The 230710-nt window shown below is 41.5% G+C and overlaps 2 protein-coding genes across 12 annotated transcripts; one reads left to right on the plus strand and one right to left on the minus strand.

Annotated features, from left to right (window-relative positions):
- The first annotated feature begins 26098 nt into the window (after window positions 1–26098).
- Window positions 26099–50422, plus strand: LBR (lamin B receptor). Of its 2 annotated transcripts, XM_007672393.3 has the most exons (15): window positions 26121–26230; window positions 32527–32597; window positions 34681–34858; window positions 36468–36665; window positions 38312–38395; window positions 38591–38783; window positions 39972–40168; window positions 41205–41259; window positions 42681–42872; window positions 43867–43970; window positions 44251–44376; window positions 45232–45400; window positions 46682–46762; window positions 46852–46974; window positions 48571–50422. In XM_007672393.3, the coding sequence occupies exons 3-15, from the start codon at window positions 34694–34696 to the stop codon at window positions 48729–48731; spliced, it is 1848 nt and encodes a 615-aa protein (XP_007670583.1). In that variant the 5' UTR covers window positions 26121–26230; window positions 32527–32597; window positions 34681–34693; the 3' UTR covers window positions 48732–50422. The 2 variants fall into 2 exon arrangements, with proteins under 2 accessions (XP_001514233.2, XP_007670583.1); XM_001514183.5 differs by lacking the exon at window positions 32527–32597 and having other exon boundaries at window positions 26099–26230.
- Window positions 50423–53901: 3479 nt separating this feature from the next.
- DNAH14 (dynein axonemal heavy chain 14) lies at window positions 53902–179045 on the minus strand. Of its 10 annotated transcripts, none has more exons than XM_029047441.2 (88): window positions 178882–179045; window positions 176431–176560; window positions 175906–176076; window positions 173785–174053; window positions 171270–171418; window positions 168775–168906; window positions 167118–167251; window positions 165081–165245; window positions 164001–164113; window positions 162441–162503; window positions 161678–161822; window positions 160729–160860; window positions 159909–160162; window positions 158458–158593; window positions 157819–158113; window positions 156965–157019; window positions 156775–156872; window positions 154355–154518; window positions 153625–153972; window positions 151973–152314; window positions 149705–150086; window positions 148603–148793; window positions 146861–147106; window positions 144795–144916; window positions 143405–143576; window positions 141711–141815; window positions 141496–141614; window positions 139242–139316; window positions 137478–137565; window positions 135730–135983; window positions 134688–134919; window positions 133906–133959; window positions 132446–132591; window positions 131417–131485; window positions 129661–129847; window positions 128120–128196; window positions 127005–127176; window positions 125230–125319; window positions 121599–121745; window positions 119201–119416; window positions 116175–116265; window positions 113652–113869; window positions 112275–112527; window positions 110390–110519; window positions 109041–109270; window positions 107755–107871; window positions 106786–106944; window positions 104502–104634; window positions 101845–101927; window positions 99397–99590; window positions 97782–97910; window positions 96093–96233; window positions 94823–94990; window positions 93606–93776; window positions 91219–91386; window positions 90012–90104; window positions 88247–88444; window positions 87183–87344; window positions 86437–86628; window positions 84409–84590; window positions 83378–83486; window positions 82232–82357; window positions 81999–82093; window positions 80728–80887; window positions 79459–79590; window positions 78731–78826; window positions 78250–78390; window positions 77290–77505; window positions 76298–76528; window positions 75577–75698; window positions 74865–75109; window positions 72793–73232; window positions 71517–71715; window positions 69470–69682; window positions 68832–68917; window positions 67545–67701; window positions 65766–65976; window positions 64469–64571; window positions 64067–64294; window positions 62846–63043; window positions 60457–60656; window positions 59222–59397; window positions 58513–58709; window positions 57321–57433; window positions 56543–56688; window positions 55261–55415; window positions 54805–54951; window positions 53902–54276 (listed from the first exon to the last, which is right to left on the minus strand). In XM_029047441.2, the coding sequence occupies exons 3-88, from the start codon at window positions 176053–176055 to the stop codon at window positions 54064–54066; spliced, it is 14355 nt and encodes a 4784-aa protein (XP_028903274.1). In that variant the 5' UTR covers window positions 176056–176076; window positions 176431–176560; window positions 178882–179045; the 3' UTR covers window positions 53902–54063. The 10 variants fall into 10 exon arrangements, with proteins under 10 accessions (XP_028903274.1, XP_028903272.1, XP_028903273.1 ...); XM_029047439.2 differs by having other exon boundaries at window positions 101845–101924; window positions 173785–174065; XM_029047440.2 differs by having other exon boundaries at window positions 59222–59394; window positions 173785–174065.
- Between the last annotated feature and the right edge of the window lie 51665 nt (window positions 179046–230710).

Below are 230710 nucleotides of genomic sequence, written 5' to 3' on the forward strand. Positions count from 1 at the left end.
AAAATGCAATCCAGACAATAACTCTCCCCATCATTGCCCACTAGATAATAGGGGGGAAAGATAAGAAGACTAGATTTTCACTTCTTTCCAGAAACATTTGGCTGCTTTGAGTCATTTGGATTCTTTTCCTGGTTTTGTTTTTCCCTTGAATATTCTCAGCAAGGATGTGGGGTGGTCTTCACAGCCAAATGCCAGGATGATTTGAAAATGCCTCTGCCTGGGGCCCCTTCCCTCTTGGTGATTTTAAAGTTTTGCTGAAGTGTCAGTCTCCTGCTTCCCTCCTTCTCTTTGGGACTCTTTCTCACTGGCCTCTGTCCCAGAGACTGTTTCCATCGACCAGGGAAGTGCCTTTGCAGAGAAATGCACCTGTTCTGCCCCCAGGATAGAGTTCATGTGGAGAGAGAAGAAGGAATAATATTAACAATAATACTATAATGCTCTGGATTCAAACAGAACTCTAAGCTCATTTATAGATAATCTTAGTTTTTTTTCCCATAGCCTCCCTGTGTGAGAGAGAGTTATTGTTGTGGTGGTATTTATTGAACCCCTACTAAAGCACTTTCAAAGTACAACAGAAGCCCTAGACACTTTCCCTGCCTAAAAAAAAAAAAAGACCTTACACTCTTATGTAAGGGAGAGGCAGGAACCATTTCCTGTCTGCAAAGCTCAGACCTGGATCCATGCTGGTTTAAGGTCACATGACCAGGGGAGGAGCTGGGGTGGAGCAGTAATAAGACCATATTGACACTCTTCAGGATACACCCTGACCCTCTAGATTTTCTTCAGTGTTCTAATGGTTTCCTTAGCAGACGAGAGGTTTTACGTATTTATTTATCCATTTTCAAGATGGTTGTTCCTTAGACAGCAATTCACTTTTCGGTTTTTCTCCCATCCGCAATTTGCTTGGCAGCTGGACATGCCAGCGGGGTGGCTATGCTCTTTCCCCTCCCTGATCCCTGTGCTCCCCTATGCCATTGAAGAGTATCCCATATTGCAGCTGGAGGACTTAATTTCCACTAATAGACCAGCTGTCTCCACAAATCCATTGAGATTCAGCATGGAGCATGAAAAATGAAGGGAAAATATCTTCTCGTAGAAAGGTAATTCTAGAGTAAAGTCTAATGGAAATTATATACTAATAATTGTGGCATTTAAGTGCTTACTATGTGCCAAGTACTGTTCTAAGCACTAGGGTACACACAAGGTAATCAGGTTGGACACAGTCTCTGTCCCACAAGGAGCTCACAGTCCTAATCCCCATTTTACAGATGAGGTGACTGAGGCCCAGAGAAGTTAAGTGATTTGCCCAAGGTGACAGCAGAAAAGAAGCAGAACCTGGCTTAGAACCCATGTCCTCTGACTCCCAGGTCCATGCTATGCCCTTTCCACTAGGTCATGCTGCTTTGAAGCCCTTCTCTATCCACCCAAATCTGAGAGGGGAAGAGGAAGAGAGTATGTGTGAAGATGTTCCTTCAAAAGCATTTGGCTTTTTAAAGCACTAATGAGCTGTGAGAGTTTCACTTTCTCACTCATTTTCAAGCCCATGTCACAGGCTCCTGGTTTGGGAATTTAGGTATTCTTTCAATCCTTCCTTTGCAGCTTTTAACCTCCTTGATTGTTTGAAAATAGGGATTTGATCATCTGCCTTTTTCCATCTGCTTTATCATACAGTGACCTGGTTATCTGAGAGTGAGGTCACCTTAAACACTGTTTTGCAAAAAAAATTGGAGGCTGGAGGGACCATTAGATTAAGCACAATTCAGACTTTCTTCATCTTGCCCCTACTGCCTTGTGTGTTGCCTGTGTCCTGCCAGGACTTTCTGTAGTTCTTATTACTTCCTCAAGGATTTCCCTAGCACTTTATCCAGAATGATTTGAATTTGCTTCCTAACTTTCCTGTGAGATATTATTGATATTGTCATTTTACAGAGGAAGCAGAGGCCCAGAAAAGTAATCTGTACAACGTCAAACTGCTGGGCAGTATTTGAAAATAACTTTAATTCAGGTTTGCTAGCTCCTTGTTCAGTTCATTCAATCTTCCCACCTCCCTTGGAAGCTCTATTCAGTCGTCTGCCACTATGGAAACTGACCTAACCATCTGGGACACAATAATCCAACCAGTCCTGGCTGGGCCTTGGGGACTTTAGAATTAGAATGGACCGCGGCCAGAAATGCAGCTGGGGCTTCCTGAAGGACTCTCACTTCAGAGCCAGTAATTGGGTCTTTCTAGTGCTCCATTCTCCCCCACCCACCATCTTGGTCTGGTCATGTGTTCTTTGGGTAATCCCGAGAAAGAAATGGTCTTGAAGCCCCGATCCCCAGCAGAGTGTTGTCTGTGCTGTGCCCGAAGAAATTCCAGTGGCCATTGTAGTTTCAGAAAGGCCTGCTTTGGTCTGAGAGGCAGAGCAGAGGGGTAGAGTCTTTTACACTTGACCACAATCTTGCCTTTGAACTTCCTAGGATAAGCCACCATATTGATACGAATGTTAGGGGCTGTGACCATTCCAGCATAATAAATACCAAAATATCAAACTTCTAGTACTTTCCAAAGAGGGTTTATACAAAGCTTGTTTTGTTTCCTCCCAAATTCCATGAGTGCAGGAAACTCAGAGAGTTCGGAATAACACTGGTAGTTCCTGGCTTAAAGGCTACAACAGGAAATTTCAGGTTCAGTGACCATTTCTTCCTTATCATCCCTCAACATATTAAAGAGCTAGCATTGGACGGACCTTGTATTTCAATTTAGTCTGGGGGCAAAAATAAATATATCAGAAAGTCAGTCCTTGGTCTTTTAAGCTGTCATTCCAAAACAGGATTCTAAATCCTGCGCTTCAGAGACTTGGCCCCAGGTGAAATAACTTTAGTGAGCCTCTCCATCCCCTAGCAGGTCTATTAAGGTAATAGTCTGCTGGCTGTGTGGTGGTGACTGTAGCCAAGCTAGGCAGGATGACCTAGTTTGCACTGAGTGACTTTCAAGAGCCACATCACCTGTTTGGGCAACAGACTCACAGTATCTAGCACTGGAGGAAAAGATCTTTCCCCACAGCTTGAAGGAGCAGGCGTGATAGTGGGTCAAGCCTTTGGCTAGGTTCATTTTAATAATGTTGGTATTTGTTAAGTGCTTACTATGTGCAGAGCACTGTTCTAAGCGCTGGGGTAGACACAGGGGAATCAAGTTGTCCCACGTGGGGCTCACAGTCTTAATCCCCATTTTACAGATGAGGTAACCGAGGCACAGAGAAGTGAAGTGACTTGCCCACAGTCACACAGCTGACAAGTGGCAGAGCTGGGATTTGAACTCATGACCTCTGACTCCAAAGCCCATGCTCTTTCCACTGAGCCACGCTGCTTCTCGTGGCTTCTGCTTTTCCTCCTCCACCCTCCCTTTCCTACTGAGCACAGTACTTGCACAGATGGGGATAAGGATAAGGGGAGGGATAAAGGAGAGGAGAAGATAAAGAAGAGCCCATCCTTTGAAACCAGCAAAGACCTGCTACAAAAAGCTAGGAAGTTTGTCCAGATAATTTTGAGGGGAAGCAAAGCTGCAAACTGTTGGATTTGGAATGGAAGAAACAGTTGCAGGTGGGAAGTTTCCGAGTGAGAGAGACAGCAGAGAGTGTGGTGGGTGGGTGGAGAAAGGGAAGGTGAAGGGGATGTCAAAAACCAGGTTGGTTGAAGCTATACTTCTAGAGCTGAAAGGGACATTGAAAAGTTACTCTGTCCATCTGTCTTTCAGGCTGGACAGCCTTAAGAAAGTGACAGTCTATCCTTTACCAGAACAGGAATATTTGTGAGGCTAGAATGAGATAACGTAAAAGCCCCCTAGATAAAGAAAAGTGCTTTGCAAATTCAACATATGGTAGTATTGTAATTCTTCTAAAATCCCTCCGATGCAAGATGACAATTCCATCATCTATCTCATCATCATGAAGTAACATCCAGTACTTGGAAATGAATTATCATTATTATTGTCTCCCATCTGCTTTGTCTTCTCCAGGCTGAGTAGTCCCTGTTTCTTTCCTCACAGGTCGTCTTCTCCAGCGGTATAATTGTTCTGCATCCTATTCTGACCGATGTATCCTGAAAATTCACTGTCTCCAATAGTAGATGCTCCTAAGGTGAGCCATGAATGTGATTGTCATAGAAATAATCTCTTACCTATTTGGACCATGAAAATATAGCAGCTCCTAGTAGTTATGTTGGAAACATGTCAGATGGTGAGATTTCATCAGGCAGCGAGGTACACCAAATGGAATCCTGCAAAGTGCCTAGAATTTTTAATCTGTCAATCAGTGGAATTTATTGAGGCTTTGCTGTCTCTATGTAGAACACTGTCCTGAGTGCTTAAAAGAGGACAGTCCAACTAAGTAGGTCCCTGAAACATTGGAATCAATCTATCAATCAAGTAATGGTATTGAACTGGTAGCTGACAAGCTCAGAATGGAGGGAGCTGGAGGATGGGGTGTTGATGAAGGGTCAGAATCACTCTGTGTCTGGACTGAATGTACTTCCTCCTCCTACAGGGCTTCCATAACCTTTTTAGAACAGGGTATTATATGCTACAAGTACCATGGGGCATGCAGGCTACAGAATACAAATGAAAGAGATAAAGTGTCTAGCCTGGTCATTTCATCAACTCCCCATCATCATTCAGCCTGCTCTGAGCATTAGCCAGTTCACAAGCACCTTCAAGAAGTGAAACAAAAAATTCAGCTCCCTCTTCTAACTCACTCCTTCCTTTCAATCAACCAGTAATGTTTATTGAGCACCTACTGTGTGCAGAACACTGTACTAAGCTCTTAGGAGCATACAAAAGAATGAGTAAAAAAATAGGTTATATTAATGCATTTCTTGTGGTATTTGGTAAGCGCTTACAATGTGTCAGGCACTATCCTCAGCCCTGGAGTAGTTACAAGCTAATGAGGTTGGACACAATCTCTGCCCCACATAGGTCTCAATCCCCATTTTACAGATGAGGTAATGGAGGCACAGAGAAGTAAAATAACTTGCCCAAGATCACATAGGCTGAAAACTCATCGTGGGTAGGGAAAGTGCCTACCAATTCTGTTGTATTGCACCCTCCCAAGTGCCTAGTATAATGTGTTGCACCTAGTAAACACTCAATAAATTTCAGTGATGTTGATAAACCATGATTACTGCCCTTGAGGAGTTTATAATCTGGCAGGGAAAACAGACTCAAATACACTGTTGGCCCCATCTCAACCAGCCACTTCAAGCAAATCCAGCCTGTCCTCATCACTCCAGTGAGCATACTGATTGTCCCCTCATTTGCTCTTCTCCCTTTGTTGCCTCCCTCACCTATTTTCTTCTTCCCTCCTTTCCTCTTCTCTCCACTTTCCTTATTTGCTCTTGAGAAACCAGGAGTTCCAGTATCTCCAAGGAGAAGCAGCGTGGCTCAGTGGAAAGAGCACGGGCTTTGGAGTCAGGGCTCATGAGTTCGAATCCCAGATCTGCCACTTGTTGGCTGTGTGACTGTGGGCAAGTCACTTCACTTCTCTGTGCCTCAGTTCCCTCATCTGTAAAATGGGGATTAAGACTGTGAGCCCCACGTGGGACAACCTGATTCCCCTATGTCTACCCCAGTGCTTAGAACAGCGCTCGGCACATAGTAAGCGCTTAACAAATACCAACATTATTATTATTATTAGAAACTGCCCCAGGCCTGAGCTCCACCTACTTATTTCTCTTGCGGGTGATATGCGATGAAAACTGGCTGCCATCTGCTCCCGGCAACTAGGTTACCTCTGCGGCCAGGGCCCAAAAGAAGGTTGTTGGATTTCAGGGCAGTGGCTGCAGGCTGACTTCCCCTATTCTCGGTTCCTGCAGACCATATGGTACTCTGATGTGTTTGCCACCCCACTACAGATCCTCCCTGGAACTAGGAAAATGCAGTGAAATAAAGAACAATCTCAAGTTGGGTCATCCTCACCAAGATGCAGTATGCCTACTGAGAGACTTTATTTGACCTTTGCTCTCTGCTCCTCTTGGCTGGTGTTCCCAGCTGGGGGCCCAGGGCTTGAGGAGGTGAAGAAGTGGGGTGAGAAGCTGCTTGGCCTAGTGGATAGAACAAGAGCCTGGGTTCTAATCCCGGCTCTGCTACTTGTCTACTCTGTGACCTTGAACAAGTCACTTAACTTCTCTGTACCTCAGTTACCTCATCTGTAAAATGGGATTTAATATTGTGAGCCCCGTGTTGGGCAGGGTCCAACCTGATTATTTTATATCTACCCCAGTGCTTAGTACATTGCCTTGCACATGGTAAGTTCTTAAGAAATATCATTTAAAAAAGGGGTGAGGGGTGCCGGGGGAGGTGGGGCGATTCTGATTCTTCCCAGGTGGGAGCCTTCTGAGGGCTAGTTTTGACTCATTCTCTGTGATCATCCTACGATCAATTAATCAGCGGAAAAGATTCAGCACCTACTAAGTGCAAAACACCTTATTAAGCCCTTGGGAGAAGCAATGACACATTCCCCTGCCCTCAAGGAGCTTAGAAGCAAAAATGATTTACCCATATTGGGAGCAGAAGGAAGAAAGCTTCCCCTTCCACATTCTTGCTCCTCTAGAGAGATCAACACTGAGTATTGTCAGCACATCTCAGCACTTGCTGAGAAGCCATTTTAACTGCTCTGACCTCACCAGCTTTTCACCTAGCTATCCCCCCCCCACACCACATGAAATGGTTGCAGCAGAGTCAGAAAGGATGTGGAGAAAGTCTCCAAGGGAGTTTATAAATGCCACATTCTTGAGCAGCTTCCCTTCCCCACCTCTCCTCCTCTCCCTCCCACCCCTACCCCTTTATCCTACTGGTCATTTCAGGTGTTGGTTTCCTGGAAAAGCATGTACGGCAAACCGGTGAGCCGAAGTCTCTGGTGAATGAGTGCGAGTCCTCAGCCTCATATGCAGGAGCAGTGCTGAAGAAAAAGCAAGATGTAGCAGCTGTGACAGGAAATGATCTAAAGACCTAAACCACAGAAGTAGAGGGGTAAGTGGTAGGTTCTGCAAACCAAATTTGGGCTCATTAAAGGCGAGGAAATCTTGAGCCGACAGCTCACAGGGTCTTGGGAAAATGAGAACGGAATAAGATTTAAGACATGGATACAGATCCTTATTTATCTATTTATATTAATGCCTGTCTCAACCTCTAGACTGTAAGCTCGTTGTGGGCAGGGAATATGTCTATTGTTATACTGTACTCTCCAGAAGCTCTTAGTACAGTACTTTGTGCACAGTAAGAGCTCAGTAGATACAATTGAATGAATGAATGAATGCGTGATGGAGGCTGTGAGGAGCAGGGACAAAAATGGGTGATCTGGGGTCTTTGGGGGTAGGAGGGAGGGTTCTTTCTCTGGCACCACAATACTCTTTGTTGGCCAAGACAGCTAAGGACAAACCAAAGTCCCTTTAAAACATTTTTACAGATTGGACATTTGCCTCGGTGGCCATATCGTCAGTGACCATAGCAGAATCTGACAGTCTGGTAATAGAATTTGCTGTTATAATAATAATTGTGATGCTTTTAAAAAGCTTACTACGTGTCAAGCACTGTACTAAACATTAGGGTAGGTACAAGTTCATCAGGTGGGCACAGTCCTGTTCCTAAATGGGGCTCACAGTCTAAGGGTGAGGGAGAAGTAAGATACTCAGGACTTTTTCTGGAAGTGTTTCCTTTTGCTCACCTCCTAATTGGCCCAGGGATCACCAGCTCAACAGTTGGCTCTCCTGACCCCTCCCTTCCATCTTAATTGAGGTAAGGGGACTGCTCTAAAGCCCCTCAAGGAGGCTGCAAGGCCAGAAGGTGGGAGTAGCAAAGGGAAAAGCTGGAACTTCTCTCTGTCAGACAGATGTGTTGAAGAGGCAGCCTCTGGTGAGAGAATAGTGGCATATTTGTCTTGCCAGCATGGAGCACTTCTGATAACATTATCTTAGTCTGTCCTCTGCAGAGTAGCACTAAAAATAACTTCAAAATACTGACCCAAAATTGTCCCTAAAAAAAATTTGCCCTGTGTAGGCACAGCTGTCAGTTACATTGAGCAAATCATTCCACCACTTGAAACCTTGGTTCCTGTAATTTATTTTTCTTAATGGAATGTAAGTGCTTACTATGTGCCAGGCACTGTACTAAACACTGGGGTAGAAGAAAGCTAATTAGGTTGGACAAAGTTCATGTGCTACACAGGGCTCATGGACTTAATCCCCATTTTACAGATGAGGTAACTGAAGCACAGAGAAGTTAAGCCATTTGCCCAAGGTCACACGGCAGACAAGTGGCAGAGCTGGGATTAGAACCCAGGTCTTCTGACTCTCAGGCCCTTGCTCTACCCACTAGGTCATGTTACTCCTTAGTTCCAGTTCTGGATAAACTAAAGCTGACTTCCAGTGATCTGCTAGTGGATGAAACAGGGTATAGCTAAATTGAAGCACAGTAGGTATCTTGAGCCCCATCAGGGTCTGGAGAAGAAGAAACTTTTTTAGGAGTGCTGGATGATGTGGAATGGTAGTCCTGCCTGGATCACTGTAGCCCAGAAACGGCCACTGATATGGGCCACAGAGCCCATTGTGTGAGACAGGGTCAGAGAGAAAAATTTTTCTCATGTCAGAAAACAAGTCATTCCTCAACATTCTCTTCTTTTGGCTAAACAACTCTAACTCTTTTGGCCTCTCCCTTAATCTTTCCCACCTTCCTAATCATTTGTAATCATCAAAGCCATCTATCCCCATAAGACAGCTCAACTTTTCTCTGGCCTCCCACTTCGGGAGGTTAAGAAGTTGTCCACATGCAAGATGCCCAGTCAGTGCCACCCTCTACCCTTCCCTCCCTCCATTCCTAAGAGGGAATGGAAAGGCAGAGTATAGAATATATCCTTTACACTCACTGCCTGTTTTTTACAAGGCTTGTCCTGCTTTCTTTGAGGCCGAGTATCCTCGTGTTGGTATTCATTTTCAGAGCTGGATTTGTTCCTGTAAAACTCATAGCTGCAACTAAAATGATAGACTGAGGCTCTCTACTCCCAGCTCTTGGTCCTTCCCCTGAAACTCTCTCATGTAAGCTGGGTTCAATCACACCAACCTGAAAACAGCCCCTAAGAGGAATGATGGTCAGGACATCCTCAGGGTTGGTGTTTCTTAGAAACATAAATCTCTACTTTGCTCTGTGGGTCAGCTGTACAGCAATTCATTCCATTAGACTTGAGCCTCTCATTCTGTGTGTCATTTCTACCCCTCATATCTCTCCCACATCCTGGCCTAACCTGCTATCTCCTTTCATAATACTTCGTATCATGTGGGAACTGCACTAAAAGCTCTATTTCCCTGTGAAAGCCATCTGATCCCACTCAGGTGATTCTTCCACTTAAACACAGAAGAAAAATGAAAACACACAATCTGGATCATTCAAAGGGGAGAGTTAATCCCCAAGTCAAATCTTTCTGTCTTTTATCAGCATCTCTGGGTGAACAAGAAACTCACTGCCAGATCTTAACACTTATTTCCAATTACAGTGACATTGAAATTTTAATCAAAGAACTGGAAATAATTGCCAACATCCCCCAGTGGTGGTATGAGTTAAAGTCCCACATGCTCATAGCTCTCAGCAGGCTTCTCTCCAAAGCACATTAAGATGCAATACCTGTCCTTTGGGAGCTTGAGATTTGAAACAGATGACATTGACTTGAATGAGCTCATAAAAGGCCTGGCCAGAATCCAACGACCTGATCAGTAAATCTGAGGGCTGGAACACTTGGAGAAGCCATGTCCAGGCATAAATAAGGAGATAAATATGCAGAGAGAGAGTGGTAGAACAGCCCAGAGTGGACATGGGTGCAGGGCATCTTTTCCTAATCTCCCTCATTGCATCTTCAGCAGCCCCAGGGGATACTGTTTACCAGCTTTGCTCCTCACTTGCTTTTATTTGTGGTGGTCTCCTAGAAACTACTTCCATCCGGAAAGCTCTATCCATGATTCAGTTGCCCTAGGCATAGATTTGGGTCCAGCTGATTGGGACCTTACTGTTCCAAACATGGAGGGAAAGCTAGAAGGAGGGAATGGGGCATGCTGGGAAAATTTAGGGACTGGGGGAAGAGGATGTTACAAGTGCACCATGAGAAATGTATGGAGATGGCAGGAGGAGAATGAGATGGAGGAACCATGAAGGAAAGAAGCGGGGGGAAAAAGGGAGGTGGGGGCCTATGGCAGGTTTCCGGGGGAAGATAGGAACATAGCTGTCAAAAGGGGTAATTGACCAGTGCCAAAGCAATAGGAAAAGAGTTTGGAAAGGAGATGTTTGTGGCAATCCAGAAGGGAGATGACTAGCATTTGGCCTGGGGATTCAGATGATGGTTGGCCCACTCACTTTCTCTCTGTTTATAAAACGCGAAGAGTGATATTTCCTACTGTGGTTGGCCAAAAATACTTCATAAACAGAGTATCATTATCCCATTCTGGAATCATCGTAACTCCTGCTGAGATGGTTCCAGTGATACGGAGTTTTTCAAGTAATTCTTCAGTGATGTCTTTTGCTCCTCCTGCCTGGGAAGTGAGGGCCAGAGCTTTCCTCGACTGACAGGCTGCTGCCGACCTTGATCCCGAGCCCTGGAAACATGATCCACTCACGCTGCTGCCCACCCCACCAGACTTGGGAAGTCTCTTCAGGCTGAGGTCTTGTAACCTGCACTATGCAGTATAAGCGAAGGGGAGGCTGGGAGTTTTGCACTCTGGGAGGTTTGATTCCCAGTCTAGACAGTTCTGGAGTTGGCTCAGCGAGACTGTCTGCCAGGAACCTCTAACAAGCAGTCTGCCTGTTGCAGCTAAAATCCACTGAGGAGGCCATGCAGGCGCCAGACTGACTGCAGAGGGTAAACTAGTCAGCATGGCTGCCCATTTTTAGGCCTGGGCCTTGCTCTGTCTATGCCTCTGGCCCTCCTCCCTAGCCTTGCTGTCCCCCTAGCTGCCCCAGTGCTCCGGAAACATCTGTTCTGGAAAATTGGTTCCCTGATGGGTGAGGAGGAAGGAGAAAGATGGCATCTGGACTCACCTTTGGGGCAAGCTGATAAAAATGCAGGAACTCCCTGTTTGTATTCCTCTACTTTAACCAAGCAGATTGTGGCTGCAGTTTTTCTCCCCTCTAGCTCATTCGGTGACCATCTCTGGGCGGAATGTACAAGTTTGTGTGATGTATTCTTCCAACCACTTAGATCAGTGCTCTGCACAAAGTAAGCGCTCAAATAGCAGTGATTGATTGGTTGACGTGTCTCATGGACCCAAAATAAAATAAAAGGCCAAAAGAAAGCATGGAGAACCACAGGGGAGTGATGTGGAAAAATTGGTATATGAGAAAAACCCTTAGTCATATAACTAAGCTCAGTGAGGGAAGTGTCTGAAGCAAAGAGAAGCGTTTCTGAAATTGGAACTGCAGTACATCCCATAAAGGAAATCTGAATTGCTTAAGAAAACTCAGAAGACCTGCCGTCAACTGTGCACAGGAAGGGAGCAAGAAAAAGAAAGAGGTGGTAGGCTGAGAAAACTAAGCCACTTTGAAATATAAACAAAGTTTGCTCATTGGCTGAAGTACCACCCTGATATTCAAAAAGACTTTGCTTGAAACTGAAAATACCCTCCAAAGGCTTCTGTGGTAAGATATGTGCTGGGCCATTTCACCCTGTGAATTTAAGTAGGTTTTGACCAGGTGAAGGTTTAAACAGTGCCTAAGCACTTAATACAGTACAGAGCAAACTCCTGTTGGTGCTGAAGAAAGAATGACATTAGACTGAGGGATTTAACCACATTGTCTCTTGAGAGTCAGAGCACGTTAATGCGTTTTGGAGAGTATCTGAGAGAGGATGTTACCTCAATAAAAAAAGTAAGAGCGTATGGGGGTGGGATGGGGAGAGATAGAGAGAGAGACAGAGATAGCGTGTTCTCGTGGAAAGATCCAGGGCTTGGGAGTCAGAGGACCTGGCTTCTAATCCCAGCTCTGTCACTTGCCTGTTGTGTGATCCTGGACAAATCACTTCACTTTCTTGTGCCTCAGTTCCCTCATCTGCAAAATGGGGATTCAATATCTGTTCTTCCTCCTACTTACTCTGCGAGGCTCATGTAGAACCTGAGTATTCTGAATCTACCCTGGGGGTTTAGTACAGTACTTGACAGAGTAAGCATTTAACAAAATACCACAATACTACCACAATAATGATAGGTGCCAGCAAATCTTTGTTAAGCACGAACAGTAACTGCTGCTTCATTTGCCTACATAGCAAGCACTCCTACATCAACTGACACTTCCTGTTGCAGGAGGAAAGCTGCTTAAACCCCCACTAGCAGGGAGGGGACTTGTTAGGTTCTTCTCAGCATGTCGAGGACGGTGAGGACACTGGCCCCTCATCCCTGGTCCCGAACTCTGACAGCACTGCTCTGCCCAGGGGAGTAAACAGACTAGACCTGCATAGCACAGCCACCTTCAAAAGCAGGAAACAGCTTTGTTTCCATTCAAGGTTGATTGTGTATGGGGGCGGATTCAGTTTGTCTTCAGTGTTCCTCCCCCGTGTGTTTACATAACTCTCTGGGAGTGGGTCTCTCTTTCATCATCAAGACACAACCAGTGTGGGTTTAGGGGAATAGAGGGAGAAGGGGAGCTGGCTACTGCCTTCCTCCCCCATATGGCTGGCAGGAAGAGGGGCGCAGGGACGGCCAAGAATCAAATGCTGAGCTTGGGGTGGGTGGAGCAGGAGAGTGTTGACTCTGAAATCAACTGTTAACTCTGCATAAGCCATCAAAGGGCCAAGTCCAAAACAACAAAATCTGATTTTAGATTGGGTATGTTGCTCCACTATTGGCTGAAGTCAGCCAGCTGAATACTAGAGCATGCCCAAAGATTGTTAAGCTTTAAAATAATAATAATAATAATAATGTTGGTAGAATACAGTTAATCACCAGACGATGGGCATGATCTGCACTCTGCTTCTTTGTGTGCTTAAATTAACTGCGATCTTGGAGGGATTTTATTCTCCCTGAGAAAACATCATCGAATTCCTGACTCACTGGGATCTGAGGTAAAATAATGGACCTTACCTCAAAAGTAAAAATTTGACAGCTGGAAGGGGCCCACAAGTCAGTGTGGGCGATTGAGTTTCTGCACCCAGTTTTGGAAACCCCTGAGGACTGTGGGGAGGGAAGACATTCTGCTGATTTGGCTGGATCCAGACCCCTTGATCCTTCCCACTGACTCCTAAGTCTTCCTCAGGACTAGATTAGGCCCAGAATTGCCAGCTTGGCTTCCAGACAAGACTAGAGTTTAACTTTCAACCTCAAAGGCTGACTTTTCTTTTTTCCCCTCTTTTTCTCCCCATGCCAGCAGTAGACCGGCAAGAGAAGGAAGAAGGCCCAGGGGCCCAGGAAGAGCAAGGAGGGGTTGAGGAGGACTGGCAGAACCTTTGGCTGAGTGGCTGTTAGCTCCTGGGAGCAATTTGGAGGCTTGTCTACTTTGTCCAACATTTTCTATTCTAATGAAGGTCAGTCTCCATGCCATACAAATACTACTCTGATCTGCTCTGAAAATTTCAATAACTAGTACAGTGAATTGACTTAATGTTTGTATTTGGTGATTTGGGGGAAGGGAGCAAAATGGCAACTATATGGGGGAGTATTTAAAAGAGGTGACTTAATTATGTAGTAAAAATGGGTTTGTAATGACAATCTTCCAAAGAATGATCACACCCAGCCCATTGAAATAGGAGTCATCTGAAACCATCCCAGGTGGTAACCGGGCATCAAGTTGGATCTCCCTTTAATCTTCTATCAGTTTATTCAGTGGAGTAATAATGATACTTTTTAATTGCTCCTTCCCTAGGAGTGAAATTAAACCCCAGTGAAATGAAACTGGTCTACAAAGACAGAGCATCCTGGCAGACTGGTTATAAGAGCAAACAAACCCCAGTCACACCCTTTTTTATCAGTTTCTTCAGCATCTAGCTATAATAACAGTGGATCCTCCTTTGCCCCTTTCATTATGGGCTTCAATTGCTTCGTAAACATTGGCTGATTTCAGGGACCCTAGTGTTTCTTTCTTTGATTACGTCCAAAATCTAAAGATGCAGGCCAGAAGGAGGCATGCATGCACACAATTTTAAAGAACTGGTGATGAACCTCATAATTCTTGTCTCCCAGTCTCCAACTCCCATCGCTACTTCATGTAGCTGTCTCCCAAGCCAGATGATGGAAGAGGATCTGTAAAAAAAAATTCAAGGTCTTTGCAGACCATCCGCAAGGCTTCTATTTAGGTGATGTCATTCCTCTTTGGAACCTTTCCAAATTCCTTTGGTTTTACAAATAGCAAGGAAGCTTGCGGTATGGATTGCACTCTGGGAAAGTGATTAGCCATAAAAATGCTATCTAAAGTTAGATGCTTTTTTCAGACTCTTACATATCCTACAGATCTTGGCATTGGGTAGGTAAGTGTCTTGGGTTTTACATTTCAGAGTTACCCAAACCACAGAAGTTATAACTCCTCTGTACTTCTTCATACCTAAATACCAAATACAGCGCAATAGAGCATCAAACCCTTTCCACTTCCTGCTGCACGTGTTGTTTGTTTGCAATGATAGTTTCATCCGGCCTGCAAAGAACGAACTGTATTAAAAAGAGTAACAAAGAAAGTCATAAAGCCTAATTTTAAAGACTAAATCCATAAGCATTACTCATCTAGTAGCAAAGAAGCTAATGGAGAGTCAGTCCCAGTTATTTAAACCTGCAAATGAACTGTTCTAATGTTTAGAGTAGCTCCTGAAGCCTACTATAAATTATGGCTTTGAAAACATAATGGTTTAAGATGTTTAAGGCTGAAAAACAATTTCCTCTTGTATCTCCAAGTATTCACCAGAATCTCATTGAAAGTTAACTTCCCTCAACATTTCCTACCTGACTGAAAATCTGGAGCTTGGCTTGTATCTTGTAGATACAGCCCTTAGAACTCTGCCTAACACATAGTAAACGCTTAACAAACTACCGTTAAAAAAACCCCGGGACATTAGCTGGTAGCAGCCAACTCAACACATCAGGTGATGTAGCAGTATTGCTTTGGTTCGAAGATGATACTGTCAGCATCTAGGTAAGCTGAATTTGAGTTGAGGCAAATCTCCCCAACACGTTGCCTCATTGTCACTGTGGTCCCACAAGGCTTTTCCCATACATGACTGTTCTTGGTGGGCTGGCTTGAGGCGGGGGGCAAAGCCCAGCTCATCCTGGGTCTGGGGAGAAGGCCTGGACCCCTAGAGGACTGATGCTGCTGGAGCTCCTAGGGCTCTAAGGGAGAAAGCTCCCTCATCCCAACCTGGAGAGGGGGTACTGAACCCGATGATCTCTGCAAGTCCCATCCGTCTCTCTCCTGTTTTATGATTTGGTGGGAGATCTCCTCAGTTCCTGGGGTCAAGTGGACTCTAACACTGGGTGCCCTCTCCAAAGCCTGGGAAGGTAGGACCTGGAGATCCCCTTCTCTGGGATGAAATTCTTCCGGCAGATAATTTTTGTGAGTGAAAGAGCTCTGCTCTTCAGGGGGCTGTGGTCTGGATCCCGGACCTTCTAGAGGCAAAGTTGCAGAAGTGGAGAAAAGGATGTTATTCACAATTTTGTGGTCTTCTCACTCGAGGAGTATATCTCTCCCTCTGGTGAGATATGTCAGGTGTGATCTTGTCCTTCTGCTCTTTCTCTTTAGGGAAAGAAAACAGGTGCAAATGTTAATTTTCCCCTCAATACTAATAATTGTAGCTTTTGTTAAGCGCGTACTATGTGCCAAACACTCCACAAAACTCTCGGGTTGATACAAGATAATCAGGATGGACTCTGTCCCAGTCCCACATGGAGCTCCCAGTGTAAGGGGGAGGGAGAACAAGTTTTTAACCCCCATTGTACAGGTGAGGAAATTGAGGCACAGTTTTGACTTGTTTGGATTTGTCCAAAGCCACAGAGCAGGCAAGTTGCAGAACCGGGATTAGAACCTCGGTCCCTTGGGTTCCCTGTTCTTTCCACTGGGCTATGCTACCCTTTGCTTTGTATTCTGTCAATTATGCAACAAACCTAAAGGAAATAGTTTGCACAAATAAGCTGCTAAGTGATTCCAGCCACTATGTTTTGGTTAAAGCTGTTCTTATAGATAACATTTTGGAAGCGTTCCCAGGCTTTACGAGGTCCATTCACAATACATACTTCCTATGTGAAGCAAGGAGTGTTTGAAACACTATATTGTCTCAGAAGCACAATATTTAAAGTCTTAAGTTTGCTCTGCTTTAATAGGCCCCTTAAGGGCATTCAGGATCATTCACTTTCTCTCCACCTCTCCCTTTTCCTCTCACCTCCCTCTCCCAAGCTTAGTTGCTTGAACTAGAAAGAATTATAAAGAGAAGTAACCGCCTGGCTGGACTGAGGCTTGTTTATTTAGCTTTGGTCAAATCCGAAAATGATCCAGCAGAGGGAGCCCAGAGATGCCACTAATCATTCTTTTAGAATTCCTTTTTTTTTGTTTTTAAATCAAGCTCCTAATATTATGTAACACATTGGGACACTAGTCACATCCTGAGAGCTGACCTGTAAACTAGTTCCAGCCCTGCTAACACCTAATCAGCTTGGGGCGACTGGACAAAGCTGAAACCACAGTTTCTACACACTGGGCAGAGATGGGCCTAGACTCCCTGGAGCCGCTGATTTGCATTGTTGAACCCCAAAGTTGACTCAGTCCTCCATCCCCTGAAGTGTAGCAATCTCCCTGAGGGAAAGGGGGGCAGGTTGCTATACTTAGAGTGAAACTGGGAATTCTCACCCTAGTTCTTGCCCCAACTTGTTCTTTGGCCTTGAAGCCGGCACTGAAATGATCTCAGTGATCTCAGCCTTCTCATTGGAATGATGGAGATGTGGTGAGGATTCAAAGCACATTTGAAACACGGTGGAGGAAGGAGAATGGAAGGAGAGCTCTGTCTCCTTCCTTGAGAAACTCTCAGGTTTTGTGTGAGCTAGTGGTACTTTTATGTCAGCATTTAGCAAGCTTCTTGGGATCTTTCCACTTAATATAGATAGAGAGAATCAGACTTGATCATGCCTTGGGGTCTGTACTATAGGCATGTCCATGTACGAAACAGCATGGTGTAGTGGATAGAGCATGGGCCTGGGGGTCAGAAGGTCATGGGTTCTAATTCTGACTCTCCACTTGTCTGCTGTGTGGCCTTGGGCAAGTCACTTAACTTCTCTGTGCCTCAGTTACCTCATCTGTAAAATGGGGATTAAGGCTGTGAGCCCCATGAGGGATAGGGACTGTGTCCAGCCTGATTTGTTTGTATCTACCCCAGGCCTTAATTCAGTGCCTGGCACATAGTAAGCGCTTAACAAATACCACAATTGTGTACCCTAAAAGTACAACTCATATGCAGAAAGTTCTATGTGTTTTGAGTTCTGAATGTCTTTCTCTCTATGCCACCTCATTCAAAACTTGCTATACTAATGCTTTTTCTATGTCACTGTACTGGACACTAGAGAAGAGGAATACATACCAAAGAGAATCTATGATTCCTTCTCTTGGTGACCTTACCTTCTAGAGTCTATAAGGCAGGAACAATTGCAATTGTTGCTCATAGTCACTGTATGTTGCAGAAGACTTACCATGTCTCTTGTGTGGACTAGGAAGGCATTTTGGAAAAGCTGCCTTTGAATGACAAGAAGGATGGAGCTTTTGGGAATGAATTAGGGTGACTGTATGCGGCTTAGGGCGACAATGTGAGAGGAAAGAATGGATGCCAATTTGAGAGCTATGCATAAGATAATAAATTTAGAACATGAGCAAATTGGTCTATATGGAGGAGTGGTGGCCAGGGGTGGACAAAAAAACCCAGCAGTAAGCTATCTACATGCACTGGGAATCCTTCAGAAGGGCTGAAGTGATCTGGATTGTCTACCTATGTGGATTTAAATTGTTGGTTACTTAATTCTCTATATCCCTTTGCTGGGGCAGATGTAGTTAGTATTTCTCAAGAGAGGGTCTTTTGAAGAAAATAATAACTGTAGTATTTAAGTGTTTATTATGTGCCAGACACTGTACTAAGCACTTGGGTGGATACAAGCAAATCGGGTTGGACGCAGTCGCTGTCCCACATGGGGCTTACAGTCTTAATCCCCATTTTACGTTTGAGGTAAGTGAGGCACAGAGAAGTTAAGTGACTTGCCCAAGGTCATTCAGCAGACAAGTGGCAGAGCTGGGATTGGAACCCAGGTCCTTCTGACTCCCAGGCCTGTGCTTTATCCATTAGGCCACACTCTTCTCAAATAAGAAAACAAGCAGTTGTCAATAGTTGTGACAGCAAGTGTCAGTGGAACACTTTGGAGGGGCTCGACTGAGTTTAAGCAGAGGCGGGAACAGTTTGAGACCAGGGTTGAGCCATGCCCTATTAACAGCTATGAAGATAATCTGTTTTCAAAATCCTAGCATAGAGTGACAGACCCCTTTGCAGTATACAAAAGGACATGGAAAACAGAATGACTAGCATTTTATCATTGCAGGGTTGGGAAGAATTTTGGTTGTTAAGGGAGGAAAGAAGTATTTTCAGCTAGCCCACTTGTAGCCTGGAAGGGTGACCCAATGTGACTGAAAAAAACTAAAAACAGTACGACGTTTCTGGGGTCTCGTTTGAAATAATTTGCATTTCAGTTCTGAAAATTATAAAGGACAGTCTCGTAATGAATAAAAATCTGAATTAAGCTGACTCTGGTTAGGAATGAGGAGATCCTCTCTAGTCATCCTACTCATTTGTAGCAAACTGTAGTCCACATTCTGATTAGCAGAAACCTTTAAGCAATGGGGCACCTTCACATAATCCCAGCAATAGCAGCAGAGCAGAGCCTGGCACGGCCAGGTGGTGGAAGACCTGTCAGTCTGTCATGAGGTAGTGGTTGCTTGAGAATGGCACTGACACAGACATTGCACCACCACCTCCATAGCTCACTTCAGCCAGGCCTGAGTGTGGCCTTGAATCTACAGCCAGTATTGCTCTGGGCCCCGGGGAGACCCTGTGCCTCTGCTTCTTCAACAGGCCCCTCTGTTCTGGGTTTGGAGTCTCCACCAAACCCAAGTCAGAGCTGCTCCCAGGAGGAACCCTGCCCCCTGATTGGAGTTCTTGAGGCAATGAATAGCAACCGTCTCTAATAATTATGGTATTTGTTAAGTACTTAGTATGTGCCAGCTACTCTACTAAACACTGAGTTGGATATGGCAAATCAGGTTGGACGCTATCCCCGTCCCACATGGGGCTCACAGTTTCAATCCCCATTTTACAGATGAGGGAACTGAGGCCCAGAGAAGTGAAGTGACTTGTCCAAGGTCACACAGCAGACAAGTGGCGGAGCCAGGATTAGAACCCATGACCACCTGATTCCCAGTCCCATGCTCTATCTGCTGTGCCCTGCTGCTTCTCTAGACTGTAAGCTCACTGTAGGCAGAGAATGTGGCTACCAGTTATGTTGTATTGTACTCTCCCAAGCACTTAGTACAATGCTGTGCACCCAGGAATCACTCAGTAAATGCCATGGTGATTAGTTGCTTCCAAATCACTTGTAGGTAAATTTATAACCATGGCCCTCCAGCAACAACCTGCCCCTATCTCCTTTCACAGTCCTTATTTAGTAAAAATCAGGATATTAGGGTAAGGCAGAAGGTTGTCAAAGCAAACCTGGAGAAGGAACTGATTACAGTAGGTTTGAGTGACTCTGGTTCCACTTTTGGCTGTTTTCACTAGTGCAAGCTATTGTATTGAGTAGACAGCAATGAAGGTGGAATGCCTTTTGACAGTTTTCCCCTCTACTTTGCCCCCAAATCCATTTGACAGGACAGTGAGGCTCTTTGGATCAGATTGTGTAGTCCGTCATATTGATTGTGATAAAAATAAGTGCATTTCCTTTATTGTGTAAGAATCCTGCTCCTTTTTTCTTGATTTCACAACATATCTTAGCACAGATGACTAGAAATGAACTTATTGCTTTTGTTTCCTGATGTCAAAATCGGTTTTATACTATTTTTTTTAAAACATTTATTCCTCTTAGATAATTTAAAATGACTAATATCAACTAAATGACCTTTGGTTATTTGTAGTCTTTTTCTTGCATTGTAGGAGTATTTTTAATCAAGGCATTTTACTGATATTTTGAACTTATTTCACAATGGGATATGACCCCAGGAAATAGCTTTCTCAGAGAAAGCCTGTTAAGTGTAAATGATGTATCAAAATTTATAAGGAACACCATACTTATCTGACAAGAACTTTGAAAAAGAGGTAAAAATAAATATCTTCTAAAATAGAAGGTAAGGTTGGTCTGGATGGAGGAGCATAAAAAGGAGCTTAAAAAAGAATACTTATATTCTTTATCCATTTCTCATTTTACCTGAGCTATAGGAAAATTTCCTTTGAATGATCCATACAGTCCTAAAAAGGTTGTTTTTATTCCAACTAAAGATGTTTCACATATTTCAAGGCCCCCAAAATTTCAGCAAACCGAGATTTGATTAATGCTGTGAAAGAGTCAAACTTTCAAAGTTCTCTACTGCTGGATTCCTTCTTATTCTACCTTGCTCCCATAGAACCTAGAATGTGCAGGGAACAATGTAGGAGATGGGAGGGAGCAGAGGGAAAAGTAGGTAAGACTAGGTCTAGGGACTTGGACTGTCAGTTTTCACTTTTACATCTCTTTTCTGACAAGTTCTTTTCTACTTACCCACTCTGTGAATGAAGAGCATAAAGGCTTTTGTGAGAATAAATGGGACTCCTAATTTCAAATATCACTGTTAAAAGAGTGGGGGTTCATAACTACCTAGGGTGGGTGAAAATGTGCCTTTACTGTGGTGAATAAAGACACTTTACCATAATTTGCTTAAGGAATTGGGGCAGAAGATACTCAAACAACAATGCTGGCAATAATATAGAACAGGTGGTACTCAACCTGCAATATTTGGAGTCTAGTTTTTGCTGGCCTTAATGAGAAAAAGCTATCAGGAGGGAACTTGAAATGTGGGAGAGGTAGAGAAGAAAACAGGTGGTAGTAATGGGACTTCTGGGATAGTCCTGTTATGATACACTTCATAGTGTTTTATTATTGGCTTGAAATAGAGTTATTGGAGGGAGAAATCCTTTTACAGATTTAATCCACACCAAAATCATACAGCCCACCATTACCTGGGATATTGCCAAACACAACAAACACTCAGGAATCTGAAATAATCAGCAGTGAACTCATCTTGTATTTCTACCCTGGGGTGAAGTATAGCGAGAAGGTCTTCTGGATCCCATCCCAGATTCAGAAACTAGTTCCAGACATCCCTTCATTCCCAAGCAGCCCCAATCTTGGGCACTTGGCAGGCTAAAAATAGACGGCCTGAAGCTCAGGCTGGGCGGCTTAAGTGTGTACAGAATTCTTACATCTGAAAAGTTTTGGATCTTTGGGTATATATGAAACTTTTCTGTAGAGTGTATGAAAATCTCAGTGATCGGCCAGTCATTTTTAGGGACCATGAAGTTCTGAATATTTGGACTGCTGAGTCACGTTTCTTGCTCTTAGAAAATGCCATTCTGTCTGTCTGGGTTCTGATTTCCTTTCTGGTTTCCTTTCCCCTCTCCAGGTCTTTCTCTGCCATACTGCTCCTTTGACCCTGAACTCTTACCATACTTTCTCCCAGTCCATGTCGATGAGTCTCTGTATTCCTGGGGTTATACAGATGATGTGAATGTATCCCTGTTTGGAATATGCAGATGTGCCTAATTTTACCAGTGAAGTAGCTTAATTTCCATGAGCCCAATTTTTTTTAAATCTAAAAGCAAATCAGCCCTTCTCTCGTTCTAATTCCTTATGATCTCTCAGTCATACCTTCATTTTTAAATTGCTTTCCAGAAAAGAGCAGAGTAAAAGGAAAAAGAAATGCAAAATTATAGGTTATAGCTAACATGGCAAGCAGTCTCTTTTGAAATTCCATCCCTGCCATGAGGTTAGAACAATGTGAGAGAAAGGATTTTGAGCAGTATTGGAACTGCCTGGCTCCAAGGCAGAGAACTGGCCCGGGGCCTCTTCTACTTGAACATCATGCTGAACATGAGATCTAGGAGAAGAGGGGATGGAAAGACAGGTTTAAAGCCTTTAAGCGTTCTTAGAAATTGTAGTTCCAACTTTCTGGGAGGCAACTAGAGTGGATGTACAAAAAGCCCTAAGGTCTTCGGCTATCCCACACCACTGTGGATTGTTAAACAAGGCAGCAATGTGTGTGGGCACCCTTCCCTACCCCCCAAAAAACAAAACAAAAAGCAAACTAGGGGTAGGTCTGCTCTGTGGGCTTTAAAGAGTTTTGTTTCTGATTGATGGAATATCACCCCCATCTAACACTTGCCTTCCTAGGATCAGATCCTATTTGTTGGAGATTAGCTTTCTCTAAGTGAATAGTACAGTGCTCTCCACCCAGTAAGCGCTCAATATATATGATTGAATGAATTAATGAAATTGCATTATCATCATCATCACTTAGTACAGACTTGAAGCAGAATCAGAATATCTACCAGTTGAGCTATGGCAACAGGAATTATAATTAATAATTATAATAATGATATTTGTTAAGCGCTTACTATATACAAAGCACTGTTCAATTATTGGCAGTAAACACTTCTTCCTCACTTAACACTTTTACTCCAGGATCATAGGGATATTAACCTAAAGAGTTTCAGCTGAGGGATATATGTATTGAGGCTTCTCCTCACCTAGGTTCATCTTCTGTCTTGGAGATGGCTTAGCCAGAGCTGAGAGGAGATATAAGGCTGGTTCCCCTCTCAACCTTGTCCTGGCAAGGAGATTTCAAGTATTGCTTTGAATGGTGGATCTCAAACTGAGTTAGCCCCAGGGAGGGAACTTAGGGGGATGTGCCCAGGAGGAGGGTGAAGACCCTGGGCTCTATATCTGATTACCTAATCAGCTCAATCATCTCTCTCCCAAATAAAGATGACAGAGAAATGAATGTCACGAGATCAAAGTGACATAGCCAGTTGATGGAGAAGCAGCGTGGCTCAGTGGAAAGAGCATGGGCTTTGGAGTCAGGGCTCATGAGTTCGAATCCCAGCTCTGCCACTTATCGGCTGTGTGACTGTGGGCAAGTCACTTAACTTCTCTGTGCCTCAGTTCCCTCATCTGTAAAATGGGGATCAAGACTGTGAGCCCCACGTGGGACAACCTGATTCCCCTATGTCTACCCCAGCGCTTAGAACAGTGCTCTGCACATAGTAAGCGCTTAACAAATACCAACATTATTATTGACAGGATTTAAAAGCCTGAGGTCTGCTAACCTGTTACACATGTGTGAAATGTCAAAGTCAGAGGATTGATTACTCAAAGTCTTTAAACCATGGCAATAGGTTTAGATCCCTAACAAAATCATTGTATGACTATTTCTGCACTCCATAAAAGCCATGTATGTGTCACATGGAGAAAAATGAGCATGTATTGTTAAAGTGTTTCTCTTCTCAATTGAGAAGCGTTGTGGCCTAGTGGAAAGAACACAAGCCAGGGAGTCAGAGGATCTGGGTTCTAATCCCAACTCTGCCACACATCTGCTGTGTGACTTTGGACAAGTCACCTAACTTCTCTGTGCCTCCGTTACATCATCTGTAAAGTTGGAGTTAAGACTGTGAGCCCTTTGTGGGACAGGGACTGTGTCCAACCCGATTATCTTGTACCTTCCCCAGTACTAGGTACAGTGCCTGGTACACAGTAAACACTTTACAAGTCAGTGAAATGTACTTTAAAAAAAAAATTCTGCCTTTAAAAAGGATGAAACTGAATTATTTACAAATCCAGACTAAGCTGTCTACTTCATATTTATTACAATTTTTGTATTCCTTGTATACAACGCAATGCCCCAATTATTTTTTTAAACTGGTATAATGAGCTTCTACATTTATATGCTGTAGATAGCAACCTCTTCCACAGATGACTTTTTTTGCCATCCAAGCTTAACTCCTTTTTTTCAAAAAAGGGGAACCTAAAATACAAAATAAACACAAACATGCTGGCCAGATAACCTTCTTCCAAGAAACCCCACCCAGAAACTCCAGCCTTCAATAGTTGGCTTTGTGCCTAAAACACACCACCTCGTAGTTTCATTATTTAATATGCATCAAACACCCACCCAGGGTAGACTAGATAACAAACACCCAAATTATTTTTAATTCCCTTATAGTTATGCAAAGTGAATTTTCTTTTAAACCCATGATTCCAAAACTTTTTTTATTGGATATTTCTGGAATTCGAGTAAACTTTTTTACCCCAATTTCAGTGGAAAGAGCCCAGGTTTGGGAGTCAGAGGTCATGGATTCTCATCCCAGCTCTGCTGCTCACCAGCGTCGTGACGCTGGGCAAGTCACTTAACTTCTCTGTGCCTCAGTTCCCTCATCTGTAAAATGGGGATTAAAACTGTGAGCCCCACGTGGGACAACCTGATCACCTTGTATCCCCCCAGTGCTTGGAACAGTGCTTTGCTGAACAAATACCATTATTCTTCTTATTATTCCATAGTCTGTGATGGGTAGCTGTAATTCTTTTACACACCATGTGCAAAGCACTGTTCTAACCACTGGGAAGAGTTACCCGAAATAAAAGTAAAAGGAACTACAATCTAAGAAGGGGGGTTGGTGATACAAAACGAAACAGGATAAAAGCCCCCAGAGAAGCTAAAAAGACAAGAACAAAAACCCTAGGACTTAGTTTATAATGAATCTTCGCAATATTTCCAGGCTCATTATTTTTTTTTTCCCCCTAAACTTCATCCAGCGTCTGTCTTTTCCTCCCCTAATTCACCCAGAGACCCCTCATCCTTTATTCCTGCATCGGATCCCCCAGGCCAGCATCCTCGGAGAAGCTCGTTTTCTTCATCTTTCAAGGAAATGGTAGGCTTCCCTAGGAAGGCCGCCCTGCCTCCTGTCTCATGCTCCCTTTTAGGAAGTGGGGGGAAAAAAAAACACCCAAGCAACCCGCCCTAAATAAATAAAAGCAAACCAGGATTCGTGACCCCTATTGGGTTTTGACACGTGAGGCAAAGGGGCAGGGTCTAAGAGGAAGCTACAACTGTCATTTTCCCCCTTCTCTTGACAGGCTAGTCACTTGAAGCAGCGTGGCTCAGTGGAAAGAGCCCGGGTTTGGGAGTCGGAGGTCATGGGTTCGAATCTCAGCTCTGCCCCTTGTCAGCTGTGTGACTGTGGGCAAGTGACTTCTCTGGGCCTCAGTGACCTCATCTGTCAAATGGGGATTAACCGTGAGCCTCACGTGGGACAACCTGATGACCCTGCATCTCCCCCAGCGCTTTAAGAACAGTGCTCTGCCCATACTAAGCGCTTCACAAATGCCAACATTATTATTCATGAGCGGTTTGGGGAGGAGCAGCGTGGCTCAGTGGAAAGAGCACGGGCTTAGGAGTTAGAGGTCATGGGTTCGAATCCCCGCTCTGCCACTTCTCAGCTGTGTGACTGTGGGCAAGTCACTTCACTTCTCTGTGCCTCAGTTCCCTCATCTGTCAAATGGGGGTGAAGACTGTGAGCCCCCCCGTGGGACAACCTGATTCCCCTGGGTCTACCCCAGCGCTTAGGAACAGTGCTCTGCACATAGTAAGCGCTTAACAAAATACCAACATTATTATTAATCTTGGAGGGATGTTTTTATCTTTTCACGCCCAGCTCCCAATGGAAGGGGGCATTTGAAGACGTCGGAGGGGAATAAACTGGGAGGCGTGGATTGCTCCAGCTGGGAGGCGACGATAAATTGTGGGGGGAGGAGGGAGGGCCGCCGCCTCGCCGAGCGACCGCCTTATCTCCCCATTTGGGCGGGGCAGGTCCTTCAGACGGAGGGCGGGACCAGCGCGCGCCACGGGGGCTCAGCCTATCAGGGCGAGCGGAGGCGATTCAAATGAGGGGAGGGGACCAATAGGAGCTTTTGGCGCCAGCGACGGGCCGGGGCTCCGAGGGGAGGATAATGGGTGTGAGCGCGCGCGCGCGCGCGCGGGGGGGGCGCGCCTGGGGAGGGAGGGAGGGAGGGGGGGGAAAGGGGGGGGCGGTGTATGTGTGCCGAGCGGGAGCGCGGGCCGGAGGAAAGTCGCGCGCCCGGAACCGCCGCCCGATTGACTTTCCAATCCTTTCTGCACCGCCTCGCCTTCCCACGGGAACCGCGGGTAAGGGACCCTTTTTCTCTCTCTCCCGGCGGCCCCGGGGGGCGGTGGGAGAAGCCCGGGTCTCGCCCCGTGGCACCCCGTGTCGTCCCCCCCCCCACACCTTCAGTTTAAGGCACATTTGGGGGGCCGGATGTGGAGGTCGGGTGCGGGACCGTCGGGAGCGGCCGGCGTGCGGGGTGATGGTCGGGGAGGGGGGTAACCTAATCCCTCCCCGTCCCCTCCCCCGGGCCGCGGGAGCGTCTCGCCGCTTCGCCCCTCCTCCCCCCCCTCCCGCGTCCTCCCCCCATTCCGGCGAGGGGGAGGGGGACGCGTTTCCCTCGTCGTGTCGGCCCGACCCTCGTCGCTGGGGGGTGGGGGCGGCGGCGGTGGGCGCCGTCCTCCCCCGCAAGGGGAATTTAATCCCGACTATTAAATAAATGCGCCGCTCTTTGAATGCAATTCCCGGGGGGGGGGCCCTGGGGCGGGGCGGCGACGGCGCCCCCTTGTGGCGGGGCGGGGCGGCGACGGCGCCCCCTTGTGGCGGGACGGCGACGGCGCCCCCTTTGTGGTGGGACGGCGACGGCGCCCCCTTGTGGCGGGGCGGGACGGCGACAGCGCCCCCTTGTGGCGGGGCAGCGTCCTCGCCCCAGCCTCGTGGAGAGGGGGGCGCTCGCTCGCTCGCTCGCCCAGAAACGGTTATCGCCGCCGCCGTTCTGCCCCTCCCCGCTGCCAAATCCACCCGGGGACTTTGAAATTTACCCACCCTTTCCCTCCCCTGCCGGTTGGGCTCCCTAGGATGGACTCGAAGGAGACAGGATTGTGTGTCTCTCTCTGTCGCCGGATTGTACATTCCAAGCGCTCAGTGCAGTGCTCTGCACATACTGAGCGCGCAATAAATACTAGTGAATGAGTGATGGATTTTTATTCTCTCCCCGCCGCCGGGAGGCCGGGGGAAATTGGCGAAGGTTGGGGCCACCGGGGATAACCTTTCCCCCTCGTCTAATAATAATAACAGTGTTTGCCAGACACTGTACTGAGCACTGGGGTGGATACAGATACCATGGTGGTGGGGTTATTGTTCTGACACCATAATTATTATACAAGCAAATCAGGTTGGATACAGTCCCGGTCCCTTGCAGTCGTAAACCCTCACTTTGCACAAAAGGGAACTGAGGCACAGAGACGTGGGGCGACTTACCCAAGGTCACACAGGAGCCAAGGGGCGGAGCCAGGATTAGAACCCATGACCTTTTGACTCCCAGGCCCGGGCTCTATCCACTAGGCCATGCAGTTTCCCTCATCTCCTTTCCTTCCCAATAATCATGATGTTATTTGTTAAGCGCCTCTTTCCCTCATCTCCCTTCCTTCCCAGTAGTAATGATGGTATTTGTTGAGTGCTTCCTATGTGTCAAGCATTGTTCTAAGCGCTGGGGGATGTACAAGGTGATCAGGTTGTCCCACGTGGGGCCCACAGTCTTCACCCCCGTTTTACAGAAGAGGGAACTGAGGCACAGCGAAGTGAAGTAATTTGGCCAAAGTCAACATCTGATAAGTGGCAGAGCCGGGATTAGAAACGTTTATTTATTGCGCGTTTACTAGGCGCTGAGCACTGTATTAACCGCTTGGGAGAGTACAATACGACGAAATTAGCAGATCCTTTCCCTGCTCTCAACGAGCTAAGACCCTGTCCAGTTTTTGCCTCCCCAAATTGAGAGTTAAAGGCAGAGAGCCAGGAGGGAGGTGGAGCCCTGCTAAATGGGTTTTTAATTCCATGCTTTTCTGTAGCTCGTATTTAACTGACCCAGCCGCGGGAGGCTTCCCTTGGATGCCCGTGTTGGATTGCAGAAAACAAGACTCTTTCGGGCTGTCTTTAATAATTTAGTCCGTGCTCGTAAACGAAAGAGGTAGTTAGAACCAGGCGGCCTCTTTTAGTTTTGAACTCCATTTCGTCACCCGCCGTCTTTGTTTTGAACTTTCATAATTACATTTGCAGAAGTGTGAAGGCTTTTTTTTTTTCATGTTACAACTCCATCGACAGTGTTGTTCGAGATGGGCGGATACCACGTTTTTCTCAGTTTTATTGCTTTTTTTCGAGATAACTATTTCCATTTTAGTAAACGTTCTGGAAAATCTTTAGTGTAAACAATAAGGCTTGTGATTAAGATTTCGGTTTTAAGTAATTTTGATTCTGGGAATTTGGCACCTCAAGATTTGGCACCTCAATATTTCGGAGCGTTTTTCTTACATTTGACTGGAATTTCAAGTTAACCATTTCAAGACTTTTCCTAGTCATCAGATTTTACCCAGTTGTTGCCCGCCTCCTTTTAAACTCGTCTTGACCTGGCTATGTTCTTTTAACGGTTCAGAAATGACTAGATTTTTGCATTAGTCAGTGATGGTTTTATCCTTTTATGGATATGGCGGTTAAGTATTTTGTCAAATAAAATTGATATTTCAGTAAATTTTAGTTTTGCAGACATACAGGACTGTCTGTTCGTTGCCAACTTTTTAGGACACCAAAATTAAATGATACAAATACAGTAGGAAGGATGTGTAGAGAGTGGGGCATTGCAGCCCATGAGCTAGTTTCCTGAATTAGAAGACAAAAATCACTGCCCCTTTCAAACTTTTTTCACTCAGAAGCACATTCGGGAAATACATACTTTTTTGTGAAATGGGTAATAAGAAAAGTACTGGACAAGGATAGCTTTAACTAAAAGACTAAAGTAGGGTATAGAAACTTGCTGTGCCTGTTTATTTCTTTGGAAAGGGGGCATGTCGAATGGATCAAAAAAAGGGAAACTTTTCAGGAAGCACTTTGAGCTCCTCAAAATAAGATGTTAACTGTGCATAAATTCACGATTTAAAAATAAACTAAAATTTCCACTCATGTGTCTGTTGCAAAAACGCCAAGTAGTTTTGAGTTAAGGTTAGGTAGTGAGGATAAAATTGCGTAACCTCTGAACTTAATCCAAAACTGCTAGGAGGTGTAGTTTTACCATTTGGAAATGTTGTTTTTATGTACACTTTTGTATGTCTCTCTAAAACGTTTTCAAACAGTCTTTAAGGAATTTGATAATCTTGCACACCTTTTCCCAGCGATTGTTTCAGCAACAGAATGAGGAATGAGGGAGATGAATGACTGGATAAATGGGGCCAGGAGGAGGTGGGCCTATATGGGCCATGTTTTGGGATGGGATGGGTTGAATGGGGACTGAGAAATCGTAATGGTCCAGGTGGGACAGATTGGAGCCAAGATGATGTTGCGACAGTGGAAAATAAGGATAAGGTAAATAGTAGGACTCTCCCTTAGAGGTCAGAATATCAAGGAAGCAAAAAAAAAAAATGTTCCTGATTCTCCAGTAGGGTTGGAAATTGGACTCAGGTATTCCCTTGCAGCCTTAGGTGGTGGACTAAAAAATAACCTCAAGCTCATTAGACAACCAGGAGACGTTTGTCATATTGTCAGTATTGGAGGAGGTATCCTGATTCTCTTGATTTCCAGTCGGAAAGCAGGATTAAGTAGCACTCCACCTACCTAGAGGATACCTGGATCCCATATAGCCCTGGGAAAGTGGGGAGAGTGAATTGTCGGATATGAAGAGAGTGTGTGTTCTAGGCCAGAGGCGGGATCTCAGCGAGAGGTCAGTGGTGAGATAGATGAGATCGAGGTATAACGCCTAGGTTGGCATTAGAGGAGCGAGGTGTGCGGGCTGGGTTGTAGTAGGAGAGCAGCAAGGTAAGGTAGGTGGAATCACGGTGAATTGAGTGCTTTAGAGCCTGTGGTAAGGAGTTTCAGTTTGATCTGGAGGCTTAAATGCAATTGATTGGGTACGTCTTCCTGAATTTTGCAATCTTTTACAACTTAATACACAGAGATATTTTCTTATCATTTAAAAGAACCATTCAAGTTTGGAGAAGGAAGCGAAACAAGAGAATAGAAGATAAAAATGTGCCAGCTCCATGTGTTGGTATTGTTGAAGCAAGTTGGGTTGATGGTTGTTCCCTTACAGGTGCTACATCCATTTGTTCTTGGGGAATAGGACAATTATTCTTCCTGACCTTTTTCCATCACTAAAGCCAGAGCTGAAGTATTTCAGAGCAAATAGGCTAAAACTCATGAAATGGTCACAATATTTTAGCATTTCTTTCTTTTTATCGTTGTCCGTATCCTACCGCCTGTCTACTTCCATTGAGTTCTGTTTTTCTCTTCCTTTCTCTGGTCCTCTCCATATTTTACAGACTCACTTTTCAATGCCGAGGGCTCCTTTTTCCTTGTCCTTCTCTTGACATTTTCCATGTGACTCTCTTTTTCCCTTCTCTCCCTTTTGGGTGTTCTTTTCACCCTGTACTTTATTGCTCCTGTCCGTTCAAGACTGTTCATAGAAAATATCTCTATGTATTAAGTTGTGAAAGATTCCAAAGTTCAGGAAGATGTACCTAGTCAATTGTATTTAAGCCTCCAGATCAAACAGAAACTCCTTACCATGGGCTCTAAAGCACTTAATTCACCTTGACTCCAGTACCTTACCTTGCTGCTCTCCTACTCATGCCCACCTTTGGAGTAAACTAGTACTTCGTGTCATCCCTGCAGTCCCAGGATTTTGCTGTCTTCCTCCTAAAGATCTTTTGCTGGTCTCATTTGGCTCCTACAGTGCTTTGTATCTGCATAATTTCCTGCCCGCTTTCAGGTAGCTTTGGGCTAGTCTTTGGTAATCAACCCAGATTACTCAGTTGAATTTCTCCTGGCTGAATTTGCTGGCTTTCAAAAATGTCAGCATCTGATACAGCTGCCAATGAGGATAATTGTTTATTTGCTGTAGTGACAACATACAATGGGACTTGTAGCTGCTTGTAGCTACCCCGGGCTCTTTGGGCTTAGTACAGTGCCGTGCTGTCCCCTAAAAAATAAAATTAGTGTTGAATGAAAACCCTGCAGTTAAGTCGATGGTCTTTAAATGCCGAAGTTTTTATTGAGCCTGTCATTGGGCAGGGATTGTCTCTATCTGTTGCCGAATTGTACATTCCAAGCACTCAGTACAGTGCTTAACAGGTATCAAAAAAGAGTAAATCAGGAATCCTGCTTTCTATGTCCAGTTGTAAACGGGGGATTAGGAACTGTGTCATCAGTCTCCCAGGCCCATGCTCTTTCCACTAGGCCACGCTGCTCCCCAAACTTACCTAAAGTGATTGCCAACCTATGACACTTGGGCCACCTCAGCCTCTCAGCCATGTCAGTTTCCCTTCTGTCTGCCTAATTATTTGACAGTGTGACAGAGCCTCATTGGTGTTAGTGGTTTTTTTTAATATGGTATTTAAGTACTTACTATGTGCCAGGCACTGTACTGCGTATTGGGGTAGATACAACATAATCAGGATGGACACAGTCCCTGTCCCATGCAGGGTTCACAGCCTTCACCTTCATTTGACAGATGTGGCAACCAAGGCACAGAGACGCTAAGTGACTTGCTCAAGGTCACACAGCGGGTGTGTGGCAGAGTTGGGATTAGAACCCAGGTCCTCTAACTCCCGTGCTCTTTCCACTAAGCTACGCTGCTTCTCTTCTTCTATAGTGTTGTTTCTCCTGGATCACTGTATTGTTGCTAGCCGTGACTTCCTCTCCCCAAAGGAACTTAGGTCGGGGGGTGGGGGGGGGGCGGTGGAAGTCTGAGAAGGAGGGGTAGGTGGGAACAAGTTGAGAAAAGAATGGGGGAAATGATGACATCCTTGGAACAGGCTGCTGTAATGCATTTTGCATTACTACCCTCAGTATTATGTCATAACTGTTCATTTGCACTTTGTAAATTTCTGGTGATTGTTGAACATTACTTCGGAATGCATTACTCCCCTAAAAAATAAAATTAGTGTTGAATGAAAACCCTGCAGTTAAGTCGATGGTCTTTAAATGCAGCAGTTTTTATTGAGCCCGTCATTGGGCAGGGATTGTCTCTATCTGTTGCCGAATTGTACATTCCAAGCGCTTAGTATAGTGCTCTGCACATAATAAGCGCTCAATAAATGCTATTGAAAGAATGAATGAATATTGTTTAAGGTGTTTCACTGTTTTTCTCTAGTCTACTAATTAAGGCTCTTTGACAGATGCACACTGTTTATAACTTTTGGCTCCATTCACTCTAATCCTCCAAAGGTTGGGAAGGTAGCCAAGTGTTTTCATGTATTTTGGGTGCGAGAGAAGGTGGAGAAGAAAACCTACCTAATCAGCTGGCCTCCCTTCCCCCCCTTGACTACCTGCGGAAGTTGAATGGGCCTCCAGGGATTAAGTGAAAATTAATTAAAACACTGATCCTCTCCCACAGGGGGAATCATAGTCTGAAGAGATGGTACATAGAGAAAAGTCAGTAATTGGAACGAATCAGAACAAATAAAGGTAACATTTGCTGTGTTGAAAGTATCAATAGCAAAAATAACTGTTCATTACTGTCTGTATGGGACAGCCTTTGAGCACCTCAACACTCTAGGCAAACCATTGTGAGTTTAGGGGCAGCGACTGTAATGATCTTCCTAATGTTCCAACAGTTCTGGCTGGCTGAGAGGGAGAGGAGCAGTGGAGCACTTCCTGGCAGTGGTGATTGGGTTGAAAAAAGGCCTTTCTGGTTTTCAGCTGGACCCAGGATGGGGCGATACATGGTACCAGCCCCTAACCCTTAGGTGGTGCTCCACTGAGCTCCTAAGCCTCTGAAGTGAGGAAGCAGGGCTCTGAACACTTTCTTTGCTAATTCTCATATCTGGTGGATAATCATTGTTTAAAATTTTGAACCCAAATACCCCAAACACTTGGGCTCATCTTTGAGGTATGCTAAATCTTGTTTGCATTTATTTGTAAGGGATAAGTGTGAGGTGATGCCTCATAGAGGCCTCTCCTCAGGGAGACGGGCAGACACGATTTGCATACATTAAGATCAAGTTGAAAAATATATAGTATTGCTAAAAAGTACGTCAAAAAATAAATGTGGCATGCATGAATGTAATGGGGGAAGGGATGACTAACCAGGAGGGAAGACTGTAGGGATTTGTTGGAGAACGTAAGGCGTACACCCTGTTCTGTAATGTGGGTGTTGTGAACTTTGCAGAATCCTGAGTTAAAGACAGCTTTTGTTATGGTACCCATTATGTGTGCACAACTGTTTCTTTTAACACTGTCAGCTTGTCTCTAGATAGGCCGGTGTTGTTAGAAGAATGTTCCTTAATTCTGCCTTTGTGTTCTAGTCAAAACACATAATGAAATTATGCATTGAGTTCGAATCCCAGCTCTGCCACTTGTCAGCTGTGTGACTGTGGGCAAGTCACTTAACTTCTCTGTGCCTCAGTTCCCTCATCTGTAAAATGGGGATTAAGACTGTGAGCCCCACGTGGGACAACCTGATTCCCCTGTGTTTACCCCAGCGCTTAGAACAATGCTCTGCACATAGTAAGCGCTTAACAAATACCAACATTATTATTATTATTATTATTATTATTATTATGGCAGAACTGATTGTGCAATAGAAAAAGCTGGAGGTAATCGTACAGGGATTTAAAACCATAAACTGAGATTTACACCAGAAAACCCCAAACTTGATCTTTAATCGATAAGTGGTATTTATTGAGCGCTTACTATATGCAGAACACTGTACTAAGTGCTTGAGCACCGCTTTAATTCCCATTTCCCTGGCCTACCTTTCCCACCAGTTTAACTGTGGGATATGGACTTCTTACCTAGGTGGAGCAGAGCCAGATGAAGCACCTCCTCACTCCCCTAGCACCAAGAGAGAGCGATCTTTTCCTACCCCTTCCAAGAGAACTTAGGGAGCTTGGCTCCTTCCATGAGCTCCCCTTCTGCATCACTGCTCCACTTGGTTTTGTACCATTTAAGCACTTGACCATTCACTCCACCCTCAACCCCTCAGTACTTAGGTACATAGCTGTAATTCATTTTAATGCCTATCTTCCCGGTAAGCTCATTAAGGGCAAGGAACAGGCCAACCAACCCTATTGTAATGTACTCTCCCAAGCACTGCACATACTAAGCACTCAATAAATGTCCTCTAGACTGTAAACTCATTGTGGGCAGGGAATGTGTGTGTTTATTGTGGAACTGGACTCTTCCAAGTGCTCAATACAATGCTCTGCACACAGTAAGTGCTCAATAAATATGATTGAATGAATAAGTGAATGAATGATGGTGCACAAAGGTCACAAGCCACCCCCTTTCCTTCTTGGGAAATGTAATTTCTCTTTTCCTTCTCTGCAGTTCCCTTGCCAATCGTCAACAGGACCGTTGGATGTTTTGAACACCCGCGGTTCTTAACAAAGACTGACCATAATGCAGCACAGTCTGAATGGTCTTAGCTTCTTCTAATTGTTATACATTTAATGGGGAATATTAGCTACAAGCTGCTGAAAGGTAAAGAACAGAGTCTTTGTTTATACATGCATGTATTTGCTCTAAATTTAACTCTTAAAATTTTCAGATTCATTTTGGAAATGCCAAGCCGGAAGTTTGCTGACGGTGAGGTCGTAAGGGGTCGATGGCCTGGGAGTTCCCTGTACTATGAAGTGGAAGTACTTAGCCATGATAGCAGTTCTCAGCTTTACACTGTCAAATACAAAGATGGAACTGAACTCGAATTAAAAGAAAGTGATATGAAGGCAAGTAGCATTTCTTTCTATACAAATTATCTGTTTATTTGATTGAGCGATCAAAGCATTAATATGTCCATGTTCTAGGACTGAACACGACTGTTTCGATGTGAAGTACTATCGTGTGTTCCACATTTGATCATATCCTTGAGACCTCACTGACTGAAAAATACAAAGTCAATAGTAGAGGGTTTGAACCTTATTGCTTATAAATAGGGAATGAAATGTTCAGGTTTTACTTGATTTTTACCCTGATTTCTATTCTCCGATTCAGTTTTTTATTAAGGGCTAAATTAGAAAAATCCCTGGTATCTATGCCACTGGCAGTGAAGATCTCTGAGCATCTGCTCTGATCTGTTTGCTTCCATGGCTTGCTTCTTCTCCTTCCTCCACCTTGTTGCGTGGGCCTCCGTCTCCTTGCTGTCACTCTTCCCCTCCCACCTCCAAGGTCGAGCCCATAGGAGCAGGACCTGTAGTGTTGGGAAAGCAAAAAGAGGAAGATGAGATTACTGTGGCAGCAGTGTGGAGCCTTCCACTGTTTGTACCACTCTCTTCTGCTTCTCCCCCTACCTCTCCTAACTGTGGGAGAATCGTCATTGTCAAAGTCCCTGGCAGCATCCTATCCTTTTTAACATCAAAGCCCAATTCTGTGCTGGTGGAAAATACGCAACCCAATATCCACTGTATTACACCTTTTAAGCAGAAACATCCATACCCTACGTATAAGTTAATACTTTTGGTTGTTTTGTTTTGTCAAACAAGGAGTGTACATATTCAACGCATTCCAGCTTAGTCAGAAAATGCAACTCCAGGGTCGAGTTTACAGCAGTATGTTAACAGCCTCTCCGAAAATGGTATATCCAGCCTTTGCCTAACAGCGGTTTTCGGTGTCAACTTTTTAGGAACTAGGAAACTGTTCCGTCCTTCGTAAAAGAAAACTTCATAGTCACTTTTAGGGGTTAAAATAAAGGTTCAATCTAGCGTAGTAAAAGTATGCTTTTACTACTGTTATGTCAAGGCAGTAATTTATTGAGATCAGAAGCACAAATGTGTCTCAAAGATACAATTTTAAAATATAGGTTATAGTATGAGTATGATTTCATTTTTAAGGGGAATTGTTTAAAATGCTTTTCAAGGTCTGTCTAGTGGGTTTGACTCTAATTTTTAGTGAAAAGATACTTGTTAGGTTATATGAAGTGATTTGGTCTAATTCCTATTAAATTTGGCTTCTGGGTCATATGATCGCTATCATTGCTGACCAAAGGTTATGTGAACAGAATCACAAATTTAAGGAGGTTCTCCCTCCAAACAGAATTGAGAATCAAGTAAGCATATCATATTTGACAGGTCTCTTTCAGAGAATCAGGTTCCTTTCATAAGTAGTTAGCATATTTAAATTTAGTGGGCTTCCAAAACATTTAAGCTTGTTTAATTAGAATGATTTTTTACAGATTTACAATACGTGCTCCTTGTAAACCCACAAAGAATGGTATGCTGGTACGCCTAAAAGAAGCGCACTTCACATAATTTTCTAATTTACATTTATCTAAACACATATGAATTTTTGCAATTATCGTATCATTTTCTAATTCTCTTTCGCCTCTCTTTCCAATTTTAGACTCTGACATCATTCAGGCAAAGGAAAAGTGCCTCTTCCTCAAGTTCTCCCTCCAGGCGCCGTGGTAGCCGATCTCGATCTCGGTCTCGGTCTCGTTCCCCTGGTCGTCCACCAAAAAGTACACGTCGTTCTGCTTCTCAAAATACAGAGATTAAAAGCAAAAAGAGAGAAATTTTGGAAATCAACTTGACTCCATTGGTACTGGGACTTTATTTATTATTGAGGCCTTCTTAGGTCTGATCCTGTACTGTTAATATTGTATTATTAATTGTGTAATTTGACTTTCAAGAGGCTATATCAGAATTGAAACTGGCATAAATAACCTTCTACTCTTTCCAGACCACACATATACCTAGCCATATTTACAGAGTGTAAAAATGTGTGTGTTCCTTTTTAATTAATTAAATATGGAAAGTGGAACAGGTTTTTAGAAAAAATATTGTTACGTGTTCTGGTTTTACTAGGCCTTAGGTTCACCCATGGGACTAAAAAGATATAAGTAACTTTTCGTCGGACTCCTGCTAGTATCAGTTGTGCTGCCATTTTTTCTGCCAAAGATTAGCAGATTCCGCCTAGAACTTTGGTAAATTTTTCTTTGCTTCAGTTTGGGTGACACTAATGTAGTGTACTGAACTTCCAAGTAATATTTGACAGTTTTCATAATGGTTAACATGGACACTGGAAATTTCTCTGCTCCTCAAATCAAAATTTCTGCCAAGATTTGATTTTACCGATCATTGTTTTTAAAACGGGAAACCTAAATAATCATGTTTATCAATAGTAATCAGTGCTTACTGAGTGCAAAGTGCTGTATTGAGTGTTTGGGAGAGTACAAAATGGTGTTCAAGTGAGTGGTCAGGTGAAGGAGCGTGGCCTCGAAGTCGGAGTATAAGGGCCTGGGAGCCAGAGGATTTGGGTTCTAGACCCAGCTCTGTCACTTCACTTCTGTGTGACCTTGCGCAAGTCACTTAACTTCTCTATGCCTCATCTTCCTCCCCTGTAAAATAGGTTTTAGTACCTGTTCTTCTGAGGTATCCCTTGTCTGCCAGTTGCCTGCTAAGTGAGACCTTGGGCAAATCACTTCCCTTGTCTGAGCCTAATTCCTCATTTGAAAAATGGGCATTCCAATGCCTGTTCTCCCTCCTACTTAGTCTGAGCCCCATGTTCGGTAGGGACTCTATCTGACCTGATTAATTTGTATAATAATGTTGGTATTTGTTAAGCGCTTACTATGTGCAGAGCACTGTTCTAAGCCCTGGGGTAGATACAGGGTAATCAGGTTGTCCCACTTGAGGGCTCACAGTTAATCCCCATTATACAGATGAGGTAGTTGAGGCACAGAGAAGTGACTTGCCCACAGTCACACAGCTGACAAGTGGCAGAGTAGGGATTCATACCCATGACCTCTGACTCCCAAGCTCGGGCTCTTTCCACTGAGCCACGCTGTTTGTATCTGTTTCAGTGCTTAGAATGGTGCTTGACACACAGTACTTAACAAATAACACATTAACTACCATGTGGAGTAGGAACTGTGTTTGACCTGATTATCCTATTTCTCCTCCAGTTCTTAGTAGTACGTGCTTAACAAATACCATAATTATTATCATCATTATTATGATATATTGAGAGATATTTATGATGATGTCATCAATGAAAACTTCTTTGATATGTATAGGCCAAAATGCTTCAGAATTAAAGTTGATTCTCTGCCTTAAAAGAGATTTCCAAAAATTTATTCTTTTTTGTGAATTTTCTAGTTTTTATAGAGATTATTTGATAACTGGTAATTGATTTTTTTATATTTTAACAAAGCAATTAAAATATTTTAAAATTCTCCAATTTAGAAATTAAGTGGAAATAATATCAGCAGATATAATGGAGAGCCAGAAAGTTTGGAAAGGAATGCTATATCTCACAAAGTCATTCAGGTAAGAAATCATTTAATTTATGTTTTCATAGGAAATTGCTAAAGCAATCTACTCTCCAAATTCCCCTACTCCCCCAAAATTCAAATTACAATAGTTTATTAGGTAATGGCCACAAAATGACTTTCTATAGGTGAGAAGACTTCAAAATAAGTTTGAGGAAAATTTTGACACAATTTTTTTTTTTTACTTTATTAGGAGAAAAATTATTTGTCACATGAAAGCAGTTATATACCTACTCAATATAGCCTTCGTCCGAGAAAAGAAGAAGTCAAATTGCAAGAAACTGATTTGAACGAAGAGACAATTATTGGAAAAGAAACAAAATCAATAAGAACTCATGAAACAGCACCAACACAGAAGAAGGAACTAGAGTTTGGAGGAAGCATTGGTATTTATTATAGCAGCATATTATCATTGTTACTGACCTAAAATTCGAAGGGTCGCTGAATCCTTTAGTGGCAGCATGTCAAAGGAGATCTCGCCTATTGTCTTGTCCCAATATTGCTGTGGATTCTCTCTTCACTTGCATACTACTGTATTTACTCATATCTTCTCATTGAAGTTTCCTTGAGGTCAAGGATTCTGTGCATAGATGGAAAAAATAATAAAAGAACCATTAAGGCCAGATCTCATTCCTTATACAAAAATATGAAATACATGCATAACAACTCATTTGTTTCCAGAAATGCTGGCAGAAATATTTGAGTGGGCTTTCCTTTCCTTTGTTGGAGAAACAGATTCTGAATTTCTTTTGCTTTCTTCCTTTGAAGTCGTTTGTGTTGAGTTTTTGCTTGATGTGGAGAGTTTAGGGAAGCCAGTGGAAGGTTTTGAAGAGCACATTTACATTGAGAAGACAAGCATTTGCCATCTTTTTTTAGTTTGCATTAATAACACTAGCACGAACCTCCTTCTTTTCCATTTGAAAACATGAAGGTGGAGTTTTTGAGCCCTGTAAAAAGTGGAATGACTGAGCTTCAGATGATCTGTTTTTTGACCTACAAGATTCCACAAAAACTATTGTTGTGAAGAAGTATGTTATTAAAAAGTAACAAAATATTTGGAAGGCAGTGATGGTATGTGGGAGGCATATAGCTAATGTGAGACTCCCTTCTGAATTCAATGAAGTATTTGGAAAATAATTCAGTTCATTGAATATTATATATTTTTATTTTTAAAAAGGAAGGTAATCATAAAACCTACAATTTATCAACTAAAAAGATTTATAGAACACTGCACTCTAATATAACTAAAATTAGTGAATCATCAAAGAAATGAGCTCTTCAATTTTATGGTAATTTGAACAACCACCTTTTTGGTTAGTCTCAGGGAAAGTCAAAAATGTTGACCTGAATCATTTTATGTCAGGTTTAAACTGCTTTTGTTTTGTTTTTTAACATTCAAAGATAAATTATACTAGACAAGTCTTAAGTGGGAATATGTGATATTTTAAGTATTTTTGTGACTTTTAACAAAACCGATATTCTAATGAGAAGCTGAAGATTCCTAGTATAAGTTTTTTATTGTCTAAATCCATTTTCTTCAAATCTAATCCTTGGAATTTATTGTTTATTTACAGGAGCTTTTTTCATCATGATTGGACTGCCTGTGGTTCTTTTTCTGTTGTTGTTGTTTTGTAAACAGAAAGATCCCAGTCTTGTGAATTTTCCTCCAGCTTTGCCAGCCTTGACTAGCTTATGGGAGACTAGAGTATCTGGGATCTATCTTCTCTGGTTTTTTCTTCAAGCTCTGTTCTACTTATTACCAATTGGAAAGGTAAATTTGTATTAGCAAGGTGGGGTGCTTAGAGAATATTGGATTTTTTAAATTTCCTCTTTGTTCATTTGTGAGCAGGGAACATAACTACCAATTCTGCTAAGTTATACTCTCCCAAGCACTTAGAACAGTGCTGTGCACACTAAGTGCTCAATAAAAAGAATTTTGATTAGGTTAAAGCTGTTATCTAGAAGTAGTTGCCGAATCTTATATGGTTTTTGTTAGCAGTCCCAGGGTAGGACCCAGAGCCACAAATTGAAAAAACCATATGTGAAAACACATGAATCTACAAAGATGAGCATATCCACAAATTAACTAAAACATAAGAGGATAGAGAGTGACACTGCTAGGGAGTGAGACCTAGGGTCCTTTACAGCAGGTTAGCTGAGATTTTAGGGGGACAAAAAAAGTACAGAAACGGTGAGGGAGTTGGAAAACTTCCTGTAACCATTTTTTTGCTGCCATAGTTGGAAATAGATCAGTGGGCTGGCCAGGACTGGCATGACCCATTGTAATGTGGCTTAGGTTCCCACTAGGAAGGGAGAAGGGTTTTCAAAGCCTCACAGAATTCCATGGCTGTATCATGGGTTCCAGATATTTGATGTTTCAGATATCAAAAGCATGGTACTGCAAAAAAAAAGTTTTGAGAATTATTTTCTGCTTTCAGTGATGGAAATGTCTAAATAATCATACTTTATTCAAATGGTTGCTTTGATCACAAGATCCTGTATGCTGAATTTCATGAAGAAACATTTAGTATTTTAATTTTCCTCTATGAAAATCTTCAGGCAATTTATCCCTTTACTTTTTACATTTCCAAGGAACTATTTGGCAAGTGGTTATATAAAATTTAAACTTTTTAAGCTGCCATTTGTCATCTAGGGATCTAGTTATCTATCTGATAAGCATGGGAGGAGACTTGCAGTGAAAGGGAGAAATATCCGTTGCTCATTCAGTTACCTGAAAGTGACATCTAACTTTAGTTAAGAGATTGCTGTTTATATTTGTTTTAAACCACAGTTCTCTTTATCTGAAGGTGGTGGAAGGAACACCTCTTTTAAGTGGAAGAAGACTGAAGTACCGAATAAATGGTAAGTTTTTTCTATATGTATCGTAGATGTGTTGATTTCATGTAGTTATTGTAACTTAGGATATGGTACTACCAGTTGCGTTTAGGTTTTCTTTTAGGTTTTTTTTTTTTGGTATGAGTTTTTTTTGCATAGGTATATGAATTTCCTGGATAGTACACTATTTTCATGAAAAAAGTTGAGTTAATTGAAAGAGTGCCAATCGCCATAGGAAATGATAGTGCATTAATGTTTCTCCAAGATCCAAAAATAATTGACCTAAACAGTTGAGGAGAGTGGTGGGTGGGTGTTGGGCTGTGTCCCACCATCCCAAGACCTAGCAGGAGAATTGGTGGAGCAGTGGGACTCGAGCCATCCCTTGGGGGTGCAGGATGTAGTTGGAACCTTGCTCTTTCAGGGAGGGGATCTAGTCCATCCAACTAGTAGCAAATCAGGAATCACTGGGCTGCATAGGAAACACCCTTTTTAAGATTCTCCCTTCTGGGTATTCTTGGAGCAATGTCTCTGAGGTTGGGCAGAAGTAGGGATTGGGAAGCAGGGCCCAGCCTCTCCTGGAGAGTTTCTTTCTGAGAAAGGAAGGGGCCAGGAGGCTGGCTGTCTTCTCCAGTTCCTCTCTCCCCCACAGCCCAGCCAAGAGGCACTGAAGACAGTGAAAGGCCTTTAAGTGCTACCTTATGCAAACCAGAGGGCTTTTGTGATTTGAATAGATTAATGAAAATATGAAAATTATTTCTCTCATCTGACCACCCTGCCTAAGATTTACCTGTATAAGTAGATGAGGGGTAGGTTCTGTTGACAAGTCTGGGTGCATGGTAGGATTTCCCCTTACCCCAGGGTTGGATAGAGAATAGCTTAGTTGTAAATTCCATCAATCTTAAGGGAGCATGCACATCAGTTTAAGAATTTGCTCACAAGGACCTTTTTTAGTAGCATGTATTTTTTCCTCTCATTTATCTTCCCTTTTATTTGGCCAGATAGAAGCATTGCCATAAAATACAGAAAGGTCTGTTAATTACATGTTCCACGTTTTTAAAAGCCATTGCATAGGGATGCCACCTGAACAGCAGTAACTCCTGGCACTTGGCTGCTGGTCAGGGTGGAGGGGGATGGTGCAGCAGGAGTGACTGAGCTCCAGGCCCATTTCCCTCTTCTCCTCCCTCTTCCTTCCCCTGGCAACTTTCTAAGAATGGATATTTAGATCTGATAGCACAATATTTGTAGTCTTTTACAAACTTCTAAGATAGGTCCCTGTCTGGTTTAAAAAAACCACAACAAACCACCATGGGTGAGAGCTAAGAATGGCTTAGAGAGATTATGATCTTTTCAGAGCCTAAATATTAAACACAAAGCACTTTAAAAGCATCAAAGTTGTAATGAGAGCAAAACTTTTCTTCATTTGATGTTTTTCTAATTTTTTCAAATAGGGTTCTATGCTCTTCTCCTGACGACTGCAATCCTAGGAGGGTCTCTTTACTGGGAAGTCGAGATCAGTTACTTGTATGATCACTTTCTTCAGTTTGCTGTTTCAGCAACAGCGTTTTCAGTGGTCTTGAGCATCTATCTTTATGTCCGGTCCTTGAAAGCTAGCAAGGATGAGCTCTCGCTTGGGAAATCAGGTAAGCATGTTCAAAATGGCTGCCCTCAAGCCTATTTGGTAATACATTAGGTAGAACCAAAATGGTGTATTACATAGTATTTGCAGTCACTGGGAAAATAAATTTCATTTTTTATTGAAGAGGAAGGAGTCTGGCAGTTATTAGGGCAGGGAGCTAACCCCCTATACAGTTATTGCTTTGTTTTGGTTTGAATGACACTCAGGAGCGGTGGACATAATCTTTCAGGCACTCAAAATTTTTATCTAAATACATCACAAGTTAAACCCTAACTATTCCCAACAATTTGAGTAACATATTCAACTTTTACAAATTGAATGGCAACAACGAAAGAAACAGAGACTGGTAGTTACAAATTTGTCTCCCAGAAGCACTGTTTTAAAGAGATAGGGTAATGTAGATAAAGGCTACTAATCAAATTTGACCCATCTGAAGATCTGAAACATGTCCTTATCCCAAATAGCTCCCAAACTCTGCATCTCTGTGAGGCTTTTAGGTGGATTTCATTTGGTTTCAAGGTTTTGGTGTTGACAGGTGAATTTTAGCAATTGAGGTTTATTTACTTGAGCTGTTTTTAATAAAACTTTTTTAATAATAATGTTGGTATTTTTTAAGTGCTTACTATGTGCCGAGCATGTTCTAAGCGCTGGGGTAGACATAGGGGAATCAGGTTGTCCCACGTGGGGCTCACAGTCTTAATCCCCATTTTACAGATGAGGGAACTGAGGCACAGAGAAGTTAAGTGACTTGCCCACAGTCACATAGCCGACAAGTGGCAGAGCTGGGATTCGAACTCATGAGCCCTGACTCCAAAGCCCATGCTCTTTCCAGTGAGCCACGTTTTTGTGTGTCCCAATCAAAATTTCATTTTACAGTCCCACTTCAAATGATCAGAAAAACTTTTAAAAAAAAACCACAATTACAAAACACTGAAAATTAAATCCTCATGCTGAATGAATCGTAGAAAATATTATTGGAAAAGTATTTTTCTTTTCAGGAAATGTTATTTATGATTTCTTCATTGGCCGTGAATTGAATCCTCGCATAGGAACTTTTGATCTTAAGTATTTCTGTGAGCTGCGTCCTGGATTGATTGGTTGGGTGAGTGAGTGTTTCTCTGCATTTTGATTGAGAGATTCTGTTGAAGTTAAAAAAAAAAAACACCTAGAATCAATTTCAAATGAGCAGTGAACATTTTATTTCTAAGGCTTTCAGTTACAGTGCCTCACTCAACCTTTAATAAATGATTGGTGTTTGCCTTATTAGTGAAAATCATTTGGTTTTCTTTTTCTCTAGAAAGTGATTTTCATATAATATTACGCTTTTCTAACAGTAAAACATCATGATATACATTAAATGTCTCTCCTTTCACCCACTTTAGGTTGTAATTAATTTAGTGATGCTTTTGGCGGAGATGAAAATACAGAATCGGGATTCCCCATCTTTAGCAATGATATTGATTAACTGTTTCCAACTGCTCTATGTGATGGATGCTCTCTGGAACGAAGTAAGTAGTCTTAATCTGAAAAACACATTTAAAAACTCTGGGTAGAAATATTATTCCTATCTAACCCTTCTCTGGTGTCTTATTCCTAACTAGCAGAGACCCATGAAGCAATCACCTAATTGGAAAGTAGGCTGCCTCTAAGTTAGTCTTCTGTCTTCTATGACTTTTCTCTTGCAGCCTCACTCCAGTTTTTTCATCCACCGGCTGCTTTTCTGATACTAGAAAAACTGTTATTGGTTCAGCCCAGTATTCTGGGGGGATTGTGTCTACTAGCTCTATTGTATTAGTACTTCGTACAGTGCTTCGGCACAAAGTACTTAAACCCCTGGCAATGCCAGGAGAAACCTTATAATGTCCATGTTCATCCTACAAGCCCCCACTCTTCCCATCTTCATTGCCCTACTAAAGTCACATCTTCAGGAAGATTTACCTGGTCTAATCTATCTCCCTTTCTCCCTTCCGTCTGTGCCACGTCAACACTCGAATCCATCCCCCCAAGCACTTACACTCTATTGCTTCCCCTGTTTCGGTAATTTATTTCAATATCCGTCTTTCCCGTTAGACTGTAAACTCCTTGAAGACAAGGTTCAGGTTTTATTCTTGTTCCCTTCTAAGTGGTTAGTACAGTGTACACACTACATACTCAGGTAATACCATTGAATGATTTTTAACAGACACTTAACACTCACTTTCACTGTCTCTTGAAGAGACTGGCTCCACTGCTGACATCCTCCTTTGCTTCTTATTGCAGTTGGCTCCAGCAGTTGAGCCTTGTCCTGTCACGTCACCTATTTCATGAATAAGAATGACTAAGTCTTGTGTTTCAATTCCATTTTCTCCATTCTCTCTTTGAAGGAGTCTATATTGACAACCATGGACATTGTCCACGATGGCTTTGGCTTCATGTTGGCATTCGGGGATTTGGCATGGGTCCCCTTTGCCTACAGTTTACAGGCCTTTTATTTAGTCAATCATCCTAATGATATTTCGTGGCCCATTGCCTCTGCAGTCATTGCTCTGAAAAGTAAGTCATGATTTCACTTTTTCCTTTTTAACTGGTAATGTTGGGCTTACAGCAGTTGTGTATTGTCCAGTATCAATGTAGCACCTGTCATTGTAAATATAGCTGTTCTGGGCTGTAGAACATTTTTGCGTTCCTCAATTAAGCTCTCTTTCCCTGACTCCTCTTCCCTTCTGCATTGTCTAAGCACTTGGATCAATGCCCTTTGGGCACTGTGAATTCGCCCTACCTTCAACACACTCCTGTATGTATCTGTAATTTCTTAATTTATATCACCCCCTCTAGATTGTAAGATCCTTGTGAGCAGGGAACATGTCTAACAACTCTGTTGTGTGGAACTCTCCCAGTAGTATTTTATTAAGCATTTACTTGTGCAGAGCACTGTACAGAGCACTGGGAAAGTGTGTTCAACTGGGAATAAAAAGACATGGTCCCCGTTGCTCACCATCTCTGAGAGCTAATACTTGTTTGCTTTTGGGTAATGTCATAAGTCTGCAAACAGAGTAATAATAATTTCACTGTAAGGCTAAGCTAAACGTTAGGTTGGTTTTTTGTTCTTTGGCTCAACCAACTTCTTACTTGCTTGCCTTTTGCTCATTTTGATGTTGACTGGACAGGGTTTGTGTCCAACCTAATTAACATGTATGTACCCCAGTGCGTCGAACAGTGTTTGACACCTCGTAAGTGCTTAACAAATACCATTTTAAAAAAATTGAAAAAGAGGGCCTTGTACTGGGCTTGAGAAGCTCCAGGGTGGGGCTCATGTTGAAACTATTGACTGAAAGGGGACTTGGACTATATCGGGATTTTCCATCCCTGTCATTAGATTTTAATAATTAATGATAAACACATACAGTTATCCTAGAATTGCCCCACTCATCAAGGATATTGAAAATAAACTGTATACTTCAGTCATAAATTATAAGGAAAGTGAATGTTATTTAATTGTAAATTCTTCAGTTGAATTTTTTTTCCCCTTCTTAAGATCCATTTCCCTGAGTGAGCCCAGCACTTCTTAAGAAATGAACATGAATAGTTTTATATATCTATTTATAAACACATACACAAATATGTAAATATTTCTGTATTTGTGCTCTTATGGTCTTCCCTCAGCCTGTAAAGGCAGGGATCTTATATTGTCTTCTGGCTTTTATATTTTCTTATAATTTCCGATCATTCTTCTAAAGGTTAACTGGTAGTCATAGGTCAAATTTTGGTAATTTTTATGGAGGGAATTTAAGGTTTGGCCTGTAGTTTTCAGTAATGACAGCCCTTTTTTTTTAGTTTGCGGATATATAATTTTTCGGTGTGCCAACTCTCAGAAAAATGCATTTCGAAGGAACCCGGCTGATCCTAAACTAGCACGTAAGTATTTTGTATTTTTAGAGATCAAATAGCTAAGGATACAGAGCAATTCATTTTTGGACTATTTTAATGAATTTTACTTTATACAGACCTGAAAACTATTCCTACTTCCACTGGAAAGAATCTCCTCGTCTCTGGCTGGTGGGGCTTTGTTCGTCATCCGAACTACCTCGGTGATTTAATCATGGCCCTGGCCTGGTCCCTACCCTGTGGTAAGATACGAAAATTATCAGTTAAGAGTTCCCTGCCTCTCATTAGCTCCGCTGACTGTACACTGAAGCTTGTTGTGAATGGGTTATGTGTGTTATATTGTACCCTCCTGAGCACTTAGTACAGTATTCTGCACACCCTAAGTGCTCAGTAAATTAGGATTGACTGCGAGGGTAGCAGTAGAGGGTAAAAAGACAGGCACTCTAAAGCCACATGTAGGGGCATTTGAGAGCCCCTTCTTCTGACCTCTTGACAAGTCACTCAACCTCTCTGTGCCTCAGTGCCATCATCTGTAAAATGATGATTTGATACCTATTTTCCCTTCCTCAAACCGTTAGCCTCCATGTGGGACGGTAACTGACAGTGTCTGTATTTACTCTAATGCTTAGTACAGAGCTTGCAACGTAATCATAATTGTGGAATTTAAGTGGTAAGCCCTGGGACAGACACAAAATAATCAGGTCAAACACAGTCTCTGTCTCCCATAGAGGCTCTATTTAAGGGAGAGGTGGTGAGCACTTAAATGCCACTATTGGAAGAAGAGTCTGCAATCGCCTGTAAAAGAGAAAATACCTTTACAGAACATTTGGGAGGGATGTATTGTAGTATATACAGAACCATCAGAAAACACCAAAAAGACATAAAATCCTAGGACTTAGTTGATTAGCTAAAAAAATTACATGTGCAGAAACAGTTCAGGGGGCAATTAGGACAAAATAATTTATCCATCGTGTGAAAGTTTAATCAGGAAAAGGTGAAGAAAAACCCAAGCGTACATGAAATTGAATAAAAATTGTATCTTAGGCTAAACTTTTTTGTATTTCTGGGACCTTAACGGCAGACCTTAACCTTCCATATTTGGCATGGGAGGAGGGAGGACTACATCTATTTTGATATATTTTTTGGAGAATCACAAAAACAGAAAATGCACCTATGTTATCTCAGTTGAATGGGAGGATGGGGAGTCTGAGTCAGATGCTCTGACTTCTTCCACCTTCTGCTGGGCTGAAAGGGGATGAGGGGAAACAACAGCTTTCACTCCTACTCTTGTCCTTTCCTTTCTTCTGTGTATGTGTGTGGTTTTTGTGTTGTTTTTTTAAATGGTACTTCTTAGGAGCTTACTGTGTGCCATTCAGTGTACTAAGAGCTGGGGGTAGATATGAGTATCAGGTTGGACACCGTCCCTGACTCATCTGGGGCTTACAGGCAAAAACAGGCACTGAGTCCCCATTTTACAGATGAGGTAACCGAGGCACAGAGAAGTTGTGACTTGCTTAAGGTTGCATAGCAGAGGTGGCAGAACCAGGATTAGAACCCAGATCTGGGCTCTTTCCACTAGGCCTCGATTGCTTCCCCAGTTCATGGCTTCCTTATGAGAATACATTCAACTAGAGCAGACAAACAGTCACTTTGATCGCTCAATTGCATTGTATTCTCCCATAAGCTCAGTAGCAGTGCTCTGCACACAGTAAGCACTCAAATACCACTGTTTGAGCTGTCTGTCAGGGGCTTTTAAACTTTCATAATATGAGTAAGTTTTTTGTGTTGTTGCTTGCTTGAAGCACACTGTTAACACTGGATAATGTATATGTTTACAGGTTTTAATCACATCTTACCTTACTTCTACGTGATTTATTTCACCATCTTGCTTATCCACCGAGAAGCTCGTGACGAAAACCACTGTAAGAAGAAATACGGATTGGCGTGGGAAAAGTACTGCCAGTGTGTTCCGTACCGCATATTCCCATACATTTACTAATTCCACCTTGTTTCAAAATTAAAAAAAAAAAATTACTCCTGCAGTTTTAGCTTTCTTACAAAAACATACCTCTTAACATTACACTGGGTCTATAAGGACACATAAATAAAAAACAAAGATGTACAAGAGCACTAGTGCTAAATACCTACATTAATAGGGCTGCCTGATAAAGTTAGGCTTGTTCAATATTGCATTTTAATAGCTCACAATAGTGAACTTTTATTAAAACTATTTTTCTGGGGGTTAAAATGTTCCATTATAGGGACACTCGGACTTCTAACTTTTCAACCGATACTATGATTCCTGCTAATCTGCTGGGTTCTCGTCTTTTTTTTCTTGGTATTAAACATGTAAAAATTGAGCACTGTAGCTGAATGTTTCATTGCATCAAGGGAAGTGAAAATTGATATTCATTTCACTTCACCTCATTCAGTATTTGAAAAGAAACTAATTTTGTGTCCAGTAGTGTATAGGAAGAGGGGGAGTTGGAGGGAATAATTTAGTAGCACTGTAGAGGACAGAGATCATTTGTTGGTTTCTTCCAAACTACTTTTTAATGTAAATAAGTGGCTAACTTTGTGTATTATACTGTGACTTCAAGACTTTGCTGTACAGTGTTTGAATGTGATACAAATTATTTAGGACCAGGGAAAGCTTTTTAACGAACATTTTCAGTTTTTTAATTGTACCTTTTTTTGTAGACCTTGCTTGTAAAGTAATGTATTGATGTGAAATTAAACCTTTTGAAACAATTTGAGGTCATCTAAATATTGTAGTGAAATACTAGAAAATTTTGGAACTTTTCTTAAATCCAAAGTTTGTGAATTTGGCTTTGCTACCTCAATTGTAGGTTCTCAATTGCCTTTTATACTGTTGCAGATAGGAGAAGTAGTTTGAAAATATATTTTTGGAGTTACATCACTATTTAAATTTTTTACATGAACCTGTGGTTGAAAATTCTTGCCACTTCTAATATATTTTGTATAGGTTTGACTTTAAAACAATTTATTGCTATTCACTTATGTAGTTTATACTGTATTCAATATCTAGGAATCTCACTCCATTGCAGTGATAGAGTTCTGACTAAAACAAAAACTGGGTTTTCCTTTTGGACACTCATCTACAAAGAAGTCAGGGGAATACGCCAACATATTTCATGACTGATTTAAAAGGTAGTGGTGGTTGTTCAAATAGAGTGGTCTGTAGAGCCCCTCTGCCCTGAGAGGAATTGGAGGAGGACTTGTGGAAAAAAAAATCCCAATGTTTTATATGCACAGGGCAACATATTTCTGAAATCTAATGTGAAGGTTGAGTTTGAGACAATTACACATTTTGTGTATGAGCCATGTAGGAGTGCCATGTGTATGAATCTACACTGTGCATTTTAAACGTATGTAGCCTAGCTTGTTTTAATGTGATGAAACTATTTTCTTCTAGTTGCAGCCTTCTACACAGAAGGTGTCCCTTCAGGACATTTATTTAGGTGATCTCAGTACAAAGACATTTTTCTTGCAGTTCTAAAAATGATATTTCGTACTACATCTTTTAAGGGATTTTTGCATTTCCTTGCTGAACCAACTTCCTACATCTAGAAACTTCTGGGTAACTGCAATGTGTTTTTTTCCATTTTTTGGTATGTAGAAGTTTTATGTGTTTAAGTTGAAATAAAGTTTAAAGTAAGAATGTGTAAATTTGATCATTTTTTCTATTTGCATACTGTCTTAACTCTCCAAAAAAGCACAGACTGTGGAGTCTGTATCTTACCGTAACTCCTATGGCGGTTGGTTGTTCCGTAGAGAAGGGACGCTGGGATGTAGGTTGAAATTCCAACCTCTGGGTCTCTCAGCAGGTGTGCTATGGAAAGAATCTAGCCCATTGCAGACACTTTTCACGTACCTGTTCAAACACTTCTTCTACAGTTGCTAATGAGCAGGTACCCAATAGGGATAAGCTGTGTTATTGGGGCTGCTTTTGAGACTTGTACTTAGGAAGAACTGTAATTACTCCTCCAAAAATAAATCTCAATACATAACAGATGAAGGCATGGGCTTTTAGACAACCAAGTTCTTGGGCAAGGGTGGAGATGAAAAATCCAGAAGCTTTCAAAACCCTCACCTCCCAAAGTCAGCTCAGGGCCATCATTCCTCGCCTCCCTTCTGACAGTTTTGATACTTGGTTTTACCTTAAAGGTTTGAACTACCAGAATGTCCCAATTAGCCTCTGCCATCTTAGACTAAGAATGAGTATTCCTTTGGAGCACTCTTCCTTTTTAGCAAATGCTGATGTGCAGCCTGGGGCTCCAACTGAGACTTTCTTCTAAAGGATCTGACCCCCCCCAAGCATGAGACTTGGGGTTGACAACTCCAAAACCAGTCACTTAATAACAACACAAAATGCCTTCACTCACCTCTGGAACGAAGTACTCACGAGGGGTTTTGTGAACGAAGGAAACAGCGGTGCTGTTAGCAAGCCAACTCCAGATCTTCACAGATCTGGTTCAGGATGACCTCGTGTCATAAATGCATAGTTCCACATACCCAGGCAGTTGCTCTATGGAGAACTAGACGGGGGCATGCACAATCCCAAAGGGCAAAAGAAAGTTCCCACTGAAGTAGAGACTCTGACACTGCTTCAGAGCAGTGGATGTTTCATTAATTCAGTGCTATTTAATGAGGACTTACTGTAGTAAGCACTTGGGTTGCGGGCAGGAAATGTGTCTGTTTATTGTTGTCTTGTACTCTCCCAAGTGCTGTGGGGCTGGGATGGGGAGAACAAAGGGAGCAAACCGGGGTGATGCAGAAGGAAGTGGGAGAAACGGAAAAGAAGGGCTTAGTCTGGGAAGGCCTTTTGGAGGAGATGGGGAGACCCCTGCAGACAAGCCTGGTGGACGGACATTGGGAGAGAGGCTGCTGTCCTAGAACCAAGAATTTGTGAAGATGAGGAATAAAGGGGGTGTGATGTGAGTCAAACCCATTATTGCAACAATAATTTCTCCTTACTTGTATTAAGTTGGTCTTTTCCTCCACATCAGGAAGGCATAACCTCACTGCCAGTAGCGCCATCTTCGAAGAGAGGATACTTCCTTAGACATATATGTCAAGAAACACAATTCCATATATTCCTCAAGCAGCACATAGTACTGTTTTATATATTCCTCAAGCAGCACATATTACTGTTTCATTTATTCGGTGGATTTGAAAGGGTAGAACTTTTAGTTGGCAAAATGAAGTCGGGGAGAGAGAAAAAGTATTGCTGGGGGCAGGGAATGTTTCTGTTTATCCAGGTCTGCCACTTGTCAGCTGTGTGACTGTGGGCAAGTCACAACTTCTCTGTGCCTCAGTTACCTCATCTGTAAAATGGGGATGAAGACTGTTAGCCTCACGAGGGACAACCCGATTACCCTGTATCTACCCCAGCGCTTAGAACAGTGCTCTGCACATATTAAGTGCTTAAATACCAACATCATTATTATTATTGTTATATTTACTCTCCCAAGTACTTAGTACAGTACTCTGCAAACAGTAAGTGCTCCATAAATACGACTGAATGAATGAAAAGAGAAGGGGGAGGGGAGAGGAGGGAGAAATGGTACATGAGATAGGCACATGGAAGTGGATAAGACAAAGACAACTCTAGTCTCCTCTTGAACGTAAGCTCGTTGTGGGCAGGGGATGTGTTTATTGTACTGTGTGCACCCAAGCGCTTAGTACTGTGCTTTGCATATAATAAGCACTCAATAAATATGATTAAATGAAACCAAAGTCATTCTGTGAATTAACTTACCCTCCATGTTGGTGTCTCGCCCTCTGCTTCCTCCTCAGCTGTGCCACACCTCCACTTAGATCGTCCTCACCAGACTGCAGTGCCAAGCTAGGGGTCCCCAGCACGCCCAGTGCGTGTCCAGAGTTTGGGGCCCTTTCTGCTTGGCCCTGTCATATTCTGCCCATCTCTTGTCACTAAGCAGCGGTGGCACCAAGAATGCAACGGCCCAGCCCGGACAGTTGCAGCTCAGGTGCTGTCAGCGACATAAGGCTGGAGAGTAACCTCTGCCCAACCTTAAAAGCCAGTGCGCGTGACCGTCACCCCTGTAGGCGGGGGCGATTCGATTGTAAGATCCTTGTAGATAGGAAATGTGGGTTTGGCATCTATTGTGCTTTGCACTCAGTAAATGTCAGAGATTAACAAGAGGTAGAGCAGTTCACTACTCACCCAGCCCCTTTCCTGCTCCGAACGGTTGCTTGTCCCGCCCAGAGTGCTGTGGTGAAGCCAGTAACAGCAGTCAGAGCCCAGGGAACATCTGCTCCTTCCAGCCACTGGGAGTCCCAGCTCCATGTCCACCCAGGTCTTCAGCCACAGAGAAAAACTACAACGCTGTTCCCTGACTAATCCAAGTCACCTGATTTACCTGTGCCTCAGTTACCTCACCTGGAAACTAGGGATTAAGACTGTGAGCCCCAGGTGGGACATGGACTGTGTCCAACCTGATTATCATATATCTACCCCAGCGCTTAGAACAGTGCCTGGCACATAGTACTTAATAAACACCATTTAAAAAAAATCACCTTAGGGAAGCGCCCTAAATGAAAGCAGTTCAGCATCTCTAAGTGTTTCCCTGACAGAGAAGTCATGCGAAGTGGGGCCCCGGCCACATTCAAGGGAAAGCATTCCTTCCCTTGGGCTTGAATCCCGGGAAACAGAGCTGACTTGTGGTGAGAGCTGCCGCTCGCTCGGGAGAGCGTTCTCGGAGTCTCCAATGCCCAGGACACATGAAACTGCATGGAATTCACAGATCGATTCTCCAGTGCGCTGCAGCCTCGAATCCCTTGAATGGATTGGAAATCTTCGGTCTGGCCTGGCCCTGAAACCGTAACCAGAGGATGACAGAGTCTGGGTCCAATAGGTGGCAAGGCCACAATGCCAGAAGAATGAAAAGCACCGCATAAGCCCAGTCACGGCCCAGCCAGAAAACGAGGCGTGCCTGGGAGAGGTTCGTCCAAACCCAGCCTGGCCCAACTCCACCCATGACTTCAAAGCCCCCTCAATCTTAGGCAGAGGCCCTGTGACACAGAGAAAGAGGGAAGTGGATGGTTAGAGAGGAAGCCGCTGCGGGAGAAGGCCTGTGGAAGCTCGGCGGGGCTCCTCTGAAGGAATGGAAGAAAGCTCCTGCAACTTCGCTCTCCTGCAAAGTTGGTTTATTTCTCAAAAATACACTTGGACTGGCTCAGGCTTCCCTAGTGTTTGGTACCTCAGATGCATTTCTTCCACAGCGTTGCCTGGGTTGAGTTCACTTTGGTGTTGGAAACAACTGCTCAGCAGTGAACTCTGCCGTTCTTCATTCGTCTAGTTGACACAGCAAGGCCACCCGCTTTGTGACCCATTGATGTGGAGGCACTCGTGTTGGCAAATAGACTGTTGTTACAAAGTCTGAGGACAAGCCGGTGGTTATCAGATTTCCCGTTCTTTGGGGAGTTCGATAAACTGGGCACTCATAGCTCATTAGCTCTGTATCTCTCTTAGCCGAGGCAGAATTTCTTTCGATGGCAACCTTTGTTTTCAAAGAAAAAAAGGGGGGCAAATTTCAGAACCCCCAAATAGCTCACATTTTCATTAATCTACAATTTTGGCTCAAAATAACACTATAAAAGGTGAGGAATGAACATAGTCAATTCATGCATTTCTTTTTTAAAGTAATGACCATTTTCAGGTCAGGAGTAAGTGGCTCGCTAGGATTCATTTTCATTTTCTAGGAATGCCTTGTTATTTATCTTAGATCAACAATGCTTCCAGATTTCTGTCATCCTTCAGGACTGGGATAGTATTTAAGGCAATTTTTAATCCCATGTAGCTCTCTTTCCTACTCCAATGTAGCATTCTGACCACTCACCAACTCTGGTCTATAAAATTTCTCAGGGTCGAGGAGAGACCCAGACTTTGACTTCAAGAACCTTAAACTTCATCTATCAGTGGCATATACTGAAGGTTTACTGGGTGTAGAGCACTGAACTAAGAGCTTGGGAGAACTTAATACAACAGAACTGGTAGACACAATCGTAGTAAAAATGAGATTTTTCACCTGTTCTGGCCGAAAGTGTATGTCTGGAAAGCAACAGTATATCTCCTGAAGCTGGGAGTCTTCCAGTGAGTGTGTGTCGGGGTTCCACCGGGCACCCCTGACGTATAAACCAAAAACCAGGACTCCATGCTGTGCCTGGGTCAAGCTCTGCAAACAAGAGGAATGAAATTACAGTCCCATCGAGCGTCCTTCCTCCAGGGACAACCTCAAGACTGGAACCTGGTGGACCCAAATAAAAACATTCCGCTCAAGTCCTTTCTCTCCTTCCTACTTATCCATTCTCTTCACCTACCCACTACACTAGGCCTCATCCTTATTTCTCCCTCTCCTCTCAGAGCTGAAAGTTCTCACAGCTCCCCCCATCTTCAGTGCCCATCTGCAGTCACATCCTCTCCAAGAGGCCATCCCCAATTAATCTCTAGCTTCCCCTCTTCATATTGGAGATGATCCACTTACTTTAAAAGCTCGGTCCACGATACTTAGTTTCTTTTGCATCCTTAAGATCTGGGATTCATTCTGGGCTTCCTCAAGAATGTGGTGGACAAAAGTGAGGGAATCTATGGCTATGCCTTGGCTTCTAGCATAATTCTGCAACACGGCAGTGAGAAAACCTGTAAAAGTGAAATAAAAGCCAATTGCTCACATGACAGCACAATACCTGGGTGGTGGTGAGACGCCCAACCAAGAGCTGCTCCAGCAGTTCCCCTGCCCTGAGGCTCAGGGCACCGACAGGGGGTGAAAGTCTCACTTTCTATGGTTTTACACAGTACGAGCACTTGATATTCACCCCTCCCTCAGCCCCACAGCACTTATGTACAGTGCCAGGCACATGGTAAGTGTGTAACAAATGCCATCATTGTTATCATTATTATTATGCACTTTGCCTTAATTTATCTGTATTATCTGTCTCCCCCTCTAGACTATAAGCTCCTTGAGGGTAGGGAACGTACCTACAAACTCTACTATATTGTACTCTCCCGTGCACTTAGAATAGTGCTCTGGAAATAGTAAGGGTTCAATAAATACCATCAACTGAGTAACCGTTCACAGCCTGTGCCAGACTGCTTCAACTTGTGCCTCACCAATGGGCCCCTTCTAGTCAACTCCAGTTCCTCTGTGATAACCTTTTTGTCATTTTACCCAGTGTTCTTTGTCCCTTATTCCCTGGGCTAAACTCTGGGTGAAAGTATCTGATTTTTGGCCACCCAAAATGATCTGGCGGCCCACACTTGGGATCCTTAGATGCTCTAGAGCGGGGCCAAATAACTCAAAAAAAAATTTTGACATGAGGGATGTTGTTGATTTTAATCAATAATGGTATTTATTATATGGTATTTATTAATGGTAGACACAAGATAACCAGATCAGACAGACTTGGTTTCACCTTGGGTTCACAATCTAAGAAGTAGGGAGAGCAGGTACCTTCTCCCAATTTTACAGATGAGCTATCAGAGTGGTTAAGTGTCTTGCCCGAGGTCTCATGGCAAGCCAATGGCAGAGACAGGATTAGAACACAGGTTTCCTAATCCAGAGGCCTCTGTTTTTGCCAGCAACTCGCCATGCCACTGGGGCATCTCACTGGGGAACAGTTGGAGTGACCCAATTTGAAGGGGTAAAAGAATGGGAGAGAAATGTGCAATCACTGTCTGTGAACTAACAGCTGTGGCCAAGCCCTTCAAGGACCTTGGTCCTGCAGACTGAGCAGAGCCAAAATGTCTGCTACCAAAACGACCCCTACCTTGTGGAAAGAAGAAAGCTGGGAGCCAGAAGCGAGCTGGGGATCCGCTAGCATTCTCCCGGAACGGCTGTAATTTCTCTTCGGATGTTCGTGAAAATGTTGTCGGGAACGTTTTCTTCTTCCAAGTAGCATTTAAGTTGGAAAACCTGTTTGAAGGCATCAGAAGGTCTTTAAGGTGGTAAATGTCATAGTAAAATTCATTTGCATTACAAGGTGTTTCTAATGCCTTCTTAACTCATTTAACTTCCCAAGAGGAAAATCATTTTCACATAGCCACGTGGAGGCGACTGCTCAGGGGAGGGTGAGTGAGGGATGTGGGATGCCCTTCCTCTCAAAGAATCATAGAGATGAGAGGCTCCCCCTGGCTGAGGACCCAGCCCGGTGCACCCAATTAAAGCAGGAGGAGTTCGAAGGGAGCTCTGAGGAGACCCAGAGCCAGGAGGACCTGCAGGATCCAGGAGGGGTTGAAGGTCCTAGGAAACCAATGACTCAATCATCCCCTGGAGGTGCTGCAGGAAGGCTAAGATTCATCCCCCGCTCTCCCCGACCCCTGCATCCCCACCCCACCACAAGCCCCTTCCCTCCCCTGGTCAGGACCCAAGGCTTCAGGAGAGAAAGTCCCAGAGTAAATTCCAGAGCAAATAGAGCTTCGTGAATTCCATCTCTGATAACTATCTTCTGAATTGGAGGGTTGGGAGTGGCTGCTGGACATGGAGAACTTCATTTCTGTTCTTAAGAATTTCTCCCTGAACTTTCCCTGTTGATTTTCCATCCATACCGGGACTCTATAGCGGTGTGAGCCTGCTTTGCCCATGTGGTGAAGAATTCCAGTCGTTGAGTGAGGTCATTAATCCAGGAACTCAGAGGCTTAGATGATTTATAGGAGCTCCGCTGTGGTTGGGGGGGGGGGGGGGAGAGAGAGAGAGAGTGATTTTCCAACAGTACTCCATGGCTGGAAATGCATATTAAGCAGTTTGAAGTTTGACAATACCAACTAAGAAAGGTTCTTTCTCCCTACTGGGATGCTGTTCAGGTAGAGTGTAAATACTGCAGTCTGAAATTAGCCCTGATGGCAAAGTGGTCAAAATCAAAGTAACTAGAGCCCAATCACCTAAAAATGGAAATCCTGTAGCACTCCAGAAATCAAATTCCACCTGACTAAAAAAAAAATTCTAGTTGAAAATCTGGGGTGGTGGGGAGGGGCATATCTGAAAGTCATATTTGACTTTATACAGCCTAGAGCACAAGACTGACAGGTTCAGGCCCGGCTCCACCTCTGGCCTCCTCGGTGAGCTTGGGGAAGGCACTACTTAACTTCTCTGTGCCTCAGTTTCCTCAACTGTAAACTAGGGATACGTTCGCTACTCTGCCGCTTAGTCTGTGCATTCCATATAGGACAGGGACTGTATCCGACCTGATCATGTTGCAGTTACCCCAGCATTTAGTGCAGCACTTGGCACATGGTAAGTGCTTAAAAAGTACCATCATTATTATTATTTTTCTGAAATTTCAGCTAATTAGATGTATTGATTTTCATTGCCTTATTTTAGACTTCTTGAAACCTAAAAACCATTCAAAGCGTGAGGTCAAGAGCAGCAAAGACATCACCCGGCCTGTGACTGGTGAGGAAATTCCAGGTTTTTTTTTCCTTTTTTAAAATGGAAATGATCTTTTGATCAGCATTTTGAACACTGCAATGTTATCAAAGAGATTTGGGGCCCCAGGAAGGGTGGGGAGTCATGGGGTCCCAACGGCCAGATGCTCGGCCTGGCCTCCTTGGCCCCGTGGGTGTGCTGTGGATCACCCCCAGGGCAGTGATGCCGGTGGCCCTGGCCCGGCTGGTCCTAACCGTGGGACAACCTCTACTCGGTCCCTCCCCGAGAGATCCAAAAGCTGTTACAAAGACTATCGATAGCTTTTTCTTTACCACCCCAGGGTGAACTACTAAGATATTTTATGCCGACACTTACCTGCCACAACCCAGGCACCTTGGATTTTATGATGGCATTGTAAATCTCATCCAAGGCAGGAGTAAGGATAATCTCTCCTTTCAAAGCCCTCTGAAGGTCTTTCAAAGACTGGTGTACTACAGACAATAAATGATTAAATCGGCCAATCTCTTGACAAAGGAAGATTAGCAGGGTGGAATGGAGAAGGGGATCATAACCTGGGGAAAGGAGGTGATGTTATAACATACTTAAATAATGTGTTAACACATCAAATGATAGTACGTTCAGTTATCAGATTGTCTTTAACATGTCAGTCCAACCCTGCCCCAAGGAACTCCCCTCCACTCCACTCTGACCTCCAGAAATATTGTCACATTATGTTTTACTCCTTAGTATCAATCTGTGTCGAGACCATGGAATTCCTCAGAGATCTAACTGAGCCAAAGAGATACTGGTTTAGGCCTCATAAGGCCTAATCACCAAAGAAAGTGATTCAACTAGAAGCCTGCCTACCCTGGGAAGCACTTAATGTGAAGTGTATGTGCATGAATCTGTGTTCATGTCTGCTGCCTGTTTCTGCCTCTCCTTGTCTGTGTACGTTTCTCTCTCTGGGGCTCTGTCTCTTTTCCTGCCTTCCCTATCCTTAGAGAACCCATCCCCTGGTGGTTCCATCACCTAGGCCACTCTAACCTCTGACAGATTTGGTCACCTTATTCAACAGTTCTCTCACCCTTAGCATTTTTCAGGAGAGAGGTCCAAATGGGCCCCGACATGATGTTCGTCAGCGTGCTTGCGGCCATGTTCTCGTGGCCTGATTTCAATTCTTCCTTCTCGACAGTGAGGGGCAGCTGCTTCAGCACATCTGATGCAATTTCCAGCACCAGTTCATCCTGGCTCTTTCCACTGCTGTGAACAAAAGGGCAAATAGACTGGGAATCACACACGTGTTGAGGCTGGAAGGGGCCTCCGTCGATATGTTCCACATGTTTAAATGATTTGGGTTGATTATACGGCATCATAAAACATTTCCAGAATATGCTGGATTCTCTGAGCAGAGAATTTAAAATGGAAGAATGGGGCAGGGGGTGGGGACCAGAGGAAGGTGCTGAGAGCTTTAACTCCGCACATCCAGAAACTCTTTTTGCCCCAGATGCCTGCGGTAGGTGTGGAGGGGGGAAAGTTTTCCCTCCTCTGACATAGACCTGTCTAGAAGATTTCTGTGACAGTGGAGCAGTGTCTGAGATCCCTTGCTCCCCAGGGAATGGCTTCCCCCACTTTCCCATCCCAGCCTCCTTCCAGACCTCCCTCCTCCTTCCAAGCCCAGCAGCACATCATCTCACTCCCTGCAGTCAGAGCCCTTCTAGGAATCTCTCCTAAACTGTTCCTGCCAGACAAAGAATGAAAAGATTGGGGTGAATACATGTCTCATTTGTACGTTTTCAGTGTGGGAAGCTGCCCAAGGTGGTGTAAGATGATTGTTCTCCCTGATCAACCATTCCAAAATGATTGAGCGAAGAATTGCTTCATTCACTTAAAGGCATTTCTGTCAAAGGAGGCAAAAATGACTTAATTGATTTAGAAAACTATGAGGTAGAAAATTTCCACCTGCATGAAAAATCAGTGAGGCAAAAATGGTTCATGGATAATTATATGTACTCTGTTCACTCCCACCCTGAACCCCAATCACTCTCACAGCCACTGTGGACTCCTCCAAGATTACCCCAAAACCTCACCTAGATCCTCACCCGTGGCATTGCTCCCCAAACCTGACTACCATCATCCGCATCCACTAGAGGTTCCAACAGACTGAAACACTGGCCTACCTGTCCAAAATCGCTGCTTCAGAACAATAAAAAACTTGTACCCACACAAACATGACAAGCAAAACAACTTGTTGATACACTATTTTGAGTCTTTTTATAGAAATGAAAAAAACTGAACATAAGATAACTTGCAGCTTCTTACCTAATGATTAGGTTGCCAATAGTGATTCTTGGTTGCACAGTTATTACGCTATTAACAAAGTCTTGGGCCTGAGACTCCAGATAGACCCTTTTAGCATTTTGGTGCATTCCAAAGACCTCAGGAGATTCGATGTCTGGTAAAGACTGAATGTAGGATCTACAGTCTTCGAAACTTGCAGACTCAGACACGAGCCGATAGACCTGTAAATTCCAATACAATTTGTTAGGTTCCTTAACATACTAAAGTGAGATGTGGCCAAGCCAAATGCTACCTGCAAATTCTTGTACAACTTTCCAAAAAACTTGGTTAGTGTTGGTTCAGCATTATTTTTTCTCAATCTCTAACCAAAGGGATTTCTGAAGATGGGCACTGGCTATATCATTTTCTATTTCCGATCAGCATTATAATTTAATAGAAACTAAGTAAAACTCTACCACATTTCTCTGCACACATTATTGTTTGCATTTCTTCGTGGCAACTGGTTGTGGTTATGCTACTTCTGTACCTTCCTTACTGATTACTGCACAATTTAGAGACTTTAAACTGCATTAATCAGATGAAGATTTCATGGTTTTAAAAACCTTTTGATGCTTAAGAAACAAAGGCTATATGATGAATCTCAAAGAATTATTCAATAAATTCTGACATAAACTTTAAATTTTGACCTTTGTTCATTTTTTTACATCCCATCCTGGAATGCTGCAGCACCCTGGCATTGAACCTACCAGCCTTCACTGTTACCTTAGTTGGGCTGGGCATTTCATATCCATCAGTGCTTTATGGTGACTGGCAAGGGTCTTTGAGACTGGCGACTCAAAGGAAGGTCACACTGCCCTCTACAACCACTTCAAGGGCTTCGACCAATCTGACCAAACGGGAAGCAATCACCACCCCCAGGAATTTCCAGAACAGCATGTGTGACGGTGGCAAGAATGAGAAAGAACGAGAGCTGACTGGCACGGCTAAGGTGCAGTTGCAACTCAGGAAAGCAGAATGTTTTCAAGGTCGGAAACAGTGTTTGTGACAGCTGTGGCAGGAGAGGCTCTGGGCAAATCAGATATGTTGCACAGAGGTTAAGTCAGAGGAGCTGACTGCTTCTTCACTGTTAGAGGAGGACCCATGATCAACATTCAGGAACACTCAAGGTTAAGTAGAGAAAATGGAGATTTGACTCAAGTGCTTTAAGCCACCCATAAAGCATTTTAACCTCACAAGTTAGCCTGATTCTCCCCTATGGGTAAGACAGAATGCAAGGGAAAACTGGTGGTGGAATTTTATACAGGGGGTGAAGAAAATCGCATCACATTTGTAAAGCTACTGTGTGGTGGCATGATCCGCGGCCAATTCTGACCTCAAAGACCAGTTTGGGGGCCTGGCAGGGTCAAGCCAGGCAGGCTTGCTGTTGCCTGTGCCTGCTTAGAAGATCATATAGTTCTAAACAAAGGTGGCCAACCCCAGGTAAGTCCTGGCTTGACCCATCATAAAAACATATGATGAGAATGCAGTGAAAAAGCAGTAACAGCAAACTGCCACTGCTTTTTGAAATTGCAGGCATACAAGGACATAAAACTTTTGTAACATATGCTTGGTTCTAGGAGAGTTCAGGGGAAAAGAAAATAATTTTCTTGGGCTCTCTGTGTTTGTGAAGGTTGCACTTTTGGGGCTTAAAAAAACAGGAGGGGGGTTAAAAGATCCCAAAAGTGCCAAGAAGGGGAGATAGAGATTTCTACAAGTTATTCCTCTGAGCACACATACCCTGTCCTCTGCTATCATTCCCGGCCACTCCCACGACTTCCTATTTAAGGTGTCAGAAATGCTGGAGGAGGAGAATGTGCAGGGCCAGGGATGTATGTGTTACTGCCCCAGAGGGTATCATTGTTTAATTCCGTCATCCTGCCAGCAACAGGTGCTAGGTCCAAAATGCCAATAGCACCATTCCCCAGTCTGCCACATTTTTCAAGAGAAGGGGTTTGGCTTGTCAGCATATTGAATCTAATACTGTGTGTTAACTAATTTTTTGTAGTTGACATGACACGACGTGCCAAAGAAGGGTTGAGGAGAAAACCCTAAAATCCCTGAAGCCAAGCAGAACCCCAGAGCCCCAGAACAGCTCCAGCCTCCGAGGGGTGGTGGTGGGGGCTTTGGCCAGGAACTTCCCTGGCCTAGTCAGTCCTGAGGGCAGTTGCCCTTCCAGGAGGCTTCAGGGGCTAGAGCTCTCTGTGTTAAGCCAGTGGGGGAACCTTCCCACAATATTTCACAGTGACAAACTTCAAAATGAAATCTGCTGTGTGGGAAGGGGGCGGTATTGGGATACCCTGAGTCTCCTTCTCTGATATCTGCCTAGTTGAAATAATTTTAGTCTTCCACTTCCAAAACAATTCTCTCTCACCCCATCACGGGAGAAGGTGAAATCCTCTTGCAGCACTGCAGGATTGCAAAAATTGTTTAGAATGGTCAATAAGCACCGCCGATCCCAGAGGTCGGTGACTCGGCCTCCATAAACGACTTCTCCAATCAGGTAATGTATTGCGTGCCAAGGGATCTCTGTCTGATTCTCCAAAAGGATTTCCAACATCTTTATGGTCACCTTTTGAGAAATGGGGAATGCTGAGCTGGTCAATTCAAATACACCTGGACATCCTTTTAACCTCTACGTGGTGACTAATTCCCAGGCAGATAATACCCCAAAAATAGAGATAAAAAAATAAAGTACCGGCAAATGGCAAGCACTAGCAAGTACTGTTATATTCAGTTCCACCCAGCCATCTATGGATTTTTCCATAGAAAAAATGAAGCTCACCCCAAGAGCTCTAAAACTGATGGAGGGTGGGTTGCTCTTGGATATTTGGTTCAGTATTTCCCAGGAATCAACAACATGGTCTGGTGAAAGATGCCCACCTGGGAAATACATTTGTAGGAATCAAGAGAGCTCAGTTCTGGCCTGGCTGAATTCCTGACAAGCTATGTCTGTGGGAAAATCCCTTCATCTTCCTGGGTCTTGGTTTTTCCATTTATAAAATGGGAATGCCTTGTGAGGAGCTGAGGAGTCCCTCAGAGGTGGGGTCCGAGCTAAGATTAGTTTAATACAAAGGCAATGGACAAACAGGAACGGGCCCTGAATCTCCATTTGCTTGCCTGCAAATGTGTGGCTGAGGGGTTCACAGGAGTTTTCACAGGAGTTTCTTTGCTTTTGCCTTCCACCACTCTCCTTCCTGGCATGGCTTTGACTCAGAACTGGGCAGGAGAGTGGCAGCATGGAGGATGCAAAGGAATTGCTGCTCCTAAAATCCCTTCCATTTCTGCTCCTCTGTAGGCCAGGTCTGTCCTGGAACCTTAGTACCCTTGATCCAGTCCTGGAAATTGCCTCAATTAGCCCCACCCTAGGGATAGCTATGACAGAACACTCCCACCTGGATGGGGGACTTTTGCTTCGAGCCCATAAATGGGGACAAGTATGCCGGGAAGCAGGACTTGCCCCTGGGGCTTGGTAAAGGGGTATCCACTGCACCCTTGCATCTCACTAGTGACTGAAGCAGCTGCAACCCCTTATTTACACTACCCAGATCCAACAAAGGATTGATAAGCATATCATCAGCCTAAGAGAATTTACCTCCAAATCTGCAGCATTAAATTCATAGGAGACATTCCAGCCTAATGGTCCATACTTTTTTCTTTCATGGATAACTGCATTGAATAAACACAGACTGAACAAAAGTTTCTTCCATGACAGCCCACAAAGAGACTTTTCAAAGACTATTTCTGTTACTTCTCCACCACCACTGTATCCAAATGTCTGAAGCAAATTGCCCTTTAATCCCTGGGGCGGTTCCACTGTTATCTGTTAAGGGACAAGGGGAATTAGGAGCAGATGAAAAAAGAATTGTTTAGGTACCAGATATGGGCACCTCAAAATTTGTGTTTAATATGCAAAGTTAGCTAAGAGCTTGTGGTAGCTGTTGAAAAATGGCATGGCCTAGCGGATAGAGCCTCTGATTTAACATTCAGTCCTTACCTTAAAACCTTTTTGCAGAATAGCCACAGGGAAGGAACTGTCTGGTTTTGAGCTTAACCATAACCTAAATTCAGGATCTATTTTCACATCTGCCTGGCTAAATCTGCAAATATAAACAATTGGTGAATATTTTAACTTGGAAAAACTTATACAAAGCAAGGCCTTAAGTACCAAACAGTTTGTCCCAATTGGCTATTTGCAAGAAACTGCTGAAACTGTGGCAAGTCTTAGTGCAGAAATCCTGGAATAAAGATTAAAAATCAGAGCCTACTTCCAACAAAGTCATATGGAAAACCACATCTCATGACTCTCGTGGGTGGCCACATAAAGAAGGCCTAGTGTTTTAAACCAGTTATCAGCATAAAGATTCCAGCAAAGGAAATTTTTAAGGTGAAGGAGGTAATCCCTGTAAAAATGTTTTTTTCAAAATAAATTGGCTCTGATGAAAAGTTAAATACCAATACAGGGCAAGGTCAGTGAATGTTTATCAGAAAGAACATTTCTGATCCAAAAAGTTGATTATTCTTCTCAGATCCCACATAAAGTAGCAAAATACATTATAGTATGCTTCAAAACAGGGCCATAGGAAAATAATTTCAAACTATGATCATTTTCTGCTAAGAAATTTAGAAAATTTCTCAGTTTTGCTATAGGATTTTGTGGTTTGAGTAGAAAACTGGTCCCTAGGAATGTTTCGCTGAAAAACTTGACCAAAAAACCCAGCAGTGGCTGTAGTAATAATGTTGCAACTTCACACAAAATGGCAGTAGTCAAAACAACACCAATTCGGATCACTCAGGGGCAGATTTGTTAATAGTGATCTCTTTCCTATAACTGTACTAAACTATTTTCACAGTTCTGTTCTTTGGATCCCTCTTCACTGTTTACTCCTTGTGGGCCGGGAGTGTGTCTACCAACTCTGTTATACTGTACTCTCCCAAACACTCATTACTTTGCTCTGCATACAGTAAGAGCTCAATAGATACCACTGACTAGTTACTCCAAGCTCATTCATTCAATCGTACTTATTGAGCGCTTACTGTGTGCAGAGCACTATACTAAGAGCTTGGAAAGTACAATTCAGCAACAGATAGAGACATTCCCTATCCAACAATGGGCTCACAGTCTCAGTACAGTGCTTGGCAGGCAGAAAGTGCTCAGTAAATTCGAATGATTGATCCTTTGTATATTTTTCTCATCCACAGTATAGTATGTGTTCAAACCTATTTATCATTCAGGTTTTGCAGTTAGTATAATTATATTCCTTGCTCTGGGCAAATACATAAAATGCACTTACGAATTAACAATGCTACAAAGTCTTGGCATAAATGATGCTGCAAGGTGGCAGTTCTGGAGGAAAACCCATTGTCCACTCTTTATTTGTGCCTTAAATATCAGATCTTCTGCCTTCGCTGCCTGACCCTGGCCCAAAGACACCATAGTCACGTGCTGGGTGTTTCCTTTCAGCTCTTGTGCAAAACGCAGAAGGTGAGTGGTGGGGTCTATCCCTGTGCAACAATATGGGGTTAACTGTAGGTCTCAAGAAACAACAATTTCCTATCAATAAAGATTTTTCAAACATCCCACCTTTATTATTAGGGACTACAAGGGTAGGCTGAGGCTCAATCACTTCATCGTTTACTGCAAAAGTCCGGAGGTTTTCAGCTAAGGTGTACAAGGACCCCTAAGGGTAAAGTGGTGAAGGGGCCACCGAAAGCCAGTAAAGAGGTCTGGCAGTAAGGAAGAACAGCAGTATCAGCTTTGGCCTCTGCTAAGCTGCTTCTTGCTCAGAGAGAACTTCAAGAGAGCCCAGCACGAGGCAGAGCGCCTGGCCAGGGGAGGAGAGGCTCAGTTCCCTCTGTCTCTGACTGTCAGCTCCTCCAGGACCTGCATCCCTGCTTGGAGCACAGCAAAAAGGCAACCTAAAGCTCCAAAAGCACTTTTTCTTCATAATTGCCATAGCGTGTGTGGACCTGCCTGAGTGTATGATGGGTCCTGGGGGCTCTTTCGGGTGAAATGTCCAGGCCACATGGAGCACAGGTTCAAAAAATATCTGCGGGAGCCACTCAGTGAATTTGGGAACTTGCTCCCTCCTGCCCCGCTCCCACATTCTAATCCAAATAGCTCTTCCAGTCCCAGAGCAAGAGACATGAACGCGTGGATTAGGCAATAGTCGGGAATGTTTGACCCTGACATAAACGACAGTAAATCCTCTGCTCAAACTATTCCTTATAATTATGTAAAACTAGCAATGTTTAACTTTACTGGCAGAGGATAAATAGGCCAAAATGAAGCTTTTATAAGGGCAACGTTAATTCTGCATTTCACATTACTTCATTGTGCATTTCACTATACCTAGACCTCATCTATCTGGCTGCCAAGCCCTTGCCCATGTCCTGCCTCTGGCCTGGGACACCCTTCCCCTTCATATCCGACAGATGATCACTCTCCCTACTTTCAAAGCCGTATTAAAATCACATCTCTTCCAAGAGGCCTTCCCGGACTAAGCCCTTATTTCCTCTTCTCACTCCCTTCTGCATCACTGTGCACTTGACACCCTTTATTCACCCTTCTATCAGCCCCACAGCCCTTATGTACCTATCTGTAATTTATTTATATTAATGTCTGTGTCCCCCTCTAGCCTGTAAACTCACTGTGGGAAGGGAACATGTCTACCAACTCTGTTATAATGTACCCTCCCAAGCCCTTAGTACAGTGCTCTGCACACGGTAAGTGCTCAATAAATATGACTGATTGACATTATTAGAGAAACTCTAGAAGATATTCTACTGTTGAATCATCTGAATGCTTCCAGATGATTTGCTTTCTAATGGAATGGGAAGGTCCTGTAAATTGTATTGCCGCCTTTCTACCCCAGGGTAAAGATAAAAATTAATTGATAATAGAACAAGTTCTGTACATATTTGGACTCAAAAGTTTAATCAATCCTATTGCTGGGGAGTTAGAGGGGAGATTATCATTTTCAATCACTGTCTTTTTAAAGGAATTAATCTCATTTTATTACTGACTTTGTAGCATCCCTTAAATATGTAACACATATTTATATATTGCTTACCATGAGAATGAATAAATATTAATGGAGTGCTGGCATTGGATTCCTTATATACTTCCTTCAAATTAATTCCAGCAGTATAAACATATTTATTTCCTAATTTCTCTTCAACAAACTTCCGGACTGCTCTAGTTAAACATTCTGGTTTGAGGATTTTTATCTAAGAACAAAATATAAAAATCAACCTCCAAAAAGAAATTAATCAGATTGAAAATCAGAAGAACATTATCTATTTTAAGGAGTGAAACAACCAAAAACTCCAAAACATCCACATTTCAAATCCAGCACTCCCAAAGGCAGAGGAAGCAGTGTGGCCTAGTGAAAAAAGAATGGGCCTAGAGGTCGGAGGGCCTTGGTTCTTATCCTGGCTCCACCACTTGCCTGCTGTGTGATCTTGGGCAAATCACAACTTCTCTAGGCTTCAGGTTTCTCAACTATAAAAATGAGGATTCAATGCCTGTACTCTCTCTTACTTAGACTGTGAGCCCCATTTATGAAAGGGACTGGATCTGACCAATAAATTTGTATCTACCCCAGCACTTAGAATGGTGCTTGACACAGAGTAATTACTTAACAAATACCATTAAAAAAAAAAGGCGGGGGGGAGAGAACCAAAGCCATCCACGACCATGTAGAATTTTCTAGTTGTCCCCAGTCCCGTTCCCAATACATACTATTACAGTGGGTGAGGAAGATGGGGGGGGGGGGGAATCAAGAAAGCATTAATCTGAAAAGGAGAAATAAAATTAAAATTTTTAAACTGCCACAAAACAGACTACACAGACTAAGAAAGGTAGTATATGCATACTGGAACAGTACTTGGCACATAATAAGCGCTTAACAAATGCCATCATTATATATTACAAAAAAATAATAAGCAAGCATATATTTCACAACCCTGGAGATAGCTCTTGCACATCACTTGCACTTGGCATATCTCACATTAGTAAAACAGTGTTTTTTCTGGATGGGAGATCACTCGGCCAGGTTTTAATTCTTGACTTTTCTTGCTCTCTCTTCGGTTTATATTCATATGGGAATCTCTGGATCTTTGGGAAGGGTGTTGGGGGTGGAGAAGAGGGCAGTGAAGAGGAGGCTATTCAGATAAACTTGGTAGCATTGGTTACAGATTTGGCATCATCCTAGTAACCTCCTCTGTCATGCCCTGCCCCCTGTGAAATGTGACAATTAGCAAAACCAGTTTTAAAAAGTGGTAAAGTTGAAAAAACCTGGTAAATTTAGCATCACTAAAATATTTAGCAAACTAATGTTTCAAATTATGTATCTTACCAAGATAAGTTTTTGAAAAGAAGTTAGTTTCTCCCAAGGGAAGGTAATGATATTACATTTTTCTTCCTTTTCCTCCGACTGTTCTTCTAAATACATTTTAGAAAAAAACAACAACAGGTATTACTTGGCAGATCAAAAAAGAGCATGAGTGGGTTGTAGTAAGAGAGGGAGTAGGTAAGAGGGAGCCAGCTCACACAGAGTCTTGAAGCTGAAGTTTTACTTTGGATGAGAAGCAACAGGGTAACATCGGCAATTTCTGAGAAGGGTTGTAACCTACTCTAACCAATAGTTTGAAATGATGGCAACTTTTCTTTTACAGGCTGCCCTCCCTCCCATTTCATATAATGAAGCAATATGGCATAGTGGAGAGATCATGGGCCTGGGAGTCAGAAGGTCATGAGTTCTAATCCCTGCTCCACCACTTGTCTTCTGTGGGACCTTACGCAAGTCCCTTCACTTCTCTGTGCTTCAGTTACCTCATCTGTAAAATGGAGATTAAGACTGTGAGCCCCACTTGGGACAGGGACTGCAGCCAACTCGATTTGCTTGAGTGCTAAGTACCCTAGTGCTTAGTACAGTGCCCAGCACACACAATAACAATAACAAATACCATTATTAGTGTTATTATTTCTTATTACCTTGCCTTGATGGAAATGATGTAGATGTGAAAGGTGTGTTCATTACACGATAAACACCTTGACTATTCCAAAAATGCTCCCACTGTGGAATATTCGATAAAAGCGATTTACACAAAAGAGAAAAAGCTTCCATGTAACAGCTGATATACCGACACTGCTTCCACTTGGATTCAGACAGCCAAACATATTGAATTTTATATATTTCAAATAAATCTAATGATAGAAAGAAAAATGCATTCTGATAAAACAGAGTATATTAACTCCTTGATTCTAGGGTTGTCACCCCAAAGAAAGATAAATACAGTCAATTAGTTAAAAAATGGATTATCTACATAGCGTTATTATAAGGAGGAGAAATATTAGTCACTTAAAATATATTACGGACTACAAAGTTATATTATAAATAACACAAAACGTGCTTTGCACAGTTGTGTCATATTGGCATTCATGGATTTACACACATGTAGATGCAAACACAGACACGCATACATACACATGGGTATCAGAATGTGGGAAAGTGTGAGAGGAAGTGGGATCCTGAAGCAACAGAGCATGGAAGTGAAGGAGCAGGTGTTTTGCTGGGGGGGAAGAGGGTTTCTAGAGAGACAATGAGAGGAAGGAGGGAAAAGAAGAACAAAGATGAAGATTGGGGAGTGGGGATGGGAGAGTGGCCTCAACTGTGTGCTACAATGGGGAAGAAGTCAAGAGGGAAAAAGAGAATGAAAGGGAAAAGAGGGAAGCTGGAACAAATGGGGGAAGAAACAGAGATACAGAGAGATTAGCTTGGTCTATATATATCAACCTGCAAAGGAAAGGGTCCCAAGAGAAAATCGCCCTAAATTTAATTTTTAGAAACAATCTCTACAAAAGTGGGGTTACTTCAAACCACATTCACCATTCACAGCATTTCGTTCCCAGGGAGGATGATGATTTGTTGCGGCAGTTTAATAAGCCTGGGAAGGGCAACTGAAAATCTTGTGGCCAGGATGAAAAACAGGATTGAAGGATCGATGGATTAAGCTGCTTCAATTAGAACTCTCTTAATGAACTCCGCCATATGGCCGTTTCAATTTAAACTCACATTCTACACAAATAAGTTTGTTCACTACGAATCCGAGGAAACAAAAGTTCATGGTGGTTTTTCAACCTCATGGAACTTTCCATGGATACTAAAGATTAGGAGGATGTCCTCCTCTTCTGTCACTTACCACTGAAACCAAAATGCTTTAAGTATTAGTGCTAAATAATTAAGAACTTACCAAAAACAAATATAGACTACTTCACTGGTGTTTGAAGAGATATTACAGTTATCATTAGTTAGCCCACTACTGCGTCAGCCTCCTTGCTGACCTCCCTGCCTTCTCTTCCCCCTCCAGTCCATACCTGACTCTATTGCCCATATTTTTTTTCCAGAAAAATCATTCAGTCCCTATCTCCCCACTCCTCGAAAACCTCCAATGGTTGCCTATCCACCTCCACATCAAACAAAAACTCTTTACCATTGTCCTGAAGGCGTTCATTCGGCTCTTTCCCTCCTACCTCAATTCGCTGATCTCCTACTACAATCCAATGTGCACACACTGCTACTCTATCGTCAACCTACTCTGATCCTCAATCTCGTTTATCCCACTGCTCATTCCTTGCTTACATCATCCCTCGGCGTGGAAGTCCCTTCCCTTTCATATCGACAGCCTATCACTCTCCCCTCCTTCAAAGCCATCATCAAATCACATCTCCTCCAAGATGCCTTCCCAGACTAAATCCTCATTTCCTTCCTCTAGTCTACCCTCTGTGTGACTCTGCACTGGGCTGTCTCAGCCCCGGAGCACCTACGTACATATTCTCACCCTCTACTTCCCCTATATGTAATTTATTTTAACGTCTGTCTCTCCCCGTAGATTGTAAGCTCCTTGTGGCTGGGATCGTGTCTTCCAATTCTATTGCATTGTATTTTCCAAATAAGTGCTTATTTCGGTGTTCTGCACTTAGTGAATGCTCAGTAAATGCCACTGATTGTCAAAGCTTGTCTGAACTGAAACTCACTCACCAATATTTTCAGACTGGGATTGGGTTTCCCACATGTGTGTTAATATGCTAGAGTACAGGAAAATGTTCCATTCTACTTCTGGTAGGCCTTCAAGCTCATTCTGGCCTTGAATTCCATTATAGTGATTTTTCATTATTGTAGTACAGAGCAAAAAGGAGAAGCAGAGTTTGTTTTTTATAAATAGAGCCGATGAAACTATCTAAAAGGAAAAACACAAATGTTAGATTAATGCAGTAAAAAAACAATTTGGAGAAACACCAGTGGCATGCAGTGGACGTAAGGCTGTCAGGGAGAACATCATACTGCATCATGGTGGGAAAAGGGGAAGCTGACCTTTGGCACTTCCAAGAACCCAGATCCTTGGAGGAGGAGAGGAGCAGAGGGAGAAGAGAGGTCTCCTCCATTCCCCCCACCCCCTCAACCATCCTCTAGAAGGAGCTCAGGACATGAGTCCTCCTTTCCTCTTAAGCCGCCACAGTAGGGAGAAGAACAGTGATCTGTGCATGCCTCTGGCTATTTTCACCCTCCCCTACAAGTTGTATTTTGGGGTGTGACTGTGATGTCATGCAAAAGTATGTTAGAAATGGAAACACTGGGAACAGATACTTGAACATTTTAATAGATCACTTTTCTTTTCCCAATGTGCTTTCAGATTCCTTCTCCCATTTTTGTCCTCACAAGATCCCTGTGAGTTGGGGAAAGGCAGATTCTTCCCATTTTATGGATCAGTAAACTTAAGTACAGAGAGCTTAAGTCACTTGCACAGCATGACATGAGATCATATGGTTTAGCTGCTCCTCCAAGGGCTAAAGTAGGGACGCAGCGTAGCTCAGTGGAAAGAGCATGGGCTTGGGAGTCAGAGGTCATGGGTTTGAATCCCGGCTCTGCCACTTGGCAGCTGTGACTGTGGGCAAGTCACTTCACTTCTCTGTGCCTCAGTTCCCTCATCTGTAAAATGGGGATTAAAACTGTGAGCCCCACGTGGGACAACTTCATCACCTTGTATCCCCCAGCGCTTAGAACAGTGCTATGCACATAGTAAGCGCTTAACAAATACCACCATTATTATTATTTTTATTATTATTAATAATAAAGTAAAATGATCTCCTAGGGTGAAAATCCGTAAAGTTGCTAAGAATTGGAAACTAGATGGCATTTGATGATGACGATGATGAAGCGCTTAGTACAGTGCTCTGCATACAGTAAGTACTCAGTAAGTATCAAGGATTATGCGCTGCAAACTGACAATAGTAAACATCCAAGGAGAGAGACTCACTTTGTACACGTTTCCTGTCAACAAGTCAACTGATCTTTTAATATGTTGGTTAAAACTATCCATCCCATTTGTGACTTCTTTCTGAGATCCATTGGCATCTTGCAGTTCCTGTTTGCTAGGTGTCTGTACTGTTCTGAGGGCAGAATAGGAAGTCAATGAAAACTGCTGCACTTGGTCCTTACCCATTGCCTTTATAGTTTCCCCAAAGACCTGGCGAAACCAGTCCAGGGAGAATTGGTACATATAGTTGATCTGAAAAAGGTCTGCCACTACGAAGTAGAGCAATGCACCACGAGTAGCAACAGGGAGAAAGCTTTTGCGTATCCGCTCAAATTCTCTCTCAGCTTTCTCTGACACTTTGACACGTTCTGAAATCTCTTTGGAGGTTATTTTGGATTTTTTCAAGTTATCAATGAGATCCTCATCATCCAGTATGTGTCCTAAAAGAGAATGAAAGGTTTACTCAAGAAAATGCTGTTACAATACCATTTCTTTGTTTCCCTCTTTTAGGAACCTCTTACTTTTTTTTTTTTGGATAGTGGGTCTTTAATTTAGCCTCATTTATAATTACAGCACCCTCCTTTCTCCCAAATATACAGACTGTAAGCCACCCTGCAGAATAATTCAATGTAGGTGACTTTTTATTAATATATTTATTTTTTCTTTAATATCATTACTTAGCCAAAGTGAGGCAGGCAGCAGGGTGGGAGGGGTGAGAAGGCAGGGTCTAAAATTGGACAAGGTAAAGGGGCAAGTTTTGGTGGGATTCAAAGAGGCTCTGTGAGGGGCCACATAATGGGCTGGGTTTTAAGTAGGATCACAGCCAGAGGGGTGAATGGAAGACAGAAAACTCAGTGTCCAGGGGAAGAATGAGGGAAAATACGAACTTTAGATTTTGCTTTGAATGGTCTTTGATTCATTATGTTTCTTTGGGGATGGTTTCAGAGTTGTGCGGGTTGTAACTGTACAGGCCTGGGTCCAAATCCTTCCCAGAAGACTAGGGAAGAAAAACATTCCTGCACAGCAGCCAATGGGCGGCTCTGGCCCACCGACTGATTCTAACCAGCCTTCACCACCAGATACCAGTCACCGACGGATTTATGGATGTGCTGTGGTGACTCCCCTCTGGCTTTGAGCCTGCTGAGGATAGAGTCAGTAACTCCCTGTTCTTGGGGCCACTGCTCACGGGGGCCGCTGAATGAGTTCTTGGTAGAATCAGAGCCTGGGGGTGGGGAGGCGGGAGGGGAGTGCCACAAGTTAAAGCAACTGCACTTTTGCCTCTTAGATGCACCTCTTACTCTCACTGTGACAGCCTGTTAGCGAAAACACTGCTCTGTGTGACCTGCCATTCATGTGGGGAGTTAGTAAACACCCCTCTAACCCAAAATAACATCCATCCCTGGTGTCCAGGGGGCTCTTGCCACATTGAGCAAGCAACACTTTCCTGAAACAGTCAGTCAATCATACTTATTGAGCACTTACTGTGTGCAGAGAACTGTACTAAGAGCCTTGGGAAAGTACAGTAAAACCATAAACAGACACATTCCCTGTCTGCAACAAGCTTACAGTCTAGAGGAGGCTTGGCAGGGTACAATATAATAGAGGTGGTAGACACATTCCCATCATGTTCTCCCAAAACTGGCCCAAGCAGAGCTTCCTAGCACTAGCACCTCAGAGAGCTCAAATAGTAAGGGAAATTGGAGAAGTCACCTGAATTGGGGCTATATTCGCTGAGGGTAAAAGAAGAAGGATAGAGATGGAGAAAAAGACAGAATGCTCCTCTCTCATTTTCAATACTCTGTTGAAATTGCCTCAAAGTATTTTTCAATTCTGTAACATCTGCACCAAAACATAACCCTCTATATCTCAGTTTCAAAAGCAGGAGAAGCAACTTCTTAAGATGTGGCATTTTTCCAAGGACAAACCTAAAATACGCAAGTGAGGAATTCTTAAATGAAAATAGAGAGCAATTGTCAGTAGCTTCACTGAATATGGACATTATCCTATTCATGAATTGGCCCTGCCCTTCCTTCAGAGATGTTCTCAGGATTTCAGCAACTTTCTTGTCTTACCTTTTGTGTTTTGCAGCAAATTCAGTGACTTGTCCTCTAATTCTCGCAGGGTTAGAAGGTCAGCAGAAATGCTTTCCAGTAACTGGTAACGCTCTTCCTCTAAATGGGGCACTTCCTGAATTATTACAGTGGACAAGAGTTGGTCTTGCAATCCTTGGAAGGTTACAATGAAGTTGATCATAGTAACCAAGTTATAAACTGATGGAAGAAAGTGAGGATTGGCTATTTTGGTAGTTAGATATAATCTGAAACAAAAAAGAGCATATCCAGGGATGCAGAGAGAATTAGTGAATATGTTCTATTACAGCCTACATATGATCAATGCTGCAGAGGGGGTGAAATGATCAGGACACCAGGGCCTTGGCTTCATATTGATTTGGTCAATTTGCAATTACAAATGAAACCCCTCATACCCACACTGAGCCCTTCCGTGCCTCATGGAGTCTGCAAGCCGTCTGTTAACTTTCTTTTCCCATCCTTTTTGTCCTTTCTCCCTGAGCTCTCTCCACCTTAACCCCCACTGACTTCTCCCACATTCTCACTTTTCCCAATCCTTCCTGAGTCTCCTTCCACTTGATGCTCCCGGGCTCTATCCCAAACTTTAATGAAAGGACCTGTTAAAGTGGTGTAAATTAGGCAGACCAACTGATAACATTTATATTTTCACATTTAGACACAGTTACTACATTTAAACAGAACTGAGGATAAATACCTGAAATTGGGATTGTATTCAATTTCAGCATCGTTAAGTCTGATGAACGCTTGGCCTCTTCTCCGATAAACATCCATTTTTAAGACGGCCTTTAAATTTGGATCCAGTGTCTCAGGAAGATTCTGAAAAATCCAATAAATGATGTCTACAAGTGGCAGAATTCCCATCAAAATGGCAAAAGAGTTGCAACAAACATTTGCTAGTTCAAAAGTCCTGACTTTTAGAACATGTGGCCCTATCCTACTGAGTTTGTGAAATGACCATCTGCCAGTTGATATGAGGAAGCAATGCTGGCACTCCGTAGGAAACTGGATGGACAGTTCACCACTACCCCCCATGCTCAGGGTCAGCTCGGTGTCTGTCTGAGTGCTTTATTTTTTACTTCATTCCCCTTTACTTCCTCCCCACTTACCCACCAATTCAACTGCCTGCATCTTCATCAGATATATTTGTTGGGTGGCTCCAGTGTGCAGAATACTGTTTTAAGACAATCCAGAGGGAGATACAGACATTGGGAGGGACATACAGAAGGAAAAAAGATGTGATCCTAGCCTCAGGGAACAAACCATATGCCCCACTGCATGATCATTTTGGAGGGAATGTCACACTAAAATCCGAGGTACAGAAGACATTCATTCCTATGGATTCACACTCATTTTAAAGATTAGTTCATCTAAGAAGTTTATCAGCAGTTTTGGATAAGGCTTTACTGTTCAAATACCTGTAAGAGAATACATCCTCCGGTTTTCATAGCATTTTCAACTTTTTTAATATAATTAGAATCATTAGCAGTAAGTTGTTGTAGTTTGCCGCTCTCCATTTGGCATATCCAATTGTAAGCCTGTCTGTGTGGATCAATCAGCAAAGGCCACTGCTGTCCATTCTTTACTAAGATGGCATTTTCGATTGAATATTGATCAAGAGGCAAACCTTCATTTTGCCATTTACGAATCTAGAATGAAAACGATTGCATTTTCAGCGTTTTGAACAATTTGGCACTACGGTCAATACATTTCTCACTTCTTTGTCTCAGTTAACATGACTCACTCAACCGGTTACCACCTACTCAGGCATCATTTTTAAGCCCTGTGGTTGGCAGTCAGTTTACTTCCAAGGCAGGCATAATTACATACTCATCAAGATGACATTTTCTTAGTGATTAGAAAAAAAAACAAAGAAATTAGGATTTACTGTTTCATAGAGCATGGTTCCTTCAAACTTCTGGAAAGGAGTATGGCTGAAGGGTCCTAGGAGCAATGAGTGATTTCCATTGCTCCACCCGCTTTAAAAACTTCTAAAGGATGTAGTTGGATTGCAAAAAAAGATGGCTACTGGAAGCCTAATAAACCACTTCCCTCAGAAGATACCACTGTGCATTTCTGGTATGCACACTGTGAGCACTTAATGTTACAAACTCCAGTAAAATGCAAGTTTGAAAGTGGCATAACTTTTGTTTGGGGAGCAGCATAGCCCAGTGAGAGTCAGAGTCCCTGGATCTTTTAATCCTGGCTCCACCACTTGACTGCTGTGTAAATTTGGGCAAGTCACTTAACTTCTCTGTGCCTCACATTTCTCAACTGTAAAATGAGTATTCAGTGCCTGTTCTCCCTCCTACTTAGCCCCCAGTGGGACAGGCACTGTGTCCAACCTGATTAATGTGTATTTATCTCAGTGTTAAGCACATTATAAAAGCCATAGTAATTATTATTTTACCTCATTTGTTGTTGACATAATTCCAGTTAACGAATAGTTGGGAGACATAGGGATGTTATTTTTGTTACAGAGTTTCTGCCACTTATCCACAATCTGGTGGCGGTAGTCCGCTGTTAGCACTCCACTGTAGACAATGCATGCAGCTGAAACAAGGATATCACCCATAATTCCTTCCAACCTTTGGTCCATTTTGTTCACTGTTTCCTCCCATCGAACCTAATACATACCCAAAAATAAAAACATTGAAAGCAAATTGAAAACAATTTTTCAAAATAGCCAAAACATGGCCATCATTTTCTCTGTGATTTCTTTGGTGTAAGATAAAAAGGAAAAAGGAAAACATCCTGAAATAGTAATTCCAACCAGCTCAAAGGTATTTTTCTTGAAACAACAATCACTAACATTTTGGATGCTATGAGAATTACGAGGGCAGAGTACAGAAGACAAAGGAGAGGGTGAGTGAATGGGGTCAATGCCTTGCTCTCTGGAGAGGAGGCTATGGGGCATCATCTGATCCTCTGGGCAGCACTGCTGTCAACCCTGGAGAATTACCACCACTGAAAAAGCTTCACCCCAAGACCAGGGCTCCCACTGTTGCTCTGGAGCCAAGGGAGGTAGGCCCCGCGGGCCTGGGAGTCAAACGGACCTTGGTTCTAATCCCAGCTCTACCACTTGTCTGCTTGTGTGACACTGGGCAAGTCACTTAAGGTAACTGAGGCACAGAGAGATTATCTGTAAAACGAGGATTAAGAGTGTGAATCTCATGTGGAACATGGACTGGGTCCCACCTGATTAGGCTTTATCTACCCCAGTGCTTGACACATAGTAAGCACTGAGGAAGTACCACCATCGTTATCATCATCAGAAATTCCAGGCTCTGGATGGAGCCAATGCAATCCTACACCCCCAACCCTGATTACGGAAGTCAAAACGATATCAATAAAAATTCAATGTATTTGCCTTCTCATCATCCAGAGCCGTTAGTAAAATAGAGGCACTGTGCAACCGCCTAGTCGTCAACTGCTTCCGATTTGCCAGAACTTCTTTCTCGGTGACGCTGTTATTGTACGACTTTTGTAAAGTTTGTAGATGTTCTTCAACCTGAAATTCAATTAATAGCTCGATGAGGATTTTTTTCTTTTTCCCTAATTAAATTCATCTGCACTAACATCACTATAAAACTTCATTTCATATTTTTACCATTTAAAACCATTCTGGGAAAACTGATTCAAGGCAAAAGTGGGATGTTAATTCATCTGTAAAATGGGGATTGAGACTGTGAGCCCCAAGTGGGACATGGACTGTGTCCAACCTGATTACCCTGTATCTACCCCAGAGCTTAGAAAGTGCCTGGCACAACGTTAATGCTTAACAAATACCATAGAAAAAGGAAAGAATTAATGTGTGCTTAAATGTGTAAAAAATAGGAGAAGCTTCTTACTAAGGCTAAGCCCCTTTGTTTTTCTGCCAGTTTATGTTGAGCCAGTTTAAGTACTTCTTGAGCTTCAGCTACTTGGCGTTTTTTGGGTTCCAGGAGCTAATTTAAAAGAAAATGAGTCACATCATTTTAATTTAAGAAATGATACATTAAACACCGTCCCTCATTTACAGTGCGGTATAGCTACAAGACATAGCTATTAGCCTCAGAGTGCAGCAGTTTGGAATTCTGAGGAGAAAATATTTGACTGAAGCATTTATCACTTCAGTTGCATTTACCCGAATTCAAACAAACCACTTTTTAAACAGAATACTCTGCTGGGATTCTGTCCAAATGAAATAATTGGTCTTTAAAAAAAAAATAGTTGGTTCTCCACTGACCTCAACATGACCAATAAAGAAATTCATTTATCTTCCAAGCTAAATCATTTTCCTTCCCACCCCCATCCCAGAAAAGTTGAGGAGAGCCTTGGAGAATATCTATCCACAGCTGTTGTCTTCCAACCACTTGGAAGAGAATTTGGTCTCATTTTAAATTTTAAAGGTAATTAACACTCCACTTAATATGTGTACAAATGAGAATGAAAAGGTTGACCACGTTAAATAATTCTTATTGTAAGAAGGGGTATGATAACCTAATTCTAAAAGAATTAAGCATTGTATGCTACATCTAGAGTGAATTCATATTACAGAAAAATAATTGCAAACAGACTTTAGAATGAAAATACATACCTTTTGCACTTCATGGTAATTATTCAACGCTATAACCCATTGGCACATAGAACAAGCAGCGACTGAAACCTGCCCAACCTTTGCTGGGGTGAAATCACGAATTCTTAGATATTTTTTTAGATGAAAAAATACCTACAGGAAAAATGACTTTTAGATAAAGGCAGTAAATTTATAAAAAGTTACCCCTAGAAATATTATTACCATTCTATAGATTTTAACACTGTCACAGTTGTTTTACTGTACTTAAAGTCACTATTATAAGCAGATGCCTCTCTTTGAAATCACCATTCAACTAAAATTTCTTTTAGATTTCAATGTCGCCATTTTTTGTTCCTAGGAAGCAAATCAAATCTGAAAATGATCTTCTCCATCTTTCAAGAACTTTGCAAAATTCCCAGGCTACTGTATTCTGATGAGACCATTGGCAAGCATAATCAACCTTGGTTACTTGATAGTTGTGAGATTTTGTCTTTAGGCTAGATAAGGAGAAATTATGCCCTTTTATGTGCTTTAAGTAGAAGGAGTTTTATTTACTTTCCACAGAGTTCATATGGCTGCTCCTTAGGTGAAGACAACAAGGCTCAAATTTGTGTGCCCCAAAGTATAAGATGCTGATATAAAGGGAAATGAACTACATGCTGATAGAATAAGTCAACAGTAACACTCCTTTACTGACAATGTAGGCTCAGTAGGCTACTTCATGCCCAGATGCAGCCTTCCTATGGCTCCACTTGGACAGAGTGGAAATTAGCTTCCCTGGGATCCCACTTCCATAACCTTCCCTACAGGTAGGCTGGTGGGGGCCCTCTTACATATAGAGGAGTGCATAGCTAGGCAGGTGGCAGAGAGAAACCGGCTTCTGCCATCAGGGCCAACCCAAGCTATGGGCAAATTAAATGGGGTGACAGGCTGGGGGGCCTTTTCCTCAGGGTCACTTCAGTTATCATGGGCATCCAGGTCCGCTCTGCTTCTTTCCTTGTCCCAGACCAGGTGCCCCTTTGGGAACGGTTGGTCATTTTGGACATTTAATTCATTCATTCAATAGTATTTATTGAGCGCTTACTATGTGCAGAGCACTGTACTAAGCGCTTGGAATGAACAAGTCGGCAACAGATAGAGACGGTTCCTGCCCTTTGACGGGCTTACAGTCTAATCGGGGAAGCCCATGGTTAAAAAGCCCATGGTTATACCAGATGCCTTACCAAAACAAGAGGAGAGAAATCTTTCAAAAATGATTTGGGCGTGGGGGACAATGAGCCAACTATTTACCTTTTCTGGAATGTTATCCTTATCAATGTTAACTAATTTTTTGAGGAATCCCGCATCCGCAAGAAGTAGTTTTGCAGTGGACCAACTGGGCTTCTTCTGCAGCACGACACAAACTGCATTCATGACAGTCAGTACGAGATACGGGGGATGCGCATACACTCTGCAAAAGATGATGAAAAAAGGCTGATGGCCTTTGAATTTGATGAGAACGTGAAATTTCTGAGCATCAGATTGCCTCGGTTAACAAAATAAGGCATAATGTGAGAACCCCCCCCACACTATTCTTCTGACTTGGTGTCTGAGTTTCTCAAAACATCAGTATGCTTTTAGGCAAGTGCTGCTGCAAAGCAAGTCTCCCAATGTCCTTGCCTAAACCACCACCTAAAAACACCCAAGAACTGTGAGGTGGTATTTTCTGAATCTCTACCAGAGTAGCTGTGGAGACAATTTTTGTATATGTGCACTGCTACACACAGTTGTGACTACTGACTATTTGGGCTTTTAATCCCTGTAAGCAAACAAGATCTTTATGTTGCCCATACTAGCACCCCAACACGAATGGAGGAAGGTTGAAATGGTGCCCGCTGGCTGCTTGAATTCAACCCAAAACTATTCTCTAGCCTGGCCTCTAACAGAGCAAAGCAATAGAGAAAAAATTTAATAGGTGTATCATCATCATAATAATAATAATGTTGGTATTTGTTAAGGCTTACTATGTGCAGAGCACTGTTCTAAGCGCTGGGGTAGACACAGGGGAATCAGGTTGTCCCACGTGGGGCTCACATTCTTAATCCCCATTTTACAGATGAGGTAACTGAGGCATAGAGAAGTTAAGTGACTTGCCCACAGTCACACAGCTGACTCCTGGAAGAGCTGGGATTCGAACTCATGACCTCTGACTCCAAAGCCCGTGCTCCTTCCAATGAGCCTTGCTGCTTCTCGTCATAATCACTTCAAAAATCATCAGTATTTTGAAGTGGCTGTGGTGTGCAGAGCACTGTGCTAGCCACTTGGGAGCATTCAACAGAAGTAGAACACATCATCCCTGATCTTGAGGAATTTACAATCTAATGGTTTCTTCAAATCATAGAGCTGGGGCACTTTTAGAAACAAAGACAAGATGACAGAAATGAGCTTTTTTGAGATAGGCCAGTGAGTAAGACATCAGTTCAGATATCCATTTGCACTGAATTTTGAACCCTTTTGAGAACTAAAGTGGCTTAGTAAATAAAGCTATTCTTTTCAAATCACAGATATTTAAATGGGCATACCTCAATTCAGAGATGTCAGATTTATCCAGGGCATCTAGAGCAATGACTGCTTTTTCAAGAGCTGGTAGTACAGCGTTTAGTTCTTCGGTTGTTTGCTGCAGAGAGACCATAACACACACACATGAGAACACTTTTTGTTGGAATTCTTTTTTTTTTAATCAGATGTAAACCTTTGATTCTTCACTTTGTGTGTCTTTATAATCATGCATTAATCTGACTAAATAGACTCTGACCTGAGCGTAGTCTTCCACAATTTTTGTTTCCTGAGCCATGATTTCTTCATCTTGTTTAACGAGAGCCTGAACCTGCTCCACTACATGGGAATCTCGCTCTAGTTTTTGCAGCAGGATTTCCATGTCCTAGTCAGGGAACACCCATAAGTGTCCATTACTTCAAAGAAGTAGAAGCTGCTTTAAGAGAAACCTGTTCCAGTTTTTCTACAAGGCACTAAATTCCCATAAATGAGACGCTATATTTTTACTGTTGAGGGGCCTAAAAGGAAAATAAGAATTTTTTTTAAAGACTCCAAATTGTTCCCTAGGCTGTTGTAAGGTCAAGGGGAGATAGGGTGGGAGTGCTCCATTTTACTACATTGGAGGCATAAGGGCCTGAGACTCAACATAGTGAGGCACTCTTTGCTTGTGAATGGGGCCAATGGGAAAAGTGTGCACTTTCATTCAATTATATTTACTGAGCACTTACTGTGTGCAGAGCACTAAGGGAAAATTGCCTGTGATTACTGCCCTGGTTCTGACAGCTCAACACAAAGGGGTTGTGAGGGGAGTTGTGTTGTGGATGGTTGTGCTCACCCCCTGTAGTGATTCTCTGGTGTAACAGAGTGTAAGCGAAAGGCATTCTGATAGGTACCATTTGTGAATGGTGGAGAGAGAGTTTTTTTATGGTATTGGTTAAGTGCTTCCTATGTGCCAGGCACTAGATTACATACTGAGGTAAAATACAAATTAAACAGGTTGGACACAATCCCTTGTCCCACCCATACTGGGCTCACAGTCTCAATCCCCATTTTACAGATGAGGTAACTGAGGCACAGAGAAGTTAAGTGACTTGCCCAAGGTCACAAAGCAGACAAGTGGCGGATCCAGGATTAGAATCCAGGTGTTTCTGATTCCCAGGCCCATGCTCTATCCACTAGGCTATGCTGCCTCTCCAGGGAAGGTTCTCTTCTCAAGACTACATTTCTGCTACTCTTTCTGTGGCATCACGGGCAAATTAGAGTCCAAAATTCACAAAAAATGATGGTGGTATTTGAAATAAATGACGGACAAGGGCACAACACGCAAATAAAGTTTTGCTGGAATTTTCCGATCTCTGAAGATTTTGCACATCTATCACCGAAACCCATTTTGAGCAAAACATACCTTTGTTTTCTGTTCTATTTGAGGACCAAGCACCAGCATCTCTTCCTGCATTTCTGCAACCAATGATGTGGTTTCCAGAAGTTTGGATAGACCAATAAAAAAACGATCTCTAAATAATAAAAATGCATGTAAGCTTCTTGTGGGCAGGGAATGTAACCAACTCTGTTACATTATATGCTCCCAAGAGCTTAATACAGCACTCTGCACACACTGAGCGCTCGACAAATACGTCCGATTGAGGAAGTTGTACGGTAGGGATTCCACGAGCCTGCTCTCTCCACTGCAAGTCTTGTTGCAGCCCCATCCCCCATCAACATCATGCCCCATCCTCCTCTCTCCACAACAGCTGGGTGAGGACAAGCAGCAGCCTAAAGCCATCTGAACTTTTAGAACCCTGGGGTTCAGGGGGTTGTGACTGTGGCTGGCCGGCACCATTTTTTTTTTGTTGTTTTTTTAAAAAACATTCAGTCTCAACTGGCCCCTCCGGCCACTGCAGTCCCTGAGGCTACCACAGCCAGGGGACCAGGCAGAACTTGAGCAGGGGAGGAAACCCGGGAAGGGCAGCTGCTGTTCTCTCCCACCCCAGTGTGGCCTGGCTCCTGTGCTCAGCACAGTGCTCTGCAGACAAAGAAGCACTCAATAACGTGGCCTGGTCCCTGTGGCTGTAGCACTTCCATAGGCTGGAGCCTATGCACTGAAACAAGTTTTAATAAAAATTTGGAAAAGGGGAACTGGGGAGTTGAAAGGTAGGGGAAGAAAGGAGGAAAGAGAGGAGGTTTGGGGAGATAGGGAGATGGGAAAATGGGGAAACAATTTTAACAGTCACCAGGGTAGAGGAGGGGAATGGAGTAGGAAGCCTGATCACCAGGGGGAACACCACAACTATTTGACTTTGGCTGAAGTAAAAGTTGGCCTTGCTGACCCAGCACTGTTAGGATTTTGCTCACTAATAATGATTTCCAGTTCATCTTTACAAGTAAGAGCATTAATACAGGGGTGCACTTATTTCTAATTTGATTTTAAATTCTTACCTCTTGATCTGGGTTTTCTTTTCTCTTATTTTAAAAATGTGGGCAAAGGTAGCTATGAATTTTAAAAAGCTACTGGGTGTGATATAGTAGTGCCTTTTAGTTTCCTCCCAATAATGTTGTGCCATTTCAGTTATACTATTGTGAATTTCAACACACGTTTTGGCAAGCACTTCTATTAAATTCTATAGAGAGAACAGTGAAAAGAGATAGTGTAAGAAAAACAGAGCATTTGCCACAAGAGTTACGGGAAAAAAATCCATGGAAACAATAGTACTATTGTTAAATTCGTCACTGAGGAACTCAGTGGCAAAAGTAAGACAAGTGGCAAGAGAAAGCTGTAATATGAAGAAAGGTGAACAGCTCTTTACCATTTCACTCAGTGCCTAAATTTGGGTGGACTTCTGTATGGCAGCACTTCAGTATGCTGCATATCCAGAGAGTCTGGATGCCTAATATCTGCTACTTAAGAAGGGAGTGGCCACTTTTTCCTGCCTTGGGGGCCTGGCAGAAAAGGGGGCTTCTAGGAGGGCAATCCCCACTCCGTTTCTGACTTCCTGTGCTTTAGCTTTAATTTTTGCTATCCAATTCCTTTACTCTCTACGAGTTCATGAAAGTGTTGAGTGATGATGAGAATGGTCATGATGACAATGGTCATCCCCCCAAACGGGTGACATCACTTGTACCACATGGGCTGGCCAGCTGTGGAGTGGAGCAATACAGCATATCCCTCAAATGCCTGCCAAGGAGACATCTCTTTATGTTCTCTGTCTGTATCTAATTCATTTAGTTAATAAAGGCCTACAAACATTTGAGGTTAGATTTACAATTTATCTGGGCAGGGGCACGGAGGGTTAACTTCTAAAAAACAAAGAGGTTACCCCAATATACACACTGCAACAGGCTTACTCGTACAAGCAATCCCACTCTCCCCATTCTCCTTACTCATTCTGCCATCTCCTCATTCCCACTACCACTGCATTCATCACCCTTCACATCATCTCCTTTTTCTCCCATCTCCACTTTCCCATAGCTAGTTTATCTCCAATTTCCAATTCTCTGACCCTCCTTCCTCTCTTAACGTTTCATGCCCATTCCACCTTCTCCCTCTACTCTTTTTTCTTTGACACTCACGTTACTGATTCTCAATCAAGGATATTTCTGTATGCCCCAAAGGGAGATGGAGCAGAAAATGCTATTTTAGCAATAGTAGGTAACATCTGCATGAAATTCGAATAAGGTTTCCATTTGACTACAACCTAGACTGCTCATTTTCAGGCAATTTTCAAAATTAAAAACAACAAGAATATAATTCCAAGTGTGAGGTCTAGTTTTTTAAAATTACCTCCTATTTCTTCTTCCTCCCACTCTCATGACTCAGATCCCCTATACCTGAAATACTCTGCGGATGAGAGGGTAATGGAGAGCGACCCGGTGAAGGCACATGACACTGGCTTGGGAAAGCAGATCTGGGGAAGATCAAGGCAGTACTGACATAGAACTTAGGCTGGAAGGGCAGGGAAAGGGTTAATAACAATTGTGTCATCATTTCTGCTATTTGTTAGATGCCTCCCCTGCTACAGGCACCGTAGTAAGTGTTGGGTTAGATACAAGATCACTTGAGGACTCGCAGTCTTATATAAGAGAGAACAGATACTGTATCCTCATTTTTACAGTTGTGGCAACTGAGGTGCAGATAAGTTAAGTGACTTGCCCAAGGTCACACAGCAGGCAAGTGGCAGAGCTAGGATTACAACTCAGCTCCTCTGACGCTCAGACCCATCCTTCAGAGCACGCTGCTTCTCTACAGTGCTTGTTTTGGGCAGGGAACATATCTATCAACCCTGTTATACTGTACTCTCCCAAGCGCTCAGCACAGTATTCTGCAGACATACAAACACTCAAAAAGGACAACTGATTGATGAGTGCTGTAAATATTCCTCTCCTGGGGAGGCTTTGATGATCTCTGGCTGTTAGATGCTTGCAATTAGCAAAAAGAATTTTTTTTAAAAAAGATAAATGATTAACTACCTGTCTCCCATCCAAAAAGCTCTTTTGTCTTAAATGACAATTTGCCACATTCAAGAGAGCTTCTTCAGGCCACTTCTCGTACCAGTCGATGGTGCAGCAGCTAACCAAAGCAGGATATCTCCGGCAATTTTTGCGGAAGTTAGATCCAGCTGGGCTTACGGTCAGAATAATGTGAAGATTTCTATAAACTTCCTGAATAAGGATTTGATTAGAGATAGGTTAGATGCCTATTTTTCCAAGTACAGTCAATCACTTGAATATGTTTCTAACTAAAAACAATGCCATCCTTTTGCAATGACAGCACTGACAAGGAAACAAAGATGCAGGAATCCAACTCAGGGTTGGAATGTTGAATGACCACTAAGTGGTTCTTAGAAAATGTTTCTGCAAAGTGGGAAGTCACCATGGCTGCATAAGGTACAGAACACTACAGCAGGTGTCTCAAGATTCAAAATAAATAATGCTTAAACTATTAAGGCAAAAAGTACACCAATGAAGATTAGAATCACAGCTGGTCTAGCCTGAGGAAGCGTAGTCCATGTGTACAAATGAGCAAAAAGGCGAAGCTGGGAATGGTCAGCTGAATCCCTCAAAATATTTCCAAGTAATTGATCTGTTTAAGCAAAACGAACGGATGGAAAACTCCACCAGGTGAAAATTTTACACAGAATCATGACTCTAGCCTCAAAACTTACATTCTTAACTAGAATTCCCCAATTGATTAAATATGGGCATAATAACAATACCTTTAAAAAGAATGAAAGAATAGCTTGTCTGCTACTGGTGTTGTTTTCCTGTTTAACAACAGAGCTAATATTTTCTGCAATATTACCCAACTCCTCATTTTCAAACAGATCGGGTATATTTCCTGTGTTCAGAATGCAGTTCAAGTCTTCTAAAAAGGATTCCTTACATAAAAGAAGATATTAGTAATTACATTTTGTTTTTCCATTTCAAATACTTCTAAATATCTAATTTATAAATGACAATCAGGCAAATTGCTAGATTAATCTGAGCCTACTTCAAACCAAAGGACTTCTGATAAGGGAAAAGTTTTCACTTTATTTTGGGTTCCTATGATTTTTGCATTAATTAGGGTTAGCTTCTTCAGGTGTCCCCTCCAAAAAAGAAAAATTGTGCAGTCAATATAAAAAGTAAAAAAAACTGACCATAACATGAGACGCTTCCTCTGTTGCTCCAGCGGCCAGCTGGCTTTTCAGGGTGATGGGGAGAGGTGGAGGAAACAAGAGCCGCAAGGGCCTGAGAGTGGAATACAATGGGAGAGGTGTGGCTCTTGCTGTTGGTGACCAAAGAGCCAGAAAATAGCAGATGCTGGGGGCAGGCACCATTCTGCTACCCTGAACCACCCATTCTGGGACCTTTTCCTTATACTGGAGCTGAGTTTCACCCAGTTGTGGATTACTTCCCGTGATGACTGTAAGCTGCTTGAGGGCATGGAATCATGCCTATTAACTTGAATGTACTCTCCCAAGATCTTAATGCAGTACTCGACCCACAGTCGGTGCTCAATACTTACAACTGATGGATTGAAATCCTAGTTTTTTGTCAAGAACAGAAGGGGCAATACGACAAAAGAGAAGATGAGGCATGGAGTCTGCATCCATAGCACTATGGATGTTGAGTGAAAGAGTGAGTAGCTTCACATGACATGTTAGGGGTTATGGTGGGGCCCCCTCAGAAGCTGCTGCAGTCACTCAAAATGGTATACTCTGATAGCTACTCCAACTATGGTCAGTAAGGAAATTCTGTAGTACTCATTAACAACTGTCCCAGGCAAGAAGGTGTTTACCTGAATAATGTCTGAATCCACAATAAGCAGAGCAGTTCTTTTTCCTTCTAGTCCTGCTTTCCAGAAGACGTTTTTTATGTCTTCTCTGAAATCCATGTGGCCGTAATTGCGAGTCACCGACAATCGGTAGATATTGCAGTCTAACAGATAACAGGCTATCGTTGCACAGGTTACTTTCCCAAATCCATCTAATCCAACCTTTAGGAATAGAAGAGAATCATTCATACCGATTGATGTATTTAGAAATCTTCCAATATATCAAAGATAGAACAGATTTACTTGTGTCTTCTACGTACATACCTCTAGGTTCTTTTGGAATACAAATTTCACCTGCTAAAACTCATAATTTCCCCAGAAAGCCTAGAAAAATGTGAATGGCTTTCATAAGATAAATATTAATGCAAAAAAGCATGTAAGGTTAGGAATGAAATCACCCACATATTCCTGTATATCATATTTCTAAAATACGTAGCTCCCGTATTCTTCTAATAGTTCTGAACAGTTCTGTCAGTGCTTGTACACTTTCCTATTCCCTGGGAGAATGTAGCTGGTTACAAACACATGACTGGCAAACAAACTCTAAGATCAGGTCTAGGTTCTTGGATTTCTGAGGTGTCCCAAGAGTCTCAGATAAGCCCAGGCATCCCTGCAATCTTTCAACTCTGGGCAGCCAAAAAAATAAAAATAAAGAATAAGCAAAATTAGTCTGTTAGCTTTCTAAAAAGCCATGGGCTGAATTGTAGTTATGTTTTCTGTGTAGAGAGTTACAATTTCCTACTGCCCAGAAATGAATTCAAGTGGTCAAAAGTTGCCTGAAAATTGCATGACGGGAGGTTTGGCCAGATGGAAGAGCAATGAAATCCAACAGTTACTGCAGTGAGTTCTCTCATATTCCTTTTTGAGGATGGTGATGACGATGGCGTCTTTGAAACCGTGTGACAATTTTTCAGGATTCCATATGTTGAGACCCCATCTATGCAGGCGCTTGATCAGAGCATCCCCTTCCTGAATGCAGATCTTGGCAGAAAGACCCTTAGATCTGGGAGCCTTGCCCATTCTTCACATCTCTGTTTTGGTGACTTTGTTAAATGTCAGAGTGAAAGCCATCAGCTTCACGCATAGGTAAATGAACTACTCCTCACAGAGAATCCCCTTCAGAGGTGTGTAAAGATGCCTATTGAACTGATGATGCCATTTTTTAGACACCCTCCATCTGTAACGAGGATGATTCCATTAACCTATATTGTTTCAGAGGTGCTGTGCCAGTGAGGGTTTTTATTCACTCTTCCAGGATGTGTAGAAGTCCTTGACGTTGTTTCAATCTACAAAAGGGATGCCTGTCTTGGAGTGGAATACAAGCGAAGTTATGGGACCTGCATGACAAATGGGGGAACACCAAGGTATTTACTGAGCATTTTTTGTGTGCTGAACACTGTACTAAGTGCTTGGGAGAGTTCAATAGCAAAGTTCAGAGCCTATCCTAAGCAATTTCATGTGAAAATTCATTGACTATGACTGTGCTTTCCTGCCTGGAGACTTTGAAATTAAGACAATGGTATTTATTGAGCTTCTACTGTGCACAGAGCACTGCCTGGAAGAGTACAATACCAAAGTTGAGCGTATATCCTAATCATTGGCTATGCTTGTTCTTTCCTAAATGGATATTTTTAAATTAAGACAAAAGCAGCAACTCACTGAATTCTTTTAATTCTTTTTTTTAATACCAATTTGCCCTTTAAAAATTTAAATGTAATTATTTTCTTACCAGCAACATGTGACTCCCTGCTTGTCGAAGGACTCTAGCAGCTCTTGTAATATGTTCTATGGCTTCCTTAAAGAATACTATCGAATGTGAAACCTAGGAAAAAAACCAGGGCATGTAAATGGATTTCTGTGACCGAAAGAAGGAAATAAAATTAAATTTTGCAATTCAAAGGATAGAAGAAAGCAATGCAAAAAATAGGAACCACTATTAAATTTAGCCTTAATGCTTCCGATGCCCAAAGGAAAGAATAAGGTCAAAACTTACAGGAATTCCATGCTATACGTTTTGGTTGGGGGTAGGAGGGCGGTTTAAACCAGTCAGGGGTGAAGGGAAGGATGGATCACAACCTTACATATGGACACACAGTACTTTCTCATTTCATGATGCAGCCTAGTAACCCATCAGAACACGGCAAATGCCAATTCTGCTGTCCCTGCAGCTATTTCATAGCATCATCAAGATGCCTGACTATTTCTCTTTTTGGGATGATTAATAAGGGCATAGGGCTGGGAGTCTCTGGTCCTTGGTCAGACTCGGGCTTAGGATCTCAGTGGCAATGAGAAATGTAAGAGCAAATAATAACAATAATAATATTAATAATGATAATGATGGTATTTGTTAAGCACTTACTATGTGTGAAGCACTGTTCTAAGCGCTGGGGTTGATACAAGGTAATCAGTTTATCCCACGTGGGACTCACAGTCTTAATCCCCATTTTACACATGAGGTAACTGAGGCCCAAAGAAGTCAAGCGACTTGCCCAACGTCACACAGCTGCTCAATGGTGGAGGCAGGAGGCTTAATGCACCTTCCAGAGATGAAAACCTCATTGTGGAAAGGTACATTCCCATTGAGAGAACATGGATTGTGCAGACCAGGCTTGTGATAAGGATGTCGCTGATAAAGTAATTTGTAGACTTAAAGATATCTGAACTGTTGTACTTGTTTTACACAAAAGCTAATCATTCAAAATTAGTCCTCTCAAAACTCAATCTCTACAACCAACGCTGCTGAAAAATTCTTTCCAGGGCCATCTCATCTCTAAAACCATATGTGTTTATCATCTAATGAGACTAACCATAACATTTCACATTTATAAATCCTGCTATGAAATCTCAGAAATCTGCCATCTCTCATTTAGCATACTAGAGAGCACACCTTAAATTCATTAGCTACAAACAACAAATTATATAATGTGACCCATCACCTCAACGCTTGCAGAACCCAAATTTATTTGGAATTCATCGAGTAAATCAGCAAGCTTTTTGAAGTCATTGATGTTCCGGTAGATTCTCCTTTTATTGGGCTTATTTACATCCAAAAAATCTGCAAATACGGTTGGTTCATTCATCAGTTCTTCCTGAGTCCATGTGATCTATTGAGAGATATTTCATTATCTTTTTCAACAAAGTCAGGCAATTCCACAAACAGAAGAAATGATATATAAATGAGTAATAAATTCATTTTTGAAGAACTTTCTTGCTTGGATTACTTATACTAATATCTGTCTCCCCTTCTAGGCTATAAGGTCGCTGTGGGCAGCAAACATGGCAGCCAACTCTGTTGTATCTTATTCTCCCAAACGCTTAATACAGGACTCTATACAGGGTAAGCACTCAAAAAATACCTCTGTTGATGATGATGCTTCGATTAGACTGTAAGCCCATCGATTAGACTGTAAGCCTGTCAAAGGGCAGGGACTGTCTCTATCTGTTACCGATTTGTACATTCCAAGCGCTTAGTACAGTGCTCTGCACATAGTAAGCGCTCAATAAATACTATTGAATGAATGAATGCTTCAGGAGAGCAAGCAAATAGGTTTGGAACAGCTATCTAGAACTCTCCAGCCTTGGGACAGACATTATTTGAGAATGTTTTTTTTCCATTCTTCTCCCTTCCAACCCCACATTTCCCAGTCACACTCAAACTAACACATTAACAGATCTGGGCCTTTTTATGTGTGTAGGAAAAAAAGCACTAACACAGTATAGCTGTATTATCTGAAAATGTGCATTACTATTTTTAAAGCTAATGACAATTACTTACAACCTGAATCTCTTATGCACAAGTAGGGAAATCTGTGTGGGCTTTCATGGGGTTGGTGAGTGGGGAAATGGAACTAGACTATCCCTGCTTCCCCCAACAGGCTATACCCGAGGATGTCATGCAGGCACGCGTGTGCAGAGGGGCGAGTCCCACCAAGACTTTGCAGTACAGTTTAGGGGAATAGCTGGGACAAGTGACCAGGGACCGAGTGGGAGATCCCGCCGGCGATCTTCTCCTCTCGGAAAAAATGTCCAGCGATTAGGATGGAGAGGGAGGAGTAGAGAGCTTACACTCTTCTCTACAGTTCTTGAAGGTGAATCGCTCCATATTTGGGAGATGTGGCTAGGAGGATCAGATTTACTATAAGTAGTCTTATATTAAAATGATTCTGTTTACTTTTAAATACATATACAAACCATCCTAAAACTATTTTATTATTTTTTGGTCAGCATAATTTTAGAAGCAAAATATTTTCTACTAAACAGCATTTGTGAACTTAATACGAAGCAAAAAGTGCCTTATATTATTGTTGCCTCTTGTTCACTTGGAATAAATGAACAGTCCCAAAGCAATATAGATTCAAATCAAAATCTTAAAACGGAATTTTTATCATTTCAAGATCCTTTATTTTAGGAAAGGAAGCTGAGTGTTAGTGATTTATTCTTCCTCTCGCCCTATCTTTATACATACTAAAAGTTGCCAAAATGCCTAAAAAGACTCAGACTTAGGGCTTAGGCTAACTATTAAGTTCCTCTTACTCTGTGTGAGTGTCTGGAATCTGCAACAAACTGCACTTCCTAGTGTGACCGGGAAGGCTCCGGAGAGGCCATCTGACCTCATGTCTGGGGTTTCGGGGGTGAGCCTTTCCCACCCATAGCTCAGGGTGGGGCAAAATGAGAATGGGCTTCCTGGAATTCAGGGAATGAAGCTGGAGTGACTGATTCAGTTCCTGAAGCAGGGCAGGGGCACAGAAAGGTTACCATTCTCTCTGCCTTGCTAAAGGACACACAAAACACCCGACTCCTAGTTTATCGTATTTTTGTGACATTCAACAATACTAGCCGCTACAACTATGTCTACCAAAGATATCTTTATGTAGTTTGAAACCTGTATCCACGGCAAAGTGCTATATTAATCTGCTATAGAGAATCAAAATACAGTGCCTGGCACATTGTAAGAGTTTTACAAGTCCCATTTTAAAAAAAATGTAGTGCATTTAATCCCTGAGAAGTGCAAGAAAGTTCTGTAAGCTTTTGGGAAGAAGCCATAAATATAGCTTACCATGTTTCCTCATTCTTATCATGAGAATTAATTTTGCCATGATATGAATACAGCACAGAATATTTCAAAAGTTCCTGAATTAAGATCTTAGGTTATCTGTATTTACTTCGGAAAGCTATTGGTAATAGGTTGTATGTTTAAGTCTTATTTAATGAAAATAACATTTCATTTTTTAAATAATCAAATTGCATTTGTCAGATATGATTAACTTTGCTAAATCAACATTTCTGCAAATATGCTAAAATAGTTAAAATGGAAAAATTTTACCTTAAAATAGTTGTATAACACCTTAGAAAGATACTGATGAAAAAGTTTTCTTTCTGTAGATTCGATTAAACGATCATGAAACACTCGGGTGGCTTCATGTACCAGGAGAAGAGCAGTTGTTTCTTTAGAGATAATAACAGTCTTGTGGGCTTGCAGCAATCCTTGAAGAAGCTATAGGAATTTTAAAATGAGATCTTCCCACATTAACATCACTTCCTCTAAAGACATGTCAAAATATACAATAATTAGCTATAACTAGATGAAAACAAAATTCTGACAGGTTTAGTTTTGCAAAAAAGGCATTTAGAGAGAACAGTCATTTCCTACTTGTAGACTGGGATGGGAAGGGGATAAGGAATAAATATGCAAATGGTCTTGAGAGAGAAAGGGACTGTGGAAGATCTTTAGGATGTTGGCAAGGCATCTCCAGGAGTCACGGCTCCCTCTATGGCCATTCTGGGGCAGAACTGTGGTCCTGGAGTGGGTCCTAACTCCAAGAAATTGTACTACAACCTGGTTTTAGAATTTTTTACAATCCAGAGCTGGGCTGAAGGCTGCTAATATTGTAAGCCTTGGCTCCCTTTCCAGACCACATATTTATCCACCCTTGCAATGGATTATCCTAAAAAACTTAATCTGGGTATGTAGGCCCTGGAGTCCCCAACTCACTGTCAATTTTAAGATGTCACAAGTACCCCAAGTCTATCAGGTGCCCCCAGGGCCATTGAGGGATACGGCCTCATTCAGCTATTTCCTTATTTTGGATAGGGTGCAGGGTGGCGTTTCTGAAAGAGGAAAATAAATAGCCTCTCTTGAGCCCACAAGAGTCTGCCTTCAGAGTAGACTGGCTGCCTGGCCCCCCATCTGGGCATGGGTCCCCAGGGTGCTCAGGGGCTCTAGGTCAGGGAGCCGTATTTCCTAGGAGCTCATGGGAATACGAGTGTTTCTCAAACTTAGAGAGGGTGAGGACCAGAAGCCTTCAAAGACTTAGGAGAGGGCACAGCAAAGGCATATTACCCTCTCAGGGGACCGGGGGGGGAGGGTCATGCATTTGTGCCCTTTTCAAAGAATGGGATTCACTAAAAAGATGATAAAAAAAAAAGATTCTACAAGGAAATACACCAAACAAAAGATTAAAACATTCAATTAGAGTACTGAATTTTTTTTCATCAACTGCTCTTTCACTACCAAAATGTGAAACAGAGTTGAGTACAAACCTTAAACAAATCTCGAGGATTAAACATATAATGGCACTTAGCTGGAGTTGGTAACATACTCTGACACATGTTATAGTACAAAGCCAGCGCAGAAGATGCCAGATAATCCCTGCACCTCTGGACATCAGATAAGAAGTTATTTTTCTGTAAATATATTCCCATATGAACCTACAGGAGAAAATAAGTCAGACTCTATGTTGCAAGACAAATTTCATTATTCTACGATAACAATAATAATGTTGGTATTTGTTAAGCGCTTACTATGTGCCGAGCACTGTTCTAAGCGCTGGGATAGACACAGGGGAATCAGGTTGTCCCACGTGGGGCTCACAGTCTTAATCCCCATTTTACAGATGAGGTAACTGAGGCACCGAGAAGTTAAGTGACTTGCCCAAAGTCACACAGCTGACAAGTGGCCGAGTCTGGATTCGAACTCATGACTTCTGACTCGAAAGCCCGTGCTCTTTCCACTGAGCCACGCTGCTTCTCGACTACAACTGACTGTTGCTTCGAAGAAGGTTAATGCAGTGTATCAATAATGAAAAAGATTGAGATTACTTTAATGTAACATTTAATCAGTAAAGTACTGGGCCAAAAGATGGCAGTCACATTTTTAAAAGTATATATTTAGAGTCCCATGCAGGGCTGTGGGGACTTGTTAGGACATTCCAGAGAACTAACATAAGCAACTTTTAATAATGTTTTTCCAGTTTTGTGCTTAGGTGCAGCTGCACTGCCTCATGGTTCTGTGTCTAAACTTGGAAAAGTCTTCAACCCTGAGTATCGCCTTGGAAAGATTCCTTGTCTCTGCATCCAAGCTTGTTGTAAGTAGGGAATATGACTACCAACTCTGTTGTACTCTCCCAAGTGCTTAGTACAGTGCTCTGCACACAGTAATCGCTCAATAAATATCACCAATTCATTCATTCATTCAATCAATAGTATTTATTGAATGCTTACTGTGTGCAGAGCTCTGTACTCAGCGCTTGAGAAATGACTTGTCATATACACAAGTCAGCACCTGAGGGGTTGGTTTGCCACCTGTCAGGCTCTTCCTTGTTTCTATTCCACTTTAACCAAAACTGAAATGGGCCAAAGATAGTTTGCAAGTAAAATTAGGGTTTTCATTAATTTAAAGCTATTTACCCTTTCCCAGCTCTAAAGTGCTTGGATAACGTAGTGCCAAATACAGCCGTGTGCCAGCCAGAATTCTAGTACATATGGATAATTTTTTAAGATGTACTTTTCCCACATTCTACCAATCTGTTACCTGAAAAATGTGATGTAAGGCATTTTGTGAAGGATGAGGCATCACTAGCATGCAAAAATGTTTGAGAAGTCGTGGACTGATATCATTTCTCCCACCACTTGGAGGAGCGCAAGCTGCAACCAGAGAGATATCTTGAATATTCTGTAGGAAGCAGAAAAGAAATTAGCTCAACAACATCAAAAAATACCAGTTAGTTTTAAAAATCAATGTTTTGACGCAGTGAAGAAATATTCCACAAACTTTAAAATTTGAAGCCCCTATATTTGATTTCTGCTTTTATCTGCTCTCTACCCTTAAGTCTAGGAGCCCTGTGTGGGATAGGGACTGCATCCTCTCACCAGGTCTTCCTGAATCTACTCCAGTGCTTAGCACATAGCAAGCACTTAATACCATAATAGCAACAAATATTATTCCAATGCAGTAGGACTGTTTCTACAGGAAACAAACTAACTACATCTTCCGTTACATAGTATTAATTTGGAAACTTGTTGAAACAAACAAAAAAAAAACCAGAGTCCCTCCAAACTGCTATAGGAAAAAGGAAGATTAGAGTAATAAATGGTTGATTTATACTTTCATTCAATCGTATTTATTCAGCACTTACTGTGTACCAAGCACTGTAGTAAGCGCTTGATAAATATAAAGAGGGACTACTTTCTGTCAGCTCACATCATGTAGAAGAGAAATGCATTCTGACATGGACTCAGGCTGCAAAGACCAATACAGAACTTGTCTAAATGGAAAGCCCTTACAAATCATTAGCTTTTAAGACAAAAAGAATCATCAGAAGGGAGAGCATCTGCTAATAATAACAACAGTGATATCCTCACAGCAGCCCTGAGAGGTACAGAGAGGCAGGTAAAAAGGCCAACTCCCTCAGATAATCAGGAGCTAGCTCTATGTAACCAATATGACAAAAAATCATCTCCTCAGGGCCTCAACAGACCAGTCTGTCATTTCTTGCTAACTGGTTGACTAGCAGCAATTTTTACCTTCCATTTATTAATATATGAGACTCTTTCCTTTGTCATAGTAAATGTGTCATTGTTCAGTTAAAACAACAAACATTTCCTTTGCTCTATACAATCTCAGCCAGTAATACAGTTAAGCAGAATGCAAGTTAGAATGTATATGTTCCCCATTTTTAAAATGCTTGTTTAGAATATAAACTTTTAAAAGTTCTAGAACAATTTACTTGAAAACAGAGGAAGTTCTAGGGCAGTCATAAGTGCATATTTATGAGGAGCAAACAAAAATTCTGGCAGCCCTTCTGATAGATACCTAGATAAGCTACAGATGTATTTTTCAACACCATTATAAGTGTCAAATAGAAAACTACTAGTGCTCTGGGTGACATTTAAAATTTTTACTATATTTCATTCTTGCCCACAGCCTGATTTATTTTACGTCTATTCAAACTCCTTACAGACACTGAAGTTGAGGAGCTGTATTGATTTGCACAGTTTAAGCAACCTCCAACCTTGCTGAAAAGCTCAGTTTGAACATAAAGAAATACAGTACATTTCAATCACTAAACTCTGCTTACATGATGCTGTCAGGTAATGATCAAGTTAAGCTTTCTAAAATATTAATCTTAATAAAGTCATACACACAAATCATTATTAATCTATGTTAGAAACAACTACAGTTCATAATAATAATATAAATGAATTTCAGTTCGTACTGTACCTTCCATGCAAGTTGTTCTGTATTATAAAACCCTCCCAAATCTAAGAATTGTCGGATTAGTTCAAGTGGTGGCTGGGCTCCATACCTCTCTGGTATCGGCATATTCAGATCATCAATAAATACTATTACCTTGGGGGAAAAATAAAAAAACAATAAACACCCTGACTAATGTTTTCACATCTTGTTTTCTTAAACTGTGAAGTGACATAAATGCACCATTACTATTAAACTCTTTTTCAGAAGTTTACTGAAGAATTAACCCATGTAGTGCTCGCTCTCTGTATATGCCTTCTAGGGGCCAGTAAGAACTTCAGAGGTGTCAGATTTCAAGGGGAGGGAGGTTCCCATTTAGTGACAACTTAATTCACATTCATAGAGAGATTACAGACTAAGAAGGATATAATGGAGAGAGTGGGTGGGTGGTGACTAGTTGGGTAATTAGGGAGTGGATTTATGTGATTGTGTGGGAGGATGTAATATGGAAAATGGTCAACAAAGTGACCAAGATTCCATCAGAGAAGTCCTGCTGCATGAATTCTATGAAGTTACATTTCCATGTCCTGCTAGAGACAACAGGTTTCATAAAATATACAGAATTGACCTGATTATTTAAATGATTTTAAAATAAAATGATTTTTTTCATAATCATCCATACACTGAATATATTTTTTAAATTTTAGAATTAGCCCCACACCCTCAAATATATAAGCATTTTGTCATTCCTTTTTGGGAACCCTGCTTGGCATGGACATTTTCTTATCCTGCTCCAGACAGGTGGTCTGACCCTTGTCAGTTCATAAGTAAAACAGATTTCTAAAGTCAAGGACTTCGCACCAAGAAATCTGTCTCCACTTTATTAGTATGAGACTTTTTCTCTGTGTCAGTACAGTGAGGCTTTATAGAGATAGGAGTGATCTCTAAAATATCTAGGGGCCACACAGCTTATCAAATTTGGAAAACAAATGGGGAAATCATGCAATATTCAAAGAGGTAACTAAGTGAACCTTTAAACAACATCTGAGAACTTCGATATTTAACTAACCCTGGTGAAAAAATATCTAGACAAGACAAATTTTAAGCAGTCTGCTCCCTCATAACATTAAGTTTGTGTTCCTGAAGAACTCTGTGCAGTAATATTCATCCTGGGTCTGACACTTTGCACAAAACCGAGCCAACAGGGCCGGGTTTAAGTGTTTGGCAGCCTCGGAAAAAATCATAGCTAGCGGCCAGGAGGGAATGAGGAGTTTAAGATTTGAACTACTGGTCGCCTCAGTAGTTTGGACCCTGAAAGTATCCCCTCTCTAGACTGAGGCTGGGAAATACTGGGATTGATTCTGGGATCGATTCTGCCTCAAGCTTGTTTTGGGGGAGGGAGGCTAGGGCACCTTAAGGAGTGGAAGTACAGAAGGAGCAGGTAGTTTTATCCTTTAAAACAGCCCTCCATCCCAGAGCCATGGGAAGGAGAGAGAGGCAGGGGACTGGACCTGAAACGGTGGCCCTTTCATATTGGCAGCCCTGTCTTCCCCACCCACTAAGAATACCTCTATAACCGAGTTATTTAGGCATCATATCCTATTGCCATAGTACTAAACTAAGGAGGAGAGAAGTATTTCACCTTTTTGTTTTTCGGAGCACCATGTGTGTCTTTACTTTTTCGTATTAAATTCTTAAGAATCGAAGCTTGGGTTTTGGCAGCAGTGGTTTGGGAACCAAACTGAACTGTGGTTACTATAACACCCATATTTTTTCTTGATGAACTCATACCATTATCAGTGGCATATTCCATATGGACGGATTTCACAGCTTTTCCTGTTAAGGGTTAATATGGAAGAGTAAGCCCAGGAAACGCTAAGAAAAATCTTTCCTTTAATTACTCATTTAAAAATCCAAAGTCAACAAAATGGAATAAAATAAGGTTATTTTAAAAGTTATGTTTTATACTTTAGGCATTTACATTAGAGTTATGCTTGAAAGTTCAATCAAGTTAGCATTTATGCCGTCACCCATTCATATTTAGCATCCAGTGTTACCCAGGTGATCATATTGCTTTAATATCAACTGAAAAATTAGTGCTTCAACTTCACTTAGATTTTTTCTAGTGTTGTACTATAAATTGTTTCGTCAGAATTGTTATGGATCCCTAATTTCTCTTCTGAGGAACTTCAGGACACCACACTGAACCCTGAAGAACAGCAGAAGGGAAAGTAACCTTCCCCTCTGACCCCTCCCTTATTCTCCATTTGACAGAGACATACGTTAAATGGAGATGTACTCTTTTGGCGGTAGCATCTTGGTCTGCCTCCTGTTGTTTCTCCTCAATGGGCTTCATCTAAGTGGATCTAGATGTCACAAGAGTGCGGGGCACAGGAGGCCACTCAGATGGCAAAATTGTTGGGAGCATGCATTTATCACTCTATCCCTTCTTTGTCTCAAGAGGACTATATGCCCCTTATTGCCCATGGGCAATATGCAAAGATGCAATATGGGCATTGAGATAATAGAGGGAAGACGAAAAGATAAGACAGCCCGGTTCCCGATGCACAAGACAGAATCAGACTCACTAAGCCAATTCCCACCACTGTTAATGTATTACAAAACACACAAAAAAAGAAGCAGCGTGGAGTAGCGGCTAGAACATGGGCCTGGGAGTCAGAAGGTCATGGGTTCTAATTCTGGCTTTGCCACTTTTCTGTTGTGTGAACTTGGGCAAGTCACTTCACTTCTCTGGGCCTCAGGTACCTCATCTAAGCATAGTAAGTGCTTTACAAGTACCATTATTATTATTATTATTATTAAATATAAATATTTGAGTAAGGATGACGGAAGAGATGCCCTCGTCATAGTGGGTGGGGAGCAGAAGTAAAGAACACTGATAAATTGCATGCCTTTTGAGGCAGGGAGAAATCATATTTGACTTTTTTTAACTCCCTACAGTGCACAGGAGAGTTGGGTGTCTAAAGTAAATGTTCAGTAAACATCACTGAAGTGTTAGAAAGAAAGGGAATGACTGAGTTTCCTTAACCAACATGTGAGAGTTACTAAATAGAGAATGGGCAGAAGACTTATCCTGCTGGCCCTGAGAGCGGTGAAGAGAAGGGTGAGCTATCTCGGTTTACCGAATGGCTGTAGTGGCAGTGGCTAACTACGGTCTGCTGATCTGATCAGGTTCACTGAGGTTGTGCTACCAAACACAAAGTGAAAGGGATGTTCATGTTACTTGAACCAAGGTGTATGTCCAGTTTGGCTACTTCACCTCGCAAATACCCTCACTGGTCAGAGAGGGCCCCTTATTACCTGAAATACCACTCTCCCTTTAGAAACAACTCAACCACAGTTTTGTAGTGCCCCACCTGCAATGTATTCAGATGCTGCTGCTGCTGCTGAATAGAATCTTAATGACCTTTGATCCTTAGTGATTTACTTCTGGGAATAATTTCAGTTCTCAGACTTCTGACACGTGTTCCTGAAGATTAGGTCCAGTTTCTCAGTGGAACAGTGTTAGAAATGGGGATTGGTTGCTGAATCAAGGTCTGGTAACCCCCTTTTTACTAGAATTACCCAGAATTGTGTACTCATTTCTGTACTTATAGATGAATAATGGTCACAGAGGTTGTGATAAAGCAGCCCATTTTTACTTTATTGGAAGTAGTCAACTTTTACTTCATTGGAAGTAAAAAGTAAAAGGGCATGTCAACTTTCACATGTGTCTCCATCTGGTAATCAGTTAACCCTTTCAAATCCCTCAGCTTTCCCAACAGTCCACTCCCCCTTTTTAAAGCTTGACCTCACTCTTTCCATCGTAGCTTTTATAATTGTTCCCACTTTCCTATGGCACCTTCTCACCCCTCCACTCCCCGGGACCTAGTGATATAAATGTTGTAATGCTGAAATCCATGTGCTATGAATCTGAAAGAGTGTAAATTCAGATACATTGTGACATTTGTCGACTCACGAGCTGAGTCGAGGACTGAGTATTATTAAATGGTTGGATACAGGAGGCCAGGAGAAACCAAAACCATATTGCCTGGCATTTGGTTCCTCGCATTTCTCCCACTGCTCCTACCTGAAATTCCAGTGGATGGCAGCAGAGGCTTACGGAGGTCTGAATGGATTTCAGGAACCAAGGAGCTAATCTGTTTCAGGCTGCTAGAAACCGAAGGCAGGAAATCAGAATTAACTTTTTACTTTCAGTTCAGTAGTAGAGAAAAGATTAGAGAAGTAGAATAAATTTGGATTTTTTTTTCTAGTATGAGTGACAAGGAGGAAAAGTTCAATTAGTCTAGGATCAGATCAATACATTGAGAATAGTTCTCGACATGTAGACCAAAGGCTCAGCTGCTGGGCAGCAGCGGTGGCCCAGAAGCCTGCCAAAGATCCCAAAGCCCAACAAAGTCTGTGCTGAACTGCAGATTCTCCTAAGGAGAGTCAGTCTGAACTGGGCTGGGGGAGGCTGGTTGCTTTAACTTGAATATTTTTATTTTCCAAAGTACTTTCACGTTTGTCTCCCCTTCTAAACTCTAAATTCCTTACAGGCAGGGAACATTTCTGCTAATTCTGTTGTATGTACTCTCCCAAGTGCTTAGTATAGTGCTCTGCACAAAGTAAGCACTAAATATGACTGATAGATTTCTAGAACAACCCCAACGGGCAGATTCTTACAGGGAGTCTCTGCGGGCTAGGACTGTGCCAAGATGGGGTCCCAGGAAGGGAGGCCCTTTCTAGTTTGGGACAGATCCTCCCAAGGGAACAGCTACCTCTGAAGACCTCTTTGGAAATTTCAAGGCTGAATCAGGACCAGATGGATGCTTTCAAAATCACTAAGGGCATAGACAGGATAAACATGGAATTCTTTTTTGCCAAACACCTTCACTAGGACTTTGGGGCCCCCTTCCAAAGCTTCTTGAGGGTAGTAGGCTCAACACAAGCAAAGGATAAACTTTTCTACATAGCATGTGGAAGTTGTGCAGACAAATATAAATAGGTCCAAGAAGGGAGTTGGATAGAGGACGAGAGACCCATAACAGAACTTAGGTTGTTATATGATCCATCCCTAACCACAAAGCTGGATATCAGCCAAGGTTGCTGCAACAAGTAGATATAACCATTACCATAGATTAGTTGAAGCCCTTCAAGTGCAGCGGATAGCTAGGAAGATCCTCAGAACTTGAATTTTACCAAATGACACTGAAAGTGTGTAAATAGGAATGAAAGTGTGGAATACGATTCTTCTGAATAGCTGTTCGGTGGTAGCAAGGACAGGAAAGCTACTGCAAAGTGGTTTCTTTTCAAGACGAGATGCTTCCTCTTCTGCTACTACTGACCTTTAATATAGTGCCTATTATTTGTTTATTACTATCCCCATTAACAAAATTTGAGGTCAGATTTTCATTTCAAGTTCCTCTCCCTAAAGCTGTCTCTTCTATCCCAAGCACTCCTTCAATCATGCCAACTTTCTGTGCTATATAATCTAAGATTGCACAGTGCACTCATGTTTTGACCACAGTCTGTTTTTCCAACTCCGGATCAATGTCTTCCAACTCCCTGTGATAGACACAAGGATGGCATTACTATTGACTCATGTGAAAACTGGGTAAACTGAGGCATCTGCTTAGACCACATACTAAATTAACAGTAGAAAAGTAAACAGTCACTTCTCTCTGCTAGTCAGTGCAATACTTTATTCTGGAGACTTCACTGACCAACTACTTGCTTCTGAAAGCAATTTAACATATTGATTTTTAAGCTATAATTCAATTTTACTGAAGTAATGAGCTATTTCAATGTACAAAACACACCCCAGGGGCCTGTCTGAAAGAGTTCATGAATCTCCTTAAGGACTCACCTTACCATCAGAGAGTAATTTGGGCACAGAGACTAGAACTCAGTGTTAAAGAAAATGAAAGTATCAGGTGTTCTAGAGAGAGGGCTACAGTACACCATGCTCCTTCAAAGTACATCTCACTGCTCCTTCACAGTAGCTCAGCATGGGCCTAGGAGTCAGAAGATCATGGCTCTAATCCATGCTCCTCCACCTGTCTGCTGTGTGACCCTGGACAAGTCACTTCCCTTCTCTGGGCCTCAGTTACCTCATCTGTAAAATGGCATTTGAGACTGGGAGCCCCACGTGGGACAGGGATTGCTTCCAACCTGATTTGCTTGTACCTACCCCAGTGCTGGTGCATAGTAAGTACTTACATAACACAATTATTAATAGTAGTAGTTTCTGACTAGCTGGGGAAGTGCTTTCGGTTGCCATATTTATGTGTGAAGGAACCAGATTCAGGCATCTTTATCTTTGACTCTGGGTTCATAAACCCCCATCCAAGTTAATAAGAGTCTTAGATAGTAACCATCTTCATAGTTATTGTGCTTCTATCTGACTTACACAGATGTTAAACCTTTGCACCAGATGTTTTTAATTTTTTTTCCCTACACATTATGTGACTTATCATTGGGTTTCCTAAAAAAGCCCCAACCTGCCCCTAATTCACCTTAAATAGGGAACAATCAGTTTTCCATAGCGAACGCTATTTAATTTTGGGGCATTCATGAAAGTGCTCCTCCAGTCAGAACTAAAGGATAATGATGCATAACTTGCTTTTTTGAGAAACGTCTGTTTGGTTGTTCTCCAAAATGCAGTTAATCATATTTAAAACTAATGTAATAATGTAACGTTAGGCAGCTAAGCCAGTTTTGTTTAAAATCCAATATTACACACACCTTGTTTTTTTAGTTTCACTATGATAGAAAATGTCTCCTAAAAGCGTTCCAGATTTCACATGTAATCCACCTTGGGTCTCAAGTTTTTTCAGCATTTGTTTAATTACGGCAGTCTTCCCCACACCAGTGTCTCCTAGAAAAATACAAGGAAATAAAGTTACAGCTTATGTACAGAAATCAACCAACAGGTCCTAACGAAGTGAAGGAGACCTCTATGGATTTCTTTCAGTTTTGAACTTTGAATATGTAGTGAGTTCAAATTTAAATCTTAAATTTGTTCTTTGCCATAACATCTTAATGGAAAGATTCCAATGATTAAAATCAGTTGTATAACATAGAATGCCGATTCTCAAACAATAGTTTGAATTCAAGCTTGAGGGACTAGGTAGGTACCTTTGGTTCTGATTCAGGTTACTTTATGGCTAAAAGGTGCCAGCCTTCTAGGTTTTAATGGGCTAAATCAAGCTCAGTTTCTGGCAAAATAATAACATTTGTTTATGTTAGTGGAACTTAGTGAAACTTGCTGCAACCACCTGGGTCTAAGCACACCTAAACAATCCTGGTTTGTAGCATTTCCTGGCTAACCTCATCTAATCAGTCAATCAACAGCATATTTACTTAGCACTTAAGAGAGTATAATACAGCAGAATTAGCAAACATGTTTCCTGCCCATAATGAATTTACAGTATAGAGGGGAAGTTTACCTGATCTGATTTAAGAGGAACTAAGGATTTAGGGACTACGGGTTTCTGATCATTTTAAGAATGAATTGCTCTGAAAAATAAAATGCAAATTAGAATTTATCTTCTTGAGGCAAAAGTTCAGTTTCTTCTGAAACTGAACTGCATGAAGTCCTGCTGGAATGATTCGTTTATTTGGACAAGTAAACTAAATCAATTTCGGAACAAGGAAAATTATATCTTGAGATAACAAACTGAAGCTTTTTTTAAGGTATTTGTTAAGTGCTTATTATGTACCAGGCCCTGTACTAAGCACTGGAGTAGGTATAAGTTAATCAAGTGGAGCAGAGTCCCTGTCCCACATACGGCACAGTTTTAACCCCCTTTTTTATAAATGAGGTAACTGAGGCACCGAGAAGTTAAGTGACTTGACCAAGTTCACACTGCAGACAAGTGGGAGAGGCAGAATTAGAAGCCAGGTCTCTCTGACTTCTGGGTCCATGCTCTATCCACTAGGACAAGCTGATTCCCAAGGTGGCTAGATAGCACTCTATGTACGAAAGGTTGTGTTGCCAGTCCAAACTATTTTGGCCATTTTTGTCATCTGGTCCAGTCAAGTGTTCAAACCACATGACAAACTTACTCTTAAGCATAAATGTCATAAGGCCCTAAATGACTGCTTGCCACCTTCTCAGTCACCAGGTCTTTTCATTCATTATTTTACTTTACTAATGCTCTGTTTCATTATCTCTCAGTGAGAAGAGAAAAATAAATTGCAAAAATTTATGTCTAAAATAAAAGCAGATGGTACTCCAAAAAAGAGAATAATTCAAACTCAGTTGGATTTTTCTTGAGAGTTAAAGGAGAAATATGGAGGTGTATTCACTTCTTGGTATGGCTTTAACTTGGGTCTGCAACACTGAATACTGTTTCCTCAATGTCAAAGACCAAAACATCCCACATGACCCAAAAGCAGACTGGGATTTCAAAATCCTCCATTCTCCCTAGCACTGACTGGCCCATACAACTGTCATTACATGCCACATCACCTGCCCTTATATTAACATTCTGAGTCCTAGATTCAAATTTCTTCAAATCTAAATGGACAATTTCAAGGAACATAAAGGAACACAACCCAGATAAAAGGAACAGGTACAGTATAATAATAATAAGAAGAAGAATAAGAATATCTGTTAAGTGCTTACTATGTACCAAGTACTGTACTAAGTGCTGGAATAGATACAAGATAATCAGGTCTGACAGTCCCTATCCAGCATGGGGACCACAGTCTAAGTAGGAGGAGGACAGGTGCTGAATCTCCATTTTACAAATCAGGAAACTGAGTAACAGAGAAGGTAAGTTAATGTCACACAGAAGACAAAAAATGGAACCAGGGTTAGAACCTAGGTCCTCTGATTTCCAGGCCCATTCTCTTTCCACTAGGATATGGTGTGATATAGGAGAATTAACTGTATTCATTTTGAAAAGTATTGATGAAAATAGGCATGTGATAGAAAAGACATTTCATTTAAATTAATTGGGCCCGAATGCCAATTTTTAGTATCACAGATTACAATTCACTTTATGAATTATATTTTTATTACCTGTGATAAGTACTGGATGCTTACTTCTTAGAAGAAGACTTATCAGAAATGAAAAACATACTGTATCTCTAGTAGAAATGTGATGAAGAAACACCTGGCATTCATCTTCATTCATTTCTTTATTCTTGGAAGCTTCAGAATTTGAGTTGGGTACAATTCCTAAATTTTTTAAAATAAGGTGCATTAATTTTGTGTTCTTTCTTAAATGACGGAGTTATTTTTCCTCCTACCGGTATCATGAATAGGTCATGAATAGGTGGGTAGGATAATCACATTCAATGTTTTACATTTTTACATAGTATTTATTGCTTTATGAATTCCTAATAGAGTTGCCCTAAAAAATTACTGTGAGCTCTATAACCAATCCACCTTAGACACTGCAACTGCCCCTGTACTTAGTTGGGTGCTCTGATTCCGTAACTTCTACTTGACACATGTTCACAGAGTGCTAAGAAACTAGATTTTGATGGCTTATTCAAATGTGAATGTGAAATTATACAGTATCTCATAAGAGACTGTGGGCTGCGAGAGAGTAAAAGGAAAATGGATGACAGCGGAATGCCCAAAAGATGCTGCAAAGTGAGTTGAAATTTGGAACCCGAAAGTAAGGAGGACAAGGAATCACTTTAAGGATACAGTAAAACAGGACCTCTAATAATGCTCCATCTCAGCTGAAAACTGACAATTGCCACACCCAGCCCAGTGCACTGCAATCATGATTAAGAGTGGCCCTTCTTGGCAGGGAAGCAAAAGCAAAAACAACAGCAGACACCACATACAACAAACATGGGCTCAACAGGAGACAGACTATTTGTGCAGCATATGTTTGGGGCTTTGGTTCCCGCACTGGCCTTTCAGTCACCTGTGTACCTACTGTTGAATTTTACAGTCTTTCTGGATATGAAAACCAACAAAATTTATAATTTTAAAATCATAACCTCACTATGGGTTTCCATAGGCAAATCTTACCATTTTGAATTAAAAACTGAGTACTGGGAACAAGGTCTGACCAAGGTGCAAAATCACCCGTTTGTAAATCCACAAAATAGCCAAAGATCGAGCACTCTCCACGTGGCAAATGAATGGCTAAGAATAATTAAAAGAAATTCAGACATAAGACCAAGGAAATGAAAAGGTCATATTGGCAAATGTTTTCATAACCACAATGATGTAAACTGGATTTTTGAAAAATGTGTGGTCAAAACAAGTCATTCCTAAAATAATGCAATCCAAGAACAGCTAAGCATTCACTTAGAAAACTCAGGAGGAGGGTTTGCTTCTGATGTATCATTTTTTAATGGCAGAAAACACAGGTGTCAAACCACCCCAGCTCCCTTTCCCCACAGCCATTAAAAATAGTTAATGGTTCAAAAAAATAGGCTCAGGACCCCATAAAATCTTGCCCAATTTAGGCCTTGCTGATTTCCTTGGACTTGAAAAGCCATCAGTAGCTGTCGCTATTCTTATTACCATGGAAATAGGGAAGGTGCCTCTGACTGGGTAAGATAGTTTGAGAATTAAAGGAATTGGAATGAAATGTCAAGAGAGCAATTAATCTGGTGGTTTTTGATATCTTTTTTTGAGTGTACTATTTTCAGAGAACGTCATTCAATATGGCAGGGACATTCATGAACTGAGGGAGAAAGCAGGAGTTGTCTGTTCATTTGCATCAAGGGGACAGATAAATGACTTGGCAGGAATTTGTAAAACATGTACTCCTAAATTACCTTATCATCCCTTTTCCCTACAGTAAAAAAGAATGGATTCCAATGTAGGAGAGATTAAGCATACCATCTGACGTCCTGTGAAACAGCAGCAGTGCCACTGGGTGAAAATTATTAGTCTATTCCATTTAGTAATGTCACAGAGACCCACTTTTGCACAACTTTTACGCCATCTAAGCAGTCCTGGTCTCCCGTGAAACCCTCCTACACTCTGACTACTTCCTGAGTGGATGTGATGAAATCATCTCTGGGCTGAAGCTGTTCTGGGGCTGGGTTTGGCTCTAGGATGGATTGACCTGCTCTTCTTGGTCCAAAGACTTAAATGACTGGGGTGGTTGTTAAGAAATTACTGATAACTGCTTTTAGTCCTAGTATTTGCCATAAATTCAAAAGAGACCTTAAGACCAAAAATGAACATCTTTCCATTCAGATTTTTAAAATGGGAACTTCATTAAAAAGATTTCAAATATAAATGATTCAATAACAAGAACAAATGTAGCTACATGTAGCATAAACACAGTCAAACTTTACCTAATGGTGGTTCCCCTTCAAATAATTCATGAACTAGACTGTCAAAGTCATATGTTACTTTGGCAAGAAACTCGTGTCCGTAACTTAAGCTAATCAGCGTGTCATCTTCATGTTCATCTTCCCGTTTTAAGACACCCCCAAATGCCCAAGTAAAAGCAAACACAAAAATCTTCTGAAACAGCTGTGACAGATTTTCAGGGCACCTCTCGAGATACCACTTTTGCTCGTCCCTAGAAATAAGTAAAGGGAAAAAGAAACGAGATCAACAACTCAGCTCTCATCGGTGTTTTCAAATGTTACATTATCAGCAACTAACATTAGGAAGCAGCACGAGAGCTCACAGGGTGGAAAAGCTCAACCAGATTCATCTCTCTTGTCTATGTGATTCCCCAGACAACTTAACTAATAGCCCTGTTCACAGACAGGCCAGATATGGTAGTCTATGTCAAATTTACTGCAGAAACAATTTAGAAACCAAGAAACTTAAGGGAACAGAAAATAACAAATCCCTAGCACTGTCATCTGGGTGGAATTTGGGTGGAAGCAGTTGCAACAATCTTCTTTCCCCTTCCCCTGTCTGTAACCTATTTTAATGCTTGTTTCTCTGACTAGATTTTAAGTTCCCAAAGGGCCCAGATCGTGTCTACCAACTCTACTGTACTCTTCCAAGTGCTTAGTTCAATGCTCTGCATACAGTAAGCGCTGAATAAATACCGTTGATCGAAGAACGACTTTCGCTTCTCTTCGAACCAAAGTTACGCATTCAACCCCATTTCCTGTCGAGTTACTTAAAGTTAGCCTTGTCTCAATCCAATATGCACCCCCCCGGTATTACTGTTGAACACATGGGAAACCTTCTGTCCTGCAAGTCCCCTGTCAACACCCCAGCCACAGTGTAGGCAGTGGGAGGGGAACAACGGCAAGGTGGAGGAGCTGAAAGTGGCTACAGGTAGCAGTGGTAATGAAATCTATGTGGCATGGGAGGACCCCACCACCAGCCCCCTCAGGACTTCTCTTCCTCACCCATCTTCTAGGGGTCCCCTTGATCCCGCCAAGGGAAGGATCCCTCCCCCGCATCAAGCTCCCACTCCTGCAAGCCACCTCATTCCCATCACCGTTGCCAGTGGCTTACAGTAACATCGAGGGAAGGGCTAGGAAGGGCAGGGTGAGACGACTTCTTTAGCACACTCACTGAAGATCTGAACGTTTCCAACTGGCTGCCACTGGACCTCTCCCTCTCCTTCCCTTCCCCCTCTCTCCCCTCCCTTTTCACTTCCCTTTCTCCTTTTCTATTTCCTACTTTGTCCCCCTTTTCCTCTCCCACTCCTTTAGGTGAAGGTAGAGCTGACCTCTTCTTATTTTCTATCACAGGTGTTGAAACTTGGTTCTTGAATTTAACCAAAGATGGCAAAGTATGGAGAGAGGTAGCTTTGTTCATTACTGAGCCATTTCCATCACTTTCAGCCTTGTTAAAATCATCTTAAAGAATGAGAAGAATTAAATTTTCATTATGTTTTTAAAATCTTCTATTAACCCAAGATTAATTTTCTGTGCAAAACGTTTTAACCTGATTTCTAGCACAGGTTTAGGGAACAGAGCTATACTTCTGACTTGGAACCAGATGGTGGGTTATAACCTCCCCCATCCTGAACCCTTCGCCAGGTTACTGAAGCAAGCAGTGTGGCCTAGTGGAAAGAGTGCAGGCCTTGAGAGTCAGAGGACCTGGGTCTTAATCCCAACTATGTCACTTGCTTGGAGATTCAATACCTAGTTTCCCTCCAACTTAGACTATGAGCCTCTTGTGGCAAAGGAACTGATTATCTTGTAATAATATTATTAATAATGGTATTTGTTAAGCGCTTACTCTGTGCAAAGTACTGTTCTAAGTGCTGGGTGGGGGATAAAAGGTGATCAGGTTGTTCCACGTGAGGCTCACAGGGTTGCTTCAGGAAGGCCTGCTATCAGGAGGTTTACAGTGATCCTGCCATCCACACAGCTTGTATCAGAATTCAACTTTTAGTCCCTCTGAAAAAGAGCCTCTTTTTGTCGGATATCCAGAATGGGAACAGCAGGTTGGGGTACAAGAGGCAACCTCCAGCAAACCTCCTCCAAAAGGGCATCCCCGATTAAGCCCTCTTTTCTTTTTCTTCCACTCGTTTCTGTGTTGCCATGACTTATTCCCTTTATTCATCCCCCCTCCCTGCCCCTCCGCACTTATGTACATATATGTGATTTTATTTACTTAACGTTTGTCTTTCCCTCTAGACTGTGGCAGGGAATGTGTGACTGTGACTTGCTATGGCAGGAATATGTCTGCTACATAATACTCTCCCAATACAACTGACTGAGATCAGTCACTACATTGGGTAGGTGAAGAAAGACTGGACGCGCAACTAACCCACGGGTGAGAGATAAATCAGGAGAGAACTGTGACAGAAAAACCAAGGGCAGATACTGTTTTCGGGATAAGGGAGTGATCTACAGTGTCAGAGGCAACCGAGCAGATGAGGAGAGTTAGGATAGAATAATGTCCATTAGATTTGGCAAGGCAGTGGTCTCAGTGGAGTGAAGGGAGAAAAAACTAGACTGTCTGTGGTCAAGAAAGACTTTGGAACAGAGGAAGTGGTGACAGCGATAAAGCCAAAGGCTTGGGAGTCAGGAAACTTGAAACCTAATCCTGGTTCAACCACTTGCCTGCTGTGTGATCAGGGCCAAGCCACTTAACTTCTGTGACTGTTTCCTTGTCTATAAAAATGGGGATACATGACCTGTTTTCCCTCTCCCTTAGACTGTGATCATCAAGCAAGTCAGAGACTTGATCCACTAATACTGCATCTACTCCAGCAATTAGTGCAGTGTTAGGTACATAATAAACACTTGACAAATGCCACAGTTATTATTATTATTATTACTATTAGTAGGAGTGTACAAGCTTGGTGTAGAGGATGGTGTTGAGGTTTTGGATTTGTGAATCAAGAGAGGATTGGTTGGCTAAGGAGTCCAAATGGGATATGATGGCCTGAGATATGAGGAGGGGGTGTCTAGATAGCAAGAAGTCTCTGTGTGGAGAGAGTACATTTCCTAAATACAACTTGTTCATGAAAATGTACAAATATATACTGAGCTACCTTTGGGTGGAAATCTTGAAAAAGGACTCCTAATACAAGTCAAAGATGTAAATACGTGAAAAATAAAGGAATCATTAAATTTAACCTGGAAAAAAAGTGAGCTTACTTTGACCAAAACCTCCATTCTTGCTCATGAAATCAATGAAAGCACCAAGGATTCTACACAGGTTCATGACAACTCCTTCCTCCTGAACAGGAAATGGTTGCATTTTCTTATGTTTTTTTAAAAAGTTGAGTCCTTCTTTCACACTTTTTTCAAATAAGCTTTCAAGACATTTTACACCACTTGGTGTGATAATGTGAGAATTTTTGCAAAGCCATGTCTTAATATATGGCTCCCATCCCAGATCAACAGGATCCTGATAATGACAAGAGACAGCATATAGGATCAGCAAATTAAACTGTGAATACACCATATGAACATACATTTTTCATATTAAAGATGGAATAGAAAACTCCTAAAAAGAAGATTGAAGGCATCTAAAGGGGAACGAGGTGGGGTTCAAAGAATCTGAAGGGAACCGCCTCGGAGCTGGTGTTTGCTGGGGCTTATAACAAGAACTCCCGAGGATGACTGAGGGATGACATGCTCACAGAGAAAATACTTCAAGTAGCTGAGGGGAGGGTCACGCCCCTGCAAAAAGCTGCCTCGAGTAGCGGGTTTATGGTGAAGGGTGGGTGGTGCAGTTTTCCTTGGGTTGAAATGAGATGATGGGTAGATGGTTATTCTGGTACTAGTTTAGGATTCTGTTGTTCAGCTGTTGAAATTGCAATATTTAACTACTGATTTTCGGCTGACCAAAGAGCGTGCCAGTATTAACTGGTGTTGGCAATTCAGAGACTTACTATCACTTAGGGAAGTGGGGGTTATGACATTCCTCCAAACCTCAGCAGCCAGGTTTCAAGACTGACCAGTTGAAATGTGCCTTCTGGGAGTGTTCCACATCTAAGAGTCATAGGATGGTGGTAGTACACTCCTGAAGATGCCTTGCGGTACACTGGTGTGGACTGCCAATGAAGTGCTCACCATGGGCACTAGGATCCTGGGGCTTTAACTGACTGACCTTAAGAGTGAGTGGAAGTGAGTGAAAGCCACAGAGGCGGGGGCTGAAGCCAACAATGAATGGTCAAAGAGGCTGGAGCCCAAGTCAAATCTCCAGGGTGGCTCCAGGCGGCTCCCCAAAGACCCTTAAATCTTCAGTCAAACTGAGTACAACTGCTCCTTCTTCCGTTTTCTGCCCTACAATATCCCTCATGATTTCCCTGGGATGATATTTTGATATCATCCTGGTAAAGATATTGGGTGAGAAAGGGAGATGTAGGGGATGTATTTCTCTCTCTTCACCTAGAACGGTGTTAGCCAGAACCCTCCTGGACATTCAAAAATAGAACTTAGCATATATTAAAAAGCTTTGTGGATGGAAGTCAGTTGAATAAGGACATGCTTTTTCCCCCATTAGGCACACTTTTCTTGAAAACCCACCATATAGACCATTGCACATCGACTAACAGTTGCAGGACTAGCTTGGGAAAGACTGTCAACTTCAAAAATCATTCTGATTTTCTCTGTTAAAAGTATTCTCTCACTGTTAGCAAGGCATAAGGTTCTGTTGTCATCCAGCACTGTGTTTAAATTTTCTATCCACTCAGTGTCTACTGGACCATCCAAGATTATCCACTGCCAGTCAGTAGATGTTTTATCTAGAGAAGAAAACATCTTCAGTTTGCAGTTTCTAATTCACAAACAACACAAAATACTTAGTCTAAATCAACTAGTTGGAAGGTCTACTATTTTATTGCATATTATTATGCAGTAACACCAGTACCCCCCACCTCGGGCACATAACCGCTGGAGTTCATTTACTAGGAGAGGTAGGGAAGCAGCACGGTCCAGTGGCTAAAGCACAGGTCTGAGAGTCAGAGGGATCTGGGTTCTAAACTGGGCTCCGTCACTTGTCTGCTCTGTGACCTTGGGCATGTCACTTCACTTCTCTGTGCCTCAGTTACCTCATCTGTAAAATGGGTTAAGTCTGTGAACCCTATCTGGGAGAGGAACTGCGTCCAACCTGATTTGCTTGTAGCTTAGTACGGTGTCTGGAACAAAGTTATTTTTATTATTAGTTTGGGCAATCACCCTAAATTGGCCTACGGACTGAATGGCTCCAGTTAAAGTCTCTCATCACTGCCAGATTCTGACCAGAACCAGCTTTTATGACTAATGAAATCCTCATCCATATTTATTTCCACGTCTAATAGCCTATACCAACTCCTTCCAGGACACTGTCCTCATTCTTGTCACCTTTCACTGTAACCTGGTCCCTCCCTATTCAACTTATTGATCTTTCAGACTACTGAGCACAGATAGCTGCCCTTGATGTACAGGGAAACATCCCTCATTTTCCCTGCTTCTCTGACTTGAACTGGGTAGTCATTTTACGTCAGGACTGAGTGCCAGTTACTACAATTTTGTTTCTTTTGGTTATTTCTGGCTTATTGCACTCAGACTTAAATATTTTAAGTCGCCATAGATTGCTCCTTCAATCTTCATAAGTTTTAGACTGTCACCCACACTTGAAGTTCCAGTGATTCGGAACTAGAATACAGAGCTTATAGGCCTCCTCCCAAATCACTGGAATTTAACTTACCTTTTGGCCTCAAATAAAAATAAATACCACCTGAAAAATTTGAAATATCCCTTCTGCTAATCGATTACCTAGAAATAAAACTACAGAAAACCTTTCTTCTATTGATCTTTCCTGTCCTAAGTGAAAGAGATTAGATAGACCTGATAGACTTCAGTCAGATGAAATAATACGTGGGTAGTTTGAAGGGATATTTTTAAAGTTTTACTGACTTGTGAGAATGCCCGTATGAACAAAAACAACGTGCTATATTAATAAATGCATTTCTGAAAATGTAATTTGTGAATGGGGAACAAAATTATCTGACAGAGTTCACCGTGTGGTTTGATCATACAACTAAACTGCTTGGCAAACATGAGTCTAATTAATCATTCTGAATGGAAACCATGGTCCATATGGTCCATGACCATACACTTCTTAAACAGAAACACCATACTGTGTTTTAAAAAGTCCTTGTAAAAAACAAAACTTTTAAAGTTTCAAATGATTTTACATCCCTGTGTTTTTCCCAAGTACTTTGAAATTTAAATTTTTTAAAGTGAAACGTGATGTGAAATAGAATATTGTTTCAGATGAAGAACAGCTTTATCACGCCACCCATCTTTCAAGCCAACAATATAGTAAAATAAATAATATCAAAAGCCCAATTCACTTGTCCAGAGTTCTCTAGGGTGCTACAATACAGCTCAGGAGCCTCATTCTTTGTTTGAAGCAGACATATGCCCATTTTATATAGAGTATCACTCCCTAGGCTGCAATGGTCTGTACTATCACTCATTCTGTTTCTTCCCAATATGCCTCTTTGGGGTACATTGGTGGGTTACAGATAAATGCAAGTTTCAATATGTAATGGCTTCACCAGACACACAAAATTATCATTTGTTAAATTCTCTCTTTCCCCGTTTACCCTTATGTTCCGTTCTACATTATTTTATGCCTTCTCTCTTCCCCGGCTGCTCTGTTTGTTAATATATAAAGGATCTCCTTATTAGGCCTCCTGATCAGGCTGTCAGGAGACCTGGACCATTCCTGGCTCTGGCAGGAGGTGGAACTTTCCAAGCCTCCATGGCAGTGCAATGGGGAAGGGGGCTTGAGACCCCATTTTTAGTTATCAAGATTTTTAGTTACCCTGGCAAGTGAACCCCTAGAACTTTTTCATACATAGTATAGAGTAGTACAAAAATCTAAAGATTATTAAACCTTTGCTAAACTACTAAACATCTCCTCCCTAAATAGTTATTAACTGACTAAAAAGTGTATGAAATTGGGGAAATTACTGAACAGGAAACAGAAGTTAGAGCTTCCATTTGTTTGGTGATTTTTTTATATTATTTATCATCACTCAATATAATGATAGCACTTACCATAACCCTGTTCTGTTGGGTTACTCTCTTTATCCTTCTCAAGAACATTATGAGCACATTCTTCTTGGTTTCCGGAATCAATTGTGAAAACCTAAAATATGACAGTAATATTCAAGATCTTCACAATGATCTATCATACTGACAAATATAAGAAGGATGTGAGCATATAGCAAGTTTTCAGTTTGACACTTCAAAGATAAGTGTACAAAATACATTTCATGCTTCTCTCTTAAAATTACCACACCAAATCCTGACTTTCTTCTTCCACTATTCCCACTATTAAATCCAAACATCCCCTCCGATTCAACTTTTAACTCAATTCCTGGGCCTCCACTCCACTGAACAAGTGTATCTGAGTCATTTCTTCATCAGTATTTATTGAGCACTTGTGACAACAGTACTATGCACTTGGGAGCACACAGTAAAAACAGATGACAAGGTCTCTGTCCTTGAAGATTTTACAATCTAATGCAGTAGACAGGCCGATACAGGTAGCATATATACACCGGAAACAAAAGGGAAAATAAAGATACATCTGATAACAATAAGCTTAGCAAATGAATAATGGAACTAAATCAACATAAGCATAAGTACTAAGGTTGCCAGGTGGACTCAGAAGGACTTGGGTCCTAATTCCAGCTCTGCACTTGCCTGCTGTGTGACCTTATCTGGTATTTGTTAAGCGCTTACTATGTGCAGAGCACTGTTCTAAGTGCTGGGGTAGATACAGGGTAATCAAGTTGTCTCACGAGAGGCTCACAGTTAATCCCCATTTTCTACAGATGAGGTAACTGAGGCACAGAGAAGTTAAGTGACGCCCATTGTCACACAGCTGACAAGTGGCAGAGTCGGGAGTCGAACCCATGACCTCTGTCTCCGATGCCCAGGCTCTTTCCACTGAGCCACGCTGCTTCCCCTTAGGCAAGCCACTTAACTTCTCTATGCCTCAACTGTATTTTTTGAGTGCTCACTGTATATAGAGCCCTGTATTAACGGCTTGGGAGAGTTCCATACAACAGGGTGGGCAGGTATGTCCGCTGCCCACAGTGAGCTTATGGTTTAGAGGAGGAGTTTACAGTTATCAGAGAGGATTGCAATATGCAGAGATGACCAACAGTTTTGGAGTCCTGTACCACCAATCTTCAAATCTTGTCCAAGAATGAAACAAAGAACATCTTGCACCCTACCCCGAGCTCCTACTCTCCAACTTTGTACCTCTCCATTCTGCTGCTCTCCTGGATAGCCTTTGAGCCCTGCTGGAATGCAGCAGATTCCTACACATTTAGGTTTTTTGGTTTAAAATCGGGACTTGTTTTAATTGTGAGTACGTGAAATACTCTTTCCAATAAAGCCACTTAGCTACATCACCAATTAGACATGCACCCAATTAAACCAACATTCATTAATTGAAAGGGTTGAGATCTGTTCTTTCTTTGCAACCTACAACAGTACTGGTACAGTAGTCTCCCCAGAGTGAGTACTCCAGAAATGATGTAATCTGAATAACTACATTTTCCTCCAAGTAGACTTTGGGGGCACACGTCTTTTTTTGTACACAGTTTTCAATCTTGCCACCAGATGGCAGGTATATTTAAAAGAAAGGAGCTTTGATCCAAGCAAGTCAAAAATTAAATCAGAACTACATGAATAAGCAGAGGTAAGTCTCATCATGCAGTAAAATTCCAGCCACGGGCTTTTTGTTATTTACAGATAAGGAAACAGTGCAATTTACTGGCATCATGGGGAAGAGTGCACCTCCTTTGCAATTAACACGTTAAGTGCTTGGGTTAAATAAGATTGCATAATTTGCCACAGGAGGGTAGTGCATAGTTAAAGACAGCTATCAAGATGTACCCTTGGTTATGCCATAAAATGAAGTTTCAATCATGTTTGACTACACTACTGTCAGGGAATTAGAACAAAATAAAAGGCACTGCTTTATAGGATTGCTTGGATGGCGTTTTGCAACTGCAGATTTCTGTATTAGAGAGCAACAAAGTTAGACAGAAGTCAAAATTTACACTGTGTACATGACAACATATTGGTGTGGGGCATCACTGTCTATCTGAGCATACTATCTCTGTCATTTTCAAAATTCCCTACATGAATACAATTGGTCTCTACTCTAACCTATATTTCTGCATGAGTGGTCCCCCCGCAGTGCTGGTTTGGAAGCATCCAATGAGATTTTGATTTCCTACCACCGTCAAAATATTTTAGTGTTGGTGCTGTTTCAATCAATGATTTCAACCTATCAGATTCTTTTGTGTGATATTCCTCTCCATACTGATACACATAACTATGTGATAGCAATATTATAGGGGATTTGACTGGCCATCAATCACACTATGCAATATGGACAGGAACCAAAAAAAGTATATATATATATTTATATGATTGAAAAATGATATTCCAGGTGGCACTTTCCTTCACCAGTGGTTTCAAAATACTTCAAAACAAAATAGAGGGGACTAAAAAACATGACTGCTTGGAAACAGAAGAAAATTTACTGAAGGGGTTAGACATGGCTAGTTGTATTAGAAAGTATATTCTACAGCTGGCACAAAAAACAAGGCATTTAAGGTCATCCAGGTACAGATTCGGTGCCAGTGTGTAGCCCCGATACACAGAGTCCAATAGTGTGTGAATGGATACCGACAACCACAGTCCCTGGACACAAGAAGATTTGTTTTCAGGCATCGTAGCCTAGTAGTACAAGTGCGACTGGACATCAGGAGAGGCAGATTCTAGTTCCAGTTCCACCACTTGCTTGTGCTATGACCTCGGGCACCTCACTTCATTTCTCCGGGCCTCAGTTTCCTTACGTGTAAAATGGGGAGACATTTTGTAAGCCCAGTGTGGGAGAGGGAATGTGTCCAATCTGATCATGTTGCATCTACCCCAGGGCCTGGCATATAATAAGCACTTAATAAAAATTATCACCTTGACTGCTATTACACTCTGTGCAGATGTTAGAAATATAACAATTCTGAAAAGGAAATATGGGATTTATTCAAAAAACTTACATTGGGAAAAGCTGAGGTTTCTGAAGTTATTTCGGGGTTTAGATCCATGCTTACATGCTTTCTAGTGGAATGCTTTACAAATTTTCGAACTGTTGACGATAATAAGCCATCAGACCATTCCATGGTGTTAGGATCCATTTGTCCGTACAGCTCCCCAAGAGTAATACACTTTGGGTTTAAAATATATGTTTCTACTTTTCCTTTTCTCACCGAAGTCTGCAAAAGACAATTGTTTTTGAAAAAACTGGACAGGCAATATCTTACTGTTTGTTCAGTCTCCTGTAAACTTCCATAGGGGTTGTACGGATTCTACTGTTCTTTAGCACAACTGGAAAAATGTTCGGATAAGAGGCAGCTAACAGAGTCACCAAATGCTAAACTGACCAATAGGGTCAGAGTACCTCTCCAGAGAAGACCTGGATTGTACTCAGGATGTGGGGCTGGGAGTGGGATTTCAACTCAGTAGGGCTTCTTTCTCCCAATCTATTTTCTCCCAGGCCTCACCCCCTGTGCCCAATCCTGAACCTCTCTTTTCATTTCTCCTACACTTCTATCATTCACCTCTCTGCTCTTCCTTCCTACCAGGTTATGGAGAGGAAGGGAGAGGTGATTCCAGTGGGGCAGTAATGGAGTCCAGCCTGAGGTAGCGGGAAAGGGTGGCAGTGGAGTTAAGACTCTGGTTTTGGGTTTATGAGAAAGAAATATGAGGTCCAAAATGGTGTGGGGAGGGGAGATAAAGAAGGAGAGGGTGCATTGGAGAAAGAAGCCCCAGCCCCAGGAGAAGGGAGAGAGGGGTACTATGTTTCTAATAAGACAGTTCAGAGTAGCAAGAGCAAGAGCTGAACAGGGAATGCTGTAGCTATCAAAAGGAACAGCGCCTTAAGCCACCAGTTTAGTGGAGGGCTATGGTAGGCATGAAGTGGTGTTCATTAAAAATGCACTGACTGAGATCAGAAGGAGGCTTGGTCAGGTCAGAGTAGATGGGAGAATTTACTTCTTGACTCATGTAGATTATATACCTGAGGAAATACCATAGCAAGTATCGGTTTCTAGTCTATTATGACCACTAGATCCTTTTCTACTCTACGTGGGGCTACTCAGTCATCTCGTCATCTACTGTCACTTTTATTTTTCAATCAAGTGCACTACCTTGCTTTTTACAACTGCTGAATGTCTCATCCTGCTTTTGTACTACTATTTTTCCAATCTGTCTAAATCACTTTGAATTCTTCTGTTATCTTCTACAGTTTTAACCACCTTACTCAATTTATCACAACCTGCAAGTTGGTGGATGAGTATGTTCTTCATTTACACATTCAGGTCATCAATGAAAATATTAAATAGAACTCCTTAAGGATGCCTGCCTGTAAGAAACCCCAAGTTGACGCAAAGCCGCTGAACACAACACTTTGGTTGAGCTCAACAACACGAGGGCCTCAGTATGGCTAAAAACACGTACTTTCCAAACTTAACAGGTTGGCTCAAAAATGAATTTATGCCTCTAAAACAACATCTGCCCACTGCTTAATTACCCTAGCAGGCACAATATCAGGTCTCCTAACTGAAGTGTGTCTACTTTTGGGGGATTCTCTAAAGAGCAATTCCTCTTTTCTAGTTTGGCTTTTAACCTTCAGTCCTAAGTGGAGATTTCCCTGGTCAATTGTTACATTTGTTCTTTCTTGTCAAAGTGAAAGGGGAAGAATTAAGACTCTTCCTTTTCATAATACTATTCTGTGTCTGAAATCATTTTTCCCATCCAGTCTACTCTTGTCTGTCCGTCTCCCCCGATCAGACTGTAAGCCCGTCAAACGGCAGGGACTGTCTCTATCTGTTGCCGACTTGTTCATCCCAAGCACTTAGTACAGTGCTCTGCACATAGTAAGCGCTCAATAAATACTATTGAATGAATGAATACTACGGTAGAATAATTTTCCACAGTAGCTTTGTTTGATTACCAATTGATTGCCATTTACATTCAGTGTTGGGGGCATCCCTGTAGCTTTACCTTTTGTTCTTTAAGAGTCTGCTGCAGAATTTCTGTTCATGGCATGCATCTGCTCAGTGAAGGGTGTGGAGGAGGAAGGAGAAGGGGGCAGGCTATAGTGTTTCTAAAGAATCAATCCACTTCTCTTGGAGAGTTCAGTGGAGTTATCTCAGTGCTGCACTTCCTCAACTCCCCCGCTCCAAACACCGCCCAAAGGCCTTATGGGGTTTGTCTTAATCTCTATCCATCTCGGACCTCCTAAAGCCTGAAATGTCACAGCTGGGAAACTAGCCAGGCTTGGCTAACTAAATGTTGGCATTTCTTTTTGTGTAAATGAGCTTTAAAATTCTCTTAGCGTTCGAAGGAAGATGGAAATTTATATAACAGCTTTAAACAAGCATCTAGACTTCTTACCTTCATAATACTCCTTGGTTTGGTACCACAATTGTCGGGTGATATTAAATTTATGGACGGCAAGATTATTAACACTTTTTCCAAAATTTTTCGGACTGTTGTCTTTCCTCCACCTGTGGGGCCAACTAACATCACACCAAGACATGCCTGGAAAAAAATAGGCAAAGATTAAACCATTAAAGAGACAGAGAGACAAGTGGAAGATTCCTATTCTCTTCCTGCCACACCACCCCTCTAATAATAATAACAACAATGATTTTGGTATTCATTAAGCACTTACTATGCACCAGGCACTGTTCTAAGCACTGGGGTAGATACAAGGTGATCCGCCCTTTCCTCTCCACCCAAACGGCTACCTTACTGCTACAGGCTCTCGTTATATCCCAGCTAGACTACTGTGTCAGCCTTCTCTCTGACCTCCCTTCCTCCTCTCTCGCCCCGCTCCGGTCTATTCTTCACTCCGCTGCCCGGCTCATCTTCCCGCAGAAACGATCTGGACATGTCACTCCCCTTCTTAAACAACTCCAGTGGTTGCCTATCAACCTCCGCTCCAAACAAAAACTCCTCACTCTAGGCTTCAAGGCTCTACATCACCTTGCCCCTTCCTACCTCTCCTCCCTTCTCTCTTTCTACCGCCCACCCCGCACGCTCCGCTCCTCTGCCGCCCACCTCCTCACCGTCCCTCGGTCTCGCCTATCCCGCCATCGACCCCTGGGCCACGTCCTCCCGCGGTCCTGGAACGCCCTCCCTCCTCACCTCCGCCAAACTGATTCTCTTCCCCTCTTCAAAACCCTACTTAAAACTCACCTCCTCCAAGAGGCCTTCCCAGACTGAGCTCCTCTTCTCCCTCTACCACCCCCCCTTTACCTCTCTGCAGCTAAACCCTCTTTTCCCCTTTCCCTCTGCTCCTCCACCTCTCCCTTCCCATCCCCACAGCACTGTACTCGTCCGCTCAACTGTATATATTTCCATTACCCTATTTATTTTGTTAATGAATTGTACATTGCCTTGATTCTATTTAGTTGCCATCGTTTTTACGAGATGTTCTTCCCCTTGGCTCTATTTATTGCCATTGTTCTCGTCTGTCCGTCTCCCCCGATTAGACCGTAAACCCGTCAAACGGCAGGGACTGTCTCTATCTGTTGCCGACTTGTTCATTCCAAGCGCTTAGTCCAGTGCCCTGCACATAGTAAGCACTCAATAAATACTATTGAGGGAATGAATGAAAGGTTGTCCCATGTGGGGCTCACAGTCTATCCCATGATGCACATCCACAGCATTTATGGACTTATCCATAAATTATTTATATTAATATCTGTTTCCACCTCTAAATTTTAAGCTCACTGTGTCAGTCGAGTCTGCTTTAATGTATTCTCCCAAGCACTTAGTGCAGTGCTTACACAGTAGCCGCTCAAAGAATACCATTGCCTGATCTGGTCAGCCCAGGGGAGGGAAAGACATCCAGCTAAGATTTCAGACCACTCCTCCCTGACCTTTTAATTGGGGCTGGAAGCAATGTTGGTGCTGGGCTGCTGCTGGTGCCAGGGTATTCTCTCAGGGAATCTGGCACCGGGTAATTGAGGCAAAGAGGGCCTTCGGGGGCCCAGAGAGCAGAACTGACTGTGAAAGCAGAACATCTTAGAACTAGGAATCAGGCTACCAATGTCAGTGAATCAGTCTCTCTCTCTCTCTCACACACACATACACACACTCCAAATTGTGCAAATTTGTTTAAAGTAAATTAGAATATAAAGAACTAAAAATGATCCAAATACATCAAAGAATCAGGTCAATCGGAGCCAAATGAGTTTGTACTGTAATCATTCCCCCTTTTCTGAATTATTGTAGTCATAACTTGGTATAAAAAATGGTTCCATTCCTGAAAAATGTTCAGAAAGGTGAAGTTTGGCCTATTGAACTCTATTTTCCCATTGACTTCAATCACTGATCCATCAATCCTATTTATTCAGGGCTTACTGTGTGCAGCGAGCACCATATTAAGTATTTGGGATAGTACAATATAAAAGAGTTGGTAGACATGTTCCTTGTCCATAGGGAGTGTATAGAGTGGGAGACAGACATTATCTAAACTAATTATGGAATTGAATTTTAGGGCTGTGGAGCTGAGGAAGGGGTGAATAAAGGGCGCAAATCCAAGTGCAAGGGTGGTGCAGAAGGGAGTGGGAGAAGAGGAAATGAGGGCTTACTATTCTCCCACTCCCCTGTCTCCTTTGCACTTCGATTTGCTCCCCTTTATTTACCTCTCCCTCAGCCCAACAGCGTTATGTATATACCTGCAATTTATTTATATTAATGCCTGCATTCCACTTCTAGGCTTTAAGCTCACTGTGGGCGGGGAACGTGTCTACCAACTCTGTTATACTGTACTCTCCTCAAGCACTTAGTACAGTGCTCTACAGACGGTAGGCACTCGATAGGACTAATTGTTTAGTACAGTGCTCTGCATACAGTAATCGCTCAATAAATGAGTGTTTGAAATTTGTCCCTAATTTATAATTCAATTATTGCAAAATTCCATTCACTGAACTGCCCTACAATAATACCTATAGCAATTTAAACACATACCTCTATGTCATATTGTTTGTTCTTCTATATATGGTGGTTTCTCACTGAAATTGTTTCTAATAGTCGTGTCAATCTAATGATTATTTAATATTGTCAACGGAAGTCCAAGAGTCAATAAAATCAGGAATTTCCCTAATTGCTTCCCCTCCCCAACTACCTTAATCCTATCAGAGCCCTGTTCTTCATTCTGCCTCCAATGAGGTTTCCTCCAACTATCCCTTCACTAACTCCTTGTTTCTCTCATCATTTCTCTCCTTACTTTTCCCTCTCATTCCTTAGCCCTCATTTTACCTTTCCCATTCCATTTATTTTTGCCTGTACCTCTTCTCCCTCTTCCTCACTCCTGTTCCCTTCTCTCTCCTTACACGTTGGGGAAGATACGAGGGAAAAGGAATTTGTTTGTGGGTGTGAGTGTGGGGGCGGGGGGATGGGTGCCGAGAGGGGAGAGTAGTGGGAGAAGAGGGAAGTGAGGATGTAGGGGAGAGATGAAAGCAACACTCCAAGATGCAGCAGAGTGTCTGCTGGGTGGAGGAAGATAAGAGAGAATAAATTGATTGGGGTAATGAGGAAGAAAGAAGTGAATGAACAAGAGAAACAGGATAGTCTAAGAGGAGGGCGGAAAAGTTGGCATGGAAGTGAGGGCAGAGATTCCCTCAGGGCAGGATGGAGCCAGGCAATCAGTACTGAACAGTTTCAGTAGGAAATCGCTCAAGGGGAGTGGGGGAAGTGAGTGATTTGTAAAGCGGGGAGGGGCAGGCAGGAGAGGGAGGGAGAGATGGAGAGAGAGACAGAGAGAGGCAGAGACGGAGTGTTTGTGCATCAATGAGGGTTTTAAGGTGAAACTGTGAAATTATATTTCTCTACATCATCTGGGTGGGGAAATCCCATAATGGGAGGTGAGTGAAGCTTGTGGGGAGTAAGTAATGAATTCCCCATGAGGTAGTTAATTCTTTAGGAGAAAAGTTGATTTAGAGTTCTGGGAATTTTTATGTTTAGATGTTATTTACTTTTTGATAATTTATTACTTCCCCCTGTCTACACTTACCTGAATTTGATTATGAAATTGTATAACCTTCTCTTTCTGAGATGTCCAAGGCTGCAAACCTAATTGATGTGTTACAATAGATATTGCTTTCTAAATGAGAAAAACACAACACATAAGTAAATGCTTTTATGCAATCCAGAAAACAGTTAACTGCCTATTTCTCCCTCCAATTGCCTAAACAGATAACAGAAGCAATTCCAGTAGCTCTGGTTGACAAAGTAGGAATGCTGCCACAAAACTTCTGCCATAGTTCTGCCATAGTTCTGGTTCTGCACTAAAATAATGTAGCATATTGCAAGATGCATGGATTTTGTACACTATCAATGTACTTTCTTGTGAAAATGATTTGCAAGCTTAACTACAATGCTCTAGATTAAAGAAATCTCAAGTGGACAATCATTATGTGCAATGAGAAGCTAGTACAGATATAACATAAAAGGCAGTTTAAGTACAGTAAACTCTGTGAAATATAGCCTACTGAATGTGTGCATGTGTGTGTGTGGAGGGCCCTCCTGGACCCCCTAAATCAGATTTGGGGCTCTATACTCTGAGCTAGAAGCAATAATTTTGAGCTTGTGTCCAGAACTGAGGTGCAAGAAGGAAAGATCACTGAAACCTTCTGGGATACTATCCTTTTAAGAAAAGAACATCATGAAGGACACAGGAAATACAGCAAAGCTGAGACTGATACAGTCTACCTTTTAAATATTTTAATCCTTTAAAATAAATGTAGTATTTATTTAATAAAAGCTGCACTTTTTGAAACCTCAGTAAAGACACAAAATAGGTCCCAACTTCTGATTCTGGTAAGCTGCTTAGAGGCATCTAGGCTTCCCCAAATGATAAGAAAAGGATCCCCTCTTTTTTCTGCATCTATGTACTCAGGGTTGGAACAGAGTATTTTTAACCCTCTTCCTATCTTAGAATGAGACTGAAGGAGAGATGAGAATACTTGAGTCCTGGGAAGTGGTCTGGGGAAATAAGTTCTTTTTCTAGGACTGGAAAATGGGAACTGGGCATTCTTTATTTGTGCCTAAGCTATAATGTGAGAGCAGGATTTTGTCTTCCAGACCCTATGTCATAAGTGAAGTTTACCATTGTAGCCAAAGCTTGTTAACTGTCCCTTATGCATACTGAATGATTCAAATATGAATAAAAGCATTATACTTAGGACTCTGATCACATTTTCTCAAAATCTGGGCCAATAATCCTTAATTGTAATGATTTCTCTTGTCACTTTACATTTTATGATTTGTTAAATGACTCTCCATTAAATTGGAAACAGTCTTTAACAGAAAGGAGTCTATCTCTGTTTGAGGCACATCTCCAATTAGAAGGCGTCTTATTGGAAAGATGGAAATAGTGTACTTACTAGGAAATGACCTTTGCCTGAATAAGTTTCATTTCCAATCCCCATGGATTTGTCCTAAATAGCAGAGAGTCCCCCTACTCAAATGAGTCTGTGGTCTTTGAAACAAACACAATGCTACAGGCAAAACATTATCACCATGTATGGTTTCTGGGACCCCCTACCTGAATGAAGGGAACACCACCCCGGGCAATTAAAGGTTGCCAAGATCCATGCAAAGTTAAGTTGCTTCACCTGCAATCTCATTTCTCCTGCCCTGATGGTCACCCAGAAAAATGTTATCCAATTCTCTTTTTAAATATCTTAATTCTTTAAAAAAATGAATACACTTGCTTTTAGTAAGAAGGCTTGAAAGAATCCAAAAGCAGACTTAAAGAGTTTCCTGTCTTAAATTACATGTTCGTACCTCTAAGAGGGGATAGTTTATTATTGGAACTGCAACTCCAGGGAAAATGTCTTTCATAATATTTTCAAATAATGGGACATCTTCAGGTAGAAACTTGGGCAAACTAGCTTCTTTCATTGCCTTGATAATGATCTGAGTTTCTTGTTCTTCAGTAAGAATCTCACAACTTGTGCTATAAAGGTGGAAAAAAGTAACAGTTATAAGAATTAAGAAATGTGCTTTGCTAACTCAAGCCACTGTCAATATTTCAGTTAGGTGAATAACAATCTAAAAATAGCAAATGAAAGCAAATAGTCTAAAAACTGATCATTCAAGTTTCCTAAAAGGAGTTTTAGTTTTTATGCCCTTTGACTTTGATTTAGATGATTGGTCATCAATATAGGTGACATGAACATGATATCACACCTTAAGGGACAGATTGGGGTTAAAAGTCTTGTGCCTAAGCTATCTTTTCTTTTGATGCTTTCTCAATCTAAGGATTGAGATGCACTTCATAAACTACAGTAATGTAAAAATAATTAAGTTTCTTAAATACAGATATTCCAAGAATTATCTTAATCTTTTGACAAGTCAGGTGACCTACAGTCAATCAAAGTGGGGAATATTTTTTTCTGAGAATTTTCTTGATGAAAACCTCTTTTTTGGACAAAGAATGTTAAACATCAAGATTATGTAAGTGGAGATATACAAATGTAATGAAATCTAAACTACATGGAGATGTCAAGCAGCAGAAGATATTTTTTGGTGCCACATACCCCTAAATTCTTCTATTGACATCCCCAAGGACTCTTAGGTCCTTGAGATTTGTTTAAAAGAGAAAAAGAACACCTAGGCAGTTAGTCTGATATTATGTTAGGTAGTTAATATATGTCTAAACATTTACACAAGATATCAAATAGCATTATATGAGAGCACTGCATGTCACTGTTTAACCTAAAGAGTACATAATGACAAGCATGTTTAAAGACGGCCACTCTTGATTTTTATTTCATGCGATCAATCAAACTAGCAGCAAACAGTTAACCACTGGCCAATCATGCAAACTGGTACCACGCATTGCCATGACCTCTTAGAGACACATTTTCTATATGGCTCATTTTTTTAACTTGACTCACTTTTTGAATTCCAGTTTCTTCTGTCCAGCCATTATTAGCACCGTCTTTATGGCCCTCATACCAAAATCATAATGATCCTAGTGAACACCAATAGAATTTTCTTCAGATATTTGACATATTAGGGTAAAATGACAATTTGCACATAAATCCACTTTTCATGTGATTTCAAGTAGAACTACGTCCCAAGCTAATATCTTGAAAAATGTTATATATATATATATATATAAATGTTGGTATTTGTTAAGTGCTTACTGTGTGCAGAGCATGGTTCTAAGCGCTGGGGTAGATACAGTGTAATCAGGTTATCTCACGTGAGGCTCACAGTTAATTCCCATTTTACAGATGAGGTAACTGAAGCACAGAGAAGTTAAGTGACTTGCCCACAGTCACACAGCTGACAAGTGGCAGTGCTGGAATTCGAACCCATGACCTCTGACTCCCAAGCCTGGACTCCTTCCACTGAGCCACGCTTGGGACTTTTTGTTCTAAAAGATTATGCAAAAAATCTTGATCAAATTCAATTAATGTCTAAGATAAAGTACTGGGTTGCACTCTGAACTTACTCCCTAGCTCTAGGTCCTGGCTGAGATCCAAACTTGGCGAACAAGTGGATTTTTCAACCTCATTCCAGCAGGCTAACTACCAACAGGTTCAGTTGAGAGGCCAGTTGCCGACAAACAGGACTGCTGTCACATACTGTAACAGTTTTTGGAGCTCTCCAGGGTATAAAATGGATTAAAAGCAATTTTTAATCATCTGAGAAATTCTAACAAAAATCAATTGTATTTCTTGAGTGCTTACTGTGTGCCAAGCACTATACTAGATGCTTGGGAGAGTCCAATAGAATTGGTAAACATGATCCTTAAAAGTATCCTGTAACTTCTTTGGTCACCCTGAAAGCCAGAAAATTTAATACAATCGATGGGAACAAAAGCCCTGGATTAATTCACTCCTCAAAATCTTCAATTTAGTACAGTGGAATACATTAGATGTTTTGAGCCCAGCTGCTTAGGCAGGGAAATAGGGCCCAGAACACTGCAGAGTAGTAGTGATGTTATTACTGAGCCTTGTGAATAAAGGAATATATTGCATAAAGATTCTTGCGTTTAGAAAGGAACAAAAATCACAGCTAAATTCAGAATCTGTTTAATATCTATCTAATCAGGGCTTCGTGAAAGAATGAGGGTTTTTTTCATTATTTCCAGGACCTCCAACATCAAGGTAAAAAAAACTGAATCTCAGCTCCAGCCGGGAAACACAAAATGCTAATAAACTTATTTTTGAGAGAAAAGTAAAATGCATAAAACCTTTCAGGCTCATTTAAACCCTAAAAGAATACTGTTAATGAAGTTTCTCCTATACAGGTGATTATAGTCATTTTAGGGTTGGGTAGACATCAGTGTTGTAGACACACCACACGCAAAAGTTGAACTACTCAAGAGGGTTCACATATTGATTAACTTGGCTCTTTTTACAAGAGGTGAGAACGTTTTATTTTTCACTCTTAATTTATATAATTTTGAAGACGACAGTTTGGTTACCTGTTCAGAAAGTTGCTTGCTGGCTAGTTGGTAAAGATTAACTAGTTTTCGAGACAATAATTTTGCAGATTTGAAACCTTCTGAAAACAGCATTATTTCAGCAATCAGGTGATAATTCGGAACCATCATTGACACTGGGCGAAACAGAGATTTTAAATTATCTGGGAGTTCCACACGTCCTTTGTACCTTAAAAACATGGAAAACAATACTTTAAACGAAGATAGTAATTTATTTTTCAAAGAATGATTTCTTCATAAGCAACGCTGATTCTTAATTCTTCCCTCAATATCTGAGGGGATGGTAGCAAAATGTCCTCCAGGAGAAAAGGAAAGATAACTCTCCCTTTACCCTCTTCTGTATTCTCTGGCTACCCACATGAGATGTGCTGCTACATTTTTTTTTTTTTTTTGGTTTTCCCATTTTTTCCAGATAGAGAGATTTTTCAGGACGTTTTATACCTCAGCAAAAAATATGTAAGCAAGTAGTCATAGTAATTACCTAGGTTTTAGATGAGAAAATACTTTAGGAACAATGAGCAACGTCCAAGCCTAATGTAAATGCCTGGCTCAAAGCATTAAGTATCTTCTTTAGGCCATAATCATTCTAAAGGTTTTCATTTTTGTCCTTTGTAAAGTTTCATTTTATGCCATCACTTTTAAAGTGAATTCACTAAATTTGTACAAATCTGAAACATTCCATTTTGCTCTTATACAAGCTGTTTTCTTAGAATACGCCAGCAAACAGGAACTGCATTCCAAAATCAGCAGAGTATCGTGGATTGACAATTAGCCTGAAGGAGACTGAGGTTAAATACCAACTTACACCTGGCAAGCTCTACACAGAGCCCGGAATTCCCCTGGTGACAAGAGAACTAAATGCTGTCACAGAATGCTTTGTCCTAAAGGACACATTGTCCAATTATGCAAAAATAGACAAGCAGAAAAGTCATTTCAAATTGAAAGCCCACGGAGCACTGGGGTATCTTTTTTAAAAATAGTTGCGGCATTTTAACCTACCACAGATGTGATACCCATAATATCAAATGCAAAGAGAGAAGCAGTGTGGCTTCGTGGAGAGAGCACGGGCTTGGGAGTCAGAGGTCGTGGGTTCTAGTCCCGGCTCCACCACTTGTCAGCTGTGTGACTTGGGGCGAGTCACTTCACTTCTCTGTGCCTCAGTTACTTCATCTGTAAAACGGGGATTAAGATTATGAGCCCCAGGTGTATCTACCCCAGTGCTCAGAACAGTGCTTGGCACATAGTAAGTGCTTAACAAATACCATCACTATTATTACTAAATACAAGAGCACAAACAGTGAGAGCCTAGAATGTAAGTGGCCCATCACTAGTGAAGCAACGGTTACTGCGTTAAACACACTGCGTTAAACACACTGAATATGAATTGTGAGAATGGCAACAGCAGAATTTTGAAGGGAAGGGTGGAGGAAGAAGAGAGGACAAAAAAGATTTAGCAGACCAGATAGAATATGGCCTCAGCCTAAATTAGGGATGTCTCTATGTACAATGCAGATAAAAGGAATAGATTTTGACGGTCTTCATGCAAGAAACATGCACCAGATTTTTGGCAACAGATTGAGAGCATGTAGGGAAAAAGTATGAAGGGATAAGGGAATGAACAGAAAACTACAGCACTATGCAATATTGAATTTGGAAATATGTATAAATACTATGCATTATTAAGCTTCAAAAGGGGAAAAAATGTTTTGGGAGCTTCAATCTATAGGCTTGCTCTTACCCAGGATTCATGGTGATAAAGACGCCACAGGACAGGTTGATGCGAATTTCTTTTCCCTCCAGAACAAACCTACAATACATTGTTTTATTTATCACCGACAAAAAAAATAAACATATTATATAGGCAGGCTAGCAACCAGATCGTCTAACTCCATATTTTAGCTAATTAAATGAATATGAGCAATTGCAGAATATCAACATTTTGACCCAATTTCAAAAGAGAAGTGGTGGAAGATGCTATTTAACAAATCCGACAGCAATTTTGATACACTCATATGCTTTACAATGCAGCATAAATTAGACTCCCAGCAAAACATCCCAGGGAAAATAAATGTACCATTTTTACTCTGGGGAAAGAAATGATTCATTTTCTTTTGTGGACATTACAAAATTCTGCTTCAATCCATTTTGAGTGAGAATCTACAGAATGCTTAACCTAAAGAAAAGAAAACTAGGGGATGATTTAAATATGATCAGCAAGTATATGAAGGGATTGACTAGTTGGTCTCCATTTCCAAAAGGGCTTAAATTGCAGCTGGAGAGTTTTATTTTCTACTCTCAGGATGATAAAAACAGGCTACCAAAAAAGGATGTGGACTCTCCAACCCCATATATTTTGTTTAAAATAATAGTTGCCCATTGAACTGGGCTGTTTAGGCCTCAATAGGCACAGGAGGTAGTTCAGATGGTAGATGTAACCATCTGAACTTCTGGGTGTTTAAATCATGCAGTAGCCCTCACTAGGGGGCGAGCCAATCTCCTCATTGTCACTAGAGAGTGTAGCCTTGGACTACAGGGCATGCAGTTAAATGGAAAAAAATATCTGGCTTGCAATAGTGTTGCCAAGAAGACTTTATCAACGGGAAGTCATAACCATTTCCCCTGGGGTCCTAAAGTCAGAGAAATTTCAAGAGTGGTTTGAGTGGCAGTGTTAGCAAAGCACAGTCATTTGCCAAATAGCTAAAAAAAAACCCCTGCAATTAGTTGAGTTCAAATCTAGTTGCAAAATTAAGCCAGTGAAAATGAATACCTGATGGAGCGAGTATCTTTTGCTGCCTTAATTGCCTGGATTTGTGAGGCAATTACAGAGAGAACTTCCATATCAATTCGATTGAATTCATCAAAACAACACCATGCTCCTGACTGCACTATTCCATAAAATAATTTTCTCATCATCTAAAAAAATAAAAACCCTGCATAATTCCCTTGTTACTTATAAAATGTTCTGTTTTTCAACCAATTTAAGGCTAACACCTATCAGATAAGCAAAACAAGATCAGGGCCCTCCTTCCATTTCTACGGCTTGAACCATCTCTCTTCCATCCTACCAACTTTCCCTTTGTTCCCGCATCAAAAAAAAAGAATCATCTGAAATAGAAATTCAAACTCCACAAGTTATCTGGACTGCAGAAGCAACTTCTTTTTTCATCACGTGAAAAGAAACTTTTCGAAGACTGACTTTTGTCCCAGTTTACCATATAACTGTTGAGCATTGTTAGGTAGAGATAATGAAACCTGGTTTTTTGGTCATGAGGAGGGGTCCTCCTGAGGGCCTTCAAATTGGCCTACAGGTCAGCACAACTGACAGCTCATCGATTTGGTATGGCCAGTGGAACAGAAGTCAAACGTAGGCCAATAATAACAGGAATAACGATAAAATCCATCATAATGATTTGTAATTGTGATATTCCTTAAGCACTTACTACATGCCAAGCACTGTACTAAGCACAGGTGTTGATAAACTACAATCGGTTCAAACAGTCCCTTTCCCACATAGGATTTACAGTTTAAGGGGGAGGGAAAACAGGTAATTATCCCCTTTTTCCAGCTGAGGAAAACGAAGGTACAGAGAAGTGACTTGCCCAAGGTCACATAGCAGGTAAGTGGGAGAGTCAGGATTAGACCCAGGTCTCATGACTCCTAATCCTGTGCTCTTTTCCACTAGGCCATGTCTCTTCTCAATCAAATGACTTAGATTAGAAGTAGTGATGACATTTATTGAGTGCCCACTGTGGGGGGAGGCACTCAATTAATCAATTAATAGTATTTATTGAGTGCTTATTGTGTGCAGAGCATTACACCAGGCACTTGGGAGACTACAATACAAGAGTTGATATACATTTTCCCTGCCTAAATCACTGTACTAAGGCAATGGAAAGTCCAAAGGAAACGCAAGCCACCTTTTCTGCCCACAAGGATTTTAGACCTGAAAACTGTCCTACCCCACTGCATACGATTTAAGAGTAAACATTGATTTCTCGTAGCTAATGATATTTTCTTTCTAAACAAGATAATCAACTGTAGGACTAAAGGGGAAAATATGTTAGTCAGCTAACGAGAAGTACGACAACTAAAAACAGCATAGCATAATTATTTTTCCAGGACAGTCTACAATTGAACTCAAAAGTTTGAACAAGTTAGTGATGCCTGTAGTCTTATTCTTAATTCAAACATCCTTGCACTTAGGTTATATTACAAAACAAATTATACCTTATAATCCAAACCTTCAAAACAGTTAAAGACGACACAGTGTTTACCCAAGGCCTACGGAGAAAAAATAAAAACTACTTTAGAGCATAGTTCTTGAAATATGAATATAATAAGACTATAAAAGTAATTAATAAAAAGGGAGTTGTTTGAACACTATCTAGGCATTTCAGAAAACAGAAATGTGCTTTTCGTTCCTCCCCACAGCAACTAAAACCATGTTGTATAATCAAGAGGCAGTTTACTATGAGTGAGTGAACTACTGGTCAAAACTTTCAGCTTGATGCAAATGGCAGTATTTCCATACTGGGTGGAAAATAGAGATTTGAACAGATCACCCTTCAAGAAAGATTACTTATTTTTCAGTAGGCAGGAAAATTTAGAGTGGTGAGGGCCTGGAAGGATGCTGTTAAAGTCATCCAGGGATAAGGGGATATGGGCTTGTAAAAGCTGTGATGGAAGAAATATGAAGGAATCAGTGACAAACTGATTGTGGAAGAAGAATGGAATTTAGGATCCTGAGATGACTTCAAGTTTATGAGTGTGTGGGATGGAGGGTAGTGGTGATATTCACAGTGAAGGAAAAGTTCATAAAGATAGATCAGAAGATCAGAAATTCAGTTTTTGCATATTGAAAGGGAGTAATGAGATGGTCAAATGGAGATGCCCCCAGAGGCAAACAGAGAGAAGAGGCCACAAAGCATGTGAGGGATTATTTTCTAAGAGAAGAAAGTTTGGCCAACAAAGGAATTAATGTTTATTTTTGACTTGGAAAATGGACTTACTTTCGATAGATCTTTGACAGTCTCAGTTTTCCCTGTTCCAGCAGGGCCAGCAGGACAGCCCCCTAGATTCAAGTGGAGTGCTTCAGTAAGGGTCAGCCTACATCGATCCGTAAGAGGTGTAATAACCAATCGTGAAGAACAGCCCAAGTATTCGTAGCCATAAGTAAAGTTGGCATTACCTTGAACTACAAAACACAGTCTTTGCCTTTCACTCCACTCATACCGCAATTGCCTGAAAATAACCATTTAAAAAGTACCATTTAATGACTTTTGAAGGAAAAGCTTTCACACTAAGTGGACCCAAGACAGGTATCTGATTTTCTGGTGATAAATGGAGTGAGACTGAAAGTTGAGTACAGATGTTAATGTAAATAAACATCAGGTATTTAAGAAAAATGTGAGGGATGGTCATATATAAATGAATTGTAAGGGAAGGTTAGATATCAGAAAACAACAAATTCAGAATAACAATCACAATAAGAAATCTTTTGAGTTGCAATCTATCAAACACTTACATGATCATAAAATCCAGATTCTAAAATCAGTCCTGTAAAATACTGAAGAAGCTCTACCACAGAGATATTAGGCAGGAAGAATCTGATTTGTTACTAAGATTCTCCATTTCTTCTCACCTTGGATTCTCTGGGCTTGCAGAGCTATATGGAATGGTGTAAGACTGCAAGTTCACTTTTCTACCTTTTCCACCAGAACTGTGGGTTGGGAGAAGAAAGAATAATAAGAGACTATGGGAGAATACCAGGACAAGGTGAGCTGGAGATAGGGAGAAACAGGGTGGTGATGGAAGAGAATGGAAGAAGCCTGGGATAAAACAAAGAATACAACGAAATGGGGGCACAAAAACCAACATCAAAAACTCTTTTAGTGTTTTATAACTCTCAGCTAAGAGTACCTACTCTTGCATGGTCTGTGCAAGACTGTGCATTCAGTTACCTATATTTATTGAACATCTACTGTGGTAGCTTACATGGAAGTATAAATTTAATTTATTTTAGTGCTAAATACATAATTTAGGATTCTGCACCTTGTCCATTCAAAATCGTTTAGTTTGAAGATTTGTTTGTGGATTAGATCTGTCAGGATATCTCTGCAGTGAACATAAAGGGTAAGCAGGGCTTCTAGTGTGGTTTTTGTTCGAAAGTGAAGATTATCTGACACCCCCAGGTCTGCAAGCTTCTCTAGATGGTTCACCAGTTCAGCGTGAACTTTTTCCAGTTCCTTCTTTGGATTTGAACTCTGGAAACTTTTTACACAATCCTTATTAAACATGATTTGGCTCTGAAAAACAAAGAAATGGGTTTGACAACATTCCTCCAAGTTTCTCTCTGAAGATCACAAATTTCATTAAAGAAAACTAATAGACTTTCTATAAGTATAGTGCAGTGAAATGAATCCCAAGGACTGCAATATTTTTAGCATCATCATACACTTCAGGGTCATAGGTCTGTTAGAGTCTCCTGCCCCACATACAGATCCTAGGAATCTAGGATCCTTGGACATTTGGGAATCTCCAAGAACACCGACCTTTAGATTGAAAGCTCCTTGAATTCAGGGAACATACATCTTGCTTCTACTGTATTCTCCAAAGTACTTAGTACAGTAGGAACACAATAAATACTAAAGATTGATTTGTTGAGGAGCTTGAAATGATAAGTCAAACAATTCTGGATTGCCATTGCTGCCATTAAAGAAGCAGTGTGGCTCAGTGGAAAGAGCTCGTGCTTGGGAGTCAGAGGTCATGGGTTCGAATCCCAGCTCTGCCACTTGGCAGCTGTGTGTCTGTGGGCAAGTCACTTAACTTCTCTGTGCCTCAGTTAACTCATCTGTAAAATGGGGATTAAGACTGTGAGCCTCACGTGGGACCACCTGATTACCCTGTATCTACCCCAGTGCTTAGAACAGTGCTCTGCACATAGTAAGCGCTTAACAAATACCAACATTATTATTATTATTATTGCTAACAGAAAAAGGGAAACAAAAAAGATCCTGCTCAGCCTAAATCTATCAGCTCAACAAATCTTTCCTGGAGCTCTGGTGAGGAACTGATCCAGAGGTCAAGGGATCGTATGGCATGGTATCGCAGGGCCCATGAATCCCAGAAATGTTCAGATTCCAAATTAGTGTCCTAATCCTCAAGATTGTTGGATATGGGTGGTCTCCCAGGGTCCAGTACGTCCTCCAAGGTCTAGGGGGAGGGTGGAGTTTTTTGGGGGTTCCTAGAGAAATTTGATTAACTCTGAAAAAAAATTCTGAAGGGGCTTCTTTCCAGACTCTAGGTCTTCCCTCAAATGACCAAGACTCCTAAATCCAATTGGAAATTCCCCTTCTTCCTTGCCACCCAGGGGAGGAGCTTCCTGGGTAGGAGAGAACCCCTGGCGAGGTTGTGAGACAGAGCAAGTCTCCCAGGCTCCCCCGTTTTTACTCAAATGTTCAGAGTGGCCCTGGGAGTCCTCATACCATTATGGGGTTTGGGGAATGTGAGAGTGAGGTATCCAGGAACTGAAAACCAGTCAGTGGGTGATCAGTTGTTTGGAAGGGACAAATTCACTGCTCTTTCCTGTTCTGAACAGCTGACAAGTGGCAGAGGCAGAATTCGAACCCATGACTCTGACTCCCAAGCCCATTCTCCTCCCGCTATGCCATGCTTATTCTGTTTATGTGAACCATCGCAGTATTATTTGAAAAATTTAGTTTTAAATACACATTTTTTTACAAAGAATGCTAGAAAGTGGATGTCTAAAAGAATAAATGGTATTTCCATAATCATCTTACCACAACAAGCACCACTTGTCCTGGGTGACTCTGTACCCACTGTCGAAATTCCGTTTGTTCCCATTCCTCAACTCCCTTGTTTACAAATCTACAAAAGCAAAGCATCAGAAATCGTATTAGTAACCAATGCTGCTAATACTCATGGGACAGGGCAGCTAAATTCTGGGAGCAGGTGAGTTTAAGTGGGGGAGTAGCAAGTCCTTGCTAACTAGGTTGCAAGAATCAAATCCCCCCTCAATCAGGGTAGTCATTCAAGTACTTCCTCTGATGTTTGTAGGACTTTCTCCAGTATGGATAGGTGAGGATGGCAGACTAGTAATTTTCTTTTCTGCTGGCATGTTCCATGTGTATGCATGTTGTTGTTTTGTGAAACTGCCTTTTGGCACAGTCTGCCATATTTTGCTCAAGGAGAGCAAACCCTCTAACTGGTTGATGGCCAGCAGACTGTTGTATCTGCTGTGGTATTCTCCCACAGCAGAGGTCTTTAGAATGCTTATTCTGTCCGCCCTCCTTGTGAATGTCCCTTTTCAGTTTACATTACAGTAGCTACTGGAAAAAGATCTTACTTTTCCCATGGGACGGCTAGGCAAAGTAGGGTCTCGATGAGCTTACCGGACTCCAACACAATGTGCAGGAAATATTGATAACAAAATCGTTTGCAAAATACTGGGCTAAACTGAACCATACCTGAAAAGGCCCTAGAATGAAGTCATGCTCCTTGTGTTGAAGCTAACCTCACCTCAACACAACTGTGCTGAGTAGGACTCGTGAAGAGAAAGGCTAAAAGTAGGACACCCCAAGAGCTACAGTTTGGTCAGCTGAAACTGGAAAATTCAAGTAGAGCAGGGGAAACATTTTAAGAATACAGTTGAACAAAACCTCAGAAAATGCTGTACCTCAGCAGAAAGGACAGCACACTTCAATCAAAAAAAGAGCGGCTATTTTCAATCAAAGGTTTCATATGGATTGAGACAAAGAGGTACAAGTAAAAAGTCAGACACTGAAAACAACAAGCATGCCAGCCTAACAAGGGTCAGTCTTTGGACAAGTACATTGAGGGTATGGTTGTGGGTGCTGCACTGACTATTTTAGCCACAGGTACGCTACAGGTGAATTTCGCTGTGAGTGACAACTTCTTAAAGCAAAATTAACCACCACGCGTAGAGGACTGACGACCAAAGAAATATCCTGTGAGAAGGATATGAACATGCTTCGTTTTTCCCGTGTTATCTTGTGCTGAATTAGTGGCACATGCCAACTGCACAATGAGGCCAATAAGCACTGGGTAAATGACTGACATGGTTACAGATGCAGTCTATGATTCCTGAACAGAAAATCTCTAGGAGAATACTACAGCAGGAGACACTGCTTGAGCCTTTGTCAATTTCATAAAACACAGCTGCATACGAAGCTCACGGGACTACTCACAGGGTCAAACCCTTTTCTTTCTTGCCAGAATCATCAGGGCTGAGGCAGTTACCCACAATTGGCTATGTCTGGCGAAAGCCTCGCATGGAGTTTACGGGAGCTAGGCTGTGTACGTTGGCATATGCTCTGAAGCTCTAATGGCATTTTCTTCTGGCAATAGCCAGGATAACGCCCAGATGTTGGCTGCCTCTTCGGGTACGTTTCGTATTGAAGTCATATGGCTTAAGGGATGCCTCTGCAACTCCTTGAAAATTTTCCAGTATGGAGATGAACACTATTTTTAATTAAAGTGGGAAAGCAGCTAGCTATCAATGTAAGTTACAAAAATATACTTACTTTTTTACCATATCAAACATGCTGTTCTCCACATTTACCAGCCACTGCTCTACAGCTGCTCTTACCCGGATTTTCCTATAAATACAGATTTTTGTAGAACAGAATTACGGAAACTCCTTTCACATGCATTCTATTTTAACTCGGAGTCTAAAAAATTCTATATTTCTCTGGTGCAATTTTGTAGGAATGCTGTCAAATGCAAATATTTTGCCATTTTTAAAGCCGTTGACTACAATAACGGCTCTTTAAAATCCTGCACATTTTGGCAAGATCCCTAAGCTCTATAAAACCTTGTCCTCAACGGTGAGAGGGATGTTCGGTTGGTCACTGAAGTGCTACTGTAACTGTTGCAAGATTCCCTTTTGTTTTTAATAAAGGTAGATCAATCTGGACTCATCAGCGGAGTAGTGATGACGCATATGGTGCTATGTCGTTTCTTCAAGTTTGGTGGCTGTAAGCCTAGCCCTTAATCTCTTCAGCGTGTTACTTAGCTTGATCTGCCCTGGCTCAACAAAAGCTTTTGCTGAAAGCTTCCCCTGTATAATGATAAGGAGTTCTGAGGAGTGATAATGCATTTCTTTCTTTGCAGCAAAGAGTTCTTTTAAACAGAGTTATTTTCATGGAACCAATCTCAGTAGAGGTATTTCATGAAAACGACAGCCTCGATGGCGGCTTGACAGTATCTGAGAAAGTCACCATTTACCGTCTATATTTATACTTTGATGGAATTCCTTACTCTATCAGTAGGGTTTATTGAGTGCCCACTGTTTGCACAGAACTGTACTACCTGGCTGGGGGAGTATTGGACATCAAGGTCACTGGGCACATCACCCTGTAGAGTTGTTGGTATATTTTGGGAGGGGACTGGTCTCTCTCAGCCAATGGACGAAGGATCCACCCACCCTGAGGGGTGGAGGAGAGCTCTCCTGAGGGCAGGGCAAAGGGAAAGGAGGTAGCTGGAGCTGGCTGTTTAGCTTTGAGTTCCTGCTTGCCTATTCTCCCTGAGATCCAGTCAGATAATTTTCATGTGGTATTCTCTTTCTTTCTAGCCCAGCTATGTCAAGGGTTAAAATGAAGCAAAAGCAGTGAATTTGGTCATTCTCTTTGGAGGTTATTTTAGATGAAATATTTTTTTCCCAGTTTTACCTTATGTAAGATAAATATATTTTTTGGTCCTTTTGGGGGGACTTGTGCTAGTTGCCTTTACTCTGAAGCTTTTCCACTTATTTTCCTTATCTTGTTGACCTCTTTCCTCTCATTAGGTTCCTGAATATGATTATTTTGTGATAGCTTCCATAAAGGTTTCCATTCTCTAAATACTTTACTACTCCTTCCTCATTAATAAAAGTTAAACCAAGAATTAACCAGCCCTACTTGATTTTTCTCCTTTATGCCCTAGGAAACAGAAATTAAATCTAAAAACTTCCCTAATGATTTGTGCCCAAATGAACTGGGTTTCCAGCATGTATCTATGTAGTTAAAGTCACCCATAATGAGTTCTTTATCTATCTTTGCCATACTGAATTGATCAAAGAAATCCTAATTGCTCTTTTCTTAGTTTGGAATCAATGATAAACTGCCACTATGTATCACCCTTGGACTTTTCAACTTTCACTTTAACCCAGACATTACTTGATGCTCTTCTGTCTTTTGGGCCTCAGAGCAAATGCAGCTCATGATGTAAATGAAATTCCCTCCTCCTTTCTGTCCCTGCCTGACTTTCCTGAACAATTGAAACCCATGCAACCTATCACTCCTGTCACCCTGTTACTCTAACTCTTACCTGCAGTCCTCTATGGCCTGCTTTTCATCCAATTTCCCAAGCTCTTGCATTTCTATATTTATTCAGAAGCTGAAATTTTGTCAGTTATATCTCCAAAACATCATGTTAAAACATTATGTTTTAAAGGTGAACTCAACAGTCACTAGTACCTGGCTTAATGTGTTCAAAGGAACCATCATTGTTTTAAATGTTCAGATATATTCTTAAAGATGATATGGAGGACCTGCAATTTGTTTTGGCAATGTAACATTATCTCTGTATTTAAGTTCCTTATTGTTTATCATCCTGCAATTTCCCCCAAATGTAGTCTCTGAAATTTCACAGATAGGTACCTCTCTGGTGAAGAGAATTAGGATTATCTGTTTTTAAATATTTGTATGCATTTTTTTGAATTTGTAAATAAAATGTGTCTTAAAATGTACCAATATTTTTTTAATTATCTTAAGTATTAATTGATAATGTATACTATACTTTGGCACCAGAAGTGTTTCTCCTTCGGCGGAAATGATGAACACCACCATGGGAGGGCTCCTTTCTTGCCTGCATATATATAACTGCCTTATATTCTCAAAACATTTCACAAGGTGAGGCTGTAGATGGGTGATGAAAGAAAATAGCATCAGGAAACCTTATTATTGCCATAAAGTAACTACAAGAATTGGGCTCTCATAATGTTTCTAAGTTACCTGTACAGCCTCAGGATTCTTGCTTTCAGCTAAAATATCAAGAAGTTCAGCATTGCTGAGAAAGTAAAATCTTGGGAAAATCATCCTTTTAGTATCAAAATAATCCTGCCTCCCCAAACAAAAGAGAAAAAGCAGAACAATAGAAATTAAAATCAACATACTTTGATCTACTTATAATACAGAGAGTTTACATTTTAGTTTATATGTGTCATTCCCAAATCAGACTGGCACTTCTTTAATTGCCATATCATTCAAGCATGGCTGCTCCATGACCCCCACCTTCCTTCTCTTCTTGCAATCTGCCAGTAAGATGAAACAAGGGCAATTTGGAGATCTCTCTCCCTCTGTTTTCTCACTTGCATGAATGGGGAAATGTGGCACACAAACTCCACAAAAGTGGGGCTGTGTCTGGGCAATCAATCAATCGTAGTTATTGAGCGATTACTGTAGTAAGTGCTTGGGCGAGTACAGCAGAATTGGTAAACATTTTCCCTGCCTACAAAGAGTTTACAGCACAGAGGGGGATTACATACATTAATATAAATTACAGATATGTTTGTATGTAAGTGCTGTGGGGCTGAGGGAGGGATGAATAAAGGATGCAAATCTAAGGGCAAGGACGACACAGTGAGAGACAGGAGTGGAAGGAGGAAATGAGGGCTTAGTCAGTGAAGGCCTCTTGGAGGAGATACGCTTTTAATAAGGCTATCACTGTGGCGAGAGTGATCATCTCTTGGATGAAGAGGGAGGGAGTTCCATGGCAGAGGTGGGATGTGGGCAGGCAGTTGGTGGAGAGAGAGACGAGATTAAGGTACAGTGAACAGGTTGGAATTAGCAGAGCAAAATGTGGAGGCTTAGTTGTAGTAAGAAATATCATAAAGAAACCCAGAGAGGTAAGATGAAGGAGGGCAAGGTGATTGAGTGCTCTAAAGCCCATGGTAAGGAGTTTCTGTCTGATGCAGTGATGGATGGGCAACCACTAGAGGTTATTGAGAAATGGGTAAACGTGGACTGAACGCTTTTGTAGAAATGATCCAGGCAGCAGAGTGAAGTATGAACTGGAGTGGAGAAACACAGATGGCAGGGAGGTCAGCAAAGAGGCTGATGCACTAGCCAAGGTGGGATAGGATAAGTGCTTGGTTCAACATGGAAGCTGTTTAGATGGGGAAGGAAGGGGCAGAAGAGCACTCCTGCTCCTGCACAGTATAAGCTAGCCCCCAGGGGCGTGCAGCAACATTTTGGATCAAGGCCACTGAAACAGCATCAGGGACAAGCCCTTACATACAGTTTTTTCTATATTTCTTAGAAATAGATATAGAAGCCCGAGTGCCTGAGCCCTTTTGTTGGTCAGGGTTTCTCTATTCTCACAGGCCTGCCTGTATCCTGAGCATTCTGAACAACTGGAGAAATAATATGGGGTTGCTAAACTGAATATAAGTATAATATATTTTGGAAGGGTTTTGTATTTTTATTTTATTTAACCTTATTTTGTTTCAGAGTCACACAAACCATTAAAAATCAATTTAACACCATGTTGTAAAATTTTCTCTAACAGTTCTTAAATAATAAGTGGATATGTCCACTATCTCAAATTCTGACAATTTAGGGGGAAATTATCCCATGTTCATTTCCTGAAGTAAATTATTTTGCACTTCATTTAAAAATTCTTCTAAAATAGAGGTGAATGGTTTTACCTCAAGGCACTTCTTTATTTTTTCAAGATATGTACTGCACGTCTGCAACATTTCAAGGACTCCTGCAGATGTGGCTACTTTCAGAGCATCTAATTTATTTTCAGTTCTTGACATTATTTCTTTCCATATATTAGTCGTATGAGAGAAAAGTTTTGCTTCTGTTGGAAGCTGTCTTTTAAAATCAGAAGTGAAAGTATAAATGTCTAAAATACAGTATCTAAATGACTATTTTGAATGTAATTGTCCCAACACTTTTATCACACCTATCAAATAGATGGCTATATCACAACTATAACACATTTAATATTGAAAGCCTTCTCATCTTAGATTCCATTTATGCTAATCATCTGCTCACGTAACCCTCCCTCCCTCGAGAGATCCGTCCCTCGGTCTCGCCTATCCTGCAGTCGACCCCTGGGCCACGTCCTCCCACGGTTCTGGAATGCCCTCCCTCCTCACCTCCACCAGGCTAATTCTCTTCCCCTCTTCAAAACCCTACTTAAAACTCACCTACTCCAAGAGGCCTTCCCAGACTGAGCTCCCCTTCTCCCTCTACTCCCTCTATCGCCCCCCGTCACCTCTCCGCAGCTTAACCCTCTTTTCCCCCCCATCTCCCTCTGCTCCTCCCCCTCTCCCTTCCCATCCCCTCAGCACTGTACTTGTCTGCTCAACTGTATATATTTACATTACCCTATTTATTTTGTTAATGAAATGTACATCACCTTGATTCTATTTAGTTGCCATTGTTTTTACGAGATGTTCTTCCCCTTGACTCTATTTATTGCCATTGTTCTCATCTGTCTGTCTCCCCCGATTAGACTGTAAGCCCGTCAAACAGCAGGGACTGTCTCGATCTGTTGCCGACTTGTTCATTCCAAGTGCTTAGTACAGTGCTCTGCACATAGTAAGCGCTCAATAAATACTATTGAATGAATGAATGAATGAACCCTCAAAAATGCGATTTTTGTTATTTATTCTGAGCATGTCTCACATTATGTTAGACTGTAAATTCTTCAAGGATTTATGTCTTTATGTACTCAACTAAGTGTATAATAAAGTGCTCAGCATACAGTTAGATGTTCAATACAACGACTTAGAAGTAGTATTCTGGTTTAGTTTTTCTTACTGCTATACAGTTGCCAAAAACATGCTAATATTAAGCACCTACAGGAACATCTTGCTTTGCAAAATTACTTTCATCCTATCTGTTTTACCCTATGTGATTGAATGAATGAATCCGAATATACCGGACCTGGTAAAATTATATTCTTCCTATATGCATCTGGAAAAGCCTGCTTCTTCCTTAAAGCACCATTTTATATCATTTATACGAAATCAAAACCAGAAGATTTAACTGCCATTATTTTCTTCAAATATTAAAGTTTTATACCTTTGTATTTCAGGAGTAAGAAATATCGGTTCAAGATACAGCCAGTTTCTTTGACAGGTCATCCATTCATCCAGAGTGCGAGAGAAGAGCATTAGTCTTTGATCCCATTCATCCACAAGATTCTTTCACATTGAGGTAGCACAGGGTAAATTTAGAGAGCAAAAGGTAAAGTCTAAATCTTATCAAAATACCTAACCAGCACATCACCCTAATGCAAAATGAGTTCTGAACAACTAAGTCAACATCTCATAAGGCTAAGTAGTAATTCATTTTGGAGTAAACTGCAAAAATCATAAAACATTTCACAAAACCTGGGGTGACAAATCAGAATTTCATTGTTTTCTATTTGTTAACAGGTTTTCAATCATAAACCTTAAGTCGAAGAAAAAGAGTTCTCATTTCACTTGAAAATCATCCCGTTGGTGAGATGTTTTTCTATAGTTGAGTACCAGAAAAGCAAGGCCTGCGACACTATTTTCATCCCGTGAGTCAAGGAGCATTTTTGCCTTACATCATGAGATTATATTTATTTCAAAAGCAATATATTTTGCTTCCTTTTTCACGTTGCCATATCAACAACAACAACAACAAAACATTCTATTATGGAAAGGGCAAACTTGAATCGGGATTTTAATTTCTTGGGAGACAAAAGGATTTAGGCAAGGATGTGACAGTGGGTTTCACTGGGATTTCAAGGCAGATTCTGTTGCTTCTAACAGCATCTGGATCCAGAAATACTAAGTAGGTCCCTTCTGAAGTCCTCTGCCACTGTTGCAGTGGGGCCAGTTTTGATACCCTGTTGGTTCCACAGTGACTTGGTGGATTTTGCTCTGCGCAGTGTTAATCAGGCAAAATCCTTCAAGATCATCTTATAAAGCAGTGCTTTGCACAGCCTGGTGGTGCCGGCAGTAGCCTCAGCGGCTACCGATGGGGCCACGCACAGGAGGCAGCATGGCTCCTCTGGTTTTATGCCATTTTCCTACTTTGAGACGATGGAAAAGTGCTCCCCTACCATTGTCCATCCTCCTCTCCCCACATGCACATTTTCCTCAGCTCCCCTTCCCCTCCGCAACACCCTGACTCGTTCCCTTTGCTCTTCCCCCTCTCCCCGCCCCACAGCCCTTATGTATATAGGAATATATCAATAAATCGTTTTCTTATATCAATGCCTGTTTATTTCGATGTCTCTCTCCACCCTTCTAGACTGTAAGGCCGGTGTGGACAGGGATTGTCTCTCTTTATTACTGAAATGTACTTTCCAAGCACTTAGTACAGTGCTCAATATATGTGATTGAAGGAACGAATCAATCAATCTCCCTTCACCATCACAGCCCGGCGGTGGTGGTGGTCACACTGGCAGCTACCAGTGGGGTCACGCACTGGGGGCAGTCACCAGGCTGGCTTTGGATTCTGTCATATGACGGGGGGGGGGGGGGGCAGTTAGTACTATCCTGGACTGTAGTTCAACCCCTTCACCTCAGGATAGGCAGCGCAGATAGAATGTCCTGACAACTTCCTATGCCAACCCAACATCTCTTAGGCAAATCACAATCCTGTCATGGATTCATTCCATTAGCTCTGTTTCACTTAATCTAAAAACATATCAAAAGGAGATACTTTATGAGGAGACTTTGTGATAGGCCACTCCAATTCCTTTGACTCAGTCGATAAGGTCAGAGGCTCATAAATTGCTACCTCACATATTCAATGGATCTTTCAAGCCCCAAGTTAGATGCCCAAGTCTACCCTCACTAGCCAATCATGAAGCAAGATAGGAAATCCTCTGTTCCTCTGTATATAAAAATTCAGGTATGTGACTGGTGTGAATGTTTTGCATATTATAATAATGGTATGTGTTCATTTCATAATTTCATAACTCTGGTGCATGGAATGTTCCACTGAAAAGACACTTCATTCAAAGTCATGTTATCTTAAGAGAGGTCTCTTTTAAGTGGACCACAGTCTATAAGGAAAGCATTTCCTATTAAATAAAAAGGTGAATGTCAAATAGCAGACTGTCTTTCAAACAACTTAAAATACTTATTTGTAAAATAAAAATATCTTACCTTAATTGGCCCAAGATGAGAAGATCCTTTAATTGATAAAATTAAAACTTGAGACTCTTCTAACTGAGCCAATATATCATCCACAGAGGAAATAATCAGGACTGTGGAAGCACCTGACTGATGAGTAACCATACGTAAAGGGGTGTTGCTCCAAAGGTAAATAATTTTATCCAACATTTTTTCAAGAGTAGCTTCGTTAGTAGCCATAATTGATATTTCATTGATTTTATCTTCATAATGAAACATCTAAAATGAACAATATTAACAATGTAATATACTTTCCAGAATACTCTGAGTGCACGTTTCTGTGAGAGCTACCTTTTAAGCTTTAATAAAACCACAGAATTATACATTTGGAAAAGATCTCAAATCCTGATCCCCGTCTAAACCACTAAAGATCATTTAAGGCATATGTATGGCAGAGTTTTTGCAAAACCTATCTTTGCAGCATGTTCTAGCTTTTAAATACCATTAAAGGTATGAAGTTCTTACGTCTAAACCGAAATAAGGTTTTTCAAGCTCTTTTAGTCTAATTTTGGGAATAGATTTTTTTGTCTGATTTTCCAGTTGAAGAACAGCACCCATCTTAAAAACCATTTAACCATTCTGCAACCTTCTCTTGAAAATTAATAACCCTAATTCCTTTAACTTTCCAGGCTGGCCCTATTTTCTACTACATTGATCACTTGTGCTACTCTTTTCTGTTCTTTCTTCAACTGCTCTACACTCTTCTTAAAATTTAGAGACTACAACTGGGCAAAATAGGGAGATATGCTGTGTCATTTCAAAAAGAATGCCTTTAAATTATGTGGAGAAGAGTATAATTTCCAATGAGAATGGTGATTTATTTTATTAATAATAATAATAATTTTTGTGGTATTTGTGAAGCACTTACTATGTGCCAAACACTGTATTAAAGGCTGGGGAAGACCCAAGATAATTGGGTTGGACAGAGTCCCAGTCTCACATTGGACTCAAAGTCTTAATCCCCATTTTACAGATAAGTAACTGAGGCACAGAGAAGTGAAGTGACTTGCCCAGGGTCAAAGAGCAGATAAGTGGCAGAGCCAGGATTAGAACCCAAGTCCTTCTGACTCCCAGGTCCCTGCTCTCTCCATTATGCCAAGCTGCTTTTAAGACATCAGGCATTGCAAATGAAAGTTAAATTTCGTGTTCCACTTAAAAGGATAGAGGATGAACATGGAAGAGGGAACGATGGAGTGTTCTGAATGCTGAAGGGAAATCAAGGAGGATGGAGTAGGCAATCGGGTATCCTTGGATTTGGATTGTTAATGATCCTTGCTACTTTGGTTACTCTGATGAGAAGTTTTGGTAGTGCAGTGTAGATCAAAGACATACTGTCTTTATGAAGTGAACTGGAGGCAAGTGGAAGCAGCTGGAATCAAGTATTTTCAATGAATTCAGATAATGTATGGGAGGAGGGAAATGGGGTGGCAGAGAGAAGGAAAGGTAGGGTCCAGTCAGAGAGGATAACTACCAGAATAACCGGACCAGTTTCATCAATTTATACTTGGCTATGCATTCCAAGTGGGAGGCTAGGAAGAGGTTAAGTAAAAGTTACAGCTTCCTGGGTAACAACTTGTTCCTTACGTTTTGGAAAATACAACAGAAGCAAAAGGCACAACTGCTCTGCTACAGAAAGGATGGTTATTGAACAGAGAGATGGAGAAAGAAATAGAGAATTGCTGGCTACAGGTATTAGAAGGAATGCTTATACCCACCTTGAGCTCTAAAAGTTTCTCTAGCGTACGGTTTTTATCCAAGGTAATTGACTGCCCAATAGATTTTTGTATCTCCTCCCAATGTCTTGGTTTGAGGTACGGATTTCCTAGAGCCACAATGGTGGGCAGTCCTTGTTTAAAATCCATCACGGACTGCTTCAGACATCTCACCATCTCATTTTTAGGTAAACCTGTAATTTAAAATGATTATTTGGTAGTTGCACTTTGGGAAATCTTGGCCAATTAAGAGCATAGATATAGAGCTCTCCTGAATGCATTTGCACAAATTCTCTGCCAATCTGCAGATCACCCCCAGTTAGGCCTCAGGCTGTATGTATCCATAAGGGGTGGTTTGCATCCTGATGTCCCCTTACCCTATTGCAGGTCTTGGGCCCAGCAGGAAGCAAGACCTACTCATAGTCCAGCCAAAAGAGCACTGCTCTGGGAAATACAAGACCTGGGTTCTAATCCTAGTTCTGCCTGTAATTCACTAAGGTGGGTGAAGACAGCACACACCATTGTAAAGTGCCACACCCTCTGCCTGTCTACTTGCTCGTGGCATTCCGTGTCACAGAGGGAGCAAGACTGACAGAGACAAGAGAGTGCAAGCGGCATTACGTACGTTACAAGCATGAAAATTAATTGCTCAGTGCATGTTCTTTGTCCTGAAGACTCAGGACCAAAGCTCAGCTGATATTCCTGACAGGATGCTCCATCATCATTCATCATAAGGCAGGGTATAAACAATCCACTACCCACTTAACATCCAGGGTTTCAGAGGAGTCAATAAGTTCCTGCATCACCAATCAGAGGCAGGTGTACCTTTGATTCCCTGCAGCCATAGACTCAGGTAGAAATCAAGCTAAAAATCTCCCTTTCCCCACTCAGCGTCTGGAATTATAATAGTGGAGCGAGTTTCACATTGCAAATTTTAGATATCTGAACGCTTGGAAATCTGTTACTTGAATATGTGATTGTTGTAATTCTGTCCATGAATTTGAAACGTTTACACCACCTGAGGCCTCGATGCATCTGGTGCAATTTGTAAAACATGCAAAAATACCTTTATGAGGTCTACAAAGTATCGATTCTTAAATTTTACCTTTATCCAGCATATATATCATATGCATGAACCTTGTAACAATCTTCTGAATTAGTTCTACGTTAATATTCTCCAAAAGGCTATGCTTCCACTCAAGGGACAGTCTTCCCCATTCCTCTTGAGCTTCCCACAATATTCTCCTTAAAGTTAAATCACACTCTATTTCAGATATTTCAGTAGTCACAGCTTGAGCAGTTGTAATACTGCTTTCTTCCTTATTTTTAGATTTTACTTCAGAAACAGAACTGTCAAAGCAATCTCTATAACTTGCATATGTTTGGGCTTTGTTAGATAATGCAGCAGTTTGCTCTGAGAGATTCTGGATCATCTCCTTAGCTCTTTTAGGACAAGTGCTAGAATGCAGGAGAACTGGGGTCCTTACCTAAATAAAACCATAAAGAGATATAGTATGTCAAAAGAACTGAGAAAACAGAGCACACATTAAAGAATAAAAGCACTCAGCATACAAAGCTCTTAAAAAATGCAAAACAAACAAGCCCTCTGAAAGAGATTACAGTAAACTCATCGTGGGCAGGGAAAGTGTCTACTGACTGTTATGGTGTACACCCCCAAGGGCTTGGTACTGTATTCTGCACACAAAGTGCTCAATATATGCAATTAATGGATTAATTTGTGAGGGTTTAGAATTTGACTCATATCACTATTACTTCAGAAACCAAAAATACTCAATGCATTTTACAAAGTACTAGTATAGTGAAAATAATAATTGTGGAACTTGTTAGGTGCTTTCAACCTGCCAAACACTGTACTATGTATTGGAGTAGACAAAAGATAATCAGATTGGACACCCTGTCATCCAGTACGGATGACAATGATGATCATCAGAAGTAAAAACTGTTAGAATTAATGACAAAAATCACAATAAATATTCTTTGGGATATTTGATTTTTAAAGACTAGAAATAATTGAGGTAGACTATGAAAAATTAACTTCTTTACAAAAATCCCAATTAGATTTCCATTTTCATTTTATTTCTCCTACAGTGCAGTGCACACGGGCAGGATCCGATTGGGCCCAGAAAAGAATGCACCAGGAAGCTACCCCCTTGCAACTCTGAAGAAATCCAATCAGGTAACCCACAAGGCACTGAAGGGAGAATGGGGGAGCATATCATTTACAAGAACTCCCTTTTTTGCCTGCCCACTGGACAATCACAGGTGGTGGGGCCAGGAGCTCAGCAAGAAGCAGAGGAGCAGCAGCTGGTATTTACTGAGTGCTGTCTGTGTGCAGAGCACCCAACTAAGCACATACAATAGGACCCCTCCCTATCAGGAGTTTATTATCTAAAGGGGGAGGCAGGCAATGAAATAACTTACAGATGGGGAAATAGCAGAGGATAGGGATCTGTGCATAAGTGCTGTGGGGCTGGTGGGGTGAATATCAAGTGCTTAATGGGTACAAAGCCAATTGCATAGGCAACACAGAATGGAGAGCATGTAGAGGAAATGAGGCCTTAGTCAAGGAAGAGAAACTGCAGCAGCTGCTGTGCTCAACAACCTCACCCCATCCAAATTGGCACCCTGGGATTCTCACTTCCACCTGCACTTACATAATTTGTATTGCACGGCTGTTACAGCAGCCAGATTTTCTCTCCTAACCCTCAGAGAGTAGCAATGTCCCGCGAAGATGTTTTTGAGCTGAGTTTGTATGGAAATGGGTGTGGCTGTGGGGAAGGAAGTATGGGAAGGGTGTTTCTAACGCAGTAAGCAATGCTTTCTAAAAATGTTAATGCTCCTCTTGGGGAATAAAGAGAAGCACTGGGGGCACTTGGCACAATGATAAGAATTCTCCCTTCAGCTAATATTAGTAGAAGATGTAATGGGATGTACTAAGCACTTACTACTGAGGATTGGGAAAGAATGCACAGGTAGGAATTGGGCACAGTCCCTGGCCCACAAAAGCATCACAACCTAAGAACATACAGTGGGCACAGTGGTGAGCAGAAGATGCATAAAGAGTGATGAAACAATAAAATACTAAAATAGTATAAAAGATATGGACAAATGCACAATATCAGAACAAAATCAGTAGGGTCACGTGGCTATGAAGCAGAATTTCAGGCTCCTTGCAGCTTGGAGAATCCAAAGCTATAGCCACAGTGAATACTACAGCAATCACTACATGTCATTTCACCCATAGTTGAGTATCTGAGTTATCTAGAAAGGTGCTAATTTCATTTATTCCTCTAGATAATCAATTGTTGTGGAAGGATGGGTTAGGAAAAAAACTTCCTGGAAAGAAACTTACTTTGTACTTTAGATCTTTAACTTCAAGCTGTAGATTGCCAAAGTATACTTCTAAGCCTCCCTGGAATTGGACAATGGACTGATTCTTTTGTACCTCACAAATTCGAATAGTTGATTTAAGTTGACGAAATTTGAAAAGAAGGCTTTGATATGAGGCTACTTGTTCCTCAGAAAGAAAGACATTATACAACTTCATAACAGAAAACAGCTGAGAGACAACTTTATATTCTCCTTCTAATGAGTGTATTTCAGAAGAAATTTGATCTAGGAAAGTCAAGTGATCCACAAATTCTTCCACTGTGACAGGTTGACTCTCCAGTTTGACCAAAGATAACTCGATAACCTGAAATCATTAAAATATGAATTTTGGTGGTATGCAACTTAATTAGGAAATTCTATATTCAAGACTTTTAGTGTTAGAGTTTAAATTCTTGGTACAGTTCCTTACTAAGAACATTTCACTTTGATCAATTATCCTAAATAAAACTGTAGAAAAATTAGCTAATTTTTCAAGGATTGCCTAATAGCAAGATGAGACATTTTGCCATGCTATCTCCCATTTCTATGTAATAGAAGAAACTTGAAAAGAGGTTCCACACCAAAAATGAATTATTGTGTCTAAAAACATTACTGTTCTCTGTTACGCTAGATGCAAAGTGTTTCTTAACTGTGGTTTTAAATATAAAATATTGATTACATAGTGATGGTAAATGAGGTATTTTTGACTTGAAACAGATTTGACCTTCCTTGTGAAAGGACACTAATTCTATTCCTTTACAAGTGATGAGATTGCTTCTACAACTGAGAACTTTCCTTTTATATATACTTTTTTTGCCCTTAGATAGTTTTCAACTTTCAAAGAAAGTGCACAAAAAGATTTCAAGATATATTCACTTTCGCATCAGTTTTAAACCATCATGTTTAATGCTTCTTTATCAACTGATTTTGTGAATAATCAGTTCAATTCATAGGTAAGGGGGTTTTACAGACTATTCATAATTTAGCCCCTCTATCTACTGCACTGATATCGTCTGTGAATATTTCAGGGAGGTTCCATCTCAAAATCCCCGAAAATCTGGAGGAAATTTATAGAAATAAAAGAAAACGGTTCTAAGGTAGTATTGACAGATATAGCATTAAAGATTAAGTGGAGCTCAACTCTGACGGAAGTACATATTTGAGCAACAGTTTGTAAAGTAGGATGCGAGGCATTTGTTTGGGTTTGTTACCTTTGATGTACTCTTAAAAAAGGTCAATTTACACATTCTGCAACACATGAAACAATCAAGCTCTTTGAAAGCTTGGGCAATGGATGGCTGAGTGGAAGAAAACTTGTTACAATTAGCCTTAAGATTTAAATTTTTAAAAATGCAAGAGTGGATGTGAAGTCCACGAGAGCTTCTCTGAGTTTGGGAGAGTATAATAGCATAAAAGACACATTCTCTGCCTCCCTCGTCAGACAGACACTCATTATTTATGAATATTGAGAGCAGAAAAGATACAGGATAAAGTAAAATACAACTGGTTGCAGCCAAACAATTGTAGGATGAAATAGCAAAATAAATATCACACATCAATCAATATACTCCACTGAATTACCGAACAAAATATCAGTAACAACCTAACTGTAAAAGGAATGATCAAATCACTTACATTTAAGAGATATGTGTTCTTTTCTTGAATTAGGGACTGCAAGCATGAATGGCTCATTTTAACTACATCTTCAACACATGGCAAACAGTCTGCCTGATAGTGAAGACTCATAACTTTGATAATACCGATGCGTTTTTCAATGATCATTTCAATAATTTCTTCAACGTATTTTGTGTACCTATTCAAAATATGTTTAAAGTCACCTGCAGACAACTTTCCTTCTGCTACTGAAATTTTCAAGGTCATAGCTTTAGCTTGATCCACCATGGTACAATAGTGCAGAAAGTTTTGGCTATATGTCTGAACTTGTGCCATTGAATCACTTAGAATAGTCAGGATGTTCACAATCTGTAGATAAAATGATAAATGATTAGTTGAAAATTCCATTTCAAACCCTTAGAGCTCATTTCTTGAATTTCATCTAATAATCAACTTATCTGTGGAACACAGGTAGAATTTTGGAGCACACCAGTACTGGAAATTTAGAACACTGGAGAAAAACTAGAAGAGGTGGGTTGTGTTTTGGGGGAGGGAGGGAGAAGATGGAGAGAAAGAGGGGGTGTCAAATTAATAATGCTTTGACTATTCTAAGCCCAGCCCTTAGAATGTTTGCCAGCTCGTACATGCTTAATACCATCACTTAATTTAATTTTATTCCCATGAAATTATTAGCATTTTTACTTTTATGATCAACATGCCATTCTTACTTGACTTGTGTTTCCAAACTCACTTTATCCTGGTAATATGAATCCATTCCAAAGAGAACATAACAATCTGGCCATGGAGAAAGATCATGTATTTTCACCAGTTCTGTTTCATTAGGCGATTTCATATTTGAAGGCCAAGAGACAAAGCCAGACAGACGAGGATCTTGACTAAAAGGCCCAATCTGAGCTAAAACAATATTATTTAAATGATTAATATACTTAGACAATTTGCCAGAATCTCTTAAGCATCTATCCACTGAAATCACTCAGCACCACTGTATACTGACATTAAATACAAGAAGACTAATCAGTCATATTTATTGAGTGCTTACTGTATGCAGAGCACCATACTAAATGCTTGGAAGACTACATTACTAATAATAATGTTGGTATTCGTTAAGCGCTTACTATGTGCAGAGCACTGTTCTAAGCGCTGGATAGATACAGGGTAATCAGCTTGTCGCACATGAGGTTCACAGTCAATCCCCATTTTACAGATGAGGGAACTGGGGCACAGAGAAGTTAAGTGACTTCCCCATAGTCACACAGCTGACAAGTGGCAGAGTCAGAATTCGAACCCATGACCTTTGACTCCCAAGCCCGTGCTCTTTCCACTGAGCCATGCTGCTAATGTTGCTTTTACTACAAGTAATAACTAAAGCCAATAGCCAAGCTTTAAAGTCTGATGCTATTTTTATTTGGGATTCATTAAAAATTCTATCCACACAATTTATCTTTCTCCTAAACATTTTAAGGCAAGGGCTGTGAATACTCTAACTAGGAGGTGAAATATAGTTTTATGTTAACCAGCAAACTGAAATGCTTTTAGGGCAGAGACATATGCATCGGCAGGACCCACTGAAAAGTAAGATGATGTCACATCAGAGGTAGGGAGAGATGTTTGTTTTATAGGGCGGTGAGCTCCCCCCTGCACTGTAAGAATTTGTAGCCTTTGGGCATTTGGTATTCACCCCACCCTCAGCACTTACGTACATATCCTTAAATGGTTTATTTACATTAATGTCCATCTTCCCAACTAGATTATAAATTTGTTGTGAGCATGGGCTGTCTCTATCCACTCTGCTGCTAACTCTGCTGTATCTTTAAATTACATTATAAATTACTTATTTATTCATATAAACCTCTCTCTCCCTCCAGACTGTAAGCTTGTAATGGGCAGGGAACCTGTCTGCTAATTCTGTTGGACTGCACTCTCCCAAGCGCTTACTATTGTGCTTTGCACATGGTAAGCGCTCAATAAATATCGCTGACTGATTGATCTCTCCCAAGTGCTCAGTACAGTTCGTTGCACTCAATAAATACCATTCACTGACTGTATTGTACTCTCCCAAGTGCACTGCACACAATAAGGGGTCAATAATTACCACTATGACTGATAACTAGATCTTTAATACACTTGGAATTGTTTTCTCTCTCTCTCTCTCTCTCCTTTTTCTCCTCTCTCCTCTTTTTTCCTCCCTTTCCTGGGAAGCTGATCCTAACTTCACCCTTTTCCAATTCCTGGCCTCCTTCCCCAACCATAGCTTTTAAATTATTTTCCCAGATTCTTCAAGTCTTCCATCCCAGTCTCTGCAGTTTGCAAGGGGCCCATCGGCTCTATGAGAAAGATAAAGTGGGTACTCTGTGTGGCAGAGTATGGATGAATTCAGGGAAACAAAGAGTGCATCCATGAGAGCCAAGAGGAAAAAAATGTTAAAAGCCATAAGTGGTTGGATAATGGAGGGAGAAAAGGTGGGGGAAGCCAGGGAGCAAGGAGATGACAAGGAGAGTGAGGGTTTACTTGGCCACCAGTTAGAAGTATCAGGACTATAATAGGTAATATTACAATGATAATGATATCAGGTAATATGATAGGACTATTTTACTTTCAGTGAAAGAAAAATTGGCTATACTGTTAATGAACCCCATTGTTAACATTATATGCTGGCTGTATTGATTATAACACCAGACCCTTTATGGCCAGAACTATCTCTTTTGCTTCCAAAGTTTTAACCCTATTTATGTTGTTAATGAGGTGTACATCCCCTTGATTCTATTTATCATGATAACGTCATCTTGTTTTCATTTTGTTCTGTTTTGCTCTGCTATCCGTCTCCCCCGATTAGACTGTGAGCCCATCACTGGGCAGGGGTTGTCTCTATCTGTTGCCGAATTGTACATTCCAAGCGCTTAGTACAGTGTTCTGCACATAGTAAGTGCTCAATAAATACTACTGAATGAATGAATAAATGAATGAATGAGTGAAAGTGGAAAGTACTTAGATTGTGAGCCCCATGTGGGACAGGGACTGTTTACAACCAGGTGTACTGGTGTCTACCCCAATGCTTGGCAGAGAGTAATAGTAATAAAAATGTGCTTGCTATCCATTTCTGTGGAAAAAAAGGCAATTCTGTCAAAGGAAACACCTAATTATCATACATACTTAGAGAATGTTCAAGTTTATCCACCATTTTTTGAATTTGTATAGAAAACTCCAGTCTGTTGGGAGTTAGAAAGAGGCTTGAAGAATACTGTGAAAGTCTAAGAAAGAACAGAGCATACACTGTATTAAAAAACATTTTTTTTTTTTCTGAAAGTCAATACTTTTGATCCCAAACATTTTTGATACTTACGGTTTATATCTTAATTCATCACCATCTTCCTCGGACTCACTTGAGACGTCTGTGCCTGATAGGATCAGTGAAGAGAAAAAGCAAAAACTAAATAAAGTCTGGGTCAACAGAAAGATGTATCAGATGTTAAGAGAAAGATCATGTATTCAGCTGGTTTCACTGCTCCTTGGAAAGACCAAAATGAATGTGTTCTTGGTATGTGCCGAGCTGACTGAGCTACCGAGTTACCCCACAGCTGACAAGGGCTCAAGGAGGTCTCTGGTGGTCTGCAGCTGCCTTTGGAGAGATCTGGCCGGAAATTGCAGATCCCCAAAGACCACCTAAAGTGCCCAAGAAACTTGATGTACCCTGTACTGACATTCAGCTCAGGCACTCCTGCTCGCCATTTCAAATGCTCCTTAAAAAAAGGTATTTTAGATATAGCACTTGGATTCATTCTCACTATCTGCACTGATGACAATTACCACCAGAGCAGCTGCCTCACCCCCAAATAACACGACACATTCAGGGGAAGAGCTTAATACCCTCAAATACACACTGGAGTATAAATCCTATTTTCTTTCTCTCCCTCAGCACGATCTTGTGGGATGAACCCTATTTCCCAACCTGGACATTAAGAATCACTCTGAATCCCTTAGAAACATTTTTATTATGTTTATGGTCAAAACTTTACGTACTATATTGTAAACTGCCATTTATCAAATTCAGATTAGTTCCCTACTTGCCCTGAAGCATGCACATAGCAATTTTTTTCCCCTTTTACTTGATACTCTATTGTTGGTAGACGATATTTTAACTGAAAAGTGGCTTTATTTCCTATAACCTCATTTACCTTAAGAGAATCATTTTCTTACCAGAAAAATTTTCTTGAGTAGTATATTGATAAGTTTTTAGTCTTCTGGCACTTTTGGACAGTACTTCAGTTGTTCTCTTTTTGGCAGTCTTGATCATTTTCAACCCTTCGTCACTTTCTCGTTTTCCCGTAGACTTTGTTACAATCTCATCGGAAGTAGAGGACTCCAGAGATTCGGATTGAGAACTGCTCCTTTCATACAAATTCTTAACAGAACTCCGCAAAGCTATGTTTACTTCAAATATTGGGGCATATACTCTTTTCAATTCCTCTTGTCTTTTTATGTTATCCAACACCTTAATTATTGGATATAACGTGGTATCAGTGATATCAAATAATTTACCCTAGAACCTTTCAAAATTCAAGATGGTAAGCAAAACAGCATAGACCAATATTTCCATTTGGTTCATCCCACCAAGACTGCAAACAAGTAGCAGTGAAATTATTCTTGTGACATTCTGATGAATATATACTGCCTAGATAACAAGGTTGTAACTCCTTGAGTGCAAGGGCTATGTAATACCAGAACTACAGAAAACAGTGGGAAATTTCTATACATTTAGCTTGGATGATGATTATCCATCGTATCTATTCATTATATTTCACTAAATCATTTTTGCTCTCCTGGAGATCGTTTTACCTTATTAATATCCTCTTGTGTCCTTATTTGTAAATGGGGAGTACAGGGTTTATGTGGTTGTGAAACACGCACTTGTTTTTGAAATGCATCCTTTAAATTAAATTTCTTTTGGCTGACTGAATCCAATTTAGATAATCTAGATGAACAAAATGAACGGCTAGAAATATTTCTTTTATTAAACAATACCACTTAGCTTATTAATTGCATTCTGACAAATAAACTTCTACATAAAAAGTTTAAGCATTTATAATTTTCTTGGCTTTATGAGAATACTAATGCCTCAATCTCCATTTGTCTTACTTCCTCACATGGTAATTCTGAAAAATTATGTCTCTCTTATGAGTTTAATCCATCATTTAATCCATGGTATTCACTGCACACTTACTGTGTGCAGAGCACTGTACTAAGCGCTTGGGAAAGAATAATAAAAGAATTGGTAGACTTGTTTCTTATCTTTAATCGGATTTGGAAATATAAAACTGGGAAACCAAAAAGGTGGGGGAAATAAAACAAAAAGCATTTCCCATGTCTTTCCTCCCATTCTGAGTTAATAGAATCAATATTGTTAAATTTAATAATAATAAAAATGTTTGCTGTCACTGGTTGGTTGTGCCTAGACCTAAAAGTAATGAATCTGCAAATCACGACCAACTGCTGTAAAAAAATACCACCTCAAAATAAGTTCTCATATCATGATTTCTTAAACAAAATACTTTTAAGAGAATAAAATCCTGAATATGAAGCATTTCTTTACTGCCATGAAAAATGCCTTGAAAAATCAATGGTATTCTCTAGTAGCAGGGTCAACTTGCTTAGTGATAAATACACTTGTGGACATGGGTAAATAAAATGTTGTATATTTCATCAGTACAGAAAGGATCACACCTCTATTTTTATTGCTTCCAAAACTGCTGGAAAATTTGTTAAACATGGAATGAAATAAATTAGTAATCGTAACAATATTCCTTTGAATTTAGACAATCACAGAAGGAAAATACACTTCAGCAAAGAGTGAAGGGTCAAATAAACCACAGTTCCCTGCCTGCTGCCCCCAGTGCAGAAAATGAAATGGCAAGGTGAGCTGTAACAGTTTTGAACAAGGCACTTCGCTTAGCCAGGATCAGTATCTACCTCAGCACTTAGAATAGTCCTTGGCACAGAGTAAGGGCTTAACAAGTACCATTATAAAACAAAAGAGAACAAAACAAAACTAACAAAAAAACCCAACCACAAAATGTGAAAGAAGCATGAATTAATGAGAAGTCAAAATAAAAAGTTAAGTTCTGGGGGTGAAACAGATGACACTTGCTAAATAACTTCAATTAACCTTATATAATCACGTACACCATACAGTCAAAAAACTCTCTTAAATTCCACATATAAAAGCATATTTTCTTTAAAAGGGGCAACAAAACAGATCCTTATCATATAAATAGTAATGTAAATATTACTTAATGAGACTTTCATTCTTCTTTTCAACTGAAGATTTCATTTTTCCAGAATCAGTAAATAAATCCAAAAGCAGCTGTAGTGCATTGTGCATCAACTGATGAAGTAGTTCTTGGAACATGCTGTCCACAAGTCGAAGAAATGAAAAGAATCGTTTCATCCAATGGCGACAGTCAAATATTTTGGTATAGTTTGTTTCTCTATGATCAAATGATTCAGGCTTAAAAAAATTTTGAATTCCTTCCCTTTCTGCCACCTAAAATGTAATTAAGCAGCAAATTGTCAACTTTCTTTAATTACTCATCTATTCACAGTAAGTATAGCAGTAATGATTCATTTTATTCTACGCAATATTTGGAAATTATAATTCAAAATAAAAGTCCTGTAAATATGTATTTCAAAGGAATACCTTCTGAGGACTGGAGAAATAAATGTTTTTCTACAGGAATTAGTCCTGATTTAGTTATTTGGAATTATTTATTAATCTGACTGACGGAATAGGAAATAGTAAGAAGTTGGTAGAAAATACCAATTGGAGTGGAAGTAGGAGATGAAAAATAGTGGGGAGAACCTCCTGGGGTACAGGGATCATGTCGATTCAATTGTACTCTCAAATCTTTACACCAGTGCTCTGTGCCCAGTAGATACTCAGAAACTGCTACTGATTAAGAAAGCTTAGAAATAAGATTGGATTTAAAACAGTTTGCTCCAAACTTGAAGAAGGTATTTGAAATAACTGCAAAGCTTGACTGAGATGCAAGCCGGGTAGTACATTGGAATGCAAAAGTGTAAAACTTGGGATAAAATAGCTCAAGCAAGTACCTTTAAAAATGTACGTTTTAGCTCTGAAATTGCTTTACTCTTGAAAGACTCTAGTTGTTTCAATGACAGGGCTTGTTGCCGATACTGCTCCTCACAGAACTCATCCAAAGAATATGTACGCGATCTATCCAGCTGATAAAAATCATAATGAAAAAATGAGTATTTGAAAGCCAAATTACAAAAATAAAAGTGTTAACCCTATTTGCTAAAACACCAAAGTAGATCTGATTAATCTAGACATCATCACAGTGAAACACAGAGAAATTCAAAGTTAAACAGATCTAAGCTTCCACAAAACATATCCTGAAAGTATAATCTCTTCCAGTCATTTGATTTTAAGATTCTGTAGGTCTATAAACCAAGAATTCTAATCCCAGGTATCTTTCTTTCGCGATTCCCTAGGCAAATATCTTATTATTATTATTGTTAATAAGTGCCATCGAGTCATTTCCAATTCATAGCCACTCCACGGATATACTTTCTCCAGAACGTCCTGTCCTATGCCATAATCCGCAACCTAACAGTTCTTCTGCTATCGTTGTTATGGTTTCTATCCATTTAGCCACTGGTCTGCCTCTTCCACATTTTCCCTGGACTTTTCCTAGCTTTAGTGTCTTCTCCAGGGAATTAGTCCTCCTGATTATGTTTGCAAATATTAATACCAAACTTAGTGGAGAAGCAGAATGGCTTAGTGGCAAGACCCTGGGCTTGGGAGTCAGACGTCGTGGGTTCTAATCTCTGCTCCATCACTTAGCTGTGTGACTTTGGGCAAGTCACTTCACTTCTCTGTGCCCTCAGTTTCCTCATCTGTAAAATGGGGATTAAGACTGTGAGTCCCACGTGGGATAACCTGATTACCTTGTATCTCCCCCCAGAGCTTAGAACAGTGCTTGGCACACAGTAAGTGCTTAATAACATAATTCTTATTATTACTTTCCTATCAACTCACTTTTACCATGCAGATGTCAAAAGAACTTTCTTCAGAATTTTCGACATTTTTCACATGAAGTACATCTTCACAGAGCCCTTGTATATAGAGTAAGCAGCCTTGAAATAACTCATCAACCAAAAAAAGCCATTTGTACAGTTTCGACCTAGAAGTAAAAATAAAAACCTTGTAAATTCACATATTACAGTGCTTATAAGGCCTATTGGGTTTAACAAAATGACTCACTTCAAGTTAGCATCTATATTAAAGCAAGCCTTAGTAAAAAAAAAAAAAATTAGTAGTTTGGACTTTGGAAATATATTTGATTATAAATTATAACAATCCCAACATCAAGTTGCAAATTAAGTGATCTTTAAAGGAAATAAACAACAATAGGACTGTCAATATGCCTGTTTCTATAGTTCCATCAATCTAAGGTAAGGAGGATAGTGTGATATGAGTGGGGTACCATTTATTCATTCATTCAGTCACATTTATTTAGCCCTTACTGTGTGCAGAGCATTGTACTGAGTGCTTGGAAAGCACAATTCGACCACCCAAGCCAGAATTATAGCTGTTTCCACTTTTGAGGCACACCTTTTACGATCCAGTTGTCATAGCAAAAGCAGTTTTGAAATGACTCATCAACCAAAAAAACGTTTGGAGGGTTGTAGACTTGAGTCCCCAACCTTTAGATATTGGGCAGTCTGGACCAGTTCCTTTCATTCCTTAGGAATGCCAGTCAAATACTATGCTTTTACTCTAGTTTGGTCTCAAAGCTTACCTGCTGTTATCTGTCTTTTGTCTTTGAACGTTGATTCTCCAAGTAACAAAAGCTTTCATGATTCTAAAATGAAAAATACAATTTAGAGTGGGCCAGATTCACTGGGCATTCAATTTATGTTTCTACTTATGTATGTTTGTTGGTACAGAGTCTCCCCCTTGGAATGACATGTTCAGGAACAAGAAACTGCACTGATTACAGATCTAGTGGTTAACTGTAGGGAAGAGAGGGTAGGTAAGTGTCTACCATATTACGAAGTGCACTCAATTATTTTTTTTTAATATGCAAAATCCATTTACACTGAAGTGGCCACCGCATAATGTCAAAGCTATACTGAGCACCACAATAAATGTTTTAGTCAATGCAGTCTTTTGCCACCAACTTTAACCAGCTAATTTTCAGGATTTATGATGGGCCTGTCTAGCACAACTCCAATGGGCAGACCTGGAGATGAGAACCCAGTTCTCCTGATTCAGAGAGTAGTGCTCATTCTACTGGACCAATTATTTATGAATAATTATGTTTATCCAAAATTTTAAAACCCAACTCATTGTGCTAATTCTCCCAAACTGCCAAACTAGAGAAAAATGCAAGTAAATGTGAAGATATTTTGTAGATTTGCCAGATTAATTTCAAAAATTATACAAACCATCTATTATCTCATCTTTATTAGTCATTCATTTTAGAGATGGATTTTAATTTATCATAAAAGACACTTTTCACTATCTTGAAATCCCAATTATAAATGAGCATATTTACTGAACACTAGAAATTTGGAACACATATATCACACTATGTCATATGTCATACATATGTCATGAGAAGTGGCATGACATAGTGAACACAGCATGGTCCTGGGAGCCAGAAGATCATGGGTTCTAATCCCGGCTCTACCACTTGTCTGCTGTGTGACCTTGGGCAAGTCATGCTACTTCTCTGTGCCTGGGTTCCCTCATCTGTAAAATAGAGATTGAGACCGTGAACCCCAGGTGGGACAACCTGATTAGCTTCTGTCTACCCCAGTGCTAAGAACAGTGCTTAGCACATAGTAAGCACTTAAATACCAAAATTATTACTATTATTTCTCACTGTACTTCATTCCACTTTATTTTGGTTCCAGTAAATATGAAATGAAAACAATCCTTCAGAAAATGTATAATGGCTAAGCATAAAGACTGGCTAATCTTCAATTTCAGAAAGACTTGGTTGTATATATTAAATACATTATATTTTAAACATATTAAATACAAAATATTTGAAGCTATAGATTCATTAACTAGGCAAGGCCAGCTTCTAATGAATTATTTCAGTGTCTGCTCAACAGAAAAACAAAAAAGCAAAAATTGTAATAAAATTTTTGCTGAAATGCCTGGTGAGACAGTGTATCTAGGTAAACCCCAAAGCATGATACTTAAAGTTCCTAAGACTACAATTTTCCCAAATTTTTTCTCCGTTTTTCCCCAACTGGTAGAATCCCTTTGTATTTAATTAAAGCAAGGTGACCTAACCAGTCAGATTTTCAATGTTCCCCCAAAATAACAATTTTTCACTGTATCTTACCTAAATTTAGAAAAAACACGAAATTTACATAATGAATGGTACAGTCTCCGTTCACACAGCCATTCTAAAACGGACATCATTTCTACTTCTTCACCACCAGCTACTCGAGTAACCTGAAAAGACACTTGGTAAAGTTAATACTGTAATTATAAAAGGAAAATGCACTAATTCTCCTTGAAGAGAATGTGGGGAGAGACTGAAAAGGTCAGGGCACAATAATCTGAAAAGATGACGGTTGAAGGGGAACACAAATGAAGTTTAAGAAGTCATGAAGGATGGAGGAAGGATGAACCAAAAAATGCTGTTCACTAAATCCCATTAACACAAAACTCAGGCGACATCTATTTAATCCTCAAGAAACCAAAAACAAATAGGAATAATAATAATAACTGTGGTGCTTGTTAAGGACTTACTTAAGCACTTACAGGCACTGGACTAAGTACTGGGGTAGATACATGCTAATCAGGTTGAACACAATCCATATCCCATGTGGTGCTCACCGTCTTAATACCCACCTCACATAAGAGGCAAAAGGCACAGAGATGTTAAGCGAGCAGAGCAGACAAGTGGCAACTCAGGTCCTGACTTCCAAACCCGAGCTCTATCCACCAGGCCACAGGCTTCTCTAAGTCATCAATAAATACCATTGCTTGCCCATTGATTGACTATTGCTTCACACAGATGTTAGTATATCATATCCATAATTTACTTAGATTAATGTCTGTCTCCCACTCTAGACACTTGTGGGCAGGGAAGCGAGGTACAGTCAGTTCTCTGAAAATGTGAAAATGTAAATTCCTGATGTACCGTAATTAAGGACAACATGCACTTGGCCTAAGTGGCTCCACTTTTGCCTGCCTTGCTCCTGCTTGCCCAGCTTCCACAGGATAGAATTTCACCCCCAAAATGGTGGGGAGTTGGAAGGAGGGAGCTCTGCTAAATTTGGAGATTCTGCTCATTCGCATAAAAAAGTTCTAACATTTTGTATTACTAAAATTAAACCCAGGGTCCCATGAAGACTTTTTCTAATTCTGCTTGAAAATATCCATTCTAAATTCTGAGAGCATTATTTACATGTACCTTTGAGATATATGAAGCAGTAATAAGCCAATATTCTCTGCAGTTTCTTGCTGTGTTGGCAGAGACTACTTGAAGATCATATGGATTATAGAAAGTTTTGGGATTATTCCTATGTCTAAGAAGACAGTAAACATATTCCCCATCATCTTGTAAAGCAAATTTTTCCTGTCGGGAAAAACACAGAGAGGACACATGTGCATTTTAAAACTATGCAACAAAAATCATGAATAACAGCAAACCTGCTGATAAAAATATCTTGGAATAGATCCAATCCACATAGGAGTCTTAATTCAACAGTTTCTCACACACACACACACACACACACAAAGACCAGATATATTCAGTCTAAGCTAGTTGTTGGCTCTACACACAGTAAGCTCTAAGTAAATACCATTGATTGATTTTAAGTGCTGCCCAATGAATTGAGGAGAAAATAGCAACAAATTATTTGGTCTCTACTTGGGCCCACTAAAATACAATGTTTAATTTGAAAAACGATATGAAGGATAGAGAGAGTTGAGAGGAAAACTACCAATATTTAAAGAGAGGACAATAGGTTCCTCTGAACTGGATCTACTAGGACCACAGGAAGAAAGGTGCTGTTAACTTATGAGAACGTATTTATTTTATATATATTCTGTGTTGATCTCTATCTGACCTTTGGGTTTGCTGATGAGGCTACCAATGGTGACATTTCTATCACTGAGAAAGAGTCTGATTGTTAAAACCAATGGATAACATGGCAATCCCTCCCATATTCCATGCATGTGAAGATTGCCCCTAGATGTACTGTTCCCTTTATGACCACAGTCCCCACAACTGTTTCCAACAATAATGACTACAACAACAATTGCAGTGTTTTTGTGTTTACTATGTATCTCTAGGAGAAGGGGAATAAAAGGAGGAGAGGGGAGACAAAGCAGGGGAGAGGAAATCAAACACTTGGAATAAAGTTATCGGGATGGACCCAAGATCTAAATGTGTTTCCTCAATGACATCAGTCCTCAGTGGTGGGATCTGACGGACCTACGGATCACCACTCGACACACTAAAATATTCAATATTACCACCAGTGTATCAAAAGGTGGCCCACAGCCACCTAGGTGGCTCAGTGACAAACTCCTGAGCACCACCTGCAAAAAGCTTCACGGATCATCAAAGTAAAAAACTCCATATACAAATACCAATAACAATCCATAGGAAACTTGAAGGACAGTCAGGTACCTCAACAGAACCAGCCTTAGAGGACCCAGGTTTGGCAGACTCACCCTGTTCTCCCTGCCACAACGAAAAGAGATTCAAGTCCCCAGAGCTAGGTGTCTCTCTCTGGTCCTTGCCATTCCTCCCAAAACTTCCTCCTAAACTGACCCTTCTGGGAAGGACTAGTCAGATGGGTGTTTATTAATTAGAAACAAACACATGCACAAAGTTACTGAAAATCAACTGACTTGATTCATGCATTACTAAAATAATGTAAACTAGCTGGTACCTCACCTCTGGAGGCCATTAAGGCTTTAGGGCAGGTTTGAGACAAGAAAAAGAGGTTTTCTGGAACAACACTGGGATTCCAATACGTAACTCTTTAATTCCTTCTTCAAAAGACCCTAGGGACTTTGGATTTAGGCAGGAAGTCTAATCATTATTAGCTTGCTCTTGAGCAATATGCTTTGATTTGCTCCAGGGAAGGCCCTTAGCATTGACATCAGACTAGACTCCCAATCTCCTGGGGGACTTCAATTTAGAAAGACATTTGTAATCTGCTCTTAGTTATCTTAAAATAATATTTTCTATTTATCTTTATGGAAGATAAAATGACATGGAAGATTCATGCACATTCAAGACTTTGATTTCAAAATTACTGAATGACATTATTAATCCAACTAACCCAAAACCTTGCCACATTGTATAAGACTTATTTGTTCTAGTCCTCTGGCACAGCAGGTAATGAAGGATGAAATTTAGGTATCTGGTTGGCATGCAATCCAAATGAAATACAGTAAAAACTGGGAAAAAAGACAAAGAGAATGGGAACAATACCCCCAATTTAGCTTCCAGATTAGAAATCTTCTCAGGTTGTTCATATACAAATCCTCGCTGGGGTAACAAGGTTTGCCAACCAAGTTTTTTTCTTAGTCTCAAAATGTGACTTTCTGCACGGTCATCATCTGGTTCTGGTTCAGGGCATAAAAAGGTCTGGCATAAGTTTCATGATACATCAGTCATTTGGGAAATATACATATACATGCCAAATATATATGGAAAAAATCTAAAATAAAAATCCTTCAAATTGTAATGATTAAATATAATGAAAATAAATGAAAGAACTGCATTTTAAATCCTAAATTACACAAGGGCTAATTAATGAAGATAGGATCCAGGGAGATACACCCAGCTCTGGGGACTCAAGATTTTTTGGCAGAGAGAACAAGTCTGACTAAATTGGGCTCCCTGTGGCTGGTTCTTTCTGCCTTTAAATTCCTTTTTTTTTTACTGTTCTCTGTCAGTCTCATACCACCAATCCCCAGTTCTTGGCATGCAGTAAAGGCTTAAATATCATAATTATTATTATACCCCAGCTCCTGCCCCTGATTACCTTTGCCAATTATTTTGTTGATGAACATTGAAAACTTAAGGTGTAAACTCTCCAAAGTCTCCTCCTCAGCTACTCAACATTCTCCCATCCCCATATCCATTCTGTCAGCCTTCTCTCAAGAGATCTCTGGCTTTACTTTCAAAAATTTACCCCTTCTCATCTTCTAAAATCATTTGTACCCATTCTTTTTCCATCCCTGACTGCCATCATCGACCACTCCACTTCCTTTTACCCAACTACCTTTCACTTTTGAATGCAAGACACCAACTACACTTACAGTGGGCAAAACATAAACCAAAGACTGGTTGTAAATTTTTTTATGATATTTGTTAAAAGCTTACTATGTGCCAGGCACTGAATAATAATAATAACAGTAATAATAATAATAATGGCATTTGTTAAGCACTTACTATGTGCAGAGCAGTGTACTAAGTGCTGGGGTAGGTGTAAGTTAATCAGGTTGGACACAGTCCCTGTCCCACATGGGGCTCACAGTCTCAATCCCCATTTTACAGATGAGGTAACTAAGTCACAAAGAAGTGAAGTGATTTGCCCAAAGTCACACAGGAGACAAGTGGTTGAGCTGGGATTAGAACCCATGATCTTCTGACTCCCAGGCCAGTGCTCTATCCGCAAGACCAAAGCTGCTTCCCAAGTCACTGATCAAAGCCAAGCCTCCCACACTTTTGGGCTTGCCTGGCTCTCAGTGTTTTAGTGTACGGGCCACTATTTAAAACTATTTAATAGGGAAAAACATCAACTAGAGAAGGTTTCAAGCAGGTGCAAATTTAGCCTATACTCGGAAAAAAACAGGCTAATACAAACCATGATTTTGTTTCATTTGCAATTCCCTACACTTCTGTGATTTATTTCAATATAAATACACCCCTTATAAAGTAAGCATTCTTTCATGCTACATTTTGAAGTTTAAAATCCAAAATGATTGAGTTTTCTGTAATTGTAAATACTCATTTCATTATTTAATTCACTAAATGTAAAAATTAGCTAGGTAGATTTTTTTTCCTTATCAGAGCACAGAATTATTCTACCAAATATGTAAAGATAATGGATAAGCTAAACAGCTTGCAGAAATGTACTAACCTGTTTGATCATATGAAAAAGTCTTTCGTTTAAATTCAACTCTCTTAGCCTTCTGAGTACCAACAGTTTCACACTTTTTTTCTCTTGATTCTATGGCAATTGTTTGTTGATTTACAGTTTCTTCAATGGAATCTGAAATGGAAGGCCTCACTAATTATATAGTTATATTTTGTAAATAACATTAATCACACCATGTTAGATCGTTTCCTCCAAGAAATGCACATCTTCTCCAAGAGGCCTTCCTCAACTAAGCCCTCATTTCCTCTTCTCCCACTCCCTTCTACATCGCCCCTGCACTTGGATTTACACCCTTTATTCATCCCTCCCTCAGCCCCACAGCACTTAGGTACATATCCATAATTTATTTATTTAGATTAATGTCTGCCTCCCCATCTAGACTGTAATCTCATTGTAGGCAGGAAACATGTCTATCAACTCTGTTATACTGTACTCGCCCAAGTGCTTAGATCAGTGGTCTGCACACCTTATCATACCTAAATCAGAACTACTCATCTTTCTCCCTAATTCCATTTCTGTTCCTAAATTTCCCATGTCATTAGATAATGAGAAGCAGCACAATGGAAAAAACACAGGTTTGAGAGTCAGAGGACCTGGTTCTAATCCCAGCTCCACCACTTACCTGCTGTGTGACCTTATTAACAATACTGATGGTATTTGTTAAGTGCTTGCTACCTTAGGCAAGTCACTGAACTTCTCTGTGCCTCTGTTCCCTTATCTACCAAATGGGGATTCAATACCAGATCTCCCTTCTACTTAGACCATTATTATCTGATTACCTTGTGGCACGCTTGACACATAGCGTTTAATCAGTACCACAATTATTATGATAGCACCATCCTCCCCATCCCAGAAGCCTCCAACCTCACTTGCATCTCAGTCACCTGTCTAACTCTCATTTCCAATCTACTGCCAAATCCTGCTGTTCCTTCCTATATTTCTAGTGCCTTAGCAAGCTTAACTAAAAATCATACCTCCTCTAGAAGGCCTTCCCCATCTATCCACTCATTTCACCTGTTCTCCCTTCGGCATCATCTTTGAACTTAGATCTGTACCCTTTAAGTGCTTGACATTCCACCCAGCCCTCAGCACCACAGTACTTACATACATATTTTATTTTATTTATTTTAATGTCTGTCTCCCCCTCTAGACTGTAAGCTCTCTGTGGACAGGGAATGTGTCTATCAACTCTGTTTTACTGTACTCTTCCAAATGCAGAGTACATTTTGCTGCACATAGTAAGCATTAATAAATACCATTCATTGATTAATACACAACAGTTTCTGGGTCCACCCCTTCCTCTACGTAAAAAGGTGGTACAAGATATTGAGTATTTATGTGGCACAGAAGTCCTGAAATTGCAATTAGGGCAATATAAACCAAGAGATTAATCAACTGTTTTTATTCAGTGCTCACTGCGTGCACAGCACTGTACTAGTTTGGAAACACATCCCCTGCCTACAAGGAGTCTAGAGATTAGAAATTCTTTAGGGAAGGACTCCTGGAATAAATGTGGAAGTACAATTATTAAGCCCTTACTATGTGCCACATACTATGCTAAATGCTGGGATTGATAGAGTCATACCAGACACAGTCCCTAAGCCACAAGGGGCTTACAGTTTAAGAAGGAGGGGGAATTAAATGCCTAGTCTACATTTTTCAGATGAGGAAACTGAGGCCTAGAGGAGTTGACTGACTTGCCTAAAATCACATAGCAGGCAAATGGCAAAGATGGAACTTCAGAAAAGTTCAGAAAATAGGGAGAGCTGTGGTCTGTCAAATTTGAAATGGGGGTGAGGGCTCCCAGGCAGGAGAGATGGCAAGAACAAGATGTAGACTATGACAGACCCCAGATCCCCATGCCACCATAGGATTCCCAGTCCAGAAACCCCAATCTGATGGGACAGCCCCATTCCTGAGTTGAGGTGGAAGGAGATCCAGAGCTTACTGGGAGAGAAGAATCACCCACTCCGCTCTGAAATAATCCTACTGGAATGACAACACTGGGCGTTTACTGTTATACCAGTGCAGCGGTTCCAGATTACTTTCACCTCTGGTAACTTTCCACCTTCAAAGCAGTGCAAAAAACAACCACCTGCAGGAGGCGTTCCTCAACTATTCCCAACCTCCTTAATCAGGTCGATCCATTAATCACCCATAGTGTTTAAAGGTTTAAACAAATATTTATTCCACTCAAATTCAATCATTTTTCACTTTTGCAGTTACCAGTTGTGTCTATGCTTTCCCTTTGGGTCTCATTTTAAAAGGTATTATTGGGTCTGTCTAACCCCCATTAAATTATAAACTCCAAGGCATTGACCAGGTCATTCACTTGTATTGTAAGATTCCAAAAGTTTAAAACTGTGTTCTACACTGAGTGCTCAAGAAATAATGAAAATGATGATTATTAAAAAATGTGCATCTCTAAGTATTTACGATGCTTCCATCAACTTACACTATAGCAAAATAATACATACCTGGAAACTGAATATCTTCATACACCAAATTAGAAGCACTCACTTCAGATTTCAGGTGTGGTAGAGTTATGTTTATGTTTTTATTAAGCTCTGATTCCAATTTAGGCTGTAAAGCCTCTGACTGTGCTTCCTTATATTTCCTTAATTGTCTAAAACAAAACAATGCAAAGCTGAAAAAATTGAAAATTCACGCAAAGAAAAAATGGTGATAAAATACGATTTTAAGGTGTGGTGGCTTTTTTTTACGATAAGAGCAGTTCAAAAGTAAGGGGGGTTTAATATCTGAAACTAAAATGGTGCATAAGAACACAAGAAATGCCAATCTGGGTCATACCAATTGTTCACTGGGCCAAATATTCAATTTCCAACAACAGCACTGAAGAATACTCGGGGAAGCTTGTGTGGTTGCAATGTGGTTGGGGTATGGCTTCTAGCTATCCCTAACTACTCCCTCTAAAATCCATTATTCTTAGTGGCCAGGGTTCAAATCAGAAAGAGGATGGGGGTAGGGACCATGGCATTTACAAGTAGTTGTTTTGACAAAACAGGCATGGCACATTGGGCAAGAGAAGGGAACAAAGCACTTCAAATCAAAGCAGTGAGAAACCAGCTCATTTTGCAGTATGGTGTGAATGAGGGGAAGCTCAAAGGTCCCTAAGACTGTGCCAGAGGTTGTGTCCTGCCAGTCGGTTGGAACAGCAGGAATGTGGGCCAGTTGACCCCCATCCCCACCCCAGAGTGGCCCTCATGCTCTAAGTACCCCACCTGGAAGCATACCAGCCCACCACAGGAGTTGAAAGTTCTGCTGGTGGTGGACTGGCTGCCCAGCACACTGCAATCCAAGCTCCGCACTTAGCACTGCATCAGGTCCAAGCCTGCTCCTTAGTACCTGTGCCCGTGATGGTTAGCCCAGCTCCTGCACCACAGTAGAGCCATAAGAAAAACAACAAAAAACAAAACCTACACCTGCTTCAAAATAAAGTCAGAGTGGGTGTCCCATTCCTAACTTTGACCTCCTGTCTCTTATCTCCCAGCACTCAGTATAGTACTTCGCTTAATAATTACTATAACTGCTTTTCTGCCTTATGTTCCCCCTGCTAACTGACATTTTTCACCTGCACAACTTCACAAGGTAATTGCATATGATTGCCCAATGTTTGAGTCATAATAGAGCAGAGTGGTGCCTAAGTCATTGCTGCCAGAGCCACATTTGGGCGTGGGGAGAGGTGAGGGCAACAAGCAATTTATTGCACTGTATTATCATACGGAGTAAGGGGATAGCTTAAAGGGTGGAAATTCTGCCTTAAATTCACCCCCTCTTTTTCTTCCACTGATAATGTACAGCAGTGGAGTTCACAGGAGACTCAAAGTTGCATCCGCCCTCCTCTTCCCAAGTTTCAAGTTGATGTCTCCCAAGTTCCAAGCTTCCCAGGCTCCCCTATCTTCCCAATACCCCATGAGATGACAGTTATCTGGAGAGATGGGATATCTTTGGGCATGGGACTGCCCGTGTCCTGACAAGAGGGCAAGGAAGACAATGGCACCATCTTGCTAAGCAGTCTACCACTCCAAATCTCATGCCCTGTGGACTCTGCTCTGACAAAGTGTAGGGCAGCAGAGTAGGTGAAGAAGCAATGCTCTGACAAAGTGTAGGGCAGCAGAGTAGGTGAAGAAGCAAAGGAGTACTGGGAACTCAGACTTGTGGAACCAATTGCTCCCAGCCCCTGTACCAGTAGGTGTCTAAAGAATTGTTGGCCAGGAGGTTCAGGACCCTCCAATTGCCCCTACTGTCCCTATACTACCCAGCTTTCCTTTCTGTGGTGGAAAACCAACTCCAATCTGCCAATATCTATTCTCTTTCAGACACTTTCCTGTTCCTTGATTTCTGGTTAGAAAAATGGCCACGCAGATGTCGAGTGGTGAGAGCTGGAGCCCTGATTATCCACTGGCCAATTCCCTTCTACTAAGGCTCTCCTCTCACCCTTTCTTACACTGATAAGCCTTCAAGATAAAGGTGTTGTTCAACACCTATGTGGAGAAGTACTATAGCAGGAGACTTTTAATAAAGTTGCCCTTTAAACAACTCTTCTACAATCCACATTTCTCACTCATTCAAACCATTGTCCCCCAGTACTTTAGCCGAACAGAGGTTTTACTCTTTGTACCACTGATGAAAAGCTCTAAATAAAACACTAGGGCAATCTTTAGAATTCTTTATTGTAACTTGTCTAGGCTATAAAACTCTGGGAAATTTATCCCTGGAAACCAAAGGTTGTCACAAAAAATATCTATCAACATAGTAAAACTGTAAAGTATCTGGGAAAGAATATTAAAATGTGGTTATACACAGAAAAAGTTAAAAAAGATTTTCACTTGGATGAAAAGGCTAAAAATGATTAGTTTAATATGATTCTCCTACTTATTTCAATCACACTCAACAAGAGAAGTACAAAATTAGATAAAAGATTTCACAAAATAACAGTGTACACATTTCCCAATCCCATCTTAAATTTACCTTAAGGGGAATTGGAGTTTTGAATCCACATTTTTCCCCCTTACTTTTGTTGGAATCGCAGGGAAGTGTTTCTCTTCTCTGTTTCCTGAAAGCAGGCAGGAAGACTTGGGCTTCGAATCCACATTTTGCCCCTGGACTGATGCTGGAATAGTAGGGAAGTGTTTCTCTACATTTTTTCCAGAAGGCGGTATGAAAGACTTGGACTTTGTATTCACATCTTGCATGTGAATTACAGGAAAGTGTTTTCCAGCAATGTTTCTCCCTAAAGGCTGGGAAGAAGGCTATAAAAGCTCATTTGTTTTACAATTTTGTTTTTCATTCTAAAATGTTCAATAACACATACATAGCTTGCTACCTACTAGAAATGTTTGAACAATAATATTTTAAAAAGGAACAAAATGTGTTGTTTGATACAGTCTACATTAGAGATTTTCCAATGAAGTCAAAGGGGTCACACTGAGCAACCCAAGAATTTTGGAGAGGCCACAACTAAATGCTCAGAGTTAGTTTTAATTTACATTTCACTCAGTTACATTTTATTATTTTTACCTTAAAACTAAAAAATCATTTGTAATTTCACTTATTCAAAAATAATATGGTCACAAATGTTTGGATGATTATACAAGCAGCTACACCAAACTATTCTAAGAATCACTAGTTTGGACTCTATTCTATAAAATTTTGTTTGTAAAATTTAGTGGACAGCTGGAAGGAAAGTCAGGAGGATGAGTAGTAGGGAGCCAAGCAGAATGTATGATACAAGGAGTGAATAGGGTGAAGAGGTTTCTTAATGCTGGGAAGGGCAGATGTCTCTTTCTTGCAGGGGTGGTATTTGAACCAAACTTTTTATCAGGTGCCGGAGTAGATTCAACACCAATCCCCCATCCCAAAGAACTGTTCTCTCTCCCCACAGAGATCTCCAATCTTTAGACCTCCTTTCGCTTATCCCCAGCCATCATTCCCTTCCTGGACACCCTACTTATCCTCCCTTCTATTGATGCACAAATTTGTGTCCTCAACACTGTTCTTTCCAATCAGTTAAATTCCCTTGTCCCCACTGGCTCTTCCTCAAGCCCTTCATCACCTCCATAATGTGGTTCCTCTGCTCTTGAGCTGCGGAGCACTAATAGCGGAAATCCAGGCACCAAATCAACTTTGGCCATTTCAAATTCATCCCTACTTCCTTTAATGTTGTTTTTCTTCTGCTCACCAATATTACTTCTCTTGCCTCATACTCCAGTGCCTACTGCCCAACCCCTAATTTCTCACCCTTAAGCCACCAGTATCCTCTCTAGTTCCCCATTTTATGTTCATGCTCTTCCCCAGTTATAGTAATGATCCAGTACTTATTAATCCCTCATCTGTAAAATGGGGATAAAGAATGTGAGCCCCATGTGGGACAGGGACTGTCCAACCCGATTGGCTTTACTCACCTCAGTGCTTAGTACAGTGCCTGGCACATACTAAGCACTTAAATACCATAATTATTATTAAGTTCTTACTACATGCCAAGTACTGTACTAAGCCCTGGGGTAGATACAAGATAATCAGGTTAGACACAGTTCCTAGGGCTCACAGTCTTAATCCCCATTTTACAGATGAGGTAACTAAGCACAGTGAAGTGATTTGCCCCAAGTCACACAGCAGACAAATGGTGGAGTCAGGAATAGAACCCAGGTCCTTCTGACTCCCAGGCCCATGCTCTAGCCACCAGGCCATGCTGCTCTAGACTGTATGCTCCTTGTGGGGTGGGACTATATCCTCCAACTCCATTATATTGTACTTTCCCAAGCATTTAGCACAATGCTCTAAACACAGTAAACTCTCAATAAATGCCATTGATTGTTACACTCTACTCAAAAATTACTTTATGTTTGGTCTCCTAATAGATGGTAAACTTCATCAGGGTGAGGATTACATTTTTTATTATACTCTCCCAAGCTCTTAGTAGAGTGCTTGACATACAGTACGCTTTAAATAAATTATATTAATTGACCATTTAGATCTAATCCAGATTGAGTTCCTGCAATGATGTTAATTACACCAGGGTAAAATAGACAGCACCTCCCACTAAAGGTTAAAAAAAAAATCAGCTTTATATGAAAAAGATCAAATTCTTACCACTAGCGGTGGACTGTTACCTTCTTCAGTGACAACCTGTTCAGGAATAAAATTCTTTTCTGGCACCATCTGGGGCATATCTGAATTTTCTGGTCCAACAGGAAGTCCAGGAACCAGTTTTGTTTTTGCCACTTTCCTTTGCTTATCCATCTGGATTAAATACCTTTGGTCCTAATAATCAAAAATAGCTTCTGTGTATGAATCACTGAAGAGTAATTAGGTCTTCATTATTAGTCTTCCCAACTCTTAAAATAATATTTATATTTTCCCAATTCAATATTGAAAACAGGGATCTTATGAGTCACTTCATATCCTGATATTTTATTTTTAGAGAATAATTAAAATACCAACTAAAAGGAAAACATTAATTTCCATTCCACCTAAAAATATGGTTATGTCCTTCAACAGGGTGCAATTTAGCAACAAAAAAACCCTAAAATGTAGCTATGATTGTGAATACTAGAGCTTTCACTCAAAAATTTTTGATCATAACTATTAAATTAAAAATTTTGGGCACTGAATCACCTTTTTCTGATTTGCAAGCACTTCTCTCTTGAGGGTCCACAGCAAGGATGTCCAAAAGGAGCTTTTCTGCCCTGGTTCGTTACTGGGTCTTCCCTATCCTCAAAGTTTTGTGCTTGAAGTTTGAAGTTTCCTGGCAATGATGTGGAATCCAGGTGGATAGGGTTAAGGCCAGAACATCATCCCGGAGCCTCAGTTATCACCATCACTTGCCATTATTGAGCATTCACAGGTTACATGGCATCATGCTAAAAACTATCCATCAACTGTAAGATCTTGGAGCTTTTGTTTGTGTTTTCACTCACCAGTGGTGGTCCTCCGGGTTAATCTAGTTTAGGTGAGACTGGCAATTTATAGGGGCAAAGGTCAACAATGGATTTAGGATTTCCACCAAGATCCATGAAGCAGCATAAGTGCAGGAGAGGAGAAAGTGGTCAGTAGGGGAGGGGAAAACAGCTCTGGTATGGGAGGGAATGTGGGTGAGACAGCAGGTTAGAAAATCTTAATAATAATTTCTGAACTGAAGGTGAAGGGGACCTAGTTTGTGGTATTTGAGGCAGGGAAGCAGTTAATAACTCCAACATCCAGGATGAGTTCATCTTAGTGTGTGACCAATATGGAGCTGAGTTGGAGGTCAGCAGAGTAAAGTGGAGAGCACACCCGGGAGGCAGCAAGGGAGAGACCTGGAGGGTCCACGACCGAGACCTGAGGGTCTGTGAGAGACCCAGGGGGTCGGCAAGGTCATCTGCATGGACACTGATGTCTCTAAAGTTCAGGGAAGGGTGGTAAAGTTGAGGAGGAAGGTGAGAAAGACATCAAACCTCTAGAAATGCAAAGGTGGTCCCTGAGAGCATTATATAACAAAAGATACACTGCTATAATGTTTCCAAAGCATTTCACGTCAGTTGGTTCATTTTATCATGCCAACATCCCTGTAAAATAGGGAGTAAGAGTATGACCCTCATTTTAAGATATGGACTCTGGGGTCCAAGTAGATTAAATGACTTGACCAAAAGCATACATTGGCCAGTGGAAAAGCTGGAAATAGACTGTGAGCTTGTTGTGGGCAGGGAATGTCAGTATATCGTTGTATTGTACTTTTCCAAGCATTTAGTACAGTGCTCTGCACCCAGTAATTGCTCAGTAAGATTGAATAATAATAATAGTTATGGTATTTGAGTGCTTACTGTGTTGAGTGCTTACCATGTGCCTGGCACTGAATTAAGCGATGGGTGGATACAAGCAAATCGGGTTGGACACAGTCCCTGTCCCACGTGGGTCTCACAGTCTCAATCCCCATTTTACAGATTCATTTATTCATTAAAGCATATTTATTGAGTGCTTACTGTGCGCAAAGCACTGTACTAAGCGCTTGGAATGTACAATTTGGCAACAGATAGAGACTATCCCAGCCCAACAATGGGCTCAGTCTAAAAGGGGGAGACAGACAGCAAAACAAAACAAGTAGACAGGCATCAATACCATCAAAACAGGTAAATAGAAACGTAGACATTCATTCAATCATATTTACTGAGTGCTTACTGTGGGCAGAGCACTGTACTAAGCGCTTGGAATGTACAATTCAGCAAGAGCTAGAGACTATCCCTGCCTGACAGTGGGCTCACAGTCCAAAAGGGGGAGAGAGAGACAGCAAAATAAAACAAGTAGACATGCATCAATACCATCAAAATAGGTAAATAGAATCATAGATATTCATTCATTCAATTGTATTTATTGAGCACTTACTGTGGGCAGAGCACTGTACTAAGCGCTTGGAATCGCCAATTTGGCAACAGAGACCATCCCTGCCCAATAACGGACTCACAGTCCAAAAGGGGGAGAGGGACAGCAAAACAATAATAATGTTGGTATTTGTTAAGCAGTTACTATGTGCAGAGCACTGTTCTAAGAGCTGGGGGAGATACAGCGTCATTAGGTTGTCCCACGTGAGGCTCCCAGTTAATCCCCATTTTCCAGATGAGGTCACTGAGGCCCAGAGAAGTGAAGTGACCTGCCCACAGTCACACAGCTGACAAATGGCTGGGCCGGGATTCGAACCCCTGACCTCTGACTCCCAAGCCCGGGCTCTTTCCACTGAGCCTGTAGACAGGCCTCAATATCATCAAAATAGATAAATAGAATCATAGCTATTCATTCGTTCATTCAATCGTATTTACTGAGCGCTTACTGTGGGCAGAGCACTGTACTAAGCGTTTGGAATGGACAATCTGGCAACAGATAGAGACCATCCCTGCCCAACAACGGACTCACGGTCTATAAGGGGGAAAGAGACAGCAGAACAAAACAGGCAGACAGGCCACTGAGGCACAGAGAAGTGAAGTGACTGGCCCAGGGTCTGCTGACCAAAGCTGCGTTCTTACCACCTAGGGCGACTATGGCGGATCTCAGGCTGCCAGAAAGTCGGTTGGCCTCGGAGGGGGGGCTGTTACTCACCCAGAGGGCCCCCCGGGGCTGTGGGCCGTCTCAAGGTCAATCTTCTCAACCCCCCGGGAGGGTTGGGTCGGGGGGTGGGAGGCCAGAAGGGTCTCCCTTCCTCCTCCCTCGTCAGCCGAGGCCCTGCTCGACCGGGAGGCCGCCGCCCTGCCAACCCCCGCCCTCCGCCTCGTGCGCGGCCCCGGCCTCGCGCGCCCGTCACGCGCCCGCCCTGCCCCGGCCTCGCGCGCCCGTCACGCGCCCGCCCTGCCCCGGCACGTGGCCCCGCGCCGTCTCTGTGGGCGGCGCTTCCCGGGCAACGGAGCAGAGAGCACGCGGGGAGAGCCCTGCGCCTGCGCGAGGGCTCGCGGCCTTGCCCACCACCGCGGCGCGGAGGCCGCGGGCAATGGGGCCGACTCTTGCCCGATGCGTTTGACGTCGTTTTGCCAAGCGGCGGGGCCCTAGCTAGAGCCCGGGCTTGGGAGTCCGAGGTCGTGGGTTCTAATCCCACCTCCGCCCCTTGTCTGCTGTGGGACTTTGGCGAAGTCGCTTAACCTCTCCGTGCCTCTGTTACCTCATCCCCCCTATCCAGACTGTGAGCCCGCTGTGGGCAGGGACTGTCTCTTGCTGAATTGTACTTTCCAAGCGCTTAGTACAGTGCTGTGCACACCGTAATTGAGAATTGAGAAGCAGCGTGGCTCGGTGGAAAGAGCACGGGCTTTGGAGTCAGGGCTCATGAGTTCGAATCCCAGCTCTGCCACTTGTCGGCTGTGTGACTGTGGGCAAGTCACTTAACTTCTCTGTGCCTCAGTTCCCTCATCTGTAAAATGGGGATTAAGACTGTGAGCCCCACGTGGGACAACCTGATTCCCCTATGTCTACCCCAGCGCTTAGAACAGTGCTCGGCACATAGTAAGCGCTTAACAAATACCAACATTATTTATTATTAATTGCTCATTAAATACGATTGATGGCATAAAATGGGGATTAAGAATGTGAGCCCCACCTGGGACAACCTGACAACCTGCATCTCCCCCAGTTCCAAGCGTTTAATGCAGAGCTCTGCACACCCTAAGCGCTCAATAAATATGACAATAAATGCAACGGGGATTAAGACTCTGAGCCCCAACTGGGACACCTGATTACCCTGTATCTCCTCCAGTTCCAAGCGTTTAATGCAGAGCTCTGCACACCCTAAACACTCAATAAATATGACAGTAAATGAAATGGGGATTAAGACTCTGAGCCCCAACTGGGACACCTGATTACCCTGTATCTGCCCCAGTTCCAAGCGTTTAATACAGTGCTCTACACACCGTAAGCGCTCAATAAATACGACAATAAATGAAATGGGGATTAAGACTGTGAGCCCCAACTGGGACACCTGATTACCTTGTATCTCCCCCAGTTCCAAGCACTTAGTACAGTGCTCTGCACTCTCTAAGCACTCAATAAATACGACTGAATAAATGAATAAAATGGGGATTAAGACTGTAAACCCCATCTGGGACAATCTGATAACCCTGTATCTCCCCCAGTTGCAAGTGTTTAGTAGAGTGCTCTGCACACAGTAAGCGCTCAATGAATATGATTGATTGAATGAATAAAATGGGGAGTAAGACTGTGAGCCCTACCTGGGACAACCTGATTACCCTGTATCTTCCCCAGCGCTTAGAACAGTGCTTGGCACATGCGTGGCTCAGTGGGAGAAGCAGCGTGACTCAGTGGAAAGAGCCTGGGCTTGGGAGTCAGAGGTCATGGGTTCAAATTCTGGCTCTGCCACTTGTCAGCTGTGTGACTGTGGGCAAGTCACTTAACTTCTTGGTGCCTACCTCATCTGTAAAATGGCGATTAACTGTGAGCCTCATGTGGGACAACCTGATTGCCCTGTGTCTACCCCAGCGCTTAGAACAGTGCTCTGCACATGGTAAGCACTTAACAAATACCAACATTATTATAAATGCTTAACAAATACCATTATTATTATCACCTCTTTATGTCCCTGAATGGTAGCTACAATCGTCAGGAAAGGAATATTTATTAAACCTGACTACTCTGGGCAAAGCACACAGTAGGGTCAATCGCTTACTGCAAAAACTCAACTGCATAAATAGCTGCCCTACTTCTCTTCAGTATCCAGTTGGCTCAAATATGTTTTCCACTCTTAAAATGTAAAATTAAGCATGCCAATAAATCCAAGAAGAAAAACATTCCCAATTTGAAAATATGGACTTTTGGACTGAACTATAGTTTAAGTGTTGCTTTATGACAATGAGTAGTTAAGACTTCAAATTTTTTTAAAGTACACAATATTTTTAGACTGCTTATTTTTCATCACAAAAACATTCAAATAATTGGTCAATATCTGGAAGACTTTAGGCAAATTTTTAGAAGGAAGATGTCCACAGTATCTCACCTCCAGGCACTCCTCCAGCTTGGAATGCCCTCCTTTTTCTGCTTGTCCACAGCATATTCCTCTCCTTTCCAAAGCCTCTTTCAAGTGCCACCTCCTCTAGGAAGCACATTTTGATTAATCCTTCACTGTCACAAACATCTTACCCTAGTCCAATACTTACACATTCATCTATTTTTCTTTAGTAATTTAATCCCTGTTCCCTTTACTGTAGAATCAAAAATGAATTTCTTCAGTCCCTTCCAGAACATAAACATCCTTAGGGTTAAAAAAAAAATCACATCCTTTACTCCTTGGTACATTTCCCAAGCACCTTGAACAGTGCTCTGTGTTCTGAGGATTTATTTCCTTGGGTGTTAAGGGGGTTAAAAATTCAGGCAGAAAAAAAGGAATTTGAGCCACATTTCCAACATGACTCCCAGGCTTGAGCTCTTTCCACTAAGCCACACTATTTCTCACTGAGCTCACAATCCAGTGGGGAAATAGACATTAAAATAAATTCCAGGTGGGAGAAACAACAAAGCATAAGGATATGTACCTAAGTCTTGTGGAGGTGGTGAGGGATGAGTATCAAAGTCCATAAGGGGATAGAATTGCTCTGGCTTCTATGATAAACAGGATAAATAAATTAGATGAAGCAGACTACAATTACATATGGTAAATGAGAAATTAAAGATGCAGAGAATCACACTAATATATTTTCCATAAATGAAAACCTGAAAAACAAATTTTTTTAAGTTGCTACATTAATTTTTATATTTTTAAATACAGACCTACCCCATGATACATGAAACCCAGGGACATATCTGATGAAATAATTGTGGCCTTTTCATCCCCAGCTAAAGAGTTAGGGATTAAAAATAATTTTGAATCCACTTAGTTTAAAGGATGTGAATTTAGAAAAATGATTGAAGACGACCCCCCCTAATGGAGAGAAGAGTTCTAAAGAGGTGTTCTGGAATTGGCCTGCTAAAAGGAATTTTATGAAGACAAGAAGAAGACTATAGTTGAACGTAAATTGGACATATACTTCACTGAAGTTGAAAAACCACTATCACAGTCGGCAAGAGAACATTCTATTTCTGCAGCCTCCTACAAAGACTCATAATCATGAGATTATGAGACTACAATGTCTCATTTGGTTAATGTTGTTAAGTTATGGTTTCAATTACTTTAACAAAGATTAAACTATAGTTTAGTGAAGTTCAGCGTTGCAGTCTATAGCACATAGAGGAATATTTTTCCAGTGGTTCTGGAACACATCTCAACTTTAAAACATCCAAGTCTGTGGGAAAATCCACCCCAAAATATAGTCAGTCATAATACAGCCACATTTTAGAGGAACATAATAACCCACGGGTACTGTGGAGGATTTCTGTACCAGTGAAAGCTTGTTAATAGAAAATTTATTGAATTAAGGTCATGGACTTCTGGAGGAAAAAAAAAAGAAATTCTATTTTCTTGCAAACCTCCTTTAGAAAAAATCAAGAACCTCTTCTTACCATCTCACAGCAAATTTTTGCCCTTTCTTTCAAAATTGTAGCAGAAGTTCCAAGCTGGGATGAATGATTACTGCTGGTGTAGATAGATTTATACAATATGGGTTTCCTTTGGGCTTTTTTAAAGGGCAAATTCTTTATTTATTTTTAAAACAGATGTTGAATTCAAAGTTTGCTAAGTGTTTTCTTGAGCCCTCCATTTACTGACTACTGGTTCATTAACTGCAGCATTTTGAAATACAAATGAACAAAAACTCAGTAGTTGAAGGTATTTTATCTAGACTTCCAGACTGCTTAAAAACTGAAAAGATAGGAATGTGCTCAGATGTGTCCAATCCAAAGATTTAAATGGAGACTAATCTTTGATTTGTTAATCTGAAGTGCTTAATCCAAATAAATAATAAAGTTGGCAGACAGTTTCATATGAAAAGTCTGACTGGTTGCATTAAAAACAAACATTACACCTAGGGATAGGATTTAAAAATGGACATGCCATCAGAAGCCTTAACATGAGATTGGTCTGTTTTCCCAGTGACACCCAGAGATTCATAAGCAATTCTACCGTTTTGGTGTTTCGCTTGTCCCTATCAATCTTGAAGAGGCAGTCATGCTAGATTCCAAAACGCTACTAAGCTGAAGATATTACTTTCCACTTCAAAGGACTTGCTAGACATCTCTATTCTTTGTGTGGCAAAATGGAGTATTATAGTATTAGAAATTTGCTGTTTCTTACACAATATTTTGAAAAAGTTGTTGGTGAAATATCCAAATTGACAGCCAAATGAGAAGTGTACTTAAATCTCAGGAGGAGCAGCATGGCCTAGTGGCAAGAGCACAGGCCTGGAGTCAGAGGACCTGGGTTCTAATCCTGGATCTGCCAGTTGCCTGCTATGTGACCTTGAGCAAATCATTTAACTTCTTTATGCCTCATTTTCCTCATCTGAAAAATGAGGATTCAATGCCTGTTCTCCCTCCTACTTAGACTGTGAGCCCCATGTAGGACTGTGCCTGACCTGATTAACAGGTATCTACCCTAGTATTTAGAAGTGTGCTTGACACACTAAGTTTTTAACAAATGCAGTAATAATCATAATGGACAATATATTGAAAACAGAATTTCCCATTTTCCTTCCAAAATCATCTCTTCCACCTACTTACTCAACACAGTTGACCTGACCATCATCCTCCCATTTCTGAAGCCTGCAATTTTGGCATTTTCCTTGACTTCCTCTTCTTCTACTCCCAGATCTGGTCTGCAACAAATCCTGTCAGGGATTAATTTTTTTTACTTTAATACTCTTTTTTGTAGATTATTTCCTTTCTATTAATTTTGTGCCATGTCTTTCCCCCACAGTCCTCCTATACCTTCAAACTTAAAATAGTATATTGTCAGAATAATCTTTCCTTACCCACTCCAAAAAACCCTATCCTCACATTCTTCAGATTAGAAAACTTGAACATAAATACTTATTTCTTGATTCATGTTCTTGGCTTTTGCATCATCTCTCAGTGCAACTGCCCATTTGTTGGTATGACCAGATGTAAGGACATGTTGATGCCATCCACCATAAATCAAACGATCAATCGTATTTATGGAGTGCTGACTGTGTGCAGAACACTGTACTAAGCGCTTGGGAGAGTATAAGAGAGTTGGTAGACATATTCCCTGCCCACAAGGACCTACAGTCTAGAGGGATTATAGATTATATGTTATAAATTCCTACAGGTCACAAGCTGAGTCTGCTTAATATATCTTATAGCACAGCACTAGATGGGGGCGACCAGCTAAAAAAATGATGATTTTCCATTAATTGCTGAGCTGTCCCCCATTCCCAGATATTTGATTCATCATTTTAGAGCCTGATTTAAGTAATGAGCATTGGGATATCAAATCATGGTGTTACTTAAATTATTAAAGAAAAAGTACAAAATGAGTCATCCTTATCTCAGATATAGGCTCATCGATGTAATATATATACATGAAGAAGCCTAACTGCTGTTAAAAAACAACCTTGTTTCATTTTCCATAAAGACCATAGATCTGCACCTAAAATTGTTTCACTTTGTCATATTTAATTTGTATGCTTCTTGGAGAACAAATTTTTATGGCTAAAAAAATTGAGGTATGTGGAGGAGAAAAAAAGCCAATCAAAAGTAGGAACTGTAATTCTTTTGTAAAGTTTGATTACCTTTCTTTCCAGAGCGGGTTTCCTATAGTAGGGCCCTTCAAAATTTAATAATCAGTAGCTGACATGAACCATTTCAGAGCCTTTTAGCTCTACACACTTCATTACATTAAAAAACCATTTCAGGAACCACTGAAATATAACTATCTCTAGGAAGATTGCAAATGTTTACCACTGAACAGAAATCATGATCAATGAACCTCACTAAACTGCCAAAGGAATGAAGTAAAATTATTCAGTGTGGCTGTTCAAAATTCAATCTAAATTGAATATTAGTTTTTTGGTGACCCAGGATCTTTGGGTTTTCCATTGATATTCCAAACTCTAAGGAGGTGTGCAACAATTCTCCATAACATCTGGCTAGGACACAATACAGTTTTGACATAAGGGTAATTGGCATCCACGAATTTAACACTCTTTCTGTAAATCCTGGATTTCTTTTGGAGGCCCCTTTGACAAATGCTGGTCTGAAAGAAAGACTTGATGTGCAATTTCCTAGTAATTCCCTGCACTGTGCTAGAAAGATAGGCCCTTGTTTATTTTGTTGATTACAAATTTGCCTCATGGTTCCACAATCTTACTGAGTGACTTCCTTGAGAAGAGCAACCCTCTTTTTTTTTTAATGGAATTTGTTACGATTTTACTATATGTGCCAGGCATTACACAAAATAAAGGGGTAGAGATAAGCTAGTCAGGTAGGACAGAGTCCATCGACTCTGTCCTACGTCCTACATGGAGCACACAAGTTTTATCCCCATTTTAGAGATGAGGTAACAGGCACAGAGAAGTTAAGTGACTCACCCAGTCACTTAAGGTCACACCACCAGACAAGTGGCTGAGCCAGGACTACAACCCAGGTCTTTCTGACTCCCTGGCCCCTGCTCTATCCACAAGGCCACGCAGCTTTTCTCCTACACTATTAGGACTAAAAAATAAAATGGATGAATTGGAATGTTTGGCCACTTGTGAAATCCTTGAGACAATATTTCTGAAACTTGGTGGGAGGAAGAAAACTGATGGGATAAAGTGCTACCAACCCTAGAAACTCTGTAGGAAAGGAAGTGCTGGGCAGACAGGTTAAGGTGTATCAGCAGGAAATAGTAATCTAAAAATTTTACCAAAGAAGAATACCTTGGAATTCCATACTTAGCTAACAAAATAACTGTTCTAGGACTATTCTAAATCCCACCTGACCAAGATAAATGAAAGAGAGCAGGAAATGTTATGTGAAATATGAGGAAGTTGAAAAAGTAGGGCAGAAACTTCAATTATCCTCATAGAGCTAAAAGGATGAATTATTTATTAGGACAAGAAGTAAAGGCAAGATTTTTAGCTAGATAAATTACTTTTGTGGAATCACAAATCCTAGAACCCCAAAGGAAAGATAATATTCTAGATGTAATTCTGAGTAAGGGAAAGAATCTGCATACAATGTGTGGGGGTGAGAGAGAGAACAAGAGAGAGGCAGAGATCAGAAAGATTCTTACACCCAAATTATTTTTTGTAACAGACAGGTGTGGTGACCACACAAGATGTTTTGGACCAAATTGATAAAATAGTATAAAAAAAAAATCAATCACCGGGACTGGAAGGCCGCTACCCAAGAGTTCTGGTGGAATAGATAAGCTATCATTACAAATGGCTACTGACTCAGAGAACTAGTGGATTGCCAGTATACCTTCTATCGATAAGAGTTCCTGAGGTGACCCTGGAATTATTGACTAGTGTGTCTCACATCTAGCTCAGAGTGCCAAGAAGAAAATTCATACGGAGATGTCCTGAAGACAGCAGAAACTGTGCTGAGAAGGTGAGAAGGGCAGGGTAGCCATAGCCAGGTAAATTTGGGAGTCATCTACATAGAGATGGTAGAAGAACCTTGTGCTAGACTGCAAAGATTTCAGCCTAGTCTCAGTTATATTTCAAAGCCTACAGCCTACACAGAGCTTATTCAAGATTTGCTGTTAGTGGTAGAAGAACCTTCTGCTAGACTGCGAAGATTTCAACCTAGTCTCAGTTATATTTCAAAGCCTACTGCCTACACAGAGCTTATTCAAGTTCTGCTGATAGTAGGCAGTCCCATTTTTGAGTCCCATTTTGTCAAGGCACCAAGATAAATATAGTCATCAACCTGAAACCTGTGGGAGCCCTTGAAGTCTCCAAAGAAAGAGCCTCGTGCCACCCACAGAAAACTTCAGATCTGATTTGAATTTGCTCAACTACTGAGGAAAGCAGTGATTCAGTGGATACTCAATACCTAGTGATTTCAAAAAAGAAACCACCCAAATTATTGGACAAATATTTATGAGTTTTAAATGAATGGACTCCTGGAATCTACTAACCTTTTAGAAAGGTGGTTTCTAGCTAAAATTTTTAAACAGTTCCACTGATGCCTAGTGGAAAGAATGGACTTGTAGTCTAATCCCAGCTCTGTCATTTGCCTGCTTTAGAAACTTGGGAAAATCACTTAACTTCTCTATATTCGGTTTCTTAAACTGCAAAATGGGGATTAAGTAACTATTCTCCTCCCCTATTAAACTGTCTGCCCCATGTGGGACTGGCACTGTGTTCAGTACTTACTATCTTATATCTACCCCAGGGCATGACTCAAAGTAAGTGCTTAAATACCACAATAATTGTAATAATAAATTATTGATAATGATCATTAGATAAGAAAAAATAGGTCAGAATAGTAATATTTACATCTATCTGGTTACCAGAAAAACCAGCAAAACAATTATACAAACTAGTTACGGGTATAGCTGAATAGAAATGATTGTGTTTATAAACAGAAACAAAATGAATTAATTACTGCTTTTCACTCTCTCTTAATTGTCTATAAAAACAATAAGCACTAAGCCATTTCAGTCTGTAGAGTAAATTTTGTGCTATTTACCCACTATGTGCTAAGAATGAATTTTTTTGTTCACTACATTGTAATTTATTAGTAAACTATGGAGCATAATGGTGATTTGTAGCTATTTGTTTTCACAAAAAAAGGGAAGAAATGGTTGATGGAAATTATAGCAACTACAAAAACCACCCAAAGCAATATTTTCTAGGTAAATAAAACAATTGGTCCAGTTAATAGAAGAGGACAGTGATTGGGAGTTACAAATATGGCACTGTATTCAAGAAACTTAAAATCCTAAGTAGAAATATTAAGTTGCATAAATTAACATATTTGATGAGAGTTGCAAAATGTTTTGAATCCCCAAAAGAGAACTAAGTGTTTACAGACACAGATAATGAGGCAAATTGATTAACATTTTGTACCTAACCCATGCATGGTGGAGGTGAGAGAGGTGTAAATCCCCAGACACATACCAAATACAATAGTAATCAGCAAACCAGAAATCTGAGGTCAAACACTATGCTTCTTTTTGGGGCTGGCAAGCTTTGTAGCGCCCTCTGAGTGGAGGTAAATGAACAAACCACCATTGTAAATCCAGAATGTGAGTTGGGTGGAGTCAGGGGAGAGTTTAAGGCTTGACACCCACTCCAGGCACTTCAGACCATAGAAAAAGGCTGAATAAAATGAAAATTCTGAAAAGCCTAGTACTGCACTGTCTGGTGCTCAACAAACAAAAAAATAAAAAGCTGCCATCCTATACTCCCAAATATGTTACTTTTAAGACTTGAGTTGTTACCATGGAAAAAAATTATTGGCAGGATAGCAAGGCTTTTAATTATGGGAAACAATTCTCTGAAAACCAATAAGGCAAAAGGTCAAGTGGCTTAATCAGAGAAAAAGACCAGATTTTAATTTAGAAAAATTATCTACCTGCTTGTGCTAAAGCTATGCAAATGACTCTACTTTTTACTCTGTTATATACTGTACTCTCCCAAGCGCTCTGTATACAGTGCTCTGCAACACAGTAAGTGCTCAATAAATACAATTGATTGATGGATTGTTGCAATGGGATCTTAGAAGGAGAGGTAGAAAGACATGGGGAAACTCAAGGACATGAGGTGACCAGTAGCAAGAGAGGAAATAAAGAGAGGAGTGGGGACTGAATTTGGGGGTAGAAAAAAAATCAACTAATCAATTATATTTATTGAGTGCTTACAGTGTGGAGAGCACTGTAGTATTTGGGAAAGTGCCATACAACAAAATAGACCCTATGTACTCGATAGACGATAGGTAGATGCTATCCACCCCATGAGGAGCTTACACTCTTGAAGGAAAACTGCCCACAAAGGGAAACAAGGAGGAAGAGTCGGGAGGTCAGGCAGAAGGGAGGGCTTGGAAAGGCCAGGTGGGGAGACATGTATTGTACTTGCTCCCTGCATAACCCTGGTGGACCTATGTGTTAACAGAACTCTTCTTAAGCTCAGTACTCTCAAATCCAGATATGCAATTTCCTGCAGGAACTAGGGTCTGGGGTCCTGGAGGACAGACCATAAGTAGGCTATTACAATTCTGAATACCCTAAAGAATCAGCCAATTTTCTGACTGTAAACTCATTGTGGGCAGGGAATATGTCTGTTTATTGTTGTAATGCACTCTCCCAAGGGCTTAGTATAATGCTCTTCACCCAGTAAGCACTCAATACAATGGAATGAATTTGCATCAAATTCATGGCCAGGTCAAAGGCTGAGTTGAGTTTTCTAACAAAGCTAGCTAGACTACCTCTTAGGCTAGGAATGTGTCTACTAATTCTGTTATACTGGATTTTCTCAAGTGTTTAGCACAGTATTCTATTCATAAGTAAACGCTCAATAAATACCACTGATTGACTGGGGTGTCCTGCTTCTCAGCACCTTCCCTTCACAGACACCCTTTTCCCTGACAGGGAAAGTTTGTAGAGAAAAAAGTCACAAAAGGAGAGGACAGAGAAGGAACTAGACACCAATAATAAGCCACAACTGCGATAACAAGCTCTTGAAAGTGCTGATGGTGAAAATAATTTGGTAATAGATGAGGAAATTATATATTGCAAAATGCTTACATATTGCTCTACTAGCCATATTTATCCTTCTTTATTGCTTGAATTTTGAAAAGCAAGAGCGGCAATCATCTTTATCATAACTTATCCTTGAATATCATTTATGTAAATGTAAACTTTAGGTGTGGGGAGGGGAAACCATAATATAGACTTAGGAGAGCGAAATGTGGAGACTGGGTTCCTCATGTAGTATCCATATGAGGTTGGGAGGTTGAGATCCACATTTTGTGGAGTGGAGGGGGCAAGAAAACGGAGAAAACCCTGCAAGTCCTAATGCAAGGGATCTCCTGCCAGCCTTCCTAAGCACAACATTAGGTAACAGTCATTAGGCAACAGGCAGAAAAATATATATATATATATATATTATATTAAATGAGTTGAGAGAACAGGTGCATGAAATCTCCCACTTTGGCATTTTGTAGGTTTTAATAAAACATTGCAAATGAAATCTTGGAGCTTTTCACTGACCAGGTGAAAAGACCACAAACTTGCACCACATCCTTGTGAAAATGTTAAAGATTAGCCAGCAGCCTGGAAAGTTTTTAGGAATTTACCCCACCCCAAAGCGTGGTGCCGGAAAACACTGTAAAGAAATTTGTCAATGTGGATGACAAGTTCACGTTCAGTGTTAATAAACTGTAATTCTTATTTACCCCAGTCTCTGCCACGACCCATCGGACCAAGGCTGGCCATGGGGATGGGGGTACTCGACCAAGGAGTCTGGAACAGCAGACACAAAGACTTTTCAATGACACCAGCAGTGAGCTTGTCATTCTATCATATGCCACGATGCCCCTCTACTCCATGAAAGGGAATGAATTTGATCTAATTAGGACTCCCAGCATCGTGTTCTCTCCAGTAGGCCAAACTACCTCTACTCATTACTAACTCTCTTCTATCTTCTTTGCTTACACATCAATATTTTCCCTCAGCATTTTGTACAGGACTTTGTACATAGCAGATGCTTAATACTATTACTATTCAACATCCACTAATCTTCTGGATCTCCCACCCAACAAGCCATTCCTCTTCAATCCCTAACTCCTATGATTTCTTTCAGTGTCCCTGACTTTGTCCACATAGTTCCTTCTATTTAGGTGTCTCCACCTTAGTTTTCCTATCTACAGCACTTCCGGTATACCTCTAGGTCTGTGTCATTTTATGTGAATGACCTAGTCTTTCTTTCGCTCTGCTTTTTCAAACTCTCACTGTCTTTTCTTTTTGTATCTCTGTTTTCCTGAGCTTTTATGTCTTTGCCTCAGTGTCTTCGATAATATCTCTAACTCTAAGGTCTCTGACTGAGCTCTCTGCTCCTGTACTTTCAGGTCTCCATCTTGGTTTTGCGTCTCCTGAGTCTCTGTCTTTGTCTTTTCATGCCCATCTATCACCAACTCTCTCAACCTGCCTGGACTTCTCTCCACATGTATATCTGAAGCTGAGTCTCTCTCAGTTGCTGCCTCTATTTCTCCTTATTCTGCCTGTCTCAGTCTTTAATCAATCTAACTCTTGGGAATTCTTTATATGATATTAGTGATTTACTTAGGCAATTCCCCAAAACAGTATTATACCAAAGCCATTATCATGGGAAATTCAGCTAGGCACTGATAAAGCAGCTATTTTTATGTGGCATAACAGGATTTTCTTCTTATTTTTGAAGCAGTAGTTGGTTGACAAATTAACAGTCTTATATACACTTTCTCTCAGGAATACCAATAGAGATGATTTTATAATTTACCTTTAAAAAGGCCTGATAAAATCCATATGTTTTACATCATATGGATACTATGTATTTGGGTTACCTGCAGAACCAGACATGGGTGAGTAATATAAAGCACTGAATTAGAAGGATAAGTGTACCCAAAACACATACCATTCTTTTAAGGAGTTAGAAAAAGAGGAATTTTAAGTAGCCAATGTATTAAGTACTCTAGATACTTTACTAAAAGACTATTAGAGAGTCATTTAAAATGTTTCTCTGAAAAATGAATAAAGCATTAACTTCAGATTGAATGCCAAATAAATTAGCTTCAGTTTTGACAAAATCATATACTAATATGCAAGATTAACTGGTAGCCTTATAAAAGGTTAGGAGCCTAACTTTTGCCTAGTTTGCAATACTTTTCAAATAAAATAGTAATTGGGAATATTCATATGATGTTCTACTTAACATATACACCCAATTGAACTGTTAGGTTATTACATGAACCGTGGATTCTTACCCCCCAAAGTTGTTTTTTTTTAACCTATATTAAAGGCTTCATCATTTACGTTTCACAGGATTTTACTATGTATTAGTTGTTGGTAAAGTGGAAAGAGCATAGCTCTGGGTTCTAGTTCCAGTTTTGACTTTAGCTGAAAAGCAGCATGATTTAGTGGAAAGAGCATAAGTCTAGGAGTCAGGAGACCTGGGTTGTAATCCCATCTCAGCCATTTGCCTCTCTCTGACCTTGGCCAAGTCCCTTAATTTCTGACTTAGTTTCCTCATATACAAAATGGGTATTCCATACATGTTCTTCCCCCTTTTTAGTCTGTGAGCCCTGTCTGGAGTAGAGACTGGGTCCAACCTAATTATCTTATATCTATCTCAGTGCTTAAGCACAGTGCTTGGCATAGTAGTAAGCACTTAATGAATACCACAGTTATTAACTAGCTAATGTGAGAGAAGACTGTACATGAACAACATGGGGTGCTGCACTCCTGCCTACCAACTATCAAGTAATGTTATTTGAGCACTTACTATGTGCAGAACACTGTTCTAAATCTGTGGGAGAGTACTGGTTTGTTGCATGTGCAGGAACCTGACTGGTAGGGAGAGAGGAGAGAATGCCAGTGATGCAGTTAGCACTGTAATCAAGTCTCCTGCACAGTTTATTGCTTCTAAACTGCAGCCCACCAGATACGAGACTCCATCATCGTCATCACACATAGGACCACCAGCAGGAAAAACAGGCTGGGCCTTAGACCACCTTCTCTCCACTTTTCCTTCACAGTGCCCTCCTCAGCTATTTCTTCTGGCTCTTTTTGAGTCAGATAAACTTGCCCAGTTTAGCACACTCTTGCACTTCTGGGTATGCCAATAGATAGGTACGATGTCAAGCGGTCATTTAGCTATTTGCGTCATTCAGAAATGTCAGTAAGAAGAACTATGATCAAAAAGATATTGGTCATGCAAATGTTGTATGTGAATCATAAAAGTAAAAGCTAAAACAGAACTGGAAAATTTTGAAGATTTTGATTTTTACCCACATTTTAAAAATTAGAACTTATTACCACCTCAGATGTCCATATTTTTAAACTCCAAAAAACTACGTTATCCAGGAGCCATCTGAACTCCTTCAGATTTCATGAAATAGTCCTAATATTAAGGAACCAAATGAGTTTATAAGAATTGGCAATCTAACAAGACATACTGTTTCTGGAATTCAAGGCAGCTGGAGTACATATAACAGCCATCAATGCTCTACAACCCATTTTTAATAAATAATACCTGACATTTCCCTTTGGAAAGTGCTTTAAAAGGATGGGACCACACGGTGCCCAGAAAATTAAATATTTCATAGGGTTTGCAGTAGTGAATGCCACCATTAAGGCCATGACTTGAAGGGCAACTATCAAAGGAACCAGGATTCCCCCTCCCATCCTTAGTCTCTGAAGCTACATTTACCAGCCCCATAAAAATAACCAACAGAGGAGAGATCCTCTAAGATCTCATTCCGTGAAACCTCCTCATTGTTCATCTCCATGGAGGGAGTTTCTATGAGCTTCACTGAGTCACAGCAGTGAGTTTGGTGAAATCCAGGGGCCTGGGATTTGCTGCCTTCCAATCAGGGAGCACTTGTGTGGCAAACATTTTGCGTGGGGGTTCGGTACTCAAGACTTGAAAGCAGGGCTCGAAAGAAAGTCTCTGGCAAACAAATATGGGAAAGTAGGAGGTGGGAGAGGATGATTGTAAGCAACAAGGAAAAAAGAAAGAATCTGGGTTGGGAAGTTGGGAGATGGAAGACTCAGTAAGGCCTACTGGAAAAAGCATGGGTCTGGGCGTCACAGGACCTGGGTTCTAATCCCAGCTCCACCACTTGTCTGCTATATGACCTTGGGCAAATTACTTAACTTCTCTGGGCCTCAGTTATCTCATGTGTAAATTGGGGGTTAAGACTGTGAGTCCTATGTGGGACAGGGCCTGTGTCCAACCTGATTTGCTTATATCTTACCCCAGCGCTTAGTACAGTGGCTGGCTTAACAAATAGCATCGAAAAAGGGAAGCTACTCTATGGCCAGTCCTTCCAGTCTCAGTTTCCAAGCTTCAGAAAAATGCAAGCACTGTGCTTTCGTGGAATAAAAGGCAAGAGACCCACAAATAGGAGAGCACTTCATTGTTCCCTCAGGAAAACACTGATATGCGCAAAAATATTCTTCTCTCTCCTCCCCAAACACAGTACAGCAGCAGCCCTGGCTAGTTCCAGGTGAAAGAATTTAGGAGAGAAATGATTTAGTGTTGAATTGCCTTCTCAGTAGTTTTCCTAGTTTTCCAGTCTGAACCACCTGCAAGGCTGGAGGAAAGATACAGGGAAACAGATCACTTACTATTGTTTTCATGCTTCAGGAAGTGAGAGAGTGCAGGAAGTGTAGCATATCTGGAGATGGAGCTGACTGGGAGAGTTCACTTCAAGCATAAGAAAACAGGGTACGGCCCCAGGAAGTTCAGGGCTTGGGAAAGTGCAGTACCCCAAACAATGCATATCTGAAAAGTTTCTGATTCATTGACATTTTTATTTAGCGTCCAATCAGAACCTGTGTCTTTTATCGACTCTAGTGAGCATCTACAACCCCAGAGCTATTTATCCCCTGAGTTTTGAAGGATTGAAACTGCTGCCTATCTTTTTGGAAAAGCTGACAATTATTACCCAGCTGCTGCTTCCTTTACAGGAAAGAAAATGAAGCATTGATTAGGGAATGACCCTTTCTATAGGCTCCTAGTTCAAATCATCATAGTAAATTCCTTTCCAAATGGGCACGTTGAGTTGTGATAAGGAGTAGATTCAATTAACCTTTAGCTTTCAACCCTCTTCCTTTTGACTCACATAGTTCACATTCATTGCTGTCAGTGCCCTAGATTCCTTTTTTCATTCACATTAGAAATCAAACTGTACACAGTTAAGTACTCCATAACCACTATTCATTGGTTGGTTGATTCTTCCAGGAATTCGCCTTCCTCCTGCATCAATAAGGTTCCCTCTCCTCTTGAATCTAAATTCCAAAAAGTGTCCCAGCCTTCATGTAATAAACACACCACCTCAGTTATGAAGCAGTTTGGTATTATCAGGATATTTGGTGTATATATTCAGCAGGACAGCAGGAGAGACAGTCCCCAAATATGCTCAAGAACTAGAAATTGTAAAAGGACCAATAAATCACACCAAAAAAAAAATCCATCCAGTAGCAAAAAGTTATTGCTGGGGCCTCTAAATAAAAAAAATACACCACACATGCTCAGACCACTTTCCCATAATGTTTGTTACAGCAGAAGTCCTGTTTCTCCTTTCTGAAGAAAGTTTTTTTTTCTGAAGTCATATTAAGCTAACCACCAAGAGTGTGCAATTTGACAGGGAGAGGAAATTGTAAGTTTATAGCAGATGGATCTGGGCTGGTTTAGGGAGGAGGGTTTGAAAAACATATTCAAACTCTGCAGGTTCCACACTCTCTCTGCAGGTTCACACTCTCAAACTTATATCGTTTGAATTGTACTCTGGCCTGCCATTTCATTCTGCCTAATTTAATCATCTCAGATGACAGAATTAAGAAACAGAGTTGGTGAGGGGGATTAGCCACAGAATTTCTCCTAGAGGAAAAATACCATATTGGGTGCTCGGATTCAGGGGGAAGGTAAGAAGAAATAAACACAACCCTTGTCCTTGAAGATTTTACAGTTTAATGGGCGAAAACAAAATAGATTGGTAAATATAGAGACGAGTGAGAAAAGTTAGAATAGTAGCAATAGAATTTGACTGGCTACAGGTGTGGTCTATCTTACTAGGCATTTGGGAAGCACAGAATAAAGAAGTGACATTCTCTGCTCACAAGGGGCTTATACTCTGCTGAGGTAAGTTAATTAAATAATACATTATGCATAAAAGTGATGAAATGTCTGAGGGGGGGTAACATGACCAAGAAGACTGAGGAAGGAAAGTGTGTGTGTTGGGGTGGGGGTCTACCTGGGAGTGTCTCCTGAGGAGGTGACATTTCAAAAGTGATTTGGAGAAAGGGAAGAATGTGGTTTGGCGAAGCAGAGAATGAGTTACATATGTTTCTCCAGGTACTAGAGAAAATCCCTTAAAATGAGTGTGCCTAGCAGGTGGGTGGACAAAGTTTTTCCAATCCCATCAGTCCTATGACTGTCCTAAACATTCTACAATCAGAGAGCTGGGAGGGACATCGAGAAAGAACTTTGTACTGAAAACAGAGGCCCAGGAGATTGGGGCCCTGAGGGCTGGGAGAGATAGGTTTATTTTAAGGAAAGAGAGAGAGAGAGAGAGGAAAAAAAAAATCCAGATAATGTGAATGAGATGCCAACGTGCCACATATGCTGCAAGACATATGACTCAGACACATTCTCAGAGTGCCAGCTTCTCCACCACCAGCCCAAATTTCAGCCTCCTCGTCCCACCCATATCCTGGTATGGATTCTCGAGGCAGACCGGGGGAGTAAGAAGGGTCAAGGTTCTGTTTTTATGAGTTCCTTGGCTACAGCTCGCCTTACTCCATCCTAACAAATCAAACGCTTTCCCTTGGGAACTAATACAACTTTAAAGATTCTTTTTAACTTCTAAAATCTCTCCAAAAAATCCCACACAATTTACTCACCTACTTCAACTAAAGGCTAAATGATAGTGATAGCTTTGAAGGAAAATGCCCAGTACTAGAAGAAAAGAAGATGGGCTTAAGGAGTACCACCCTCTAATCAACAGTACTTTTCCAGCTTACATCCTGGCAGTGTTTCCAACTCTAAGCTGTTCTGAAGAGGTTCTCTTCTGGGCAAAAGGCAGAAGATGCAGAAGCAGAGGGAGGGGAACCAAAGAATATCCAAAGGAATGAAAATGTCCAGTAGGAATTAGAAAATTAAAGTGAGAAACTCATTTGAAGACTTTCTCCCCCCTCAATATAAAAGCTGCTATTAACATGAGGTCTCACCCAACGAAAGAATCTTGCTGGGTTCTTGCAATGAATTTGGTGTCTTTTGTTTTACTCAAGTGGTATTTAAAATGAGATAGTTAGTGCAAAGCAATTTGACCACAAATCTTTGCATTTCTTTTGCCAAGTCACTATGCACATTTCCTCCATCACCCTCAAATACCTTTGTTTCCATCTCAAGCTGCCTATTTCTTCAGGCCCTGATCACCCATCCAAAAATGGTTTAACCATGATCAGAGAGGATTAGCTCTCAGACATATTTCCTAATTAATGACCCAGCTTGCACATATATTCTGTTTTCTATGTGTAAATAAACACATGCCTTCAGCTTTCTTGCCTGGGTCTTCTCTTCCCAGTAGCATTTGCAAAATATTTTAGTTTGAGGCAGCTCAGATACGCAACCCCACTCACCAGAGGAACCACCCTGAATCTGGGGGACATGAATGAGCCCCCAAACCCAGAGCCATGTTCTTTCTCAGTGAGGATTGTGCACGAGTATCTTTGGAGACAGCTGCTCAGGGCAGAATTAATCTTATCTAGGAACCCTGGCTTAATACAGTGCTCAACAAAGATTACTAGACTAAGGACTCCATCAAGTGAAGGGTAGTGGTATGAATGCAGCTGGAAAGAACTGGCCAAGGAAATCATGGCAGTATTGTGGCAGGGAACATGTCAACCAACTCTGTTGTATTGTACTCTCCCAAGCTCCTAGTACAGTGCTCTCCACACAGTAAGTGCTCAATAAAATACAACTGACCACTAAGAGACAGGCTGAAGACTTTCCCCAAAAACCCTACTCTCCCAACCTTCTTACCATTGCAATGCCTTCACTGAATCATTACAGTCAGTGCCTGAGTGATTATGGTTACGCATTTAGATTTAGTAACTGTTTCCCCACACATCATCAATAATTCAGATTTATTAATAACCCCTGGGCAGTGAAACCTAATGGAAAAAGCAGGGAGCTGGGAGTCAGGAGAACCAGGTTTAACCTCAGTTCTGTCTTGGCCTGTTATGTGACCTTGGGCAAGCCTTAATCTTTCTGTGACTCAGTTTCCTCATGCGTAAAATGGGGAAGAGATACCTGCTCTCCCTCCCTCAGATTGTAAGCTCTGCAAGGGATAGGGACAGTGTCTAATCTGATTGTCTTGTCCAGTGCTCAGAACAGTGCTAATCACATAATAAGGATTTGATGTAGTGGAGAGAGCACGGGCCTGGGAGTCAGAAGGTCATAGGCTCTAAACCCAACTCTGCTACATGTCTGCTGGGTGAACTTAGGCAACTCATTTCACTTCTCTGTGCCTCAGTTACCTCATCTGTAAAATGGGAATCGGGACTATGTCCAACCTGATTTGCTTGTATCCACCTAAGTGCTTAGTACAGTGCTTGGCACATAGTAAGCACTTAAATACCACAATTATTATTATTATTAATAATAATGATAACTAATCTCCCAGCATCTGGGGCCATTCTGCTGAACCTCACTGGACAGAGAAAAGTCATGGTCTCCCCTGTCCAGAGAACTATCTCATGGCATCAGCTTCCACTCTGCTGACAAATTCATTCATTCAATCGTATTTTTTGAGCGCTTACTGTGTGCAGAGCACTGTACTAAGTGCTTGGGAAATACAATCTTACCTCTGTTGGCATCCACACTTTCAACATAGGAATTCACGGATATTTTCCAGATGTCTGGCCCTTTTACCATTCCATTTGAGCAATGACTCCTAGTGGAAAGAGCAACGGCCTGAGATTCAGAGGGCTTGAGTTCTAATCCCAGCTCTGCCACTTGTCGTCTATGTGACCTCAGGCAAGTCATTGAACTTCCCTGTTCCTCAGTTTCCTCATCTGTAAAATGGGGATTCAGTACCTGCTGTCCATCCTACTTAGGTTATGAGGCCCATGTAGGACAGGGTCTGTGTCCAACCTGATTAACTTGCATCTAACCCAGGGCTTAGAACTGCGCTTGGCTCACAGTAAGCACTCAAATAACCTTATTATTATTCTCAACTTCATTTAGCAGGCCATTTTAGTAATTCTCTCTGCCGGGGAAAGCTTCTGGGGATATTTACAGCACACCCGAAATTCCTTGACGTGTCGTATACCGGAGTTTTCCAAAGCTACAGAGCAGATGTCAGGTAAAACAGTTTTAGAAACATGTACTCCATACTGAAAAATGAAATGAGAGTTTCTATTTTTCACAAGCTGTTTTGACAATGTTATTTATGACTCTCCAGTCTAAGACAAAGAAACATATGGTGCACAAACACCTTTCGGGGCCAGAGACGAGATCTAAAAGGCTGTTGGTGAAAATCTCTCCGAGTTCTCTGCTTCTATGGTTGCCGAACAGCTGCAGCAACTGCACTATCTGCAATTCTTCAAAACATTTGCTGGCCTGGCAGCCGGAGAAAACAGTACTGGATGTGCCGCTGTTGTCATATGAATATTTACGCGACCTATAACTGGGGTTTTGGTTTATTTTTAAATGACTCTGATTATAACTCTCAGGGATAATGAACATACAACAAATTAAAAAAATGTGCACCAGCTACTTAAACGCAGAGAGAACGCTTTAATACAATCATAAAAGGGCAGGGATCAACATGGGTCATTAGCGCCTCCCTCCAGCTTCCAAGGGAGCTGGAGAGGAAAGCTCTCTAAAAGAGGAGAGCTCTTAATAGGGTCAAAGGAGAGCAAAAGAAGCAGTATGGCCTAGGGACAGAACACAGAACTGGGAGTCAGAAGGACCTGGGTTCTAATCCTAGATCCGCTGTGTGACCTTGAGCTAGTCACTTTACTTCTCTGGGCCTCAGTTATCACATCTTTAAAATGGGGATTAAGACTGTGAGCCCTATGTGGGACAGAGACTCTGTCCAACCTAACTGCCTGGCACACAGTAAGTGTTTAACAAACACCAGAAAATAATAATAATTCTTTTGCTAGACCAGGCTCTCTCTATGTCCACAGTGTCCAGGATAGTGTCCAGTAGAGACTCCATTTCCACCGTCCTTCTTGGGGCAATTTCTCCTCATTCCTCTTAAAATATAAAAGAAGCCACCAGCAGTAACTGAATCTCACATTCTAACTCCCAGGCCTGGCTATTTCACGGTCAGGCTTCTGAGTGTTTTCTGATTAAAGGATGGCAGGTGGATGGTTAACTGCCTAGAGGGTACGTTCCTTCTCAGCAAGGCTAGCAACAGGCCATCAAAACACTTAGGAGACTGGGTTCATAAGACCACCCATGCTAAAAGATATGCTAACTCTTGATTATTTTCTTTCACAGTACCAGCTTTCTGTAGAAACATTTGCTCCTTGGAGAGCCCTTCCAATGCTGGAAGCTGTGGTGTTGCCAGTTTGAGCAGTTTCAGGGCTGGCTTCAGGTGATAAGCGAGTGAGGTAGCTGCCTCAGACGGAGTCAGGGAGATTGGCAGCAGGTCGGAAGGTGCTGCCTGGAGTCGGGGAGGATGAAAATAGCCCTCACCCTAAGGTGGCCTTGGCTAGAGAGCTGGTAGGGTTAGATTTAGAGGGTCCATGAGGTGTGGCAGAAGAATCAAGTGGAGAAATATGAAGAGAAGATTAACCATTGAGTTGTAAAATCCTTGAGGGAAGGGATCATACCTACCAAATCTATTTTATTGTACTCTCCCAAGCACTCAGTACAGTGCTCTGCACACTGTGTGTGCTCAATAAATACCACTGATTAACTAGAATAGAAACAAGCCCTTCGTATCCCTAAACTTCAAAGCACCTTCTCACTTTCACAAATTAAGGCTGTTGGGCCTTTCCACAACACTAGTAGGAATAGTAATAGTATTTAAGTACTTACTGTGTGCAGAGCACTGTATTAAGTACTGAGAAATAGACACGACCCCAGTCTCTCAGAGGGGCTCACCTCTACTCCTGCCACTTCAGGACTTGCGTGCAGCCTAAGCACTTGGATACTCACCCCCACACTCCCCATTACCCATTGCATTTATGTCCATACCTTTATTGCTTCCACCTACCTGTAATATATTTTAGCATCTGTCTCCCCCACTGGATTGTAAACTTCTTGAGAGCAGGGATCATGTCTACCTACTCTAAGTTTTGTCATTCGATTTACTCTTCTTCCATCCCCGATGGTTAGCATCAGTGGCTCATTCCCATCTGCCTTCAAATATCAATCATTCATATGTTCTGAGCGCTTACACCTATCTCCCCTAGCCTAAAAATACAAACCTTCTCTGTATCCTAAATCTACATACACCACAAGCATCAATATCTCACTGCCTCTACAATCTTGCATTTTCTTCAGGACATCTCTACATGAATGTTACAGAGACCTCAAATTCAATATGCCAGAAACTGAACTCATCATCCTCCCTTCCAAATCTTCTCCTCTATCTAGCTTTCCCAGCACAGTTGACAACATCTGGTTCAGGCATCTGACATATCCCAACTTGACTGCAGCCACTTTTTAACTGGTCTTCAGGCTCTCCTCTCTCCAGTCCACAGTTTACTCTGTGGCCCTGATTATTTTTCACATATCTCCCTACTTCTCCAAAACTTCAAGACCCACATTCAGCTCTCTCCCTCCTATCTACTCTTCTCACACTGTGCTGTCGCTCACCGTCTTCATTCCTGTCAAGATAATCTACTCCTTGGACCTTATTTTCAACTGTTCACCACCAACCTCCTGTTCCTACCTTGAACTCCCTCCCCTTTTGTATATGACAGACCATATAATTGAAGCCTTGACCGATAAAGCCCTCTTTTCCCCAGCTCCCTCTCCCTTCTGCATCAATCATATTTGAGTGCTTACTGTGTGCACAGCACTAAGTGCTTGGGAGAGTACAATATAACAGACACATTTCCTGCCCACAATGAGCTTACAATCTAGAGTAGTCTATGCAATTGAATCTATGACCTTTGGGCATTTGATAACCACACCATTCTCAACCCCACAGAATTTAGGTGCATATTCTTTGAATTATATATTAGAAATTATTTATATAATGTCTGTCTCTCTCCACTTTAAGCCTGTGGGCAGGGAGTGTGTTTGCCAAATCTGTTGTATTGCCTTCTCCCAAGCATTTAATAGTGTTCTGCACTTACTAAGTGCTCAATAAATATCATTGATGATGATGATGACCATAGCACTTCATCTTTTATTGCCATTGTTCTTGTCTGTCCGTCTCCCCCGATTAGACTGTAAGCCCGTCAAACGGCAGGGACTGTCTCTATCTGTTGCCGACTTGTTCATCCCAAGCGCTTAGTACAGTGCTCTGCACATAGTAAGCGCTCAATAAATACTATTGAATGAATGAATGAATGAATGAATCTTCAAAATCCTTCTGAAAGCACATATCTTCCAAGAGACCTTTCTTGATAAGTCTCTAAATTTCCCCAGGACTGTCACTTCAGCACTTCTGTCACTTAAGCATTAGGGTACTCATATTCACCCATAGCATCTATGTATATATCATAAGTGCTTACTAGTTACACACTAATTCATATACATTAACATATATATCACTCATATTTTCTTTACCTTTCTCTCATTACATTATTTAGTGTTTGCCACATCCCCATACCCTCAGTTGCAAACTCTGGAGGGTGGAGATCCTGTCTACATAGTCTATTGTTCTCTCCCAAGGGCTTAGTACAGGGCTCTCTATGGCAGATACTCAGTAAATTCTACTGATTATGGAGATGCCATTTTTATTCTCCCTATTTCCCTCTTTTCAAAACATTTTCATATGAATCTTCTTTTAAGCCTATGTAGGGAACAGAGTAAAACCATCTCAAAACATAGCAGGGGTTACCAAAAGAGTCAGGCAAACTGGGTCCTGAATTCCAAATCAAAAATATATATTAAGACTTTCTTTATACCTTTTTAAAGTTGTCATTGCATTCTAAATTCCCAGTGTAGAAAGTCTGAAATAAACTGGCAGCACATTGATGACCTAGCCATCTGCATGAATTAGTTTAGCTTTGAGGTTTAATAAAAGCAGGACTAGAAAATGAGCTGTGTGCCAGCTTTGAGGATTTGGACTTAACCACATTTCTTGGTCCCTGAAAATAACAGCATAAGGGAAGAAATTGGCACCACAGCTCAGATTAACTGAATCAGGATGACAGATCCTCTTTTTTTTTTATTGGTGGAGTCAAACTCCATTTTTACCTTCTACCCAATCTACATAAGCACTCAGGGAGTCCAGCAATAGGCACAAGGTAAATATTCAGAGAATTTGAGGGAAAACAAATAACTTTTTCACAGTGATCAATTCTTGAAAAAGGTCAGTTACAAAAGCTTTGCCTGTCAGTTCTCTCATCTGCACAATGAGGATTCAATGTTTGTTCTCCCTCCAAAGAACTCTGAGCCCCATATGGGACCTCATTATCTTGAATCTATCCCAGTGCTTTGTACAGTGCATGGTGCAGAGCAAGCACTTAAATACCTCTATTATTATTATTAATAATTAGTATTAATAGAGTATCCTTCATGTAAAGATGTTCCAACATTCATCCTTTCAGCTAGCATGAAGCTAGCAGGATGTTGTGACAACTATTTCCAGACACATGGAAAATGAGACAGAGATTAAGAGCCAAAAAACATCAGTAGCAGAGAAAGAATTAGGACCCGATATTCTGGTTACTTGCCTCTGACAAAGACCTGCCTTTTCTTTATGGCTGCTTAGCCTGCAGCAGATGTATATAATAGGGATGCAATAATAATATTTGTTAAGCACTTTCAGTGTACTCTTCCCAATACTAAGCCCTGGAGTAGATTTAAGATAATCAGTTCAGACCCCATCCTTGTCTCACACAGCAAGGGGAAAGAACAGGTATTTAATTCCCATTTTTCAGAAAACAAAACTGAGGCACAGAGCAGTTAAGTGACTTGCCCCAGGTCACACAGCAGGCAAGTGGCAGAGCTGGGATTAGAATCCAAGTCCTATAACTCCCAGGCCTGTGTTCTTTCCACTATGCCATGTTGCTTCCTTTAAAGCAGTGATATTATCCAGGGTGTCCCATGTTGCAGTACTCCCAGGTAGGATGAGGCTGAAGAGTGGAAATAGTCAGTAGCTAGGAATAACTAGGAGGTAGAAAGCTGAAGGTTTTTGAGAGCCAGGAGACCAACCTAACATGTGATGCATGCTTTGAAGCCGCTCAACTGAAGGGAAGACCACCTTGTCTCTGTCACAAGGAATATCCATGCCTCCCTATGTCCTGAAGGACCTGTGACTGCCAGTAGTGGGTTGGATGGTTAAAAAAAATACATTGAAGACATCCAAAGCATATTTAGTGCATTTGGATCTGTACCCTTCAGGCACTTGGTTTTCACCCCAACCTCAGCCCCACAGCACTTATGTACACATCTGTAATTTTTTCCATTTATAATAATTATGGCATTTGATAAGCACTTACTGTGTGCCAGGCACACACTTTTTTTTTTATATGTATATATACCCCTTTAGACTATAAGCTCGTTGTGGAGAGAGACCATTCTACCAACTCTGTTGCACTGTACTCTCCCAAGCACTTGGTACGGTTCTCTGCAGGGTGGCTTACTGGAAAGATCACAGACTTGGGAGTCAGAGGACGTGGGTTCTAAACCCGGCTCGACACTTGTCTGCTGTGACCTTGGGCAAGCCACTTAACTTCTCTGTGCCGCAGTAACCTCGTCTGTAAAATGGGGATTAAGACTGGGAGCCTCATGTGGGACAACCTGATTACCTTGTAACTACTCCAGTGCTTAGAACGGTGCTTGGCACATAGTAAGCACTTAAATACCATAATAAATAATATAAATTCTCTGCACCCAGTAAGCACACAAGAAATTCCAATGATTGATTAATTGTTTTCCTTCTTCCAGAATGAATTGCAGCAACATCCCTCCAAAGCAGAGGAACTCAGTATTGCAGAAGCATATGGAACTGCCTACTTTCAGAAAGTAACTCCTGGATTATTTAGAAATGGTACAGTACTTAGATAAGAAGTGGATCCTTCCTTCTGTTCTGAGACAGCCAGCTCAATAGATGCTACTGCAGTGATGGGTACTGTATCCAGACAGAAAGGTCTTTAAATAGCTCCCCAAACAGAACAAGACGCAACCGATGCCGAATCACAATTACCAAAACCAGTCAGCACTCTCCTGTCAAGACTACATATCCAATGTGTACCTAGTACAGTTCAGTGTTTCACAGCATTAGTCGCCTAATCACCAGAGAAAAAAGGGGCCTTTGTCGTGTTTTAGCTTCTTTATATTCACCCCCTGCCTGTGAGCTTTCTGCTTCATCCAACTCATTATTGATCAAATCCCAGTAATCACCTTGCTAGCTACACGATCTAATCAGCGGTCCCACATCTTAGTCATAACTGGTATTTTTGGTTCTGACTCTATTTACTCCTGAATTGAGCTATGCTCTCACTTTGCACAATAGAGACAAATGCTTTGGAAAATGTCTCCCAATTAGGAAAAGGAAGTATAGCTCACTTCGCTTTCATGAATGAAGTACCTTTGACATCATCATCATCTTCGTTATTTACTGAGTACTCACTGTACGCAACCATGGTACTAGGTGCTTATAGTAGAGGACACCAGCACTGCCCTTTAGGGGCTTACAATTTGACAAGGGAAGTGGGCAGACAAATTACAAACATACAATAGAAACAAAAGTAAGAGCATAGCTACAACAAATAAAAGGCAGTTTTTAAAAAAATAAGTGGTTAAGTAAAAAAGACAGACTCTTGAGGGCTAAAGGTAGCTGATGAGATGATAGGACCAGGGAGGGGGGATGAATTGGGAAATATCTCCTGGTGGAATTTGTTATTTAGAAAGATTTTTAAAATGGGGAGGGAAATACCTTGGATCCAGGACACCACAGGGTGTCAATTCTGTGAAAGCTGGTATACAAAGTTAAGAGTGGAAGAACCAGGGAGTGCACAGTGGCCCCCATCATTAACAAACCACCAAAGAAGTCTTATAGAAAAAAGGATAACTGAGTAAATAAGAGAAAGAAGATAAAGGGCCTTGAATCCAGTGAACAGCAGGTACGGTTCTGGCCAGGATTTTTATGCACCCAGGTTCCAGGGTGGGGTCAGAGACAGACATACAGTCTCTGTCTGTCTCTCTCAGGTTTTATGAGCTCCCACTGGAGGCTGGGTAACGACTTCTGCCACCTGAAAACCACACAAACTCTCAAAGCAAGTCTGTCTCCATAGTCAGAATGAACTGGTTCATTATGGGTTGCTTTGCCCATCAACCTAACCCAGTTAAGACTCTGCTTATATTTTTATGTAGGGAGGGATTGCAAGAGATGGGCCATGGTGGAAGAGGAGGTCCACTCTCATAGTTTAAATCACCACTACCATCACTAAACTCATTCAGCACTCCACAACTCCTTAAAATCCCCCCATTGTTCCTCCGGCTGCGGTGACTCAATATGAAAAATAAGCACTAGACTAGTATTTCCCAACTTTTTTGTTTAGGGGCACTCCCAGGTGCTTCATACTCAAAGAAGAAATAACTGACTTAGTTGAGCACTTACTGTGTGCAAAGCACTGTTCTAAGCACTTGGGACAGAGCAATGCAACAGAATTGGTAAGACATGTTCCCTGCCCAGTGAGCTTACACTCTAGGGAAAAATCAGATATTGAATTTCCATTTTACAGATGAGATAACTGAGGAACAGAGAAGTTAAGTGACTTGCCCAAAGTCACACAGTGAAGGTGACCAGAGTCATGGGAAATACTGCTTTAATAGCATCATTAATATTTTGAGTTTACATAAAGATTTTCTGCAAATAAGCTCCAAACGATTCTCTCCTTTCAAAATCCCATTTTGCTATTGCAGAAGTGTTGGTAGATTTGGCCTTGGCCATCAAGAATGTCAGTGGTGGAGCTGGGCCCAGAACCAGTAAGCTCACATGCCTCCAAAAGAACGATGCTCCTTTGGAGGACAAAGTAATCTTGCTGTGGTGAAAAATGAGCTAATTAAAAAAGCAGAGAATTAGGTAGTGCCCCTGACATTTGGGGTATTTTCTTTTGGTTCTGGTTTCTTCTCTCCTGAGAAGGGGAAACAAACTTAGGAGCCAACTCACTTGCTCACGCGAGTTATGGGCCAGTAGAACTGTATAATCGTCTTTTACTTAAAATTTAAATCCTACCTCAGAGTCTGTCATTTAGAAAAGCATTCACAGAAACAGCATGGTCTACTGGAAATAGCATAAGCCTGGCAGTCAGAGGACCTGAGTCTAATCCTGGTCCCCAAGTTATCTGCTGTGTGACCTTGGGCAAGTCACTTAATTTTTCTGTTCCTCAGTTTCCTCCTCTGTAAAATGAGTATTAAATCCTATTCCTTCCTACTTAAGAATGTGAGCCCCAGACAGGACAAGGACTCTGTCCAATCTGAAAAAACTTTGTCTACCTCAACACTTAGAATAGTGTTTTGCACATAGTAAGCACTTAAATACCATAATAATTATTATGAGAAAAATATTAAAGTGCAATAGCAATCATCTGTAATCAATAAAAACCATCGATTGATCAATACCTGCAATTCAGCCCCCTAGTCCCAAAGAGCTAATTCTGCTATCACGTACTTGGAATTGGGGCCCTTGGGAAAGGTACAACAGTAGATGAAGGCAAACAGTTTTTTGGGCTTTCTGTGTGGGGCTCATTTTATTCTGCTTCTTCTCACACAGGATTTAAATCCACACTTGCCCACCAGAGAGCACAGCTTGAAGGGTAACAGCAACATTTCTAATTGCCGCTTCTTTTCTGCCACACGACAGGTCTGATTAAAACCTGACAACAGTTCTCGGCACACCTGACACGATTATTTTAGTTCCTTGCACCAGATAATTGCTTATTCTCCAGACTGCATTTCCTATTGTCATGTCCCATTGTGCTCAGTACTGCATATTTTTGTACAAACTACCAAGGAAAATATGACCTAAAAAAAACAGTAAAAACCCATTTATTTATAATCCCAAATGACCCAGATGAATGTTGTCAAACTCCACGGCAGGAAAAGCAGCTCAAGATAGTAGACTTCTACCAGAGGAGCCTTGAGACAGCCAACTAGGCCTCATGGAAAGACACACACACACACACACACACACATACAGAGAGCCTCTTCCACATCCTATAGTCCCCGGGGATCGGGGTGGGGAAGAGAGGGGAGAGGAGTCACTCTTTCCAAATGCTTCACAAACCTTCAAATTGGTCATATGCCCCCAAATTGTTTCCCAGCTGCAACTGTAGCTTTGGGGACTCTTAAAAATTGTTACCCCATGGTCTCAAGGGCTCACCTGCATCTCCCCTACGTGAACTATTTCCCCTTTTCGAACCTCCCCCTTCAAACACAGGAATGATCACCAGAGATGATAGAGCAGAAAACAGTTAGGTCAGGCAACAAAAAAACTGCAAGCGCACCTCAGAGCCCGGGATGCTAAGCAAGGCTCTCTTCTCCAGGGCTCCTCCTGCTACTGCTTGTTATTCGTAGGCTCTGCTACGGCACACCGAAGAACCCCAGGATGAGATCCATTGTCCTAAAGCATCAAGGAAATATCTCTAGTCAATTCTTACTAGTTCTAAAGGTAAAGCAAATCCTCATTCTGAAGATAAAGAAGCTTCCATCTTTCATCTCTGGAAGTTTCCCAGGCTTTGAGCATGCTCAGATGTACAGAGGTTGAAGTCAAATTTGATTTCTGGAGACTAGAAGTCCCAACCAGGAATAAAGGGGGATGCTGGACAGAGAAGAAAGTTAGAGTCTTGGCATATAGCAACTGAGCAGTCCAAGAGGCAGGCTTCGAAAATAATACAGATCCTGCCTGGAACAAACCCATGAGGGCTGCAAGGAACTAACCTTAAGTACAAACAACGCAGAGGAGTGTGTTGGCTGAATGTAGATCTCTTTGGCCACACTGGCACCTAATGATAGGGCCTTGCTGTGAATACCATCACTGAAAACAAAGCCCAGTTCTGAGAAGCAGCATGGCACAGTGGATAGAGCACAAGGCCTGGGAGTCAGAAGGTCATGCGTTCTAATCCTGGCTCTACCACTTGTCTGCTGTGTGACCTTGGGAAAGTTACTTCACTTCTCTGTGCCTCAGTTACCTTGTCTGTAAAATGAGGATTGAGATTGTGAGCCCCACATGGGGCAGGTACTGTGTCCAATCCGGTTTGCTTGTATCTATCCCAATGCTGGGATTTAATAATGTGCCAGGCACTGTACTAAGTGCTGGGGTAGACAAAAGCAAATCAAATTGGACACAGTCCCTGTCCCACACAGAGCTCACAGTATTAATTCCCATTTCACAGAAGAGGTAACAGAGGCAGAGAAAAGTGAAGTGACTCACCCAAGGCAGACAAGTGGTGGAGCCGGGATTAGAACCTCTGACCTTCTGACTCCCAGGCCCATGCTCTATCCATTAGGCCACACCGCTTCCCTAAAATATAAAGTGAACCCACTCCCTGTTCCACACAGGGCTCACCGTCTAAGTAGGATGGAGAACAAGTATTGAATTCCCATTTTACAAATGAAGAGACTGAGGCATCGAACAGTTAAGTAACTTGCCTAAAGTTCACACAGCAGGCAAGAGGAGGATTTGGGATTAGAACCCGGGTCCTCTGACTCCCAGGCCCTGTCACTTCCGCACTGTGGTTCACGCAGCTGATACTAGCGGTTCTGCCCCAGCTCCAAGCATCGCCTTCTATAGAAGTGAGCAACATGTTCGCTGTTAATGGTATATCTGGCCCCAGATCACAATCCTTACACAATCCATTTCTCCATCCCTAAAATGGATGAAAGAAAATCCACTTCTTCTGGGCATAGTGAGGGTTAATTACTTTTTAAAAAGAGCTTTAAATCTGTAAAATGACATACTGTGCAAGTGTTGAGTATTATTAAAGAAGTGCAAATTATTATTATTATATAACCAAGTTGAGCTGTAGCCTGGTACATGACAAGCATCTGCAACAGTTTGAAATAACCCACAGGAAACCTCTGCTGTTCTGGGAGGGAGCAGGGTTTATTGTGGATTATTATTTGGGGAAAGGGAGAGATTGTAGTGGTGAAGCTCAGGACAAATTTTGAAAATGAAATAGCACAGTGTAGAGTTACAAGTCCAAGAAATTAGGAAATAAGCATAAAATGTGCCCAACATATTTTCTGTCCTTTGACCAGAGAAAGGGTTTTTAATAGATTACAGTGTAATCTAGTGACCAAAGCTCTGTGTGGGAGCTAAGTGGCTTTCTTTCTACTTTGGCCTCCATCACCTACTTGCTGCATATCCTTAAGCCAGGGGGGATTTTCTTTACCTTTAAAAATGTGAATCTCCTCCCTTCCTAACAGGAATTTTGAAATGGTGAATTAACTAAGATCTGTCAAATCCTTTGACTGTCTCCCAGAAAATATCATACAAGCTTAAAAATAGCGCATAATACAAGTCATCAACAAATGTTTCTCTTCAGGGTGACACTCCAGTTAAATGTCTTTATTTTGTGAGAGTCAGACTTACCCATTCTGAGCCCTGACTGCCTTCCCACCCCATTTGCTCCAACTTGGCCAAGGGCTGCTGGTCTCCTTTCCTCCCCCCCGCCCCCCCGTGGGCCCTGCGTGGACTGGAGTCAGTTCAGGGGGCTGGGGTTGGGCCAACACCAGGCCAAAAGTCTGGATATTGTGTCTATTTACTCTCCAGTGCTCCACACAGTGTAAGTGCTCAGTAAATAGCCTTGACTGATTGCATGGACCAGACTGAACCTTATCCTCACCCCATGCAGGGCTCTAATGCTCGGCGTCCCAGAGAGGCATAGTGAAGGGAGAGATCATAAATTTTGAATGTTACTATCAATCATATTTACTGAACCCATACAGTGTGAAGAGAACTGTACTAAATGCTTGGGAGGGTGCAATATAACAGAGTTGGTAGACACATTCCTTGCCCATCATGAGATTATAGTCTAGATGAGGAGACAGACATTAATATAATTACAGATATGTACATAAGGGCTGTGGGGCTGAGGGAGGGATGAATAAAGGGTATAAATCCAAGTGCAAGGATGATGCAGAAGGAAGTGGGAGAAGAGGAAATGAGGGCTTAGTCAAGGAAGGCTTCTTGGAGGACATTTGCACTCCCCCAATCCCAGAGAATTTATGTAATAGCTTTAAATTATATTATGAATTACTTGCTAATTCATATTAATGTCTGTCTCCCCCTCTCAACTATAAGCTCCTTATGGGCAGGGAACCTATCTGCTAATTCAGTGGTACTGTACTCTCCCAAGCACTTACTACACTGTTCTGCAGATAGTAAGTGCTCAGTAACTACCACTGATTGAAAGAAAAGTTTTGCAGGAGGGTGGGGAGTGATCGGATATGAAGAGGTAGGGCGTTCCAAGCCAGAGACAAGATGTGGGAGAGAGGTCAACAGCGAAATAGACAAGATAGAGGTACAGTGAGTAGTTCAGCCTTAAAAGAGCAAAGTGTGCAGGCTGGGTTGCAGTAGGAAAGCAGCAAGGTAAAATAGGAAGGGGCAAGGTGATTAAAGCAGTTGGTAAGGAGCTTCTGTTTACTGCGGAGGTGGACGGGCAAGAAATACTGTCACTTCTGCTGAGAATTTCTCAAAATTACTCAGAACTCAGTCTTGGATTTTCTGGAATGTGTTTTGCCTCAGTCTGTAGCTTGTGAAACATTGTCAAGCTCATGGAACCCTTAAACGTTTTCTACCCAGTCCTCCCACCTGCAGGAGTTAGTCAGTCTGCTCACTAAAGAAGGGCGTTTTGCATTAACATTTACAGAATGTACCTGAACCACTGCCTCAGTTAAATTACTACCCTTAGGAGATGTGGAATGAGACTTCATAGCAACCACTGTTACAGGACAGAGAGCATTCAATCTTTGATATCTTTAAATAATAACGGGGTGATAAACAATACCCAAAAAAGGACAGATATCACATACTACACTTGACTACTGAACCAAGCTAAAAATAACTTATCTCAAGCACTCCGTACCTTTGCATTTAACCTCTGAAACTGGGTAGTGGTGATATAGAGCATGCTGCTGTTCTGGGGCATTATGCAGCTAAAACAAATTGTTTTACATTTTATTTGTTTAGTGCCTACCTTGGAAGAGCTAGAAGCATTTGAGAACCCTCCCATTCACTTTCCCAAACCGCTTAGCACAATGCTTTGCACATAGGTAGCATTCAATTAATAAGCAGCGTGGCTCAGTGGAAAGGGCCCGGGCTTGGGAGTCAGAGGTCATGAGTTCGAATCCCGCCTCTGCCACTTGTCAGCTGTGTGACTGTGGGCAAGTCACTTCACTTCTCTGGGCCTCAGTGACCTCATCTGTAAAATGGGGATTAACTGTGAGCCTCACATGGGACAACCTGATTACCCTGTATCTACCCCAGCACTTAGAACAGTGCTCTGCACATAGTAAGTGCTTAACAAATACCAACATTATTACCATTGATTAATTAATGGGCTCGGAAGAGAGGTGACTGGAATCATCCCCTATGCCCCTCTGAGGAAACAACTTGAAGGGCTGGGCCCAAAATGAAGAAATCCAACCTCTTTCATTTTGCCCTGGCTTTGGGTTCAATTTTGATTGCCTTGTGTTAGCTTAATTTTCACCCAATTCATTTGTGAGTTGGCTCAGCAAGGGAGTGGTCTGCTCCAACTCAGACAGAATTTGAGCCTGAAATGAGCCCCCAAACCCAAGGCACTATTGCCTTCCAACTGGTCAGCCCACCTTTTGAGCTAGAGACTGGGAAGGAAGGAAGCAAGGAGTGGGGTTTGGAGATTCTCCCAATATCAACAACCCAGCCCCCACTCCCCACAAGTCATGACCCTCACCTGCCTGGACCACCCATTCCCTTTTTGTAACAGCTTTTGTAGTTAAAATTATTCTATCACTAAATTGATTCTATTTTCTCTTCCTTCCACTACTCCCTCATTTTCCTTGATCACCTCCTTCCCTCTCAACTTTCTTCAGTTCACCTCTCTCCTCCTCCCGGTGTCTAAATTGCAGTTAAGCAGAAGAAAACTGCAGAGTTAGAAAAGATGGTTTATAAGAGTCTTTGCCTTTGAAATTAAGGCTTTATCACTTAAGCCATTGGCAGCAAAAACATCTAGCTGTTCTTTTTAATAAAAGAAATTAATTTCAAATGGACCCTTTCCTCCCAGTAAGGACAGAATCTTAAGGTCTCAGAGCAGCAGGTCTACTGAAATTACATAATGCCCAACCATGAGTTACAGCTTCCTAAATTCACTTGACCTAGTTTCCTCATCTCCATTTTATCAGCAAACCTATTGGTCCTACCATGCCCAGGGCTTCCCCTTGAACAACCATTTTCTCCCAATCCAAATTTACTGAGGAATTACACATTGCACTTTCAAGCTTTCTGCTTGGTCGCTGCCTAAATACGATTATCTTGCCTCAGTTTCTCCAGCCACGAAAATAGAAGAACATTTACTGCTTCATCATGAGTTACAGCAAAGGTTTGTTTCCCTCTTCAAACGAAACCATATTTGGGGACAAGATGAGGGCTTTAGAACCTGGAGAAAGGAACACACTTTCATTCTCCTAGGAACCACTCCCAATGCAACAAGCTACATGCATCAATTTTTAGTAGTTGGAAAGTTCAGCAAACTACTCTAGCCATAAATAGTAAGATCAGAGTGGAGGTCAAAACCACCAGAGTTTATTACTCAGAGGTATGCTTGAATTAAAAAAAATGAAACAGGAAAATGTATGTCAGAAAAGACAACACTAACAAAATAGAGTATGGCAACAACTTGAAATCAAAGGTAAAACTACAAAATGGTTCACCATTAAAAATAATAGATGGGATTTTGGAGACAAATTTAAATTAGTAGGCAATTTATTTGCCTAATGGCCAATAGGAAAAAACAATCCACAAGGGTACAACTAAGTATCCTTCTACCTTGTTGGGGTACAACTAAGTATCCTTCTACCTCGTTGTTCATCACATACAGCAGTTTTATAGATTCAGCACCTATTGCCTGCTGCTTCTAATGACATTTTAATGGCTCATCCCTCAGTCAGTTTTGTTTCGAGCAGTAGGAGAGTGTAAAGATTTGGACATGCCAATTCAATAATGAGGTCAGAACCAATTGGGGCTCAGTATGAAGTGAGAGGCAGGGAATTCCTTCACAGTGTTAAGAGCAGCAGGGTACACCATCTATCCTCCTGCAAACCCAGCCTACTCATCAATTGACTCATTAGTGGTAACAAACCAGCACATTTTGCCCTGATAATTCTGTACAGGAGGAAGAATTAGAAACAAAAATGCCTGTTCCTAAGGAGGCAGGGGTCCTGGGTCACCTGCTAAGGGAATTGGAAGCCTCTGACCTCTACAACCCTATGACTGTCTGGAACTGCAAACTCTGATTAAGGAGGAACAGGTGAGGCTTAAAGGGTTGAGATACACCTTATACTCTGGAAACACTGACGGAGACTGCCCCAGAAAAATGCTGATGGAGCAGGCAGGGAGTAGGTCCAAGGGAAAACACTGAATGTTTACTAAATCCTTCCCCAAGATATATTTAGTAGTATTATTTACCAAGCACTTACTCTGCACAAAGCACTGTACTAAGATCTTGGAAACAGTATATAGATTAAAAATAGACAAGGTCCCCAACCTTAAGGAGCTCACAATCTAGGAATAATGGGTGAGGGGGGTAAAAAGGTGGAGACTGAAAAAGATGTAGAGAGAGGCTGGTAATGATCACACCAGTAAAGTGAAACAAAAAGGAAAACCACAAAAATGAGAATACCATAGTGCTCCATATATTCACTGAAAACAATAATAATTGTGGTATATGTAAGGTGTTTACTCTATGCCACGCACTGCACAAAGTACTGTGGTAGATAGAAGTTAATCAGGTTGGACAAAGTCCTTGTCCCACATAGGGCTCTCAGTCCACGGGAGAGAGAGCAGGTATTGAATCCCCACTTTACCGATGAAAAAAATGAGGCTCAGAGAAGTAACTTGTCCAAGGTTACAGCAGGCACTCGGCAGACCCAGGATTAGAACCCAGATTCTCTGACTCCCAGGTCCGTGCTCTATCCACTAGGCCATGCTGCTTCTCATTTCTGTAAGTATGCATGTTAAGTCTCTAAAACAAAATTAAATTATGAAAAGGATTATCAGACCTACTGGAAGAGATGGGTTCTCAGGACTATTCTGGGAAACTGCAGAATGGTGACCAACTAGAAAAAGAGGAATCAAAATGGCTGAGATGGTGCAAGCCAGTCTGTGCTGTTGGGGTGGGGGTTATGGCAACCAGGCTCACGTCAGGGGTACTTCTGAAATGCAAGGGCAGGAGTGGTGCTTATACCCACTAGACCACACTGCTTCCACTCTCTGCACTTTTACAGCCCTACTAAAATCACATCTCCTCTAAGAGGCCTTCCCTAAGCCTTTTGTTGTTGCATTATACTTTCCCAAGTGCTTGGTATGGTGCTTTGCACATAGTAAGAGCTCAATAAATATGCCTGAATGAATGACTGAATGGAGCTGCCTGTGCTCTGCTCGACAATCAATAGTATTTACTGAGGGCTTACTACGTGCGGACAACTGTACTTAGCACTGAGCACCTTCCCCCCAAAAAGAAAAAAACAAAATGCTTTCTTTTTTATGTTTATTTGCATTTTCTCCTAAAGGGCTGAAATACTCATTTGGAAATGACAAATTCACTTTTGAATCTATTTGTAACAGTGAGGAAGAGATTAATGCAATTATTTTAGCCAGAGACAATTTTCTTAAGCATGAGATTAAAGTACTCCATAACAGACTGAATTTGGCTGTTAATACTGCAGATTCAATCAGCTATGTTCATCCGTCCACTGCAACTTTGCAGCCCTGGGTTGCAGATGTTTCAAAATTTATTATTCAAAAATTTAAGATAAAAGCCAAGAGAAGGTTTGTTTTTTTCTGGAAGATACTGGGATTGGTATGTTTGTAGACTGACAACTACTTCATGAAATTGCTCAAAAGATACAATTGATAAATTGATGAAATACACAGTGACATCAGCAGCTTTTGCTAAGAGCTAGTCTGCTTAGTAGTGGTCCAATTTTGCTGATGGTAAAAATGCACATTTTAGGGAAGCAAGTTTCCAGTCCTTACCCCCGCAAAAGGTATTTAAGTTCCACCACCTGTCCCAGAACTCTCTGCTCCACCCCTTTGACTGACAGACAAGTTTATTTTAGCTCACATTTTGGTTACATAAAGAAAGGTCGGGGAGAAAAGCAGTAATGAGACAGATGGACTGGTCTTTGGCATGTTAGCATCCAGTAACGTTTAACAAATAAGACCAGATACAGTGAATTACAAGGGAAAGCATATACTACCACTCTACCGAATTCAGGAGGTTTTCCTGTTTGAGAGTTTTGCTATGAAAAGTTATCACAACTTAGAAACTTGGTTCTTGACACTCCCCACGTGCAAAACGAGGGGCAGATGGTCTCAGCTTGGCTACCAAAAGGATAAGTTCCACTCCATGAGCCACTTTTTCAGCTGTTCCCCAATTTGGCAGTCCTGGAAGCAAGTTTTAGGCCAGAGCAGGCTAACAATTCATCCATGAGGAGAGTCATTTCAGGCCAGCCATAATCACATTGCCAACAAATGTTTGAAATCAGACTCCAAACCTGACGAGTCAACACTTTAGGTAGCATTTAATCTACTTTAGAGTAAGGTCCCACCTTTATTGGAGGGAAGTGTCATTGGGAAGAGACTGCCTTGGCTTCAGGAAAACAAGAAAAAATTATCCCGGCATTGACATCACCTACCAGCCCATTAACATCACTGATAGAAATTCAAAAGCAGCCAAGTACAAAACACAAATAAACAAATGGGGGGAAAAAATTACCTTGTCTCTAGCTTAGAGGTAGATTTTATTTAAGGAACTGGAACCAGAATGGGCCTGCAAACTCTCTGACTTGGCCCTCATCAATTCACATAATCCTATCACTACCTTGGTTAAATATCAAGTCAGTTTCCTCTTTTCATTCATTCAATAGTATTTATTGAGCGCTTACTATGTGCAGAGCACTGTACTAAGCGCTTGGAATGAACAAGTCAGCAACAGATAGAGACAGTCCCTGCCCTTTGACGGGCTTACAGTCTAATCGGGGGAGACGGACAGACTCTTTTGATATTTGACTTAGAACAAGCTCAGAAAGTTGAAGAGCATATTAGGACCCCTGCAAAACAGTTCACAAATAAAAAACTAAAGACCTGAAATTTTTCAAACCACTTACACCTGGTCCCATTGTATTCATTCTGAGTAATTTCTGCAGAATGTGACCTAGTGCTTGTCTTCTGCACTTCCAGGCACGTGAGGTAGGAAAATCTGAGTCTATCTCCGAGGCCAAACGGACCCACAGAAGAGCCTCTCTGCAACAGTTCAGAACCAAAATAGCATGGATGAACCCAGAGATTAGACACACTGGTACGATGGAGACAAAGTTGAGTTAGATTCATAAAGAGGCATGATCAATCACAACCTTTTTGAAGAAATGCTTCTTCTAATCATATATTTTCAATTCACCTCTCGATTGGGGTTAGAGTATTATAGAGAAACAGCATGGCTTAGTGAAAAGAGCAGAGGCCTGGGAGTCAGAGGACCTATGTCCTAGTCCTGGCTCCACCACTTGTCTGCTGTGACCCTGGACCAGTCACTTAACTTCTCCGTGCCCCAGTTACCTTATCTGTAAAATGGGAACTAATCCTATTCCCTCCTATTTAGACTGTGAGCCTCAAGACAGGGACTGTATCCAATGTGATTATTTTGTACTTACCCCAGCACTTAGTACAGTGCTTGGCACATAGTAAGCACTAAACAAGTACATCATTATTCAGTACTATACCTCTCATTACACAATTATAAAAGGCTATTTTTGCCAACGGCAATTGCATGACAAAGTTATGTTATGTTCTAGGGAGATTAATTATTGCCACCATATTACAGCAAATCATTTTCAAAATATGCAAATGTGAAATCTGATTCCTAGCTCATATATGTAGATATTAAAATGCAAATTGTAGGGGCAGATAAAATAGGGAAGATTTTTACAGATTGCACATCCACACGTCCCAATGGAAAAAAAAAGTGCAATGAATGATAGAAGAATTGGCCTAGTAGGGATTAGTCTTTAATTAGGACTTTAATGGGGTACTTTTTCATGATAATTATATAGTGGTGCCTTGTACCCTGAGATTTAGGCAGGCCAACATGAATAAATGGCAATTGTTTGGGTACAGAGAGAAATGTAAAACAAAAAAAAGAAAGGGCAAGATATTTTGCATTAGTTACAAATTAACAGGATCTGAAATATGCATTCAATAGGATTTGGAAACATTAGGAGGAAAGGTAGGAAATTTGAGGAGGATTAGACAGGTACATAGGTGATCACTTATGTTCATATCCATAATTCATTTTATACCCATCTTCCCCTCTAGACTGAAAGCTCTTCATGTGCAGGGAATGTGTCTAGTGACTCCGCTGTACTTTCCCAAGTGCTTAGAATAGTGCTCTGCAAAAAGTAACTGCTCAATAAATACAACTGATCAATTGGCTCATGATGAGTTATTATTAGAAGAGAAAGTGGTACAGTCATAATTCTGACGATGAACATCAAGGAAGGTATTCATCATTTACTGCTTCCTTTACTGCTACTTGTTAGAGATGCAATTCTAGGCGGGATGGAATGTTGGTCCGACTCGAGATGGTATTGCTTAAACTCTTATGAGATGCCTAGATATGTCCTCCCAGAGCTAAAAGGAAGATTAATCATTCTTCTCAGTCTTTCATAATAATCCAATCTGTCACAGATCTAAAACAAGTCAGGGATATATAGATTTAAGACTAAGGTACTTGAAAAATAACTAACTTTAGAATGAAGCCTTCAGGGCTCCTGCCAAAGCACAAAAGGAAAGCATAATGGTGGAATCAAAGTTCAAAGAGTGTGAAATAAAGAAAAAAAGCTCTCCTTGGGATGGAAGTTTTATCTGCCCATCGCTCACCCCCTGTATTCAAAGATCATCCTATCAAGAGAGTTGCTATTGATGGGTAGGGAAATGTGGCTTAAAGAGCAAAGCATGACCAGCCCTCATCCTCTGTTACCTTACCCATTAAGCCTTTTCAGACTTTCCAAACTCCAATCATCATTTCCTGAGCACCTACTCTGTGCAGAGCACTGTACAAAATGCTTAGGGGCGTACAATACAAGAGTTGGTAGACACGTCCCCTGCCCACAAGGAGCTTACAGTCTAGAGAGGAGCTTATAGTCTCCAGGTTTGCCTTCATTTCAGCATTCCTCAGTACAGATATCTATGTAGGTCCAACTAGAACTGATTGCATTAGGTTTATGGTTGGTTTGATGAAATTGTGTTTCTGTACTATCTTCCCCATTTGTTATTAATCTTGAGAGCAAGGACCTTGTCTCCTACTTCCATTTGTACCACCTCGATGCCCTTGGTATACTGTTTGGTTGAGCTCCCACACTATAAAATTTATGCTAAGGATAATGATGATTCAGTTAGTGAATCAACAACATTGTTTCAACACCCACTGTGTGTTTAGCATTGTATGATAGGTCTGATGGGAGTACAGGGATGGAAAGACTACAAAAGCAGCTATATTTGTTTCATTCAGAGCAAATTTCCTTTTATCTTAACCTCTGTTCCTTTCCACTAAAGGGGCTTTGACTTTCAACAATCCTCTCATTGAGGAAGAAGGAGTGGTTGGCGGGATGGGAGAGGGGCAAGGAGAAATAAGGATAGAAGACAGGGAGACATTCACAAAACATTAAACACCTTGCCAGTTGAGGTGTTTTAAAAGGTATTTTATTATACTTACCCCCCCATACTTATGAATATTTCTGTAATTTATATTAATGTTTTAGTCCCCCTCTAGACTGTAAGCTCATTATGGGCAGGGAATGTGTCTACCAATTCTTGTTATACACTCCCAAGCACTTAGTACAGTGTTCTGCACACAGTAAGGGCTCAAGGATAACACGCAAATTTGTGAAGTGTTCCACATTTTCCCCTTCATTCATCTTCCCCTCCCAGACCCACAGCACTTATGTACATATCTGTAATCTGCTTTTTTATATTAACGTCTGTCTCCTCTCTAGACTGTACACTTGTTGTGGGCAGGGAATGTGTCTATGCATTGTCATAGTATATGCTCTCAAGCATTTAATACAGTGCTCTGCACACAATAAGCACTCAAATATGTCAATGAACAAACGATTGATAAAAATATGATTTAAAATAATTTAAACCATAAGGACTGAAAATATTAGGTTGGAGCTTTGCAAACAGTGTTTTTCCTTTTGTCAGATTACAGCCTTACATGCATCAATAGCCCAGGTGTGTTCCTGTTTGGTATCTGGGGCTCAGAGGTACGAGTCACCCCCATAATGTCCCTGCCCAAGGCCCTGAGGTCCTCCAGCTTGGCAGTGGGATGAAGTTAACAGGTTTGGGAGCGATGGAAAGATGAACTGCTCTCAGGCAGCCACATTGCCATCAAGCCTGTAGGGGCTGCTGGGATAAGCTCTGAAGTAGGATGAGGGATTCTCTCTGCACAAGGCCCCCAGACACAATGTAAAAGAAATGGTCAGTGCTTAGAGAACTGCCAAGAAATCAGGGGAAGAGAGTAGAGTGGATACAGATGAAATATGTACATTATCCAGCTTGCCTTTGCCAAGCTGGAAATTCATAAGTGTGTTACAAGAAGTTTTGCATATTATGCCACATAGCAAATAGACATCAGGGGCCAGATGGAGCCTTTTACAAAGACCTGCTCCTAAGCCATAATGCCCCTATCTATCCCAGGACCCTACAAGCATGGGGGTGTTGCTTCCAAACCTCAGGTCTGAGTAGCAGGAGCCAAGGTGAAAGGAGGCTGGGTGTTTAAAAGAGGAAAATACCAGACATAAGGATGCCTGGTGCTGTATCAGTATTGGACGGGGGACAGGCTGGCTAAAAATTCCATTCTATAAGGGAGTAACGGCCAAGAGAAAGGATGAAGCCAAGATTCCATTAAACATTGCACATTGAGAAACACAAAGCCACATTTGGGAGACTGGTTGGGGTTGGGAGAGAAGAGGGCCTGCTACACTTTAAACCTGATCTGGAACACTTCGATGTGCAGGATGGATGATAACAATAATAATAATGGTATTTGTTAAGCACTTACTATGTCTCAAGCACTGCTCTAAATGCTGGAAATGATACAAGCTAATCAGCTTGAACACAGTCCCTGTCCCACATAGGGCTTCAAAGTCTTAATCCCCATTTTACAGTTGAGGTAACTGAGGCCCAGAGAAGTTAAGTGATTTGCCCAAGGTCATACAGTAGACAAGTGTTGGAGGCAGCATTAGAACTCAGTTCCTTCTGACTCACTGGACTTTGCTCTATCTACTAGTCCACGCTGCTTCTCAACTAGATTGGGGTGAATGGGGAGCAACACGACTGAAGCCAAAGCATCATAATACTGACCACAAAGTTCTATCATTTTAGACACTGCCATGCAAACAATTACGATCATAGAAAATCTCTTTAAAATATACTTTTAGCTAAATGTATATGCAATATTTTGGCTTTAATTGGTGCTTGAGCCTTTCAGTAGATACAGAAGTTAGGAGTTAGTACTGAGTAGTTAGCCTGTTCTAAGGAACCTTTCAGTATCTGTCTTGGAGCATGAAGTCACATCCGCTCAAATGCTCAAATAACAGAAACTCTAGATTGCTGAGGCCAATAATGCCAAAGTTCCCCAATCCCAGACATCAGCAATCCTCTCTTGAATTTAAATATAGGCTGAGAGGCCTACTAGACCAATAATCAGCGGGGTCCTGAGCAACTTAAGAGCTGAGGCTCATTCATTCATTCATATTTACTGAGCACCATTTGCAAAGCACTGTACTAAGCACTTGGGAGAGTAAAATATAATAATAAAAACGCATTCCTTGCCCACAATGAGCTCAGTCTGGAAAAGCAGCATGGCATAGGGGATAGAGCACGGGCCTGGGAGTCAGAAGGTCATGGGTTCTAATTTTGACTCCACCACTTGTCTGCTGTGTGACTTTGGGCAAATCACTTAACTTCTCTGTACCTCAGTTACCTCATCTATAAAATGGGAATTGAATGCGCGCCCCATACAGGACAAGGACTGTGTCCATCCCAAATTTGTTTCTATCCACCCCAGCACTTAGTACAGTGCCTAGCACATAGTAAGTTCTTAGCAAATACCATAATTATTATTACAAGGGGAGGCAGGCATTAATATAAACAAAATTTATTAAATGGGAGGACTCGGCTGCTCTCAGCTCAGGTTAACCTTCATGTGGCTGTTCTTAAAGGACTTTGTTTTGGCTCCTAAACACTGTACCCCATTCCTCCCATTTTAACTAGGAGGATTCCTGAAACGTACTACAAAATCAAATGTCCTAGAATTGGTTGTCATTGGAAAATGATTTAGGAAGGTGCCCAGTTTTCTCAATCTGGCTAACATAAGAATAGCTTTTGAGCTACCAATCACCTCATCCATCGATTTCCATTTGATAATGCATGTGGGTCGAGTCACAAAAGATCAGAACCTGATTCAGTTTCCCCAATACTGCATACAGCCAACTTTTATTTTAATGGACATCATGAAAACATCTGACATTTTCTATGACCTTTTAAAAAATGTTTTTCTGGACGCATTCTGAAACTCCAATGAGACCGTTTCAACTAGGACACGTAACCCTCCGTCACCTTCCTTGCAAGAAGAACGGGGTCTACTACTCTAGGGATCCACTTTACACTTAGCTCAAGCCCCCTCCCAGAATTCTGGGACAAGGAGGGCTTAAGGGAGACCTCAATGTTTATTTCTTCAGTTCTATTTCACATATGGTGATTCACCCACAGCACTTATTTACAACTCCTTATGCTTCATTGTTTACCTTACCTGAAATATATTTTTATGTCTGTCTCCTCTGCTAGTTCATCTGCTCACTGAAGGCAGGAATCATATCTATTGTACTCTCCTAAGCATTTAGTACAGTGCTTTGATTGATCTTTCCTTCCTATGACAAAGTTCTCTGAGCCCCACTTTTCTCAGGACCATCACTCTCTGAATAAGGGTAGCACTTTTTATATTCCTCCATGAAGTTCACTGACCCCACTGTGACCCTGAGGCTGACAATGTAAATCAGTGGCCTAGCCCAGGCAGTGAAATTTTGTTAATGTGGTCCAGCAACAGCAAGTGAGCAGTAGGTTTTCTTTACACTTCCAGTATCTCCCATCTCCCCAAACCATTTTTATCCCACCCTCCTCACTTTTTCTTTGGAAAATTAGGAGCACACTGCATTTCAGATTACCTCAGTTTAACTGTTTTTTTTCCTTTTTACCCGATGGATTTCAATAAAAACGAGATCATTCCAATTGCTAGCTGTCAACTCAATGTTCATCCCCAATAATTATCATCTTGTCAGACCCTGAGCTACTCCTACACAATATGTCACAGTTGTGAGTTTCCCTGAATTTATGAATTATTTGGGGAGATAATGAAACCTATCAGATTGCCTTTCAATTCAATACGAAAGGAAATAACTGTAACTGGCAGGGAGATCTGAACACATTGAAAGTCTTTCAAATCCTTTAGACAGTGGTGCCAATAAAAATCTCCTCTTCCCACCCCACCAGTCCCTGCTCTTTCACCCTCCTGGAAACAGAGAGGGCTAAAATATGGAGTTGGGAAAATGGTAGTCAATGTAAAACAGAGATAAAAACCTAGAATACTGCTCCTAGGCCTTCGGGGACTTAAGGATCCCCTTGAATTGGATGCTCCAGAAGTGTGCTAACTCCTGTCATGGGGTATGGGAGTCTTACCTTAAAGCTGCAAGGGTGGTCACTCTGGGTCCCTAGGCCAACCTAGCCCCTCTCCTCATACTTTCTCCCTTTTCCCTTCCTCTCCCAATCCCAGTAATCTTCAGTGGTGTCCAGATCTCGACAGGGCAGCCACAAGAGAGACCTCTAAAAGTAATCTATGATCCTACAAATGTTTCCCACAGTCACCTTTTTGCTACCTATCCTAGCCTCCATTCGCCCTTATTTCAGTTAACAGGTGGTTTACATCAGTATCTTTAAGATCAACTTCTTTGGGGTTAGGGCATTATAGAATGACATAGAAGAAAGGAATTTGGAGCTCTTTTACCACACCTGAAATGTTTTCCCTAGTCCTCCCCCACATCACTGTTCATTAAATGAGCACTGTCAACTAATACTGTGCCAGTCCTGAAGGGTGCTTTGTCATTCTTTTAGAATTAAGGTGCCTATTCTTACAACCTGACAGCTTTTGGATTGGATTGTACTCTCTCAAGTGCTTAGTACAGTGCTCTGCACACAGTAAATGCTCAATAAAAATCACTGACTGATCCAGTCCAACTTGTTCCCAACCCTGGGTCTATGTTGCCCTACACATTCAGCACTAGTCAGTTCTCCTGCCCCCCATCACTAGACAGTAATTCTCTTTATAATAATTCCATTATAACTAATATATTATTTTATTATCCATTTATAAGTTTATAATCATGGTGATTAATATATAAATTAATGTAGAATATCAATTATTAATATAATACTAAACAGCATAGTTTGTGGAAAGAGCACAGGCCTAGAGGTCAGAAAATCTGGGTTATAATCCCTGCTCCACCACCTGTCTCTTGGGTGACCCTGGGCAAGTTATTTCATTTCTCTGTGCCTCAGTTACCTCATCTGTAAAATGGGGAGTAAGTCTATGAATCCCACACAGGACATAGACTATATCCAACCTGATCAGTTTGTATCTGTCGCAGGGTTTAGTACACAATGCTTAGTATGGGGCACATAGTAAGCACTTAATACCATAAGAAAATTTACCACAGCAATTAACTTTGACGCTTTCACCCCCTTTCCCTGCAACTCCTAGAAGCACATACTCAACTTTGTTTCCAAGTTCTTAACTCTTCTGGTAGACCTTTCAACCCAGCCGTATTTGGTAACTCATTAAGTATCCCTGGAAAACACTCAATAATTTAGCCAAAATAACTCCCGCTGCCTAGAGATGTCAGAGGTGCCGGCGGGAAGAAACGTTGACCTAATTTCTCCTCAGGATGAAGTGAGGCAACATGCAGGAGAAACTGGAAAAAATGGAAAATTGGCTGCTCTCAAATTCTATTTCCTGGGATTTCCCAGATTCAGGCTCACCCTCCATTCCCTCCCCAGCACGGCACTGCCCGGTATTCCCATTTCCCTTTTAATCTCTAATTTCTGGCTTCTGCTTGGGGATCTTCTGGGCCAAAGTTGCTGGCTGGGGAGAAATCCGGGAGGCCACCTGCAGCCATTCTAAAAGGTGAAAAACCCCCTTGATTGTGTGATTGATTGATTGATTAATTGATTGATAAAAAGACCCAGGCGGCTGCGAAGGGGAAGCCGGCTCCCGGCCCGGCTCTTTGATTAAAAACTGTTGATGACGGGCAGACCCATTAGCGGGGGAAAGCAGAGCCGTTCTCCTCCGGATCCCTTTTTAACGGGGGTAGCGGCCAGGGAAGAGTCTGCAGGTCGCATTTTGAGCTCCTCATTAAGATACTAGAAGCTCTAAGAGAAGGGACTCCAAGGCAGCCTTAGGGTGGGGGGTAATGCTTTGGAGGCTGAGGGTCTCTCCTAGCAAAGCTGGGCCCAAGAGGGTCCCCTGCGGTTAGGAAATCAGCAGGGCTGGGAGTCTGGTATATGGCTTTTCCTCACCGACCCTCCCTGCCAGCCTTCTACCACGTGTCTCTGCTTCTCGGGTACTCCTTAAAACTACTGCCCACACGGTGGCAAAACTTCCCTCATCCCACCAGATAGCTGGTTTGTCTTGCACCAGAGGTAGGTCCATTCTTTCCCCTCCAACCTGCCACTCTTTTCTAAAAAGGTGGGGGTTTTTTTCTCCCCCTCCTTCTCCAGGCCTACAAAGTGCTTTCAGTCCCCTCTCCCTTTTCCCACCCCCCCAACCAAAGCAGTTTTCCTTCCTTTGCAAGTCAATCCAGAAAGAGCAATAAAGTGATAGTGACCCGCCCTTTCCTCTCCACCCAAACGGCTACTTTACTGCTACAGGCTCTCGTAATATCCCGGCTAGATTACTGTGTCAGCCTGCTCTCTGATCTCCCTTCCTCCTCTCTCTCCCCGCTCCAGTCCCTGCTTCACTCCACTGCCCGGCTCACCTTCCTGCAGAAACGCTCTGGACATGTCACTCCCCTTCTTAAAAACCTCCAATGGTTGCCTATCAATCTCCGCACAAAACAAGAACTTCTCACTCTAGGTTTCAAGGCTCTCCATCACCTTGCCCCTTCCTTCCTCTCCTCCCTTCTCACTTTCTAATGCCCACCCCGCACGCTCCGCGCCTGTGCCGCCCACTTCCTCACCGTCCCCCGTTCTCGTCTATCCCGCCGTCGACCTCTAGGCCACGTCCTCCCGCGGTCCTGGAATGCCCTCCCTCCTCACCTCCGCCAAACTAACTCTCTTCCCCTCTTCAAAACCCTACTTAAAGCTCACCTCCTCCAAGAGGCCTTCCCAGACTGAGCTCACCTTTTCCCTCTGCTCTCTACCCCCCCTTCACCTCTCCGCAGCTAAACCCTCTTCTCCCCCCTTTCCCTCTGCTCCTCCCCCTCTCCCATCCCATCCCCTCAGCACTGTACTCGCCCGCTCAACTGTATATATCTTCATTACCCTATTTATGTTGTTAATGAGATGTACATCACCTTGATTCTATTTAGTTGCTATTATTTTAATGAGATGTTCTTCCCCTTGATTCTATTTATTGCCATTGTTCTTGTCTGTCTCCCCCATTAGACTGTAAGCCCGTCAAAGGGCAGGGACTGTCTCTATCTGTTACCGATTTGTACATTCGAAGCGCTTAATACAGTGCTCTGCACCTAGTGCTCAATAAATACTATTGAATGAATGAATGATCCCATCCCTATGCTCATCTTTCCTCTCCAAAACTATAGCGTAGCCTGAGGGTAAGTGACAGGGTTGAGGAGCAGAGCTCGACAGCTTCCTGGTTTCTTGTGTAATGTGCCTCTTCCTTGATTTTTCAGGAAAAGCAAACCCACCTGTATCCTGGGAAGGGTGGCATTCTAGTCCAGGAATGTTGTTCCATGAAGGCTTAAGACTCCTCTAACCCCAGTTTGGGGCTTGATATATTCAAGAATCCATCTGGTTCCATGCAACTCTGAAGATAGGGGCAGTAAAATCCAAAAACAGTCAAAGCCCCACTTCTAAATAACAATAATTATTATGATGCTCCTTGTTGCACTGGGATAGATACAAGTTAAACAGGTAGGACACAGTCCCTGTCCCATATGGGACTCATATTCTTAATCCCCATTTTACAGATGAGGTAACTGAGGTCCAGAGAAGTTAAGTGACTTGTCCACAGTCACACAGCAGACATGTAGTAGAGTAGGAATTAGAACCCATGACCTTCTGCCTCCCAGGCTGTACTCTATCCATTAAACCAGGCTAAAGGGATCAATCTTACTGATCTCCAACCTATGCTCACCCCAGCCTAGCTGGGGAAATTCTCCTCCACAGAGAGTTATAACCCTGGTCTATTTTTTGGAGTGTCATTGCATCAACACATCAACAATGGTATATGTTAAATGCTTATCATGTGACTTACCCTCAGTCACATAGTAAGCAAGAGGCAGAACCAGGATTAGTACCCAGGTTCTCTGACTCCCAGGCCCATGCTCTTTTCCCTAGACCACACTGCCTCTCTATGTCCGAGTAACTCTGAAGTTTTCACTTGCCTTAAGTCAGAAATCTAAGTTCAATCAATCATTTGTTTATTATCATTTATTTATTATTTATTTATTAAGTGCTTACTCTGTGCAGAGCACTGTACTAGGCACGTGGGACAGTATAACATAACAGATTTGGAAGATATGTTCCCTGACCACAACAAGTTTGCAGTAATAGAGACAAACAGAATAAATTGCAGATATGTACATAAGTCCTATGGGATGAGGGTGGAGTGAATAAAGGGTACAAATGCAAGTGCAGCACAGAAGGTAGAGGGAGTAGAAGGAATAAAGGCTTAGTCAGGGAAGGGCTTTTCAAGTCCCAAGCATTCAGTAACAGCAGCAACAGCACTGTTGATTGAGCACCTGCTGTGGGCATAGGCCTATAGTAGACCCTTGGGGACAACAGAAGTAATAGATACAGCCTTTGTTGTACAAATCTAAAGATAAAAATTGGGGTGTAGAACCCTTCGCAGCCAGGCAAAGGAGTGTTCTGGGAAAGAGGTAGCCCCTTGGAGAACAAAATAGGTATAGAGTTCAACTTGGGGGACCAACATCCAAAGACCCAGGTTGATACTAGCTGCCCAAGAATTAGCATCAATAAGTATTTATCAAGCACTTCAAGAGCCATTTCTGCCTACAGTCTTCTCAAAAAGAACTTACCTTGCACTTCCCTCACCTGTGGCCTCTTCTGCTATGCTTCCGAAGGAGCTGTTTGTAACATGTGCAGCTTAGAGAAAGAGTCATTCATTTTCCTCCCCCCTTTAGTTTAAAATCTAATGCCATGCAGCTTAACACTGGGAATTTCTCTCACAGAGCTAGTGCAGTTCCTTCTTACTGCTGGCACAGAAAACCAGGGGCCTGGTGATTATTCTGCACCTTGGGGATTGATGATTGTGACTCATTAACATTTGATTCCTGTTCAGATATTTCTATAGGGTTTTCATTTTCCCTGCCTCTCTTCTGAAAAAAAACCTTCAGTGTTTTCCTTTTGAAAGGTGAGCCTGTCTGTTTTATGATGTCTCCGGTGTTGCTGAAAAGGACAAGGTTTAAATCTTAGCCTGCTGCATCGAGCTGAAATGAAAACATTCCAATGACATTTCAGTCTCTCGGTGTTGGGTGTTATAGAAAATTCAGGATCTAAAAAAAACCCAAAAAAACTCAGGTTCCTGATTTCCAAACCAAGAGTTTTTAAATGGTTGGGTTTCAAAAGGCAACCACAGCCCCTGCAGTGAATAAGCAGTCAATACAAGCATTCATTCCAACCATCTTGGCCAAATGCAGATTTGTCAAAAGACATGTTCACAAGTAATCTTACCAGTGTCTGGCAATGCCTGCTGCTGGCCACAGCTGGACAGGGCCAAAGAGTGTGGATACTTAATAATGTTGGTATTTGTTAAGCGCTTACTATGTGCAGAGCACTGTTCTAAGCGCTGGGGTAGACACAGGGGAATCAGGTTGTCCCACATGGGGCTCACAGTCTTCATCCCCATTTTACAGATGAGGGAACTGAGGCACCGAGAAGTTAAGTGACTTGCCCAAAGTCACACAGCTGGCAAGTGGCAGAGCCGGGGTTCGAACCCATGACCTCTGACTCCAAAGCCCGTGCTCTTTCCAGTGAGCCACGCTGCTTCTGTGCAAACCATCATCTCTAGTAGAAAAGCTCAAATGCACATCCTACCGATCAATCAAACAGTGGTACTCGATTATTTACTGAGTGCAGAGCACTGTAGTAAGTGCTTGAGAGAGAACAATAAAGTAGACATGATCCCTGCCCTCAAGGAGCTTACAACCTACAATGAGATATCCCTTTTTTACCCTCAACAAAAGCCCTGAGCAAATAGGAGACACAGGATATTAGTGTTCAATCAATGATGAGGGAGCAGCAGCATCCTGTACGTCCTTGGTGTCTGAGCAGTCCTATTTAATAATAATGTTGGTATTTGTTAAGCACTTACTATGTGCAGAGCACTGTTCTAAGTGCTGGGGTAGATACAGGGTAATCAGTTTGTCCCATGTCAGGCTCACAGTCTTAATCCCCATTTTACAGATGAGGTAACTGAGGCACAGAGAAGTTAAGTGACTTGCCCACACTCACACAGCTGACAAGTGGCAGAGCCAGGATTTGAACCCATGACCTCTGACTCCCAAGCCCGGGCTCTTTCCACTGAGCCACGCTGCTATTTAGGAACGTAATGCCCACCTCAAATGGGAAAGAGGTTAGAAAAAGTGCCCTAAACACTACCTGTCTCCCTATACTCAAAACTGGCTTACCGGTAGAACATAATTGTCAAACTTTAATCTTTTGGTGCAAATTTTCTCTTAAGCACCAAAGCTGCAAACTGTCCTTCCCACATTAAAACAGGAAGGAGAAACACAGAACAAGGACTACAAGTACTTCAACTATTAATTTGCTCCATTTTTATGTCCAGTATCATGGTGTTCTGAGCCATGACTAAGTGTTCTTAACATCCCCCAGGGGCTTCAATTTCCCAGGTGGGGTAATAGGTTAGGTGGAGCAGTAGATTGGTTTGGACATGTGGGTGTGTGGCAGAGGCCTGTGGGTAAGCCATACTTGCCTCTAGACTGTAAGGTCGTTATGGGCAGGGAACGTGTCTGCCAACTATTGTATTGTACTCTCCCAAGTGCTTAGTAGAGTACTCTGCACACAGTAAGTGCTCAACAAATGACTGAATGATTACCAAGGCGGGTTGGGGAACACCCCTTTCTCATCCCCCATGAGGTTACCCTGGATTTCACCTAGTACCAAGAAGCCTCCACCA

This window comes from Ornithorhynchus anatinus, chromosome 19 (genome assembly GCF_004115215.2).
Source record: "Ornithorhynchus anatinus isolate Pmale09 chromosome 19, mOrnAna1.pri.v4, whole genome shotgun sequence".
Lineage (NCBI taxonomy): Eukaryota > Metazoa > Chordata > Mammalia > Monotremata > Ornithorhynchidae > Ornithorhynchus > Ornithorhynchus anatinus.

What these genes read in the sequence shown, in the direction of transcription:
- LBR (XM_001514183.5), top strand. Translation starts at nt 34,694, where the DNA reads ATGCCAAGCCGGAAGTTTGCTGACGGTGAGGTCGTAAGGGGTCGATGG. An exon ending in AGAGTTTGGAGGAAGCATTG is followed by an intron (nt 38,784 to 39,971) that starts GTATTTATTATA and finishes GTTTATTTACAG; the next exon opens with GAGCTTTTTTCATCATGATT. An exon ending in ACTTATTACCAATTGGAAAG is followed by an intron (nt 40,169 to 41,204) that starts GTAAATTTGTAT and finishes CTTTATCTGAAG; the next exon opens with GTGGTGGAAGGAACACCTCT.
- DNAH14 (XM_029047438.2), bottom strand. Translation starts at nt 176,055, where the DNA reads ATGGATAAGCAAAGGAAAGTGGCAAAAACAAAACTGGTTCCTGGACTT. An exon ending in AGAAACTTTTAGAGCTCAAG is followed by an intron (nt 147,107 to 148,602) that starts GTGGGTATAAGC and finishes TGTTCATTTTAG; the next exon opens with ATGTTTCATTATGAAGATAA. An exon ending in GTGATAGAAAATAAGAAGAG is followed by an intron (nt 109,271 to 110,389) that starts GTCAGCTCTACC and finishes ACTTATTTCTAG; the next exon opens with GGACGAGCAAAAGTGGTATC.